At 47.1% G+C, this 288,358-nt stretch overlaps 2 protein-coding genes, 1 long non-coding RNA gene, 1 other non-coding gene and 1 pseudogene across 7 annotated transcripts; 1 reads left to right on the top strand and 4 right to left on the bottom strand.

The window, feature by feature from the left end:
• Positions 1 to 2,322, top strand: part of LOC126087858 (60S ribosomal protein L9-like) — a 3,085-nt pseudogene extending 763 nt beyond the window's left edge.
• Positions 2,323 to 15,371: 13,049 nt separating this feature from the next.
• On the bottom strand, positions 15,372 to 15,443 carry TRNAQ-CUG (transfer RNA glutamine (anticodon CUG)). Its single transcript has one exon. It is a non-coding gene; the product is annotated as a tRNA-Gln (tRNA).
• A 61,636-nt stretch (positions 15,444 to 77,079) lies between these two features.
• On the bottom strand, positions 77,080 to 242,308 carry LRRK1 (leucine rich repeat kinase 1). Of its 3 annotated transcripts, none has more exons than XM_049905203.1 (34): positions 242,219 to 242,308; positions 234,867 to 235,090; positions 192,933 to 193,096; positions 180,421 to 180,592; positions 175,320 to 175,499; positions 173,328 to 173,476; positions 155,093 to 155,319; positions 153,684 to 153,811; positions 153,426 to 153,589; positions 151,745 to 151,882; positions 149,191 to 149,303; positions 148,465 to 148,541; positions 142,730 to 142,859; positions 141,986 to 142,098; positions 140,979 to 141,193; positions 137,972 to 138,136; positions 136,270 to 136,442; positions 135,127 to 135,247; positions 134,717 to 134,876; positions 133,628 to 133,904; positions 120,812 to 120,983; positions 118,155 to 118,318; positions 116,744 to 116,883; positions 114,898 to 115,147; positions 112,426 to 112,592; positions 100,875 to 101,072; positions 99,268 to 99,545; positions 98,059 to 98,253; positions 97,138 to 97,289; positions 91,639 to 91,756; positions 90,267 to 90,383; positions 85,089 to 85,942; positions 84,356 to 84,457; positions 77,080 to 82,097 (listed from the first exon to the last, which is right to left on the bottom strand). In XM_049905203.1, the coding sequence occupies exons 2-34, from the start codon at positions 234,961 to 234,963 to the stop codon at positions 81,920 to 81,922; spliced, it is 6,048 nt and encodes a 2,015-aa protein (XP_049761160.1). In that variant the 5' UTR covers positions 234,964 to 235,090; positions 242,219 to 242,308; the 3' UTR covers positions 77,080 to 81,919. The 3 variants fall into 3 exon arrangements, with proteins under 3 accessions (XP_049761160.1, XP_049761161.1, XP_049761162.1); XM_049905204.1 differs by lacking the exon at positions 242,219 to 242,308 and adding an exon at positions 241,582 to 241,871; XM_049905205.1 differs by lacking the exon at positions 175,320 to 175,499.
• LOC126087657 (uncharacterized) lies at positions 171,071 to 172,175 on the bottom strand. 2 transcript variants are annotated; one of them, XR_007519808.1, is made up of 3 exons: positions 171,392 to 172,175; positions 171,216 to 171,347; positions 171,071 to 171,171 (listed from the first exon to the last, which is right to left on the bottom strand). It is a non-coding gene; the product is annotated as an uncharacterized LOC126087657 (long non-coding RNA). The 2 variants fall into 2 exon arrangements; XR_007519807.1 differs by having other exon boundaries at positions 171,216 to 171,589; positions 171,634 to 172,175.
• A 3,073-nt stretch (positions 242,309 to 245,381) lies between the features above and the next one.
• ALDH1A3 (aldehyde dehydrogenase 1 family member A3) lies at positions 245,382 to 287,677 on the bottom strand. Its single transcript, XM_049905943.1, has 13 exons — positions 287,405 to 287,677; positions 282,038 to 282,142; positions 278,697 to 278,837; positions 273,804 to 273,933; positions 273,445 to 273,506; positions 270,498 to 270,626; positions 268,545 to 268,658; positions 264,685 to 264,787; positions 261,578 to 261,762; positions 256,146 to 256,310; positions 254,206 to 254,363; positions 253,290 to 253,364; positions 245,382 to 247,331 (listed from the first exon to the last, which is right to left on the bottom strand). Exons 1-13 carry the CDS (start codon positions 287,501 to 287,503, stop codon positions 247,259 to 247,261), a joined length of 1,539 nt encoding a protein of 512 aa, XP_049761900.1. The 5' UTR covers positions 287,504 to 287,677; the 3' UTR covers positions 245,382 to 247,258.
• Between the last annotated feature and the right edge of the window lie 681 nt (positions 287,678 to 288,358).

Here is a 288,358-nt window from a genome sequence, read left to right as displayed (position 1 = left end):
ACTCCCTGCACCAGGAATATCACCAGTAACATGGTTGCTGTTGGGGATAATGGATGGTATTTGCAAGAGCTTAGTGAGACCTTTATTTCACTGGTTTGCCCTCTTCCTTGTCCTCCTTCCTTCTAAGCCCCCACAGTGCAGGCCCTGGTTCCTTGAGGGCGGAGCATGTCTGACTGTCCCTCTACGCCTGCTCTACCCGGTCCTCCACCATTTCATGCCATTCCTCTCTCCCCCAGCCTTCCGTCATCCTTCTGGCTCCCTCACTCTGGTTGATGATATCACCTCACACCCCATCATCACAAAATGGCTGCTCCATTGCTGGCTTTGCGTCTCCTTTCCACACAGGAAGAGGGGAGGGGGGCAAGGGAACAAAGGTGGTCTTTCTTGTAGCAAATCTTTGACTTTTTATTTAGAAAGGATTCTTTGCCTTTCTCTTGCATTTCAGTGGCCAGATCTGGGTTCCATGGCTACCTCTAACTGAGAAGATGAGTATTTTCAAGGGCAGTTTTTTTTTTTTAATTATAGTAAAATATGCGTAACGTAAAAATTTACCATTTAAATATTTTTAAGTATATAATTCAGTGGCATTAAGTGCACTCACAATGTTCTGCAACCATTACTGCTACCTATTTCCAGAACTTTTTCATCATCTAGAAACCCAGTTGCTGTTGAGTTGATTCTAACTCATGGAGGCCCCACCTGTGTCAGAGTAGAACTGTGCTCATAGGGTTTTCAGTGACTGACTTTTCAGAAGTCGATCACCAGCCTTTCTTCTGAGGTGTCTCTGTGTGAACTTGAACCACCAACTTTTCGGTTAGTGGCCAAGCGTGTTAACATTTGCACCACACGGGAACTCCTCATCATCTAGACAGACACTTTTTTATCCCCTCCCAAGTCAGGTTTCTGTCAATGGCAAGAAAAGAAGGATAGATACTAGACAGGCAGCTAGCAGTAACAGACACAGTCCACCCTTTTGCTCCCCAACACTTATCCTTGCCCTTCCTCTCACACACAGGAGACATCATTTTCTCCCAAGGCAGAGAGCCGAAAGTCTCATTTGCTACATCCAGGGCTGGCTTTCATTAGGTCCAGGGGGCTGGCTCCCTGTAGTCCTGCAGCCTTTGAACCAAAAGACAAGTTATCTGCTGCCAACCTACTGTAAGTGGTTGGTTAGAACTAGGAAAGCTGGAATGAAAGCTTCCATTCAGAAAAAAGAAGAATGGGGCATATAACTAAAGTCCCACCCAGTGGGGACACCCTACTCTTTGGTGAACCACCTGGTACCCTGGGCTGTTCTCTGGAGGGCCTGCCACATCCATTATTCTCTATGGACTCAGTTACCCCCTCTGCAGGGGTCCTCCTTGTCCGTGGGGAGGGTATCAGGGGACATGCCATCCTTGGGGATACACAGCTTCTTGCTGGTTGAAGCTTGGGATCCTGGGGGCTACTTTTGGGATTAAATACTCACAGGCTGTTCACCCACTGAACCTTGATTATTTTAGGTAATACATTTTACATAAAAACTTGGTTGGCTTCTGGTTTTCTTCTTCCTCCCTTTTTTTGTCAGTTCAATTTGTGAGTAACCATAGCAAAAGACCTCCTCTAGACTAAGCCTTAAACATGAAAATTCTAATTTTTTTGCCCCCGGCCTTTGTGCTTTGTCCTTGCCCTAGTCCTTTATGTTTATGAAGCTTATAGTTACTACCCTGAGGCATTTCAAAATAAGGCTGTCCCCTGGCTGCATCTACTTCGAGAGCAAAGATCGTTCTCTGCAACCAGACTGTTGACATCCCAGAAAATACCGACATCACTCCGAAAGGACACACAGTGATTGTGAAGGACCCCAGAGGAGTCTTGCAGAGGAAATTCAATCACCTCAATGTAGAACTCAGTCTCCTTGGAAAGAAAAAGAAGAGGCTTCGCGGTGACAAATGGTGGGGAAATAGAAAAGAATTGGCCACAGTTCACACTATCTGCAGTCACGTACCGAACACGATCAAGGGTGTTACACTGGGCTTCCGTCACAAGATGAGATCTGTGTATGCTCACTTCCCCATCAACGTCATTATTCAGAAGGGTGGATCGCTTGTTGAAATCTGAGATGTCTTGAGTGAAAAATACGTCCGCAGGCCAGGTATTGCTTTTTCAGTACCTCAAGCCCAGAAAGATGAGTTAATTCTTGGAGGAAAAGACATTGAACTTGTGTCAAATTCAGCTGCATTAATTCAGCAAGCCACGACAGTTAAAAACAAGGATATCCAAAAATTTTTGGATGGTATGTATGTCTCTGAAAATGGAACCATTCAACAGGCTGATGAGTAAGAGCTAAGAGTTGTCCAGCTACAGAAACAAGGCCGGATGATTCCTAAGACTTACAGGTGATATTTTCAAGATGCAATAAAATTCATCTATTTAAAAAAAAAGGCCTTGTTGGGGAGACACCCCCTTCATCTGTTCTTTTCTGAGGGTCCCTCTGAGAGATGGAATTCTTAAAAGAAGGTTCTGGAGAAAAGCATGGGGCCTCAACCTTATCTACTGCTATGACTGCCATTTGCAGGCAAGAATTTGGTTGCTTCAGTCTGGAGTAAAGAAGCTGTGTTTAATCCTGCAAGGGTCCAAATTATGGGACATTTGGTCCATTCAGATTGTAGGCCACCAGCAGAGGGTGCTTCTCTCAAAAAAAAACCAAACCAAACCCACTGCCCTCAAGTTGATTTCTACTCATAGTGACCCTATAGGACAAAGTAGAACTGCCCCATAGAGTTTCCAAGGAGCACCTGGCAGATTTGAACTGCTGACCTCCTGGTTAGCAGCCGTAGCACTTAACCACTATGCCACCAGGGTTTCCGGTGCTTCTCTCAGCAACGTCAAATTCCCTTCTCTTCCTGCTTGATATCTGGCTGTCTCTGGTCCCAGTTCATTCCTTGCTTTTAAGACATTAACAAAACTAGCCAGTAACAGCCCCATTCTGGATTTCTCCTAACATTTCCCCAAACTCTACAGCCTTGGATGGCAGGTGACCCTGTGGCAGGTGACAATTTGGCCAAATGCGTTGCCAACATATAACAGGGGTTACCCACATTTCATCCTGGAACTATTGAGTCTTCCAGCCTTCAAGTCCTCCCCTCCTCCTCCACTCAGCCCACTCCTGCAGCACTACAGGATTTTAAACTCCTTTGCACTGTATTTCATGACCTGGCTTCCCTATGGAGATTATGGGACACAGTAGTAGCCAGTAACGGTAATTGCAGTTCCTCCAATTTCACGTGCAGGGAGTTTAGTTAGCTCGACTTACATGATGAAAGATACCGGACTTTGGCTCAGCAAGAGTGCATTTGGCTGCAAGCAACAGAACGCCTGGTTAACGGGTAGGGATTTATTGTCTCAGACGACAGGAAGTCCAGGGCTGGCGGAACACTCCAGTCATGCATGAGGACTTGGGTTCTTCCTTTCCTGCTGTGTTGCTGTCCTTCTAAATCAGGCTTGGCTCTTAGTTTGATCAATAGAAGCTGAGTCAAGATGATTAAACAAAACAGGAGTTGTCAAAAGGAATTTTGAGGAAGACTGGAGTAGCCCCAAGGACTGACTCCCCAAACTATACCACTATGTAACTGCCGCTGCCCCACAGTGTGTCTGCTGCCTGGAGCTTGACTTTACTGCCACTGGCACTGCTGCCTGGGCCAGCCTCACCTGGGGGCTTGGAGCTCCACTTGCAATCACTGCTGCCTGCTAGAGCCTCTTTCTGGGTGGATGGCTCCTGAGGTTGAATCTGATTGGTGGAGCCCAGGTCACATGCCTGTGTCTTGGCTGCAAAGAAGGCTGGGAAGGGAGTTTTCTCACCCCCACCTCAGGGACTCAGGACTCTCAAGGTGGGAAATTCCCCCAACAGAGGCTGTTCTAAAGGTCTGAGGTGGGCAGAAAACTAACAGATGTTATCCCACCTGCTGTTTCCACTTCCTCTCTTCTCTTTCAGTCTTTACTCTCATTTGCCTCTGTTCCACAACCATAATTGTCAGAGTAACCAATGACCTCCACATGGCTGAGTCCCTGGGTGGTGCTCGTTCGTCCTCAGCCTCTTGGCAGTGTGTGTCATGGTGGACCCCTCATCTGAAACACTTCTCTCCTGGTTTCTTCCTCCTCCTCTGGCCACTTCTCCTATCTTCTTAGCTTGCTCGTCTTCCTCCTCCCAATTTCTGAGTCGGAGGGAGGAATATTCAGGGCTTGGCACTGGTCCTCCTTTTTCTCTCTATCCCCTCTCCACTTGGGTGAGTTCATCTCTGAATCGATGCTCCGCCTTTCTGTGTCCAGATCTGATCCCTTTGCTGACATCCTAGTGCTCTTACATTACTCCACGTTTTCATTTGGTGGTTCCACGACTTCGTATGTCAATGCAGAACTCCTGAGTTCCCTCTTAATCTGTCCTCTCACTGTCAATCAGCGCACCCCATCTCAGCAACTGGCACCGCCTTTGCAACCAGCAGTGTGTGAGTTATCTTTGATTATCCCCTTCCTTTCCTACCCTGTATCTATACCCACCAGGAAATTATACTGACTTATATCTTCCAAATGTATCTCAAATCTCTCCACTTCTCCTTATTTCTGCTATCACCATTCTCATCTGAATGTCCATCATTTTCCACATGGATTGTTCCAAAGGCCTCCTAATAGGTAACTCTGTGCCCACTCTTGTTCCTTCTAGTCCATTCTCCAAATAGCAACAGAAGAGTGGTGTTCTTCAAACATAAATTGGACCACACTGTCCTCTGCTTCAGACCTTCTCACAGATTCCCCTTTGAAAAAAAAACCCAGTAGTAGATTCCCCTTTAGCTAAGAATAAAATCCACACACTCCACTATGCCCTCTGTGGCCCCACGTGATCTGCTCCCGTCCCTTTCACTGTGCTCAAGCTGCCATGGTCTTCCAGGGTAGAGCATCCGAGTTCTGTCCTGCTTCAAGGCATTGGCACGTACTATTCCACCAGGTGCTCCTTGGAAACTCTATGGGGCAGTTCTACTCTGTCCAATAGGGCCGCTATGAGTCAGAATCAACTCGATGGCAATGGGTTTTTGTTTTTCCTTGTCTGGAGCCTTGGTGGTATAGTGGTTAAGAGCTGAGCTATTAACCAGAAGGTCAGCAGTTTGAATCCACCAGCTGCTCCTTGGAAACCCTATGGGGCAGTTCTACTTTGTCTTATAGGGTCTCTGTGAGTCAGAACTGACTCGATGGCACCTAACAACAATTCCCTGTCTGCAATGTTTTTCCTTGCACCCTTCCCACAACTGGATCATTTGCCACCCTTTAAAAAAAAAAAAAAAAATTTTTTTTTTTTTATTTTTTCCACCCTTTAGGTCTGTTTAAATGTCAACCTATTAGAGAGGCCTCTGGTCGCCCAATGTTATTATCATCTCCAAAACCAAACCAAACCCATTGCTGTCAAGTTGATTCCAACTCATAGTGACCCTATAGGACAGGGTAGAACTGCCCCATAAGGTTTCCAAGGAGCACCTGGTGGATTTGAACTGCCAAACTTTTGGTTAGCAGTCTTAGCTCTTAACCAATATGGCCACCAGGGTTTCCATTTTATTTTCCTCATATCACTTGAACACTTGCTTGATTTGTAATCATTACATTTATTTGTTCCCTTATCTGCTCCCTAATTTGAATACCAGTTCCCTGAGGGCAGGGACCACCCTGTCTTATTCACTGACTAGAGGAGTGCCTGAGGGCAGTGGTGGTTCGGTGGTAGAACTCTCCTTCCGTTTGGGTATGTGGGAGACTTCGGTTCAATTCCTGACCAATGCCATGACCTGTCTGTCAGTGGAGGCTTGCTTCTTGCCATGATGCTGAACAGGTTTTAGCAGAGATTTCAGACTAACTAGGAAGAAAGGCCTACTGATCTACTTCTGAAATGAAAACCCTGTGGGTCCAATGCTGTTGTGCCTCCGGTTGCCATGAGTTGGGGGCTGACTAGCTGGCAACAATAACAGTGGAGGAGTGCCCAGAAGAGTTGGCACTCAATAAATAAATGTTGTGTGAATGATTGATTTCTCCTTTCCTCAATTTAGCTCAGCACCTGGGGCTCCAAAAAGCTTTACTGACTCATTAGCCTGAACACTTGAGTGAGTGTTGCCTGTAGGATATGTTTTTTTGTGGGGGAGAAACGGCTTTGCAAACTCTATGCCCACTCAGCTCTCAGGCGGCATTTACTACTCATTGATCTGGTCTTAAACCTTTTAATAAGCAGAAGGGAAATCCAGCCAGCAGCTCACCCCCAGGTGCACACAGGCCCGTCCACCACCCTCCTTGAATCTACACTCTATGGCGGCTCCTACACTTGTAAAAGGCACCCCCAGAGGCCTTGGACCTCCTGGCTGTCTGGCACATTGACATAGGTGATGCAAGTTCCAAAGACTCAGGGGAAGGGTGTGGGGCAGATCCCCCAGGCAGGTCAAAGGTGTTTTGATTTACTATGTGTTGCCCTTTCCCTTTGAGTCCAAGCCAGAGCCAGTGTGCAAGCTGCTTTTGTTTAGACTTGTCAAGTTGTAGGAAGAGTCCTGGATATATGGACCACAGGCGGGCAGCGCGGGCACTGTGAAGCTCTGGTTTATGTGATCAGAGTGCGTGCTCTTCACCCGTCACCCACTGGAACCATGTTGTCCTTGTTGGTTGCTGTAGAGTTGACACCAACAAAACAAAACGTTGCCTGGTCCTGTGGCATCTTCAGGATCATTGGTATGCTCAAGTCCACTGATGTGGCCAGTGTGTGTTTTAAGTGCCTTGCAACCTAGAGGACTCATCTTCCAGTACTATATTGGACAATAATCTGTTGTGATCCATAAGGTTTTCATTGGCCAATTTATGGAAGTACATTGCCAGGCTTTTCTTCCTGGCACTGGAATCTCTGCTGAAACCTGTCCACCATGGGTGACCCTGCTGGTATTTGAAATACTGATGCTTCCAGCATCACAGCAACAAGCAAGACTTCACAGTACAACAAACAGATGGATGAGTGGTGGATTATAACTACAGGTAGCATTGATTCGGCCCTGGTTAGTGGTTTGGGCTGTGTGCCAGCACTGAGCTGGTCCTTTGTGTATATCATTATCAATTCTCGCACAACTCTGGGAGGTGGAAAGGGCTTCATTTTACAGATGAGGCCACAGTTCAAGAGAGAGGATGAGCTGCGACTGGTCAGGCCCCCTGACTCGCAGCCAGCACCTTCCAATCCCTCCAAAGAGAAGCTGAAGCTGTAAAAGCAACCTTTGCCAAGCTCCTCTGCAGGTGAGGTTATGCCCTGGGGGTTCCTCGGTTTGCTCCTCTTGTGGGATTGGAGACTTGGCAGCTGGGAAGCGGGGAGCTATGCGGCGGGCAGGTGGTGGCTGGCCTGAGCCTACCTTGGCTGAGTGACTGGACTAGAGTGAGTCCTGGGGGCTGCTTGGCCTCCCGTAAGCCTCCCTTATGGTACCTGGGCCAGTGTCAGTGTTTGGATTGACAGTTGCAGCCCACCTTGGGAAGCATGGGCTCTTAGATCAGTAGGAACCTGGAGGCTCCTCAGCCCTCCCAGCACTTAGTGTCCATATCATGTCCATGGGCCTCACCCCACATTGATCAGACACTTAACCCACCACATACCAACCGATGCTGTGATTTCTCTGCCAATTACTTCACAATGCCTGAAAGGCAGGGGTATGGAATGGATGGCTAGATAGATAGATGAATGAGTAGATGGATGGGTGGGTGGACAGACGGTTGGATGGATGGTTGGATGGATGGATAGAAAAATGGAAGAATGGTTGGATGGACAGATGAATGGATGAACAGACAAGTGGATGGGTAGATGGTTGTATGGACAGATGGATGGATGGAATGATGAATGGATAGACGGATGGATGGATGGATGGATGGACGGATGAACAGATGGATGGATGGATGGACGGACGGATGGATGGATGGGTGGATGGACAGATGGCTGGACAGAGAGGTGGACTAGTAGATGGATGGATGAGGATGTTGAGGCCAGAGAAGGCCAGAGAAAAGATTTGCTTCTAGGTGTCCAGTCAGCTGTCACAGAGCTGGAGAGCACCCAATCCTCCTCACCCTAAGTCCCCTGCCTTCCTTCTCTTCCTGGGTTGCTCTGTGGGTCTCTCCTCCCATGCTGGGGGCACATGGTGTGATTGGCCTTTGGGCCAGGATCAGGCAGAGTGTCTGTCCTACTGATGGGCCCTGGTGGGGCGAGGGTGTGGTTCTGGTCACCAAAGGTAGGATGCTGAGGCAGGGGCTGGGGTGAGGGGGGCAGGAGTGCTGCATACAGTCTGCAGCCCGGCTTCCCCACTGGGAGCCTTTGGACTCTAGCCCCCATCCCTCTGGGGCAGTGCTGCCAATAGAACTTGCTGTAAGGAGGGTGTGTTCTATCTCTGTGCTGTCCAATGTGACAGCCACTGGCCCTTGGTGGCTAATGAGCACTTGAAATGTGGCTGATGCAACAGAGGAGCTGAGTTTTTAATGTTACTTAGTTTTAATAAATTTAAATTTCTTTAAATTTAAGCCCAGTTGAGTAGTGGCTACTGTTTTGGACAGCACAATTCTCTCTGGTGAGCTGGACTGGCTCTACTTTGTAAGATGGCCTCATTGAAAGGATGAGTCTGAGGACCAGCAGGCCCCTGATGCCTAAACCCAAGAATCCAGCTAGAGGTGGGGGGGTGGGTGTTGCACGAAAGCAGGATGTGGGTAGGCACAGCCATACAGGCACCTGGGCTCTCAGGTCTTGCTGTCTCACTGGGGACAGGCACCTGCGCTGGGTGAGAGAAGCATCTTGTGTGGGCACACTGAGGCCACGACCACTGGTCACCTCCCAGGATTCCTGATTTCCAGCTGGATATGTGCCCTCTGCCTGTCCCAGCCTCCCTCAAAGAGAGGTGTGGCCAAGTGACTTCATTCTGTGAGGGCGCTATTGGGGACTATCTCAAAGAGACAGACGTTGGGGTCTGGGCCTTTGCCCCTTCCCTCTTCCTCCTGGCTGCTGCTGGAACTTGGGTATGGGGGCTCTAGTGTCCCCTCGAGCCATGAGGACAAGGGTGACACCCCAGGAATAATGGTGGGAAAGGCTGGAAGAAGCCTGGGCCCGAGTTCCGGCCACGGCTCGTTCCCACAGAAGAGCGGGAAATCACGATGGGACTGGCCTACCAGGTGTGCGGCCCTGTCCTCTCCTAGAATGCCCAGGCTGCCAGCGCTGGCCAAGGCTCTGACAGCATCCGTCTCCTCTGTGTCCTCTCTGTCCCCATTGCCCTCATGAGAACCTGATCTCTTCCAGGGGAGCCCTGCCTTCTCTGCAGGCTGTCCTGCCCCTTGTTCAAGGTCTGAACCTCCTTCTCCAAGCCTTGTGGATCCAAACCCAAAACACAAAATGAAATCTTTTTTCTCTCAAAAACCTGACCCTGGCAATTCTAAGCCTTGGCTCCTAAGATGTGTTTTCTTTCCCCGAAGCCTCGGTGCTCTGCAGTGGATATCGACAGCCTGTAACTGCTTGCTCTGTCCTTGCTGTGTCCCTGCCCTGAGGACAGGGAGTCTCCACACCCTCCCGCCCAGTGGGCTAAATAATGGGGTAGCAGAAAGTACTACAACAAAACCAAACACAGAAAACCAAGCACTTTGGTTAACACGTCAAAGTATTACCCTACCACAAACAGAAATATCTTCCTGTGAATTGAATACAAACATTTTCCTTTGAAATGGTACTTTTCTGTTAACGGGGCAGACACTTCTTGGCCTGAAAGGTGTTTGGATACCATGGGGCCACTGGAAAACCAGAACAGAGGGTGGGTGCATCAATCTGAAAAGCTGTAGCCACCTTTGAGGCCCTTTGGAACTCACTCAAACCAGAGGCCAGGCTAGGCTGGGCCCCTCAACACACACACATTCACACACCCACACATTTACACACATACGCACCCACAGTCACAAATACACATACACTCACACATGTACACATACACACATCACACATGTGCATATACACGTGTACACACATATACATACACATACATGCTCTGTCCCTCTGCCCAACAGCACTTCTGCCTGGTTCGATGTTTATACTCCCTGCCTCTCCACTCTGTCAGAGAATAACTCTTTCATTTGTGCCTTGTTGGGCCCTGGAGACCACGGGCTTACAGGGAAAGGAAGCACACATGTTTCTCTACTGACATCATGAGGCCCTTGGCGCCCCGGCAGAAGGGGGTCTGGAGGTTGCAGGGTGATGTGTTTTTTCCTGGAGCTGTGGGTGGGCAGGCAGCTGGGCCTGCTGGGTTGGAGCACTGTTAGTGAGGCAGTGCCCAGATCTACAGAGTCCCCAAAGCCTGGGTAGTTTTGAGCTCTGGGTCCTCAGGCTCTACCTGGGGACCCAGGCACCTCAAGGTTGTGCCAATCACCTCAGTGGTGTCTGTTCCTGGGAGTGCCTGAGACCTTAAATGAAGTTCTCAGGTCGGTTGTCTTTCACCAGTGATCTAAATTCCAACATTTAGGAATGAATGGTGGCATTTTTAGGCGTCAGCTGGTGGGTGGGCAGGTCTATTTCTGGGCCCTGACCTTTTCTAGTGCCCTTGAAATTACTCACTGTCTGGGTTGAAGGCCCTGACCACAGGGGTAAGGCCAAGTAGATGCAAAAGGCGGCTGTTAGGAGGCCCCAGAGCTCCATATATATACCTAGAATTGGCCAACTTAGAGACCTGTCCCCACCCCACAGAGCCTGAGCTGAGAGTCTGGGGTGTCAGAGCTTAGTCCCCACTCTGCCCAGCTGCCTGTGTGGCCTGAGGCCCCCAGCTTCTCTAACAGTGTCAGACTTTTTATCTGTAAAGGGAAGTGGGTCCCCTTAGCCCCAGCGAGCACTCTGAGCACCAGGTACTGGATTCTGAATGCCATTCCCCCTGCAGGCACAAGGGCTCTGTGGGGAACTGGCTGAGTCTGGGTCTGGGGCAGGGGTAGTCTTAGGCCAGAGGTGGGCATGGGACATCTTGTCCAGGAAGCAAGGATGTACTCAAAGATTTCTTGAGACTTGAAAAGCATGATGACTGTAATAGAGCATAAAGCCTAAAACATACAAACCCATGACTCCCCCCAAAGAGACAGAGACAAAGAAGGGAAGAAAGCTGGGGGAGAGAGAGCCCCTTTGACCACCACTGGAGGTGAGCATTGCCCCTTTCCAGCAGGAACACCTGCCCACCCAGGTGTGAGGGAAACTCATTATAGAGAATGCCAGGTAATGTAGAAGGGAGAATCAGAAAATCACTCATCTGCCAGCATTGAAGGTTGTCTTAGTTATGGGACCCTAATACTCCCCAGCATGTTTTCTCCTTTTCAAAATGGGCTACTGAGAGCTTGACATAACTAAAGCCATGATGAATCTGTAAGTTTTTCTCCTTCCTCTGCCTGCCTTCTCCTTTCCACATACCTCCATTAATGACTTTCTTTGTTTTGATCTGATGCTAATAACTTTGTTTTGTTCTGTCCACGGGGAGATTACAGCCCAGACGTCTGGCATGTATTTCTTTAGCATGATTAGGAGCTGTCCGGCATGTACCTCTTTAGTCTGATAAAGAGTCTCTTGTCATTATCTTGTAATAAATAACTCCTCTGGCCATGCCATCTGCAGGCTACAAAGACTTCTAACCCTTGTAAAAATCATATATAAACTCTAATGTAAAACTGCCTGTTAGGATTCCGTAGAGACAGCCTGGGTTGTTGTCAGATCCCTGTGGGTAGATACCTCCTAAATAAACTTTCTCACTCTTTCTGACTTGGAATATGTTTCATTGGCTCAACTGCTCCAGAGCATGGACCCTAATCAGGCAACAGTTATCTAGTGCTGCTGTAACGGAAATGTCACAAGTGGATGGCTTTAACAAAGAGAAATCTTTTCTCTCACAGTGTAGAAGGTAGAAGTCCAAATCCAGGGTGCCAGCTCCAGGGGAAGACTTTCTGTCTATGTCAGCTCTGGGGAAAGGTCCTGTCATCGATCTTTCCTGGTCAAGGAGCTTCTCAGCGCAGGCCAGGCCCAAAGGACTTGAGCTCCGGGCTCTACTTGCTTGGTAATGAGGTCCCTCTGTCTGTCTGCTCACTTCTCTCTTTTCTATCTCAAAAGAAACTGATTGAAGACACAACCTAATCTTGTAGATTGAGTCTTGCCTTATTAATTTAACTGCCTCTAATCCCACCTCATTAACATCGTATTTACAACACATAGAGAAATCACGTCAAATGACAAAATGGTGGATAATCACGCAATGCTGGGAATCATGGTCTAGCCAACTTGACACATATTTTCGGGGGACACAATTCAATCCTTAACAGGGGCTAAAATTCTTTAGGGAAGGTTAGCAAGAACTGGGCCACTCACAGGCACCAGAGAGACACCCCACAGACAATTTGGTAATTACAAATGTAAGAAGCCCTTCAGGGAAGAGATCTAGGCTCCTCTGCCCTGCTTCCCACCAGGCCTCATGTCTCCCTTGCAGGCAACTGCCCGCTGCTTTTGTTTTTAACAAGGGGCTGCCCTGGTAGAAGGTCTCTTTCCTGGGCTCCTGGACCCCTCTGCTGGTCCTCAGGAGTGGAGGGCAGAGAATCATGGTCACCACGTGGCCCAGAGGGGCAGGAATGATTTGCGTCTCACAGACTCTGTGCTCAGAGGAAGGCTGGCGGCCCCAGGGTCTCCCTGCCACCCTAGCACGTGGTCTGGGCCTGGTATCTGAGCCTCCTATCCTGGGTGATCAGGGGTGCACGAATTGAAATCCCTGCCACCACTGAACATTTTATGAAGTAGACACACTCCCGAAATCTGTAGCTTTGACCTTTCTTCATCTTGAGTGAGGTCTGAGGTAACACACGCCACTCAACAGCTGGGTGGCTCTGTGAAAGTTGCCACCACTGGCAGAGGATGTCTTTGTGGTTGGAAACAGAAAGGTCACCTCATGTCCTGATGTGAAGTGACAAAAGCAAGTCAAAACAACACATATACTAAGAAGTCATTCACCGCACACACACACCCCACAAACATACACGCACCACACATTACACAAACATCACACATACACACACCACACATACATCACACATGCACACATATACACACCACACATACACACAGCACACATACACAATACACACATACACACACACACATTGAGCATACGTGTACTGAGCGTAGAAGGGGAAGAGGAAGGAGCCAGCCCGCTATGCTACCGGCGGTGGCTCTGGGAGGGCTGGGGAGGCAGCAGAGGGGAGGAGTGTGTGGGGTTGTTGTGTGGCTTATGTTATTTGTGGAGTTAGAAACATAAAAAGGGAAGCCTGGCTGTTGGGTGTGTGTGCAGGGAGACTCTCTCTGGAACGTGGGTACATAAAGAATGCTCTGTGCGCCAGACTGCTACGTATTCCTGTCCTCAGTAGTCCCCTCGCATGTCATGTGGTCTACCTCAGCTCTACCTGTGTGCCCTTCAACACCACCTGCACAAATGTGCCTACCTGTGGGGCACCATGTTTCTGGGCTCACCGGATGTCAGCTCAGAGAGTCCTGGGGACTTGTTCACGGTCGCACAGCTAGGAGCTGGCTTCTCCCCAACCCACCTTCTTTCCACACTCCCACTGGGGCCTGGGCTGCCCATCTACCTGGCCTCCTGCCCAGCTGCCCAGTTCCCTGATCAGATTACACCTTATTCTACAACCTTCAATGCCTCCCACTAGTCCAGAACCAAGCCCAAATCCTCCTCAGCAGTTCAGCCCTTCTCCATCCCTCTGTCTCCTCTTCCCCAAGTGCCTTCCTATTTGTATGGCCTGGGTGCCAGCTGAGATGGCTGCTCCCTGCTCCCAGTGCCCAGACCTTAGTCTCTGCTCCCACAGTTGTCGCCCAGGGTTGCTGCTCAGGAGATGAGTGATACCAGCCTCCTCCTGGAAGAGGAAGCTCACCAGTGGCTCCTAGGAGATGTGGCTGGTGGGGACGAGGTATCCCTGCTGGGGGCAGGGAGAAGAGTCACAGGCCAGGTCACTGTGTGCATATGTGTACATGTATGAGTGTACACACATGTTTGCCTGTGTGCATGTGTGTGTTTGTGCGTGTATGTGTATATATGCATGTGTGCATATGTGTGTGAATGTGTATGTGTGTGTATGAGTGTGTGTGTAAGTATATGCACACGTGTGAGATGTGGGACTGCTTGGGGCTGTTAGAAGAGAGAAGACAAGTGACACCAGCTGATGCCAACAGAAGCTCTGAGACCTGCCCTGGGTGAGGGCATAGTGTCTGGTGGTTGATGGGTGGGAAGCGGCCCACCAGCTGAGAGTTCTGAGCTTAGCTCTACAGAGATGGACATGCTGGGTGAAGCTCATGGTGCCTACAAGATGTGCTCCCAGCCTCACGTTGCTTTTGACCTTGGGGGCTGTTTCTGGGGTGGAATATCAGATTCCTGACTGAAGAATATTTTTATCACATTGAACTGCTGGATTATAATAATGATAATAAAATAGGAAATAAACCTGTTGCCGTTGAGTTGACTCTGACTCATGGTCACCCTGTGTGTGTCAGAGTAGAACTGTGCTCCATAGCGTTTTCAGTGGCTGGTTTTAGTAGATCACCAGGCCTTTCTTCCAAGGTGCCCCTCGGTGGACTTGAACCTCCAACCTTTTGGTTAAAAGCCACACAGGGACTTCAATAGTGATAATAGCTGACAGTTAATGAGCACTTTCTGTGTACTTGGCACTGATTAAAGTGCTTTACCTGTGTTTATCTTTACAGGTACAATTGCACACATTTTACCTGTTACCCTCTGGACCCCCTGTGGAGGGTTGTTCCCAGAAGGGCAGGCCAGGGCCAGGGCATGTCCTGGCTGCAGCCCAAGGCTGTGTCTATGCTAGGACCTCTTGTTTAGTGCAGCCTGGGGTCAGGAGTGAGCCTGGCGTATAGGCATTCACAGCTGAGATCTGGGAACCCCCCCTACCAAACAAATAGGTTCTTCCCTGGCCAATGTTCAGAGCCATGGTCAGGCCATGAACTTGACAATTTCCCTGGATGTTAGGAAGCCCTTTTGGCAACAATTTCAAGCCTATTCCAAAAAAAAAAAAATGGGCCAAGATTTAAACAGACACTTCACCAAAGAAGATACATAGGTAGCTAATAAGCATATGAAAAGATGCTCAACATTATTAATCATTAAACCAAAAACCAAACCCATTGCTGTCGAGTTGATTCTGACTCATAGCAACCCTATAGGACAGAGTAGAACTGCCCCATAGAGTTTCCAAGGATCTCCTGGTGGATTCGAACTTCCAACCTTTTAGTTAGCAGCCATAGCTCTTAAGCACTATGCCAACAGGGTTTTCTTAAAAACCTAAGGTTCCACTGAGATATGAACTCAGATCGCTGGATTCAGAGTCCAGAGTGCTAACCATTGTACCATGGAACCTGCCTTATTAATCATTAGGGCCATGCAAATTAAAATCACAGTAAGATACTACTACACACCTGTTAAAAAAGGTTAAAATTAAAAAGACTGACAATAATACCAAGTGTGAATAAAGATGTAGAGGAACTGGAACTCTCATATATTGTTGGTGGAAATGTAAAATGGTATAACCATTTTAGAAAACAGTTTGGCTGTTTCTTATAAACATATACCTACCATATGACTCAGCTGTCCCATTCCTGGGAATGAAATCATGTGTCCACAGAGAAACTTGCACATGGAAGTTCATAGCAGCATTATTCATAATAGATAAAAACTGGAAACAGTTTCAATGTTCATCAACTGGTGAATGGATAAACAACCCGTGGTACGCTGACCTCTCTGTCAGGGATCACAAGACAGGGTCCTGGACAGAGTGAGAGAAAAATGTAGAACAAAATTCATATTCACACCCAAGAGACAGAAAGGGCCACAGAAACCAGAGACTATATCAGCCTGAGACCAGAAGAACTTGAAGGTGCCCGGCTGTAACCGATGACTGCCCTGACAGGGAACACAACAGAGAACCCCTGAGGGAGTAGGAGAGCAGTGGAATGAGGACCTCAAATTCTCATAAAAAGACAAGACTTAATGGTCTGACTGGAACTAGAAGGACCCTGGAGGTCATGGTCCCCAGACCTTCTGTTAGCCCAAGACAGGAACCAATCCCAAAGCCAACTCTTCAGACAGGGATTGGACCAGACTATGGGATAGAAAGTGATACTGGTAAGGAGTGAGCTTCTTGGCTCAAGTAGACACATGAGACTATGTGGGCAGCTCCTGTCTGGAGGGGAGATGAGAAGGCAGAGGGGGTCAGAAACTGGCCGAATGGACATGAAAACAGAGGGTGGAGAGGAGTGTGTTGTCTCATTAGGGGGAGAGCAACTAGGAGTATATGGCAAGGTGTATATAAGTTTTTGTATGCGAGACTGACTTGATTTGTAAACTTTCACTTAAAGCACAATAAAAATTACAAAAAAAAATTCATAGTCACAAAAAAGATCAGACTTACTGGTCTGGCAGAGACTGGAGGAACCCCTGATACTATGGCCTCTGGACACTCTTCTAACTCAGAACTGAAGCCAATTCTGAAGTCCACCTTCCAGCCAAAGACTAGACAAGGCCTTAAAAACAAACAATAACATGTATGAGGAACTCGCTTCTTAGATCAATTAAGCATAGGACACCAGATACGTAACACCTGCCCAAAAACAAAGATGAAAAGGCAGGAAGGAACAGGAAAACTGGATGAATGAAAATGCGGAATCTGGTGTAGAAAGGGAAAGAGTGCTGACACATTGTGGGTATTGCAACCAATGTCACAAAAAAATTTGTGCATAATTTTTTTAATGAGAAACTAATTTTCTCTGTAAACTTTCACCTAAAGCACAAAAAAACAACAAAAACCCCAACAAACGATGTTACATCCTTATAATGTAATACTTGTTATTAGGTGCTGTCCAGTTGGTTCCGACTCATAGCAACCCTGTGTACAACAGAATGAAACACTGCCTGGTCCTGTGCCATCCCCACAATCATTGCTATGTTTGAGCCCATTGTTGCAGCCACTGTGTCAATCCATCTCGTTGAGGGTATTCCTCTTTTTCGCTGACCCTCTACTTTATCAAGCATGGTGTCCTTCTCCAGGGACTGATCCCTCCTGATAACATGTCCAAAGTACATGAGACAAAGTCTCATCATCCTTGCTTCCAAGGAGCAATCTGCCTGTATTTCTTCCAAGACAGACCTATTCATTCTTCTGGCAGTCCTTGGTATATTCAATATTCTTTGCCAATGCCATAATTCAAAGGCATCAGTTCTTCCTTGATCTTCCTCCATTCATTGTCCAGCTTTTGCATGCATATGAAAAAATTGAAAATACCATGGCTTGGGCCAGGCTCACTTTAGTCATCAAAGTGACATCTTTGCTTTTTAACACTTTGAAGAGATCTTTTGGAGCAGATTTGCCCAATACAACGTTTCATTTCCTGACTGCTGTTTCCATGGGCATTGACTGTGGATCCAAGTAAAATGAAATCCTTGACGACTTTAATATTTTCTCCATTTATCATGATGTTGCTTACTGGCCCAGTTGTGAAGATTTTTCTTTTCTTTATGTTGAGATGTAATCCATAATGCAGCCTGTAGTCTTTGATCTTCATCAGTAAGTCCTTCAAGTCCTCTTTACTTTCAGTGAGCAAGATTGTGTCATCTGCATATCTCAGGTTGTTAATGAGTCTTCCACCAATCCCGATGCCTCATTCTTCTTCATATAGTCCAGCTTCTCAGATTATTTGGTCATGATACAGATTGAATAAGTATTTTAAGTCATGCAGTGTCCCCTTGTTCTGTTTGAACGACTGCCTCTTAGTTTTTGTACAGGTTCCACATGAGCACAATTGAGTGTTCCGGAATTCCCATCCTTTGTGGTGTTATCCATAATTTGTTACAATCCACAAAGTTAAATGCTTTTGCATAGTCAGTAAAACACAGGTAAACCTCTTTTTGGTATTCTCTGCCTTCAGCAAGATCCATCTGACATCAGCAATGATGTCCCTCGTTCCACATCCTCTTCTGAATCTGGCTTGAATTTCTTGCAGTTCCCTGTTGATGTACTGCTGCAACCTCTTTTGAATGATCTTCAGCAAAATTTTGCTTGTGTGTGGTACTAATGATATTGCTCAACAATTTTTGCATTCTGTTGAAACACCTTTCTTTGGAATGGGCACAAATATGGATCTTTTCTAGTTGGTTGTCCAGGTAGCTGTCTTCCAAATACTTTGGCATAGACTAGTGAGCTGTTCCAGCACTGCATCTATTTGTTGAAACATCTCAATTGGTATTCCGTCAATTCCTGGAGCCTTGTTTTTCGCCAATGCCTTCAGAGCAGATTGAATTTCTTCCTTCAATACTATTGGTTCTTGATCATATGCTACCTCCTGAAATGGTTGAATGTCAGCCATTTCTTTTTGGTACAGTGACTCTGTGTATTCCTTCCACCTTCTTTTGATGCTTCCTGTGTGTTAATTTTTTTTTGTGTAGTTCAATATTTTGCCCATCCAAAAACCAAAAACCAAGCCCAGTGCTGTCGAGTTGATTCTGACTCATGGCGATCCTATAGGACAGAGTAGAACTGCCCCATAGAGTTTCCAAGGAGCGCCTGGTGGATTCGAACTGCCAACCCTTTGGTTAGCAGCCATAGCACTTAACCACTACGCCACCAGGGTTTCCATTTTGCTAATAGAATCCTTCAAAATTGCAACTGGAGGCTTGAGAAACACCAAGTGTGTTCTTCCCTTTTGGTTTTCTAACTCCAGGTCTTTGCACATTTTATTATAACACTTTGTCTTCTCGAGCTGCCCTTTAAAATCTTCTGTTCAGCTTTCTTACCTTATCATTTCTTCCTTTCACTTTAGCTACTCTATGTTCAAGTTTCAGAGTCTCTTCTGACATCCATTTGGTCTTTTCTTTCTTTCCGGTCTTTTTAATGACCTCTTGCTTTCTTCATGTATGATGTCCTTGATATCATACTACAACTCGTCTGGTCTTCGGTCATTAGTGTTCAATGTGTAAAATCTACTCTTGAGATGGTCTCCAAATTTGGTGGGATATACTCAGGGTTGTATTTTGGTTCTTGTAGACTTGTTTTAATTTTCCTCAACTTCAACTTGAATTTGCATATGAGCAATTAATGGCCTGTTCCACAGTTGCCCCTGACCTTGTTCTGACTGATGATATTGAGTTTTCCGTCGTCTCTTTCCACAGATGCAGTTGATCCGATTTCTTTTTTTTCCTTCTGGTATGGTCCATGTATATGGTTGTCATTTGTGTTGTTGAAAAAAATATCTCCAATGAATAGGTTGTTGGTCTTGCAAAATTCTATCATGTGATCTCTGGCATCGTTTCTATCACCAAGGCCATATTTTCCAAGTACAAGTCCTTCTTCTTTGTTTCCAACTTTTGGATTCAAATCACCAGTAATTATCTATGCATCTTGGGTGCATGTTTGACCAATTTCAGACTGCAGAAGTTGGTAAAAATCTTCAGTTTCCTCATCTTTGGCTTTAGTGGTTGGTGCATACATTTGAATAATAGTCATATTAACCAATCTTCCTTGTAGGCCTATGGATATTACTCTATCACTAACAGCACTGTGCTTCAGGATAGAGCTTGAAATGTTCTCCTTGATGATGAATGTGACGCCATTCCTCTTCAAATTGTCATTATGGAATAGTAGACCATATGAGTGTCTGATTCAAAACGGCCAACACCAGTCCAGTTCAGCTCACTAATACCTAGGATTTTGATCTTTATGCATTCCATTTCATTTTTGACAACTTCCCATTTTCCTAGATTCACGGTACACTCCACATTCCAATTATTACTAGATGTTTGCAGCTGTTTCTTCTCATTTTGAGTCGTGCCACATCAGCAAATGAAGGTCCCGAAAGCTTGACTCCATCCACGTCATTAAGGTTGACTCTACTTTGAGGAGGCAAATCTTCCATTGTTGTATTCTGAGTGCCACCCAACCTGAGGGGCTCTTCTTCTGGCACTATATCAGACAATGCTCTGCTGCTATTCATAAGGCTTTCAGTGGCCATTTTTTTCAGAAGTAGACTTCCAGGTCTTTTTTCCTAGTCTGTCTTAGTCTGGAAGCTCAGCTAAAACCTGTTCACCATGGATGACCCTGCTGGCATTTGAAATATCAGTGGCATAGCTTCCAGCATCACAGCAACACGCAGGCCACCACAGCATGACAAAGTGACAGATGCATGGTAGACAACGGAATACTACCCAGCAATAAAGAAGAATGAACTACTGATAGAAGCAACAGCATGGATGGATCGCAAAAACTTTTAGTGAAAGAAGCTAGACCCAAGAGGCTACAATTATGTGACAATCTGGAAAAGGCAAAACTATAGCCATAGAAAATAGGCTAGTGGTTTCCAGAGTTTGGGGTGGGGGAAGAGTTTTGAGCACAAAGGGGCACAAAGAAACCTTTTAGGGTGTTGGAAATTGTCTTTATCTAGATTGTGGACTTTATCATGACTGTAGAAGTTTGTCAAAACTTGTAGAACTGTACACCAAAAAAGGGTGCATTTTATTGTGTATAAATTATGTTGTTGTGTGTCACTGAGTCAATTCTGACTCCTAGCGTCTCTCTGGGACAGAGTAGAACTGCCACATAGAGTTTCCTAGGTTAAAATCTTTACAGGAGCAGATTGCTAGGTCTTTTCTCTTACAGAGTGCTTGTTGGGTCCGAGCGGCAGAACTTTCAACTATAGCAGCTGAGCGCTTAACCATTGCACACCTATGCGCATCGCCATCGAGTCAATTCTGACTCATAGTGACCCTATAGGACAGAGTAGAACTGCCCCATAGAGTTTCCAAGGAGCGCCTGGCAGATTTGAACTGCCAATCCTTTGGTTAGCAGCCATAGCACTTAACCACTATGCCACCAGGGTTTCCAGTCATTGCACACCAGGGCTCCTTATATAAGTTATACCCTTATAAATGTGATTAAAAATAATTCTGCTGAAAGGCCTCACATCACTTCTGATCAGCTGCCACACTGGGCCAGTTGGAGGAGCATTTTTGTACAGACTCCTGGATTAGAAGAGCCCTCAGTTGAGCTTGAAAGGCGATAATTATCCTCACAAAGAGCCAGTTTAAATGCCCAGCCCAGGCTAGGGCTCCACCTTCCAGGCTCCAGGAAAAGGCTCAGTCTTCTTGATTCACTTAAAAGAGCCCTAAGCAGACCTATCCCTGAGGAGAGATTCTGTCGGGGCATTTCAAGGCCAGATTCTGGAAACTTTCGGGCCTGAGAAAGCCGCTTTCAGCCCTGGCCCTGCTGGCCACTTCCCTCTCCCAGGGTGGCTCTGGGCACGGGTGTCTGTGTTAGCCCGGTAGCAGCTCCCAGAGAGGGCCAGCCTGAGCCAGCACCCCCCTCCCTCTACCCACCTGGTCTGGGTGAGCCAAGGTCGCCTGGTCTTCTGAGGATCCTCCTCTCCCACGGCCTTGTCAGGGCAGAGTGCCATGAATCAGAAACATATGGCTGAGGGTGGCCCTGACAGATGGGGGTGGGTGTCAGAGGCTCCTGGCAGCTGCGCCCCACCAACCTCAGGCCTTGGGCAGCTGGGGTTCTCCAAGGTCACAGGGCAAAGCCTGATGCAAGAGTGTAGGACCGCGTGCAGGAGGGCCAGGGCGGGGGGCATGGAGCAGTTGGCCAGCCAGGTTCTTCCTAATGCTGAGGAGTCATTGTGGTGCTGGCGGAGGGGGGCAGCATTCACTTCCTCATGCAGCCCCCATGGCTGGCCTGTCTCAGGAGGGCGGAGGGGCTGACCTGAGCCCTTTCCCAGGGACAGAGGCCAGGTCTGGGTTGCTGGGACCTGGGTGTCACAGCTGACACCTGTGTGTCAGCCCCAGGAGTGGGAGCCTGTGGCCCTCGTGTCACTTTGACTCTTGGTCCTGAGCCTCAGTTTCCTTATCCTTAACCTCAGGGGCATGTGAGTACCAGGAGACCCAGGGTGATGGGAGGAGCTGGCACAGGCCTGGTGCATGGGGGGTAGGTGGGGATGGCAACCCCCGCTCGAGTTCTGCTGTGGAGGGCGTGGGCAGCAGTCACCCCCAGAGCCTGGAAGCTGAGACCTCATCACCTGGCTCCTGGCTCAGTGAGAGTAGGGAGGGGCTATTAGATGAGAGCAAGCAGCTGGGGGCCAGAGCGAGCCTCATCAACGCTGTTGTCACTGCACAGCAGACATCGCAGATGACACCCTCCAAGCAGGTGGCTCTGCAATGATGCAGCCCAGGGAAGCTAAAAGGGTCAGAGCAGACGTGCCTCCTCCTCAAGTAGGTGATGGCAAGCACAAATCCATCTCCTTCCCTCCCCTCTTGCCCCTCGCACAACCACTGCCCCTGACTCTCCCAGGCAGCACCAGAGGTCAAGAGCAAAGGGGACTTCTGCATGGTGTGGGGTGATGGAAGGGAAGAGGGAGTGCGGCGGGGGCTGTGGCCCAGGGGAGCCCCCCTATCAGCGCCCAGTTCTAGGAGACCTTGTCTGCTTTTTATTGCTAAGGAGTGTGTACCTTTGAACAAGACTTAGCCAGAACATCTCAGTCATCCCGATGCTGTGAGCAGCTTTGGGGGCCTCTCCAAACTGGGAGCTGGGCCCCAGAAAATGGTGCTGGTCAATGCTTGCCACACCCTCCACAGGCCACAGCCCCTTGGGCCCCCACTCTGAGGGGGTTGTCCCATGGGTGTGGCATGGGGAGCTAGAGGGGCCAGACTCCAGCCAGGTAGGCGCCAGAGCCTTCATTTGTCCCACTCTACTGACCCCTTGGTACCAGGGACACAGTGCTCCACCCCCCACATGGAGAACGGGAGTGAGCCTTCCTGTAGATGCCTGGAGAGGAGGGTGACAGATGGATCGGGTTGGAGGGCAGGTCTGGGCTCCATTGCAATGAACATCCAAACCCCTGGCTCATCTAGGACGAGCTGCCTGCTACACCCAGGTTTTTGGACATATATAGGCCCCAATATTCTAACCTCATCCTTGGGCAGGGTGGTTACAGGTAAGTTCACTGAGACCAGAGAGGTGCATGACTGACCTTCCCAAGATCAAGCCCAGGGCTCAAGGTCCTTCTGGGTGCCTGCAGTCAATTCCCGTAGTCAAGCAGGCACCTAGGGTTCTTCCAACCCAACCTGTGTCCTTCCTGGGACCAGCGTGTTATTCATACAACTGTTTTTAAAAAACTAAATATTTCAAATTGGTAATAGTTGCACACTGGTACAAAATTCAAATGTGAAAGAAGGTGTAGGGTAAAATTCTCCCTCCCATCCCTGCTTCCCGGTCCTCTTCCCTGGAGGTAACAGTGGCATCAAGGTCTTGGGTATGTTTCTAGAGATATTTTCACTTATTCAAACAAATACATCTGTATATATATGTGTGTGTGTGTGTATCTTACCACTTTCGGAGTTTCTAGGTGGTGCAGATGGTTATCCTGCTCAGCTGCTAACTGAAAGCCTGTCAATTTGAGTACATCCAGAGGTGCCGGAGGAGAAAGTCCTGGTGATCTGAAAAAATCAACCACTGGAGGCCCTGGGAAGCACAGTTGTACTCTGACACACACTGAGTCGCCATGAGGCAGAGCCCACTCGACAGCAGCTGGTGGTGCAGGTTTTCACCACTTTTAACCCAAATGGCAGCTTACTGGACACAATCATTTTGTACCTTTATTCTTTTGATTTTCTATAGTATGGAGATTGTTCCTCATCATAATGGTTGCATAGTATTTCAGAGTGGGAGTCAGTATTGCTGTTTGCACAACGTATATCCTATGTGGCCCTGGATATATGCATTACAATTTATTTAACAAGTTCTCTATTAATGGACATTTAGCTTATTTCCATACTGGGCAATTGTCAAATAAAAAAAATATTTTTTTAATTACAAAATTGAGGACTGGGCAGCCTGTATACGCAGCGCCTTTGAACCGGAAGCTGGTGATCACCACGGGAGGCAGAGCAGCACTTGGTTGCTGGGTGCTTTGTTCTAACCCTGCTTGGCAGACTCGCCGCCTTGGGGCTGAATGGCTCTTGTCCAACAATGTTGGGGCGTGAAACCACGCAACCGTGTATGTCTAATTAACGGCCACAGATGTAGCAAGCCTTGTACGTGTTTCTTATTATTCCTGCTGAATGGCTGGCCTCTCCACAAACTGCAGCCAAGATCATTGTGCCTCAAATCTTACTTGTTCCAGCTGATGTGGACGTGACGTTTTAATGACCATGTTAAACAAAACCATAATCCTAACCTTATTAGCTGCCTCTTTTCTTAATTAGCTGCTTATGCAAGCATTCTTTCCTCCTAGACGTACAAATTAACAATTTCCAACCCCTCTTTGAACCAACACACTATTTCATCACATTGCCAGTTCCCTTGCTAGGGAGTCAATGAATTTTGACGTATGCTCCAGAGCAATTTGTGTTAAGAAATCTTGCATCAACACAATTACTGACACTCCAGTAACATCATTTCACACATGTGTGAGTTTATCTGTAGGATACAGTCCCAGAAGCGTGTGTAACAGATGATGGCTTCTTGGCAGGCGGCACCCTTTCCACCTCCTTTTAGTGTCCTTCAAAGGCTAGAAAACTGACAGGATTTCCTGCCTCCCTTGCAGCTAGAATTCCAGATGTGAACTGGGTTCTGCTCAGTGGTATGCTGGTAAATATTTAACAATCAGCTCTCCAAAAAAAAAAAAAAAGAGAGAGAGAGGGAGGAAGAAAAAAAAAAAAAAAATGAAGGAAGGAAGGAAAATGCCCTTATTTGTAGAGCTTGCTAATTCCCGTGGTGTAAATACTCCCACTGTGGTTGATTCAGGAAGCCAGTCACATGATATCCCTGAATGTGGAATGGGGAAGCTACACGCACGATAGACTCTGGTTCTGCCAATTAGTTAGTTGCATGCCACTACGATTTGGAGGCCAAAATCATCTTTCTACTGCTTTTGGCTCTTTCTGCTGGCAAGCAAAGTCGCAGAGATTGTTTTTCTGTGACAGTGTTCCAGTGTCTGTTTGTCGCTTTGTGGGAGTCAAGAGGCAGATGTGGGGGCAGCACTGGTCCTCCCAACTCTCCATCTGGCTGAACAGGGCTGAGGTGGCTGAGCCTGGCTGGCCTACCCCAAGGTGCTGCTCTGGGCAACACTCCAACAGGCCCACGCCTGCTACTCCTGCCTTCTCAATAAAATTGTAAGCCCCTAATTTCCTGTCTAAGCCCCTTTTAGCTTGAAGTTGTTCGAGTGGTTTCTGCTTCCTGTAACTAAACCCTGACCGGTCTAAAGAGGAAGCTGAAACCACTTTTTTTTTTTTTAAGCAGGTATACATTTTTCTTAGGCCCGTTCCCCAATTTGTCTGTGCAGAGGATTTTAATGAGCTGTGAGGTCCTGAGGAACAATAATGAGAAAAATAGCACTGAGCAAGCTTGGTAAATCTAATAACTTGTTAGTGGAGAAGAAGCACCTGAGTGAGCTGAGAAGGGTAAGACTGGCTTCCACGTTTTGTCCTCCCCAAGCACCTTCTCCCAGACCCTGTGAGGCTGTTGACATTCATAAAGCGGAGGCTGAGCTGGGGAGGCTAGAACTAGCTGGGGAGAAACTGGATGTTCTTAGCCCCACATCATCAGGTGGAAGCTGTGAGCATTTGTCATTTGATTTGTTACTCCAAATGTACTTTGAAGCAAGGCCAACTTTGGGGCTCTTTCTTGACTTACCGGCAGGCAGTGCTCACCTGTGGGGAAGAACCTACTTCGGGGTGACTTCAAGGAGGGGGGCTGTGTGTACAGGTTATTCATTAGCTTTATTTGTAACACAGAGGCATTCTTTAAACCAGTTAAGGCTTACCCTTCGTGAAGGGCAAATGTCGCCTGCGAAAGGGACCTGTTATCAGCTCTTAGTACCTTGGTGTGACCGGGTTCTTTCCAGGCTGACAGGGTGGTGGGCTGAGGGCAATTTTCTGCAGAATGAGGTGCAGCCTGGTGAGTCTGATGGCCGGAAGCTTGGTCGGGTGGAAGAGCCAGTCTGGATGGGGCTCAGAGGGGGAGCTGGGCCCTGAGCCCAGTGGCAGAGAACTGGGGGCAGGCAGACTGGCTTCCGGCTCTGCTCCCTCTTGCTCGCAGAGTGACTGTGGACAAGCCACTCACCTCTCTTTCTTCCTTCGTAAAATGGGAATTGTGATACCTAACCTCAAGACTCAGAAAGCTCCGAAGCACCAAGGAAACAGAAAGCATTGGTGAGGGACAAAGGCGGGGAGGTGGGAGCCGGGCACCTGGTGCAGGCAGCCAGGGCAATGCACCGTCCACAGAGGGTTTAAAAATTGTAAACTCCGCTAAGTTGGTCAGATTTTTTTTTTTTTTTAATCATCAGGCACCAGTGGCTTGAAACAATGTCTTGATAAAGTACTCCTCCTAGGAAAAATCTTGCTGGTGTCAGTTCTAAACAAATGCTGGTGTGACTGAGGCTATAGAAATGTTGCAAATTAGCATGATTTTATTTCTTATCTCTTAATAAACTTTGCACTGTGCATGGACGTTAATTTAGAGAACTCCCGGGTATACTGTTGGTCCAGAAAAGCACTTTCAAAAGTATGTTGTAAGGAATTGGAAATCACTTTGGATACCATTCATGTCTCCCACCCTGGGGTACTGCAGATTCCTAAATTTCCACAGCAGATTCGACAAAGCAGTGATAGCCCGGTGATTGGAAGAGTGAAAGTACAGAACTTGAGTTCCTTCAATCCGGTCGTTCTATATGACCACTGAAGGTTCAATTTGTGTTTAAAATTTAAAACAGCGTAACAGTGTACATTGCAAAGTAAGTGCCAATTTTAGTTCACATATGGAATTTTTCCTAATTGGAATAATATCTTTAAAACCAAAACATGCCCTCTTTAAATGTAAAACTAAAAAATATATCAAGAAATAAAATGTCAGATAAGATGTAGTGGTTGGTTGCCTAAGCTTTATGTTTTGCAGATGTTTTGGTTTAATTAAAATTTATTTGTTACTGGACAATTACATAAAACATTATATCGGACATTACAGCCTGTAATCAAAGAATCAAAGATTAACCAATAAAAACTAATGAATAAGTATTTGTGCTTTTCCCCCTTTTTTTGGTGCTGAAATATTTACTTAAATAAAAAAAAATTAGTATCGGTAAAAAGTTCAATAAAATAAATGTTTTACTGTGTGTGTTTCTTTGCTGGTTGTTATTGTTATTTATTTTCTTTCATGATTGTTATTCAAAACAATCTTGTCGTTTAGACGAAGGGGTGTTAAAAAATGATGCCTTTTGAGGGTCAGATGGGCCACGTCCACCACTGTAAAGTGTTGTTGGATTTTGTCCCAACCTTTGAACAAACATGTACTGACGACCTACTGTGTGCTAAACTAGAGAAACAATAAGAGCGAGCATTTATTGAGCACTTAATCTGAGTCCACCTTCGAGCTCCTTGAGTCCTCACCCCAACCCCAGGAGGTAGGTAGTATTGTCACCCCCATTCAAAAAGTCAGAGTCTGACTTCACCCCGCTCCGCTCTGCCCAGGAGCCCTGCGCATTGTCCTGCCTCTGCGTCAATCCCCGGGAGGCACAGTTCGCATGCGACTGCTAATGTAAAAGTTGGTGGTTTGAACTCACCCAGTGGTGCAGTGGAAGACAGGCTGGGTGACCTGCTTCTGTGAAGATGACAACGACGAAAACCCCACTGAGCTCAGCTCTAAAGCACGGAGTTGGGCTTTTCTTTTGTTTTTCTTTTTCCCTGCATCAATAATCAACAGCTGTCGGGAGACCCTGAGGCTGGACTCAGGGCCAAGGGGGGCCTTACCTGGGAGCCCTGACTCCACCACAGCCGAGGCCTTGGCCAGTGCCAGGTTCCCTGAGCTAGGGCCCAGACAGGGCTGGCCACCCTGGCCCTTTCCTGACCCTTAGTTCTTTCCTGTTTCCTGTAAATCCTTAGGAAAAACCCTTTGTTAGCTCCATGGGAAGATGCAGATACTCAGAAAGGACTGAACCCCCCTATTAGAAAGGACTGAACCTCCCTCACTCAGAAAGGAGTGAGCCCCTCACTTAGAAAGGAGTAAACCCCCCACTCAGAGAACTGAACCCCTCCAATCAGAAAGGACTGAACCCCCCACTCGGAAAGGAGTGAACCCCCCTCAGAAAGGAGTGAGCCTCCCACTCAGGAAGAACTGAACCCCCCAATCAGAAAAGACTGAACCCTCCCACTCAGAAAAGACTGAACACCCCCACTCAGAAAGGACTGAACCCTCCCACTCAGAAAGGAATGAACCCCCCACTCAGAAAGGAGTGAACCCCCCTCAGAAAGGAGTGAACCCCTCACTCAGAAAGGACTGAACCCCAATCAGAAAAGACTGAACCCCCCCACTCAGAAAGGAGTGAGCCCCTCACTTAGAAAGGAGTAAACCCCCCACTCAGAGAACTGAACCCCTCCAATCAGAAAGGACTGAACTCCCCACTCAGAAAGGAGTGAACCCCCCTCAGAAAGGAGTGAGCCCCCCACTCAGGAAGAACTGAACCTGCCAATCAGAAAAGACTGAACCCTCCCACTCAGAAAAGACTGAACCCCCCCACTCAGAAAGGACTGAACCCTCCCACTCAGAAAGGAGCGAACCCCCCACTCAGAAAGGAGTGAACCCCCACTCAGAAAGGACTGAATCCTCCCACTCAGAAAGGAGTGAACCCCCCCTCAGAAAGGAGTGAACCCCCCACTCAGAAAGGACTGAAACCCCCAATCAGAAAGGACTGAACCCTCCCACTCAGAACAGAGTGAACCCCCCACTCAGAAAGGAGTGAACCCCCCACTTGGAAAGGACTGAACCCCCCCACTCAGAAGACTGAACTCCAATCAGAAAGGACTGAAACCCCCCACTCATAAAGGACTGCACCCCCTCAATCAGAAAGGACTGAACCCCCCCACTCAGAAGAGACTGAATCACCCATGGCTGCATGTAGAGCTCCCTCTGGGACGGCTGAGAGTCCCTCTTCCTCAATGCCGAGGTGCAGTTCCTGTCTGCCCAGCCACGTCCAGGTGAGGGTGGCAGCCCAGGGATAGGCCTGGGGGCTGTGGGGCCTGGGCAGCTTGCCCTTCCCTGGAGTTCCTTGTTCACAGGCTCAGAATCCTTCCTTCATCAGCTCCCAGCCCTGGGAGGCTCGGGAGAGCAGTGAGATCACACCCAAGTTCCAGATGGGCAAACAGAGGCAGGGCCTGGTGGGGCTAGAGGTGGCTGCAGCCACTGAGGCTCATGCGTCCTTGCCCACAAGGGGCGCACATCTGCAGGCCGTGTGTGTGAGTGTGTGCATGCTGTGTGTGTGTGTGGCGTGTGTGCAGTGTGTGTGCGGTGTGTGTGCGGGGTGTGTGTGTGTGGTGTGTGTGTGTGGCGGGGGGAGGTGGGGGTGCGTGAAGAGTCTGGCTATCTTGGTGTTTGAGGAGCCTGGGCGTCCCTTTGCCCTGAGCACCCCCAGTGCTTCTCCTTGGTGTTGCTGCTGCCTCGTTGCCTCCAGGGGCTTCCCAAGGGGAGAGGAAAACGCTCCCCTCTGAGTGGTGGTAGGAGCCCCGCCCTGGGGCTCAGACTAAGGCACAGGTGTTCAGAGGTGAGAGGAAGACAACTGTGAGCAAAATGCCTGCCCCGTGGGGCTCACGTTCTAGCCAGGGGAGACAGAGAGGTCTATAAAATGTCAGCTAGTGACAAGATCTGGGGGCCCTTCTGCAGGAGGGCAGCTGGGGAGGACAGGGGTCAGGCAGGGGCTGCACCTCACTCTTGCTGCCTGTGTACCCTTGCTCTGTTTGAGGGTTAAAGGGTCTCTATTTCTTCCCTCTCCTGGCCACTCCTCCCCTCCCCTCCTCTCCCCTCTCTGCCCTGTTCTCTCTCCTCTCTCTGTCTCTCTTCGTATTTGTCTCTTTCTCTTTCTGTCTGTGTCTCTGTCTCTGTGCTCTCCGTCTCTGCCTTTGCTCTCTGCATCTCTATCTCTGTCTCTGTGTCCCCGTCTTTCTTTATGTCTCTACCTCGCTCTGTTTCTGTCTCTATCTCTCTCTCTGTCTGTCTCTCTCTGTCGCTGTCTTTCTCAGTGTCTCCATCTCTGTGTCTCTGTGCCCTCTGTCTCTGCCTTTGTCTCTCTGTGTCTCTATCTCTGTCTCTGCCTCTCTCTGTGTCTCTGTCTCTCTCGGCCTCTGTCTCCCCGATTTCAGATGCTGAAGCAAAGCCCTCCCCGCCGTCCGGCTGCCCAGCCTCCTGTGCAGCTCAGAGTGGGGAAATGGGAGCTGGTCGCTGACCTAGTGGGGGCTGTTTCTCCAGACCAGCTCTACTCCCAGCTCTCCTGGGAACCCTGTGACTGGAACATACCACTGACCAGGAGGTCTGGGGGAACTGTCCTCTGGGGAGACAGCTGGAGCTGCACTTCTCTAGCCAGACACCTGGGATAAAGGTTTACCTGGCCCCAGGGTTTGTCCTCTTACTGGGCGAGGCACATTTCTATCATTCTGGGCTGCTGGAGACTGAAGCCTCATCATCCCCACTGCAGAGGGGCCGTGTCCCTCAGAAGCGCTGTGCGGCCTGGCCAAGCTACACAAATGTGGTGTTTAAATATTTATTTTTAGTGGCCACTGGCTAAATAGTAGCCTTCGTGTTGGTGGGGATGACTCTGAAGAGTAAAAATAAATCACATGTTGCCTTGTAGTGAATTCTAGCGGCCCCTGCTGGATGGACTCTGGGCCAGTGCCCCAAATGTGTAGGGCTGGCGGTGAAGCCCTGCCAGTAACCGCAGTCTTTACTGAGCAGACAGTGGCCCTCGTCTCCCTGCCCCTCCCTGGGCACCATCAGAGGCTGGCTGGCCTCTGCCAGGACTGGAGGGCACCGACCTCAAGTGGGCACATGGTGGGCTTCCTGACTGCTCGGAGGTCGGGAGGTCCCAGCTGCACTGAAAGGCACAGGAGACTCAGTCAGCCTCGGGGTACTTCAAACACTGAATTCTCTGTTTCTGGCCAGCACCTTGTTGTTGGGGTCCTACCCGCTGGCTGTCTTGCTTGCCTCAGCCCTGGGCTGGCCCCAGAGGTGAGAGGCCATCCCTTCATGTTTGCGTCGGAGGGGGGCACATGTGCAAGCTGGGCTTGTGGGTACTGGGTGGTTGGATCCTCGCCCCGAAGTGGGATGGGCAGCTGGCCCCGATGGGTCCCTGGGCCACTGTTCCTAATCCTTCAGCCAAACTCTCTCCTATCTTGCTCATCACAGGGCCTGACGTCTCCACGGGGAAGGGCTTTTCACTGGGTCTTGCTTCTACAGGAGGCACAAAGTGAAATAGGTGCCTTTGGGACGGGCAACACATGGAGGAAACCACCTCTGTCCTGGGCAGGCACTGCTGATGCCAGGGCTAAGGATAGCCCCGTGAGACTCCAGATGTGAGACCTGGTTCAGGGACGCCAAGCCCCTCATCCTAGGTCAGAATGACCAGAGCTGCCTGCATCTGTGACCCTGTTCCAGGCTGCCTCCTTGTTAAGTCAGTTATGACCTAGTGACACCTCAGAGGGGGCTGATCATTTTATCGCAGGGTTTCTCACACTTGTATAATATACATAGATAGAAAGACAGATGATAGATAGATGCTAAATGCTAGATAGATAGATGATAGATAGGTGATAGATCATAGATAGATAGATGGTAGGTAGATTGTTGTTGTTATGTGCTGTCGAGTCGGTTCCGACTCATAGCGACCCTATGCACAACAGAATGAAATACTGCCCGGTCCTGCGCCATCCTTACAATCGTTGTTATGCTTGAGCTCATTGTTGCAGCCACTGTGTCCATCCACCTCTTTTCCACTGACCCTGTACTCTGCCAAGCATGAAGTCCTTCTCCAGGGACTGATTCCTCCTGACAACATGTCCAAAGTATGTAAGACGCAGTCTCGCCATCCTTGCCTCCAAGGAGCATTGTGGCAGCGCTTTTTCCAAGACAGATTTGTTCATTCTTTTGGCGGTCCATGGTATATTCAACATTCTTCACCAACATCACAATTCAAAGGCGTCAACTCTTTGGTCTTCCTTATTCATTGTCCGGCTTTCACATGCATATGACGTGATTGAAAATACCATGGCTTGGGTCAGGCGCACCTTAGTCTTCAGGGTGACGTCTTTGCTCTTCAACACTTTGAAGAGGTCCTTTGCAGCAGATTTGCCCAATGCAATGCGTCTTTTGATTTCTTGACTGCTGCTTCCATGGCTGTTGATTGTGGATCCAAGTAAAAGGAAATCCTTGACAACTTCAATTTTTCTCCATTTATCATGACGTTGCTCATTGGTCCAGTTGTGAGGACTTCTGTTTTCTTTATGTTGAGGTGTAATCCATACTGAAGGCTGTGGTCTTTGATCTTCGTTAGTAAGTGCTTCAAGTCCTCTTCACTTTCAGCAAGCAAGGTTGTGTCATCTGCATAACGCAGGTTGTTAATGAGTCTTCCTCCAATCTTGATGCCCCATTCTTCTTCATATAGTCCAGCTTCTCGTATTATTTGTTCAGCATACAGATTAAATAGGTATGGTGAAAGGATACAATCCTGATGCACACCTTTCCTGACTTTAAACCAATCAGTATCCCCTTGTTCTGTCCAAACAATTGCCTCTTGATCTATGTACAGGTTCCTCATGAGCACAATTAAGTGTTCCGGAATTCCCATTCTTCGCAGTGTTATCCATAGTTTGTTATGATCCACACAGTCGAATGCTTTTGCATAGTCAATAAAACACAGGTAAACATCCTTATGGTATTCTCTGCTTTCAGCCAGGATCTATCTGACATCAGCAATGATATCCCTGGTTCCATGTCCTCTTCTGAAACCGGCCGAATTTCTGGCAGTTCCCTGTCAATATACTGCTGCAGCCATTTTTGAATAATTTTCAGCAAAATTTTGCTTGCCTGTGATATTAACGATATCATTCTATAATTTCCACATTCGGTTGGATCACCTTTCTTGGGAATAGGCATAAATATGGATCTCTTCCAGTCAGTTGGCCAGGAAGCTGTCTTCCATATTTCTTGCCATAGATGAGTGAGCACCTCCAGTGTTGCATCTGTTTGTTGAAACATCTCAATTGATATTCCATCAATTCCTGGAGCCTTGTTTTTCACCAATGCCTTCAGAGCAGCTTGGACTTCTTTCTTCAGTACCATCGGTTCCTGATCATATGCCACCTCTTAAAATGGTTGAATATTGACTAATTGTTTTTGGTATAATGACTCTGTGTATTCCTTCCATCTTCTTCTGATGCTTCCTGCCTCGTTTAATATTTTCCCCATGGAATTCTTCACTATTGAAACTCAAGGCTTGAATTTTTTCTTCAGTTCTTTCAGCTTGAGAAATGTCAAGTGTGTTCTTCCCTTTTGGTTTTTTATCTCCAGCTCTTTGCACATGTCATTATAATACTTTACTTTGTCTTCTCAAGAGGCCCTTTGAAATCTTCTGTTCAGTACTTTACCTTCATCAATTCTTGATCTCAAGAATAGATTTGATGCATTGAACACTAGTGACCGCAGACCAGACGAGTTGTGGAATGACATCAAGGACATCATCCATGAAGCAAGCAAGAGGTCACTGAAAAAGCAGGAAAGAAAGAAGAGACCAAGATGGATGTCAGAGGAGACTCTGAAACTTGCTCATGAGCATTGAGCAGCTAAAGCAAAAGGAAGATAGTTAGATGGATAGATAAATGGTAGAAGATAGCTGCGGTCGAGTTGACTCTGTCTCATGGCCACCTTATTTACAACAGAACAAGATGTTGTCAAGTTCTGTGTCATCCTCATGATCACTGGCCTGTTTGAGTCCATAGTTGTGCCGATCCACCTACTTTACCAAAATGATGTCCTTTCCCGAGAGTGATCCCTCCTGATGACATATCTGCAGCAAGTGAATTGCACAATGTTGCATCGTGTTCCACAGAATTTTCCACTTTTTAAAATAATTTGTTTTACTTTTGTTGTTGTTGTTGAGAATATACACAGCAAAAGACACACCAACTCAACAGTTTCTCCATGAACCATTCAGTGACACTGATTACATTCTCCGAGTTGTGCAGCCATTCTCACCCACCTTTTCCCAGTGGTTCCTCCGCTATTAACATAAACTCACTGTCCTCTAAGTGTCCTATCTAATCTTTCAAGTTGCTGTTGTCAGTGTGATCCCATATAGATGTCTTAAAAGGGCATAATGCTCGAGGCAGACATTCTTTACTAGTTAAGAAGACTTCAGGGAGTATTTTTGGCTGAAGGTTTAAAGATTATCTTATGGCAATAGTTTCAGGAATTCATCCACTCTCCAAGGCTCCAGAAAGTCTAGAGTCCATGAGAATTTGAAATTCCATTCTGTATTTTCCCTCTTTTGATCAGGATTCTTCTATGGAATCTTTGATCAAAATGTTCAGTAATGGTAACTGGGCATCCTGCAGTTCTTCTGATCTCATGGCAAAGGGGGCAGTTGTTCACGGAGGCAATTAGCGACACATTCCATTTCCTCCTCCTGCTCCTGATGCTCTTTCTTCCTCTGTTGCTCCAAGTGAATAGAGATGCATTGTTGTACCTTGCAAGCTTTTAAGACCCCAGACACTACACAACTAACTAGGAGGTAGAACAGAAATACTAAGAATGATATCAGCCCAATTAACTGGAATGTCCCATGAAACCACGACCCTAAACCTCCAAATCAAGGAATCAAATCCCATGAGGTGTTTGGTTGTGCATAAGCAACCTCAGCAGCTACTGTTTTTTTTTTTTTTTTTTTTGGTCATTGTTGTAAATATATCTATCACACAACTTTTGCTAATTCAACTTCTTACAGGTGTACAACTTGACAGCAATTACCTTGATTGACTGTGGAATCCTACCCTTAATGTGATTTTCCTATCACTGTAAACTGAAACTCAGTACTCTATAAGCAATATCTGCTCCCTCCTCCCCCCTCCCCACCCTGGTAACCACTAATAAACTTTGGTCTCTATACATTTGTCTGTTCTTCTCTTTTTATGTAAGTGAGGTCATACAATATTTGCCCTTTTGTGATTGACTTATTTTACTCAGCATAATGTCTTCAAGCTCCATCCATACTGTAGCATGTATAAAGACTTAATTTCTTCTACTGGCTGAGTAGTGTTCCATTGTACGTGTGTACCACATTTACTTATTCATTCATTAATGGGCATTTAGGTGTTTCCACCTTTTGGCTATTATGAATAGTGCTGCAGTGAACACTGTGTGTACAAGGATCTGTTTAAGTCTCTGCTTTTAAGTCTTTTGGGTATATACAATGAAACCTGCAAAAGCCAGAACCTGTGTAAGGCAGAAACCTGAAGAGAAGAAAAACTCAAATATTTTCCACTAAAATAAATGATAGAAAAGTGTTAAAACTGCACCCTATCAAAGGAGGAAAACTTTTGAGACTCAAGATGGTGACGGCTGCAGTGCAGGGTTGTAAGTCTCAGCCCACTAGGCCCGCGGGGACCCCTGTGAACTCTGGGAAGTCTGCTTGCACAGCACACGGTGGTCTCATTCGTCCTTCACTTGGCCAGCGTGCCACTGTATTCACCCTGGAACTCCGACCACAAGACCCAATGCCATTCAGTGAATTTAGAGTACATGTCTGTGTTCATGCTTCACGTTGCATCCTGGTTGCCAAGCAGGGTCCCAAAGACACAGGATTCTGGTCAGGGAAGTGTTGGGATCAGGACAGAAATGAGGGCTCTAGGGCCCAGTGATGAGTTGGGGGTCCTGGGCTCAGACCGGGAAATCTTTTCCCCAGAGCAGAGGCGGTAGGAAGATCTTGTGGCCTTTGACCAGAGGCCACATGTGAGTGGATAAAACCAGAATGATGTTCCTGCCCTTTGTCCCCACAAGGGGAGGCTTGTCCTCAGAAGGGCTGCCCTCCAGCCCTGTTCGTGGGTCTTCCTGCTGGCTGCCGCCTGGCTGGGCCAGTTGTGCCCCTGGCTGCTGCAGGCCCTGGAGGTCCTCACCCCCCTGACCATTTCCTGAGCCCCCAGGACAGCTGAGCAACCAGGGTCCCAAAGAAGGACAGCCAGACAGGGAAGGGGTCTGTCTTACTGTGGGTTCTCTAGAGGAGCAAAACCAGTGAAGCATATATATGTATATATAAACCAGAAAAAAAAAAATCTACTTCTGGGAAATGGTCACATTATTGTAGGGGCTGGCCTGTCCCAAATCTGTGGGTTAGGTGGCAGGCCGAAGGCTTCTGCTGACTCACGTCCCAAGAACTAGAGGTCAGGTGACAAGAAGAGTGCAGGGTTGAGAAAGAGAGAGATTTGCCAGAACATCCATTTATATTGTATACTGGAGGCAGGCCCACCCCCAAGAAAACTTCCCTCTCAACTGATTGGCTGCTCACATCAGATCACAAAATGGAAGGTGATAACATAGTATCCGCCAAACCACTGAGAATCGTATCCTAGTGAAGTTGACACACAGCATTTACCGTCACAAGCTTCCCACTCTGATCTGAGAATGACTGGCGGGCAGGGGCACTAGCCCCGCCTCCCCTGGCTGACCAATACATATGAGCCCCTGCCCCCCAAGCACCACCTGGAAAGACAGTTGTTCTGTCTCTGTCCCTTGTTGTCCCTTCCCAACCTTCTCTTAGGTTAGGCAGACTGAACATGCCCATGTGGTTGGACAGAGTGAACCTGCCCACCATGATGGAGGCTGCTTGTCTCTCAGGCCCATGCTTCCCTGTTCAGACCTCTGCTACTTACTAGCTGATAGTCCTTGGGCTTGTTAAGTGACTTATCTGGGTAGCAGTTTCCTAATCTGTCGAATGGGTCCATGTATGGACTCCATGAGGTAGTGTGGGTCTTCTGCGTTGGGTTCTGGCTCGCTTTCCTCTTATATACATACATACGTAAGCTAACAACAACAATAACAGTAACAATGAGCTTTCAGGGCACCAGGATTTGTGCCCCCCCACAAAAAAAGCTGAAGCCACGTGACTCCAGTGGGGAATGAATTGGGGTGAAAAGTGGGTCATGGGGTAGACATGCCCCAGTAGCACCACTCTTATTTTGTTTGTTCTTGATTTCATCTGGGAAGAAAGTAGCTCTTGGACTTGGGGGGTGGGTCCTGGTTTGGGGAGAGCAGACCTCGGTCAGCAGGCCTTCTTCTCTGGTGGCCTCTAGTGTTCAGTTCGCTTCTCTCGGCCTTGGTTCCTTCCTACGGGTGCCTCCACTGAAGCTACGGCTACATGAAGGCTCTTCGACAGGATGATGAGCAAGCCAAAGTGACATTTTGGCCTCGGATTGCTTTTGGAAGTAGATGAGGAATAAATTATTAATAAGGGAGATGCAGATATTAGAATTTTCACACCCAAAACCATCCCTGGTAGCATAGCAAGCTGCAGAGAACAGAGTACTTGGGTCTCTGTGAAACTTCCCCTGGTGGAACCCTACCATCAGACACCCTGTGGTGGGTGAGGACACAGCATTTGTCTTGCCAAGCTCTCAGGACAGAGGAATGTCCTTCTCTGGGGTTGCTAAGCTGGTATGATATAAGTTTCTAGCTCCCCTCATGAGGGAGAGACCTGTGTGTGATAAAGCCAAAACAGAGACATGGAGAGAGAGAGATCCTGGATCAAGCCACGCCTGAAGCCATATACTCAGCTCAGTTATACGAACCTACAAGTCCCTTCCTCCCTTTTTTTCTTACGGAAGGTAATTTGCAGCTGACAGACTCCTGACCACTACAAGCAACATTATGGAGTAAGAAGCATGTGGACTATCCAATCATCCATCCACCCACAGGGCTACCCTTGTGCCAGGGTGGCTGGGGGTACAGGATGAGCGATGTGCTGCCTCTGGGGGCCTCAGCTGAGGGGGACGGGCATGAGACAAAGCCATGCCACCAGGTGATGCATGTTGCAGGGAGTCCCAGAGAAGGGGATGCTTACCCTGAACTTGAGGGAAGGATGGTGTTTTGCTAGAGAGAAAAGAGGACACAGACCGCATAGCAGACGGAGCAGGGTGTCCGAAGAGGCTGCAGGCAGGAGGCAGCGGGCAGCATTCCCGTGCTGGGGGGTGGGGACAGTATGGAGAGGCAGCTGCAGCCCTAGGCCAGCAGCTCCCACAGCGGCTGCAGGGCCGGTTCATTCCTTCACGGTGAGGTGTCCAGGCCCACCACGGGAACTGGATCACGGGCAGGGGAAGGCTGAAGGAAGCCTGGGAGGACACGCATGGATGTGAGCAGCAGGGGAAGGAGGAGATAGAGCCAGTATCTTTTCAGCTCCAAATGGTAAAGAAACGGCTTTCCTGCACAAGTTGGCCTTCCTGCAGCTGGAAAATCACAACTGCCGTGTTTTACTACGCCTGGCCTGGGCCAAGCCGGGCCGGGGAGCCCCATGTGTTCACAGTTGGCACAGAAGCCCCTGACACCACCGTGACTGTCCTGTTGGCCTGGCCCTGGGCCCCAGGCCTCCACGTCCAGGCTGGGAAACTTGGCTCCACCGCAGCTTTCAAAATAAAGTGGTTTTTATTTTATATTCGCAAGAGAGGTTACAAAATATAATTGAGGTTGCTGCTTCTCATGTTATTTATGCAATCCTCCCCCATCTGCCTTCCCAAAAGCAAGTCACAAAGGGGTCTTTGTTCTCTGCAAGTTCAAAGTCAGCTCCTCCAACGCGGAAATTATTGGCGATCCCAAGGAGGAGGCTGGGTTTTACAACGGTCGGCTGTTGGGGCAGAAATACGGTACACATCAGGGCTCCGGCAAGAGTGAGGTTTGCAGGCTGTGGAGCCTGCGTGAATGGGTCTCCAGTGTGTGCAAGGCTTGGGAGGTGGTGTGGCAGGCGGGGGAGACCTGGAGTAGGAACAGTCCACGCTCAGTCTCTGCCACTCTGCTTCACAGCCTCAGTTTCCCCACCCATAGAAGGGGGCAAACAAAAGTTTGAAAAGGTCTAGCCCAGATGATCTTGAAGGCCTTGGAGATGCTGGGTTGTAGAAGACTGTGAGGGTCTGAGGCTCAGGGGGGACCTTGTGTGGCCTTGAGCAGGGCAGCTAGCTTCTCTGGGCCTCACCAGTCCTTCTGGGAAGTAAGGCCACAGCTGCCCGGTAGAAGCTGAGCACCAGGCTGGGACCAAGGTGCTAGAGGCATGGAGGTGTCCAGGCTACCCGGCCCTGGCACCTACTTTGGTAAAGCCAGCCTTGGTGGATTGGGAAGCCTGTAATACCCCCATCCCTGGTCTAGCACAGGCCACTTACCAAGGTGTCCCTCTCATGGAGAGCAGGTGGTGGTGGGGGTGGCCAGAACCAGCAGCCCTGGTTGTGAGTCTAGCTTTAACCAAATGACATGGTGCAGTCGAGGGGCTGCATTGGGGGCTTGCTCCTGGCACCCAGAGGAAACATGGAGCAGGCAGTGCCTCCAGGACCCCTGCTAAGTATAGCCCCAAGGTGGGCACCCCAAGCTCCAAGGCGGCCTCAGAATGTTGGCGTGAGGTGGGAGAAGAGGTTTGTCTCTGCTTCGGGGCTCTTCTCCATCCACCTGGTTGGTGGGCTGTGGAGGGGTGAAGGATGCTAGTCAGCCCTGCCCTCCCCTTTCCAGGGAGCCAGAGTTTCCTTTGGGAGGCCAGCAATGGCTCTGTGCAGCTCAGAGCGATGCTGGAGCAGGGCAGGGAGCTGAGGGCAGAGTTTCTACCAGCCTCCCTCTGGCCCCTCCAAAGAGATGGAGCAAGCTCTCTAGGGGGGTAGGGAGGAAGAGGCATGGAGGGGAGGGGGCTCCTTGACTAGAAGGAGATGGAGGGTCCTAGAGGTCCTCCTGGCCTGGCTCCAAGATTCCAGAACGTTCCAAGGGGCATCACAGCATAGAAGCCAGGCATAGACAGAGGACAATATGGAGGCCCCCAAGGGCTGGGGGCTTCTCAGGAATACCCCTTTGCTGCTAATTGCTGTTGATTTCACTGATAGATATCAGCTTATTAGGAAGCTGAGACACTGGGGCTATGGAGAAGCTCCTACGGGTGAGCAGCGCTCTGTGAAACCCACTCATGCCGTCTTACGAGGAAGCCTCCATTTCTACAGTGACGGCTCCCCCAGCAATTCTAGCCACACATCTGAGGCCCCGAGGCTGGTCTAGGTCACTCACCTGGGAGGATGCCAATGGCTATGTCCTCCATGGTCAGAGGAGGGATCAGTATTCTCTCCATTTTACAGACAAGGAAACTGAAAAATAGGAAGGGTCAGGATGCTGTGGCTCTGGGGCCCTGTGGCCACGGCGCTGCCTCCTCTTCAGCAGCGTTCTTTGGCTGTCTGTAAGGTCGGGTGGGGAGTGAAAGACAAGGCTCAGGTCTGCACCCCAGCCCTAGGCTCTGACTTACTGGCTACAGTGTGGCCTGGCCAGCGCTTCCCTGGGGATTCTGGTGGGGAGCCTGGCTGAGAATCACAGTTCTAAAAGCTGTGGCATTCCTGCGAGGGATGCCCCAGCCAGGGGAGTGGAGAGGCGCTAAGTCTCTGGCCTCCCCACCAGCCTGACCTGCTGGGAGAGAAGGAGAAGGGAGAGGGGAGTTTGGCCCAGGCCCTGGCCTTGGAAATGCTGAAGGAGGGACGCCTGGCCTGGTGAAGGCCCTGGTCCCATGGAGGTGTCCCCCCTTTGCATTTGGGGGTGCCTGTTCAGATTGAAATCCTAACTTTTTCAGTAAACCACCAGCTATCAGTTGCTGTCAACTCTGGCTCATGGGGACCCCATGGGTGTCAGAGCAGAGCTGTGCTCCACAGCGTTTTCAATGATGGATTTTTTTCCCCATAAGTAGATCACCAAGCCTTTCTTCCGAGTGTTCAGTGAACACACTGGGCTTGTCCACCTTCTCTGCCTCTGGTCTGATCTTCCCTCTGCCTGGAAATCACTTGCCCAATTCTTCCCCTTAGCCCTTCTGAGACCCAATGTCCTCTGCAGAGAGGCCTCTGACTGCTGTCCTGAAGCTAGACACCTTGCTCCAGGCTCCTCTGTGGCACCACCGGCCTGGAGCCCTCCATCCACATGTGGCAATCTAGCCTGGCCTTTTTCATTTGTGTCCTTACTCACGTCATCTCCCCACCGGACCATGTTCCTGTGGCAGAAGGGGCCACATCCGCTGCGTTCATCACGGTGTCCTGGGTCCAGCACAGTTTCTGGCACATGGACGGAGCACGATACAGATTTGTGGGATGGATGAATGGATGAGGAGGGGACGCACAGGTCAGGGTGCCGATGTCACATCAGGGCTAGGCCAGCCCAAGGAAACCCTGGGCCCAGCATGCTGGACCAGAAAGCACCTGGAAGGAGAGCCCTACACGAGACGGGTGCATGCTACCCCTGGCCCTGGAGGCCTTGGAACCAGCCAGGGCCAAAGGGCAAGCTCTTCCAAGAACCTGTGGCCTTGCCCAGGAGGGAGAGGGGCTGGAAACCCAGCCTTTGGGGGCCCAGGGACTTGGGAGGGCTAACCCACTCTGAAACTGCCCTGAGGCTGGTCTCTGAGGTGGAGGGGTGATGGGTCTCATGCACACATGACTTGGTCATTTAAGAACAGCCACCTGACGTTGAATGCTTTGCTCTTTAAAGTTGGGCCTATACCCGGATGTACAGCTCTTGCTCCAGCCTGGTGTGCTGAGCTACATACACCTCCGTTCGGAACACTCAGCCCAGGTTCCCAAACAGGTGCTGTGTACCAGCTATTGGTGACCAGAGCATCCCGGACCAAGACCTCGGCCAGGCTGGCTTATCTGGCTCAGGCCAGGGTCTAAACAGACTCTTTGTCCTCTCCTCACAGGTATGGGGCACCTGGGAGCGAGAGGCTGAGCCTAAACCAAACTTGGGTGCTCCCCCACCTGTGATTCTCCACCTGATGCTCAGGCCCCCCAGCTAAGGGCACCAGAATTTCTGGGGGCGGGACCTGGCTTTAGTGTTTTCGCAGCCAGTGAGCTTTTCCTGAGTCACTGAGATAGATCTCTTGCTTCTGGCTCCTGTAGTGTTTTCATTCTAATCATTATGGGTGAGATTCCTTTAACTAGGGCTTAGCAACGCCATGTAATTTCTAGGACATTTTGATGACACTTGGGGACACCAGGAGGGAGCATTTGAAATCGAGACTGTCCCAGAGTATTCAGGTGTCTGGCTGTCTCCTACAAACATAAATCCTGTGAGCGAGGCTTGGACAGTTTATGAGCCACTTGGAGGGTAATTAGGTTCTGGAAGGGGGCAAGGATCAGGGTGCATTCTGGGCAGGGGCAAAGGGGGTCACAAAGGTGTAGAAGTCAGAGGTAGATGGTGTGTGTCTTAGGTATCTAGTGCTGCTATAATAGAAATACCATAAGTGAATGGCTTTAACAAGCAGAAATTTATTTTCTCATAGTCTAGGAGGCTAGAAGTCGAATTCAGGGTGCCAGCTACCACGGGAAGACTTTCTCTCTCTGTCAGCACTGGGGGACAGTCCTTGTCATTAATCTTCTCTTGGGTCTAGGAGCTTCTCTGTGAAGGGATCTCGGGTCCAAAGAATGTGCTCTTTTCCTGGGCTTCTTTCTTGGTGGTATGAGGTCCTTCACCTCTCTGCTCACTTCTGTCTTTTATATCTCAAAAGAGATCGACTCAAGGTACAACCTAATCCTGTGGACTGAGACCTGCCTCATTAACATCATGGAGATTAAGATTTACAACACATAGGAAAATTATATTAGATCACAAAATGGTGGACAACCACACACTACTGAGAATCATGGCCTAGCCAAGTTGACACACATTTTGGGGGAACACAATTCAATCCATACTGTGTGTTCTGGGAGAATGACCAGGGGAGGCAGGCCACGTCGAGAGAAGCTTTGAATGCCACGTTATTGTTGTTGTCGTTATGTGCTGTTGAGTTGATTCCAACTCATAGGGACCCTACAGAGCAGAGTAGAACTGACTCCTAGCATTTCCAAGGAGGAGCTGGTGAATTTGAACTGCCGCAAGGGCTCCATCCAGTGCCGCGAAGGCTCCATAGGTAAAGGATTACGTGAAAAACTCCATTCCCTGGCTGGTTAGGACTCCCTGGGTGCAGCCAAAAATTAGACAAGGGGACAGTCAATGACTTTTATAAACAGGTCCTCCCTTGAGCACCCTGAAGGGCTGGCCATGCTCCGCCAGCACCCATGGAGCTGCTCTGGGGCTGAAGCAGCTGCTGCCATGGACAAAGGCCCAGGCCTTCCTCCCTCACAGCTCTGGCTACTCTCAAGCTGTTCCTGTGGCCCTGGCTATTGTCGTTCAGTGATCTCCTGCCAGGACTGAAGATAAACCATCAACCAAAGACTCGTCCCTGGGGCCACAGCACCTGGCCAGCCTGGGACACACCGCCCCAGAGTCTCAGACCTTTGTTCCCAGATGGCACCTGGCTGAGGTGGGGCTGGCTTCTCAGCACCAGGGTCCCTGCAGTCTGTGCTGAAAGGCTACTCATGCATTGTGTAGGAGGCAATTTAGAAAGCTCATCTGGTAGTTCCTCCTTGGTAGGAATTATATATATATAATTTTTGAAGATTATAGTTATGCCTTAAACTGTAACTAACCTTTGGAAGCAGCTTGCCTAGTGTCTCATAATTGTATGTAGGTGACCAGGCTTGCTGAAACCCTTGAAACTTATTCTTTCCGAAACAGTCCAAGATTAATGAGCATGTCCTGTTTTTGAGATTCCAAAGGTCTGACAATCAGGGGTCACTGATCTTGTGATTGTCTTAATAAGGTTTCTATTCTTCTAATCTTTATAACGTTTAAGTACATACTGCTCTCTTATAAGAATTACGGATTCTGAGATAATCATCGGCCAATCAAAAGTTTTTGTTCAAAGTTCCTGAGGAAATTACATATAAGTACCCCAGTAATGATGTATTGCCCAACTTCAAAGTGTCTATTAAACCTCCATAGCAATCTGTTAACGGTGCTCTTCCTGGTTGTATCATTTTTGCCACCTTACGTAGCAGTCAGGGCCCGTAATACTTTCTCCACTATTTTAGCACCAATACAGAGGACAGCTTGATTCCTGACTTCCCGTGCTGAAAGCACCGCAGCAAATTTTAAAAACTGCACAAGCAATGTCACAAGGCTTCATGACGACGATAAGTGACCTTAGAAATCTCCTTCATTGCCGTAGTGTTGTTTCTGCAGGAACAGTCAGAGGAGAAGAAGAGGCGGCCGCAATACCATCATCCACAGGCAACTGCTTCCACTCTCCTGTTTCTTCTTTGTGTTCTTCCACGTTGCTGCGGTCTTTAGGATCATTTCTTTTAGTTGCTGCTGTACTGTTCTAGCAAGCTGCTGTTGTGTGCTGTCCTGTGGATTCGTATTCATAGCGACACTATAGGACAAAGTAAAACCGCCCCATAGGGTTTCCTAGGCTGTAATCTTTACGGGAGCAGATTACTAGGTCTTTTCTCCCAAGGAGCAGCTGGTGGATTTGAACTGCTGACCTTTAGGCTAGCCGTTGATTGCCACCAAGCTCCTTTACTCTAGCAAGCAGATACCTCATATTTTACTCTCCTATCTCCTGTTGCCAGACATTTACATGATTTCTAGTTGTACCTGGAATAAATAACACTGCAGTGAACATCTCCGTGCATGTGACTTTTTTTTCCTTTTGAAATATTTCCATATGATGAGCTGCTTGTTGTTGTTGTTATTGGGTACATTAAGTGGATTCCAGCTTATGGTAACCCGTGTGTCACAGAGTAGTGCTCTGTAGGGTTCTCTTGACTTTGTAATCTTAATGGAAGCAGATCATCAGGTCTCTTCTTCTGTTTTACTGCTGTGCTTGCTCATATGCAAGTTCAAGTTGAAGCTAACAAAAATTAAAACAAGTCCACGACAGCCAAAGTACGACCATGAGTATATCTCACCTGAATTTAGAGACCATCTCAAGAACAGATGTGACACATTGAATATGAATGGCCAAAGACCAGACAAATTGTGGGAAGACATCAAGGACATCATACATGAAGAAAGCAAGAGGTCATTAAAAAGACAGGAAAGATAGAAAAGACCAAAATGGATGTCAGAGAGACTCTGAAACTTGCTCTTGAACATAGAACAGCTAATGTGAATGGAAGAAATGATGAAGTAAAAGAGCTGAACAGGATTTCAAAGCGTGGCTTGAGAAGACAAAGTATTGTTGTGAACTGAACAAAGACCTGGAGTTAGAAAACCAAAAGGGAAGAACACACCTGGCATTTCTCAAGCTAAAAGAACTGAAGAAAAAAAATCAAGCCTCAAATTGCAAAATTGAAGGATTCTAAGAACGATGCAGGAAACACTAAAGGAAGATGGAAGAAGTACACAGTCACTTCCAAAAAGAGGTGGCTGACGTTCAGCCATTTTAGGAGGTACCATACAATCAAGAACTGATAGTATTGAAGGAAGAAGTTCAAACTCGACTGAAGGCATTGGTGAAAAACAAGTCTCCAGGAATTGACGGAATACCAGTTGAGATGTTTCAGCAAATGTATATAGCACTGGAAGCACTCACTCATCTATGCCAAGAAACTTGGAAGTCACCTACCAACTGACAGGAAGAGATCTAAATTTGTGCTCATTCCAAAGACAGGTGATCCAACAGAATGTGGAAAATGTTGAACAATATCGTTAATATTACACACAAGCAAAATTTTGCTGAAGGTCATTCAAAATAGGTTGCAACAGTACATCAACAGAGAATTGCCAGAAATTCAAGCAGGATTCAGAAGAGGATGTGGAATGAGGAATATCACTGCTGATGTCAGATAGATCTTGGCTGAAAGTAGAGAATACCAAAAAAATGTTTACCTGTGTTTTATTGACTATGCAAAGATATTCAACTGTGTGGATCATAATAAATTATAGATAACATTGCAAAGAATAGGAATTTCAGAAAACTTAATTGTGCTCTTGCGGAACCTGTACATAGATCAAAAGGCAGTCATTTGAACTGAACAAGGGGATACTGCGTGGTTTAGTCAGGAAAGGCATGCATCAAGGTTGTATTCTTTCACCATACTTATTCAATCTGTATGGTGAGCAAATAACCTGAGAAGCTGGACTATATGAAGAAGACAGGGCATCAGATTTGGGGGAAGACTCATTAACAACCTGCGATATGCGAATGACACAACTTTGCTTGCTGAAAGTGAAGAAGACTTGAAGCACTTACTGGTGAAAATCAAAGACTACAGCCTTCAGTATGGATCACACTTCAACATAAAGAAAACAGAAATCCTTACAACTGGACCAATAAGCAACATCATGATAAACACAGAAAATATTGAAGTCAAGGATTTTATTTTACTTGGATCTACCATCGACGTCCACAGAAGCAGCAGTCAAGAAATCAAATGACATATTGCACTGGGCAAATCTGCTGCAAAAGACCTCTTTAATGCATTGAAAAGCAAACATGTCACTTTGAGGACTAAGGTGCGTCTGACCCAAGCAGTGATATTTTCAATCACTTCATATGTATGCAAAAGCTGGACAGTGAATAAGGAAGACCAAAGAAGAACTGATGCCTTTTAATTACGGTGCTGGCGAAGAATATGAATACACCATGGACAGCCAGAAGCATGAACAGGTCTGTCTTGAAAGAAGTACAGCCAGAGTGCTCTTTGGAAGCTTCGTCTCATGTGCTTTGGCCATATTATCAGGAGGACCAGGCCCTGGAGAAGGACTTCATGCTTGGTAAAGTAGAATGTCAGCTGAAAAGAGGAAGACCCTCAATGGGATGGATTGACACAGTGGCTGCAACAGCGGGCTCAAGCAGAATGATTATGAGGAAAGAGCAGGACCAGGCAGTGTTCTGTTCTGCTGTACATAGGGTCGCTATGAGTCAGAACCAACTCAATGGCACCTAAAAACAACAAGAGTGGATGACGTGGCTGCCAGGCTTCTAGATTCTGACAGAAAAAAAAAAGTGCTTTAAAAAGAGTTCAAATATCTACACATTCTCTTTTGTCCTTATGACAGATACAAAGCCTGTTGCCTGGAATCTGGAAACAGAACCTTCCCTGGAACACGGCAGCCCTCAGTGTCCTGTGGGATGGGGCAGCTGCCATGTTGTTGCTCACTTATTTGGCTTTGAGATTTGTTGGCGACTCCAAAACATATCTGCAAATGAAGTTGCCTTTAATTTGGAGTTGACTGAGCATGCCTCTTCAGTTTCTATCAATGTGTGGGGCTTTGAAAAGAGTGAAAAACATTCCCTGCTGTTGGCCAGAAATCAATATTCTGATTAGTGTTCTAAGTAGACAGTCTTTTCCTCGTAAAACCCCTCTGTCCTGTATAACTGGCCCAGATTTCTGTTTCAAACCGATTGTGGAGAGTAATGACAACGATTGCTTTAAGTTTATCAGGCTGTGTTTCAAATTTTCAGATGCAATTTGTGGAGGTAGGGAATTTCACTCTGGTGTCCAGTTCCTCAGTGTCCCACTGGGTAGAACTTTCTGGGCATTATGGTTTGACGACCCTAGCTCAGGAAGGCTCCAAGTGTGGGTCAGCAAACATAAAGCTCCTGTGCCCCCTTCTCCCATTCCTCGGCCCACGGCAGACATTACCAATTGATCATGGCTTCTTTTTGCTGACTTACACCCCTTCCTAACAGTGAGTGCAGTGCTCCCAGTGAAGCCTTTGACCTGCTTGCTTCTTGGGGAATATTGTTGTTGTTGTTAGCTCCCACCGAGACAGCCCCTGACTTATGGCAACCCCATGCACAATGGGATTGTGGTCCACAGGATTTTTCATTGGTTGATTTTCAGAAGCAGATCACCAGGCCTTTCTTCCTGGTCTGTCTTAGTCTGGAAGCTCCACTGAAACCTGTTCAGCATCACAGCGACACACAAACCCCCACTGATGGATGGATGGTGGCTGTGCTTGAGGAGCACTGGCAGGAATAAAACCCAGGTCTCCTGCACGGAGGGCAAGAATTCTACCACTGCCCCCTGGGGTAGATTACTTAACAATTTTAAGTGGCTGGCACTGATATATGTGCTGAGAACACAGTGGTGAGCAAAAAGAGAAAAAGTCCCAGCTCTTGCGGCGTTTAGGCAATGGGGGACAGACATCATCAGCTGATCACAGGAGTAAATGCTACAGTGGGACAGGTGGGGTGCTAGGAGGGTTTATTCTGGGGACCATCGAACCAGTGACAGAGAGTTCTGCGGGGAGTGTGGGGTGGGAGGCAGAGAAGGACACTCCTAGTAGCGGGAGGCGGAGGGTGTGTTGGAGGTGTAGAAGGCTAGTGTGGGCTGTGGCATAGGTGGCAGCTACGAGCGAAGAGGACCAGGAGACAGGGCCTTGCAGGCTGCGTGATAGATTGTCCTTTTCAAGGATGAGAAGAGCTGCCTCAGCACTTGGTGGCTGGCCTGGTGCTCTCAGCCAGGCCACGAGGGCCTGCAGACACAATCTCATAGAACACCGACATTGAGCAACATTGCTCTGTGACCGTGATGAAGGGGACAAAACAAGGGCGCTTCATAGTTCTAAGTGCAGACAAAAACCAGGTCACTGTGTAAACCACAAAATGGCAAACAGCCTTCTCACTTGGTTAAAACGACTGCCTGCTGCTGCTCTGCCAGTTAACAGCTTTAGCCTCTCTGTGCCTTCTCTCCTTGTCATTGTTGTTAGCTGCTGTCGAGTCAGCTCTGACTCCTGGCGACCTTATGTATCACAGAAGGAGACGTTGCTCAGTCTTGCACCATCTTCATGATCCTTGATATGTTTGAGCCCATTGCTGCGGTTATTGTGCCAATCCATCTCATGGAGGGTTTCTCTTGTTTTTGTTGACCCTCTGCTTTACCAAATATAAGGTTTTTTTTTCTAGTGATTGGCCTTTCCTGATGATATGTTCAAAGTAAGCGAGCCAAAGTCTTGCCATCCTTTCTTCTAAGAAGGATTCTGGCTGTATTTCCTCTAAGACTGAGTTGTTTGTTCTTCTGGCAGTCCCTGAGTGGTGGGCTGTCCCTACAGATAAGACTTACTGAGATTCCCAGTCTGGGAATTGTTCCCACTTCCTGACAGCACCCAATCTAGAGCAAAGTCCCACTTCCTTGAGCACCTCCCCAAAGCTACGTAACGTAAGCCCAAACCAAGGCCTTCCTGATACTCTTTTGCTGAGATGCCCTGTGGTTCCCTGAAGTGTGTGCTTTCTCTCGCTAAAATGAACAACATGACACTGTGTTCAGCTGTGGGTGTGTTTCTGGTGGTCTTTTCCCACCCCTAGCTCAGGCTGCTGCAGACAGGAAGCCTGGAGTTGGGCAAGAGGCTGAGGGTGGCTTCTTCCCCTTGTCCTCTGCCTCATCTTGCTCGGCTTCTGACCCTTCCTAGTCAGAGCGCAGAGCGGGAGGAGAGGGGAGGGCGCCAGGGACTGCCATTGTGGTCTGGCTTGGGCCCCTGTAGACTCAAGCAGCTTTGCTCCAGCGACTTTTTTCTAGGCACTGAGTTTAGGGACATGCCTACCCACGATCCGTGGGAGGTTTAGGCTGAGTTCCCCTGACCTGGGTGAACATAGTTCCATGATGGTGGGGACCTTCAGCTTCTTTGCAGCTGGGCCCCTTTGGCTGCACCTAGGAGGGCCCCTCACCATTATCCATTGGCTGTAGCCCAGGTCGCCAACCTTTGGCCAGACCTTGAGATGCGGTCTGCCTTCACCGGACTCTGCCTTTAGAGCAGTAGCAAACCCACTTTTTGCTCTTGGCTTTTCAGGTGGGAGCCAGGCCCCATTCACTGTGTTCCCAACACCTCAGCGCAACAATGTTAAAATTCTGAGAGGGTCCCTTAGAGCAATGCTTATGTGATTTGAGGTGAAGGGGGATGTAACCTATACTCTTCTTCCCCTTTGGGTGTGTGTTAGCTCCTAGGGCTGCCTGTAAAAATGGCATGGGGGCAGTGTTTGACCTCCTCTAACTTCCCAAGGGGGAAGGAGAATCAAGATCAATATCCCCAGGCTGATTCCTATGAGGTAGAGGCCAGACATGCCTCCTCTCTTCACCATTTTTACCAATTCTGACACCAGTACTCACGATTACAGGGTTTATCAGGAAAGTAACAGGTTACAATTCAGGCTCAGGAACACTCAGATTACAGCCCTTCCATCAGGACAGCCTCTTTCCAGCTGTGCTTACAGCCACACCTCTCTCTGGCTTTAGGCCTCTGCCTGCTCAGGCAAGTGTTACAGAACTCTTTTAGCCCCTGCCAGTAAGTCCTCAGAGGCACCCAGGCTTTCTAGCTTCGTGGGCCAGGAAGCCCACTGCCGGTCTCTCCTGCCACCGCTTCTCACTGTCTTCAGGGTTACAGCTCTCTCTCTCTCTCTCTCCTGGTTTCCTGGTCCCAGGAGCTTCTCAATGCAGGGATCCCAGGTCCAAAGGATGTACTCTGTGGTCCTGGCAGTTCTTCCTTTGTGGTGTGGTAGGATACTCTTTCTGCTCTGGAATTGGCTCTATTTTAAGGCAAAACTGACCAATCCTTTGGTGGCCACAATTACCCTATCTGCCCATTCCCTCCCAATCACCTGAGTGGGAGTTACAAGACCACAGCAAGAAAGGCCATACAAAAGCAACCCATCACACTGCACTGCCACAAAAAAACAAACAAGCAAACCTACAAACTGGGTGGCTTTAAGCAACAGAAATTTCTTGTGTCACAGTTTGGGAGGCTGGAAGTCTGAATTCAGGGTGTTGGCAGCAGATTGCTCTTTCTACCAGACCTAGGGGAAGATCCTTTCTAGTCTTTCCCAGCTTCTAGTTTTTTTTAGTAGCCCCAGATGGCCCTTGGACTTCCTTGGCTTGTAGATGCATGTTCATGTGGCTGTCCTTCCTCTGTCTGACTATTTTATAAGGACACTACTCATATAGGATTGGGACCTGCTCTACTCAAGTATGACCTCATGCAGGGACTGATTGAGGCATGTGAGGGTCCTAAACACCGATAATCTGTGATGCCCCTCCTCTGCTTACTCACATATTCAAAAGGGATATGTGAGTGATATATATACGTGTGTGTGTGTGTGTGTGTGTGTGTGTGTGTGTGTGTGTCTTAGCTGGTATCAGTTTCATTTAGTGCCCTGACAGTTCTCTTCTACTGCTTTTCCTTGTGTCCTGTCTGCTTGGCACCTATGAGTCTTTGCTTTGGACAAGTGGTGCCCCTGTTTTGTCCATGCCCTAAACACGTGCTTACCTTGCTTATTGGGTAATCTGTCCCTGATCTCACGTTAACCTAAATGATAGCACTTTAAAAGACTACTTCCACACAGGGTCACATTCACAGGTACTAGGGGCTAGGACGCCAGCGTAGTCTACATTGTTCACATTCTCCACATCGTGTCAACATTCTCATTGTTTCTCTTCTAGTGGTTTCACCTGCATTGACTTCCTCTCCCTGCCCCCTAATCTTCTCATCTATGCTTTAAAATAGCTGTTGACCCTTTGGTCTTATATAGATAATTTTTTTTTTTTTTTAAAAAGGTTCTCAAGGGTGAGAACCTTTACTTTTGGGCTAAACTGTTACTTTAAAAGGTGACTTCAGGAGGTAGTTTCAATTCAGGGTTTGAAGAGCAACTCAGGACCATAGTCTTGAGGACTCTTCCAGCCTCAATAGGCCCAGTAAGTCTGGATTCCTTGGGAATTTGAAGTTCTGTTCCACATTTTTCTCCCTTTTTTATCAGGATTCATCTATTGTACTCCTGACGAGAACGTTCAGTTCACCACATCTTTTGGGGGGATACAATTTGGAGGTAAAAGTAGATTCATAGAGCATTAAGAGCTGTTTCTAAAAATCCTCTCCTCACCCCAACAACCCCTCGCTGTGGGTGGGGGTGTAAGAACCTTCAGGGTTTCAATCTGGAATATGGAATCTATTGTCTTGGTGCTTCAATGTAAACTTCCAGAATATTTGGACATACTGGGCTCCTAGTACTTTGGCTGAAGGGCTGCTCCGGCCTGAGCAGGTCTCTTCTGGGCAGGGCTGGAGGCCCAGGAGGGCGACCTGAGGCCTTTCCCGTCCTCCCTTTCTGCCCTTGCCCTCAGTGGAACCCTGCCTTCCCTTGGGCTCTAATCTACCTGAGTGGAATGGACGTGCCCCTTCCGACGGCCTTGGTGTAAATAGTCATCCCGGGACAGCTGTTGATTCTGGCCCCACGCCTGAAGACCTCAAGTGTTCGAATCTGTCCCACTTCCCTGGCACCAAGGCTGGGCTGGCAGGGTGGGGGCCGAGCTCTGAGCCAGCCCTGTTTGTAGGACATGCAGAGCAAGGAGCCAGGGGTCCGTGCCAGATGCATCTCCTGGCCAAGGGGCCGACCAGAGCCAGGAGAGGGGAGGATGACTGCATTGCCACCAGTGTCCTTGGTGCCCATGTTGGCCTCAGGGTGAGGTGAGTGGGCCTCGATTGTCCTCCTGACAAGTGTGACCATTTAGTCTGAGGGTGCAGCAGTGGCTAAGCCAGCAGTGGCTGAGACAGCTTCCAGCTCCCCAGCTGCTGAGCTACCCCCTCTGCCCGGTGGGGAAGCTGTGCCAGGCCCAGCTGTAGGAGTCTGCAGTTCCCAGTGCCATCCACTTAGAAAGGGTCTTTGCCCAGCCCAGGCCTGGCATGAGGGGGAGAAAGAGCCCAGTTTTCTTCTTGGAAGTTCAAGCCAAATCAGGCTTGTTGAGGCACTTCACTGAATCCCAAGAGAGAGACTCTTTGCAGCCAGCCTGGAGTGTAGGGCCCCATTCTCATGTGGACTCTCTTCCTGGGGCGTGTGGAGAGGGTCCTGGGCCTGGGGCCTGCCTGCCGCTCATCGTGTGATCACGAGGAGGCACCTAACCCCACTGAGCCAGTTTTCTAGTTTGCAAACTAGGGCAACAGGAAACTAATGCATGTTGAGCGACTTCCAGAAGTCAAGTACTGACTGCATGAGGGGTTCACCTCCCTCTGGCATCTAATTGTCATAAGAACAAACCATTGCAACTGACAGGTAGTGGCTACGCCAGGGACTGCTGACTAGCCTCATGGCAACTTCCTAGGACTGCAGTAACAAACTGGGTGGCTTATAAGAACAGAAATTTTTGCCTCACAGTCCTGGGGGCTAAGGTACAAATCAACATGTCAGCAGGGCCATTGCCTTGTGGTAGATCACTTTTGTGCTTGGCCTTTCTAGCCACGGGCTTATAACTCCCACCTAAGTGATTGGGTGGGACTGTGTGATAGGGTAATTGTGGCCCACCAAAAGGACTGATCAGTTTTTCCCTTCCACTGGGCTTGAAATGAGCCATCCCAGAGATGGGAAAGAGAGAACCCTACTACCACAAAGGAAGAACAGTCAGGACCCAGCACATCCTTTGGACCTGGGATCCCTGTGCTGAGAAGTTCCTGGAAGCAGGAGACTGAGAGAGAGAGCGAGCTATAACCCTGAAGACGGTGAGAAGTGGTGGCAGGAGAGAACCGGCATCAGAGACCAGGCAGCAGATGACGGTACGGTGGGCTTCCAGGTCCACAAAGAGACAGCTGAGTGCCTTTGGGCAGAGGCCTAGGGCCAGGGAGAGACGTGCCTGTGAATACACCCGGGAAGAGGCTGTCCTGATGGAAGAATTGTATCCTTGAGTGTTTCTGTGCCTGAATTGTAACCTGTTACTTCGCTAATAGACCTCATAACCATGAGTATTGTCTATGAGTTCTGTGTGGCCATTGGAATGAATTATTGAATCCAGCAGACAGTAGAGAGTGCTGTGGGAGGGACGGTTGATGTCTGAATTGGTAAAGATCACAGAGAGGGGGGCGTGCCTGACTGCCTCGGGCTGTTGATCTTGGTTCTTCTTCCCCCTTGTGGGATTGGAGGAGGTCAGACACTTCTCCCAGGCCATTTTTACAGCCGTGCTCCCTCCAAAGGCTCTAGGGGAAGATCAGTCCTTGTCTTTCCTGGCTCCTCGTAGCCCCAGGTGTTCCTGGCTTGTAGATGTGTCTTCCTCTGTCATGCTGTCCTTCCTCTGTCTGCCCCGCTGTGTCTCTTCTCGTCTTTTATAAAGACAGCACTCATATTGGATTAGGACCCACCCTACTCCAATAGGACCTCACATTAATTACTTACATCTTCAAAGACCCTATTTCCAAACAAGATCACATTCACAGGTACAAGGATTAGGACTTCAACATATCTTTTGGTAGACACAATTCAATCTATCACATTAGCTTATTCTGTTTATTGCAAGAGCTCCAGCCCTTCAACTGCAGACATTGCTCTTTCCATTCCTGGGGCTCAGGAATGGAAACTAATTCCTCCTGGCTTTCACATATGAAGCTAAAGTGTCATGAATTCAACCAACAAGGGCAGCAAAAAGGTAACTACCATGTTATTGAACAGCTTCTATGTGCCAGGTGATTTACACGTATTTTCTTATTTACTCTTCACATCGTCCTATGAAACTCCATCTTATTCATTTTACAGGTGAGGAGGTTGAGAAGCCTCAGGACTTGCCAAGTTCAGTCTACCCATAAGAGAAGGGGCAGGATTTGAATCTGGGCCTGACTCCTTAGACTGTGGTCTTTGCATTCTGCTACACTGCCAACAAGTACCAGTTTTTGAGGCCCTACTATGGGCCCATTGGTGTGCTAGGGTCCACCATGGTTGTCACAAAGTAGAAGGAGTGTGGTCTAGCGAGGGAACTGATGGGCTCACTGCCTAGGTCTGAAGGTAGTGCTAGCAGAAGGCTGGCTCCTTGGCATAGTGGGGAGCTCTTGGGGTGAGGACCTAGGGAGCAGGGCCTTGCCAGAGTGCACCTGGAGACCTCTCTGCTTGGTCTGTCTTTGGCACCAACCTCAAACCCAGTTGAGGGGGCAGTGAAGGGAGGTTGGGCCAAGTCTGCAGCTGGCTGTGAATGCTGCGTGCCCGGCCAAATCTGCCCACTATTTCGTGTTGCCTTTCTCCAGGCTTCCTAGCATGTTTATTTATAGTAGTAAGAATGCCTCTTAACTTTAAAAAACCTTTCTACCTCATTAAAAAAATTCTCCTTACATTGCTTTTATTTGTCTTATTTTATCTTACTTATCCTTTTTTTTTTTTTAAATTGGAAACCCTGGTGGTGTAATGGTTAAGAGCTGTTAACCAAAAGGTCGGCAGTTCAAATCCACCAGGCGCTCCTTGGAAACTCTATGGGGCAGTTCTACTCTGTCCTACAGGGTCGCTATGAGTTGGAATCGACTCAATGGCAACAGATGTTTTTTTTTTTAATCCTTTTTTTATTATTACACATGCAATGTCTTAATACACTCTTCAGTGACGAACATGAGATGGGTTCTAGGGTGCGTGAATTTAAATGTTTAATCAAACCAAAAACCAAATCTGTTGCTGTTGATTCCGACTCATAGTGACCTTATAGGACGGAGCAGAACCACCCCATAGGGTTTCCAAGCAGTGGCTGGTGGATTTGAACTGCCAGCCTTTTTGTTCAGCAGCCAAGCTCTTAACCACTGCACGACCAGGGCTCCAAATTGCTCCCCAAGCTGATTTACTTTTCGCTGGTGGTGTATGAAGTGTGCAATTTCCTCGTGTCTTCACTAATTGTTGAGATGATCACTCTTTAAAATTTTGACAATCATTTGGCTGGTGTCTTTATTTATTCAGCTTTCAAGGTTTCAAAAGAGCCCTGGTGGTGCAGTGGTTAAAGCACTTGGCTGCTAACCAAAATGTCTTCAGTTAAACCCACCAGCCCGCTCCTGGGGAGAAAGATGTGGCAATCTGCACGTATGAAGATCACAGCCTTGGAAACCCTATGGGGCGGTTTTCCTCTGTGTTAGAGTGTCGCTGAGTCAGAATGGACTCAACGGCAGTGGGTTTGGTTTTGGTTTGGTCCAAGGCTTTACCATTATGTATGATGCTTCCTGTGGTGCTTCCTGTGGATTTTTTAACCTAGTAAGGAAAAATTTGCTAAACATTTCTCTTCCTCCTCCTCCTCCTTTCTGTCTATTGAGATGCTTATCTAATTTCTCCTACTCATTATGGATTGAATTGTGTCCACCCAAAACATGTGTTGTAAGTCCTAACCTCTGTGCTTGTGGTTATAATCCTATTTGTGAATGGACTGTTTTTGTTATGTTAATGAGAGAGGATTAGTGTTTTAAGTCAATCTCTTTTGAGATATAAAAGAGATTAATCAAAGAAGGGAAAGAAGCAGAGATGGAGGAAGAGAGATGCCTTGCTACACAATGTATTATTCCTTGAATATGTTACTAGACTTGATTGGCTAGTAAGTTAGAATCTTTGCATCTATGCTCATTAGTTTGCTTTCTTGTGTTATGTTTCTCCAGCTTTGGTATCAGCATTGCTATCCTCAGAAAATACACTGGACAGGTTTCTAGATTTTTATCTGCTCAGAAGCAGTTCTGACACGGTGTATCATTTTCCTAGGGCTGGGGTAACAAAGGACCACAAGCTGAGTAGCTTAAAACGACGGAAATTTATTCTCTCACAGTTCTGGAGGCTGGAAGTCTGAATTCGAGGTCTTGGCAGGCCATGCTCTCTTTGAAGGCTGCAGGGTCAGACCCTTCCTAGTCTCTTCCAGCTCCTGGTAGTCCCATGCATTCTCTGATTTGTGGAAGCACCACTCCAATCTCTGCATCTGTCTTCACATGGCCATCTCCTTTCTGTATCTCTTCTCTTTTTATGAGGAGACCAGTCATTTTGGATCAGGGTTCACCCTACTCCAATATGACCTCATGTTAACAAATTACTTCTGCAAAGACCCTATTTTCAAATATGGTCACATTCACAGGTATCAGGGGTTAGGACTTGAATATCTATATCTCCTTCTGCGGGGGGGAGGACACACAAATCAACCTATAACTCATGGTAATGATCTGTTTCTTAAAGACATAGAGCTTGCCTGTAAAAATGGCTGGTCCCAAAGACTTTTTCAGGTTTTAGTTTTTATTACCTATCCAAACTCTTCTTTCGCTATTGACCCCTTCAAATTCTCTATCTCTTCTTTAACTTTTTATGTCTATACAGCTCTTTATATAACTCAGAAGTGATTCAGTTTAGGATCCACCCTACACTGGTAGGATCTCAATTTACTCATTGATTACATTGTATTAGACTGTATTATGGAACGTGATTGCATTCCGTTAGATTTCATCCACAGGTATAAGGGTTAGGATTCCAACACGTATTTTTGGATGACATAATTCAATCCATAAGACTGTCTCATCTTCTGAAGTGCCTACCTGGTGCTTCATACGTGAATCCCGAGGAATAGCTCGTAAGATACAGACTCAAGGTGGAAGCTTGCTCTCGTGACCTCATCTACCAGGGATTAGAAATGGGGTCCAGGTGCAACGATATCCCATGCTCCACTGTCACCCCTTTTTGGGAGTTCCCCAGGGATTTCTCATCAACACGTGAAGGCCACCACCACCACTCCGGAGTGGACATAGAGAATCTCTGGTGGCAATGGCTGAATCTGTTTTGAATTCCGTCTCTCTTCTTGAAGCCAAAGCCTGGGTTCACGTGGCTAACCTAGTAATCAATGTGATCCCATAGCACGCGGCTCTCCACTTCCCACTGCTCGGTGGCCAGCATCCCCTTCTCTTGCTCAGCCCTCCTGTGGACAGATGCTGGTAAGTGTCCCACAGTCCTCAGATACCAAATCCCACATGGGGCATGTGCAGGGTGCATGGGGACTGCACCAGTCAAACTACATGGAGCAGGTGGGCTCAAGAAGGGCACTATAGCCTTGTGAGGCTAGAATCGGGGCCTAGAGAGAGACCAGCCTGAGCAGGACATGCTGGTGGGTACTCAGGAGGTGACCACTGCTCATTCCAGCCAGGCTCCAGGTTGAGACACTTTGGGCCCAATGAATGGAAGGGCTCTTGAGCCTCAACTTTACTTGGAAAGAATCTCATGAAAACTGATCTGATTTCTTTTGAAATGAGGGAAGCTTGGTTTCTGTTATAACTATTTCCATTCCTCACACAGACATCTGGTGTCACGTCACACAGAGCTGGGTGATTGCTGCATTTGGTCTGATGTGGCAATTAATTGGCTATGTGTGCCAGTGTTAAATCATGACGAGTGGCCTCTTCAGCTTGGCGATGTCTTAGCTTGTGGCCTTGAGAAAATATGACTGCTGCATCTGACCATGGGCATAGAACTTCATCTTTTGACTCCACTTTTACAGAAAAGTTGCTGATTGAACGAAAGGGACAAACCTCGGCGTAACAGTTTGGTCTGGGGCACGGATTGTGAACAGCACTGCAGAAGCCGTGTGAGCAGAGAAGTTTTGGAATCTACAAAGGCTTCTGCTCCAGAGTGGCCGCCCCTCATTTGGCTCTGCTGCTTTACGTTGTCTGCGTGTGTCACCAAGTCCTGGAGCAGCATTTTAAAAAGCTGATTTGGTTCAGGCTTTTGAAAAACCAAAACAAAACAAATACCACCAACCCCTCGGCAAACAACAACTTTTTCCCAGGCTCCCAGTGCCGTGGCCAGGTTGCCCCTGGTAACAACACATTTTTGTTTGGCTGCTTCTGGGGACTTTTGTTTCCCGTGTAAATGATGGGGGGTGGGAGCAGGTCAGGCTTGTTTTGGGTTCCACGCTCTGGGAGGCCAAGCCCGCACCCCGGGCCTCTCTCCTGCCCTGTCCCTGGGCCAGTGTCTCAGCAGGGAGAATAAGGATGTCTGTGTTGCAGGGTCCCTGGGTCCTCTTGCTTGGGGACAGGTAATCTGGTGACCAAAGAAGGCAGCTGCCGACTGTCCTGTGGCCCTCTCTGCACCTGGCCATTTGGGCCCTGAGCTAGGAGCACTTGTCCAGGCTGCCCAGCCTCTGCCCAGGGCCCATCTACACTGACACAGGGTCCTGCCACCCCCTGCCCTTTTCTGGAAACTTCCATCCCTGCTTCTACTCCCAAGGAGTTAGAGCAGCTGGTGGAGGAGAGGTCTCCTGCAGCAGTGCTCAGAGCCCAGGCCTGGAACCAGGGGCGAAGGAAGGATTTGTTTCTTCTCTGGCTTTATCATTCCACTGTGGCCGTAGTTGTTCTCAGCTCCTGGTGAGTAAATGGGTTGCTGTGGTAACACATGACCTCCGAGCCACCTTCACCCATCAGGCCCAGGAACATTGAATGAGCCTCGCCAGTTAGCCCTAGAGGTCAGCCAATGTGAACAGCCAGTCTTCAGCCCCAGCATCTTCCTCAGGCAGGGGGAGAAAGTGGCCAGCTTTCTGCCTAGCAGGGCCTGCCAACTTTGGTTCCCTGTGCCCAGGCTGTGGGGCTCATGGTTAAGTTGCCCTGTGAGAAGCAGCACCTGCAACCCCTGAGGCTGAGTGTTTCCTGCTAAAGAGACTTCTCCAAAAGACCTGTGGCCTCGTAGGTCCCTGCAGCATCACTGAATGTGAAAAACACAGGGAGGTTGGTGGACACAGCTCTGAACCCCTTCCTTGGCTGCCTGTCCCAGTTACGGTTGTTGCATAACACATTACCCTCAAACTTAGTATATAGCACAACCATCTCCCTGTCCTCATGATTCTGTGGGTCAGAAATCTGGACAGGGCACATCAGGGATGGTGTTATGGATTGAACTGTGTCCCCTGAAAAGATATGTTGACGTTCTAACCCCTTGAACCTGTGAACACGACAAGGTTTGGATGTAGGGTCTTTGCAGATGTAATTAGCTAACATGAGATCATACTGCAGTATGGTGGGTCCTAATACAATTTGAGTGGCGTCCTTATAAAGGAAGAGACAAGACACAGAGACAGAGACACACAAAGGGATAGTGGCCATGTGACGATGCACCTACATGGCCCCAAGAAACACCTGGGGCTACCAGAAGCTGGGAGAAACAAGGAAGGACCTTTCCCTAGAGCAGACAGAGAGAGCACAGCCCTGCCGATGCCCTGAATTTGGGCTCCCAGTCTCTAGAACTATGAGACAATAATATTTCTGTTCTTAGAAGCCATCTACTTTGTTCTGGCAGCCCTAGGAGAACAAGACAGGTGGCTTTCCTCTACCTCATGATGTCTGAGGCCTCAGGTACAAAGACACCATGGCTGGGAGTGACCAAATGCCATCTGAAGGCATCTTCCCTCATGTTTTCCCCATGTGATGCTGGCTGTTGGCTGGGACCTCAGCTGGGGCTGTCGGCCACAACACCTACATGTGGCCTCTCAATGTGGCTTGGGCTTCCTCACAGCATGGCAACCCTGTCACTGCCAGACTTCTTATCTGGTGGCTCAGGCCTCCAAAGGCAGTTGCCCAGCTAATAAGGCAGAAGCTTCTTTGTTTTTCTGACTAAACTTGACAGTCACATTGCATCATTTCTACCCCATTCTCTTTGTTAAGAGCAAGTCACCGGTCCCCCAGATTCAAGGGTTGAAGGTGCAGACCCCACCTCTTGGCAGGAGGAATGTCAAGGTTACAAGGGATGGAAACACAATTTACCATCCCAGCCCTGGCTTTCACTCCCACTCTGCCCCAGCCCACAGTCTGGCCTCAGCCAGGTCTCTCTCCTGAGCTCTCTTCCCTTCCTAACAGCAGCTGGGCAGCTTCCTAATAGGGCCTAATGGTGAGCTGGTCCCAGCGACTGTGGGGAGGCCCCTGTCCCTCTACTTCTTTTGCTTGGTGTGGGCTCAAGAGGCAAGTTCAGGGTTAACTGAGGATCTCTGACGGCTGGCTGGGCCTGACTCACTATTCGCGGCCATTTGTGTGGCTTTCGGACTCTTGTAGTTTGGCTCTTTACCTGTGGTTCTGGAATGAGGGGAGCCAGGCAGAGCAGTCTGGGGTCTAAGAAACACCCCAGTGGCCCAGAGATTCCCTGGTGGATGGCATCCTGTCTGTGGCTGAGGTTTAGGGGCCTCAGGACAGAACCTTCACCATCCCACTTATTTGTGTAAGGTGCAAGTTGTCTTTTGTGGAACATGGTTTCTTTGGGGCTGAGGTAAAAGTGCATGCAGACAAGCTCCTTGCTGCCTTCGATGGCTAAGAAGTTCTGAAAAGTTTCATTGAGAACACAGCAAGAGTTACTAAGTCCCAGCTGTGAAAATTGTGGGGCCTTTGTAGTTCCAGAAGCTACTTTTGTTGAGAGACTCTGACAAGAAAAGTTTTCTCTGGGTTTCCCGGCACCCCCCTTTACTCTTTCTCCTGCTTCCAATGTGCTACTGACCCTCAGACCTCCGAAATCCCCCAGAGTAGAGCCAGGGCCCTGCCTGGGCCTGCACCTGGCTGCGGAGCCACATGCCAGAGAGATTGAAGTGCACACACACACACACACACATGCACTGAACACTCTTCCAAGCTTGAGGCATACACAGAAAAGCCAAGTTAAATTAAAAACAATTTCTGTTTCACAAGGAATGTAAGATGTTGATTGGAAAGTTCAGAAAAGCCAAAGAAGAAAACCAGGGCCCCCACCTCACTCCCCCACCTGCAGAACTCATCTGGCCTCGGCCTGCCCTGGCCGCTGGGGTGTCTGTATTTACATACGTCCCACATGTAGCCACAAGGGGTTTTTCTTCCCCAGATGGATCATACTTGGGACTACTTGGTAAAGTAAACTCATCAAGCCCACAAACCCTTCTCAGTGGGCCCAAGAGCCCAGGGGCATCCATTTCTCGTCCAGCTGTGGAGGCTGGCCAGGCAGCCCAATGGGCATTGGAGGGTGCAGGGCTGGAGCTGGCTGGGCTCCTGGGAGCTGGCATGCTCTGCCCCCGGTGTGAGAACTGCTCCTGGAGCAGCCCAGATGGGTGGGGGCACTGGCGGTGCTAAATGCTGTGAGGAGTGCGGGTGGTGAGGCTAGCACCACCCCCCCTAGGGCTCCAGGGAGGGCAAGGAATGACTTCAGACCTCTGAGCCCCCAGGGCCGGCCGTATCCATTGCCTCTCCAGGAGCAGCTTGCTCTTATTTTCTGGGAGACAGAGCATGTCTTTGGCCAAGTGCCCAGCTGCTGGCCATCATGGTTGGTCCGAGCTCTTCGCACTGCTTGTGAGAGGGGCAGGGCCCAGCCCAGGGTGTTACCAAGGGCGCCGCCATCACTGTCTGGGGGTGAATGGTGGCTGGGGTGGACTAGCTTCTGGGCGAGGGTCGTATTCTTCTGGGCCAACTTTGCAGGGCACCAAGGAGGCCTCTGCACCCCAGCCTTGTCCCCCCTGCCTCCCCATCCCCCATGCTCAGGGTCACCACCTGTCTCCCTTCTATACACAGGCCTTCCTGAGCAGGAACTCGAGGTGTGGCCCCAGTCCAGGTCCTGACCTTGGTGAATTCCTTCCTGAGGACTGGATGAGGAGGAGGCAGTGGCCATTGAGGTTTGCTGCAGCCAGCCCTGCCTTGAGCAATTGGAGTTCCACGTTAGGACCCCGGCACTGGTCCCTGTTGGGGGGAAAGGGATGTGCTTGCAAGCGGAAGAGGACGAGGCCTTTGGCCAAGCCCTCAGCTTAGAGTATCCTCCTGGCCTGAGCAAAAGCTCCTGGAAGCCAGGACAGCCTCTCCCACCAGAGGCCTACACCTGGGCCCTGGGGTGCCCAGGTGAAGCAGGTGTACAGGTGTGTGTGCACGTGTGTGGGTAACGAGGACAATGCTCAAGGAGGGTAGGCGGGGAAGACTCCGAGGCTGCCCACATGTGGGCACCTTCTCTCCTCCTGATCCTCCCAGGGCCTCTGTCGCCTGAAGGGACTGATCCCATGTGGTTCTCTACAATGCCAGAGGTCAGTTTCTGAACAAATAGTTACAACCTGGTCTTGGAGCTCCTGACACTCTGAGTGCCTCCCCGTGCTTTAGATGAAGGTTTATAGGGCAAATTAGTTTCTAATTAAACAACATACATATTGTTTCTTGACATTGGTTGCCAACCCCATGATGTGTCCACATTCTCCCCTTCTGGACCTTGGGTTCCCCATTACCAGCTTTCCTGTCCCTTTCTGCCTTCTCATCGCTGCCCCTGGGCTGGTGAGCCCATTTAGTCTCGTTTTGTTTTATAGGCCTGTCTAATCTTTGACTGAAGGGTGAACCTAGGGAGTGACTTCATTACTGAGCTATAAGGGTGTCCGCGGGCCATACTCTCGGAGTTTGTCGAGTCTGTGTCAAACCAGTAGGTCTGGTCTTTTTTGGTGAGTCAGAATTTTGTTTTATATTTTTCTCCAGCTCTGTCTGGGACCCTCTACTGTGATCCCTGTCAGAGCAGTCGGTGGTAGTAGCTGGGCACCATCTAGCTGTGCTGAACTCAGTCTGGTGGAGGCTGTGGTAGTTGTGGTCCTTTAGTCCTTTGAATTAATCTTTCCCTTATGTCTTTGGTTTTCTTCATCCTCTGCTTCAGACGAGGTGGGATCAGTGAAGTATCTTAGATGGCTGCTCACAAGCTTTTAAGACCCCAGATGCTACTCACCAGAGTAGGATGTAGAACATTTTCTTTATGAACTATGTTATGACAATTGAGCCAGAAGTCCCCCAAAACCATAGTCCCCAGGCCTCAGCCCGGTAATTCAGTCCCTCACGGAGTTTGGACATGTCTATGGAGCTTCCAAGATCTTGCTTTGGTCAAGTTGCGCTGGCTTCCCCAGTATTGCGTACTGTCTTACCCGTCACCAAAGTTACCACTTATTTTCTAGTGTTTTTCCTTTCCCACCCTACCCCTCCCTCGTAACCATCAAAGATTGTTTCTTTTTGTGTGTAAGCCTTTTCATGAGTTTTTAGAGTAGTGGTCTCATACAATATTTGTCCTTTTGCGATTGACTTGTTTCACTCAGCATAATGCCCTTCAGACTCATCCATGTTTTGAGATGTTTTGAAGATTCATCATTGTTCTTTATCACTGAGTAGTATTCCACTGTGTGTATGTACCATAGCTCATCCATTCATCTAGTGATGGGCGCTTAGGTTCTTTCCATTTTTTGCTATTGCAAATAATGCTGCAATAAACACGGGTGTGCATATGTCTGTTCATGTGACAGCTCTTATTTCTCTAGGATGTATTCCTAGGCCTGGGACTGCTGGGTCATACAGTACTTTTATTTCTAGCTTTCTAAGGAAGTGCCATATCATTTTCCAAAATGGTTGTACCATTTTACATTCCCACCAGCAGTGCATAAGAGTTCCTATCTCCCTGTAGCCTCTCCAACATTTATTATTTTCTGTTTTTTTTTTTTTATTTTATTTGTACCAGTGATGTCAGCGTGAGATGGTAACTCATTGTAGTTTTGATTTGCATTTCTTTAACGGCTAGCGATCGTGAGCACTTGAATATCTTCTTTGGTGAAGTGTCTGTTTGTATCCTTTGCCCATTTTTTAATTGGATTATTTGTCTTTTTCTTGTAGAGGTGTTGGATTTTCCTGTATATTTTAGAGATTAGATCTTCATTGGATTTGTCATAGCCAAATTTTTTCCCTAGTCTGTAGGTTTTCTTTTTGCTTTGCTGGGTCCTACTTTGGTTTACTTTGCTGGGCCATACTTTGGTGAAGTTTTCTGATAAACATAAGTGTTTAAATTTTTAGAAGATCCCAGTTATCTAGCTTATCTTCTGGTGTATTGTTAGCTGTGGTTTGTATTCTGTTTAGGCTATGTATTAGGGCTTCTAGCTTTGACCCTATATTTTCTTCTATGATCTTTATAGTTGTTGGCTTTTTATTTTGTTCTTTGATCCATTTTGAATTAGTTTTTGTGTACGGTGTGAAGTATGGGTTCTATTGCATTTTTTTTTTTTTTTTTGCAGGTGAACATCCAGTTTTGCCAGCATCATTTGGTGAAAAGACCGTCTTTTCCCTATTTTATGGACTTTGGGCCTTTGTCGAAGATCAGGTGACCACAGGTGGATGAATTTACATCTGGGCTCTCAATTCCGTTCCACTGGTCAATGTGTCTGCCATTGTACCAGTACCAAGCTTTTTGAACTAGCTTAGCTGTACAGTAGGTTCTGAGGTCAGGTACTGTGAGTCCTCCGCCTTTATTCTTTTTCTTTAGTAGTGGTTTACTTATTTGGGGCCTCTTTCTTTTCCTTACAAAGTTAATGATTAGTTTTTCCACCTTGTTAAAGAATGCTATTCGTATTTGGATCAGGATTGCATTGTATTTGTAGATTGCTTTGGGTAGAATTGACATTTAGCAATGTTGAGCCTACCTATCCATGAGCATGGTATTTTTTTAATTATGTTTTTTTAAAGCCACCAGCTTTGTGGTATTTTGTTACAGTAGCACTAGGTGGTTCAGTTGTAGAATTCTCACCTTCCATGCACGAGATGCGGGTTCAGTTCCCAGCCGATGCTGGCGGAGGCTTGTGTGTTGCTATGATGCTGAACAGGTTTAAGCAGGGCTTCCAGATTAAGACGGAAAGGCCTGGAGATCTACTTCTGAAAATCATCCAGTGAAAATCTTATGGATCTCAATGTTTGAACCACAACCAATCATGGGGATAGTGCAGTACCTGCCAGCATTTCGTTGTGCATGGGGTCATCAAGAGTCAGGGGCCAGCCTGACAGCAGCTAACAACAAAAACATGAGGCTAAGGCAGTACCCCCCAGCCCCACAGCACTGAGACTGATGACACCAGATGGGGCTGAGCTCAGGGAGTGCAGACTCAGAGCCCACGTGGTACTTGTGGCCCTCAGTCCCTCCCAGCCCCACTGAAGGACCTCATCCATCTCTGAGATGATGACCATGTTTCTCAGGAATATGAAGAAATAGGCAAGGCACGCTGCAGGTTCAAACTTGCTGGCTATGAGGCAATGGAGCCAAAGGACTTGGACAGGAACACAGACAGAGTACTGTGACAGAACATTGGTAGGGCTGGCCCAGCCTCGTTTGGGGTCCCCAACACAGGCTGAGGGTACTCCGGCCCCACTTACATGGCCTGGCTCCTGGAGAGGCCATGGTAAGCTGGAGTATCCCAGGACTGCCAGGGACCATGTGTCTGGACCAAAGGAGACCGAGAAACAGAGGCGGGAAGGGAACGTGTGGACAGGGGTGGACAGGGGACTTTGATGACAGTCTTAAGCTCAGGCAGCAAAACTGGCAAAATGGATTGGGCCACCAGAACTTAACCAGGGCCTCCTAAGAGTGCACAGTTGGGAAGGAGTCAGAGGCCTAGGTGATCCTGATGTAACAGACCCGAGAAACGGTGGCTATGCACATCCTGGCTCTGCTCCTTAGTTATTTGTAATGCAGAGGGGGTGGTGAATTCCAGAGGGGAATGAGCCCAAATGTACCTTTCCATGGCAACAACGATGCAGCTGGGGGGCCAGGGCCAGCCCCCAAATGACCAGCATGCCCATTCCTACCCACGGTGGTCTGTTTGGCTGGCATTGCTAGACGGCCATGCTCCAGACTTGCCAGGGTGTAGGCACTTGTGACACCCAGCCTTTCCTGCTGTCAGAAACTTGGCTCCTGGACATGGGTTTGGAGGTTGTGTGACTCTTTCTCTAGCGATTCCAGTGCCGCTGGGTGTGGTAGGTTCTTCCGAGGCCTGGAACCTGTGCCACTGTGCTGGCGGGGTTCCTCCTATGCCGCGATTTGATGGGACGGCCACAGCCCTGGTCGAGGGCAGAGAGTCAGCTCCAGGGTTTTCTGCTGTGTCAACTGGGAGGGCGTCTCTACATCACAGGATGTCTCCCACGCCCCTCCTCCCCAGGGGAAGTAAGATATTCCCACCCAGCCTGGGGAAGCAAAAAGATTACTGTGCGTGTGGTTCCTGACTAATGGGCGGTTTCCGGGTTCTGGGGTCAGGTAACTGACAAAGGTACTTTTGTGACTTTGGCGGCTCGGATGTTCAAAGTCCCAGGGGACCAATCACAACCAGGACGTGAACTTTTAGCTCCAGTAGTCATTTTATAACAATTAAAAAAGCATATTTTTATAACTTTGATGCTTTTCTTACTGCAAAAGAGATTCTGTATATACACAAGACGAAAGAAAGAGAATGAAAATCAATGGTAGCCCATCGGCCAGACCTAACTGTATTTTAGTCTATGTCCTTCCCATCTTTTCGTCTCTTTGTTTATGAAATACTACAAATGGTTTTTATAAACATGAATCATATAGGTAAGACAGTCTCGAGGCCTCCTTATTTCACTTAGTATATCACGAGTGCCTTTAAATCTTTTTATTACAGCATCCACCCAGGGGCCTAGCTACAGAAAATAGCACCTTTGGCAATTAGTTTACAGTTGCTGAATGATCTCTTAATGCTAGCGATGGAACTGCGACGGCCCATAGAAACCGCTCATTAGTGCCCCCTCCTCAAGTGGCACCCAGGGCATGTATCTACCTGCCATACCTTAGTTACACCTCTGTATCCACCTGGTTGTGGTCATGCTCGCTGGCTAGGTTTATGCCCCTGTAGAAGCCACCATCTACCACCTGTCTGTCAGTTTGTCATACTGTGGTGGCTTGTGTGTTGCTATGATGTTGGAAGCTATCCTACTGGTATTTCAAAATCTAGTATGGTCATCCAGGAAGCCCTGGTGGCGTAGTGGTTAAGTGCTATGGCTGCTAACCAAAGGGTTAGCAGTTCAAATCCGCCAGGCGCTCCTTGGGAACTCTATGGGGCAGTTCTACTCTGTCCTATAGGGTTGCTATGAATCGGAATTGACTCGACAGCACTGGGTTTTTTTTTGGTTTATGGTCATCCATGGTGGACAAGTTTCAGCAGTGTTTCCAGAAGAAAGGTCTGGCAATCTTCTTCTGAAAATCAGCCAATGAAGACCCTTTGGATCAGAGCAGAATACTGTCTCATATAGTGCTGGAAGATGAGCTCCCTAGGTTGGAAGGCACTCAAAATACACAGTGGCTGAAACAATGGGGACATGTCAGCGATCACAAAGATAGTACAGGGCTGGGCAATGTTTTGTTCTGTTGTACAAGGGGCCACCAGGTAGCTGACCCAACAGCAACAGGCAACGGAAGCCACTATAGCCTTTGGTACAAGGAGAGGTATAAATAATTCCCAGTAGTGGCTCTGGACACGTCTGCCATATGGAGTTCGGGCAGCTGCCCTCTGACAGTCCTAGTGGTGAAGTAACCCTTCCCTCCCCCGATGCTCCCCCTCCCGTGCCCCTCTTTCTCAGCCTGGGAATGGGGTTTAGGGGTGGGGAGGGGAAGCTAGGGTTACTGGAGGGCAGTTTCTGAATTATAGATGTCAGAATTCCCCCCAACAGCCCCAGAAAATCACAAGACCCCCAGGGTGAAAGATCACAACCACACGGGTGCCGACGGTGGGCTTCAAGGGGGTCTCCACTCTGCTGCCCCTGGGGGAGAGAAGGGGGCCTTTTGTTGCCTGGCCTGTGGGATGGGGTCGAGTTGCCCCTGGCCTCCTGAGTGTGATCGGTTATGTCCCCCTCTCCCCGAAATGTTTGCCTTTGCAGAATCACACAGGTGTGCCTGTAAGGCCCCTGTGCTGTTTTCTCCCAGGTACTCAGACCCTGCCTCTGTCCTCTGGGCTTCTGGATGAGTTGAAAACTGGGAACGGGATGGGAGGGATGCTCTAGCCTGGAGTGGGTGGATGTGTCCTTTGGAAAAGTAGGAATAGGGTGCCATCCTCCAGTGGGTCTTCCTGGCCTCCCCTGGGTCAGAGAGATGGGAACGATGCAGCCCTTTAAGCCAGCAAGCCTGAGTGTCTCCATCACCCTGGCCCCCACCTTCAGTTAGGTCAGAGATTTGTGGGGCCGCTGTTGGGCTCCCGCATTACTGCCTGGCTCCTGTGTGGTGCCCGCTTTATTAGCTCAAGAAACAATCAACACAACTCTAAATACCAACACACTGCTTATACAAATAACACGTAACAACCCGAGTTTTGACAATTTTCCTAATGAAGCACTGATTTAAACTTTTATTGAATACCACTTACAGACAAAATCAAAGTCTAAAGTGATCTTCCACACTTGGGACACCTAAGAAACAGAACACATAAAGGGCCACGTTGGTTACACAGCTGAGTGCTTCACTCAAGGCTAAAACCTTGGGTTCACATTTCTTCTTTATCCTGTGTACATAGTTCTTTCCAGGGTTCCTGAACCTTCATCGGTTACAATGGCCTGCCCAGACCCCAGCGACCTCAGACTCCAAGTGGATAAGGGCTGGGAGTATGGATCAGGATGGTTCCCATGGGGGGTCCTGGCTGCTCCTGGAGGTGGCTGGACTGGCCTCAGGCATCAGGCCAAGTGTACTTACTACGTGAGAAGCTCACGGACTGCAGCAATAGGACATTTTAAGCTCAAACTTTTTAATGAAAGTTTGAGTTGTTTTTTCAATCTGATGTCTGCCCCCAAAGTAATGGATTCTTTCACTTTTGGTTTTCACCTTCCTGAGCTGATCTGCTGGCATCATGAAAAGCACCTCTTGTTAGTACCTTCTTGGGGGGCAGAGGGGAGCAACCCAAGCTTCCTTTTGCAGGCAGAGGAGGGTGTGAGTCTGTGTGGGGGCCTCTTCTCAGGGCAGTTGGTTGCTCTGGCGTCTGCCGTCCTCATGCTGCTTGGCCCTCCTTCTACATGGCCATTGAGGGAGGCCATCGAAACAACAGTTCCTACTTCTTCCAATACTATTTCTCTGTGCTCATGTTTTCCTTCATACACAGATTTAAAACAAAACAAAACAAAACAAGAAGCTTATGTAAGGCTAACACTGCACATTTACTGGAAGGAATGAATACTCATTTATATTAATACTCCTCTTTAGCCATTAAAAAAGGAGCCCCAATGACACAGTGGTGAAGTGCTTGGCTGCTAACTGAAAGGTCAACGGTTTGAACCTACCAGCCGTTCCATGGGAGAAAGATGTGGCAGTTGGCTTCCATAAAGATTGCCCAAGCCAAGCCTAAAGTCTGTTGCCATTGAGTCGATTCCAACTCATACAGACACTATAAAGATTATAGCCTTGGAAAATATTGGCCCAAGAGACAGAAACGGCCACATAAATCAGAGACTCCATCAGCCTGAGACCAGTAGAACTAGATGGTGCCCGGCTACCACCAATGACCACCCTGACAAGGAACACAACAGAGTCCCTGATGGAGCTGGAGAAAAATGGGGTGCAGTACTCAAATTCTAGTAAAAAGACCAGACTTAATGGTCTGACTGATACTGGAGGAACCCCAGAAGACATGGCCCTCAGACTCTCTGTTCAACCAGAACTGACATCATTCCCAAAGCCAACTCTTCAAAGAATAGACTGGGCTGTAAGACATAAAATGATACTCGTGAAGAATGTGCTTCTTAGTTCAAGTAGATACATGAGACTAAATGGGCAGCTCCTGTCCGGAGGTGAGATGAGAAGGCAGAAAGGGACAGGAGTTGGTTGAATGGACGTGGGAAGCCTGGGGTGGAAAGGAAGAGTGTGCTGTCATATTATGGGGAGAGCAACTAGGGTCATATAACAATACGTGTATAAATTTTTGTATGAGAAACTAACTTGAACTGTAAACTTTCACTTAAAGCACAATTAAAAAAAAAAGAGCAGCCTATATACAGAGACAAGAAGCACAAGCGCAAGAAGACAGATGCCATGTGAAGATTGCCAAGAAGCCAAGGAATGCTAGAAGAGACAAGGATCTTCCTCCCGAGCCAACAGAGACAGCCGTCCCCTAGAGTCAGTGCCCTGAACTTGGACTTCTAGCCTTCTGAACTGTGACAAAACAATTTTTCTTTTTCGCTTTAACAAACAGAAATTTATTCTCTCAAAGTTTAGGAGGCTAGAAGTCTGAATTCAGGGTACCAGCTCTAGAAGGCTTTCTTTCTCCGTTGGCTCCGGGGGAAGGTCCTTGTTTCCTTTCAACATCTGGCATTCCTTGGAGATCTCCACGTGTCTTGGCATCATTCTTCCCCCGGGTCTAGGGGGTTCTCAGCACAGGGACCCTGGGATAGAAAGGATAGGAAAGGATACATTCCGCTCCTGGCTCTTCTTTCTTAGTGGTAGTCAGATCCCCCCCCCCGCCGTGCTTGCTACCTTTTTTTTTCTTAATAGATTTTATTATGCCAATTGACTTAGATGTCCCCTGAAACCATGGTCCCCAAACTCCTGCCCCTGCTACACTGGCCTTCTAAGCATTCAGTTTATTCTGGAAACTTCCTTGCTTTTGGTTTAGTCCAGTTGTACTGACCTCGCCTGTATTGTGTGTTGTCTTTCTCTTCACCTAAAGTAGTTCTTATCTACTACCTAATTAGTGAATACCCCTCTCCCGCCGTCCCTCCCTCCCCCATCTTGTAACCATCCAAGAATATTTTCTTCTGTTTAAACTATTTCTTGAGTTCTTATAATAGTAGTCTTATATAATATTTGTCCTTTTGCAACTGACTAATTTCACTCAGCATAATGCCTTCCAGATTCCTCCATGTTATGAAATGTTTCACAGATTTATCACTGTTCTTTATCGATGTGTAGCGTTCCATTGCGTGAATATACCATAATTTATTAATCCATTCATCAGTTGATGGGCACCTTGGTTGCTTCCATCTTTTTGCTATTGTAAACAGTGCTGCAATGAACATGGGTGTGCATGTACCTGTTCATGTAAAGGCTCTTATTTCTCTAGGATATATTCCAAGGAGTGGGATTGCTGGATTGCATGGTAGTTCTATCTTTTTAAGGAAGCACCAAATCGATTTCCAAAGTGTACCATTTTACATTCCCACCAGCAGTGTGTAAATGTTCCAATCTCTCCACAGTCTCTCCAACATTTATTATTTTGTGTTTTTTGGATTAATGCCAGCCTTGTTGGAGTGAGATGAAATTTCCTTGTAGTTTTGATTTGCATTTCTCTAATGGCTAATGATCGTGAGCATTTCCTCATGTACCTGTTAGCCGCCTGAATGTCTTCTTTAGTGAAGTATCTGTTCATATCTTTTGCCCATTTTTTAATTGGGTTATTTGTCTTTTTGTAGTTGAGTTTTTGCAGTACCATGTAGATTTTAGAGATCGGGTGCTGATTGGAAATGTCATAGCTAAGAACTTTTTCCCAGTCTGTAGGTAGTCTTTTTACTCTTTTGGTGAAGTCTTTGGATGGGCAAGTGTTTGATTTTTAGGAGCTCCCACTCATCTAGTTTCTCTTCTGCATTGTCAGTAATGTTTTGTATACTGTTTATGCCATGTATTAGAGCTCCTAACGTTGTCCCTATTTTTTCTTCCATGATCTTTATTGTTTTAGATTTTATATTTAGGTCTTTGATCCATTTTGGGCTTGTTTTTGTGCATGAAGTGAGAAATGGGTCTTGTTTCACTTTTTTTGCAGATGAATATCCAGTTATGCCAGCACCATTTGCTAAAAAGACTGTCTTTTCCTCTTTTAACTGTTTTGGGGCCTTTGTCAAATATAACTGCTCATATGTGGATGGATTTATGTCTGGATTCTCAATTCTGTTCCATTGGTCCATGTATCTGTTGTTGTACCAGTACCAGACTGTTTTGACTACTGTGGCAGTATAACAGGTTCTAAAATCAAATTTGTTTTTTAAAGCCAAAAAAAAAAAAAAAAAAAAAAGATTGCACCCTTGGAAACCCTATAGGGAAGTTCTACCGTGTTCTAAATGGTCGCTATGAGTCAGCATTGACTTGATGGCAGAGGGGTTTGGTTTTTTTGGGTTAGTCATTAAAAACGAATCCCTGGTGGTAAAGTGGTTAAGTGCTCAGCTGCTAATCAAAAGGTCAGTGGTTCGAACCCACCAGTTGTTCCACAGGAGGAAGATGTGGTAATCTGTTTCCATAAAGATTACAGCCTTGGTAAAAGGCCTATACAAAGAAAACTATAAAACACTACTGCAAGAAACTAAAAGAGACCTACATAAATGGAAAAACACATCATGCTCATGGATAATAAGACTCAACACTATGAAAAATGTGAATTCTACCCAAAGTGATCTATAGATACAATGCAATCCCAATCCAATGCCAACAGCATTCTTTAACAAGATGGAAAAACTAATCACCAGCTTTATACGGAAAGAGGTCGTGGACAAGCAAAGCATTTTTGAAGAACAAAGTAGGAGGCCTCATACTACCTGATCTCAGAACCTACTACACAGCCATGGTGGTCAAAACAGCCTGGTAGTGGTACAATGACAGACACATAGACCAACAGAACACAATCGAGAACCCAGATGTAAATCCATCCACTTATGGTCAGCTGATCTTTGACAAAGGATCAAAGTCCATCTAATGCGGAAAAGACAGTCTTGTTTCACAAACGGTGCTGGCAAAACTGGACGTCCATCTGCAAAAAAATGAAACAGGAGCCATACCTCACACCACACACAAAAACTACGTCAAATGGGCCAAAGACCTAAATGTAAAACCTAAAATGATAAAGACCATGGAAGAAAAAATATGGAGAATGCTAGAGCCCTGATACATGGCATAGATACAATACAGACCATAACTAACAATGCACAAACACCAGAAGATAAACCAGATAACCTGGAGCACCTAAAAATTAAACACTTGTGCTCATCAAAAGACTTCACCAAAAGAGTAAAAAGAGAACCTACGGACCGGGAAAAAACTTCTGGCTATGACATATCTGACAACGGTCTCATCTCTAAAATCTATAGAATACTTCAACACCTCAACAACAAAAAGACAATCCACTTAAACAGTGGGCAAAGGATATGATCCAGCACATCACTAAAGAAGACATTCAGGCGGCTAACAGGTACATGAGGAAATGCTCACGATCATCAGCCATTAGAGAAATGCAAATCAAAACTACAATAAGATTCCATCTCACCCCAACATTACCGGCACAAATAACAATAATAATTAAAACAGAAAATAACAAATGTTGGATAGGTTGTGGGGAAATTAGAATTCTTATGCTGGTGGGAATGTAAAATGGCACAATCACTATGGAAAATGAAATGGCACCCCCTTAAAAAGCTAAAAACAGGAACAGCGTATGATTCAGCCATTTCACTCCTACGAATAGATCCTAGAGAAATAAGAGTCGTCACGTGAATGGACAGAGAGATGCAGGCCCATGTTCACCGCAGCATTATCCACGATAGCAAAAAGATTGAAACAACCTAAGGGCCCACCAAAGGCGAATGGATAAGCATATACCACAACTGGCAAAGCAGAGACTTTATTTGTATATTGATCCTTATTCCTACTTCATTTCTTAAAACCTATGTCCCCCAAAAAATCAAAGCCAAACCTGTTCCCGTTGTGTCGATCCTGACGCATGGAGACTCACTGTGTTACAGGGTAGAATTGCTCCATAAGGTTTTCTTGGCTGTAATCTTTACAGAAGCAGATTGCCAGGCCTTTTTTCCATGGCACTGCTGGGTGCGTTTGAACTGCCAGTATTTTGAACCCACACAGACCATGTTCCAAAATGGGATTCTTAAATACTCCTATCATCTCACTCTAACAGATTAGGTTTTCATTTGCAGCTATGTGTGCCACACCTTAACTCAGTTCTCAAGTAATGGTATCAGTAAAAGTTTTCCTGATATTTCAGGAAAACAGAGGGGAGATTTATTTTATAAGCTGGAATATGTCATAGGAGCCAAGCCATCTGTGACAACTCTGATTCTCAGAGAGGACCCTCTGCTTGCCCCTCACACCCGTCCTGGGGTGGGGGTGCCCACGGCTGGAGTGCAGGCAGGGGGTCCTGGCCCTGGTTGGGGACTGGGTGGGGGCTTTCGCACATGATTTCTCTCGGTTCTTACTCTCATGCTGCTGTTGTTGTTGTTAGCTGTCTTTGCATCAGCCCCCAACTCCGGGGCCCCCATGTACAACAGAACAAAATGCTGCCTGGTCCTGTGCCATCCCTGTGATTGGCTGCTGATCAGACCTTTGTGATCAGGGTTTTTGTTGACTGATTTTTGGAAGTAGGTCACCAGGCCCTTCTTCCTAGTCTTAGTCTGAAAGCTTTGCTGAAGCCTGTTCAGCATCATAGTGACATGCGAGCCTCCACCGATAGACAGGTGGTGGCTGTGCTTGAGGTGCGTTGGCTGGGAATCGAATCCAGGTCTCCCACACAGAAGACAAGAACTCTACCACTGAGCCACCAGCGTCACACATTAACACCGATGGGGTAAGAATCGTCATCACCGTTGCAAGAGTGAGAAACCAAGGCCCACACAGGCAAGGCTGCTTGCCCAGGTCTAAGGTGTAAACTTGCAGGACGTCAAAGCCAGCACATGCTAAGTGTTGGCCTTCGGCGGCGGTGGCAGGAGGAGCGCCGTGCCCCTCCGTAACTGTGCTTTGGTGTGAAACAGCTACTTGATGCTCCAGGAGAAGAACTATGGCCACTCCACGCTCAGCTCTCACGGTCCGCATGAAGCCCAGGGGCACACTGGGGGCTGACGTTCAAGGCCATTGTTGCAGCAGGCCCCTCTGCCCGAACTTGAACCAGAAATCTGTGAGCCAGAAGTTTATGCTGGCCAGCTCGAGAACGGTGGTAGTTAATGCTCGGTGCTCTGGTGTTGCTAATGCAAAGTGCACCTGAGCACTTAGAAACGGCACCTGCCTGCTAGTAATAGAGGCCTGCTAACTACTGGCTTAAATAAGAACTAGGCTTCCTTTTCTGTGATGTCATGAGCAACTGCAGGGTGGCAGCAGGCCTGTGTGGAGGCTCTCAGGCCAGCACAGTCCCAGCAGCTCCCTGGTCTATGGGGTGGTGGTGGGGCGGTGGGTGGGAGGGTGGTGTGTGGCTCACATTCGTGACCCTGAGGAAGAGGGCGGAACAGGGTCAGGCCAAGGACTTCCCTGCTGAGTCAGCCCCCTTTGATGGTGCTTCCCTGAAGCCCTACCCAATCGTGTCCCTGGCCAGACCCTGTCCCAGGCCACCTCCCCAGCAGGGACCTAGCACCTTGGAGCAAGCAGGCAGCCTGGAGGGCAGTGGAGGTGGCCCTCCGGGTGACCAGTCATCAGAAAAGCCACTGCCTTCCATGCTGGCTGCTGGGGAGCAGGGGGCCTGGACCCTGCAGCTGGGTGGCACGTCCTCCCAACCCAGGGAGAGTGAACCAGGACCAGGCTCTTGCACCACCCCAGCTCTGCAGGTCCACCTTACACTGGGTCTCTCTGCCTGCACCCCAAAGGCAGCCAAGTTGAGTCTGGTTCAGCAATGACCACAGGGTCAGATGGGCATGAAAGGGTTGTTGGGGAATTGGCCCCACCCTTGGGATGTGATACCCTTATGGGAGCCAGGTGCCCGCGGGGGAAAGGCCCCCACCTACCTTGTCTGGGAGTGAGGACAGAGGGGACTCAGTGTCATTTCCAGAGACCTCAGGGCCCCTTGCTGGCAGTACGGGGGCAAAGGCATTCCATAGCCTGCACTCCCGTATGGAAAGAAAGGCATCAAGTGAAAAATAAAGGGCCCGCCTCTCTATTCTGGCCCTCAATTATCCTCCCCAGCGGCAACCCAGGTCTACCAGACTCTTGGGTGGCCTTCTGGGTATTTTCCATGTGCACACAGCATGTGGTACAGCCATTTATCTCCATACACACCACGCTCTAAGTTGCTTTAAAAAGAAAACAATGCATTTATTCTGTCTCAGAGAACATTCCAGATCAGCACAGTTAGCACTGCCCCCTGCTTTGGCAGGGCCGAAGAGAATCTCCAGAAATGCACAAGAATTTTATGACTTCCGCCCCCGATAGCGGCCCCCGATAGCGGCCTCCGTTGCTTCCCGTACTGACTGACCATTGTGAGCCTCGCTGCAGGAAGCAGCCCCGTCCTCTCTCATTGGGCCCTTTTGCGAGTATTTCAGGATCAATCCTGAAAGTGCAATCACTAGGTCTAAGGGTGTGTGCATTTGAAATTTTGATAGATAACACGAAAATGCTCGCTGAGGGGAGGCCCCAACATAGACTCTCTTCCCTTCCGCCCTGGGTGGTGAGTGGCTTATCAAACTGAGCGTCGCCAACAGAACCCTTCATTCTCTCCCGTCTCCCTACAGCCCCTCAGCTATGGACCCGGTACCAGCACCAGCCCCTGGGGCAGGTCAGCTTCAGCGCTTCGGTCCCCTCACCTCCCGCAGCCAACGCACCACTGCTCACTTCGTCCATCCTCCACTCAGCTGACCAAGTGAGGTTTAATTTTTGAAATTCTTTCACTCCACCTATTTTTTAAGCAAGTTAATTTTTTTAAAATAAATTTTATTGTGGTAAAAAATATATATATAACAAAAATTTGCCATTCTGACCATTTTTAAGTGTACAATTCAGTGACGTTAATTACATTCACCCTGCTGTGCGGCCATCACCACTATCCATTTTCATTACCCAATGGTTTTTATCCCCCCAAACAGAAACTCGATGCTCCTTAAACAACCCCTCCCATGTGCCCCTCTCCCCAGCCTCTGGTGACCACTAATAGACCTTGGTCTCTAAGCACTTGTTTATTCTAGATATTTCATGTAAGTGTGGTCCTACAGTACTAGTCCTTTTGCGACTGGCTTATTTCACTCAATATATGCTTTCAAGGTTCATCCATATTGTGGCATGTATTAGGACTTCATTTCTCTTTATGGCTGGGTACTATTGGGTTGCATTACAGCCAAGAAAACTCCATGGAGCAGCTCTACTCTGTAATGCATGGGGTTGCCACGAGTTGGGGGTCCACTCGACGACAGCTAACAACAACAAGCATACAGCACCAGGTTTTGTTGACCATACATCTGCTGACCCACACTCGTGTTTCTACCTTTTGGCCATTAGGAATAGTGCTACAATGAACATGGCAAACAAGTATCTGTTCAAGTTCCTGGTGTCAAGTTTTCTGGGCACAGGCCGAGGAGTGGAATTGCAGGGTCCCAGGATAATTCTATGTGTAACTTTTTGAGGAACTACCACACTGTTTTCCAGAGTGGCTGCACCATTTTACACTCCAGTTCAAGTGACTTTTAGACAATTAGCTTATATATATATATATTTTTTTAATTACAAACAAACAAACAAGCACAAAAACCCTGGCTCTTGAGTTGATTCCAACTCATGACAACTCCATGTGTTACCGAGTAGAACTGCTTCAGAGTGTTTTCTTGGCTGTAATCTTTACGGAAGCAGATGGACAACTCCATGTGTTACTGAGTAGAACTAGATGGCCAGGCATTTCTTCTGTGGCTCAGTGGGTGGGTTTCAATCAACAACCTTTAGGGTAGTAGTCCAGATCGAAATGTTTTCACCACTCAGGGACCTAGACCATCTACTACCCCTGCTTAAAACTGCCAGTAGCTTCACTGAGACCATGCCTATCCTGCTGCGTGTGGCTGGCCCCGCTCTCCCCTTCTTCACAAGGCTCCAGCCACCCCAGCCTTTTGCCTGTGCCCCACACAACAGACTCGGTCCCACCGCGGGGCCTTTGCCCTTCCCTCAGCCCTCCATGCAAATATCTCCTTTTCACCACCCAGGCCTCAGTGCTCCTGTGCCTGCAGGCCTTCCTCAGACTTCCTTACATTTAGCCCCGCAGTCATTAGCCACCAACTTCCTGATTTTATGGCCTTTCTAGCTCTGTTATTATCTCAGTGGTTTCTGTGTTTGCTGTCATCTCCACCCACTAGAAGTGAGCTCCTAAAAGCAGAGATTCTTGTATGTTTGATTGGCACTGTGTCCCAGAGACTAGAACAGTGCCTGGCACCTAGTAGATGCTCAAGAAATACTTGCTGACTGTTAAATCTTCGCCGACGTGAGGCTAGAAAACATTTTATTGCTGTCTTCCTAACTGTTGGGTGTTGATGTTTATGGGCCTGTGTGTTTTTGCAGTTAAATTGCCCATCCCTGTCCTTTACCTGTTTTCCTACTGGGTTTCCTCTTTCTTATTGGTGAGTTTGGGACAAATAATTAAATTTGGCCTTGTGTCTCTGGTTTACAACAGCCTGGGGAATTAAGGTGCTTTTTGTTTTTCTAAAATACCCAGGCTACACTTAACCAGCTGTTGTCGATCTGATTCCAACTCATAGTGACCCTACAGGATAGAGTAGAACTGCCCCATAGAGTTTCAAACTGCTGACCTTTTGGTTAGCAGCCATAGCTCTCAACCACTATGCCACTAGGGTTTCCAGGCTGCACTTAAACATGTGTAAATAAATAGGGGCTCCCATAGGCTCACCATGAGTCGGAATGGACTCCATGGCAATGGGTTTGGTTTTTTGGTTTATGTAGGCCCTACTCTACGGGGCAGTTCTACTCTGTCCTATAGCGTCACTATGAGTCGGAATCAGCTTGATGGCAGTGGGTTTGGTTTGGTTTTTGGTACCCTGGCAAAGGACCTCAGGAAGGGAGGGTCACGATGCAGTTGATCATGCATATTCATCGAATGGATTGATCGTAACTCTGCATGAAGGCCCCAGTAATGCATATTCATTGAGACCCCAGCGACTAAGGGACCCTGGATCATGGCCTCTCTTTGGGGGTCCCTGGACCTCTCTCATCTATGCCCAGGAGAGAGTGCAGACCTGGCCTGATGCGTCTCTGCTTGTGTCCTTTCTGGTTATAATCAATGGGTAACTGTAGTACAGCTAATAGTCTCTGTGTTTTTTGAGAGTTGTTATAGGGAATTAACCAACCCACAGGGGCAATGAGCCAGCAGGGGCTGGCAGGATGGAGTCGATGTGCGTAGACCCAGCTCTGGGTGGTTGGCTGACAGAGAAAGGCTGCACGGGTGCTTGATGAAGCTTGTGACCTAGTCCCAGGGGGCCAGAGAGAGAGAGAGAGAGAGAGAGAGAGAGAGGGGGAGAGAGAGAGAGAGAGAGAGAGAGAGGCTGGTTGGTCTCAAGTGCAGGGAGCTGCACAGACTCCTGAGCCCATAGCTGGTCCGCAATGACCTGGACCTGAGTGGCCAGGGGTGTTTCCACCTGACTCTAGGTGGCTACGGACAGAGTAAGGAAGTGCCACGGACGTGGCTGGCAACCAGGAATGGAGAAGTGAGAAGGTGAAGCCTGGGTCCACTTTTACACGGCAATAGGATTCGTGCCGATTCTTCCCGTGCTGTTGCCTTCGCTCTTCCCACCTGCCCCTTTTTTAGCGCAGTACCTGCAGTAGGCACGAGCTCTTTGTGTACCAGATAAACGAGCTGTTGGTCTCTTGTTTGTGCTGCTGATACGTTTTCTCAGTGGATGGTGTACCTTACACTGGGTAACTTCCCCATATGAGTCTCTAATTTGTCTAATGTCAAGTTCATTAACTGGTTCCTATATGGATTCTAATCTTCGAGGGATGAAGTTCCCTTGAGCTGGATTGTGGCGACCTGAGGGAGGGCAAAGTGGTCTGTCCACAGGTGGCCTGAGCACAGGTGGCCTGGGCAAGGAGGGACAAGACCTGGTAAAGGAGGGGTGGGCCTCACCTTCCCCAGGCCCGTGATCAACAGTGTCTGTCTCTGCCCATGGGAACGGGGAAGCCTGCAGGCCGTGGCAGTGGCTTTTCTAGTGTCACTGTCTTCTAATCAACCTGAACGGACAGCCCTGGTGGTGGACCATCCTGGTGATGGGTGCTGGGGGCTTTCCTCTGGCTTTGTCTGTACTCAGACCTTGGGACCAAGATTGGGCTTGGGTGGCATAGAGGCCATGATGCCATTTTTACTGGGTCTGTTTATTTTCAGATAAATGGAGTCACATCTGAAGTTTGATTTTTGTATTTTAATCTTAGAAAAGTGCCAACAACTGGAACCATAGTGCAATCTCACCTTCAAGCACCTGTTCTAGGTTATCATTTGCCAGGGAGTCGACTTCAACTCATGGCAACCCCATGTGTGTTGGAATAAACTGTGCTCCAGTGGCTAATTTTTCAGAAGTAGATTGCCAGACCTTTCTTCTGAGGTGCCACTGGGTGGACTCGAACCATCAACCTTTCATTTAGCAGCTGAACATATTGTTGGCACCTCCCAGGGCCTCTCTGTCTGGGTTAAGAAGCATCCACTGGTAACCCTGCTAAAGGTCTGGGTATGTGTGCACGTGTGTGTGATTCAGAAAAACTCTCTGCTGTCATACACGGCAGTCCCCGTTAACAGCTTCACTTTTTACACTCCGCTGTGCATGTGTGCAGTAAATCTTCACCAAACGCATAATTTGGTCTAAGCCCCCTACGACATGATTTCACCACCAGCGGCCCAACCACTGAGATTATTACTTGATTTTTTTAAGTGATAAACAAGATTATTACGTGCAAACAAACAGAGCTTATGTTCCAGCTGCATCCGAGTTTATTTTTCAAAGCTATAAACACAGGCCCGTTCTGGAGTTCTCATTTATCTTGTATACAAAGAGCTTGTGCCTTTTGTGGCTGGAGAAGAATGTAAAGAGCCGAGAGGGGCCCCGGCACCGGCTCCTCTGGGCCTCCTGGCTGTGTCAGTCAAAGGAATGCATTCATCTGCGGGTTGGGCAGTGCTCCTGCCAAGGGTCCATTGGGGGCTTTCCCACACAGTACTCTCTGGAGCGAGGGACATCCGATCTCAGACTGCCGAGCCAGACCCCCAGGCCCCGGGGACATAGGAGTCTTGTGAACCATGCTGAGAGCCCTGGGGCCATGGAGGGAAAGGGGCAGGGGCCATGGCCCTCCTCCTGCCCTGCCCTGAACGCTACCCGATTGAGGGCCTCTAGTGTAATTCCATCCCAGACCTGGGGGACAAAATCGGGCAGGCCAGCTATGCTACGAAGGCCGGGCGCCCCTCTGCTGTGACCCAGTCCTGAGCAGGGCCTCCCCAAGGCCCCTGGCTGGGGGAGGCTGTGGTGGCACCCCTGGCGAGTTCCCACCTTCTCCCCTTTGGGATGTAAAGCCAGGAACGGGGTCGGGGGGGGCGGCGGCGGGGGAGGCCAGGGCTGCCCAGCAGACTCTGCCCTAGTGAACTGGACCACCCTGAGCCCCCGCCTGGCTGGTAGCTTCCCAGCAGCTCCCAGCAGCAGGCGGTTTGGGAGAACTCAGTCCATCTTCTGGTCCCTGAGGGCTGCAGGCCTGGCTGGAGTGGTCAGGCTACACCCAGCCAGCCAGCCTCGTGCTGGCCTTCCCCAGGAGCTACCTTCTTTTGCGTGTGTAGTTCTCCAGGCGGCCCAGCTCTTCGTAGGACTGGTAGAAAATGTCGAACTCCCTGGCACCCCAGGCCCTCCAGACAGCCAGGCACCACTCTGAGTTCTCATTTTCAAAGCCACACACCACAGTGTCCTTCGCCACCACGGCCGCATCCACCAGCACCCTGCAGAGAGAAGGGGTCTGTGTGAATCTGCAGGGCTGGCCGGGCCAGGACCCCCCTGCACCATGTGGGGGTGGGCTGCACATGGAAGGGGCATCCGTGCAGCCCCGCTGGGCACCTTGGATGCGTCCATGGTCTGTTCCGCCCTCCCTGTGGTCAGCCTGCAGGCTCACGAGGTCTATAGACCTGCTAAGGGTGTCACTTCACACTCATGGGGACTGTCAGGCCTCTGACACCACCAGAGGGCATTCTCTGTGACCCAGTGCCCATGAGAAACCTCACCTCTTGACCGCCTGCTGACAAATGGCCCTGACAACTGCTGCTTTAGCTCAGGCCCCTACCGCTGTGTCCCATGTCATTCTCCCTTGCTAAGCTTCACGTGCTCAGGAAACGCAGGGCAACATATTAAAACAGACACACCTGCTGCCAAAAAGCCATCATCTATTTACATTTTTTTGGAGGCCATGGATGTTGTGAATGACATGTGTATACCACCATTTCCCTCTGGGCCCCAATGGACAGCCCCCCTCAGCCTCCCTGGCCTAGGTGTTGCCACGGCGGGGACCTGAGGCCCACCTCCCTCCAAGCCCAGCAAGCTCGCGTGGTCCACCCCTCCTCGCCTGCCCACGTGTCCTTGCCTGGTGCCTTATACATCATGGTATGAGTGATAGCCAGTGGCAGAGCCTGGCCTCCCGATCCAGGCTCTCTCGAGCTTGCATGTGATGTAACAGACCAAACCCGTTGCTGTGAAATTGATTCTGACTGGTGGAGACACCACATGTTACAGGGTAGAACTGCTCTATAGGGTTTTCTTTGCCGTAATCTTGGCAGAAGCAGATTGGTAGGCCTTTTTCCCACTGGGTGGGTTCAAAAATGCCAAACCTTTCATTTAGTAGTGGAGCGCAAACTGTTCACGCCACCAGGGACCTTTACGTGGTGGACACTTGCTAGCTATTAGCGGAGGGCTTGAAGGTCTCAAAAAGCTGGTGGGCCCAGGTTGCAGGCTTTTTGGCCAGGCAGCTTGGCCTCTTGCTGGGCATAGCAAATGTGCCTGGCTCTTGGTAAAACCCAGTGTGGGGAAGTGAATAGAAAAAAATACCAGGTGACGATTCAGGGACATTGCTGGGAGGCAGGGTGAGCTCAACAGACCTGGGCTCTGCCAAGCACTTGCTCCTGAGTGCCCACCTGCAACCAGGGAGTACGTCAGCCCCAGGTCGCCACCCACAGACTCAGCTGGGCTCGGAGTCAACCCTGATCTTGCTTCTACAAGCCCACCCTGGGCAAGGGTCACTGGCCCCAGTGACCCCCTTAGGAAGCTGCTTGCTGGCAGCGAGAGTGGAACTGCCACGTATGTTCCCTCTGTCATTGTCTTGCTCTGGGGGAAATGGCCACATGGGATTTCTCCAATCCCCTTGGTTCCACCTAAAATAAAAGCCAACTGATTCACTAGCAGACACGGTGAGAATTCACACTATGAAGAAACAGACCCAGGGTCATGTGGAAGTGCTCCAACACACACACGCACACACAGACACATGCACACAAACACATACATGCACACAGGCAGAGAAACACACAGACACACGTGTCTGCATTGCGGGGCTTTCCATGAGGAAGACTTACTGCATGTGGCCCAGCAGCTGGCGGGTAGGGAGTAAACACTACTGGCTGCTGAGGACCCTGGAACTGCTGCCCGTGGGCATGCGTCGCCCAGACTCACACATCTCCCCAGCCTCGTATACGTGTCCTAGACAGACTGTCCTGGCCTGGCACAGCCCCGGCAGTGCAGTCTGGCACCTCTCCTGGTAGAATCCACCAGCAGATGGGGAGAGAGCTGGGGCTGAGCCCCAGGCTTGGGGATGGCACAGGTGGGGTGTGCTGTACAGACTGAGCCCCGCCTGGTGCAGTCTGGGCACCTCGGGAAGGGCTCTCCTATTTGGAACGAGGGACAGTCAATCACCTGGATCCGCATTTCAACTGCAGTTAAACTCGGGCCCTGGAGACATGTTCCAGGTGGGGCACCTGGTACACAGGTGCACTGAGCACCCCAGAAACAGGTACCTATGACTGGTGGTGGATGCTCAGACTCAGCTGGCATTTGCTGAGACCTAGCAGCTGCCCAGGTGGCCCCATCTCATACTCTCTTTGCCTTAGGGGCCAGCTGGTGGCTGCTGACGTTTAGTCGTGGGAATGAGAAGGCAGAGAGGCCGTTCTGCAGGGACCAGGAGGAGAGCTCCAGGTTCCCGATGCCCCCGCCTTACCCGTGTGGGTTCAGTTCTCGGGCCTTCAACACGGCAATGACGCGGCCCCGCTGGGCGCCTGACTCCTTCTCCAGGCCAATGATGATAACATCTCCACCACGCCTAAGAAACCGAAACCGAAAAGGGGAAACATTTGTGCACGGCCGGCCTTCCCAGGGAAAACGGATCGGGTGTGCAGAAAAGCATGTAACAAATGTGCTGGCTCTGCTCAGGGATTGAGTTACCGAGAGGGCACAGAAGCTGAGGCTGGGAAGAAGTTTCCCAGTAGGAAACTTAATCTCTAACAGCCGCGGTTCTCGTTTTGTTGTACTTGAGTGCTCTGGCAGGGAGATGAGCTTTGGTGCCACCTTATTATAAAATCTGCTCAAGACACTGCTCCAGATTCCGAAACGGGGTAAAGCCCTCATAGAAGAACAGCGCTTGATGGGCCTCAATGCTACCTTTAAAGAAGCCTTCCCAGTGCCATCACGTTGAATCTGACTCCTGGCGACCCTATGTGTGTCAGAGTAGAACTGTGCTCCATAGGGTTTTCAATGGGTGAGTTTTCAGAAGTAGATTGCCAGGCTTTTCTTCTGACATGCTTCTAGGTGGACTCAAACTGCCAGTCTTTCAGTTAGCAGCCAAGCACTTAAATGTCTGCATCACCCAGGGACTCCAAAGAAGCCCCAGGACCCCTCACTCTGTCCCACTGCTCAGTGTGGCCTCTGCAGGTGTGTCAAGTTGGGTAACTTACCTGGGGACCCAAATGAGGTCTCTCACAGCAAGGATCTTCACGGCCTGCAGGTGCTGACTGAAGGCGTCCCCGTCCACGGGGCTCAGCTCCTGCTCAGATCGATCCGAACAAGCGCCAGGCTCGTGCGGCTGATCCAAGTCCTCGTAGTCAGTGGAGGAGACGGGCACGCTGGAAGAGCTCACCGGGGAGCTGGGCAGGCTGGCGGGGGACCAGGCGGCCCGGCGGGGTGGGGAGGAGGAGTAGGAGGACATCGAGCAGTAGTCAGTCAGCGAGTCCTGGTGGGCCAGGATCTGCGTGCCAAGCTCCTTGCTATATATGATGCTCACATCCGCCAGGCCGTCCCCCTCCAGCTCCTGCGGGCCTGCCGCGGGGCAGCCGGGGGAATCCGGGCCTGCGGGGCGGACCGGGAACATGTCCCGCAGGGGGTTGGGGTCTCCACAGAAGTACCGGGCGCACAGCTGGTACGTGGCCGAGTGGTACATGACCAAAGAGTTGGCCTTGTCGTCCAAGCACCAGACCACCTCCTCACCCCTGCACTCGGAGCTGCACACGATGGAGGTGACCACCGACGGGGCGGAATAGGGCTCCAGCCGTCGGCGGATTTCCAGGGCGGTGCAGTCGATGACCAGCAGGCCCGGCCCATTGCTGTACCAGACCTCGGAGCCGCTGTTGACCACTTCCATAGCCCTCACGGGGTAGGGGTTCTGCCGCGCATCCTCGTCCGAGATGCTGAACTTGGACCTGTTGGCCGTGTGGGAACACAGGTAGCAGAAGCTGTCGCCTGGGGCACCCCGCGTCACGGGAAACACAGCCACCAGCCCGTCTGACAGGCCTGCCAACACCAGGTAGGAGTTCTGTGGGGAGAGGACAGTGAAACGGATCATTTCACACCCTCCAGGGCAGAAACAAGGTGGCCTTGAGATGCGGCTCCACGTACCTGAGGCACCAGACACACATTCCGAGTAAGGCCTTTTGATTTTTTTAACTACCGCTTGGTATTTTCCTTTTCTTTCTTTTTTAAAATAATTACTCATTATTTTTTATTAAGTCCCCATTTTCCCCTTCCCCTACCCCTGGTAACCACTAATGAACACTGGTCTCCATGCTTCTGCCTACTCTAGATATGTAAGTGAGATGTACGCTATTTGTCCTTTGAGTCTGCCTTATTTTACTCGGCACAATGTTTTCAAGGTTCGTCCATGTTGTAACAGGTATTAGAACCTTCTTTCTCTTTATGGCTGAATATTCCATGTACATGGTATATTTTGTTTATACATTCATCTGTTGATGGACACTCGGGTGGTTTCCACCTTCTGGTTATTGTGAATAATTGTTGTTAGGTGCCAATGAGTCGGTTTTGACTCATAGCAACCCCATGTACAACAACAAAACATTGCCTGGTCCTGCGCCATCCTCACAATTGTTGCTATGTTTCAGCCTATTGTTACAGCCATTGTACCAATCCATCTTGTTGAAGGTCTTCCTCTTTTCTGCTGACCCTCTACTTTACTAAGCATGATGTCCTTCTCCAGGGAATGGTCCCTGCTGATAACATGTCCAAAGTATGTGAGATGGAGTCTCACTATTCTCGTTTCTAAGGAACACCCTGGCTGTACTTCTTCTAAGACAGACTTGTTTGTTCTTTTGACAGTCCACGGTATATTCGATATCCTTTGCCAACATCATAATTCAAAGGTATCGATTCTCCTTTGGTCTTCCTTACTCATTGTTCAGGTTTTGCATCTATATAAGGGGACTGAAAATACCATGGCTTGGGTCAGGTACACCTTAGTCTTCAAGGCGACATCTTCACTTTTTAATAAAGAGGTATTTTGTAGCAGATTTGCCCAGTGCAATACATCGTTTGATTTCTTGACTGCTGCTTCCAGGGGCTTGTGAATAATGCTGCAGTGAACACTAGTGTACAAATAATCTGTTTGAATTTCTGATTTCAATTCTTTTGGGTATATACCTAGGAGCAGAATTGCTGGGTCATATGGTAATTCTATGTGTAAGTTTTTGAGGACCTGCCACACTGTTTTCCACAGTGGCCGCACCATGTTAGAGCCCTACCAGCCCTGCACAAGGGCTGGTTTCTCCACATCCTTGCGGCACAGCAAGCCTCTTGTTAAGGTCGGGGCTGCCTATAGGAGGTTCTGGACGTGCTTCCCAATGAGGTGCAGAAGGCCCAGAAGAGCAGCTCCTCGCCTCCCTGCCGGGAGCACAAAAAAACCATGCCTTGGAAGAGCCTGGCCCCAGCCCCCAAGGAGGGTGTGTGTGTCACCTGGCCCCGGGGCCACTTTTGCTCAGGCCAGGCTGGCTTCCTAGCAGTACAAGCACCAGGGAGCTGCCTTCTACTCAAGGGACCAGCCTGTCACCTAATCATCAGGGATCTCCTCCAGAGGTGGGACGCTTCCATCCACTGCTTCCTGCCTGTAGCACCCATGACACGGGGCACTCCATGAAAGCGGGAACTGTGTTGGCGTCCCTGGCTAAATGTGATGTTTTAGGCCAGACCACAGGCAATTACAAAGGCTTTGCCTGGCAGGCCTCGGGGAGAAGCTGCCCTTCCGCACCAGACCGGGTGCACAGCTGCAGTAGGGCTGCCTCTGAAGGGAGCTCCTCAAGGACTCAGGCCCCCAGCCATGCTCTTAGGCACGTCTACATTCCTAGCCCAGACACCTCCATACAGGGCCTTCTTAACGGGGCGTGACTGAGGTTTTTCTCAGGCGCCTCTGCTGAGACCTCCTTGTGAGGAGGAGAAACCCTGAGACCCGTTTCCCCATGCTGATTCATACACAGCACTTTTCCACCCTGGCCCTTCACCCTCTCCCTCCCTATTACCCCTGGGTCCATAAAACCATGGGAGCCTTTTGTTCAGGACTCCTTTGGTATGGAGGCATCCCCTGTCTACAATGGCCCACCTGGCCCTCACCTGGCGCTGTTCCATGGGGAAAATAGAACAGGGGGAGTAGGTGTTTTCTCTGGATTAGCCTCTTGCTTTATACAATCACAATGGGTGCAGAAAGGCGTGACTGTTGTCTCCATTGGCTATGGTGACACCTGGCAGCCCAGCTCACTCAGCTCACCTCTTAACAGTGCCCATCACTGTACCCGCCTGGCACAGGAAAGGACCGAGTCCCATGAACCTCTGCGACCTAGGACCCCACGTGGTTTTCAGCATCTAGTAGACAGAACGTGTTTGCTCACCTGATTCACCAAGGAATTGCTTCCACCTCCTAACAGACTTGCATGTGGCACTTCCAGCCCTCCGTGCCTGTATTCCCAACTCACTGTATTAGCTCTGAAATGCCTGTTGACCAGCTGACATTGATGAGGCCCTTGGCGTGCCTCCCCTCTCCCCCTCCAAGAAGCATGAGCTCTCTACATCCACCAGAGGTCACCGGGCAGAGGCCGAGGGGGCAGGGACAGTGCTGAGTGCCTGGCCCCATCCCAAGGGCTCCTGCGTGTCCGTGCAGAGCGTGGCACAGAGTGTAGCTTGGCAGCTTGGCAGCCAAGCTGGGTGGGGTGTGGGGTAGGGCAGAGTTCCCTAAGAGCAGAGCTGAAGCCTGGATGTGAGCAGGGAGCCAGGCCCTGTGCCAGCAAGGGTGAGCGACAGAAAGACTCCTTGTTGGGAGCTCGGGAGGTGGGACCATTCAGGGTAGCGGGGCACTGCAGCCTCCAGCTCAACAGCGAGGTCAACAAACCCTAAGAAAATTTCTCGAAATCCATCGTTGGGATTTCAGGGAAAGAAAGCAGCCAAGGAAAACAGGAGCAGAGGCTCTTTTGGGGTCCCCAGCTCCGGGCCCTGGCATGTGTGAACGTGCGCCTGCAAGGGTGCCACAGCCATGCACAGGTAGGCCCGCACAGAGCCGGCTTTATCCCCTCTGCTGCGACGAGGAGGAGCCCTGGCCCGGGCTCTGGCCAGCAACGGCCTTCAACACTGCTTTGTGTGTGCCGCGTGCAGGAGCAGCGCCAGTCTGGAGCTGCCCACCTCACCCGTGGGCCAGAGAGAAACCACTCTAAGGCTAACCTCATAAGCTGCTGCTTCTTTTTTTAAGAAATGGAACTGGAGGTGGGTGGAGAGAAGAACATGTATATTTTGCTACTGTCAGGAGGCAAGAATAAGGTTCTCATCAACAAGGGCCAGCTTCAAGCAGGCACCAGGCCAAAGGCCTCATGTGTGTGAGGCCTCGAGATCCTTCTCACAATGCCTTGTTAGCCCCACTTTACAGATGGGAAAACTGGGATTGGATGATGTAGTTGGCATATTTTAATGGAGCAATGCTCTGTTCCTTGAGATGGAGTTCTCAGAGTCAGTGAGCATTCACTTACTCACTCACCCTCCTGGAGTGCCCCCCTAGGCACAGAGTGTGCAAGCTGCAAGAAGGAGTGCAAGTAGGGCCTGTGGAGTGAGGGGCACAGTGGCAGTGCCCCCACAGAGGGGCCAGGACCCTGCAGTTGATCTTGAGAACTGAGCAGAGGTGGTCTGGGGCAGGAGTGTGTGTGGGGAGGCCTGAGGGCCCCACGCTGAGAGTGGGCACGGTATGTGGAGGGGGCGAGGGGCCACCTGGGGGGAGCCTGGTGGCTCACAGAGGCCGGGTCCTGGGCTGGAGTGGCACCACTGGGCATTTCCCATGAGAGGTTAAGGCTCAAAGGTGGAGGGAAGGAGTATGCGGGGACACAGAAAACAGAGAGGTGGGCCTGGGACTGGCAGTGAGCACTCGGAGGAGGCAGAGCTGTTGGGGAGGGAGGCCCAGTTGCCAACCAACTGGGCAGGAGCTGGGCCTGCAGGACCTGGCGATTAGCTGGGCACAGGGAGGAGTGGACCTGGGCAGGTGGGGAAGGGGCTCAGCTTGCTCCAGCAGGCATCTGTTCTTTGCCCCCAGGGGAAAGCTGGCTCACCAGAACCAGGGCTGTGGGTTGCATGTGGAAAGCAAGCTTTTCATGAAGCCCTTAGTTGTAAGGGTCACATTAGTTTCCACAAGATGGGAGGGCACTAAGTGAGGGCCCAGGTCTGCTGTGACTCATCCTCCCTTCCAAGGGTGACTCTGGCCTGGACTTGGTGGTCCAGAGTGTGTGGCTCAACTGCCCCCTCTCCCTGCTTCTCCTTATAGCCACAGGCCGTTCCCACCCAAACTGGAACACCCCACCTGCCCACCTTCCCCCTGACTTCACCTTTTTTATAACAGGTACTGCCAGGAAACAGGTGACCACGGCCGGAGTGTCCAGGGCCCTCTGGGGTATGTTCAAAGGACACATGCCCTTGAGGCTGTAGATGTAGATCTTCTGGTCCTGCAGAGGGGAGCATGTGTGTGAGCCTGGCTTTGGAAACGTCTGAAAAATGCCTAGAGAAATTTTCTAGGGGGCCACTTGGTCTTGGGGGTCCCCTTTGTGCTTTAAAAAGTAACATGGCTTGAGGCTTTCTAGACTGCTGTTTACGAGTATTTCTGTTCTTTTGTAGAAAATTTGAAAAATACTGAACGGTCTATAGAAGACAATTAAAATCACCCACAATCCAGAGAAGACCACTATTGGGATTTGGGGGGCATGTCCTTTTGAAAGTTTTCTGAGGCATTTGTGTGTGTGTGCATTACAGACAAAAGTGGGACCACACCACGCTGGTGCTCACTTTCCATGTCATGTCATGGTACACAGGAAGCAGAGCCCCCATCCTGACCCATTCCAGGACACGGTGGTACCTCAGCCTCCCGCCCGGCTGTCACGTGGGGGTACCCTCAGCCTCCCACCCAGCTGTCACCTGAGGGCACCCTCAGCCTCCTGCCTGGCTGTCACGTGGGGGTACCCTCAGCCTCCCACCCGGCTGTCACCTGAGGGCACCCTCAGCCTCCTGCCTGGCTGTCACGTGGGGGTACCCTCAGCCTCCCACCCGGCTGTCACCTGAGGACACCCTCAGCCTCCCACCCGGCTGTCATGCAAGCGTTCCTGCATTTGGCTAATCTCCTGCTGTTTGATGTTCAGACTTATCAAGTTTCACTGCTACGTATTATACCGGGATAAACATTCGTACAGACATGCTTCTCTCTGTGTGTGTCTTGATTATTAGAATAAATTGTTAAGACGGAAATGACCGTGGCTCAAGTGGTATGAACATGTTTGTGATTTTGCAGACACACTTGAACTGTACTTGCAGACTGCCATCCAGAAAGGTCGTGCCCGTTCCTGCCCCATGAGCAGCTTCTGAGCACTTGTCTTCCTGCAGACCTCTCTGGACTGCTCAGGAGACGGTTATTGGGAACAAAGTCACTTCACCAACCTACTGGGCGCTTGCCCTTTGCTGAGATTGCTTCCCTGATAATTATCACGGCTGAGCCCTGGCCACCAACAGCCAGGCAGCTCAGGGCTGGCTCTGCATTAAAATGAATGGCATTGCCCCAGGAACTAACAGGTAATGAGCTGGGGTGGGTGCTAAAATTTTATTCGCTGTTTATCTGAAATTCAAATTTACCTGGGTGACCTGTGTTTTTACTTGCTAAGTCTGGCTACCCCTGCTGAAGATGCAGCCCTGACAAGGCCCCAGAAACCTTACCTCGGTTGCTGTCCACAGGGAGCTCTGGACCTTGAGCTGGCAACTCAGTCTCATCCCGGCACAGCTCATCCTCTGCACTTCCAGAAGGCCCTTCTCTGTGTTCACCACCGTGTAGTTCCTACAGTTGGTGACAGTTGTGTGGTTAGTTCACGGTGGTCTGGAATGGCTTCGCAGGAGGACACCAGGCCTCATCTACACCTGGAACCCAGGCCACTGGGAGTACCTGGCCACGTTCTGAGAGAATCAGGCATGGCAGGGCAGGGCTGGGTTCTGCCACATGGTGTCCCTGCGCAGTGCGGACAGAGAAACGCAATTCCCAAGGGAAGAAACGATCTTTTTCTATGACCTTGGAGGGTTCAGAAAGTTGCTCCCATTACCCTCATCTCTGGCCATAGCCTCTCCCACCCACTCCTCCCCACCCCAGGCATGAGGGGAGCCCCTTGCCAGAAAATTAGACAAAGCCGAGGCTGAAGACAAGGCGGGTGAATTTCAGAGTAGACTGGAGCTGGGGCCTCAAAGTGTGCCCCCCAACATGGGTGCTTTGTGGGCTAACAGGAAACTGCTGTATACCAAAAGCCGGCTGTTGGCTCACTGGCTATTGGCTTACGGGCACCGCCACCTGTCATTGCTGGCCCCTACATGCCCAGTGCTCTCTAAGCTCAGTGCCCAGTGTACAGAAGGGGAAACTGAAGCTGGGCGGAGTCGGGGGTTAAGGTACTTACCCTAAACCACACAGTGCTTTTCCCTAGTCTAAGTTAAGTTTGTGGACAGTAGTTCTCGGTTTTAATTTTCTCCAGCCATTACATCTTGGAAACATTTGCCATTATTGGAAACCCTGGTGGTGTAGTGGTTAAGAGCTATGGCTGCTAACCAAAAGCTTGGCAGTTTGAATCTACCAGGCGCTCCTTGGAAACTCTATAGGGCAGTTCCACTCTGTCTTACAAGGGTCGCTACGAGTTGGAATCAACTCAACGGCAGTGGGTTTGGTTTTTGGGTTGTCATTATTAAATGATATTTGTATCTGCCTTTGCAGATGACAGAAATGAGTGAAAAAACGGCAAACAAAACCTTTTTTCGTAGTTACATCTTTCCACATTTTTTCAGCCTTTTTCCTATGCATTAAAAAAAAATAAAATTAGGGTATTATAAATATTTTTGAAATGCACTTTGAGTATCGCTTATGATTCTTGCTTGAATGTGGGTTAATGACAATTTATAACTTGAGAAATAGTGTTGTCATTAGCTGCCATGGAGTCAGCCTCGATCTCTTGGAGACCCCACGCACAATGGAATGAAATGCAGCCTAGTCCTGCGCCATCCCCAAGATGGGTTGCAGGTCAGATCGTTACGATCCATAGGGTTTTCACTAGCTGATTTTTGGAAGTAGACAACTAGGCCTCGCTTCCTAGTCCACCTTAGTTTGGAAGCTCCATGGAAACCAGCTGAGCTTCACAGCAACACGAAAGCCTCCACTGACAGATGGGTGGGGGCTATGTATGAGATGCACTGGCTGGGAGTTGAACCCAGGTCTTCCACATGGAAGGAGAGAATTCTACCACTACCAAAGACTTTAACATTAATTTTGAACAATTTTAAAAGTACAGAAAGTCACACGAATTTTGTCATATTTTGTTATCCTGTTTATCTGCTCATTTTCCCTTTCTTCCCTTCTCATTTCTATCCTTAATTACAGATTGATCTTGAAAACCTCTTCATGCTCACTCCCCCAGTATCCCTGCCCTTCAAGTTCTGGTCAGAACCACCACTGTGAAGCTGCTGCCTCTCCAAGCTGATGGTGGCTTTTTAAAAGCCCTCACAGGTTCCAGAAAGAGGCCTCCTCCTTCCCTTCGAGACGAGCTTTCTCTGCCCTGCACAGGGCTACCTTCGCTGTCCTGTGTAAGTCTGTAAGTCTGACAAGTCAAAGCGACAGCAGGTGGGCGAAGCCTCATGGACATCCCTGGGGGTCAACATTGATCTGCAACCCTGGGTATTTCCTTACGAAACATTCCTACAATTAGACTTACTGGGTCAAAGACTAACAGCATCTTTAAGGCACTTGATTAAAAAAAAAAGTTGCCATTGATTTGAGTCCAACTCATGGCGATCTCACGTGTGTCAGATCAGAACTGTGCTCCACAGGATTTTCAGTGGCTGATTTTTTTTTGAAGGAGATCACTAGGCCTTTCTTCCAAGGTGCCTCTGGGTGGACTCGAATCTCCAACCTTTTGGTTAGCAGCAGCTGTTTGCTCCACCCAGGGACTCCAAGACAACTGATACTCAATAAGGACAAATTTTCAGACATACGTGCAAATATGCACGCTTACCAGCAGAGTGACAAATTCATATTTCTTTGATTACTACTGAATGTTAACAATATGTTTATTGTCCTCTATTTACCTTCTTCAAAAATACTCATGGTCCTTGAGTATTTTACTATTGAGATTATTTTTTTTTCATTGATTTGTTAAGAATCCTTTAAATAAAAAGATAATAACTTTCTGGGGCAACAGAGAAAGGAGAGCCAGGAATAGGGGAAGGAAATGGGATGTATGGCTAACTGTGTCCATGAACAAATGTCTCCTTTGCCATGAGACCAGAATTGAATGGTACATGGCTACCGTTATTCAATGTTTTGATCAAAGATTCTGTAGAAGAATCCTGATCCAAAGGGGGTCAAAGCAGAACAGAATTTTAAATTCTCATGGAATCCAGACTTTGTGGAGCCATGGAGGCTGGATGAACCCCTGAAACTACTGCCCTGAGATAATCTTTAATCCATAAGCTAAAAACATTCTCTGAAATCTTCTTAAAACCAAACAATAGTTTAGCTTAACTAATAAAGAATGTCTGCCTTGAGCATCGTGCTCTTTTAAGATCTATATGGGATCAAACTGATAACAACAACTGGAAAGAAGAGATAGAAAACTTAGAGACCAGTAAGTTTATGTTAACGGGGGAAAATTCAGAGAAGGAAGGTGAGAATGGTGGCACAGTTTGAAGTGTATTCAATGCTCACTGAACTGCATGTGCAGCAATTGTTGAATTGGTGGATGTCCTGCTGTGTATACTCTCAACAAAAACAACAACAAAAGAACTATTGCAAAAAGTTCATATTATAGCAGATATCAAACGATATGGACAAGAGGGGACTTGTAGATATAGGCCTTCCAGGTTGAGTTTATGCTTTTTGGCATTATTTTTTGTGGGGGAGGGCTTCAATTCACATTATAAGATATACTGTACTTTAATCAGTTTCTACGGTCTCAGGCGACAGTTTTGACTTGAAATAAAATTTCTGCCAAATTAAAAAAGATAATAACTTGTACTTTTCTATATTTGTTTAAAATAGTCTGCATAGTATGTTTAGTTAGTAAATACTGATGGAGAACTTAGGAAAACGTATTCAGCTTTATTTTTTGTATACTGGTGGGCATCTTGATTTTGTTTTACACGTACAATTAGGTTTTTTATTTGTGCAGGTACTTCATTTTCATGGTAAAATATATGGCCATATTTCCTGGTATCCTGAGACTGGGGCGTTCCAGCCAAAGCATTACGAGTTTTGGACGGTCTGCTCTGAAGGAGTCTGAAAACCACTGAGTTGTCATTTGAACGGGAGGGCTCAGGCCCGGGGAATCAGCTCCTGCCTTCCCTCCTTCCCCCCTTCATCTTTTTAAAGTAGAAGATGGTACAGGACCATGCACATCCTCACTGCCCAGTTTCAGAAATTCTATCAGCTTGCAGTCAATTTCATGTCATTGATATCCCACCCACTTTCCCTCCTCCCCAGATTGTTTTGAAGCAAATCCCCAAACTGTCATTTCGTCTGTGATGACGACGTACACTGGCCAACGCGGAAGGCTCTCGTCATCATGGCGGTTTCTTGGTGATTTCAATGTCTTTGATACTGTTTTTTCAAACCTTGGCCTCTCACTCTTTCCTCAATAAGTCCGTCCCCAATCTCTGTCAGTCGCCCCCTCCCAAGGCTCCCCCCCAGTGCCTGTCTCCACTAATAACTGCACCCCTCCCACAAACTCAGTGTCAAACATTCTACTATCTGACCACCACCTCCTATTTTTTTGGCTAACGCCTTCTAGTACCATTAAAAAAAAAAACCAAAAACCAAACCTGCTGCCGTTGAGTTGATTTGAACTGCCGACCTTTTCGTTAGCAGGTAAGCTCTTAACCGCTATGCTGCCAGGGCTCCTCTAGTACCACAGCTCCCAACTTCTCTTTTTTTACTTTGCCAACACCTAGATCCTTTGATTCTTGCCCTTGTTCCTCTCTCACGACTTGGCCTCACTTAGGTTCCACTGTCCATCTCTATACTCCCTCCCTTGAAAATACCCTTGACTCCTGTACCCCTCTTCCCCTCCTAGCAAAACCCAACTCTGCTTAAAACCACTCCATTGCCTATCCCACCATCTGGGGCAACAGGACATGACTGGAGAAAAATGCATAGCCAAGATAACTGGTCTCCCAGCAAACGCATGACCTCTGCTGGGAAAATGGAAAACAGTCTCTGTCACAGTATTCCAGCCCCCACCTGGACCACCTCATCATGGAGGCTGGCAGTTGAGTCTCTCTCTCTCGGTTCCTGCTTCTTACTGGAGAGCTCCCTCCCTGTACACAGTAAACTCTCTGCTCTGTTGCTGTCTGTGCCGTAACTGGTACCTGGCCAACCCCATTTATATACTTGTTCCTAGTGGGGAGGGAAGGAGGCCTCTCAGCTGTGACAGAGGGGTGTGTGTAGACCACCAACCCTGCACCAGCTGTCGGGGTGACCTACTAACCATGGCCTTGCTCTGTCTCTTCTTTTTGTGAGTAAAGCATTTGTCCATCCAGTGTCTTTGGGAGTCGTGCTTGTGCTGGCAACCCCGACCTCGGCTTGACAGTTTGGTGCAGTGAGCAGGGTCGATCTCTGACCTCACATGAGTCCTCAGGGCTATCCTGCAACCAGCCTGGACCTCCCCTCGCCTTCATGCCCATCTCATACCTTCTCTTTTATCTCAAGTAGCTGGCACTCTCCCCACTTGTTCACCTTTCCTGCCATTTCATGGAGGAAAAGGATGTAATTAGAGAGAGTGCCCACAAACGCTTACTTAAGGGTGAGCCTCCCACTTTGCTCTGGATCCCCTTCCCCTCTTAGTTCCTCAGGGACATCATTCCAGTAACTGTCCCCTCCTCCTACACCATCACTCACCACCCCTAAAATCAAGCTGCAGGTAACTCTCATCTTAGAACAAACCCCCTCTGACCCCGTAAGCCCTGGGGGTGGTACCCATCTCTCTGCTTCTTTTAACTGCAGGACTCTGCGGAAGTTGTCTACACACAGGGACTCAGTTTCCTCTGCCCCTACACTCTTGAATGACTCCAATCACACGTCCGACCCCCACCCACTGAAATGCCTCTCATCAAGGTCATTGTTGACTCTGCGTTGCCAAATTCCACGGTGACTTCTCACTGAAATACAAGCAGGGTGCTAGTTCTGGAGATTACCTGGTCTCCTCCTTCCCATCCCAGAACACCACGGTGTACTCCTGGCCCTGGGATGAGAAGAAAGATGTCTGCTTCCCACAGGGCAGCAGGTACATGAAGGCTGCGAAGGTCGGGTCCTTCATCTGGCTCACCACGGACACGGCCAGGGGTCGCTGAGGGAAAGAGTTCACCAGGGCATGAGCAAAGGTCACTTACAACCTAATCAGGGCCAACTCTGCCCATAAAACTGGCTGTCTGGAATGAGGGGGAATGAGTGAATCGTTCACTCAGGACTGGATCAAAACAAGAGGCTGAAGTGACTTCAGATCTCAGAAACAAACCCTCCCAGCCACCCAGGCCATAAATGGCCATGGCAACTGGAAATCAGCTGGTCAGCCTGGCCCAAACCCCAAGTTGTCCAATGCCCATGCACCAGGACATACCATTGGTAAAGAATTCTCCTCAACTTCATTTACACCCCATACATTCAACTAGCACTGTCTAATTTGATAAATGAGCTTTAATCTAAAACCGCTGGTCTTAAAAAAAAAAAAAACTAGCTTTAAAAACTTAATCTCACCCCTGCATCTCATGAGCAAACACCATCCTCCCCATTACTTTAAAAAGAGGCCTCACTTCTCTCTGCTCTCACGTGGGGATTCTATTGCTATAAAAGTGGCTGATATATTTTGTTTATGTGATTGACATAACACAGGACGTTGGAGAGGAAAAGAAAATTCATGTTTCCTGAGCGTGATATGCACATAAAAAAATGAGACTGGCTACTTTAGGAGCAGTAAATACCTGTTTCTAGAAGAGGTAGGTCCCCCACAATTATTCCAGCCCCTAAGTGTAGCCCCACACAATGCGCTCTGCAGACCCACAGCCTGTGGAATGGCAGACAAGGCCCCAGGCCCTCCTGGCTCTGTGCTCCTGAGGTACCTTCTCAGGCTTGGTGTCCCAGCACTCCATCATGAGTGCCTGGAGGCGGTGGAACTGTACTTCCTCTGGCTGCCCCAGCACCGGGCGGATGCCCTTAGACAGCTTCTTGGAAATCTGAAGCTGGTGGTGGCCCAGTGCAGGCCGCTGTCCTGACAGCAACTCGTAGAGCACCATTCCGTAGGAGAACATGTCTACCTGGGCAGAAAGCAAGGCAAGTCAGGTCCTCTGCCCAGAACCAGCAGTTTCCGCCAGCTAGCCCTGACATTGATGGAGCAGGGAGACAAAATCAGACAAGGAAAACATGGGCACTGCCCAAAGGGAGCCCATTGTCAATCCATCTACCAATCCATCCATCCATCTCCATCTACCCAACCAACCATCCAATCTACCATCTGACTGACTGTCCTTCTGTCCATTTATCCATCCACCTATTTAGTTTTTCTTCCCCCCTCCTTCCTTCTCTCCCATCCATCCATCTCCTCATCCATCCACCACCCATCCATTCATCTACCCATAAATCCATTCAGTTATCCACCCATAAATACATCCATTCAACCATCCATCTACTCACCTCTCCTTCCTTCCTTCCTTCCCTCCCTCCCTCCCTCCCCTCCTTCTCACTCATCTATCTCCTCATCCATTCACCACTCATCCATTCACCTGTAAATCCAACCATCCATCCACCCGTCCACCCGTCCATCCGTCCATCCATCCAATAAACGTCTTGGCCATCTCTGGCATTGGATCCAGCTGGTGCCTTGCAATCAGTGCCTTCAGCCCAGGAGGCTTTACCAACCTGATTCTGTCTGCTTCCCACAACCACCCTGCGAGTCTGGTCTACGTTCCCATTTGGCACCTTGAAATGGCAGAGTTGGGACTCAAATCCAGACCATTTACGTCTTGGACTCTTTGTCCACTCTGTTCCACCCTCCACAATGTCTCTGAATTGAGGTCTGAGAATTCTGAGGCTCAGTCACAGTTTCTGAAGCTAAGGAGATACCAACCTGTCACTACCAGACAAAAGCAGACTCCTGTGCCCTTCCTTCTTGTCAGAGCCAGAGCTACCCTCACTGAGCATGGGGAGGGAGGAAAGCCTACTCAGGAGGCACTGAGGTCAGGAGCTGGCTGCCTGGCCGGCCTCACACCGGACATGGGCTCCTGCCTGGTGGGGCTGAGCTGGGCTCCACAGGGCCGGGCCAGGGCAGGTACCTTCTCATCATACACGATGCGCGGCCTAACTTCCGGGGCCTGGTAGCCAGGCGTGCCTTCCACACCCAGGGCACCCTCATGGAACGATTGGCGGGAGATGCCGTAGTCAGACAATTTGATGTTGATGTGCTCCTTGATGTCCAGGGACCAGACCAGGATGTTGTCTGACTTCAAGTCGCAGAAGATGATGTTTTTCTTGTGCAGGTAGGCCAGCCCAGAGGCAATCTGGTAGGCTATTTTTTGGGTTAGCATATGTCCCAGGGGCATAAAGGAAGAGTCTAGGAAGAAAAAAACCCATCAAGTTGTCATCATAACAACTGTCTTCCTCCCCAAATACTGTATTGTACCGACACATTCCTGTCGTTCTCCACACTGGGTACCCAAAGGGACAGAGAATGGTCTTAAGTGAAATGTTATTTACGATAAACATGCTTGCTGTTACAGCTTCATCCATGAGCCTCATACCTGAAGTTGCTGGTGTTTTTACTAAAAAAAAAAAAAAAAATTCCTAGAGTCAATCTCAGACCAAGGCTGCCTACTGTCAACAGGTGAGTGGCAGGTACAAGAACTCCATCTCAAAACAAACTTCCTTCTATGGGGAGGAATGATTGCTTTTCGTAGTGTTTCTTCTTCTCTTGTCAAAAGACGGATACCTCTCTCCCTGTTAGCTCTTTGGAGGTTGGTTTTCCCTTTCTCAAGGTAAACTAAAAATTTAGTTAAAATTGGAATATGATAAAAGTGACCCTGGGGTCTCAGAATCTGAACAACGGCCACTGTTGTTATTGGCTGTTGTCGTTAGCTACCGCTGAGTCGGCTCCGGACTCTCGGCCACCCCAGACACAAAAGAATGAGATGCTGCCGAGTCCTGTGTCACTTCCACGATGGGATGCAGACTGAACTGCTGTGATCCATGGAGTCTTCACTAGCTGACTTTCAGTAACAGATTGCAGGCCTTTCTTCCTAGTTGCCTCAGTCTGGAAGTTCCACTGGAAACCGTTCAGAATCATAGCAACACACAAGCCCCCACTAACAGATGGGTGGTGGTTGTGCTTGAAGTGCACTGGCCAGGAGTAGAAGCCAAGTCTCTCACATGGAAGGCAAGAATCGGACCATTTGTTAGAGTTCATGGGACAATTTTACGGCTCGTGAGTTTATAGGCACCGGGTCTGCACGAGTGACCTGGGGCTGCCTCGTTTGAGGCTCAGGAATGCCTTCCTTCTCAGTGGGGCTATTACTGCCCTCCTTTGACCAGATGAGGGAATTAAGCAGCTTCCTGGGTTATGACAGAGGACCAGAGGGGAATTTGGTTCTGTCTGACTTCAAGGTTTGAGTTCCTCTGGCCAACAGAGCATTTTGACCTGGTTAGGTGCCTTTCTTCATACACAGGGAGATGTCACATGGGGGCTTGGTTTGCCCTGGGCTTGCTGAAACCCCTCACTCTAAACCTGTGCCTGTAACAGCTGGGCCAGGGGAGAGGCCCCGTCCTGTCCTCAGCTCCCCTGGGGCCAGCCCTGCTCGTCAAGCCCCTACTGGGCTTCTGACCTCACTGTGTTTCTCAGGACACCAGGCTGGGCCGGGCCCTGGCGGAATGTTCTCGGCGGTGGTACCTTTGGCGTTCTCGGACAGCACAGTGTTGAGGCTGCCCAGTGGGGCGAGCTCCAGCGCGAAGCCAAGCGGGTGGATGCTAATGCCGATGAGGGAGACGATGCAGGGGTGTTGCAGGGCATGAAGCATGCTGGCCTCCTGCCGGAACTCTGAGAAGTTCTTCATGGCATCCGTGGCCCGCAGGTGCCGCAGCATGGTGTCTGCAGGGAGGGCATGTGGTCAGGCTTGTGCTGGGCAGCTCCCTCCAACCAAGGACCACATGGGGGTTCCCGGCATACTCAGGGATACCTCACGAGACTTGAGGGGTTGGGCGAGGCTAGGATTGGAATGTTATGGCACTCCTCAGGGTCTCAGGGATTTTGCACGTGGCATTACTGGGGCATTCTGGGCTGGGTCCTTACTTAACAAGACATCAAAGCTACCTCCTCCCCAGGTTCTTAACTAGGGCCTGTCATTTGGCATGTCCGGAGCACCCACTGGGGCCTCTACACCTGCTATGGATTGACTTGTGTCCCCCCAAAATGTATGAAGTCCTCACCCCTGCGTTGGTGAATCTGACCTTGTTTGGGGGAACAGAGACTTTGTTTACACGTTACCTGTTAAATTAGGGTGGGTCCTAACCCCAATCCCTTCTGAGTGGCGTTTTATAAAAGAGGACAGATATGCAAAGAGAGTCACACAGGGAGAAGACAGTGCGAGGATCCGTCTACTAGCCAAGGACTTGCAAGAAATGCCAGGGCTACAGAAGCTGAAAGAAAAAAGGGAAGATCTTTCCCTAGGGCCTTCAGGAAGAACACTGCCCTGTCACTGAACTACCACTCAACACCTCCGACAATGTTTAGGCATCAAAAAATCCTAGAAAGTGGAGCTGGCAACGCTCTGAGTCATACCACTCATGGGCAGGTTAAGCTGTTCAACATGGACGGGGCTGGGTGGGGCTGGCAATCTTTCACATCCTTCGTATACTCCGTTAGTTTTATAGGCTTGGGCTTCCTACGTAGGACAATGTATGGAAAGAGTCAGCTGCTATCAGACCTGTTTTTATACTTAAACAAGAGGAAATCAGTTATTTTCAAAAGGTACTATGAGCTGGTTCTATCTCTTTGAGCTTTACGATTTGGTATTATGTACGGAGCTGCTTTTGTATGTAAAGCAGAGAGCTGTACAATACCAGGGGGGAAAAATGTTTCCTTCCAGGAAAGGGGAAGGAGAAGCTGAAAATGAATCAGATTTAATCACTTTACGGTAACCAGTGAGCAGCCGAGACGGCCATCTCCATCCTGAAGTCGTTTCCTGAACGTCCAGAACAAAGATACCTCCCTGGATGGGAGACTCGCTTGCGATGCCCCCCACTCACCCAGACATTGCTCTCGAGGCCCTCACCCACCCCACTGCCAGCTGCGGAGCACTGCAATCGTATCCTATTTCTTCTGCACCCCTAAATTCTCTAGAAATGGTCACCACCTTCTCATTAGCCAGAGGAGGCTGTGTGGCTGGCCATCTCGAGCAGCCGCAGACTGTGACCAGCCACCTCAGGCAGATAAGAAAGGTCTATAGGTGGTGGGTGGCTTCCAACCTGTGCTGTCACTTCCTCCAATGCCCTTGAGACCCATCCCCACGAAAGGTCGCCTACGCCAGCACCCCGCCCTGAAGGGGCTCCTATGCCTATCCGGGCAGGCGTGCATGGCCGAGCCCTACCGTCCTTGTGTATCCTGTGTTTGTCCCTCCCCTGCGGTCAGATTCTAAAACAGAGGGTTGTTGGATGTGGAGGTCAAACAGCGTGAAAAATCTCGCCGATTACAACATCCAGCATTCTAGTAAAGATGGAGCCGTGGCTCTGCCTCTTTCAGCCCCTACGTCCTCCCGCCCCCTCATCCTAAGCCCCAAGCTCAGCTCAGCCACTGAATTCCCTGTCACAGGGTTACCCCTTTAGCATCGATTCAGCCCACCACGGAAGTCAAGCAGCAGAAGTTTTCTGACACTGTACAAATGTGAGCCACACTCTACATGTAAAAACATCCAGACTTTGAAACTGGTTATTTGGGAGGAACATCCAGGTAGGCCCCTGCCTCACACCGTAACTGACTCACGACGACCCCATGTGTGTCAATGCAGAACTGTGCTCCAAAGGGTTTTCAGTGGCTAAGTTTTTGGAAGCAGATCACCAGGCCTTTCTTCCGAGGCACCTCTGGGTGTACTTGAACCTCCGACCTCTCAGCAACCAAGTATGTTAACCATTCGTGCTACCCAGGGATCACCTCATACTATACAATAAAATAAATCCCAAAGGCAGGATCATCCACTGAGACATTAATTTGTTTGTGTTTCCCAGTTTCCAAGACAGCAAGGAGAAGAGGAGAACATTTTCTGTCTTTGTAAAAGGCCAAGCTACAGGCCAGGGCTGCCTCAGAGGAGAGCAGGAACAGGCCCAGAGGGTCAGCAAACATGTGGGCAGACGGGTGGGCTTCTCGGCAGGGCCAGTGAGCGGGGGACAGATGACTGAGGTCTGATGGGGCAGCCCCACTACACCTCTTCCCCATGCTGACACAGCATGAGATCTTGATGCCCTGGAAGCCCAAAAATAAAGGAACAGGGATGCCCTGCCAGGTGGTAGGGTGGAACTCGGGGCCAGATTCAGGATTTTTAAAGCCAAGAACAAAATGTGGACAACTGAGTCACAGATGAGGCAAATCTAGACATGAAAACATAAAAAGCCAAAGAAAATACAGACAGCACCCCTCCCATGACCTCTGGAGCTGACGGTCCTTCTGAGTGCGAAGGAATTAAAAAGTACCAGAGAAGAAATGAATGATACGGCAAAAACCATGAACAGCACCAAAAGGCAAATCACAGACAGCAAATTGGCAGTAAGTGTGACAAGATTATGGACTGTAACACAAAAGGGGCTCTCACAACTCAGTAAAGAGAAGCTCCCGAACAGAAAAGGGCAAAGTGTGTAAACAGACAAATGGCAAGAAGAAATATGGCCAGTACCTATATGAGGGAACCTTCAAGAAAAGCACAGTAAGCAGCAATAACAACAGCCAATAACGGCATTCTTTGACCTACCAACCTGACACACTGAAAGGCCCGGTAAGGAAGGGCATCTCACACACAGTTGGTGGAAGCATGAAAGCCTATCATTTGACCTCAAGCCAGGTCAACATCTACAGTGGTAAGTAATATTGCTAGTGTGTACCCTTGACATGACGTGATGAGAATGACACTTGACCTCTGTGGTCTTCCTCCCAAACACCCATTAAAAAGCAAAAACAAAACAACCGGTTACTGTCAGGTTGATTTTGACACATGGCAACCCCATGTGTCTCAGAGTAGAACTTTGTGCCACAGGGTTTTCAACAGCTGTAATCTATTGGAAGTAGACTGCCAGGGCTTTATTCTGAAATGCCTTTATTTGAACCACAAACCTTCTGGTTAGCAGCTGGGATGGTTAATGTCATGTGTCATCTTGGCTAGGCTGTAACTCTCAGCGGCTTGGCAGATATTAGACTGATCGCTCTTCTAAAACATAATATAATGTAATCACCTTCCAAGATGTGATCAGCCAATCAACTGACATGGGAGTTTCCTTGGGGGTGTGGTCTGCCTCCCGTCTATAAATGGATGTTCTCGCAAAGCTTGCTCTCTTACTTGACGCTGCACTCTTCCTGTTGCCTGACCTCCAGTTCCTGGGATGAAACCCTACAGAAGTCTCCAGCCAGCCACCTGACCTGCAGATTTTGGGTTCATCAGCCCTTGCAACCATGTGAGCTAGCAGAAGTCTTCAGCCTGCTGCCTAACCCATGGATTTGGGACCTGCCGGCCCCGACAACTGCATAAACCATTTCCTGGAAGTAAATCTCTCTCTATACACACACTTAACTGGTTTTGCAGCTCTATAGAACCCAGCCTAAGACAACTACAACTCTAGAGGAACAAAACCAGTAAAGCCTATAAATATATATAGAGATTTATATCAAGGAAATGGCTCACGTGGTTGTAAAGGCTGAAACATCCCAAGTCCATGCATCAGGATAGAGGATTCTCCTTATTCACATAGCTGCAGGGGCTGGCAAACCCAAGATCAGCAGGCCAGAGAGCACGACTCTTGCTCACAGGCTGTGAAGATCGATGAACTCCAAGATCAGCAGGCAAGACCACAGGTAAGATGCTAGCTAAGTCCCAAGAACTGGAGGTTTGATGAACAGGAGCCAGCTGCAGGATCCAGCGTAAGCAAAAAGCCCATAAGCCTTGCCAGAATGTCCACCTATATTCCACACAGGCCACATGCCCAAGGAAACTCCCTTTCAACTGAGTGGCTACTAACAGCCATCTCAGCTGATGGTGGTGAGGTGACCCAAACCTTCATTCCTGAAGGGTCTGAGCCATTAGCAGTCATGTTGGAATTGGCTGTTGTAGTTTTCCACTGACTTTAATCACAGGGCATGGTAACACTGAGAGATGTTCTAAGGCATCTCTTGCTTTCCAGACATACTCTCCTTTACCTCCATTATGTAATATGAATCCGATTTCATCTTGGTTGTCAGGATCAATCTCACCAGCCAGTATGGTAACTCCTTTCTCTGCCCATTTATCCAGAGGCATAAGGAGCCCAAAGTGGCCAGGTGGCATTCTTAGCTTCCAGTTCAATGGAATCGGTGATGTGCCTCCAGGTGGGAGCATTCCTCTCTTTGGAACTAAGACCTTCAGACCTGCAGAGCATAAGGCTGTGGGGACAGGAAGCAGAAATCTTGCGAGTGGGTCACTAGGGGTAATAGTGAGTGATGCCACTCCCATTTCCACTCCTTGATTCCTGGACCCATAAATCCTGGCTATGAGAGAAACAGCACCATATATTACACACTGGTTTAGAGCACATACAGCCTCCTGGAGAACATTGCCCCAACCCTGAAAGGTATTGCCACCTAGCTGGTGCTGTAATTGTGTCTTTGAAGGTCATTCCATTGTTCTATCAAATCAGCATTTTCAGGACGATAGGGGACATGGTAACACCAGTGAATTTAATGAGCATGGACCCATTGCTGCACTTCATTTGCTGTGAAGTGAATCTCTTCATCTGAGGCAACGCTGTGTGGGATACCATGATGGTGGATAAGGCATTCTGTAAGTCCAGGAATGGTATTTTTGGCAGAAGTATTGTGTGCAGGGAAGGCAAATCCGTATCCAGAGTGTCTATCCCAATAAGAACAAACCACTGCCTTTCCATGATAGAAGTGGTCCAATGTAATCAACTTGCCATCAGATTGCTGGGTGATCGCCTCGAGGGATGGTGCCATATCAGGAACTCGGGGCTGGTCTCTGCTGCTGGCATGTTGGGCACTCAGCAGTGGCTGTAGCCAAGTCAGCCTTGGTGAGTGGAAGTTCATGTTTCTGAACCCATGCATAACCTCCATCCCTGCCACTATGGCCACTTTGTTCATGAGCCCATTGAGCAATGATAGGAGTAGCTGGAGAAGGAGGATGACTGGTTTCCACAGAACACGTCACCCTATCCACTTGATTGTTAAAATCCTCCTCTGCGGAGGTCACCCTTTGGTGAACATTCACATGACACACAAATATCTTCACTTTTTTGGCCCATTCAGAGAGGTCTATCCACATACCTCTGTCCCCCCATACCTTCTTGTCTCCAATTTTCCAATCACGTTCCTTCCAAGTTCCTGACAATCTGGCCAAACTATTGGCCACAGCCCACAAATCAGTATACAATCATACATCTGGCCATTTCTCCTTCCAAGCGAAGTGAACAGCCAGGTGCACCGCTCGAGCTTCTGCCCATTGGGAGGATTTACCTTCACCACTGTCCTTCAAGGAGGTCCCAGAAAGAGGCCATAGTGCTGCCACTGTCCACTTTCGGGTGGTGCCAGCATATGATGCAGAACCGTCTGTAAACCAGGCGTGAGTTTTCTCTTTCTCAGTCAACTGATGAAAAGGAATTACCTATGAGGGCATAGGTGCAGACTCAGAGATGGAAGGTAATATGACAGGAGTGGAGACTATGGGCACTTGGGCCACTTCTTCATGCAATTTACTTGTGCCTTCAGGTCCTGCTCGGGCCTCGTCTTGTATATACCACTTCCATTTAATGATGGAGTGCTGCTGTGCACATACAACTTTATGATTCTGCGTCAGACGATATCCAGTTCGTGATGGGCAGCTCAGGCCACATGGTGACTTTGTGGCCCGTGTTTAAGTGTGTAGTCTCTACTAAGGGCAAGCAGTAAGCCAAAAGTTGTTTCTCAAAAGAAGAGTAGTTATCTGCAGAGAATGGCAGGGCTTTGCTCCAAAATCCTAAGGATCTGTGCCATGATTCACCAATAGGGGCCCGCCAAAGACTCCAAACAGCATCTCTATCTTCCATCAACTCTTCAAGCACCATTGGATCAGCTGAATCATACGGCTCAGGGACAGAGCGGCTTGCATGGCAGTCTGAACCTGTTGCAGAGCCTTCTCTTGTTCTGGACCCCACTCAAAACTAGCAGATTTTTGAGTCACTTGATAAATAGGCTAGAGTAGCACACCCAAATGAAGGATATGTTGCCTTCAGAATCCAAAGAGGCCAGTAGGCCTTGTGCCTCCTTTTTAGTTGTAGGAGCAACCAGATGCAATAACTTATCCTTCACTTTAGAAGGAATATCTCAACATGCCTCACACCCTCTATTCACACCCTCTAGCAAATTTCACACCCTCTAGCAAAGAGTTCTTCCTTACCAGGTCTAGTCAGCATAATGTCATCAATATAATGGACCAGTGTGACGTCTTGTGGAAGGGAAAAGTGATCAAGGTCCCTGCAGACTAAATTATGACACAGGGCTGGAGGGCTGATGTAGCCCTGAGGTAGGTAACTGAAGGTATATTCCTGGCCTTGCCAGCTGAAGGCAAATGGCTTCTGACGGTCTTTTGAAACAGGTATGGAGAAAAAGGCATTAGCCAGATCAATAGCTGCATACCAGGTACCAGCAGATGGATTAATTTGCTAAAGAAATGAAACTACATTGGGAACAGCAGCTGCAACTGGAGTCACCAACTGATTTAAGTTTTCGATAATCCACTGTCATTCTCCAAGATTCATCTGTTTTTTACACAGGCCAAATAGGTGAGTTGAATGGGGGTGTGGTGGGAATCACCATCCCTGCATCCTTCAAATCCTTAATGGTGGCAGTAATCTCTGCAATCCCTCCAGGTATGCAGTATTGCTTTTGGTTTACTATTTTCCTAGGTAGGGGCAGTTCTAATGGCTTCCACTTTGCTTTTCCTACCATAATAGCCCTTACTCTATTTGCCGAGGATCCAACATGGGGGTTGCCAGTTGCTGAGTGTATCTATTCCAATTATGCATTCTGGAACTGGGGAAATCACTACAGGATGGGTTTGGTGACCCACGGGATCTACTGTGAGGCGGACAAAAGCTAAGACTCCATTAATAACCTGACTTCCATATGCCCCCACTCTGACTGGTGAGCCACAGTAACATTCTGGGTCTCTTGGAATTAAGTGTCAGTTCAGAGCCAGTATCCAGTAATTCCTGAAAAGTCTGATTATTTCCTTTTCCCCAATGAACAGTCACTCCCATAAAAGACTGTAGATCCCTCTGGGGAAGACTGGGAGAAAGATTAAAAGTATACATTTTTGGCAGTGTAGTGAGGTCTTTCCTCAAACAGACCTGGCCTACCCTTCATTCAAGGGGTTGTGGATCTTTAAACTCAGTCAAGTCTGCGGACTGACTGATGTACTGTGACTCTGTATTCTGGCGATTCGAGTTAGACTGCTGTTCACTTGATCTAGAATTCATCCACTTGTACAGATCAAGTAAATATTTAGTAGACTTCCCATCTATTTCAGTCCTAGTGACACCATGACTAAGCAGCCAACACCGTAAGTCCATACAAGTCAAACTATCCTGATTATTGCTTTGGTTCCGATGTCCACTACTTTAACCACACCCACCTTGTTTTTGTCGACTGAGTATCAATCTGCCCCATTGTAGTCAGGTGTCTTAATTCAGTTAGGGCAGTTCCCACTGTCAAATCTGACTTACATAAAATAGCAATCACAGCAGTCTTCAAGGATGATGGAGCTCCCTTCACAAATTTGTTCTTCACACTTGTAAAAGGTATGTCCTCTGGGCATTCCATGTGTGGGTCTGTGGGTCTAACCTGATAAATCCACTCTAGCATGCCAATTTCCCTAAGCCTTTGGATACCTTCTACAGTATACCAAGTCAGGTCTGGTGCTTCAACTTGATTTAGTGTAGGCCATGACATAATCCATGCTTCAGTGACCCAACCAAATAACGTATTAGACCCTTTCCTAACTTCTCGAACTGAAACACTGAATGAAGAATCTGTGCTTGGTGGGCCCGTATCAATAAACTCAGGCTGATCCATCTTTATGTTCCCTGCACCATTATCCCACACCGTTAATAGCCATTCCCACACATATTCCCCCGGTTTCTGTTTGTACATATTAGAAAAGTCAAGTAGTTCTTTTGCAGTGTAGTGTAACTCCTCCTGGGTCATACTTTGTACCTCACCTTTGGGGCTCACTGGGACTTAAGTCTACTTATAGGTCCAGAAGCCTGTTTTGAGAACATTCAGTATTGTCTTGTAAAGCATCTGCCTTAGGAGATGCTCCACACAATGACTCTGATAAGGGTTCTTTAGAGGAAGCTGAGTTAATCTCATTAGATGGGGGTGGAGGGGCTAATGGTTTTACTGGGGAGGGTGGTTTAGCAGACAAACATGGAGTAATCTCTTCAAATGGGCGTGAGAGGCCTGGTTCTGTTGGCAGGAGTGATTCAACAGAATTTAGGAGCTCAGTGTCTCCAGCTTCCTGATTATCTGTCCATGTGTCCCCATCCCAAGTTTCAGGATCCCATTTCTTCCCAATCAATGCTCTCATTCTAACTTCAGACACTTCTTGAGGTTGGCAATTGAGTTAGCGTTGTAATTCAGCCCCTCTTAGGATAAGACTCTGGGTTTGGTTTTCTGCAATATCAGCTCTGTTACTAAAAGAAATAAGGCTCTTTCAAAGCACAAGTGGAAACTTTGAGGTCAGTTATGTGGCACTTGAGCTTTGACTCTGAAGCCCTGAGCACATCTCTTTCTTTCACCAGTTTGTCTAGTGAAAGTACGACCAACCAACCAGGTTTCCTATATCTCTCATTATGACAAAATTGTAGAAAGGTATCACACATGCAATAACCCTGAGCCTTGCCTTTCACCCACACCTAATCTACTGGTGGCGATATTTTGTGCATTTGTATTGCCACCTCACACCATGGATTAGCAGTGACATCTTTACTACTAGAAGCAGAGTCATCAACATCTTTAAGACTAACAGTTGAGGGCCAATTTAGAAAACTCATCCTTACCATTTTGTTTCTCTAGAACCACTCTGAGTACCAAATGTCTTAGGCTGGGTTTTCTAGAGAAGCAAAACCAGTGAAGCATATAAATCTATATACAGAGAGATTTATATCAAGGAAATGGCTCATGCAGTTGTAGAAGCTAGAACATTCCAATTTCCTGGGTCAGGATAGAGGCCTCTCCTGATTCACATAGCCACAGGGGCTGGCAAACCCAAGATTGGCAGAGAGTAAGTCTCTTGCCCACAGGCTGTGAAGGTTGATAAATCTCACAATTGGCACGCAAGACCACAGGTAAACTGCTAGCTCAAGTCCAAAGAACTGGAGGTCAGATGAACAGGAGCTGGCTGCAGAACCCAGCAAGAGCAAAAAGCCCACAAGCCTTGCCAGAATGTCCACCTATATTCCATGCAGGCCACATGCCCAAGGAAGCTCCCTTTCAACTGAGTGGCTACTCGCAGCAGATCCCATCATGGAGGTGATCACAACATTATACAACTGCCAAATCATGGCCTACTCAAGTTGACACACAACCTTAACCATCACAGTAGTCAAGGACTTAACTTTCTGCACCACAATGGCAAAACCCCATTACTTCAGTAAAATGATGAGAAAAATATTAGACAGATCCTAATTGACAGACATTCTACAAAACACCTGACTGGTACTCCTCAAAACTGACAAGGTCATCAAAAACTGTGACAGTCTGAGAACTCTCACGGCCAAGAGGAGCCTAAGGAGGTGTGATAGCTAAATGTGACATGGTGTCCTCACTGTTATCTTGGAACAGAAAGAGGACATCAGGGAAAAACTGAAGAAACCTGTCTAACACATGGACTTTAGCTAATAATAATATACCAACATGTGTTCATGGACTGTGACAAATGCAGCATGCTAATGCAAGATGCTAACAAGGGTGAAACCGGGTGTGTGGTAGATGGAAACCCTCTGCGCTATCTTCACAACGACTCTGAAAATCTAAAATTGTTTTAGAAATAAAAACAGAAAGTTTGTTTAAAGAAAAAAATGAATGAGGAATGGCAAAACAAAATACCGTTTGGCAACTAGCTTATTTTCAACCGTTATTGTTATTTTCAGCTCCATGAACACACATAGGTCTGACCCAATCGTGGGAACTGTTCCATGCCTATATTGCAGGTGACATCCCCATTCTCATCCTGGTGGACTATTCTAGGCTGTCTCCAGCACTTACAGGTAACGAGACATGCTTCCTTGTCCCGTGTCCCTGAGCATGCCTGCAGATCATAACACGGTCATACTCAGAAGTGGGCTGTTGGGCCTGCAAATTTTCATTTTACCAGAGATTGCCAAATTCTGACCCAAATTACTAGTGTTTATAGTTTATGCAGTTCACAGTTTTAAGTGTTGATGCCCCACGAGCAGCCTCAGAATGCCTTTTCTCCACAAACTCACCGACCTTTGGTATGGTCAGGCTGCTTTCCATTTTTGACAGCTAAAATGGTCTCTCATGGTGGCCAGTGTGGGTAAGCGTCTTTTCCATTGTTTGTTGGCCAAGTGCACTTCCTGTCTCTGGATTAGCGTGTACATTTTCTTACCCCTCACCCCACCTTTTAGAAATTTCTATGGGTTTTCTCTGTATGCGTTTAATGGGTTTGCAGGAGTTGTTATTTTTTAATCCTTTGTCTCTTATGTATTGTAAATTCCTCCTCCCAATCCATTATCTCCTAACTCCAGTGACGTGTGGGCCTGAGTGTGCCAAGGTCACACCTGTGCGGGTGGACAGCGGGGAGAATCTCCCCTACGCTGCCTTGCCGACCCATTTACCTGGAGTGCCCACCTTCCTACTTTGAGTGGAGATGGCTGGGGGTCCCGCAGGGTGAGGGCCCACCTGAGCTCAGACTGCTGACCATGACGTGCCAGGCATGTGGCAGGTCTGGAGTGGGTGAAATGGTAAGGATGGTCTCTGCTCTTGGAGGCTCACATCCAGACAGGAGGGTACCCACCGAGCTAGGCCTGACCCTCCAGCCTGCCCACAAGCTGCAGGCACACTGTGGGGCTGCCCCTGGGCCTGCCCTCCTCCCCTCCCGTCCTGGGGTTACATGGCCTCAGGCCTCCTGAAAGTGGCATGAGGTTTGGGCCAATGGAGCACACGTCTGGAAGGAACGTCGGCAGGGCCCCGTTACCTGCTGGAACATTGGCGAAGTTCTTGAATTTCTTGATCTGGAAGCGTTTCACGGCCACCGGCTGGCCCTGGTACCGAGCGCGGTAGATGACGGTGCCGCTGCCCCCCTGGCCCAGGATGCTGCTCTCGTCCTCGCTGTGCTCCAGCTTGCTGTTCTCTAGGAAGAGCCTGCACGAAACACAGCTCAGGGCTCAGCACTGACCTGCCTAATGCTCCTGCCCCAGGGGAGGCCCGCGGAGGTGGGGGTGGGCTCTGTACTCAGCAGGTGCAAAGCCGTGCTTGGCCATTTGTTCCCTAACCAGAGTAGCATCCAGCCCCACTGGGGACAGTCATGGTTCAGAGCCACCTATGGGGTCCGGCCCATCTGGGCTAACCCCTGGCCCTGCCACTTGCCAGTTGCACAAACCTGGGCAGGTTCTGCAGCTTCACAAGCCTCAGGCTCTTCACCTGTAAAATGGGCTCGCAGCAGTACCTTGCTGATAGATGACGACAATGACGGGCACAGGGTAGAGCCTCAGTAAGCAGGGGGCAGAGACAAAGGATCCTTTTGGGTATTTCCTCCAAAAGGTCCCATGCTTTGAGCTAGAATCCATCAGGAAACTGCATTTGTTTATTGCGGATTAGTTATTTCCCTACTTATTTTTGTTAAGCAAAGAATTATAGAAGCTGCCACAGCCAAAGGCTGGGATTTTACCAGAAGCAGGGAGCTGGTCTGTGCATGTAATCCTAGGTGAAAGTGAGATTTCTGCTCAGCTTTTGGAAATACTGCAAGTAGCTCCTGGACCCCTCAGCCTTCTCTGCAGACCCCCACCGCCCTGGAGGCTGTAGACTAAGAAGCCCAGGTCAGCTTGGGAGGCAGAGAGAGGCCTAGCGCCTTCTGGGAAGCTCGGAGGTCAGGCATTGTAGGATCTTTGGGCGCTGGTCCTGGGGGTATCGGGCCAGTGTGCAAGGTTCAGGCCTTGGGGGATTTCCTTCACTCCTCATGCTTTCTGGGCAGGTGAAAACCATCCCTGAACCCTTGCCTGATCCTCCAACCCTGTCTCTTCTTCCCTGAGGCTCCCTTTTTCTCTTCAGAAACAGTCGGCCAAAAAGGCAATGCACGGAGCTAGGAAGGGAGAGGGGAAGGAAAGAACGAAGGAAGGCCGGACAGAAGGAAGTAAATGTAAAGAAGGAAGGAAGGAAGGGGTGAGGGAGGGAGGAAGAACAGAAGGAAGGAGGGAAGGCACAAATGGAAGTGCGTTTGCAGAAGAGCAGTTTTGGCCTTTCCATTGATGAGGTAACTGGGGATGTTGACACAACCTATAGAGGGAAGTTACCCAATGCAGGAGGTGTTTTAACAGAGTCATTCAGAAGGAGGCTTTGGAATCCCCGTTTTACAATACTACCAAAACCCAAACCAAACTGGTTGCCGTCAAGTTATTCTGGTTCATAGCGACCCTACAGGACAGAGTAGAACTGCCCCACAGGGTTTCTGAGGAGCGGCTGGTGGATTCGAATTGCCGACCTTTTGGTTAGCAGCCGAGCACTTAACCACTGTACCACCAGGGCTCCAATACTATATAAAAAACAAAAAATACTATAGAGTACTCTAAATCTACTTTCTTGGGGTTGAGGGAGAAATTTGGAAAAATGAGAAAAGAAATTTCTTACAAAAAAAGAGGAAGTTTAATTTTCTTTACAGAAACCATTCATTTGAATGAGAAAACAAAAGGACTTCAAACTCCAAAAATGGTGGGAACCACTGCTGTCACATTATCCAGGAAGACCAAATTCTAGATTCTGGTTCCCGCCACCTAGAGGAGACACCGTCTTCACCGTCTTCTGCCAAGAACTCTGGTTTAGTGACCATTTCTTGTTGGATGGGACTACAAAACATTTTCTATTTTCTCTAGAATTCTCTCCCAGTTATTATCTTAGATTGGTATAGGTGTAATCTACTCGGAGAAAGGATTTAAGGGATTTAAATGCTTAGCCTTAGGGCAGGAGTTAGGTGTCACCATTTGCCAAAAAGGGAAAACGAAGCTGTAGGTTTGGGACTCTTCCCCATACTGAATGAGGGGCTGGAGCCATGCTTACCTCCTATTCCCTGAGCTGGCAGCAAAGTAGGAATCAGGAGGGCCAGCTCCAAAGAGTGGAGCTTTAGCTAATTTCAGGGAAAGAAAGTGCGGAGGTCCCAGGATAACATTCCCTGTGAAGTGCAGGCAAAGCCTCAAAAACGAAACACCAGTATGACCTGGTGTCCTTCAGGCAGCCCAGGATGGGGATCTAAAGGAAACCTCGTACCACATTGGTGGGAAGCAATGGCTGGAGCAGGGGCTGCCACTATGAGGTTGGGGGGCTGTGGAGTGTGGTGCTGTGGCCGCGGCCGGGTGCTGTCTGCTGGGGGTCACCTGGTACCTGCTTAGGAGGCTGCACAGTTAGAAACACAGCCCCTCGGCCTCATGGCAAGGGAAGGAGAGTGATCGGAGCCTACCTGGCTGGGAAGTCTGTCATGAACAGCTCCGGCACGAGCTCCTGCAGGGGCACAGGGAGGTCGGGGTGTCTGGGACAGGAGATGAAGTCCTGCTCGATGGCAGTCAGCACGCAGTCTTCCATGTCGAAGTAGTGCACGCCCTCTGCCTTCTCAGTGTGGGCAGCGCACCGGGCCCAGGACGCCTCGCAGACCGGGCAGGGCACGTACTGCTCCATGAGGGGGGTCCCATCACTCTCTGTGGCCGTCAGGGCTAGCCGGGTCAGAACAGGAGACCGCTCACACTGAGGTGCGCAGGCGGTCTCTGATCCCCCACCTCTAGCCCCAGGCCAGGGCCTTTCACAGAGGGCTGTGTCTGCCTCACCCTCCAGGGAGGGCTGACACATGACCGCTGTACTCGGGGATCTTCTTTGGGGAACACTTTGGGTGGTCTGGATCCCAGGCATGCTGGCTGAGGAGAGGCTGAAGGAGGGCCTAGAAGGAGGTGGGGGTCCCTCCTGCACAGCTGGGTCCCAACTGGACGTTGCAGCTGGGTCTGACCCACGCCACACTCCAAACACAGAACCACACCAGTGCTCAAGGAGACTTGTGTCCTTTTCCACAACAGCAGTGCAGTGGAAAAAAGGAGGGCTGATTATAATAGACAAAACAGGCATCTTACATGGGGTCCCTGAGCGGAAGGCACAGGCCTTTCTGCACATCTGTGTGGGGAGGTGCAGAGGTACCCTCAGGGCAGGACAGGGGGCAGCCTAGAACCATGTGGGCCCCTCTGACAGCCACCAGGCCTGGGTGTAACACTGCATGCTAGGAGGAGCTCTGGCCTTGTCTGTCTGCTTGGCAGTGCCCCTCACCTCACAGTGACTGCTGAATAAGGCCCCAGCAGCCAAACAAGGAGGACAACGCTGTCCAGCACCTGTGGGGGGACCGCTGGTAGGTGGGGAGTAGGAAACAGGCCAGAAGGGTCATACGGGGTCCCCCGTGGAGCTCCATGGCTCACACACTGAGCCATGTTCTCTGAGGCCCGTTTCTGAACCTCTTTTTCCATTAGGACCTCCGGGGAGCCAGCCTGAAGGCTCCAGGTGCACCCCTGTAATAAAACAAGCCTTGGTCTTCCGAGAGCAGGTGCAGAGCTTGGGCCCGAGCTCGCGGCCTGTCCTGCTGGCTTTTAAGCACCTCCTCCTCCCCCATGTCACCCTCACTGTTGGCCACAGCTGCAACCTCCCCCGCTTTTTGTAGGCCATTCCACATGACCTGTAGGTTCATCTCCACCCCTCGTGTCCAAACAAACAAGAGGACCCACACTGCTTCACTTCAAAAGGGTTTTTTTTTGGTGAAGTGTTGTTGAAGTTGATCAAAGCATTGGACAAGGGCCAGGAGGGTAGTGTCATCTCCATGGGAAACAGGGGGCAGGCAGGGAAGGAGATGGGGCCCTGTGCAGGTGGGCCCCGCCCTCCCAATCACCCAAAATGCTTCCATCTCCATCAGGCTGTCACCAAATTCCAGCTGCCCTGTTCTCACCCCGTAAATAAAGCAAGTGTCCTGGCTCACAGGGAGCATCTTGCTGGACCATGCTGTTGTACACGGAACTTTTATTCTCTAAGACGTCAGCAGCCAGGAGGTGAAGTTCTCGCACATTCACTTGGATTATAGTCCCTCATCTGTTCCCCACTCAAGCCCAGAGCTGGCCTCTTTGGGGGTCTGGACCCCTACCAAAGGGCCATGAAGATCCCTCCGGTTTTCTTGGGCTGAGTGCCAGTGAGGTTGCTTTTCTTCAAAGGCGGAGCTCCCCGCCTGATTTATGAAGAAACACCAACAACCACAAAGGCCTGGTTCAAGAACATTCTCTTACCGGGAAACCACTGATCAATCAAGGAGTTGACATGATCCGTGATGAAAGCCATTGCAGAGAAGTCCCTCATTTCTGACTGGCAGATGATTTTTATCCCTCCGCTTTTTTTCTTTTTCCAGTTTACGTCGGAGGACTCAACACTGGAAGTCAGACGTAGAGAGAGGCACATCACCATGTGGCTTCGAGGCCTGCGCGTCTCCCTGCCTCTGTGGCCCAGCCCAGCCCCCGGCACCCAGAGGGCCCTGCGCAGGACTGAGGGGGTGTCTGGCCTCTACGGTCCCTGCCCCCAACACAGGCGTGGGGGAGTGAACGGGATGGCTTTAGAGGATGGATAATCAGGCTGGAATTTGGCGCTGACCCTTAGGTATGACCCTGGGGAAGTTTCTTTACTTTTCTGAACCATAGTTCTGTCATCTGTTAAGTGGCAACTGTGAGGTTTAAGGGACAAAAACAGTATGGAAGCACCAGGCACCAAGAGTGGTCCAAATCAGGCCCATGAAAAAAGTTAATTTCCTTCTTTCTCTTCTCACACAGCTGAAGAATATTTTGAAGAATTCATTGTGAGTATTGAATAAAGTATCTTCTATGCTTTTTTTTTTTTTTATGCTTAGCACTTACTGTATCTGTCGAGTTAACTTTATATGTACCTCAAAAAAGGGCAGGGGGAAGGGAGCTGAGTTTGGTGCAGCTCTGTCTGCAGTGTGGGACCAGGTGAGGATAGATTACGGGGAGCGGAGCCGGGCAGACAGCTGCGAGGCCTTCCAGCTCCCTCCTAAGTGACCTGTGGGAGGGGCCGGGAAAACACACACCCCTCACTCCTGAACCCAGGGTGGCCCACCTCCCTCATGTCCTGGGCTTGGCCACTACACCCTCCTTCGCCTTGTCCATCCTCTAGTCACCAACGGCTTCGCTTGTAAGAAGACCATAAGAGGGGGAGGAGATGGGGACCTCTGGAACATTCCAGAAGGCTCATTTCTATGAATGGTCATGGCAAGGTGCTCTGAATAGCAGAATCCTGGAAGAGGACCGTGGTGGTCCAGTGGGAGAATTCTCATCTTCCATGTAGGGGAGCTGGGTTTGATTTCCGGCCAATGCACCTCAGGCATGGCCATCACCTGTCTGTCAGTGGAGGCTTGCATGTTGCCATGATGCTAAATAGGCTACAGCAGTTTCCAGACTAAGACAGACTAGGAAGAAAGGCCTGGTTATCTACTTCTGAAAATCAGCCAGTAAAAACTCCATGGATCACAATGTCTGATCCCTTGTGCATGCGGTCCCCGTGAGTTGTGGTCGACTCCACAACAGCTAACAACTACAACAGTGGCTAAAAAATCTCTCGCTGGAGGCTACCACAGGGATGCCACCACAGCGCCATGCTGACCTGGCTAGGGGGGCTCCGAATGGCTCCTACCTGAGGTCACCCCCGTCAAAAGTGACCAGGAGCCCTTCCTGCCAATAGATGGTGTGATTTCTTTTTACTCTGAATGTGCTGCAGCGATTTCTCTGGTTTCCTGTAAAGCTGTAAATGGTCACTCTTCTGCTCCTGCTTTTAGTATTCTTCTTGTTTTCAAAAAGCTGAAAGACAGAGAAGGCCTGGTTAAGTATTCCGGGCTCTGCACAGGCCCCGGCAACTCTCTAAGGAGGCCGGTCTGCCCCCATCTTGACAAATGACCACAGCCTTTCCCACCACCATGCTCCCTGGCGGCATCCCTGCTGCCAAATCACGCGACACATCCAAAGAGTCTCCTGGATACTCTGGGAATATATTTTCGCCGAATGGTTGAAAATAGGCTTTTTTCTTTTAAATCTTTCCCCTTGAATTTACAAGTAAAAAAATTCATGTTAGAAAATGTGCAAAATGTAAGGAAGAAAATACCGATTTAATACCAAGCAGAGGGATCATTAAGATCTTGGCATATTTTTTTCCAGATTTTTTTCTATGTCTGTGTATTTTTAAAAACAGCCGAGGCCATAAAATGAGCTACCGTTGAGTCAATTCCAACTCACGGAGACCCCGTGTGTGTCAGAGTAGAACTGTGCTACATAGGGTTTTCAATGGCTGACTTTTCAGAAGTAGATTGCCAAGCCTTTCTTCCAAGGCACCTCTGGGTGGGCTCGAACTTCTAAAGTTTCAATTAGCAGCCAAGCGCATTAACTGTTTGTACCACTGTCCTTCTAAATTTATATACTTTTCAAAACTTCACTTTTCCTAGGCCGTTAAGAACTCATCATAAATATTCATTCTTCTAACGCTTAGTATTTTAATTTAATAATTTAGTGATTATTATTATTGTTGTTATTTACCCCACTCTAGGATGTTTAAATTGGTTCCAATGTCTTGCTCCAAGAAATAAGCCGTGATGAACATGAAAAAGTACAAAGCTTTTTCTGACTTCAAATTACGCCCTTAGATTTTTAGTGGGAGGGCTACTGGGTCAAAGGGTCTGACCTCTTTAATGCTCTGGATATATACCGAGGAATCACTTTCTGAAATGATTTCACTGACCACAGGCTGGTGGGGTGGTGTACGATGATGGTTTAACGCTTTGCTAATTTGGTGGGTGAAACGTGGACCCTCCATCATTGAGGAACCACTGAATGTCTGTGCTGGCGACAGAAAACCCTGACAACGGATACAGCTACACAACACGGTTAAGTAAGTGGTGTTACTGAATTGCACTTGTAAAAAGTGTTGAACTGGCAAATGTTGTGTTACATGTACCTTTTACAAAAAAAAAAAAAGTGGACCCTGGCTTCTTCTTGAATTTGCACTCCTTTGATTACCATGGGGGCTAAACTCCATTGTCCTTCTGTCACCCAACTGAATTTCAATAGGTGCCCCACCTCGGGAGCCCACCCGGAGCTCAGGCCACACAGGATGCTGGTGCTCCAGTGACCTCCCACCTGGAGCTGGAGCAGGACAGAGAGTTCAAAGGGAGGGCAGGGTGATGGAGCCCGGAATCGCCGGGAGGGCCAGCGCCTGCACCCACCCCCTTCAATCAGCACTACCAACAAATCTCACTGCTGATATGAATCCTAACATTTACAGTTTTTCAGGCTCCTGCATATCCTTTTATCATTTCAGCAAAACGGGAAGATCAAAGAATATCTTTATTTAGCCAAGAATTTCGAATCCAGTAAACGTCATCTAATTAAAACCAGTTGCCAAGTTGATTATGCTGCAAAAGTCAATTCATATGGAATGTTGTGTTAACTACTCAACAGTCCGTGCTTCTCCAAGTGCAAAGTCAAGAGTCCCCCAGCCCCCCGGGCTCACCTCAAGTTTTCTTGCAGTGGGTCTGGGGTGGAGCTTGAGAATTTGCATTTCTAATGAGTTCCCAGATGAGGCTGACATTGCTGGCAGAGAAACCAGACTTTGAGAACCGCCACTCAAGGCAAATAATAAATACACACGTGATATTGCCTTGTATGAAGTTCGGTTTGACTGACAGCTGGGGCTCACTTCAGTAACTCCAGGCTACCGCACAGAAAATAATTCCTCGTATTAGGTCTTTGTTGTCAGTGGACCAAATTAAAATGCTGCCCTCACGGTTCTCAACCTTGGCTGCACCTTGGAATCACCTGGAGCTTTAAAGACCCCCATGCGACTCGCAAAGATTCTGACTCAAAAGGATTGGAGCATGGTTAGTGTCTGCTATGTTTCAAAGCTCCCCAGATGACTAGCGTACAGCCAGGGTCCCCATACCTGCCATGGTTCTGCGCCAGCAGCATCACCTGGGGAATGGTCAGAAGTGTGTACTCTTGAGTCCTAAGCCACATCTCCTGCATCAGAACCTGTGGTGGTGGGCCCAGCCATCTGGGCTCTAACATGCCCTCAAGGGGATGCTGATGAGGGTTAAAGTTCAGAACCACTGTTCTGAGAGGGATGGTCTACTAGCTGAAGCACGAGCCCCTCCATCTAGAGAAGAGAAGGCTGCCCACTGAGCTAGCCTTGTGCCACGGGCACTGGCTCCTGAGACGGAGCTGGTCTTCAATAGCTCCCAGCAGCCAAGAGCACCTCCCTCAGCAGGCACCTTGCTGGCATCCCGCACACAGAGACGCAGCTACCTGGAGGTCCATCTCTGCCAAGCTGATCAGCATCCGCGCTATAAACCTCTGCCAGAAGCCGACGGGAACGAAGCTCATCTTAAACACCCTCTTGATGGTGTTGGCCGTGGGATGGCGCATGCTGTGGGTGTCTAGGCCAGGCTTGGAGGGAAGGAGGTGTGGCAGCAGGTAGCTGAAACACATCAAAGAGGACAGGTGAACGGTGCAGCCCCAACTCGGTTGCGAGGACCCTGATGCACCACAGACCACACGCTCTGGGACCGGCTCTGTGGAAACATCTGAGATCAGGGCCTTCAGAATTTTATTTTCACAGATGAGCCTGGCTTATGTGCTGAGATCAAATGCACCCAGGGAAAAAGAAGATGGGCACGCTGGGCATATTCACCGAAGTTTCCAGGAGAGACCAGAACAATGCTACCAGAAGAAAAATATATCTTGAAAACATCTGTGGTTGTAAACATGTCAGACACGGCAAATTGGAGCTGATTCTCCATAAACAGGGCCATGATAGGAGAATCACTTAAATTACCTTGGGTTGGCAAAGGAAAAACAAATACAGCTGCTCAGTTCCAAGGACGACGGGGATGCTGGGGTCAGAGCCTTCCAAGCTATTTATTGTTCTTGGCCAGTGAGGACAACACGATTGCCTTACAAGCGGGAATGAGGCCATTTGTGCGGGACAGGGATGTTTTATGAGAACACTGTTGCTCGTCGTAAAAACGCTGTGTCACCGTGTCGGGGAGGTGTTCATGCCTGTTGTTATAGCTGGAGCCTGGGCGGTTCTTCAGAGTGTGTGGAAGCCAGCCTGTCTGTGTGCCTGTGGAGCCACAGGGGGTGAGGGTACAGGGCGGGCGGGGGGGGGGGCCCTCTAGGAGCAGCCACCCCAGCAACCTGGGGATATGCAAACCGCTTTGCCTTGGCCTCTTCTAGCCCTTTAAAATAAATCAGCTTAGGCCCAATAAATGTCTCTAGAACTTTCTGGAAGATACTCCTAAAATGTTTTATAAGGAAAATTCAAACAGCCTGGTTGGCCAAGTACAAGGGCTTGAATCCCACTGGGAACTTGCACGCTCTGTCTTGAGCACTCTGCTGCTTCTCCTGGCGAGTCTCTGTTTCCTGTCCCAGGAAACAGGAAGAGAAAGAAACCCATCTTCACAGGGCTGTTGAGAGGATGAACTAGGGCTGCGTAGGGAAAGTCCTGAGGCCTGTTCACGGCCCAGCTGGAGCGGGTGGGGAAGGTAAGCACCTTTTCATTCATTTCAGACTACTCTGACCGTAGGGCTTTCATTGACTGATTTTCGGAAGTAGATTGCCAGGCCTTTCTTCCTAGTCTGTCTTAGTCTGGAAGCTCTGCTGAAACCTGTTCAGCATCACAGCAACATGAAAGTCTCCTCTGAGAGATGGGTGGTGGCTGCACATGAGGTGCACTGGCCTGGAATCAAACCCGGGTTTCCTGCATGGAAGGTGAAAACTCTCCTGCTCTGAGCCACTCCTGCCCTGACCTCTCCTGGGTGCCTAGTGCCAATCTGTTGTACTGTTCACCCACGTCACAGGACTTCCTCACCCTGGCCATGCCCTGGGGCTCTCTGCTTAAGGCTCCTCCCTCACCTTGTAGGTGTGTGCTTCATGAGGGCAGCGAACAATCTCTACACCAGATGTCCCAGCACACGGCACCACAAAGCAGGTGATCAGTGACTGTCTTTTTTAAAATTTTCAAATGTAATTTTTATTTATTAATATTTTATTGTGATTTTGGACAAATTTTACATGGCAAATTAAGTTCTCATTTAATAATTTCTATACATATAATTCAGTGACATTGGTTATACTTTCCATAATATGTCAGCATTCTCATTATTTCCCTTCTGGTTGTTCTGTTTCCATTAATCTAGCTTCCCTGTCCCCCCTTACCTTCTCATCTTTGGTCTAGGGTAAATGTTGACTGCTACGATGATTGCTTAGAGGAGCACAGTACTCACGGGTGACACTGTTTATTTTCTGAGCCACTCTGCCTTTTGGCTGATAGGTGATCTCTGGAAGTGGTTTGAGTTCCAAGTTTAAAGGGATCCCAGGGTGATAGTTTTGGGGGTTCATCTAGTCTCTATCAGTCCAGTAAGTCTGATCTTTTTAACGAATTTGAGTTTTGTTCTACATTTTTTTCTTATTCTATCTGGGGCTATCTGTTGTGTCCCTTGTTGGGACAGTCGGTAGTGGTAGCTGGATACCATCTAGTTTTTCTGCTCAATAACTATCTTGGAGGCAGAGATGATTTAGAGGCGTGGACAGGTTCAAACTCTGGCAATCAAGGCCAGTTCTCAAGGTGAGCTGAGCCTTCTGGTAAGACACCTGGCATCTGGTTTGAGACCAATTACAATCAGGAATGGCTGTCCCAGGAGATGACGAGAGAGTCAGTTTGTCGTACTGTGGTGGCCTGTGTATTGTTGTGATGCTGGAAGCTATACCATCAGTATTTCACGTATCAGCGGGGTCACCCATGGAGGACAGGTTTCAGTGGAGCTTCCAGACTAAGACAGACTAGGAAGACAGCCCTGGAGATCTACTGATGAAAATTAGCCAGTGAAAACCCTCATGGATCACAGCAAAATGTTGTCCAACTTGACTGCTTCGGACATGTCATCAGAAGGGATCAATTGCTGGGAGAGGATATCATGTTTGGTGAAGTAGAGAGCCAGCAAGGGCGAGGGAGACCTTTGGGGAGATTTATTGGCACAATAGCTGCAATGATGGGCTTGAACGTGACAGTGATCATAAGGATGACACAGGGCCTGACAATGTTTCATTCTGTTGTACATAAGGTCACCAAGTTAGAGTTGACTTGATGGTAGCTATCTACCCACCCACCCATCCATCCACCCACCCACCCATCCATCCATCTATCTATAAACAGGCATACACCTGTGGGCACTGAACACAAAGAAATAGTAACACTGATGATAGTATTAACAATAGCTAATGTATTTAGAGGTCTTACTATGTAAGAAGCACTGTTTTAGGTACTTTATATGTATTATCTAATTTACAACTATAATACTAGTAGGTAACAGTATTGTTCCATTTTACAGATGAGGAAAAAAAGGGAGTTAGGATTCATACTCAGGCAGTCTGGCTCCATGTTCTAACCACTGCATGACAGAGCCTCCATGAGGAGCTGGCAGTGATCTGGCTAACTTACTACCCGGCCAAACACGCATGTGTACCTCACTGATCTGCTCTTCATAAGCACATAGTGCCAGGCGCTATGACAAACAGTACATCCTCACTCCTCCAGGCTACTGAGCTGTCAGGTCTCAGCAATGCTTTCAACTCACTGTGTGCCCAGTGTCCTAGGGGAGCTCACAACTGCCCCAACCACGTGACAACTTACATGGATCAAAGCCAAGGACATCCCTGGGCTAGGTAGAAGGGTCATGTGAATTCCTCTTTTGGGCTTCCCTTTTTAGGACTCCACTCGTGGCTGGTACAGCAAGCGGGACTGAGGTTCCCTCCAACATCTAGAAGGCCGAGTGTAAAGCTGAGTGAGCCTGAGGGGAAGGTGGTCTGGGGATAACTCCCAAGAGGCTAAGAATCTCTGGGCGGGCCACACAGTCCAGGCCAGCTCCCCCGGAGTCTCTGCTGGTCATCTCCGTGGGGCTCCATGGTTGGTGCTGTGGGACGGTGGTGGTGTTCTATGGCAGGCAGTGGGCAAAGGTATGTGGACTTAGGATCCTGGTTGCTGTCTCATGGCCAACATCAGCATCAGACTCAGGAAGTAACGGAAGCTGAAGCTAGGGAAAGGGGGTTCTGGGTACCAACCTGGTTTAAGCCAGAGTGTCACTGAGGACTGGAATCTGACTCGAGCGCTACACCCTGCCCTCTCAGGCCCCCTGGGGAGAGCGGTGCTTTTCAGTTTGGCAGCCTAGGAAGATGCATCTGATAGCGCAAGGGAAGAAGCCAACATGAAATAGCTGCTGGATGCCAAGCCTCGACAGTAAGAATTCGAAGGAAGGAAACTTAAATAAGAGCTTATAAAGAGGGTAGACTGATTTCCCAGGCAGAGAGCACTGCCAATGAGGCCAAGGTGCCATGGCTGCCTCTCCCCTGACCACCTCAGAGCTGACACAGGTGCCAGGGTTGGGGGAGGCAGAGAGATGCACCTCTGATCCTGCCTACCTTCCAGAGGCTGACACCATAGCTTGGGGATCCGTGCAGAAAGATAAAATGTAATAAGTCAGTAAGTCTAAAGTAGCAAAAGCTACAGGAGGGCAGTAGGAGAGCTCCTGAGGGGCAGGAGGGTACTCAGAGGTTCCTGGCCTGGAGCAGGGCAGGGCGGGAAAGAGGCCCACGGCTGGCGGTCCAGGCCACAGCAGAGTGTGGGGCAGGGTCAGAGGGCTCCTCAGGGGGCTAGGGGTGAGGAAGATGTCTTTAAAGGACTGAAGGAAAAAACTTGACCCAGGATTTTACAACCAGGGAAAACATCCATCAAAAATGAGAGTGAAATAAAGACATTTTCATGTAAACGAACATTTTGTCTGAAAGAGAGTTTGCCGCCATCAGACCTGAACTTTAAGAAACGCTGAGCAAAGTTCTTCATGCTGAAGATACCAGATGGAAGCTTAGAACTACAGGAAGGGATGAACAGCACCAGACATGGTAAGCATATTTCTTTTTCTTAATTTCTTAAAAGGCTATTGACGGTTTAAAGGTTTAAAGCCAAAATACTAACACTGTATTGCGAGGTTTATGTGTAGGAGAGTGCAGAAGATGGTGGGGGGCATAACGTAATTATATTGTTCTAAGGCTCCTGTGTTCTATGTGAAATGGTATAATACTAATCCCAAGCAGATTGTGAAAGTTAAGGATGCATATTCTAATTCCTAGATCAACCACTAAAAAAATACCAAGAAGAATAACTAATAAAGAGACTAAAAAAAAAAAAAAATTGATTCCCAAGATACAGAAAGGGCCTGAGACCAGAAGAACTAGATGGTGCCCGGCTACAACCGTGACTGTCCTGACAGGGAACACAACAGAGAACCCCTGAGGGAGAAGGAGAGCAGTGGGATGCAGACCTCAAATTCTTGTAAAAAGACCAGACTTAATGGTCTGAGACTAGAAGGACACCAGAGGTCATGGTCCCCAGACCTTCTGTTAGCCCAAGACTGGAACCATTCCCAAAGCCAACTCTTCAGACTGGGATTGGACTGGACTATAAGACAGAAAATGATACTGATAAGGAGTGAGCTTCTTGGCTCAAGTAGACACATGAGACTATGTGGGCAGCTCCTGTCTGGAAAGAAGAGGAGAAGACAGAGGGAGACAGAAGCTGGCTGAATGGACATGGGGAATACAGGGTGGAGAGAAGGAGTGTGCTGTCTCATTAGGGGAAGAGCACCTAGGAGTATATAACCCACCACCACTGCGTTGAGTTGACTAAGTATACAGCAAGATGTATATAAATTTTTGTATGAGAGACTGACTTGATTTGTAAACTTTCACTTAAAGCATAAAAAAAAAAAAAATTGATTAACCCAAAAGAAGACAGTAAAGGATGAACAGTAAAAACAGATGGTATAAATAGAAAAAAAGTAGTAAGACATAGGCTTAAATCCAATTACATCATTAATTACCTTAAATGTAAATGAATCAAATATTCCTATTAAAAGGCAGAAAGTGTCAGAGGACAAAAAGAGGACTGGCGCTGTTCATCCGTTCCTGTAGTTCTAAGCTTCCATCTGGTATCTTCAGCATGAAGAACTTTGCTCAGCATTTCTTAAAGTTCAGGTCTGATGGCAGCAAACTCTCTCTTTCAGACAAAATGTTCGCTTACATGAAAATGTCTTTATTTCACTCTCATTTTTGATGGATGTTTTCCCTGGTTGTAAAATCCTGGGTCCAATTTTAGTATGAAGACCCAGGTAAAATGAAAATAAAAGGATAGAAAAAGCCAGGTAGAGTAAAAGAAGCTGATGTGGCTATTTTAATATCAGACAAAGTTGACTTCAGGAATAGGAATATTACCAGAAACAGAGACATTTTATAACGATAAAAGGGTTGATTCACCACAAAGATGGTAAAAACTGCAAATGTGTATGCAACTAATAAAAAATAGAAGCTCCAAAATACGTGAAGCAAAAACGGATGGGTATCAGTGGAGAAAAAGACAAATCCATAATCATAGCAGGATAGAACTAATAGAAAAAAATCAATAAGGATATAGAATATCTGAATAACATTATCAACCACTTTGAGGCCTTCGGGCAGTGTAAATGGGTAAGTGATTGACTACTAGCTGAAAAGTTGGTTTGAACCCACGATCTGCTTCTGAATGGTCACGGCCTTGAAAACCCTTTGAGGTAGTTCTACTCTGCATACATGGGGTCGTCATGAGTCGGAATCAACGTGATGCCAACCAGCAACATTTATCCCTTTGAGCTATTTAAAATTTATGAAACACTTAAGCAACACTTGTAGAATGCTCATTTTTTGTGCACTTGGAACGTTCACCAAGAAAGGTTATTGTCATGGATTGAACTGTGCCCTCCCCCAAAATATGTGTCAACTTGGTTAGGCCGTGATTCCCAGTATTGTGTGGTTGTCCCCCATTTTGTGATTGTAATTTTATGTTAAAGAGGATTAGGGGGTGATTGTAACAATCTTACCCAGGTCATATCCCTGATCCAATGTAAAGGGAGTTTCCCTGGGGTATGGCCTATACCACCTTTTATCTCTCAAGAGATAAAAAGGAAAGGGGAAGTAAGCAGAGAGGGGGGACCTCATACCACCAAGAAAGCAGTGCCAGGAGCAGAGCACATCCTTTGGACCCAGGGTACTTGTGTGGAGAAGCTCCTAGTCTAGGGGAAGATTGAGGAGAAGGCCGTCAGAGACAGAAAGACTTCCCCTGGAGCTGATACCCTGAATTTGGACTTTTAGCCTACTTTATTATGAGGAAATAAATTTCTCTTTGTTAAAGCCATCTACTTGTGGTATTTCTGTTATGGCTGCGCTAGATGACTAAGACAATCATATACCAGCAAATAAAATAAATCTCAACAAATTTCAAAATAATGAAACCTTAAAGTATATTCTATGAATAAAACAATTCAACTAAAAAGCAGTAACAAGGTAAGTAGAAAATCCCCAAATATTTGGAAATAAAACAACATACTTCTAAGTGTCTCATGGGTTAAAGGAGAATTCACAGGGGATTTTAGAAAATATTTCAAACTGAATGAAAATAAAAACATAATATAAAATATGTCGTATTTGTTACATAAAGCAGTGCTTAGAGGGAAATTTATGGCCTTAAATAATTACACCAGAAAAGAAGGTTTAAAATCAATGAGCTAAGCTTCTCTCTCAAAAGGTAAAAGATATACAAATTAAACACTAAGTGAAAGGGAGGAAATAAAAGAAGTGATAAAACCAAAATAAACCCAGTGCTGTCGAGCTGATTCCAACTCATAGCGACCCTATAGGACAGAGTAGAGCTGCCCCATACAGTTTCCAAGGAGTGCCTGGTGGATTCGAACTCCTGACCCTTCGGTAGAGCTGTAGCACTTACCACTACACCACCAGAAATAATAAAAAACCCAAACCAAACCCACTGCCGTTGAGTCGATTCCGACTCATAGTGACCCTATAGGACAGAGTAGAACTGCCTTATAGTTTCCAAAGAGCGCCTGGCAGATTCGAACTGCCGACCTGTTGGTTAGCAGCTGTAGCACTTAACCACTACGCCACCAGGGTTTCCAGAAGTAACAGATGAAGTAAAAAACAAACCATAGAGGAAATCAATAACGCCGAAAGTTGGTTCTTCGGAAAGATTTAAAAAATGATAAACATTGAGCAAGATTAAAGAAAAAAGACTAAAAGACCAAAGAAAGAGGGAAAAGATGTATTAATAGTAGAAAAGAGATGATTATCACTACAGATCCCACAGATATTTAAAGGTTATAATATTATAAACAGGCAAATTCCTTAAAAAACAAACTTACCAAAATATTGCCACAAGAATAAATAGAAAATGTGAATAACCCTATACCCATTAAAGAGGTTCAATCTGCAATTAAAAACTTTTCCATGAAAAAAACTCCAGCCCCAAATGATTTTCTTGATGAAGTCTATCAAAACATTAAAGACACAATACCAATCTTACACAAACTCTTATAGAAAGTAGAGAAGGAAGAAAAACTTCTTCATTCATTTTATGAAGCCAGCATACGTCTGATAATTCAAACCTAATAAAGGTATTAAAAAAGTACAGACCACTATCCCTTATGAACATAAACATAAAAATTCTTAAGAAAATATACTAGCCAATGGAATCTAGCATATATAAAAAAGATAATAAATTATGAACAAGGGGGACTCATTCCAGGAATGCAAAATTGGTTCAACATTTGAAAATCAATCAACATAATATATTTAACAGTAAAAGAATTGAGGAAGAAAATGTTTAACTCAGATATAGAACAAGCATTTATTTGACAAAACTCAACACGAATTCATGATAAAAACCTCAGCAAACTAGAAACAGAAGGGAATTTCCTCACTCCGACAAAGGACATCTATTTAAAAACCCTACAGCTAACGTTACACTTAATGGTGAAGGACTGAAAGTCTTTTCCCCCTGAGATCACAAACAAGACAAGGACATTGCACCCCTTCTATTCAAGCTTTTACTTGAGATTGTAGCCAATGCAATTAGGCAAGGAGGGAAAATAAGCTATGCAAAAAACTAGAAAGTACTCAATTTGTCAGTCCAAATACTAAAATTGGAACAATAAAGATTACAAAGAAAAACTATTTTTTTCATAGACAAAATGATTGTGTATACAGAAAATCTTCAGAAATCTGTAAAATATCTATTAGCCCTAATAAATGAGTTTATCAAGGTTTCTTGATATAAAATAAATATACAAAAATCAAGTGTCTTTCTGTGTACCAGCAATAATTAATTGAAAATTAAATAAAAAATATATACTCTACAATAGCAAAACCCATAAATTATATAGAAATAAATTTAATGAAAGATGCACAGGATATGAACACTGAAAACACTGTTTTTCTTTTTTTGGGGGGGTGGGGGTGGGTAGAAACAGACAAGCCGATTCTAAAATTTAGATGAAAATGCAAAGAACCTAGAATAGCCAAAATAATTCTTGAAAAAGAAGAACGAAGTTGGAGTGTGTGGTAGGGTAGGTAATGGTTCCCAAAGACAACCAGTTCCTAATTCCTGGAATCTATGAATGTTACCTTATACGGCAAAAGAGACTTTGTGGATATAATTAAGTTAAGGATTTTGAAGCTGGGGAGATTGTCCTGGATTATGCAAGTAGGCCCTGAATGCAATCACAAGTGTCTTTGTAAGAGGCGAGATTTGACACAGGAGAAGTCAAGGTGACCAATAAAGCGAAATACTACACTGCTGGCTTTGAGGATAGAACCAAGTAATAGAAGGAATGGAACTCTAAAGCTGGGAAAGTATGGCAATGAAATGGATCCTGCCCTGGAATCTCCAGAGACGCATAGCCCTGCTGGCACTTTGATTCTGGCCTAGTGGAACTGATTTTGAATTTCTGACTTCCAGAACTGTCAGAGAATAAATGTGCGTTGTCTTAAGCCACCGAGTTTGTGATAATTTGTTACAGCAGGGTATAGGAAATTAGCATAGAGGGTTTATACAATTTCATTTCAAGTCTTATGCTAAAGTGACAATCATTGGTGCAGTCTGGTATTGGCATAAGGATAACCTGTTATTGTCGCTGATTTCGACTTCTAGTGACCCTATGGGACAGAGTACAATTGCCCCATAGGGGTTCCAAGGCTGTAATCTTTACAAAAGCAGACGGCCACACCTTTCTCCCATGGAGCAGCTGGTGGGTTTGAACCACTGACCTCTCAGTTAGCAGCTGAGCACGTAACCACTGCACCACCAGGGCTCCTTTGGTATAAGGACAGGCATATAGATCAGCCAATCTATATATAGATTAATGGCTATAATATACAAATAAAATATAGAAACCATATAATAAGATCCTCAAGAACTTGGTGTAAGCAAATTATTTCTTAGAGAAGACACAAAAAACACTAATCACAAAAGAAAAATATGGATGAGTCAGGCTTCATTAATGTAAAAAATCAAGCCATTGACTGGGAGAAAATATTTGCCAATCATATATTTGAGAAGTTCAACGGTGCTCAACATCATTAGTCAAGAAAGTGCAAATTAAAACCACAACGAGATCCAATTTCACATCCATTAGAAGAGAGAACATTAAAAAGACTGATAAACAACACATGTTGGAGAGGAAATGGAGCAGTTAGAGAGTCCAATCTCTTGGGAGAGCTGTTTGGCAGTTTTTTATAAAAATAAACTGACACTCTCTGCCTGAGCAATTCCACCCCTAATATTTACTCAAGGGAAATGAAAACATGTCTGCAAAATGACTAAGACTATAGCAGCTTTCAACCACCTGTCAGTCTGTCGTACTGTGGTGGCTCGTGCGTTCTTGTGATGCCGGAAGCTATGCCACCCGTATTTCAAATACCACCAGGGTCACGCATGGTAGATAGGATTCAGCAGAGCTTCCAGACTAAGACAGACTAGGAAGAAAGGCCTGGCAATCTACTGCTGAAGATTAGCCAATGAAAACTGTATGAATGACAACGGAACACGGTCTGATACAGTGCTGGAGAATCAGCTCCCTAGGTTGGAAGGCACTACACAATAGCTGCGGCAATGGACTCAAACAGACCAATGATCATGAAGATGGCACAAAACATTTGGTTCTATTGCACATAAGATTGTCACGAATCGGACTCAACTCAAAGGCAACGAGCAACAATAACAACAATACAGCAGCTTTATTCATAATTGCCCCAAACTGGAAAAAACCCAAATGCCCATCAGTAGGTGAATGGGTAAAGAAATCACAGTAAAGCCATACAGCAGTGGACTACTTAGCCCCCAAAAAGAATGAACTTGACCCACACAACAAACATGACTGCATCGCAAACATGACTGCATCGCAAAAAAGAAGCTGATTAGAGAACGTACTGTGTACTTCCCTTCATACGAAGCTCAAGAACAGGGAATACTGAGCTCTGTTGACAGAAATCAGAACAGTGGTTGCCCATAAAGGATGCAAGAGAACACGGGGGAACTTTATGGGGTGATGGAAATCTTCTATTATCTCAATATGGGTGCTGGTTACACAGTTGTACACGTTTGTCAAATCTGTGCGTTTCAGTGTATATAAAATTTACCTCAATTAAAAAAAAAAAAGGCTATGAGTGGCACAGTGAGGAAAGGACCGATCAACAGAACTATTTAATTGGGGGGTGGTGGGGCTGCGCAGTGGAGGGGTGGGGTGAGGAGTGGGTGCTGGGGTACAGGGAGGAATTTGAGCCTGGGTGATTGGAAGTGCCACTCTCCAAACAGGGCAGTGGGGCAAGGGTGGTGAATGAGACCAGACAGGAGGGGAGAGAAGGGGAGGTGGTGTCTCCCACACACCATGCTGAGAGCTAAGCTGCCCTTCCAGCTTCCTGGAAGCTCAGGCCCAGGCTCTGGAGGCACTTCCTGCTGGAGACCAGGCTGCAGTGCAGGGAGAGGGCGGCTGAGGACACAAGTGGGCGAGGAGGGTGGCGGGACCACCATGTCAGACCCAGGGGCTGAGAATCTGACTCCTTCAGGGCAGTTTCTGCACAAGACAAGGGTTAGCTGGAGGCCCCAAGGGCCAACTCGGAGGCCAGTGCAGAGCCGTAAGGGGTTAGTGGAAGATAAGGAGGCCGGGAGTGTAGCAGAGTGTTGGGAAGGAAGGAAAGGAGGAAGGGGAGGGGGAGACTGATTTTGTCTTGCTGTGGTTTAGAACTGGGGAGACCTGGGCTTCTTACAGACCCAGGAAAAGTCTGCAGAAAGAAGGAATGGTTAGCCACTACACGGAGTGCTTCTTCACTTCCACGGGACCCTCCAATGATCCATCCTGGAGTCTGGGGTAACGCTGGTGCCCCGTGAGTGAATAATGTCAAGCTGCATTTTGAAGCTGGACCATTTAACGAGCATGCACATCCTTGTTCTAATAACCAAGCAATCAATACCCTTTTATGTATTGAATTGTGTCCCCCCAAAATGTGTGTCAGTTTGGCTAGGCCATGATTCTCAGTATTGTGTGACTGTCCACCATTCTGTCATCTGATGTGATTTTCCTATGTGTTGTAAAGTCTACCTCTATGATGTTAATAAGGCAGGATTAGAGGCAGCTCCGTTACTCAGGCAGGACTCAATCCACGAGACTAAACTGTATCTTGAGTCAATCTCTTTTGAGATATAAAAGAGAGAACTGAGCAGAGAGACAGAGGGACCTCCTACCACCAAGAAAATAGAGCCAGGAGCAGAGTGCACCCTTTGGACTGGGGTTCCTGTGCTGAGACACTCCTAGACCAGGGAAAGACTGACAACAAGGACCTTCCTCCAGAACTGACACACAGAAAAAACTTTCTCCAGGAGCTGGCGCCCTGAATCTGGACTTCTAGCCTCCCAGACCGTGAGAGAATAAATTTCTCCTTGTTAAAACCATCTGCTTGTGGTATTTCTGTTACAGCAGCGCAAGATAACAAAGACACCCCCCAAAAAATGAATCCCCAAAAGATTTATTTTCAAGGCTGTTTTGCATGTGTTCCTACATCTTTCTAATAAATAGAGTTTCTTTCAAAATAAAGTGAGGGAGAGGCCAACAGAGGGACCGGCTGCACCTGGCCCTCCTCCCCAGCACTGGCCTGGCCCTGAAGGCACTAATCCCATCTCCCTGGCCTCACCTGTCATTGGCGACCGGCAGGGCGATCTCGAACTTGGCCAGGAACTGGAAGTACTGTTCCTCGGTCTGCTGCGTGAAGCCGGTGCCCACCAGCAGCATCCTGAGGTCCTCCGTGCGGATCACCCCGTTCTTGGCCACTGACCTGGAGCCCCTGATGTTGAAAATCCTCTGCAGGCACTCGGACAGCCAAATGGGGTCAAGGAAGTAGAGGTTCCGCAGGCCGTGGCTTGTGTCCGGGAAGTGCAAGAGGGTGCCGGTTTCAATGAGGAAGCTGATGGCTGTCAGGGAGATGGGAAGGGCTCAGCATTAGAGAAGGGAGGCAGAAGGAACTCTGTGGGCGACACCACTCCCAGGGGACTGAGACACAACTCTTCCTGAAGCACAGCCAACACTTCCACTGTGCTCCTCAGGCTGGGTCAGCCGCCTGATGAAGGCTTCTCTAATGGTACCTGCGCGTCCCTGATGGTACACATGGTTAAGGCACTCGGCTGTAGCTGAAAGACTGGAGGTTCGAGTCTAACCAAAGATGTCTTGGAAGAAGGGCCTGGTGGTCACCTTCTCAAAAATCAGCCATTGAAAACCTTACAGAGCAGTTCTACTCTGACATGGGTGGGGTTTGCCCTGAGTCAGAATCACGTGACAGCAACTGGTTTAGTGGTTTTCAATGGTTCCTTGTACCTTCTCCTCATAAGCTGATCTGATAACCAACTGGGTAACTAGTTGTTTGGACTCTGTCTTCCCAAATGAATGGTCACCCTTGAGGGCAGGGACCAGTGGCGTTGGCTTATAAATATATCCCAAAGGACAAACACGATGCTGGGGTTCTCTCTCTCACAGGAAAGAAGGGAAGGAGGAAAATAAAAAAAAAAAAGGGAAGGAGGAATGGGTGGAAGAAGGGAAAGAAAGAAGGCGGGGAGGAAAGCGAGAGTTTCTTGGACTTCCATTAAAAAATGCACCCTATTTGTGCTCAGGGTCAAGCTAGAGCTATTAGTGTAGAAGATTCCATTTCTCACAAGTGTAATGCCCTGCCCACCTTCCCGGAGTCCTGCCTGCTGGCTGCCCCTGCCCCTCTGCCACCCACCCCACCCACCAGACTGAAGGTCCTCGTAGTCCTTGATGTCATTGCCAGGGGTCTGCTCCACCAGCTGCTCCAGCTGCCTGTCTGTCAGGTACTGGACGGCATCGCTCTGGCTGCGCTGCTGCTGCTCTGCCAGCACGGCCTCCTGGAGACTCAGGTAGCTCTTGGGGACCTGGGGGTGGCAGGTGGCCAAGGTGTGGCTCCCAGGCCAGCTCAGGCAGGTCCAGACCTTCCCCGGCCTTGCCCAAGGCTCTGAGGGGGTCGACCTTTTAGACCACTACCTTCCACCCACTCCCTCCCCCAGAAACTGGTCACACTTGGGACCCAGCCTTATGACACATTTTATAGTAACAAGAGGGGAAAGTGCAGCTTCCTGAACAGGACCCAGCGCCCTCGCTTTGACTGAGGGGTGAAGTGCTTACCAGCCGACCGGCAAGGCGTTGGCAGCCGATGGGGCTGCCTACGTCCTTCATGCTGCAGGTGACATGGAAGATCAGCTGCCGCAGCCCCTCCTGGCCCTCCAGGCTCTTACAAGAAAGTTCACTGTGGGGAGAGAGAACGATTTTGCTCAGGACTCCAACCCCCTGGGAGGATGCATTTTAGCATCTCTGTTTTTCCAAGTGTTTCATCCCCAGCTCTGGCAAGTCCAGCAAACTGTGGAAATGGACACAAAGAAGCCTGTGGAGGACTTGCTTTGTGCAGAGCACCGTGCTGGGCACCCCACAGCGTGTCCTGTAGTCCGTCCCCAGCATGCCCATTTTACAGAGAAGGAAAAAAAGGCTCAGAGGTACAAACAACCCCCAAGGATACAGCTGGGTTTGACCCAGGCCTCTGGCCCAGGGCCAGTGCTCCTGTTATCACAGGTCCTGGGGCCTTCTCAAGGGCACACAAAGAATTCCTGGATGTCAATCCTGCATCCTGTGCCAGGCTGAGGTGTCCTCACATCAGCGCAGGCACTAAGGGCATGGACTCCACCCAGAGTGAGGGGATCAGGGCCAAGAGCCACCAGCACAGCTGCAGCAATGCATGGTTTGCTCTCATAGTGGACACTGTCAGAATGTTCACTTAATTCTCTGAGCCTCAGTTTTAACATCTGAAAAGTGGACACACCGACCCCCAGATCCCACAGGTCTGCTGTGGGAGCCCAACAGGAGGCAAGGTCAGCGACAGGTCCAGGGCGCTGGCCCCAACTGCACCACCTATCCCTAACCCTACCTGACAGGCCCCTTCCCTCTGCCCAACCCTTCCCGACTCAAGGCCTGGTCAATCTCCCAGCCCACGTGGGACAGGACCAACCCTGGGTTTGCACCTTGATAAGCAGTAACAAATGCTCATGGTGGATGTAGGTATTCACGTCTCCTGGTCCCACAGTGCACCTCAGCACTGTCCATGGGGTGCGGAGTGAACATCTACAAGGTCTTCCCTCTCCAAGGGCCCTGGAAGGGGCCCAGCCCAGCAGAGGCCCTCCTCAGAAGCCCTCTGAGGGCAGGTCCTGGGGAAGACAAATGTGCTGGCAAGCATCCCGAGCACAGGGTGTAGATGAGGTGGGCCCCAAGGACACTCACTGTAAGTGCCTGTTGGTGATGTCTGGGAAGCCTGTGGCTCTGGCCCCCGAGGGCGAGCGGCAGAGTGCCAGAACGTAGGCACGGAGCGTCGCGATCCTCTCTACTCGGAATTTGGTTTCGATTAAGTCCAGGTGTGTTCCTACCACCAACACCACTGCGTTTGGGGCCTTGGCCTGAGGGAGAGAGAGAGAATCCTACTGCTGAGCACCACCTCCGGTGTGTCAGACAAGGATGGGAACAGCTCTGCAGTGCACACAGGCCTGTCACTGTGGCAGTGTGAGCTCCTCTCTCTGCAAACCCCTGAGGCCCTGAAGTGTGCTAGAGGGCGTTGTCAGCTTCCCATTCTCTGAGATGCCACAAACTAACGAATGAGGGTTTTGTGGAATCGCCTCCCACCCAGGAGCTGCTGGTATGCTCAGAGCTCTGGCCCATGGGGGACGGATTTCCGACCCCTTCCGACATCTTGTTAGCAGATAGGCAGTGGGTCTGTCTTCATGACATCATTGCTTTTCACCTAGGGAGGTGAGTCCTGCTCCCGTTTCAGATGCCAGAGTGGGGTTCTTAAATTTAAGGTAAACCAGAAAAGTATAAGGGCATTAACAGCCATCAGGCGTAGTAGGATTTTTTGCTTTTTGGGGTTAAGTAATATGTTCTTTTAACTTCAAGACAACTCTTGACAAGAGTTACACAGGGCAGTTATTGCTACTATAATTAATAGTAGTTCCAAAAGCCAAGTCAACAAGTTCTTTGTGACTCATACAAGGTCCCAAAGCACGAACCTTCCTTCTGTATGTTCTGATGGGTAAAGGGGAGAGTCCAACACTTCCTGATACTCTCACCCTCCTTCTAGTGGACAGATTCTTTTCTGGAGACCTTTTGAGGCACACACATCTCCGCAGACAAAAGCAAGCATGAGGCACACTGCTCATCTCCTGATGGTGGACAGCCACGTGGATGGATGCAATTCTGTGATGGTTCATTTCATGGGTCAACCTGGCCTGCCTACAACGCCCAGTCGTTTGGGCAAACACTGGTCTAGTTGCTGTTATGAAGTAGTCACATGTGATTAAATTAGTTGGCCGTCAGTAAAGCAGATTACCCTCCATGCGGGGGTGGGCCTCATCCAGCCAGGTGAAGACCTGAAGAGCAAAAAGGGAGTTCCCCTAGGGTGTACTGTCTCCAGACTATAAATGACATCTTGACAGAGGTACTTCACTCTTCTTATCACCCGACCTACATATTTTGGGACATAAGACTAAGGAATCTCTAGCCTGTTGCCTGACCTACGTATTTTAGACTTACAAGCACCCCACAATCACGTAAGCCAAATTAAATCTTGCTCTGACTCTATTTATATATGTGTGTGTATGAATATACATATTGTCTCTCTATCTGGTTCTCTAGAGAACCCCGATTAAGACAGTCTTCATGAAGCAAAGCCGAATCTGAATCTCAGATATAGGCTGAGTCCCTAAGTCAGCTTCAGGATCAGCTAAGGCCTGGTACGACTTTAAGTGCTTCACTGTGGAAACAGAGCAGGACCTATGCCTTCAGGGCCCTCTGTAAATGCCTCCTCAGAATGAAAAGAGATTTTTCCTAACATAATTTATTTTTTCTCAGTAAAGGGGAATGAGTCAGAGAAGTGGCCTGGCCCCCTGATGCTCTGAGTTCTGAGAGCTGAAGTGCTCTGGTGTTTCCTCACCTCAATGTTCAACAGCCAGAACTGGAGGCTGGCCACAGCTTCCTCGCCCAGCGCCAGGTTCCACACCACCACGTACAAGGCCTTGTCCGTGAAGAAGCACTGGTTGACCGTGGCCATGCTGGCTGGGCCACCAATGTCCCAGACGTTGAACTCCACAGACTCAACCTACTTGAGCAACAAGAACAGCAACAGTGAGGCATTTAAAAAAACCAGCTTTTAATACATCCAATAGAGATAACTGCTATATTCTGACTCTCTACTTGGGGGCCTAAAAATATATGAAAGTAGAAAAGCTTCACAGGTCTTGTGATTTCTCTCAGGAATAGTACTCAAAGGGAGCGAAGGGGGCCAGCTGCTCAGAGGCAGAGTTCTAGAAGTTTCTATCCACTGCTCACAGAGCAGCAGTGTGGCCAGCCCTAGACGTTTTTCTGAATCTGAGGAACATCCGAGGGCACTGCTCAAGAAAGACAGCAGACATCCTGCTGGAGGAAGTGCCCCAGCCTCACGTCACCCTCACTCTCGGGGACTCAGGCTCCTCCTTGGTCTGAGCAGGTCCCCAGCTTGTGTGGGTCAGAGAATGCCACCCACCAAGGATGCTGGGAAACTTCCTGGATGTGAGAATCAAACAAAAGATTAGCTGTTGGGCTGCCGGGAAAGGCTGTGTAAACTGTGGTTTCTGTATCATTTTATGAGGTAAGAATCTGGCCTGAGGAGCCAAGGCTGCAGTTTTCTGTAGGACGAAGTCTCTTCCACGATGCTGAGTTTTGGCGTCTGAGACACAGTGTGCTAACCTGCTTTTGTGTAAAGACGAGAACGAACAGCTGTTCTGAAGTGGCTGAAGGCCAGCCACACAGAGTTATGGGGCAGAGAGTCCAGCTCTGTCAGCGTCCACCAGACCAGGGGGCTGTCCTCCAACTACAGAAGGAGCAACCTTAACCATGGCTAAAGGACAAGAGAAACATGAACTCAACCCTAGGCCCTGGACAAACATGTGCTATATAACAGCTGGAAGAAAGTCAGATCAAATGACTGTTTAAAAAACAAAGCAGGAGATAATTCAGAAGATTCTGGTTACATTATAGAACTTTTGGACGTGAATTAGCAGAGTCCACTCCTAGTGTGCTCTGGGGCACGCCTGGTAGGAAGGGGGAGAAGTGGTTTTGTCTGTTCTGGCCTAACAGGCAGGGCTCAGTTCTTTAGATGGGCAACTACTGTGCCGTGTGAGAATATACACTTGGCTTAAATGCCTAAGGGGTAACTGGGCAGCGGAAACGGTTAACGCACTTGGCCGCTAACCAAAAGGCTAGTGGTTCGAGTCCACCCAGAGGCACCTTGGAAGAAAGGGCTGGTGATCTAGTTCCAAAAATCGGCCATTTTGAAAACCTCTGCAGCACAGCTCTACTCTGACACAGATGGAGTTGCCATGACTTGGGGTCGGTTTGATGACAACTGGTCTGGATTTCCTTGATTTGAAAGGTGGTTTTATGTGAAGGACTCTGCAGGGAAATCCATCTGTAGCTGGCACTGTGGTGGGAGCTACTGGGAAAATCCTGCAAGAAATGGTCTCCAGGCTCCCTGGTTTCCCACAGTACAATGGCCTCCTGGCATCCAGGTCCCTGTGTGGCTGGGTGTGAACACAGGTGCTGGACAGAGGCAGGCAGCTTTCCTGTGTGCTCACGGCCCAACTCGCACAAAAAGCCGGCCTCTCCATGCTTGCTCAAGGGGCCAAAGTCTCGCCAAAACTCTACAGTGACTTTTCTTTCTTCCCAGGGCAAGAAAAATCCCATTTTCACTTGTCTGACCCTGAAATGGAAACCCTGGTGGCGTAGCGGTTAAGTGCTACAGCTGCTAACCAAAAGGTCGACAGTTCAAATCCACCAGGCGCTCCGTGGAAACTCTATGGGGCAGTTCTACTCTGTCCTATAGGGTCACTATGAGTCAGAATTGACTTGATGGCAGTGGGTTTGGTAGGACCCTGAAATGGAAAACAGCATGACCAACAGTTCACCAAACAATGCGTTTTAAAGAGGGCTTAAAAACTTGATCTTCCCAAAATGTAGAGGGGAGCAGAGACAGGACAGGACTTCAGTTCAGGGGTGCTTTCTCGGCCTCCTTAGGGTGCTTGTGGGCTTCACTAGCAACAACGGTAATCATCAACCCCGCTGAGGGGCCCTAGCCCAGGCCACTTGAACCTGCATCTTTGGGGCAGGGCAGGCATTGCTATCATTAAAAGCTCCTCAGGGGAATCTAACCAACAGCCAAGGTTAAAAACCACTGGACTAGAGCCTCAATTTAACTGAAACAGAGAAGTGATGAGGTCACTGTAATGGACTGAATTGTGCCCTCCAAGAATATGTGTCAACTTGGTTAGGCCATGTGTGGTTGTCCTCCATTTTGTGATTCTGTGTATGTGTATAAATCATAACCGCTGCCTGTGGTTAAAAAGGATTAGGGTGCGATGTAACACCCTCACTCAGGCCACATCCCTGATCCAGTATAAAAGGATTTTCCCTGGGGTGTGGCCCGTACCACCTTTTACCTCTCAGGAGAAAAGAGGAAAGGGAAGCAAGCAGAGAGTTGGGGACTTCATACCACTGTGAAAGCAGCGCCAGAAGCAAAGCACATCCTTTGGACCTGGGGTTCCTGCATCTGAGAAGCTCCCTGACCAGGGGATGATTGATGAGAAAAACCTTCCTCCAGAGCCAACAAAGAAAGCCTTCCCCTGGAGCTGATGCCTTGTTTTTGGACTTTTAGCCTACTTTACCATGAGGAAATAAACTTCTCTTTGTTAAAGCCATCCACTTGTGGTATTTCTGTTATAGCAGCACTAGATGACTAAGACAGTCACGCCAAGAAATTATTCACTGCCCTGAGCGGGTGCTGGTTTAGAACAGGGCCCAGGCCCTCTGGGAGACAGGCATCCTGGGACTCTGACCCCACTGAGAAAGCCCTATAGGAAGTCCTCCCACCCCCTCCCCAGGAACTCTGCACGCCGACCATCCTTGACCTTGGCTCTCGAGCCAGCCGGTCTCTGGAGCTCCCACTTGGTGGTTCTGATGGTGGCCTCGCCGTGCACCACCTGGGGGGCCCTCCCCGTCTGTAAGATCTCCAGGAGGGTGGACTTGCCCTGGCGCGGGGGACCCACAATGATCATCTTCATCAGCTTGCACCTCTCCGCCTTCCGCAGCTGAGCACGCAGGTAGGACAGCATTGCTTTGGGGCCTGCGCAGCAATCACAAAAGGGAGAGTCACAGCTGACAGCAGCGTGTCAGCAAGAATATGCTAACCCCTTTCAGGAACAAAAGCCTGCCATAAAGGAACACGTCCGATGTGTTCTAACAGGGAATGCTGGAGACTAATGGTCTGGTAGAGAGAAGGTGCGATACTAATTGCCCCAAGAGTGAAATCTAAAAGTCCAGAACCAAAAGCAAACATCCCGGCTGCCCAGGAGGTCAGAGAGTTTGACAACCTGGCCACTCTCCATACAACGGACCTCAGTTACTATCGCTCCACAGTAAGCTTTATAGCATTTCCCCAACACTGAAGCTGGAGTCGTGCTCTGCGGTCACTCTGGCTGGGCTGGAACTGCCTTTCCTAGGAGGTAACGCTGAGGAAACAAGGCTGCGGAAGCCCTACTGTTCTGGGTTAAATTGTGTCCCCACCAAATACCTGTGGATGTGATCCTATTTGGAAATAGAGGATTCTTTGTTAAGTTAATGTAATCACACTTGAGTAGGGTGGGTTCTAAATCTAGTCACTCCTGAGTTACAGAAAGAGCAGATTAGACGGAGAGCTAAGCCCATACGACGGTGGGGAGGGAAGGCAGATGCCACCTGAGGACCGGCTACAAGTCAAGGAACACCCCGGGCTACTGACTGGAGGGAATCTCCATGGCTGAGACCCTAGTCTGGACTTCTAGCCTCCAGAACTGTGAGAAAGTAGATTTCTGTTCTTCAAAGCCATCTACCTGTGGCACCCGTGTTATGGCAGCACTGGGAAGTTAAAGTCACCTACCCTCTTTCTGGATCTCTGCAGGCACGTTGGTGATGTGCAGGTCCTCAACGTCCAGCTGCCAAAGGTTCCCCAGCTGCCCCAGCTCCTGAGGAAGCTCCCGGAGGCCAGGATTGCTGAGGGCACGCGCATGTACGCACACACACACACACAACACCCTGTCAGCCTCTACAGCTTGCGAGGGACAGAGACAGCCTGCACCCAAGCCTGACACCTTGGGCCTTGACTCAAGTGTTCCACTTTAATATGCAAGTCAAAGCCTTTCTTCCTGGGAAGTCAGAGGTAGAGATGGAAGCACCGTCTCCTGTGAATCCCCTGGGCTTCGAGCTGGGTCCCCCACCCAAGTTCCCTATCTCCTGTACTTATGACATCGCGGTAAAGACTGCTGCTGCATCTTCTCGGAACGGCAGTGCAATCTGAATGACTGCGTACTTTCATCCAGCCTTGCCCTGTGTCAGCCTGGCAGTGCCGCCCACAGCAGCCACTCCATCCATGAGTGGGTGAGTAGCTGCATCGTTCGCCTCGTTACAGCCCCAGTGAAGTACAAAAATACCATGTTATCACTGGACCACTGCCCTGTCTTCCTCTCCTCCCACCTCCTTGGCCACATCTGGACCTGAAAACCCCACCACTGCTTCTCGTAAAAGAGGTTGCTTCTCCCTCCCGGCTCCTGTGTCTCCAGGCTGATGGGAGGGCGGGCTGCCCACTGGCCCTGAGGGTCACTGTGGCTTTTCTCAGTGCACTCACTTGCCCAGGTAGAGCTCTGATAAGTTTTTCAGCAGGCAAACCGATGGGGGGACCGCATCCAGGTGGTTGTCATTCAGACACAGGACTTCCAGAGATTCACTGAGGAAGGCCGGGAATTCCAGCACACAGCCTGCAGGGAGATGGCACAGCCAGTGGTACATTTAAAGTGATTCCGGGTCATCATCACATGAAGGTGAGGTGGTGTATAAATTGGTGCAACCTTGGGAGGGCATTCTGGCAAAGCTATCACCAAGCTGGCAATTCCAATTGTAGGAAATCATCCTGCAGACACCCTTGTGCATGTGGCAAAGATGTGAAGACAAGGACTTCAGTGGCACAATGTCTGCAGTAGCTGGGACAGAGGAAAGCCTACACGTCTATCCACGGGGACTGGTGAAATGAATAATGGGATAATATGTGGGGCAGTGGTTAAGAGCTTGGGTGTTAACCAAGAGGTTGGCAGTTTGAATCTACCAGCTGCTCCTTGGAAACTCTGTGGTCCTGCTCTGTCCCATAGGGTTGCTATGAGTTGGAATCAACTTGATAGCAATGGTTTCTTTTGGTTTGGTGTGACTTTTAGAAAGAATGGACTGGGTGTACATGTAAGGAGATGGGAGTGATACCCAAGAGCTATTGGTGAATTACAAAAGCCAGGTGCAGAATCAGGTGTGAGAAGACTTATTTGTGTGCCAGAAAGGGTGTGTACATGCGTGTGCACACAAACCCCACATATGCACATCCATGTACGTATGCTATAGATGTGTATACACATGCCGTGAACGGATGTGGATGGTTCAGTGGTAGGATTCTCACCTTCCACGAGGTTTGATTCCTAGTCAATGCACCTCGTGGGCGGCCATTAGCAGTGTGTCAGTGGGATGTGCGCGCTGCCATGATGCTGAACAGGTTTCAGCGGAGCTTCCAGACTAAGACGGACTAGGAAGAAGGGCCTGGAAATCTACTTCACAACAGTCTGATCCACAGCTGATCATGGGGGATGGGACAGGCCAGGCAGCTGTTTGCCCTCGTGCATAAGGCCACCTTGAGTTGTGGGCCATCCCGATGTCAGCTAATGACAACGACGTAATGTACGTATATAATACAGACATGAGTGCCATCAGAGACACACCTGAAGTTGCCCTAGTTGTCTCTGGGGAAGGGAACTGCTTCGGTGCTACTCAAAAACATGGTTTTCCTATGTCCTTGTATGACTTTTTCAATTCAAAGAAGCTAGTGGATTAAAAAAAGAACACGGGCTAAGTTGTTACGCTTCCCAAAATGGCATTCTCTGAGAAACCTGCCACTTTTTAGCATTTCGGCGACTTCATTAATGAGGCTAATTTGATGTTACCATTAAATCCAAATCACATCTGCTGTTTCCACGGACCCGGGAGCATCTGAGTTGAAAACGAATGCGGCTGAGAGCCTTGGAAACACACCCTGATGGAAATTATGGGCTTGGATTTCAGCAGAATCTCTGAAATGCCTTTATCCTTCTGAGGCAGAGGGAGTGGGGCAGGACAGCGTGCCCCCACAGGTCCCTCTCAGCCTGGAGAATTTGAGATAAACCGATGGCCTCAAAGCCCTCTCTCCTGGCTCCCACTGCCAGAAGCGAAAGATAGAGAAGCTGGGTTCTTTTTTGGGGCTGAGGCGATGTTCCCTTGCCCTTGATCACGACTTCCTCCTGAGCTCTGGCTTTTCTCCACAGATGTAGCTGCCATATCAATGGTAATGGGGTAACCTGGCCTCAGAGAATGTTCCGGGAGAGACGATAACAGAATACCAAAAGCGGCTCCTGGAAAACCTGCCAGCTAGCTGCAATGTGGATGGAACCCATTGCAATGGCCCCCGTAGAGACAAAGCTGCCACGGACTTCTAAAGACGGCTTTGTGCTACAGCTCGTTCCACTGAAAATGTTCAAAAAGGTGGATTGTTTTTTTCTTCTTCAATGAAAAGGGATGATCAGCTTTAGCCTATCCTGATTCATGCCTGCATAAAAGAACAAGAAAGGCTTCTTTTCTTCCCAGAGAACACATTCTGGACACCTGGCTCTGTGCTTTCCAATTTTAAAGTTTCGCCTGAGTGTTTATTAAGCTTCTTTAAGTTAAGGGTGGAGGGAATACAGACCGGCTGCTGCAAACAGAGGCAGCACCTGTCATAGGGCCCTGGCCCAGGGTGGAAAAATGATGAGAACCTGGGCTGCAGAACACAGCGCGAGGTATTTATGAACTGCAATTATTTATTCATAAGTTATTTATGACTGCTGGTCTGAATTTTACCGTAAAAACAGCCATCCAAATTATTTTTGGACGTTCCCACTGCATAAACACGACTACTTGAATGTACGTGAATTTACCTGGAATCTCATTATCCATCTGCAAACAAGTTATCTTTCATAGATAATTCCTTACCCGAGGGCCACAGCCTGGCGAGAATAACCCTACGGAGGGGAACGGTTCACAACACGCCCCTTCTTTTGGTTCGGGTGTGAGCCTCAACTTTCTAAATTTTCAAAATCAAGAGGCCTTTGTCATCTGCCAAAGCCAAGATCCTCTCTGCCAGGGAACCTTCCAAGAGGTGTGGCCTCTCAGCCCAGCTCCGCAGACATGCTCCAGCGGGCCACCGCCAAAGCCAATGTTCCTATTGCGTATTTCATTGGGCACGTTTGACCTTCCTCTCTGGCAGTTTCATGAGGCTAGACAGGCCTTCTCCCAGCAGCGGCTGGTGCCAGTGAGTGGTGGCCCCCTCCTCACGTCCTTCTCCCTGATCCTGGGAAGGCCTCAGCATTCTAAACCTGACATGCATTTCTAGTTGGCCCAAGTGAAGGAGCTCAGCCCATCCCTGCTGGACGCATGGCCTGGGTCCATACTTGGCTCCTCCTTCCATACCCATCTTCCCATTCTGGCATCAATAAGAAGGAAGTGTTTATTTCTCCTTCCCTCCAAGTGAAATCCTTATGTCTGGACTCAATTTCTAAAGTCCTAGGGCCCTTCATTTTAAATACCATCATTTATGAAATCAATAATTGCAGTCCCCTATTCGTGTGGTTAAAGACCTTTTCATTTGTCTCTTGGCCGTCTGAACTTCCTCCTCTATGAACTGTTTATACCCGTTACCAGCTTTTCCTACCGGAGTATCTTTTTTTAAAAAATCAATTTGTTAGAATTCTTTGTGTATTAAGGCCTTAAGCCAATTTGTGTTGCAACCATTTGTGTTGCAAATATCTCTTCTTAGTCTGTTTGCACTATGACTTTGTTTATGATGCCTTTTACTGAACAAAAGGTTTAAATTTCTACAAACCCAAGTGTTTCTATCTTTTTTTTTCTGGTGATTTCTGGATTCCCCAGCTAGCTTAAAAAGGTCCTCCCCGCCCTCCAATTATACAGGCAGTCCCCAGGTTAAGACTTACAGTCAAATTAGACTTGCCCTTCAACGTTACGTAAATCTGCCCTCACTTTGAAACAACTGAACCCCTGCTGGCAAAAAATTCTTCATTAAAATCACCTTCGCTTGCTGCACAACAGCTTTTAAATCATTGAAAAGGCTTTGACTTGCACCAAAAAAACTAACCATTTGCCATCAACTCACAGTGACCCCACAGGACAGAGCAGAACTGCCTCATAGGGTTTCCAAGGAGCAGCTGGTGGATTTGAACCGCCAACCTTTTTTGGTTAGCAGCCAAGCTCTTAACCTCTGTGCCACGGGTTCCTTCTTGCACTAGAACCAAAAAACCAAACCCATTGCTGTTGGGTTGGTCCTGACACATAGCAACCCTATGGGACAGGGTAGAATTGCCCCACAGGGTTTCCAAGGAGCAGCTGGTGGATTCGAACCACTGACCTCTTGGTTAGCAGCCAGAAGTTTAATCACTGTGCCACCAGGGCCACTTCTTGCACTACAAAACCAAAAGCCAAACCCGTTGCTGTCGATTCCGATTCATAGCGACTCTAGAGGACAGAGCTGAACTGCTCCGTAGAGTTTCCAAGGAGCGCCTAGGGGATTCGAACTACTAACCTTTTGGTTAGCAGCCACAGCACTTAACCGCTGCGCCACCAGGGTTCCTCTTGCACTCAAGTAATGTTAAATGAGAACTGTATGCACCTGTTACCAACTTAGAAATTCGACTTAAAGACACAGTTGGGAATGGATCTCGTTCATAACCCGGGGACTGTCTGTACACATTCTCTGACATGTTATTCTTTTCTTTTTATGTTACATTTAAACCTGCTATCCACACGCCAATTTTTTTAACTGATGTAGAGGGTCTACCATTGTTTTTTCCCCCTTCCAGCTGAATAGGTAACTATACTAAAATTACGTATTTAAAAACAATAAAACATTCTTTTATCAATATACTGAAATGCCCCCTTTGTCATATAGTGTTGTTAGCTGCCATCGAGTTGGCCCTGACTCATGGCGACCCCATGCACAATGGAATGAAACACTGCCCAGTCTCGTGCCTTCCCCATGATCGGTTGTAGATTGGACCGTCACGACCCATAGAGTTTTCACTGGCTGATTTTCAGAAGTGGGTCTCCAGGCTTTTCTTCCTAGTCTGTCTCAGTCTAGAAGCTCTGTTAAACTTGTTCAGCTTCACCGCAACACATAAGCTCCACCGACAGACAGGTGGTGACTGCGCTTGAGGTGCACTGGCCACGAGTCGAACCCGGGTGTTTTGCCTGGAAGGTGAGAATTCTACCACTGAACCACCCATGTCCCATGTATATTACATTCCTGTATTTACTCAGGCCTATTTTTGGACTCCTTTTCTGTTTCACTGATAACGTATTACTTTTCAATCATATGTAAACATACATACTCGTATGTGCCTGATACATATGTACATTATATGTAGACACACATGGTTTGATTAAAAAGTGCAACAGGTGGGCAGACTGGTTCACCTCCTGCACACGCGTTGTGGCCTCTATGGCATTTCTTATCCCCACTTCACACCACCTTCACTGACAGAGCACTTGCCAACACAGACCAGGCAAAGAAGAAAGCTTCACCACATTGAAAATGACCTTACTATTGATTCCTGTCTTATGTGGCAGCATCCTGTGCACGTAGCTGGCTCTTCAGGTTAAAAAGGAGGGCTGGTTGTTTGTTTAATGTGAGGGAGAGGCTCACGCATTCCCTCGTACCTCATAGAAAATAACAAACAAGGACTTCTTTTTCCTAGAAACCTAACTTATTCTCCACTAAATGGCCTTGTTGTGTGACCACTAGGAAAGTCCCATTTCTGCTGAGTTTGGGGAAAGACCACAAGCCCTCCAGAACCTCAGCCCAGCCAGCATGGCCTCCCATGGTGGGGCAGTAAGGACATAAACGTGCCTGCCCCACTGGCCCCAGTGGTGCAGATCCTCAGACCTTGGGCAAGTCAGTCAACCCAGAGCTTCAGCTTCCTCATCTGCAAAATGGGATACCCCACGCTGTGAGGATTAAAGAAAGGCTCTACCATGTGTCCAATATCTTGGCCAGTACTTGGCACCCAGCAGGGCCGCCCCACACGATAGCCAATAGAATCATCGGACTCCAAACAGGAGGCGGAGAGTCAGGGTACCTGCGGGCTACATGTCTGACATGAGCTCAGGTTCTCAGTCAAACATGGCCATCTCTGGCATTCCAATGGGGCAAAGAAGGAGAAAGCCCAGTGCTAAGGACGATTCCCCATTTGGCAAGGTAGGAAATAAGCCTACCCACCTGTCTCTCATCTCCCGACACCAACGTACCTGTCTCAGTCCCTGAACGCTGGCGGCCTCTGGTGGTGAAAAAGGAAATACGCTTTGTTTTAAGTCCATCTTCACTTCTGTAGGGAAAATTTGAAAAAGTCAAAAATTGAGCAAAGCGCAAAAACATTACTATTTTGGCTGAGATGCTATAATGCTAAACCATCCAGAGAAAATTCAGTCAGCTGGCTGTCTGAGCCTCCCACAGCTTACTGGGAAGTGCGGACAGCCACTGCCTCTAATTGCATCTTTGTGCTCTGAAAGTCCTCAGAGAAGATACTCTAATGTTGGCACCGGCAGCAGTTCCCATTCTCGAACTTTTCCACCTCAGGCAGGTGTAAGCATCCCTATGCCTGGCAGAACGCATGTTCCCACAGCTGTCACTTTTCGTTGCTCACAGACGGAAGTTTCCTCTGGGGCAGAAGTTCCAAATGACTCAGGGTGGCTGGTCTCCAGCGACCCAAGGACCAACTGGGCTCTTCCCCATCTTTTCACCTTCAAGTGGGAGACTTTGAAGGCTCACTTTTAGGTATTTTATTCAATCTATGTACATTTTTGTTAGGGACTGGAAAAAACTGGACAGAACTGTAGTTCAGGCAGAATTTAGAAAGGAGACTCGATAGGAGTCTGTAAGAATGAGGAGAGGAAGGACCTCCCCCTCCGCCCCCAGGGTCTATGCTGGGTCACAGACGTTTTAGGACTTGCAGGATAAAGGAAGCCTCTGCTTACTTTCCAAGTTGGTTTCTGGAGAGATCCAGGGTTTTGAGCTGCCTGCAGGTCCACTTATCCTGAGGTGGAAGTGCCCCCAGCTGGTTTCCCTGTAGCCTCAAGAACATCAGGGCCTGAAAGAGACAGTGAGCCAAGGGTGCCATCAGGTACAAAAGGAGGAAAACTGAAAAGAAAGGCCTGTGTGCTGACGAAGCGCAGCCACAACTATTACAACAGACTCACCTTTACAAAGACTCCAACAGTCTGGGGTTCGGTAGTTTTCTTTTTTTTTTCTAAATTTTATTTAGTTTGCTGTCATTGCTGAGAATATACACAGCAAAACATACACCAATTCCACAGTTTCTACAGGTACCATTTAGTGACATTGATCACATTCTTCGAGTTGTACAACCACTCTCACCCTCCTTTTCTGAGTCGTTTCTCCGCCATTAACGTAAACTCACGGCCCCCAATTAATAGTTTAATACTCAAAAAATTATATAAAACAAACCAGACAGGACAGTTAATTTACAGAAGATGTTAATTTTCCCCTCAAAATTGACGAGGGGTAATTTTTCTATAAAGGAGACCAAGCACTTCTCAGTTTTAAGGATTCTTAAGTGTGATGATCACTCATGGGCCTCTGTTGGGAACAGGGGATGACTGAGTGTCCCAGGGGACACAGTGTCACCAACTGGGGGCGCAGTACGATGCTGGGTGCCCCCCAGCCTCCCTAGGTGAGGGCAGACCAGGATAACTCCCCCACCCGTGTCTGCTTGCCCTCCGCTGGCCAATGCAGACACTGCAGGGCAGCTGAGCCTGAGGCCCCCGGGAGTGGCCAGGGGAGCTGTGACCACTCTTTACCACAGGAACCACCTCTGCCACCCAGTGCTTTGGGCAGGTGAGCCTCTGTGATCTGGAGCCATGGGGATGACCAGGCCCTGGGGGCAGCAAGTGCTGCCAAGGCTCTACCCTCGGACTTCCAGCATGTTTTACTTTAACGAGAGTACCGGGGACACAGGTAATGCTTTCTTAATGACTCGGGTGTTGCCGTGACAACTGAGGTGGCCTCAGGGGGGCTAACAGGCTGTACTGCCCACAGTGCCTCCATGTGGCCTCTGCCTCCTACCTGGGTGAAAGGGGTTGACAGCCACCCCTCACCATGTGATGCAGCCCCTGAAACCCGTGGTGACACCTTTAGGCAGCACATCAATACATTTTTATGGAGGCCCTGCCATGCACCAGGCCCTTCTCCCTGGAGGAAGAGAACACCAGCCAACACTTCATGCCCACACAGTGGAGCAGAGAGGCCCAGGGCAAGGGTCTTCCTCCCCCCGTTTGTTGCTTCTGGCTGTGTGGATGTCAGGACACCTCGTCTGCCAGTTGTAGGTGAGATAAGCGAGAATAGCCTTAGAAAGGGACGTCGGGGGGCTCTCCCTCACGGACGGGGCTCAGAGCGGCACACGTGACTTACAGCTTTTACTGTGGGGCTGGGGCTGCTGCTCCCCACTGAGACGGGATAGTAGAGGTGGCAGAACTGGGGACCAGAGACTCTTCAGAAGAAAAGCCTGGAAATCTACTTGTGAAAAATCAGGCACTGAAAACCTGACAGAGCACAGTTCTACCCCAATACTCAGGGTTGCTATGAGTCAGAATCGACTTGGTGGCAAAGGATTCCAAAGGAGTCAGCTGTTTTGGAAGTAAACTCAGGAAAGGGCCTTTTCTGAGAACCTGGAGCCCACCCCCAGCTTGGACTTCTTTTTCACTTAGGTTGTTTGCAGGCTGGCTCTGGTTCCCCCACTCAAATGGGAACCCCTTAAGGCAGGACATGGGTTGTCTCCATCACTGGGAGCCCAGGGCCAGCCAGAGCAGAGGCCTGCCAGGTGTTTTCTGGAGGCACCAGAGCAACCCCCAGCAGGGCCCCGTGGTGGACACATGGGCTGCCCAGGCAGCCTGGTGAGGCCCACAGCACAAGCCTCAGCCTGCACACCCTGTGCAGCCCAGGGGCTCCCTACAAGGCTAGAGCTGCTTCCTCAAAGGCAGCAAGGCCCCTTCAACAGGTATGTTCTCAGCGGGAGGGACCATCGAGGCACAGTCATCTGGACATCGGGCAGGTACACTGCAAAGGGAGCAGGTGTGGGCAGGACGTGGCACTACCAGTCTGCAGGTACACTAAAGGCCCCACATTACAGGGTTCCCTTGGCCACAGGCACTGGGGGGGCTGGCCTTAGTGGGCTCATCCAGAAGCCAAGAAGAGACCCAGCAGGAGACAGGAGGACAAGGGGGCTGCGGGGCTTGGCTTATATTTTTGGATGTTACAGAAAGGCCTGGGGATAAAATTCCATAATCCCACCACCCTGGCATAGCTGTCCTCATCTGCACATTTCCTCCTGATCTCTGCTGGTAACCACGCACATCGTGACAGCTGAAATCACTGCACGGCACAGGTTTTAGTCTCCTGGTAGCGGACATCGCATTACAGCCCTTTCTTCTGTGTCTCGGAATGTGTGGAGGTCAGTAAAGAGAGTTTACTCACAAATGCTGAAAATCAGAGGGCAAGTGCTAGGAGACTTACATCAAGCTGGAAAAGCCCCAGGGGAACTTCTTTTAGTGCATTTTCTGAAAAATCCACATCCTTGAGATGATTTTTCCAAAAAATAGCCATTTTGTCTGGCAGAAACTCCAGGGCATTTCTGGACGTTTTACAACATTTCTAGGTGTTTGATGAGAAAGAGAATGAGACGTGAATTAGCTCTTTACGTGCAGTGGTGCCTATAAGGCTGCTTCCAAATGTGACGTAAAAAGATAAAACCATTAAGAAAAGGTTCTATAACAAGTATCACTTAATGTTAATTAACAGCCCCGGGCTGGCACAACCAGTTAAGGCGTTTAGCTACTAACTGAAAAGGCTGGAGTTCGAGTCCACCCAAAGATGCTTCAGAAGAAAGGCCTACCGATCTACTTCTGAAAGATCACAGCCGTCAAAAACCCCACGGAGCACAGTTCTACCCTGACACACATGGGCTCGCCATGAGTTGGAATCGACTCCACGGCAATGGGTTTAGTTCTTTTTTTAAAGAGTCTAGAACTCTCATTGTGCCACCTCCCCACCCCTCTCTGAAGAAGGGATGGGCACGGAGTTTCCTGAGGGGAGACCAAGGCAGCCCATAGCCCTGTTCCTTCATTCCAGAACGTCCGGCCCATTATGTTTGGAGAGAACAGAACAATTTAGGGCCTTGCTCTAGAGAGAAGCCGGTTCTCCAGACACAGGTGGTCAAACCATGTTAAGACTAGTGTTGAAGAATTTCCTGGTTCAGAACGATCAGCAATAAAACACAAATATTGCTGACGTTGCCCCATTTGTTTTAACAACAAAATTCTCAAAAAACAACAAAAACACACAAACAAACAAGCTCCTATTTAATTGGCAGTGCTACGAATGCAGATGACTTCTTTTTCTTTTCCTTATTCTTCTCTCACAGCTGTCCTGAAAGAACTGAGCCTGCCTGTTTTGGAGAGAACTCATCCTGTGCTAGCAGTCTGTACCTGCGGGAAGTCCGGTGGACGCTTCACGTGTGAGATCCGGGGCCCAGGGCCAGGCTTTCCACCAACTTACCTGCCCGGGACACTGAGCGTCGCGAGATGCCAAGTGATGGCTGCTTATCTACACCACAACAATCCCGTCACCCCGCACGGCTGCCATGACGGTTCATTTCATGGGTCAACCTGGCTGGGCTATGGCGCCCAGCTGTTTGGGCCAACAGTAGTCTCAGTGCTTGTATGAAGCACTTACATGTGATTAAGTCAGCTGGCCTCAAGTAAAGCAGATGATCCTCCCTAGTGGGGGTGGGCCTTGGCCCATCGGTTAAAGGCCTCAAGAGCAAAAACGGGGTTTCTTAGTGTGTGTTCTGCCTCCAGACTATAAATCAGACATTTTCCCAGAACTCTCTCTCTTCACTCTTTCGTCACCTGACCTAGGGATTTCGGGACACAAGTCTGCAGCAGGCTCCAGCCTGTCACCTGACCTATGGATTTTGGACTTGCCACCCCTCTACAATCCCAAGAGCCAGTCTCTTAAAACAAATCTCTCTCTATATATATATCTCACTGGTTCTGTTTCTCTAGAGAACCCTGACTAAGACAGCTGCCGAAGTGCTGATGTGAGACAAACATCCAAAGGTGCTCTGTGAGGTGAAGGTGGCCCACAGGGGGGACTGTGGTTCACGTGACTTTTGGAGTGGTACTTTTTTACTAACCAAAGGGCAGGCCCAGGGGTCTGGAAACGCTTTCAGGTTGTTTCTGGAGACATTCAGAAAAGTGAGTGACTTGAAGGAATGAAGGAAAAGTGCAGGGAGTTCTGTCAATTTATTGTCAGATACATCCAGTTCCTGTAGTTTCCGCAAACCAATCCAGTTAGTGGCTAGGAAAAAAAAAAAGGATAAAATGGTTAAAAAAAATAGTCCTATCAAGAGGAAAACGACAAATTAACCCAGGCTACTGGTGATAAAATGTACCATTTTCTTCCTCAAATAGTTTTTCTAAATAATTTTTTGAAGCTGTCAGTTTCTGAAGTTTGGAGAGGTGCAAAAATCCCGGAGGGAGGTGGAACAGCTTATTACCGGAAATGTCGATTTCCAGGAGCCTGTGGGAGGGGAAGATGGAAGTCAGGTCATCAGAACCAAGAAGCAAAGCACACTTTTTAAAACTTTCTCTATAAACAAGGAAGCATCATTTTTTTTCCCTCCCCTCATAAGGCTAAACAGTGTGCAGTGAAAACGTAGCACCTCTGTTTTATTCATTTGGTTAACTGTTACTGTGTGCTGTGCAGATAATCAATTCAGCAAGAATGAAGCAGTAGACAGCATCTCTTTGGTGGGCCCTAGTCTCGTTGACCAGTAGAGATTAAAAACCTTCTCTTGTATATGATGGGATCCCTGGGTGGTGCAACTGAAAAATGAGGGGTTCAAATCCACCCAGAGGCATCTTGGAAGAAAGGCCTGGCAATCTACTTCTGAAAAGTCAGCTACTGAGAACCCTGTGGAGCACATTCTACTCTGACACAGAGAGGGCCGCCGTGAGCCAGAATCGAATCAACGGCAGTATGTGAGTGATAGCAAAATCAGGGGTGTCCTAAAGGCTGCTGTGGTTAACCTTTTGGAACAAGGGAGCCCATCCATCCGGCCCAGGTAAGAGACTCCTGCTCGGATGGTGACAGCTCTTTAAGTTTTTGGTGCAAATGTCTTTCTTATTCTTGCTTGTAGGGTCCATGGGTTACTGCTGACCCCAAGCTCTTTCCAATACTCCCCGCTCTTTATTCACTCAGAGCCTGAATGTTTGAAATCAGCTTAAATCCTTTACGGAACAAGGCTTTGCATGCATGTGTCATACATAACTCAAGGAGGGAAAGGTCTCTCCCCTTCCTGTGCATCCTTGGGCCTCATACCGAGGTCTCTGCCCTAGGCCTCCTGGAAAAGGAGACAGGAGTGCCCACACTGTCTGCTGCTGCTCCTAGCCCTTTCTCTGCGCCTTCCCACTCTGTCTCTTTCCCCCTGAGGTGGAGCACAAGCTGGGGCCTCGGCCTGCCTGTCCACCCCTCCCCCTCCACCCCAGCTCAGCAGCTTCCGGCCGCCCTCCTCTGACTCCCGTGTGCAGACCCAGACCCGGCATCTCAGGCAAAGCTAGTTCCACTCTGCTGCCAGTGAGCAACCTGGGGCCAGAGAAGCATCTCCCCAGACCTTTGTGTTCCTCTGAAAAGGAGGCAGGAAGCTGGTTCCCAAGAGCTCATGCACAGAGAGGCATGCAGAACTTCCCTCCCTAATTATAGGCAGGACATTTGTTTCCAAAACCACAAAATGCCATCAGGGAGCACAGGCTGGAGGATAGGGTCACACAGGGCACAGACAGCCGATCACAGGACACGCACCTGGAGCAGATGATCTCATCCGAGGACTGCACGCCCGGCAGCTCCCCCAGGTGGTTGTCAGCCAGGTTCAGCTTCCGGAGGTTGATGAGCCCCCACGGGATGACTGAGGGGAGGGAAGCCAGGCAGTTTGCAGAAAGGTCCAGCTCTGTGATCTGGCAGGAGATGTCTATCAGCCAATCCAGGTCCACCCAGGGCAGCTTGAGGTGGGACCATTTCACACGAAGGGCCTGGGGGTTGGGGAAAGAGAAAAGCACACACTGACCTGAGCCCAGGGCCAAGGCCTATTTGGAATAAGGGAATACTTTATCCTAATAACAGTCTCTCTGCCCATCACAGCTGGAGTTCCAAGAGGTGGGGGGCCATGTCCATCTGTTCTCCTACACCTGCCGCAGGGGCTGGCACAGAGGAGGTCCCTATTCGCCCCGCACCTGTGCCTTGCAGGTCATCTCTGCAAGGCTCTAGCACCTTACCCCCAGTCTGTACAGGGAGCCCAGCGTTGCCCCCATCTGAGCTGACATCAGCCGTACAGAGGGGGCCCCCGGAGCTCAGGAAAATGTAACAACGCAGCAGAGACTGGGGGAAAGACACCAACAGCCAGCGGTGGGATAGTTTTCCCCTCAAAGTTGGCAGCGGCAGATGGTCTTCCTGATCTGGCCACTAGGTGGAGCTGTGTGTACTGTCTTCATCTTAGCTAAGCCACCTCCACCTTTGAAAGGCGGGTTTATACTCTTCTCAAGGCTCTGGCCTTTGAACCAACGGGAGGAGAGACTCTGTCTTACTCTTTGTCTATCTCTGCCTATCTTACCATGGTCTGGATGAAGAGGGACAGGTGATAGTGTCCTGGATTTAGGGTCAAGAGAATATAGTTTTAGTCTCGGCTAGTCTTTTTTTTTCTTTCCCCAACAACTCTGTTGCTCTGGGCTTGTTTTGTTGTTTTTACTGTTATTCTCCTGCAATTTTTTATTTTGAAATATTTTAAAACTGCAGAAAAGCTGGACTAGTGCCCAGCGAGTATCCATATATCCTTCACCTAGATCTACCAACTGTTAATACGTGACCACATTTGCCTTTTCTACTTCTCTCTGCACAGCACACAAAATTGTGCTTTAGATGAAGGCTTATGGAGCAAATTAGTTTCTCATTGAACAATTAATACACATATTGTTTTGTGACACTGGTTGCCAACCCTGCAATATGTCAACACTCTCTCCTTCTCGACCTTGGGTTCCCCATTTCCTTTTGTCCAGCTTTCCTGTCCCCTCCTTCCTTCTCGTCCTTGCCCCGGGGCTGGTGTGACCATTTAGTCTCATATACATGGTTGAATTACGTGTATTATTGCTTGTTTTACGGGCCTGTCTAATCTTTAGTGCAAGGGTGAACTTCAGGAGCAACCTCAGTACTGAGTTAAAAGGGTTTCTGGGGGTCATACTTCGAGGTTTCTCCAGTCTCTGTCAGACGAGTAAGTCTAGTCTTTTTTTGTGAGTTAGAACCTTGTTCTACATCTTTCTCAAGCTCTGTCCGGGACCCTCTATTGTGATCCCTGTCAGGGCAGCTGGTGGTGGTAGCCGAGCACCATGTAGTTGTACTGGACTCAGTCTGGTGGAGGCTGTGGTAGCTGTGGTCCATTATTCATTTGGACTAGTCTTTCCCTGTGTCTTTAGTTTTCTTCATTTTCCATTTTTCCAGATGGGGTGGGGCCAGTAGAGTATCTTAGATGGCTGCTCACAAGCTTTTAAGACCCCGGACGCTACTCACCAAAGTAGGATGTAGAACACTTTCTTAACATAACATAAACTATATTATGCCAGTTGAGCTAGATGTTCTCCAAGACTGTGGTCCCCAGCTCTCAGCCCAGTAATTCGGTTCCTCAGGGAGTGTGGATGTATCTATGACTTTGCCTTGGCCAAGTTGTGCTAACTTCCCCAGTACTGTGAAACATGCTCACTTTTTATTTTTTGCTGAATCATTCGAAAATAAATTACAGACATTATGACACTTTGCTCCTAAGTAAGTCAGCATGTATCTCTGAAACACAAGAGTATCTTCTTACATAACAATCATGTAATTATAATTTGCAAGAAACGTAACTTGGATACACTGTCAAACCCACAATCTACGTTCAAATATTCCCAATCACCCCAGAAAAGTCTTTCATCACTATTCTGTGCCCTGGTACAGGATCCAGTCAAGAACCACACATTGCATTCAGTTGTCATGTCTCTTCTTTTCTTTAATCTAGAAGAGTCCTTGTACCTTTTTACATCTTTTTCGACATTTCCATTTTTAAAGTCAGCCCAGTTATCTTGTAGAATATCCTACAATCTGAATTTACTCAATTGTTTCCTAAAGTTTAAATTCAAGTTAAATACTTTTGGCAAAAATCCCACAGAGACAATGTTGAGTCCTTCCTATTTTATTCCACACCAAGGCATCTGATGTCAGGTTATTCCATCAATGGTGATGCAAAGTTTCACCACTTGGTTAAGGTGATGTCTGTCAGAGCTCTCCTTTGTAAAAGGTGCATTTTATTGTTTGTCATTAAAAAGCACCCTGTGGGTGATATTCTAAGATCAGGTGACAATCCTGTTTCCAACACTGTTTCATCCAGTGGTTTTAGTATCCATCATTGCAGTTCCCAGCCTGAATCAATGTGATTGCAAAGTGGTGAGTTTTCTAAAACTATCATTCCTTCTACACCTAACCCAGTGCCACTGAGTTGATTCCAACTCATAGCGACCCTATAGGATAGAGCAGAACTGCTCCATAGGGTTTTCAAGGAACACCTGCTGGATTTGAAATGCCGACCTTTTGGTTAGTAGCTGAACTCTTAACCACTACTCCACCAGGGTTTTTCTACACCTATTACTTGGAATTCTCTTCTACAGAAGAGCTTCTCCTCTCCCTTTTTAAGTATCACAATGGATTCAAACTCTTTATTTATTCAAACTACTATAATTCATTATTATTCCTTTTGATGCACAAGTGGTCCCCAACTTGGTCAGGGGGAGTTTCATCAACCTGGCTCCTGAGTTCCTTTGATATATCTCTATCAGTAGCTGGGTACTTCCTTACTTCTTGGCAAAACAAAATGTTCCAGCTTCCTCTTGTGCTTTTCAAGACCCAGTCCTGGCATTAGCCCTGAATTCCTTTAGTGGGAAATGGTATTTAGAAACCAAGATCTGGGTATTAGGTGTGCTCATTGTCATGGGGTGTCATTGCTTTTAGGGCTATTCATCAGACATAGCTATATATGTATACAGAGTGCATTCTGATACCTCTAATTCAAATCCAGCCGCACAGGGTTCTTCCCAACCTTCCTATAATTCTTAACTGCATCATCCCGTACCTTGTTATTGTTGTTTTTAATCTGTTAAATAAGTGGTTTGGACCTGATGATGTCTGGTAACTCTGGACCCAGAGTTCTTTTGGGCTTATGGTCTAGCAAAGGACAGTGGCCTCCCCTTGGGCCAAGGGGAAGATGGCCTTGGGTAGCCTTGGGGGAAGCACAAGAGAGTCAATCAAAGAACCTGTGAGACAAAGGTTGCCATGTGAATCTTTTCAATGCCAAGTCTCTTCCTGGGCTCTCTGAGATCCACCTAGGTCCATGGGGCCCAGGGCCAGACAGCTGGACACTAAGCCAGGAGTCCATAATTCAACCTGACTCTCTCCACTCACCCTGCGTGGCCATTGGGGTTATTAACGAACTGAAACGGCAGCCAAAAGCAAGATGAAAAGAAGGCTTGTTTTGGTTTTGATTTTAAACAACAAATCCTAGGTGTTTGTTGAAAGTCTTATAAATAAAATTCTGTACAGCCATCAGAAATTAACAACACAACACAAAGGAATCAAAATGTCACTGTTATACAAGCCAATTACGGTATAAATGAACTAGATGTGTTCTGGGGCGCTGGCTGCCCCTAAAGATCAGCTTAGGTGCTGCTGCTGTACCTGCAATGGTTATCCCCCTCCTGGCACCTCCTCAGTGTCCTCTGAGCCCAGAGCTACAGCTTGATCAGCATAAGAACAGGGGCTGTGTTCTGCTTAAGTAATTCCCTGCAAGGCCTTGGGTGAGTCAGCCATGGAGGGGAATACCTTCTTCGGCTCTGTCCAGCTTAACTCCTCTCTTATATTAAAGCTCCCCTGACTTCTGCCATGGGGACTCAGCCTCATCTTTTCCACTACAGCGTCCCCCAGCCCCAGAACTCGACTGCCTCCGGTTCAGGGCCCTGTCCTACTGCCTTCTAAGCCCTACGTCGTGCCTAGCACTAAATAAATGCATGTGTTGAAGAAAATCAAGCCACTGAGACCTGTAATCCACCCATTCTGTACACCTTTAACCAACATTGGTCATCTTAAAACAGCAAGATCTCTCAAAACTCCTTAAACCCCGCCCCCTGCTTTCAGCCAAACATCTAAACTCCTACCCCCAGCAGCCCCACACCTCTGCCACCTGCCTCCAATCCAGCATTCCAACTTTGTCTCTCTCTTCCCTCAAGTGCAGTTGATCTGGCCAGGTCCCACCTCCTGCAGAGACACCTCTGCATTTCTGTTGGCTTATGGGTTAAAAACCATTCTAGGGAAAGAAACTGAGGGATGGGAATCATTCCTGAAGTGGGGGATTCAAGGCCAAGGAGAAAGTTCCAATTAAAATACAGAATTCATGAACGAACCAGGGGGCTCATACGAAGGTTGTGGGGGCCAGGTGGGTGTGGCCTTGTGTTGTGACTGGCAGGTTGCCCAGGTTGCTCTGGGGCTGCAGATGCTTCCTATGGGATGTGGGTTGTTACAGCTAAGACTGGAGGACACTCTGGTATTGAGCCTGTGGCTGAGAGAGCTTTTGCAAGAGCTGACCCCTAACTGCTAGCTTCCTTTTTTTTTTTAAATTATTATTATTTTATTGTTGTAAAAATATAGATAACAGAACATCTGCCAATTCAACATCTTTCACACGTACAAGTCAGTGACACCAATTACATCAATCATGGTGTGTAACCATCACCTACATCCATTGCCAAATTTTCCATCACCATAAACAGAAACTCAGTGCTTCCTAAATAATGAGTCCCCCTTGCCCCCTCCCTTCTGCCCCTACCCATTGCCATCAAGTTGATTCTGACTCATAGGGGCCCTACAGGACAGACCAGAACTGCCCATAGAGTTTCCAAGGAGCGTCTGGGAGATTTGAACTGCTGACCTTCTGGTTAGCAGTCATAGCTCTTAACCACTGTGGCACCAGGGTTTCCCCTCCTCCCCCTGGTAACCATTATTTAACTTTGATCTCGAGATGGCAGAGGTCTCTGGGTGGTACAGACAGCTTGTGCTCAACTATTCACCTAAAGGTTGGCAGTTCAAACCCACTCAGGGTTACTGGAGAAGAAATGCCTGGAGGTCTGCTTCCCCCAAAACTACAGCCACTCAGAGCCTGACACACAGTCCACACGCAGCAGTACTCAAGAACAAGTTGCTGAATGTGCAGACGTAAGGTAAGCAAGGTGGCACATCTGCTCTATAACTGAGGATGGTAACAAGCGCCCTAGTTGGTAGAGGAGAGTCTGCGGTGAGGAAGGTGCTCCCTGAACCAGGGCTTGCAGGATTAGTAGGATTTATACAGGCGGAGTAGGGCTATGAGTTACAGGGGGAGGAAACTGAAAGAGGGTGCAGAGGCTGGAGGGGCTTTGTTTCCCCTCAGTGGTAGTCACAGGGCAGAGTGCAAAGATATGGCATGGCAGACGGAACCAAGCTCAGGGAGCCAGGGGCTATCTATGGAAAATACTGCCTCTGGCAATTAGTCTTAAATTGCTGAATGATCTCTCACAGCTGGTGATGGAAACGGCGATGGCCAACAGAAACTGCTCATGAGTGCCCCTCCTCAAGTGGCGCCCAGGGCATGTGCCCTATCTGCACTACCTTAGTTACACCTCTGCAGGGAGTTTATGGTTCCAAGGGGAGAGGTCTGTGCGTGCACAGGAACGTGTAACTTGTGCATCTGGCTGCCCTAACGCAATGGCTTCTTGATCTTCGTGGACGGTGAGAATGTGACGGCAACCACTCAGCGAGAAAGAAGAGTTGTGGGGAAACCTTGTGTGCTTCTTCTGGGGGAAGTGTTTTATCAGAAGAAAACCAGAAATATAAGTGGCTGTGTGTGGCACCAACTTCCCTAGATACGAGGAGGAAGCAGATGGCTCAAGCTCCTAGAACTGAGCTCTGTCTAGGTCTTCCACCCACCTGAGTTTCTTCAGGGTTGGAGTTTGATGAACTCAGGCCCTAGGAGAAGTAGTAGAAAGCAGAAGTCTGGAAACATCATGATTAGACACTCAGATTATAGACATGTTTGTAAAATGATTTCTGGGCTGGATGGAAGTTGAAAAATTTGTTAAGATTTATACCTGGTCTTGGGTTGGAATTGACTCAATGGCAACGTGTTTATGGGTTGGGTTAGTTTGAAAGCTTTCATTTACAAAAATTATTTTCTTTTTTGTGCACAAAGATTAAGGGTGCCCAAGTGTTTACAAAGAGGCAGAGAGAAAGGAAGAAGAACGCACAATTACAAGAGCCAAAAGTCAGTATACTTGACGTCTAAACCTAGCCCAGCGAGCCCTGAAGCCCTCATTACTTACTTTTGCTTCATCCGGGAAGAATCACAGTAAACAATATTCTTAGGGAGAGAAGCCAGCAATTGTATAATTAAATCCATGAGTGATGAATTGCAAAATCAGAGACAGCTGGTCACAGAGACCCCATCAGCTCAACAGCGCAGTGGCTAAGTCACACCCATTCTGGGGTAAGCAGATGGAGAATGTGCTCATGTCTGTCTTCAAGTTCCACCCCATTAAACTTTAGGCCAATAAAAGGAAGTACTACTCTCCCCAGAAAGCACAGTGGGAGGCTTAGGAAACCTGTGCTTCTCAGCCTTCGTAGTAAGGTCGTTTCAAGAATATCTAAGGGCAACTGGTTCATTACAGTTGTTTCATTACAGAGGCCCTGGTGGATCAGTGGTTAAGAGCTTGGCTGCTAGCCAAAGGTCAGCAGTTCGACTCCACTAGCCACTCCTTAGAAACTATGGGGCAGTTCTACTCTGTCCTATAGGGTCGCTATGAGTCAGAATTCACCGGATGGCTATGGGTTTGTTTGTTTTTTTTTTTTTTTTAAAGGGTTTTGTTTTGTTTTATGTGTCTATTATTATTGTGTGTGCTTTCCACATGCTGACTTAGTAGTCAAGTCTGGCTGGGGTCACCGTGAACTCCCACCTCCCACTCTCACCAGGGTCTGCAACAACTCCGGCAAGCCTCCACCATCCTCAGACAAGATCACCCTCCCACTCTCTCCTACCGCTGCCCCCATCATCTTCCCTCCTTCTCAAACTCCCGGCCTCTTCTCTCCCCCTTCCTGCCCTTTGTAAATAAAGAAGAAAAAAGATGCCTATTAGAGATCAGGAGATCACAAATATAATACAAAGGAAGGAAAATGACAGTAAAACCAGTCACTGAACTAGGAAAAAGCCTGTGAGGACTCTATGGTGTAAAAGAAGAATTTCATGAAGGACTTGAGAACACTGAAGCAAGTAAGGGAAGGAAGCCATCAGGAAAAGGGACTGCCAGCCTTCCTTCCAGTTTATAAAATTATGGAATCAGGAAGAGAGAAAAAAGAAATCAGTCCTGACAAAACATTCCTGCTAAAAATATTGTAACTAATAGAACTAGTACTGGTTAAAACTACCAGTATAATTTAAAACAACAAATGGCCACACTAAATGTCCATCATAGATGAATGGATAAACAAAGCGTGGCACACACGCACAAAGGAAATACTACACAGCTATAAAGAGAAATGAAGTCCTGATACATGCTACCACATGGATGAGCCTTGAAAACATCATGCTGAGTGAAATAAGTCACTCACAAAAGGACAAATATTGTATGACCCCACGTATATGAAATACCTAGAACAGGTAAATGTGGAGAGACCAAAGTTGCTTAGTGGTTACCACGGATGAGTGAGAGGGAGGGGGAAAGGGCAAGTCATCGCTTGGAGCACATGGGGCTTCTAGTTAATGGTGGTGGAAAAATCTACAAACAGTGGTGACGGCTGTACAACATGATGAATGAACATAATCAATGCCACTGAATTGTACCCATAAAATATGTAGAAAAGGCAAATGTTTTGTTATATATAGTCATTACAATAAAAAAAACGGAAACACTGCCATAAAGACCAGACAAATGAGAAATGTAAACACAAAAATGACTTACAAGACGAACGTTAGATGGTGTATTATAATGTGACAGGTAAGTCATGTGAATGCTGCTGCAAAAACAAGGCTGGGCACGTTAACAGTCAAAACGTAAGGACAGGTTGCATACAAGGCGAACACTCAAAACCCGGACTCTGTAGGTGGAAAAGCTAGAAGTCAAGCTGTGATTGGATGGTTAACAACTTCCTGGCAACTCTTTGCAAGGCACACAAAGTACTTTCACACCCACTTTTTCAAGTGACCCCCATAGTAACTCTGGTTTTGCTCTGTGGGTTTGGGCACAATTTGTCCATAAAGAACCTCAGAGAGATCAGTTTAAAGGTGATAGAACCAGGGCTGTGATTCAGATGCTGGGGCTCAATCTCGTTCCCTTCCTCTGCACCACCATGTTTAGACAGACATGGAAAAGGTGACAGAGAAGTTCAAAGGCATTTGGAGAGATGACCAAGGCACCCAGATGATGACACTAGGCACTGAACCAACAGCAACCAAAAACATACTCTTTTAAATAGTATTTGGGTAGCAGAGAAAAACCAATACACAACAGATTTTTTAGAACCACAAAAACATCACAACTCTGATCGCCATCACTACCAAAAAAAAAAAAAAAAAAAACATGATACACAATAAACCAGACCCATTCTTCTTTGGAAAGTTAAAATAAAGCAAGAAAATGAAAATAATTAGACTAAGAATAGAAAAGCCAAGATGATATAAAAACAACAAAGTTGATATATAAAACCAGTTTGAGGGTCTTTGAAAAAAATAACAAAATTGATCATCAATCAACTAAATTAAAAAAATAGGAAGCTTATAACAAATACCCCATCACTAGTTCCAATTTCAGGATTTTGCAAAAAGCTAAAAAAAAAAAAAAAAAGATGTCTGCAGTTAACTAAGCTACTTCTTAACTTACTATTGAGAGAGCCCTCACGCCATTCAACTTTCAAATAAAGACAAAAACTTCTACCTCACAGAACTGTGTAGGCGATTAAATAAGCATGTTTGGCAAAGTACTTTGTTAACTACACAAATGGAAGGGAGATTACCGCATGTATGAAATTTCAAGATTCCATCTACCTCTTCCTTCTTCCTTCCATCTATCCATCCATCATCTATCTACCCACCCACCCATTCATTCGACCATCCATTCATCCAATCAACTATTTTTCCCTTCCCAGGTCTGGGCCTCTCTTGGATAACCCTGGTGGCATAGTGGTTAAGTGCTATGGTGGCTAACCAAAAGGTCAGCAGTTCAAATCCACCAGGGGTTCCTTGGAAACTCTACAGGGCAATTCTACTCTGTCCTCTAGGGTCACTATGAGTCGGAATTGACTCAACGGCAATGTTTTTTTTTTTTTGTTGTTCTTCTCTCTCTCCTTGTCTTCTTCCTTCTACCTATCCATCCACCCATCTATCCATCTATCCATCCACTCACTTATCCATCTATCCATTCTGTTCCAGGCCCTGCACTGAGGGGCAAAATGCAGACTAAAAGCTGCCAAAGCCTTTGCTTCAGGGAGTTTTTGGTCAAGTGGGGTCACTGAAATTAAACAAAAATTTCACCTGGACAACCCCAACCTGTGTTAATTAGGTGCTATGGATAAAATGGACAGAAAACTCTGGGAGACAAAAAGTGGGGGAGTGACCTGGTCTGGGCTTGGGAAGGCTCCCCTGAGGATGCTGTGTTGGGTTGAAATCTGAAGGGTGTCCTGGAGGAGAGGAACAGCGGCGTGCAGAGTCCTGAGGAGAGAACCACTTTCCCTGGCTGTGGGGCCTGCCCTGCTGACCTGCACCGATGGTATAGTTTCCCTGTGGCTGGATGTTTGGGTCTCTTTCCCCTAGTCTCTTCTTCTTATAAATAGCAGTGTTTTGACCACTTTTGTGGCAATTACTTTTTTTCCATTTGAATTGTCTTAGAGATATCCTTCAGAAAGGAAATATCAAATTCAAAACAGTTCACTGGGAGAAGGTAATTTTACAGCTTTTGTTGCATGATGCCAACTACTTTCCACACATATGGAACCAATTCCCTGTGCCAGCTGCAAAGCACTGCCGTGCCCATTTCTGTATGACGCAGCCACGGGCCTTACTCAGCATTCATATTGTTTGTGCTAGTTTAACAGGTGTGTGGCAGTGCTTTCAAGTTGTTTTAATTTGAATCCCTTTAATTGCTAACAAGGTTGTATATGCTTCTGTGCCATGATTTATGTGTTTCTGTGTATATAAATTAACCGCTTATTTTGCTTGACTTCTTACCCAACAGAATCTGTGAGCAGCCTGACATAGGGACCAGGGGTCTGGCTCAGTCACTGCCCAGTCCCTGGTGTCTAGCAGATACCCTATAAACATTGAATTAAGTTCAATTACTGACTGACATGTAATTGTATCAATTATCTGTTTTGGATTTAAGTTTTTGTCAGGCTTTTTTTCCCAATATTTTATATAGCTTTCCTTTTTATACTATTTCTTTTTTTAAATTTGCTTTTGTATTTCTTTTTAAACTTATGTTTTACTACATATAATTTTGTTTAATATTTAAATACATTAGTTTTATATCTGATTATATATCTTTATACATCTGAAATATAATCATTTCCCTTTTATAGTAGGAAACCCTGGTGGTGTAGTGGCTAAATGATACAGCTGCTAACCAAAGGTCGGCAGTTCGAACCCACCAGGTGTTCCTTGGAAACTTTGTGGGGCAGTTCTGCTCTGTCCTGTAAAGTTGCTCTGAGTTGGAATTGACTTGATGGCAATGGGTTTGGTTTTGGTTGTGGTTTTTTAAGTGGGGTGTATGTGTGTGTATATATATATATATATATATTCTGATGAATTTTTCAATGCCTCTGTCTTCTACGTGTCTGGGATTTACTCGCACCATTATGAATCTGATTCTCTATGCTGATATCCGATAGTTCAGCAACATTTGATAATGTTTCTTATTCTTTTTCTTATTGTTTTCTAGTTTGTCATGTAAGTTCCAGTAATAGTTTTAATATTTTGCATCTCAGATTAATAATTTTCTCCATTTTTAACTAAACACAAAAGGTTTATATAATGGTTGCTTTGTATTGTGTTTTAAAATCCAGTAGGAAAAGTGAACACCTACGTGAAATATCATGCGGTGTTCTTGTTCACTTTTTCTACCATGTGAATTTTCACAATCATTTTTTGATTGCGAAACCTGGGTAATCCATCCCTGGTTTGACCACCGTTATGGACTGAATTGTGTCCCCCCACCCCCACAAATATGTGTTGGAATCCTAACCCCTATACCTGTGGATGTAATCCCGTCTGGGAACAGGGTTTTCTTTGTTATGTTAATGTGGCCATATCAGTGTGGGGAGCGTCCTAAACCTCATCACTTTTGAAATATAAAAAGGGCAGATCAGGCACAGAGGCAGGCAAGCACAAAAGGGGGAAGGTAGATACCGCTTCCAGGTCGCCAGGAACCGAAGAGCGCTGGAAGAGACATGGCCCGTCCCTCAGAGCTGACAGACGGAGAGCGCTCCCCTAGAGCTGGAGTCCTGAACTGGGACTTCTAGTCTCCTGAACTATTAGAAAATAAATTTCTATTCTTTAAAGCCACCCACCTGCGGTATTTCTGTCACAGCAGCACTAAGAAACTGAAACAGCCACAGACACTGTATAAACGGTGGGTCATCAGCAACTTTTAGGCCACGTAAGCAAAGCTAATCCAAAAAGTAATAACACCATTCTCCTCTCTCCTTAGGTTAGCTTCCAGATTTGGAATCATTAGGGGATTTTAACAGGATATTAGTAATTTCACCATTGGGTCATTTCAAAAGCAGTTTAAGCTCTGGTCTACTTTCTACATTCCAAACAGCTCCAACGATCCCCTGGGCCTGGCCTCTAACTCTGAACGGGGACAATAGCACAGTGATTCCAGGACCGGATTCGGCATTTCCTTCCTGGCATTTCTAAGGTTTTCTACTCCTTTCTGGTGTGATAACATCAAAGCATTATTTCTCATGGCAACAAACTGAAACACTGACAGGACACTGGCCATGAACTCAAGTCTTCTCATTAAATGTTAAGGCAAGATTTGGGCGGTTTCCAAGAGCTGGGAGGAACACAGGCTGGTCAGGAAAACATCTCTAGCCAGGTCTTACTTTGTTACACTTTTGTTTTCTGGACTATACAGTGTGGCCTCATGAACTGCCCTTATCCAAACACCAACAAAACCCAAGAAGTCAGCCCTGACAAAGGGCCCTGGGATAGAAATGCGGCCTTCTCAGCAGTGCCCCTTTTGCCAGCATGAGGCGATTCTGGCAGCCTGAGGAGTTAGGTGGCTCCTTAGACACACAGATGGCAGGAGGGCTGCTATATGTGGACCAGCTGTGACTTCCAGGAAGGTAACAATTGCATTCAAAAAACACAGAATAAGTCTCTAGATGACCTATGAGCCATGGACACAGAGCCGACTAACAGGGAGGTAGGGCACAAACATATAAAAAACTAGATGGCACCATGGGATAATCACCCTAAAACATCACTGTGCAGCCGTGACTAAGTGCTGAACCAGCAGGAGAAGCCACCCACGCCACACATGCCATAGTGGGATTACAAATTCAGTAAGGTTACTGCCAAACTTCAAAGCCAGGGGAGTTTTCAGGCTATAAGTACATGTCAGCAAAGACCTTTTAAATTCCTACTGATGTCTAGTGTTCTGAACCAAAGATGTCACTCTGATCCCACTGGACTGCTGGAAAATAGGAGCACTCACCTCTGGTTCGTGAGTCATCCTTCTGGCTAGGGGCCCCTCTGGGCCGCACCCTCTCTTCTGCAGGCAGCACAGAAGGAATGCCTAGTGCTTCGAGATTCAGATTCGAGATCACAGGGCGGCCAGACACACCCACTCCAAGGTACTTGCCCTTGGAATTCACTGCTCTGGGGAAGCCCAAGGAGTCCCTATGACTCAGGTGTGCTGTGCTTTCATTTTTTCTTCTGATTCTACCAGGAAGAGCTGTGGAGCAAGCATTATGATCTTTGCTTTACCTTCTCACCTGCAAGTGCAATAACTACTCCCACACTATCTTGGCAAGCATAAGAGGAGCTACCATGCAGAAAAGGTCATAGGCATGGAAGCCAACCATTTCCGGTTTAAAGTTTTCACTTTAAGCGGAGAAAATCTGATCACTGGTTCTCAGTGTTGGGTGCACGCTGCAATCACTCAGGGAATTTTAACAACCAGATTTTGATAAAGCCAGTGCAAATATGCAGCAGACAGAGGACTTGAATAATGCAATCAACAAGGTAAAATTAGAAAAAAGATGGAAAATAAATATTCAATTCAAGAAATCAAAAAAAAAAAAAAAAACAACCTACGGCAATATTAGACACATGCCACATGTCTGGCATTGCTACTAGCATGCTACAAATATTACCGCATGTAATCGCTAACCATCCGTCCCTCTGACACAGGAGCTTTCTTGCCCTTTCTATTTTACAGATGAGGAAACCCAAACACAGAAAGTGCAAGTAACCAGATGAAGGTCCCAGAGCTGTGAAGTCTGGAGCCCAGATTAGACCAATGAAGTCTTATGCCAGAGCCTCGCTTTAATCATGACATAACAAACTCATCAAAAAAAGAAAATATGAAGAGGGGTTTAATAAAGGTAAAAGCTAAAAATGAATGAAACAATAAAAACAAATCACAGAAAAAGTAAAATCTAGCAAGTTCCTTAGAAAGACCACAAAAATATATAAATCTCTAGCGAGGTCTGGTTTTTTTTTAGGCTGATCAAGTTCAAAAGACAAAAAGTAAAACCATTCAATATCATCAATGGAAAGGGAAACATAACTACAGATACAGAAGCAAATAAAAAAATTACAAGAAAAATATAAATGCAACACCATGACAGCAAATTGAAAAATCTACTTCCTACCAAAATATAATCAAAGAATTTCACAAAAGGGAAAGCAGACAACCTGAATTGACCAATGACTTCAAAAGAAGTCAGAAAACACAGACTTACTGTTAAGAGACCTACCACTTCAGACTGCTTTATTTAATTAACCTTTAAAAATAAATGATTCCTATGAAACTTCTCCAGACCATAATCATATGAAAAGTTCCCCATGTCATTTTGTAAAGCTAGCAAACTCTTATTTCAAAACCTCATAGAAACAATAAAAACAGAATACTATAGAACGAGTCACTTGTAAGAATAGATATAAAAATTGTAAATAAAATATCAGCAGTGAAAAAGTCAATTGGTGTTTATTCCAGAAATTCAAGGTTGGGTCAACATCTATCATCATCATTCATTACATCAACAAGTTAGAGTAGAAACACTATGTGATTATATTAATAGCTGGCAAGAAAGCATTTAACAAAATTCTGCAACCATTCCTAATAAAAACTCTGAGCAAAAAGGAATACATGAAAACTACCTAAATATGCAACAGTCTAGTTATCAAAAACCTACAGCAAATGACCATAAATTGCTGATACCAAGACCTTTAAAATCAGGAACAAGAGCTACACCTACTATCATCACAATGACTCAACTTTTGAAATGTCTAGTGATACACAATCAGATAGACATGAAACAAGTTATATAAAGACTGGAAAAGAAGGAACAAACCTGTTCTGAATTTGCAGATGATTTGATCATATACCTAAAAGTCCCAAGGAATGTTACAAAAAAACTATTAGAATTAATAGGAAAAGCTGTTAAAGGGACTGGATAAAGCATAAATAAACAAAAAGAGCTTTTCTCCGTGCCAGTAACATCAGGTTGGAAATGGAAATGGGGGGGAAAAATTATACATATTCAAATAGTTGTGAAAACAATAAAAATGCCACAAATAAAGAAGATAGGTCCAGGACCTTTATTAGAAAACTATAAAATCTCATTAAAGAACATAAAACAAAAGCTACACAAGTAGAATCATTGTGGAAAGTGGACAAAATAGAAGAGCAAATGTATGATAACAGTCAAGACATCTTTGAAAAAGACAATGAGTAGAAAATTTATGTTAACAGATTCTAAATAAAATGCATGTAATCAAAAGAGTATGTCATTTGCCCAAAAACAGACCAATAGGTCAGTGAACCAGTACACAGAACCCAAAAATTATATGGCGATATAGTGGGAAAAATGACAATGGTGTATTTCGATTCAGAGGAAAAGGAAGCTTTATTTTAACAACTGTGCTAGAACAATTGGCCATCCATCCAGAAGAGATGAAAGCTAGACCCCCTCTCATACCACGTTGTAAGAATTGTGCAGGGGCAGCGTATAACCTCCTCTAACTTCACAAAGGGGAAGGAGGCCCAAGATCAACAGCCCAAGGCTGACTCCTGTGGGGCAGAGGTCAGACATGCGTCCTCCCTCTGCCATCTCTGCCAATTCGGACACCAGGGCATTTTCTGCTTCTCTGCTGGGTTTGCTAATTCACTGCAATGGCCACGCAGAGCTCAGAGACAATGCTTACTATTATGGGGTTTATTAGGGGAAAAACAGGTCACAATTCAGGTTCAGGGTCGCTGAGGATAGAGTTCTTCCATCAGGACAGCCTCTTTTCAGCTAGGCCCACAGGCACGCCTCTTGAATTAACCTTTGCTCTGCTCGAACAAGTGGTACAAAACTCTTTTAGCTCTGCCAATAAGTGCCCAGAGGTACCCCGACTCCGCCAGTAAGCTTTGGCCCAAAGACACTCAGCTCTAGCTCCACGGGTCCACAAACCTAGCTCCACGGGTCCACAAACCTAGCTCCACGGGTCCACAAACCTAGCTCCACGGGTCCACAAACCTAGCTCCACGGGTCCACAAACCTAGCTCCACGGGTCCACAAACCTAGCTCCACGGGTACACAAACCTAGCTCCATGGGTCCACAAACCTAGCTCCACGGGTCCACAAACCTAGCTCCACGGGTCCACAAACCTAGCTCCACGGGTCCATAAACCTAGCTCCACGGGTCCACAAACCTAGCTCCACGGGTCCACAAACCTAGCTCCACGGGTCCACAAACCTAGCTCCACGGGTCCATAAACCTAGCTCCACGGGTCCACAAACCTAGCTCCACGGGTCCACAAACCTAGCTCCACGGGTCCACAAACCTAGCTCCACGGGTCCACAAACCTAGCTCCACGGGTCCACAGACCTAGCTCCACGGGCCCACAGACCTAGCTCCACGGGCCCACAGACCTAGCTCCACGGGTCCACAGACCTAGCTCCACGGGTCCACAGACCTAGCTCCACGGGTCCACAAACCTAGCTCCACGGGTCCACAAACCTAGCTCCACGGGTCCACAAACCTAGCTCCACCAAGTGCCCAGAGGCACGTTATTCTGCCAGCAAGCCCCCTGCATGAAAGCACTCAGCTGTCTTGCTTTGTAGGCTGGGAAGCCCGTTGCACCATCTCCTGCCAGTCTCTCCTGCCGCTGCTTCTTGCTGTCTTCAGTGTTAACACTCTCTCTCTCTCTCTCTGTGTCTCTCTCTGTCTCTCTGTCCCTCTCTCTGTCTCTCTCTCTCTGACTCCTGGTTCCAGAAGCTTCTCAGTGCAGAGATCCCGGACCCAAAGGATGAGCACCACTCTTGGCCCTTCTTCCTTGATGATGGTGAGATCCTCTTCTGCAGGATGGCAAAACTGACCAATCCCCTGGGTGGGCCACAATTACCTTATCTGCACAGTCCCACCCAGTCACCTGAGTGGGAATTACATGACCAGGGTGAGAAAGGCCACACAAAAGCAAACCACCCCACCACATACATACAAAAATAAATTCCAAAAAATTTAAAGCTTAAAATGCAAGAAACAAAAAAATAAAAATATTACAGTAAACTCTAGGAGAATATATAAAATTGGGGGTGGAAATTACCTTCTTATGTGTTATAGGCTGAACTGTGTCCCTCCAAAATGTATCAACTTGGCTGGGCCATGATTCGCAGTTATCATGTGATTGTCCACAATTTTGTCATCTGATGTGATTTTCCTATGTGTTGTAAATCCTAACCTTTATGATGTTCGGAATCAACTTGATGGCAACAGGTCTGAGGATGTTAACGAGGCAGGATTAGAGACAGTTACGTTAACGAGGCAGGACTCAATCTACAGGTTTAGGTTGTATCTTGAGTCAATCTCTTTTGAGTATAAAAGAGAGACTAGAGCAGAGAGGTAGGGGCCTCATGCCACCAAAAATGAACAAGAAGGAGGGGGGCGTGTCCTTTGGACCTGGGGTCCTGTGCTAAGAAGCTCCTAGACCAGGGAAGATAGATGACATGGACCTCCCCACAGAGCCAAAAGAGAGAATGCCTTCCCCTAGAGTTGGCACCCTGAATTCGGACTTCTAGCTTCCTAGATTGCGAGAGCGGAAACCTCTGTTCGTTAAAGCCATCTACTTATGGTGTTTCTGTTATAGCAGCACTACATAACTAAGACATTATGAAACCCAAACGTATATAATGAACACTGTTTTTGTTACTATAGTGAAAAACTAAAAACTAAACCTTGTATATGTTTAAAATGTTTTTATAGCTTTTGCATGGGGAAAGATGTGGAAAGATCCTTAAAAACCAAAAAAACCAAACACACTGCCGTCGAGTCGATTCTGACTCATAGCAACCCTATAGGACAGAGTAGAACTGCCCCATAGAATTTCTAAGGAGCGCCTGGCAGATTCGAACTGCCGATCTCTTGGTTAGCAGCCCTAGCACTTAACCACTATGCCACCAGGGTTTCCGGAAAGAGCCTTACTGGGTTGTTATTTACTTCAAGGGGGTAGATCAGTAATTTTTATTTGGTCTCTTGTTTTACTTGTTGTAACAGGCACATAGGACTTTTGTAATTTTTAAATGTAATAAAGAAAACTTAAGAACATTTTGAAAAGAGATTGTTAAAAATGATGACATATTTAACCACTCTTGAGAAAAACAACAATCGCAGCAAACTTTGATAAAGTAGATGAAGCTCAGATTTCAGAGCCTCAGCCGAGAGGCAGGACCTACTTACCGCTTTTCCCGGACAACCACTGGGCAGGGCACTGGTTTCCATGAAATACTTCCTAAGGAGATGTTTGCTGGTGTCAGGGCTGTCCAGTAAGATGTAAGAGCAGAAAAAAGCCCCATGACGAAGCAGGAATATTGCAACGTCTTCATTCCCTAGAGGAACAAAACATGGAAAGGTGAGAACACTGAGGCGCAGAGCACGTCACCAACTGTCCAAAATGCAGAATGTGATACGTGAAACAGAAACTAAAAACATTTTTGTTAAATGTCTCTATTACTTTCCTTGAGGTATCAAGTTCCTATTAGTGAGATAACTTCGTAAGACTTTGCCCTTTGGAATGTGTGACGGTTAATTTTATGTGTCACCCTGGCTAAAAACCAAACCAAACCAAACCCATTGGTGTCCAGTCGGTTCCGACTCACAGCAACCCTATAGAACAGAGTAGGACTGCTTCATAGGGTTTCCAGGGAACGGCTGGAGGATTCAAACTTTCTGGTTAGTAGCCGATCTCTTAACCACCGTACCACCAGGGTGACAGTACCCAGTTATTTAATCAGATACTAGTCTCAATGTTGCTGTGAAGGTATTTTATAAATGTGATTAAAATTTACCATCAGTGACTCTAAGTAAAGGAGATTATCCTTGATAATGTGGGTGGGCCTCATCTGACCAGCTGAAGGCCTTAAGAGCAAAACTAAGGTTTCTGGAAGAAGAAGGGCTTCTACAAGACTGTGGCACAGAAATCCCGCCCAAGTTTCCAGCCTGCTACCTGCTTGGAAGAATTCAGATCCAAGGCTGCAATGTCAACTCTCCTCTGAGTTGCCAGCCTGCCTGTCCTGTGGATTTCAGACTTGCCAGCCCCCACAACTGTATGAACCAATTTCTTAAAATAAATCACTCTCTCTCCCTCCCTCCCTCCCTCTCTCTATATATCAGTTGCAGTCAAGTCAACTTGGACTCATGGTGACCTCGTGCGTGTCAGAGTAAAACTGTGCTCCGTGGGTTGTCAATGGCTGATTTTTCTTTGGGAAATAGATTGTCAGGGCTTTCTTCTGAGGCACTTCTGGGTGGACACGAACTTCTAACCTTTTGGTTAGCAGTTGAGTGCACTGACCATTCGTGCCACACAGGGACTCTCTATGCACACACACACACACACACACACATTCTTACATCTTTGTCATCACAAAAGATAACAGACAAAAGAAAAATAATGGATTGGGAGAAATACTGGCAGCATGTATGATAAACAAAAGGCCTTATATCCCTAATATACAAAGAGGCTATCTGCATATTAATTCTGTTTTTCTATTTCCCTGGAGAGCCCTGGCTCATACATACTAACAAATAAACAAATCCAATGCTGCTGAGTCAGTTCTGACTCACGGAGATCCCCTGTGTTATGGAACTGCTCCATAGTTTTCTTGGCTGTAATTTTTATGAAAGCAGATTGCCAGGCTTTTCTTCTGTACCATTGCGGGGTGGGTTCGAACTGCCAACCTTTAGGTTGGCAGTTGAGTGCAAACTGTTTGTACCACCCAGGAAGCCTGGCTGATACCCACCAAGAAAACCAAACCTGTTGCCGTTGAGTCAATTTTGACTCATAGAGACCCTAGAGGACACAGTAGATCTGCCCCATAGGATTTCTAAGAAGCACCTGGTGGATTCAAACTACTGACCTTTTGGTTAGCAGCTGTAGCTCTTAACCACTATGCCACCAGGGTTTCCTGGCTGATACAGCGGTCTTATAAAATGGTCCCACTTGCCATAGTTGGTCCCTGTCCCTAAAATCCACCTTCAGGAGTGAGTAGGTGGGGAGGATATTTAGAAAAGGAAACAAAGAGTAAGGGCTGCAAAAGTCTCCATGCAGAGACAATTTGAGAGCTGGGGATGGCTGTGAAGACCTGGTCCCATGTCGCCAGCCTGGGACGGTTTCAACACTAGCTGTGGAGACAACACAAACACCTGAGTCGGCATGACTCAGGCGGGACCCACCTGACTTGATGGCCGCGTAGAGGGGCAGGCGCGTGATGGCAGGGAACTCGTTCTTCCTGACTGCGTAGCTCTCTGGGTCGGCCCCGTGCGTCAAGACGAGGAGCTTGACGACCCCCAGGTGGCCCTGCTGGCAAGCCAAGGCCAGCATCCAGTTCAGCAGCCGCCGGGGGCTGCAGGGACCTGGTGGGAGATGGCAGAACAAAGGGAAAGGGTACTGGGTACGTACACTGACTTTCCCTCTGGCTGTCCTGTATCTAGCCAAAATCACCCCTGTTGACTCGTTAGTGTTTTCTGGAATAACCAGTAAGCCAGTTGCCACAGTCAGTTCTGACTCATGTGTGTCAGAGTAGGACTGTGCCCCATAGGGTTTTCATGGCTGATTTTTTTCAGAAGGAGATAGCCAGGCATTTCTTCTCAGGTCCCTCTGGGTGGAATCTATCCTCCAACCTTTCAGTTAGCTGCTGAGTACCTTAACTGTTTGTACCACCCGGACCCTCCATTTTCTGGAATATCCCTATGAACCACGTGTAGCATTTTCCAACATCGTATAAACCCACCTGCTTGTGAAATAATGTCATGTGAAGAAAGGCAAGATTCAAAACAACATATACAGTGCAATCTGTATAAAAAAGTACACGTGTGGAAAGAAGGCTAGATAGCAGTACCCCAGCTTTGAAGCGTTATCTTTGGATAGTGGAATTTTAAACATCCCCCTACCTCCCACCCCCAGTGCTGACCTCACCTTTAAAATGGTGTTACACGCAGGGCTTTGGGGACAGACAGAACCAAAACCAAAGCTGTTGCCATTGAGTTGATTCTGACTCATAGCAACCCTACAGGACAGAGTAGAACTGCCCCAAAGGGTTTCCAAGGAATACCTGGTGGATCTGAAATGCCAACCTTTTGACTCGCGCCCTAGCACTTAACCACTATGCCACCAGGGTTTCCTGGGGACAGAGACCTTAGGGTTAAAATATCTTACCCACTGCCGTAGAGTTGATTCCGACTCATAGCAATGCTATAGGACAGAGTAGAACTGCCCCATAGAGTTTCCAAGTAGTACCTGGTGGATCTGAAATGCTAACCTTTTGATTAGCGCCCTAGCACTTAACCACTATGCCACCAGGGTTTCCTGGGGACAGAGACCTTAGGGTTAAAATATCTCACCCACTGCCGTCGAGTCGATTCCGACTCATAGTGATGCAATAGGACAGAGTAGAACTGCCCCATAGAGTTTCCAAGGAGCGCCTGGCAGATTCAAACTGCAGACCTCTTGGTTAGCAGCCATAGTACTTAACCACTATGCCACCAGGGTTTCCACAAACCCACTGCCAGCAAGTCAATTCTGACTCACAGCGACCCTACAGGACAGAGTAGAACTGCCTCATAGGGATTCCAAGGAGCGTCTGGTGGATTTGAACCGCCAACCTTTTTGGTTAGCAGCCATAGCTCTTAGCCACTATACCACCAGGGCTCTAAAATATCTTAGCTGTGTAATTTTGGACAAATTTCTTAAGCTGTCTACACCCCAGTTTATCATTGGTAAGATGGCACTCACAGCACCCATCCTCCCAAGTTCAATGCCAGGGTTACATGACATGATGTACGCCAAGCACCTGGCTCAGAAAGTGATACCTCATTATGTTACCTGGAGTACTGACGCTTGGTGCATTTCCAAATTATCTGTAATAACATATATTACTCTCATTACCAGAAAAAAGAGCTTTGATGAAAGAAACAGATCTAAACTCTCCTGCCTAAAACTCTGAGACTGACTCCCTGGAGGAGTTGCCTGCTTCATTCCAGGACCATCTAACACTTAGCACACCGTGTGAATAGGGCTGCCTGCGCTGAGTGTTACAGTATATTCAAGTTCAAAATAACGCAGTGTCTTTTGGATCTCGTTGCCATGGTAAAATGACCTCATCCTCTGCACTGACACTTCCCACCTGCATCATAACGCTGCCTCACTTCCAGAGGCAGACTGTCCTTGGGAGCCAAAGTGTTCCCAGGTGTGGCCAGAGCCGTCCTCCCCTCCATGGCAGGAAATTGACCCACAAGTGGGGTGAGATCAGGACACCAGGAATTACCATCCATTGTAGGACACACGTGGCATAGTGCCTGGTCCAGAGCTGCTGCGAAGTTATGGTGCTTCTTTTCCCTCAGCTGTTAACCAGAATTAATGATTCAGAGAAAGTGGTAAATTAACAAAAATTAAAAACCAAATCCAAACTCATTGCCCTTGAGTCCATTCCGACTCATGGCGACCCCATGTGCTACAGAATAGAACTGCACGTACAGATTTCTTTGCTGTAAGCTTTACAGAAGCAGGTCGCCTGGCCTTTCTTCTGTGATGCCAACCTTTGGTGGCACTGTGATTAAGTGTTCTGTTGCTACCAAAAGGCTGGCAGTTCAAATCCAGCAGCCGCTCCTTGGGAACTGTATAGGGCAGTTCTACTCTGTCCTATAGGGTTGCTATGAGTTGGAATTGACTGGATGGCAATGGGTTAGAATTTTTTTTTTTTTTTGCCAACCTTTAGGTTAGTAGTTGAGCGAAAACTATTTGTGCTACCCAGGGACCTAACGGAAATTAAGTGGTCCATAACTCATATACTTCAAGGATATCCAGGTAAGGCATATACAGGTATCATTTAGCTGACATCTACTGCGATGAAACAAACCTCAAAGAGGTTTGGAAACTTTCTGAAGGTCCCACAATTGGTAAGTGGAAAAGACAAGACTTGAACTCTGCTGTGTCTGAAACCAGACTGGGCTCTCTTACCCATACCACACCCTGCACATGAAGCCTAAACCCAATGCCACTCAGACAGAGCCCTGTTTAGGACTCCTACCTCACCCTCCTCTTCTTCCTCTTTATCCTCCTGTTCCTCCTCATCTTCATCCTCTCCATTCCTGTGTTTAGCTACTAAAAATATGAAACAAAACAAAACCTAACCAGTTGCTGTGGAATTGTTTCTGACTCATGCGACCCCACATGTGTCACAGTAAACTGTGCTCCACAGGGTTTTCAGTGGCTGATTTTTGGGGAGGAGATTGCCAGGGTTTTATTCCAAGGTGCCTCAATGTGGATTCAAACCACCAACGTTTTGGTTAGCTGCTCAGTTCTTAAGCTTTTAAGCCATCCAGGGACTCCTGCTTAGCTACCAAACCCCAAACCAAACACACTGCCATTGAGCCGATTCTGACTCATAGCAGAGTAGAACAGCCCCATAGGGTTTCCAAGGAGCAGTTGGTGGATTTGAACGGCTAACCTTTTGGTTTGCAGCCAGGCTCTTAACTACTGTTTCACCAGGGCTCCTGCTTAGCTACAGAGGCTAGGAATTACATAGTGATGTACTTCAAAGCTACACCACTACATAGGCACCTCCCTTCAAGGCCCACCTCTCATACTTCCTCTTCTCAGGACACGCCCTCATTCTCTAGTTGCCTCTTATTGGTCCTCTAGTCTTACCTTACTTCTGACAGTGGCTGCCTTCCCCTCCAGCTTAGAAATTCCCAGAAGGCAACAATGCTTGCCTATGTTTGTACTTCCTGCAGGGCAGGGTGCACCACAGTGTTCTGGACTCCTTAAATCCTTAGCAACTTTACCCGGAATTGTGCTGCAGATGGGATCCCACTGGGAGCAGCTGGAAACCATGCTGGACCCAGCCAAGCTCCGGCTCTGCAAGAGCAGGCAACCGAAGCTCTTCCCTTGCTTGTCTGCCAACAAGCTCCTACTCACTCTGCAAAGCCCAGCTTAGATGTCACCTCCCTCTAAAGACCTTGTCTTCCTGCACCCAGACGAGACCATTCCCTGATGTTTGCTCCCAGAGCACTGTGTAAATGCGTCAGCTCTAGCATGATTACCTTACACAGAGTTACTCGTTTCTACCTCTGTTTCCCGTTTGACCACGAGCTACAAAAGGGCTGGGCCACCTTTTAAAAAAGTCTCTGTGTCTCCCAAGTTCTTCAGTGCGTCCGGTACTTGGAAAATGCTCAGGAAATGTTAGCTGCACAATTAGGTGAGTCAGCTGTAGTAGACTCTTTGGAGCTAGAACAGATGCTACTGTTGGGGATCCAAGAAAAGGGGGACTCAAACTTTGGTGCCACAATGGTTTCCAGGCTCCTGCCTGCCCTCCCACATCTTGCCTGACCCAATCTGCATCTTACAGGGCTCTTGATCTGCCCTAGTTTCTGTCCATGGCCTCCTTCTCCCTCCAGACACATGAAGAGGGCACCCAGTTCAAACAAAGTCTGAGCCGAGATCTATCTCAAAGCACACAGCTGGATGTCCCAAACAGGGTGGCTGCATAATTGGTGAGGTCCAATGCAAAATTAAAATATGGGACCCCCTGTTAAAACATTATTAAAAATTTCAAGATGGTGACTACAGCGTATTAAGCCAAGCATATGGCCCATGTGACTGCATGGGTTGCACATTCATGACGCCAGTCCTGCACTCAAGCAAAATCCCAACTCCCAGAGACCACAGCTAGGGCAATGCCTCAACCTCTAGCTGCAGCGATGTGTGCTGGACTTGCATAGCATCACTGACCTAGTCCACCATGGGAAATTAAAGGAGAGAAAAAAATTGTTATTTAAACATAAAAATTTTAAAACTAAAAAATTGAAAAGATGAAGCAGATAAAAAATTAGTTGTACTAAAAACACAGCATATGCTCTCTCTGTGTGTGTCTGGAAGTGAAGGGTCAAAAGGGCAGAGCCACCTGATGAAAAGAACCTGTGTCCCCGAGTCACTCTCGGAGAAAGGCCACCCAGGGGAGCTGATGACCCATTTCAGACAGGCATGTGAGTGAGAAGTAAATCTTATGGTATTTTTATTTGAAAAAGCAGCACGGATCCACGTTCTTTGTCAAATGTGGTCTAAGAGAATTGGCCTTGTGAGCTCATGGGAGTGAGATGTGGAACGTGGCCAGGAGCTCACTTTATTTGGACTGTCAACTGGATGCCCCAAATTTCTTGATCTGTGATTGAAAAGCTTAAAGAAACAAGCATTTGGGGGGTAAGTTCCCCAAAGCCTGCCTGAACCTAAGAAGAGAGTCCCCTGAGAGCTGGTAAAGCGGTCACACTTGTGGCTCACCTGACAGGGACTCGAGAAGCTCCTGCACAACTGCGGTGTGCCCAAAGCGTGCGGCTACCACGGCGGGGTTGTCGTCGGTGGGCTCTGTGGGCAGCTCTACCTGCCTCTGGGCGAGCAGATACCGCACCGTCTCCAGGTCCCCGTAGGCTGCAGAGATGCTCAGAAGCTGACCCTGGTTGAAAAAGAGCAGGGCTTGGGTTAGACAAGTTCTGTTTGGAACTGCCAAGAGAATGGACTTTAAAACCTTTTCGTTACCATTGGGTTAACGGTATACCAGCCACTTTCTATGCCTCTGGACCTCAGAGGTCAGGCATTATTCCAGCTTTTGTTTAATGCATCTGGTGTTAAGGTGAGTCCCTTCTGAAATGTGTGAAGCTCAGCAGACCAGATCTGGAGCCTCATTATTGTGTAGGTTGAGTATTCTATGAGATGACGCTTCCTGGATGTGTCAGTTTTTACATGTTTGCCTTTTTTTCCCTTCATTTCTGTGAGTTAAAGCTTCCAAGTATGATTATGGCTTTCCTGTGTGACAGTTAGGGAGCCCTGATGGGTTTGTTTTGGTTTTTCTGTGTCATGTTTAGAAAACCAGAGGTTCCCCATGTAACCTAACGGAAAGGTGCCCACAATAAATTATCTGTCCAGCTATCATCGGTATATTGTCATACCACAGATGGGTGGCGCCACAGTACCACTCACCTCATTGGCCGCTTATATTACCAGATGATATTTCTCAAAATCCATATTACTAATAAAACATCTAAACACACTCAATTAGTAAGTATGCATTCCAGTACTGAAAGCACATGCCATCAAAAAAAAAAAAAAAGAGAAAAAATGTAGTTACAAAAGGGTTAGAAATCCAATGCCATGGTGATGGACAATGCTAGAGCTGAGCTCTGGACTAGGGGAGCCATGTGCCACGTGGGGCTGTTGAGCGCTTGCAACGTGGCCAGGACCAAGTAAGATATACTGAAGTGTAAGGTGCACACGTGGTTTCGAAGACTTCGTACAAAATAGAAATATCTCCTTAACTTCTTCTATATTGATTATATGTTGAAAGGATGATTTTAAATATATTCATGCTAAATAAAACATTAAAATTCATTTCACTTTTTTTTACCTTTTTTTAATGTGGCTGCTGGAAAATTTGGAGTTCCTGGGTGGAACAAACCATTAACACGCTTGGCTACTAACCGAAACGCTGGATGTTTGAGTTCACCCAGAGGTGCCTCGGTGATGTACGCCTGAAAGGCCAGCCATTAAAAACCCTGTGGAGCACGGTTCTACTCCGACACACGTGGGATCACCATGAGTCAGAGTCGACTCCACGCAACTGGTATTGGCACTGGGAAATTTAAAATTATGTATGTGGCTCCCATTATATTTCTACTGGACAGTGCTTCTCTCCACCATACGCTTCACAAGGATAGGGACTGTGTAAACTAAATAAACATCTAATAAATGCTGAGTGGGCTTCAGGAAGAGTCAGGCTCTCTGAAGGACCCTCCTACATGCTACTCATAAATGGAATGCGACCAATTGGTCCAGCACCATTTGTTGAAAAGGCTATCCTTCCTTAATTGAATTGCTTTTACATCTTTGTCAAAAATCTGTTGGATATATTTGTGTAGGTCAATTTCTGGGTTCTCTATTCTGTTCCATTCCCCTATGTGTTTATCCTCCACCAATAACACACAGTCTTGATTGCCATAGCTACATACTGTTTTGAGATATTAGAACTATTTAAAGAATTATTCTTTTCACTTTATTCTTTTTCAAATTAACTATTCTGGTTCCTTTGACTTGCCATGTAAATTTTAGAATAATCTTGTCTCTATCTACAAAGTATCTTGTTGGAATTTTGATAGAAATTGCATTAAAAATGTCTACCAATTTCAGGATAATTAGCATCTTTACTGTGTTGAACAGTCCAGTCCATAAACATGGACTAAGTCTCCACTTATTTATACTTTGATCTCTTTCCTCAGCATTATGTAGTTTTCAGCATACTGGTCCTGTACATGTTTTGTTAGATTTGTACCAAAATATTTCATTTTTTTTGAGTGACTTCAAATGGTATATATTATTTATTTAGATTACCATGAATTCTTTGCTAGTACTTGGAAAAACGATTGATTTTTATATGTTGGTCTTGTATCCTGCAAATCTTGCTGAACTCGTTTACGAATTCATTCTAGGAGTTTTTTTTTTTTTGGATTCTTTGGGGTTTTCTATGTAGACTATCATGTCACCTGCAAATAGGGACTGGTTTACTTCTCTGTTTCAGGTTTCTATGTCTTTTAATTCTTTTTCTTGCCTTCCTGCTGGCCAGAACTTCCAGTACTATGTTGAACAGAAATGGCTGGAGTGGACATTCTTGCCTTGTTCTTCATTTTAGGGGAAAAGCAGTCTTTCACCATTAAATATGATGCTAGCTCTAGGTTTTTTTGTCATGTCCCTTACCAAGTTGAGGAACTTCTCTATTCCTAATTTTCTGAATTTTTTTTTTTTAATCATGAATAGGTGTTGGATTTTTTCAAATGCTTTTTCTGCATCAATTGATATGGTCATGTGATTTTTCTTATTTAGCGTATTAACATGGTGGTTTAGAATGATTTAATACCTACTACTGAATAAGCCTTGTACCCCTGGAGTAACCCCACTGACCCATGATGTAGCATTCTTTTTATATGTTGTTGGAGTTATTTGTTAATAATTCATTCAGAATGTTTGCATGTGTTCTCATGACAGATATTGGTCTGCAGTGTTTGTTTTTTTGTACTGTTTTAGCTGGTTCTGGTATCAGGGTAATACTGGCTTCACAGAAATGTTAAAAAATTTTCCTTCTTCTATTTGTTGGAAGAGACTGTGTCAAATTAATTTTCCTTAAACGTTTGGTAGAATTCCCCAGTAAAACCATTCAGGCCTGGAGATTTCTTTTTTGGGAGGTTTTAATTTACTAATTGAATTTCCTTAGTAGTTGTAAAGCTGTTCAAATTATGTTTTTCATATTGGGTGAGTTGCGGTATTTTGTACTTTTCAAGAATTGATCCATTTCATCTAATCCATCAAATTTGTATGTGTAGAGTTGTTCACAGTATTCCCTTATTCCTTTGATGTCTTCAGGATCTGTAGTCAGATGCCCTATTTCATCCCTGACATTCGTGATTTTTATCTTCTCTCTATTTGTCATTTTTACTCTTGTTGCTGTTAGGTGCTGCCATGTAGGTTCCGACTTATAGCAACCCTATGTACAACAGAACCAAACATTGCTTGGTCTTGCACCATCCTCACAATCATTGTTATGCTTGAGCCCACTGTTGCAGCCACTGTGTCAATCCATCTCGTTAAGGGTCTTCCTCTTTTTTGCTGACCGTCTACCAAGCATGATGTCCTTCTCCAGGAACTGGTCCCTCCTGATAACATGCTCAAAGTATGTGAGATGAAGTCTCACCATCCTTGCTTCTAAGGAGCATTCTGGCTGTACTTCTTCCAAGACAAACTTGTTTGTTCTTTTTAGAGTTCAATATTCCTCACCAACACCACAGTTCTAAGGCATCAATTCTTCAGTCTTCCTTATTCATTGTCCAGCTTTCACCTGCATATGAGGTAGCTGAAAACACCATGGCTTGGGTCAGCTGCACCTTAGTCCAATGCAATGTGTCATTTGATTTCTTGACTGCTGCTTCAATGGGTGTTGATTACGGACCCAAGTAAAATGAAATCCTTTACAACTTCAATATTTTCTCCATTTATCATAATGTTGCTTATTGGACCAGTTGTAAGGATTTTTGTTTTCTTTATGTTGAGGTATAATCCATACAGAAGGCTGTGGTCTTTGATCTTCGTCAGTAAGTGCTTCAGGTCCTCTTCACTTTCAGCAAGCAAAGGTTGTGTCATCTGCATATCGCAGGTTGTTAATAAGTCTTCCTCCAATCCTGACGCTACATTCCTCTTCATACAGTCCAGCTTCTCAGATTACTTGCTCAGCATTCAGGTTGAATAGGTATGATGAAAGGATACAACCCTGACGCACACGTTTCTTGACTTTAAACCATGCGGTATCCCCTTGTTCTGTTCAAACAACCCTCTTTTGTTATATGTACAGGTTCCTCGTAAGCACAATTAAGTGTTCTGGAATTCTCATTCTCTGCAATGTTATCTATAATTTGTTACGATCCACACAGTCCAATGCCTTTGCATAGTCTTAAAACACAGGAAAAAATCTTTCTGATGTTCTCTATTTTCAGCCAAGATCCATCTGATATCTGCGATGATATTCCTCATTCCATGTTATCTTCTGAATCTGGCTTGAATTTCTGGCAGCTCCCTGTCCATGTACTGCTGCAAATGTTTTTGAATGACCTTCAGCAAAATTTACTTGTGTGTAATATTAATGATATTGCTCAATAATTTCTGCATTCTTCTGGAACACCTTTCTTTGGAACGGGTACAAAAACGGATCTCTTCCAATCAGTTGGCCAGGTAGCTGCCTTCCGAATTTCTTGGCATAGACATGTGAGCACCTCCACTGTTGCATCTGTTTGTTGAAACATCCCAGTTGGCATTCTATCAACTCCTGGAGCCTTGATTTTCACCGATGTCTTTGGTATAGCTTGGACTTCTTCCTTCAGTACCATCCATTCTTAATCATATGCTGTCTCCTGAAATGGCTGAACACTGACCAATTGTTTTTGGTACAGTGACTTTGTGTATTCCTTCTATCTTCTTTTGATGCTTCCTGCATCATTTAATATTTTCCCCATAGAATCCTTTAATACTGTAACTTGCTTGAATTTTTTCTTCAGTTCTTTCAGCTTGAGAAATGCCAAGCCTGTTTGTCCTTTTTTTTCTAACTCCAGGTCTTTGCACATTTCATTATAACACTTTGTCCTCTCAAGCCAACTGTTGACATCTTCTGTTCAGCTTTTTTACTTCATCATTTCTTCCAACTGCTTTAGCTACTCTACATTCAAGAGCAAGTTTCAGAGTCTCTTCTGACATCCATTTTGGTGCTTTCTTTCTTTCCCGTCTTTTAATGATCTTTTGCTTTCTTCATGTATGCTGTCTTTGATGTCATTCCACAACTCATCTGGTCTTTGGCTATTAGTGTTCAATTTGCCAAATGTATTCTTGAGGTGGTCTCTAATTCAGGTGGGATATACTCAGGAATGTACTTTGGCTCTCACAGACGTTCTTATTTTCTTCAGCTTCAACATGACCTTACATATGAGCAATTGATGGTCTGTTCCACAGTCAGCCCCTGGCCTTGTTCTGACTGGTGATACTCAGTTTTTCCATCATCTCTTTCCACAGATGTAGTTGATCTGATTCCTGTGTATCCCATCTGGTGAGGTCCATGTGTATAGTCATCGTTTATGTTATTGAAAAAAGGTATCTGCAATGAATAAGTCGTTCATCTTGCAAAATTCTATCATATGATCTCTGACGTTAATTCTATCACCAAGGCCGTATTTTCCACCTGCCAATCCTTCTTCGTTTCCAACTTTCACATTCCAATCACCAGTAATTATCAATGCATCTTGACTGTGTGTTTGATCAATTTCAGACAGGAGAAGTTGGTAGAAATCTTCAGTTTCTTCATCTTTGGCCTTAGTGCTTGGTGCGTAAATTTGAATCACAGTTGTATTAACTGACACGACTCAAACTGAGAAGAAACAGCTGCAAACATCCGTTACTCGTGCGCGAAGTTTGCAAATTTTATTGATCAATGCTTTCTTTCTTTCTATTTTTTCTATTGTTTTTGTTTCAATTTTATTAATTTCTACGCTTATTTTTATTATTTCCGTCTTTCTGCATGCTTTGCATTGACTCTGCTTTTTTTTTTTTTTTTTTTTTTAGTATCTTGGGGTGAGAGTTTAGATTACTGATCTGAGACTTTTCCTATTTTCTATATTTAGCGCTATAAACTTCCCTTTCAGCACTATTTTAGTTGCATCTCACAAATTTGCTTCATTTTCTTTTAAAAATAGACTTTAATTTTTAGAGTAGTTTTAGGTTTACAGCAAAACTGTACAAGAAGTATAGAGAGTTCCCATATACCCTTCTTACTTCTGTACACTGCTCCTTCTATTATTATTACCTTGCATTTGTATAGTACATTTGTTAAAATAGATGGACCAATATTTATACATAATTATTAACTGAAGTCCATAGTTCATATTAGGACTCACTCTTTAGTCTTATTAGTTTTAACAAATGCATATTGTCATGTGTCATACACATACAGTATCATACAGAACAGTGTGCCCTAAAAATGCATCCCCAAATTTTGATGTTGTATTTTCATTTTCATTTAGTTTTTTGTTTTTTTTTTTTTAATTTCTCTTAAGACTCCCTCTTTGATTCATGGGCTATCTAGTAGTATGTTGTTAGTTTCCAAGTGTTTGAAGATTTCTCTGTTATCTTTCTGTTGCTGATTTCTCATTTGATTCCATTTTAGTTAGATAACATATTACATATTATTTAAATTCTTTTAAACTTGTCGAGGTTTGTTTTATGGCCCAGGATATGATCTATTCTGGTATATATTCTGAGGGACTGTTAAAAAGAATGTGCATCTGCTGCTGTTGGGAAGAGTGTTCTATAAATGTCCGTTGGATCCTGTGGGTTAATGGTGTTAGAGTTCTTCTATATCCTTGCTAATTTCCTATCTAGTTGTTCTGTCAGTAGTTGAAGGGGAGTGTTGATGACTTCAGCTATAATTGTGGATTTGTCTATTTCTCCTTTTAGTTATATCAGATTTTACTTCACATATTTTGCAGACCTGTTGTTTGGTGCATATACATTTAGAACTGCTATGTCTTCTTGGTCGATTAAACCTTTTATCATTTTTGCAATGTACCTCCCTGTCCCTAGTAATTTTCTTTGCTCTGAAGACTACTTTATCTAATATTAGTATAGCCACTTTTTTCTTTTGATTATTTGCATAATATATCTTTTTCCATTCTTTTACTCTTAAGCTACTTATATTGTTATGTTTGAGTTGAGTTTTTTGTAGATGGCATATAGTCTCATGCTTTTTAATCCACTCTCCTAATTTCTGTCTTTAAATTGGTGTACTTAGACAATTTACATTTAATATAATTGTTTATATGTTAAGAATTAAATCTGTCATGCTATTTTTTTGTTCTGTTATTCATTTGTTTCAATTTTCTTGTCTTCCTGTGGGTTACTTGTAAAATTTTCTAAATCTCATTCGATTTATCTATAGAAGTGCTTTTGAGTTTATTTCTCTCTCTCTTTTTTAAGTTTATCTCTTTTGTAACCTTTTAGTGTTTGTTCTAGGTATCAAATCACATATGCATAACTTATCAAAGTCTACCTGCGTTGACATTTTACTACTTCAAGTGAGCATAGAAAACTCACATCCCTTTACCTTCCCCCAATTATATAACTGCCTTGAATATTTCCTCCGCATACATTAAGAGCCACATTAGGCAGTGTTATAATTTTTGTTTCAATCATTAAACATAAGATAGAAAACTCAAGATGAGAAGGAAGGTCTCTTTTACTTACTTACATTTTTGTTTTTAGAATGCTTTTTCTTCCTTCTGGGCGTTCAAGATTCCTTCTTTAACATTTTCTCTCTATTTAGAGAACTTTAGCTATTCTCTTAGGCTATATCTTCTGGCACGAATTCTCTTAGTTTTCCTTCATCTGAGAATGCCTTGATTTCCTCTTAGTTCCTGAAGGATATTTTATCTGGATATAGAGTTCTAGGCTGACAATATATATACTTTTTCCTTTCAGCACCTGAGAAATGCTGTGCCACTTCCTCTGGCCTCCATGGTTTTAATGAGAAATATGCTGTTATTTGTTTGGTTTTTCCCCCCACAGGTAATTGTTTTTTTTTCCCCTCTGGCTGCTTTTAAAATTTTTTGTTGTTGTTGTTGTTTATTTTGTTTTGTCTTTGGTTTTCCAAAGTTTGACTCTGAGGTGTCTTGGTGTGAATTTCTCTGGGTTTATCCTGTTTGTCTTTTGCCAAATTTTGGATGTTTTCAGCCATTTTTCTTTGAGTACTTTCTCAGTCCTGCCCTTTTTCTACTCTTTTTTGTGGGACTCTGCTGACATGAATGTTAGATCTTCAGTTATGGTTGCACGTATCCCTGAGGCTCTCTGCATTTTTACAGCTATTTTATCTCTGTTCAGATTGGGTAATTTCTACGGTTCTATCTTCTAGCTCACTGATTCTTTCCTCTGTTCTCTCCATTCTGCTGTTGAGCCCAACCATTAAGGGTTTTTTGTTTGTTTAATTTCAATTATTGTATTTTTTAGTTCTAAAATTTCCATTTGGTATTTCTCTATATCTTCTATTTCTAGGCTCAGGCTTTCTACACCTCTTCCTCACTTATTGACTGTCTTGGTACATGATATTTCACATTTACAACAACAGTAAAAAATCTACCATCTGACTATTTTGCACACTTAATGATGTACGTCTGGCAGTAACAAACACTGAGGTGCAAGGTGAGAGTAATGCTGGCTGTGATGATTAAGGTTACGTGTCAACTTGTCTGGGCCATGATTCTCAGTGGTTTGGCAATTACGTAATGATGTAATCTGGCAGTTATATAATAAGTAATTTGGCAGTTATGTAATGATGTAGTTATTTGCATCTTATGATCTGATGTGGTCATCCTCCATTTTCCTGGTCTTTGGAAACTAACCATGTTGATAAATGAGGAGTCAGTGTATTTTTGCTCAGACTTCCTTTTTTTCATTTGTCCTTAACATGTTCATAACTGCCCACTGAAGCATTTTTATGATATCTGCATGAAGATTCTTTTCAAATAATTTTAATATCTAAGTCATCTCATTATTGACATTATGACATTTGTCATTTGGTTTGAGATCTTCCTGGTTCTTTGTACGACAAGTGATTTTTTTTGGAAACCTGGACATTTTGGGTATTATAAGATTCTGGATCTCATTTAAATCTTGAGTTTTAGCAAACCTCCTGACTCTACTCTGGTGGGTAAACAGGGGTGCCACTTTGTTACTTCCAGGTGGTGGCCAGGTGGTGGTGAAGTCCAGGGTCTCCATTAGGCCTCTTTTGACATCCAGTGGGGAGAGGCTCTTTGTTACTGTTGACTGGGGGTGGGATTTCAGTTTCCTTATTAGGATTCTCTGATATCACTCAGTTGGGAGGGGGAGGAGGTCTTGCTATTGCAATGTGAGGAAATCCAGGCTCTTCACTGACACCTTGGGGGAAGGGAATCTCATTATTACCCAGCAGGAATGAACATCATGGCTTCTCACTGGTTTTCTTTGACATCATCTCTGTGGGCAGGTTGGGGTCCTTTGTTACTGTCTGGCAAGGGTGGAAGGGTGGAAGTCTAGTCAGTCTTTGCCTGTGGGCTAGGGATGGGCCACAGATTTTTCTGTGGTGCTTGGCTGGGGTAGGGTGATTATGTCAAAGCTTTCTAACTTGCTAAGCATCCCTCTTCTTGGTACTTCAGTTAGAGAGAGTAGGCTTTCTTTTTTTTTTTTTTTTTAATCTACACTTGTTGTTGTTTTCAAGTGGCCAGATTTTACAGTATCCTAAACCCAGAAAACCCATCACTGTGTTTTTCCTTGGGTCCCAAGGTCTTTAGCTGGTCTGCCTTCTTCTCTCCACCTTTCAGAATCTTGTTTATTTTATATATAATGTCCAGGGCTTTTAGCTGTACTTAGCAGGAAGAATAGGGAAACATATGCTACTCCATCTTCCCACCATCAACTTGGAAGGAAATCTAATTTAATTTAAATTAATAGTTTGTTAATTTAAGTTATATTGGAGATTTTTCTAAAAACAGGTCCTAAAGGTTAAGTTATTCTCAACATTAACCACCGACTCCAACTCATGGTGGTCTTATGTAAAATAGAACGACATACTGCCTAGTTCTACATTATCCTCACAATTGCCAGCATGTTTGAGTCATTGTTGTGGCCACTGTGTTGATCCACTTGACCAAGGGTCTCCCTTGCCCTTACTGGCTCTACTTTGCTAAACATGATGCCCTCTTCTAGTGATTGATTCCCTCCTGATGAGATGTCCAAAGCGAGTCAGGCAATGTTCTGTTGTGACCCATAAGGTTTTCACTGGCTGATTTTTAGAGGTATATTTCTAGGTCCTTCTTCCTAGTCGGTCTTAGTCTGGAAGCTTTGCTGAAACCTGTCTACCGTGGGTGACCCTGCTGGTATTTGAAATACTGGTGGTATAGCTTCCAGTATCACAGCAACACACAAGGTCATCACAGTAGAACAAACTGACAGATGGGTAGAGGAGTAAATTTGCCCTTTTTAGGTTCAGTTTGATGAGTTTTGACAATATCTGCAATCAGTCACCATCCCCACAATCAAGATCTGGGTTATTTTCACTACCCCAAAGCCATCTTGCATTTGTAAGTACCCCCCCTCCCACCACACATATATACATGTCCCTGCTCCTCAGCAAGACTGTGGGCTCCTAGAGGGCAGGAACTAGGTCCAGGGACAAGCTGACTCTCCACTGAACAGTCATGGACATGGATGCCAAGTAAACCCTGATTTGCATCCTTCCTTTGCCACTCACCATCTTCCAGTCCACGGACAAGTTCCTCCACTGCAGTGAGCCCCAGTTCCCTTATAATAAAACAGGGATGATAATAAAACATGGTAGGCATTAAGGGAGCTCGTATTTTAAGAACCCAGCTCACAGAAGGCAGCCAACCAGAGGTAGCTATGCTAAAGAGTTTGCAAGTGACCATCCCATGACACACAGGTATAAGACCACGGCCCGGGGAGACTGTACTAACCTGGACGGAGGAAACACAGGCTATAGGCCCTCCCTGCTGGAGCCACCAATCCCTATCCCCCAGGAGCCCACTGCTCTGACCTGCTCTCCTTGTACACAGAAGGGTGGCTCTCTGAACTCATAGTCAGAGGAATCCAAAATGCCCTCCCCAACAATAATTTTCAAGGCACGTCATACTTACCAAAATGAAATTTTGGACACTTCTGAAAACAGGCTGGAGGTTTAGGAAATTAACTATTTCTAACTATTAATTGGAAACCCTGGTGGCGTAGTGGTTAAGGGCTACAGCTGCTAACCAAAAGGTCAGCAGTTCGAATTCACCAGGCACTCCTTGGAAACTCTATGGGGCAGTTCTACTCTGTCCTATAGGGTTGCTATGAGTCGGAATCGACTCGATGGCAATGCGTTTGGTTTTTAACTATTAATGAAATAAGGGGGTCACTGGTGGCTCTGTGGTAGAATTCTCACCTCCCACGCAAGAGACTCAGGTTTGGAGATTCTTGTCCAATGCCTCTCATGCACAGCCATCACTTGTCTGTTGGTGGAGGCTTGCATGTTGCTATGATGCTGATCAGGTTTCAGCAGAGCTTCCAGACTAAGACAGACTAGGAACAAAGGCCTGGAGATTTACTCTTGAAATCAGCCAGTGAAAACCCTAAGGATCACAACGGTTCAATCTGCAACCAGCTGATCATAGGGATGGGGTTGCCATGAGTTGGGGGCTGATATGATGGCAGCCAACAACGACGACTCAGTGTAGACCTGTTAACCTGCATGCTAACCCATGCAACGCAAATCACAAAACATCGAGAGGTATTTTCATGATAACATCCGATAATAACTCCACCCGTGGGCAAGGATGTGGCGTTAGCCCTTCATGCATTCTCAGCGGGGAGGTTAACCTGAACAACTTTTTTGAAAACCAGTTTGGCATGTGTTTCTAACTTTCCAAATGTTCATACCCACATTCTCAATTCCTGCAAAGCTATGCTAAGAAAATAGCCCTACGATAAGAAAGGAATCATGCAGAAATATTCAATACGGCATTATTTATATTAGCTTAAAGTTAGAAACAATCCAAATACCCAAACAAAGGGAGCGGCTGGGTCATTAACGGCATCTGTTATAATAGATGGGATGACAGGCAGCCATGGAAAGCAGTGTTTACAGGGAATTTAAAATCACACAGAAAGCTCTTGATATAATATCAGGTGAGAAAAAGCAATATGCAAAACTATATAGTACACAAAATAACTGCATCTACATTAAAACAACAACAAATATAAGCCCAGATCAGCAGGGTGGAGGGAAAAAGATCAAACTATTAAGCAGGGTTGTTTAGGTATATCAGAAATATGGTTGATTTTTTTTTTACGTATTTCCTAAATTCGTTTTTTTTGAGCATGTGCTATTTCTACAATGGAAAAGTGCAAAGGAGTACAGCAGGCTAAACCTTCAGTTTGGCATTTGGCCCTTTACATTTAAGCACCCCTCCCTGCTCCCGCAAAGCCTCCAATAGGGTGGTGGCGAATGGCCGCTTAGGTGAAGAGGGCTGAGATGAAGCCGAAGCCGACCCACAGGAAGTTATCCGTGGTTTACGTGTGAAGTGAGGTATTCCCAGAACACAATCAAAAACCCTCATTACAATTATGACTACAGCCAGAAAATCATCTGAGCCCCCCAATTACAGCCTGGGGGATGGTGCTCAGCCTACCTTTTCCTGCTGGGTTGTGCTCTCGTCACAAGCCTCTCTGATCAGGTCCCGGGCCCTCCTGGGGTTGTTCTGCTTGTAGGCGGTGTAGATGCCCTCTGTTTGGGGGGACGGCACTGTGCAGTCACCACCTGGCGTGGACGGTTTGCTGCCCATGCCCCCGGCACCTGCATGGGAGCAAATAGAGAGACACCTGTCACTGCTGGCACCACTCATGTGAGGACAGGAGAGGGGGCAGAGGGACAGGCATCCACGATGAGATCCTGGGAACTGCAGGCAGAGAACAGGGTCACCCTGCAATACTACTGCCACCAAGCACCCTCAGACCAGGGGCCTGTAGCACTTCTTGGGGACACTTCCAGGGTTTCCTCCAGAGGTGATTTCTGAGGTCTATGAGGGCACCAAGCACCAAGCACAGCCCAGGAGGACTCTTCAGTAAGACTGCCACTTGGAGCACCAACAGGACAGGTGGTATGGCCGCCTGGTGGGGACCTGCCAGGCTGACCTCAGTGGCAGCAATGGAGTGGCAGGAGCTTCTGTGGGATAGCAGTGGGCTTGGATAAACTGTCCCGCTGTAGTCCCTCAGGGGAATACAGCACTGAGTGGAAGAAGACATGCAAGCCAGATTCCGGGGGTGTGGAAATCCATACACTTCCCCCAGCCTCTCTCTGCTTAGAAAACACCACAAAGAGCATGAGGCTGAGCTGGCAGCCTTCGTTCCACAGTTGCCACTGCACAAATGTGTCACCTTATGATCTCGGCAATGCCCTGCAACTCGGGGCCTCAGGATCCTTTTGGCCCTCTGGTGTGACTGGACAGGTGTCGCTGGGTGCCAGCGGCTCTGACATCACAGGTGACCTGAAACGTGGCTTTGCTGTGAACGTGCTCCTGTCCACTAAGTGTGGGCGCTGGCCCACGTGGGACGGGGGTAGGGTAGGGGTGCTCCAGGACAACCTAACCCCTGGTGCTTGTCTGGAGGGAAGGCCAGCAGGCAGGAGGCCACAATGCAGCACTGCTGGGCCCTTCATGCAGGGCATCTACTGGGCAGCACTGTGCTGGGCGCAGAGACACGAAAGCAAAGGAAGCAGCCCTCCCTCGTGGAGCTCACTCTACAACACGGTTCACAACTAGGCATCTGTGGAACCCAGAGGCTCATGAACGGGCTTCAGAACCAAAAACCAAACCTGTTCCTGTCAGGCTGATTCCAACTCACAGTGACCCTAAAGGACAGAGGAGAACTGCCCCCCAAGGGTTTCCAAGGAGTGCCTGGTGGATTCGAACTGCTGACCTTTTGGTTAGCAGCCGTAGCTCTTAACCACTATGCCACCAGGTTTTCCAGGCTTCAGAAGCCCCCTGAATACCCTAAAATTATATGCAAAACCTTGTGTGTGTGTGTATGTGTGTATATTCAAGGTGTTAGTGAGCCAGTTTTATCTCCATAGATATTACAGAAAACTCTGCAATGAATGAAGAGTTAAATTCTGATAGTGTTGAGTGATGGCAGAAACAGGGAAGAAATTCTATCGTTCTTGGCCACAGGAGCCCTGGTGGCACAGTGGTTAAAGTGCTCGGCTGCTAATCAAAAGGTCGTTAAGTTCAAACCTACCAGAAAGACATGGCAGTCTGCCTCCATAAGGATTTACAGCCTTGGAAACTGTATGAGGAAGTTCAACTCTGTGTTATAGGGTCGCTATGAGTCAGAATCAGCTCAACCGCAATGGGTTTGTTCTTTTGTTTTGTTTTTGTTTTTGGCCAAGTTCACACGGCCTAAGAGGCATCCTGGGATTGAAATGTGGCCCCTCAGCTCTCAGACAGGGGCTCAGCCCACCCCATCTCTCTGCTGCTTCTTTGAATGGATGAATAAAACAATCTTTGGCTTTTTCTTTCTTTCTTTCTTTTTTTTTACAAAGAGTAAATGCTGAGAAAGACTGATTTCCAAATATGCGTATCACAAAAGTGAATCATATAATAGCAGCTAACACTTGAAAAATTAAAAAAATGTAAATTTATTTACAAGAGCAGAAAAAATTATGTATTTAGAAATAAATTTAACGAAAGATGGACAACACCCGTACACTAAAAATTATAAAACAATGTTGAGAGAAATTTAAAGAAAAGCCATATAAATGAAAAGACATCCCATGTTCATGGGTTAGAAGATGCAATATTGTAAAAAGATCAGTTTTCCCCAATTCAATCTATAGAGTCAGTGCAATCCCAATCATAATGTCAACAGGCTTTTTTTTTTTTCTTTTGGTATAAATTGACAATCTAATTCTCAAATTTATATGGACATTTAAAGGACCTAGAATATCCAAAGCAACTTTGAAAAAGAAGAGAGATGTTCAAGACTTACTCTACAGCTATAGTAATCAAAACAGCATGGTACTGCCATAGACAAATCAATCGAAGAGAACAGAGAGTTGAGAAACAGATCCACATTTACATATCCAGTTGATTTTTGACAAAGGTACCAAAGTAATACAATGGGAAAAGCAAAATATTTTCAACAAACAGTGATGGAAAAACTGGATATCCACACTGAATAAAAGGAAACCTTGAACCCTCCTTCCCACTATCTAACAAATTAATTCGAGATGGACTGTGGACCTAAACATAAAAGCTGAAACTATTAAGCTTCTAGAAGAAAACACAGAATATCTTTATGACTTGAGAGTAAGCAAAGATCTCTTAGATAAGACACACAAAGCAACAACCATAAAAAGAAAAACTGCTAAATTAGACTTTATCATGGGACTCTGCTCATCAAAGTACACCATTAAGAAATAAATAGGAAACTTATAAACTAGGAAAAATACTTGCAAAATATGTATCCAAAAAGAAATGGCATCTAGAATATATAAAGAACTCCTACAACTCAATAATAATTTTAAAAAATGTGCAAGGATTTGAAACGGTGCTTCAAAAAGGAAGATACACAAAGGGTTCAGTATCATTAGCTATCAGGGAACTGTAGATTAAAAGGACAGTGTGGCACCATTACATTTCCACAAGAATGGCTAAAATTTAAAAAAGACTGACAATACTCAGGGGGAATGTGGAGCAACCAGGATGCTCATACATTATTGGTCAGGGTGTAAAACAATACGAACACTTTGAAAACAGGTTGAGCAGTTTCTTACAAAACCAAACATATACCTACACTATGACCCAGAAATTCTGTTCTTATGTACAAAAAACAATAACAAAAACCACAAGAATGTTCATAGCAACTTTATTCATGATATTTGTAAACCTGAAAAAGTCCAGGTGTCTATCAGCAGGAGACTGGATAAACAAATTGTGGTATCTAATGGAATGCTACTCAGCAATTAAAAAGGAATATTCTACTGATACATGAAATGACTAATAGGAATCTCAAAAACATTATGCTGTGTGAAGAAACCTTGCCCCAAGATGATTCTATTTACATGAAGTTCTAATCTATGGTGAAAAAAATCAGAACTGTGCTTCCTGGAGGCAATGATAGACAGTGAGGATTACCAAGAAGAGCCTTGAGGAAGCTTTCTGGGTTAATGGTTCTATATCTTGATGGCATTTTTATTACACAGATATATATGTTTATCAAAACATATCAGAGTTCATTTAAGATTTGTGCATTTTACTTTATATAAGCTTTACCTTAAAAAGCAAAAAATCAGTACACAATACTGGGGATGCCAGCACAACTTGTCCAAGGCAAGGTCATGGAAGCTCCACAGACACATTTAAACTCCCCAAGGGACCAAATTACTGGGCTGGAGGGCTGTAGGGACCATGGTCTAGGGGAACATCTAGCTCAACTGGCATAACACAGTTTATAAAGAAAATGTTCTACATTCTACTTTGGTGAGTAGAGTCTGGGGTCTTAAAAGCTAGTGAGTGGCTATCTAAGAAACTCCACTGGTCTCACCCCGTCTGGAGCAATGGAGAATGAAGAAAATTAAAGACACAAGGGAAAGATTAGTCCAAAGGACTAGCAGATCACAACTACTAGAGCCTGTACCAGACAGAGTCCAGTACAACTAGATGGTCCCCAGCTATCGCCACTGACTGTTCTGACAGGGATCACAATAGAGGGTCCCAGACAATGCTGGAGAAAATGTAGAACAAAATCCTAACTCACAAAAAAAGACCAGACTTACTACTCTGACAGAGACTGGAGAAACCCCAAGAGTATGGCCCCTGGATACCCTTTTAGCTCAGTTATGAAGTCATTCCTGAGTTTCAGCCTTTAGCCAAAGATTAGACAGGCCCATAAAATAAGACTAAAGGGGCACACGAGCCCAGTGGCAAGAACTAGAAGGCAGGAGGGGACAGGAAAGCTGATAATAGGGAACATATGGTTGAGAAGGGAGAATGCTGACATGTCGTGGGGTTGGTAACCAATGTCATAAAACAATGTGTACTTATTGTTTAATTAGAAGCTAGTTTGTTCTGTAAAGCTTCATCTAAAGTACAATAATAACAATCATAAAAAAAAAAACCTAAAAAATATTGAACCTTAGACAATAATATGGATGCTAAAGTATTTAGGGGTGAAGTGTACAGATGTCTGCAACTTACTTGAAACGTATTAAAAAAGATGGATTGATGTATGGATAGAGGTGCGACAGATGAATAGAAACGTGATAGGGCAATATTAGAAAACGTTGACGACAGAATTTAGGGAGTGGGTACACGGATGTTCATGGTTCAATTCTTTCAACTTCATGTTTGAAATGTTTCATAACAAAATATCAGAAGAGAAAGTGACTCATAACATCATATCCCAAATGCAGGGTCTGCCATAGGACACACTGAGTGAGCTCCTCTAACAGTACAGAAAAATCCTGTTCTGTAAAAGGCAGAGCCAAGCTGCTTACAGAGAGAAGGCCCTTAATAACTCACGCTACATCATGGCTTTTACCATTTCAAAGGCAACTGTCCTGAAGATCCATGTCAGTGGATGATCATTACAATCTGCTCCGTTCCTGCAGGCTGGCCTTGCCTGAGTGGAGATTATTCTCATTTGGTTGTGTGTTTTTGAAAAGAGAAATCAGAAAATAGCTTAGTGTAAGTGGTTATATGTGTGAGTAAGGCAGCTTCCCTTCCCAAAAGACACTAATACTCTCCATTCATTATTTACTGGCAGAGACCCTGAGACATCTAAGAGCAGTGGGAGGGGGGACAAGCCATTAGCAGAGCGAGAAGGCGGTAGGAACAACTGCAGTGTGGCCCATTGGAGGGGCACTTATGTCACTACTCAGCTTTCAGAATTAAATAAATATCTCCCTTATTCCAGTAGAGTCATCTTTGAAAAGGCAAGCGTGTGTGCGTGTGTGCGTGTGCATGCGCGCGTGCACCTGAGTAGAAGCAAGTAATCTATTCACATTAGGAACATAAATAAAAACAGTTAAACCCTTAAACCCAAATTAAATGACATAGCGAAGGTAGACCCTACTATGTATGGTACGTGTGAAATTACAAAGGTGGGCTTAGATTTATTTTTAAAAACTGCGATGTACATGGAGTAAATGATGTAATAGCAGACTGAAATATAAGAGTCAAGAATCTGTCCAGTTCTATTTATATTTGTTGATGCTGCGCGTTTTTCAGCTTTGATTGCTGAATCTGAGTTTCTTAACCTGCATTGGAAACGAGTGTCTACATCACTGACCCTGGCAGCGGGGGTTTAGTCCAATCAAATTGTTAGAAGTACATGATGGAAAAACATCAGTGCAGACGCATTTAATTTAATCTGCCAACCTCATGTAATTTCCTGAAATTATAGACAAAGCAGTTAACATATATTTAAATTTAAAGAAAAAGAACAAAATGCTTATAACGGTTATTACGGAGGAAGGGTTAATGACAGCATTACCAAACCAAAAACCAAACCCGTTGTCCTTGAGTTGATTCCGACTCGTAGCACTCCTATAGGACAGAGTGGAACTGCCTCATAGGGTTTCCAAGCTGTAATCTTTATGGGAGCAGATCACCAGGTCTTTTCTCATATGGAGCGGCTGGTGGGCTCGAACCTACAACCTTTTGGTTAGCAACCAACCACTTAACCACTGTGCCACCAGGACTCCTTTACTAGTAATAGAAGTACATACTTTCATTGAAAAAAAAATGTAAATAATATGGAAGTATATAAAAGGCAGAAACTTCCCCTTCCCCACCATCAGATACCTCTCCCTAGAGGTCAATATTTAACTTTCACAGTAGCTTTTCTTACTAGGAAAGATACTACAGTTCTGCATTGAGAATTGGTGCCCTTTGATTTAAACTTAAAATGTAGGAGAATGTATTCATACTATTTGAGATTATCCAGTTAGTTGTGTCCATCCATCAACCATTGTCTATAATTCTATTACACAGTAAAACATCATAGCTGTAAATATTTTCCTCATTCATGTTTAGAATTCATATTAAAAAAATCAAACTCCCCCAAAGTTAGACTATTTCAATAAAGCGCTAACGCGCCAAAGAAATAGCATTGGTAGGGAAACGATAGTACAGGCAGTCCCCCCGCCCCTTACAAATGTCTGACTTATGTACAACTCAAACTTCAGGACCGACTGCCATAAAGCCTATTATATTAAAAATCTGAGTTAAATACATACGATGGTTTGCAATAACAAATGCACACACTACTTTGTGATGCTTATGAAAACAATGTGAGGTTTGGAAGTGTTTCTTAAATGTTTTATATGCGTTGTTGTTGTTAGCTGCCATCTAGTTGGTTCCAACTCACAGTGACCCTATGCAAAACAAAACACTGCCCAGTCCTACAACATCCTCACATCTTTGCCATGTTTGAGCCCATTGTTCCAGTTACTGTGTCAATCCATCTTGTTGAGGGTCTTCCTCTTTTCCACTGACCCCCTTCCTTACCAAGTATGATGTCCTCCAGGGACTGGTCACTCCTGATAACATGTCCTGATAATATACTTGTGAGACAAAGTCTCACCATCCTCAATTCTAAGGGGCATTCTAGCTGTACTTCTTCCAAGGCAGACCGGTTCATTCTTCTGGCAATATTCTTTGACAACACCATAATTCAAAGTCATCAATTGTTCTTTGGTCTTCCTTACTCATTGTCCAGCTTGGGTCAGGTACACCTTAGTCCTCAAAGTGACACCTTTGCTTTTGAATACTTTATAGAGGTTTTGCAGCAGATTTGCCCAATGTAGTGCATCATTTGGTCTCCTGACTGCTGCTTCCATGGGTGTTGACTTAGGCACACACACATACGTATAAAACCGCAGACAGACATTTTGCTGACTTTCAATGTGAAGTTACTCTGGTTAACTAAGTACTTAACTAAGAAAGGTTTTTTTTTTAAGGTTTGGTTGATGTTGCCTGTTTGATTTTAAAAGAGTCAATTAGAAGTAGGAACTCGTGAGGGAAAATAAAAATTCTGAGGGGGGCTACAGTTCCGTTTTAGCACATTTGGAGGTTTTCAGGAATACAAGAAATATTTGCAGTAAGGTGTGAGAAGATAAGTGAATATATTCCTTGCTGGTGAAAAACGTTAACATCGACTTTATCCTGGATTTTAAATGTGCTAGATGTGGGCTGCGTGGTACATTAAGGTTTATTATATGAAGAAGTATTTGGTTAAAAAAAAAAGGTAAAATATTTTAAAACTTGCAGAACCAGAACACCATTTAGTCCTGGATAATCACTTTTAATTTAATATTCTATTTATAAAGGAATATTCACAGAAAAGCTGCATGTTTCACATATTCAGCTATTTCTAGGAGAAATGTTTTTAGTCACCAATAACTCAATCTCTAAATATCATTTCCATAATTCATGCTTTAGAAAAACAAATTACTCTGCCTACAGAAACTCTAACAGAAATGATCCTCCCTGTTTAGTATTTTGAGGCTGTCACAAAACAGAACTTGATGAGTCTTAGAGAGCAACACCTGCCTGGAAAACCTTATCACTTACTCCAACAGTTCATTGTAGTCTTCAGGCAAATCTAAAGAAAGATTCTTCCTGTACTGTTGATTCCTTGAGTCTGTTCTGTCTTCAGGTTCCAAGGAGACATCTGTACCTTTTCTTCTAGAACCCAAACCAAACCAAGCCATCAAGTTGATTCTGATTCGTAGCAACCCTATACGACAGAGTAGAACTGCCCCATAGGGCTTTCAAGACTGCTACGTCTTTTCCCTCAGAATGGCTGGTAGGTTCAAACCACCGACTTTTTGGTTAGCTGACGAGCGCTTTAACCCATTGTACCACCACCAGGGCTCCTTTTTTTCTTCTAGAACAGTATGTTTATATCATCTCTCCTGACCTAATAGCCGAAATAAAATTCTCTACTGTTTTTTCCGCCTACAAATCCAGGACAATGGCGAGTGGAGATGAAACGGGTTTTAACTCTGTGCGTTCTAAGTGTTGGTCTCAGGTATATATATTTAATTTCCTCATTTTCCACAAAAGAAAACATGTTCGATGGAAGGCGAATACTGTTTGTCGATTCAAAATGTATGTATTCTCTGTACATACCAGAAAAGACAGACCTTTCACTGGCACTTGCCTGAATACAAGAAACATTTACAATAAGGGGTGGGAAGATCACACTCCCTCCCTCAGTACAGCAGAAGAAAGTGAAGATAAATCAACCCACCGTTCACTGCAGAACACACCGAGCTAAACTTCAGAATGCTACTGACCTGCTCATCACCGCCTAATGACCTTCCTGCGCCATCCTCCTCTGAGTGTCCTCTTGGCCAAAGCACGGCGGAGGGGGTGTCCCTCCTGGGGCGCCGCCCTCTCAGCACTGGTGTGTCCACCCTGCACAGCCCCAGGTTCACCAGCCTCCGGCAGCTGGAAGGATGCCTCGTTCTTCACCCAGCATCACTCTGGAGGTTTCTCGGCGGCAGTTTTCACCTCTGGGTCACATTATGGTGAAACCCAAGCCTTTATTTCTTCAGGGAAGATGCAGAGGTTGGGGGTATGTAGGGGAGGGACGGCAACATGAGCCCTCAGGGTGACCTCGGTGGTAATTCCTACCGGCTCCAGATGGCCGCTCAGCCCTCACTGGACCAACCAGCATCAGAAAAGAAGGCGAAGTGAGCAGGGAGCGTCCACAAGGGGCCTGGCTGGAAGCACACAAACGGTGTTCTACCCACAGAGGCCGGGCACGCTTTGTCATAAAAATCTTCACCAAACAGGCTCACAGCTCTTTGTGGATGTCTGCACCAAATCACTGGAAATGGACTTTGGTTAATAATAGAGGTGGAGGTTATATATACAAACAATTCACACGGGGGGAGGTCACATATAAAAATGGTATTTTCTTTAGTAATAAAAAATACAATTAATCATACATCAGTGTTGACTGCAGCACTTTTCACAAGAGCCAAAAGGTGGAAACCGCTGAAGTATCCATCAACAGATGAATGGATTAACAAAATGTGGTATACACATAAATGGGACATTATTGAGCCATAAAGAGAAACGAAGTCCTGATGCATGCCATGACATGGATGAACCCTGAAAACATTATGCTGAGTGAAATAAGCCAACTGTAGAGGACAAATACGGTGTGATCTCACTTATATGCAATAAGCAAACAGCAGTGGTTAAGAACTACAGCTGTTAACCAAAAGGCAGGCAGTTCAAACCCACCAGGCATTCCTTGGAAGCCCTATGGGGCAGTTCTACTCTGTCCTATGAATCAGAATGGACTCAAGGGCAATGTGTTTGGGGAGGTTTTTGCTTCTGAGGGCACTGAGGTTATGTTAATGGTTGTGGAATGATTTGGAAAAGGATATCAAGAATGGTGGCACAACCTGAAGAATGCAATCAGTGTAGCTGAATTGTACATGTGGAAACTGTTATCTTTTGTTGTGTATATTTTCACAATAAAAAATACAATTAATCATAAGATGTCATGTCCACCCCAAATAGTGAAACATTTAAATAAACAGAACATTCAGTGTTGGCCAGAATGGTGAAATTGGCACATTTGCCATCGTTGGTGGCCTTGGAAATGGTATGGCTCCTTCAGGGGACAATAGGACAACCAAAGCCCCTGGGGAGGCTTCCACTCTTTCACCCAGAGTTTCCTCTCCTGGGAATTTACCTGCAGGAATAACATGGTACAAACAGACATATTCCTGAGCTATGGCACTGTGCCCCGCAGTGTCACCTATGGTAGTGGGTGGCTGCCAACAAGGTAACTGGCCAACATTAGGCGCTGGGAGTGGCTTATGGTAATGTGAGTGCCCACTGACAAGCACTGTACTGGGTGCTTGACTTCTGTCGTCTGATTTAACGCTCACAGCAACGCTGTGAAGTAGGTGTTACCACGGCCATTTCACAGAGGAGGGAGGCCAAGACAAAGGCAATCAGCTCACAAGGCTATGGAGCTAGTAGATAACAATCCCCGGGTGGCACAGAGTTTGTGATTGGCTGCTAACCTAAAGGGTGGCAATTCAAACCCACCCAGTGGTGCCATGGAAAAAAGGCCTGGCGATCTGCTTCCGTAAAGATTACAGCCAAGAAAAGCCCTTGGAGCTCGGCTCTGTTCTGTAATACACGGGGTTGCCATGAGTCAGAATAACTGACAGCAATGGGTTTGGTTTTTAGCTCAAGTGGCAGAGGGAGGGCTGGAACCAGGTCTTTGTAACCACAGAATTTCCACCATTCTGCTCTCCAATCTGGTACCTTGTGGGTACTTCAAACCCACTGCCAACCCTGAATGATGCAAATGATTTGGGTTCAGCTGCTAACCAGAAGGCTACAGCCACTGAGAACCCTGTGGAGCACAGCTCTACTCTGACACACATGGGGTCATACGGGTCAGAGCTGACTCAGCGGCAACAGGTTTGGTTGTCTTTTTTCGGGGGGGGGGTACTTAAACTGAGGGACTTCAGGCAATCATTGAAACCGAAAATAATAAAGGCGGAGAAGAAGCACAGAAAATGCTTACCACACAATATTCAGTTAAAAGAGCAGAATATGGAATACAGAATGCAGAGCACCATGGAAAAATACAAACCAGAGAACACTGATTGACGTCAGCTGTAAATAAGCAAAATCAAAGAATTTATTCCAGGTTGGTAGATTATGTGAAATTAAAATTTTTTTCGTAACAAGGTGAAATTTTCTTTTAAATTAAAAAGAATGCTTTGATAAAAGGAAGGTTTCTAATAAGTATGTAGAGTCTTATTTTTTATTGTAAAAAACTGAGTCTGCCCCTCTCCGCTCTCCATTCAGAAAGAAGACCTGGAGGACAGACGTGTAAATGATAGCAGAGTTTGCCTTCAGCAGGTGAAATGACCGGTGTCATAGATTGAATTATGTCCTCCCAAAAATGTGTGTATCAACTTGGTTAGGCCATGATTCCCAGGATTGTGTGGTTGTCTTCCATTTTGTGATTGTAATTTTATGTTGAGAGGATTAGGGCGGAATTGTAACACCACTCTTACTCAGGTCACCTCCCTGAGCCAAGCTAAAGGGAGTTCCCCTGGGGTGTGGCCTACACCACCTTTTATCTCTCAAGAGATAAAAGGAAAGGGAAGCAAGCAGAGAGTTGGGGACCTCGTACCACCAAGAAAGCAGCACCAGGAGTAGAGCGTGTCCTTTGGACCTGGGATCCCTACGCCTGAGAAGCTCCTCAACCACGAGAAGACTAAGGACAAAGACCTTCTTCCAGAGCCAATAGAGAGAGAAAGCCCTCCCCTGGAGCTGATGCCTTGAATTTGGACTTTTAGCCTACTTTACTGTGAGGAAATAAATTTCTCTTTGTTAAAGCCATCCACTTGTGGTATCTCTGTTAAGGCAGCATTAGATGACCAAGATAACCGGAGACTTTTTTTTTTTTTCTATTTGTGTCTTCCAGTTTTTTCCCCACTGAGCTTGCATTGCTTTTTAAAATGAAGGGGGGAAAAAAAGTGTCCATCAAAAAGACATCTGCTTTCAGAAGGACAAATATTGCATGAAACCACTATTATAAGAACTCAAGAAAAAGTTTAAACACAGAAGAAAACATTCTTTGATGGTTATGAGGGTGGGGAGGGAGGGAGAGAGGTATTCACTAATTAGATAGTAGACCAGAACTATTTTGGGTGAAGGGAAAGGCAACACACAATACAGGAGAGGTCAGCACAACTGGACTAAACCAAAAGCAAAGATGTTTCCAGAATACAAATGAATGCTTTGAAGGCCAGAGTAGCAGGGACAGGGGTCTGTGAACCATGGTTTCAGGGGACATCTAGGTCAATTGGCGTAACAAAACGTATTCAGAAAATATTCTGCACCCTACTTTGGTGAGTGGCGTCTGGGGTCTTAAATGCTAGCAGGCAGCCATCTAAGATGCATCAATTGGTCTCAACCCACCTGGACCAAAGGAGAATGAAGAACACCAAGGACACAAGGGAAGTATGAGCCCAAGGGACAGAAAGGGCCACATAAACCAGAGACTCCATCAGCCTGAGACCGGAAGAACTAGATAGTGCCTGGCTACCACTGATGACTGCCCTGACAGGGAACACAACAGAGAATCCCTGATGGAGCAGGAGAACATGGGATGCAGACCTCAAATTCTCGTAAAAAGACCAGATTTGATGGTCTGACTGAGACTAGAGGGACCCCGGAGGTCATAGTCCCCGGACCCTCTGTTAGCTCAAGGCTGGGACCATTCCCGAAGCCAACTCTTCAGACAGGGATTGGACTGGAGTATAAGACAGAAAATGATACTGGCGAGGAGTGAGCTTCTTGGCTCAAGTAGACACATGAGACTATGTGGGCAGCTCCAGTCTGGAGGGGAGATGAGAAATCAGAGGGAGACAGAAGCTGGCTGAATGGACACGGGGAATACAGGGTGGAGAGAAGGAATGTGCTGTCTCATTAGTGGGAGAGCAGCTAGGAGTACATAGCAAGGTGTGTATAAGTTTCTGTATGAGAAGCTGACTTGATTTGTAAGCTTTCAATTAAAGCACAATTTAAAAAAAAGCCTGCTTTCAATTAGGCTTTAGGTGCTAATTCTTAAACATTACATCATCTAAACTGAAGCACGTTCTGACCTTGGATACACTCTTTGCTCTAGGAGGACAGACAGCAAGGAAATCTGCTGGGAGAATAATTGGCAAAGGTGTTCCAGATCTTAAAAGATAAAATAAATGGTTTATAATATCTAGTGTGCCTATAATCTGTGTCATAAGGTACCATGCCAGAAGAATGAACATATCAGTCTTGGAAGAAATACACAAACAAAATGCTCCTTAGAAGTGAGGGCGGCAAGACTTGGGCTCCCTTACTTTGGTACCCTCATCAGGAAAGACCAATCTCTAGAAAAGGACATCGTGGTCAGTAAAGTAGAGGGTCAGTGAAAATGAGGGAAAGCCTCCAAGAGATGGATTGCACAACAGTCCCAACAACAGACTCAGACATTCCAGTGATTGTGCAGATGGCACAGGTCCAGGCAGTGTTTCACTCTGTTACACTCATGTAAGGCTGACATGAGTCAGGGCTGGCTCAACAGCAACTAGCACCAATTAGGGCCATGGGTTGAGTGTCACCAAGCGCAGCAGGAGGTGCGATGCGTATATCCGCCTTCCTCCGGCATCCCTGTAAGGCAGGTATTCTCCTCACCATTTTCCACTGGGACCAGCGTAGTTAGTGGTTAGGGAGGCCTCCTGCTCCACCTGGCTCCCAGCAGCAGAGCTGAGATTTGAGCCCCCAGCACCTGTGGGCTGTTTGCTCACAACCAACTAGGAGACTGTTATTAGGAAGCTAATACTCATGACAAGAAGTCCCTGGATGGCACAAACGGTTAAGCGCTCATCTCCTAGATGAAAGGTTGGTGGTTTGAACTCACCCAGACGCACCTCAGAAGACAGGCCTGGCAATCTGCTTCTGAAAGATCACAGCCTTGAAGATCCTATGGAGCAGTTCTACTCTGCACACATGGTGTCGCCATGAGATGGAATCGAATCGAGGCAACTAACAATGACAACATTCATGGCAAGGACTGGGAGCTCAAAGGTGAGATGGTCCTTTCTCCTTACGTAGAAAAGCCAGAGAGGACACTGAAAGCAATTCCTCCGTGAACTCTCAGCAGCAGAAAAAGAGAAACACAGAAATACAGAGCTACAAAGATTGATTCCTTTCTTAGATTTATTTGACTTCCTGTTCCAAAATTTCATTTATTTATTCACTCATTCCTTCCCTCCACAAATATTGAGTTCTTACTAGGTGCCGAGCTCGGGCCTGGGGACACGGCATGATGAAAAAGCAGGAACAGCTAGAGTGTGACGCTGTTTTGTTCTGGATTTTACTTCTGGACATCTGCAACACGAGTCAGGCCCTTATCCAACAGGGGATGCTCAAGAGTACTGGGAAGGTCAACAGTCAAAAACTGACCGAGCGAAGAAACAACCATCCTTCTACGAAAACAAAAATCACAGAAACAGGCTTTTCTTTTTTATGTTAATTAGGCCATATCCCCATAGGGTGGGTTCTAAATCTAATCCCTTTTGAGTCATAAAAAGAGCACATCACACACAGAGATATGTACACACAGTGGAAGACAGGTGCCATGTGAGGATGGCCAGGGAACCAAGGAACATCCGGGGCTACTGACAGGAAGGAACTGACACACCTGAGACCCTGATTTGGACTTTTACCCTCCAGAGCTTTGAGGAAATAGGTTTCTGTTCTTTAAAGCCCCCCATTTGTGGTATTTCTGTTACAGCAGCACTCAAAAACTAAGGCAATCCCAGGCCCACAGGGCTGTGTGTGCTGGGTCTGCTCACCGCATCCTAGGGCTGCGAAGACTGAGGCTCAGCAGAGGGCCAGCAAGGGGGCTGGACCGTGCCCCCAAATGCACTCAGGTGGTGCCATGGCAGAGCCGTAGCACCTGTGGTTGGATTCCAACCACACAGTGACTTTTGTTCACGGCACAGAAATGGCGAGGACAAAACCCAAAAGGAGGTGCCCCTGACTCCCAGTCTCCTCCTTACCCCCACCGCCCAGCCATGCCCAGATGGAGCCCAGCATACCTCCTTGGGCTGTGGGAGTAGGAGTGCCGAGGGGCTGATGTCTGCATTAGAAATGGCAGAAGTGGGACAGACAGACAAATGGATAGAAACATACACACACATCAAGACAGGTTGGCTTTGGGGGAAGGACCTGGGGCCTTCTTTGAGGGAATGAGATGAAAGATTTAGGCCAGAGGCTGTATTTTGTAGGCTACTGGGAAAATGCTAGCGGAAAGAGTTTCAAAGTTTGGCTATGTGGTTTAAATGGAATTCCCCTTGGCTGCTGTCCCAGTTATCTAGCGCTGCTATAACAGAAATACCACAAGCGGAGGGCTTCAACAAACGGAAGTTTATTCTCTCACAGTCTAGTAGGCCAGAAGTCCAAATTCAGGGCATCGGCTCCAGGGGCAGCCTTTCTCTCTTTGCTGGCGCTGGAGGAAGGTCCTTGCCATCAATCCTCCCCTGATCTTGGAGCTTCTCAGTGCAGGAATCCTGGGCCCAAAGGATGCGCTCTGCTCCCAGTGCTGCTTTCTTGTCGGTATGAGGTTCCCCACCGCCCACCCAGCTCACTTCTCTCTTTTATATTTCAACAGAAATTGACTTAAAACACAACCTAATATTGTAGATTGAGTCCTGCCTCATTAACATAACTGCCTCTAATCCTGCCTCATGAATATCTTAAAAAAACATTGCCCTTGAGTCGATTCTGACTCATAGTGACCCTATAGGGCAGGGTAGAACTTACTCACAGAGTTTCCAAGGAGCACCTGGTGGATTTGAACTGCCAACCTTTGGTTAGCAGCCATAGCACTTAACCACTATGCCACCAGGGTTTCCATTAACATCTTAGAGGCAAGGTTTATAACACATAGGAAAATCATACCAGATGACAAAATGGTGGGCAATCACACAATACTGGGAATCATGGCGTAGCCAAGTTGATGCACATTTTCAGAGGACACAATTCAATTCATAACAGATGCCTAGTCAAGAAACCTCAGTAAAGATTTAAGCTGCATTTTGATTTGATTTTAATGCTTCAGGCTGGTATTTTTCCTGAATACATAGGTGTGCTCACAGAGTCATGATGTGGCTCAGATTTCTCTGGGTCTCACATATCTATTCATTTCTCTTCTTTTTAAAAACACAGCTTATACTACAATGATGTTCTACAACTTGCTTTTTTCCACTTACAAGGCCTCTCCTATATCAGCAAGTGGAGACTGAGTGAATCCCTTTTCATGGTAGTGCCTTGGTCCCGCTGGAGTCCCTGGGTGCTGCAGATGGTTAAGTGCTTGGCTGCTAACTGAAAGGTTGGAGGCTCAAGTCCACCTAGAGGTGCCTCGGGAGGCCCGGTGACCTACCTGTGAAAAATGAGTCATTGAAAATGCTATGGAGCACAGTTCTACTTGACACACATGGGGTCGCCATGAGTCAGAATCGACAGCAACTGTTTTTTTGGGTCCCCACTGATGGACTTTGGGAAACCCTAGTGGTATAGTGGTTAAGTGCTACAGCTGCTAACCGAAAGGTCAGCAGTTTGAATCTACCAAGCGCTCCTTGGAAACCCTATGGGGCAGTTCTACTCTATTGTATAGGGTCGCTATGAATTGGAATCAACTCGGTGGCAATGGGTTTGTTTTTGTTTTTGTATTAATGGGCATTTAGGGTATTTCTAAGTTTTTGTTACTGCCTGCAACGCTGCAACGGATATCCCTGTGTGTGAATTTCTGCTTGCTTGTGAAATACATCTATAGGTTAAATTCCTAGCCCTGGAAGGAACAGATGACATATTCAGCTTTAATTTTTATGAACACTGCTAATTTGTTTTCTAAAAAAGTCACACTAATTATATCTTTATTTCACTACCAACTCAATATAAGCTAAATATCAGATACCTACGAAAAGTAGAACTGTTTGTCTATACTCTTCCTGTGTCGGGTAGTATCAAACTTTTTGATTTTTTTCCAATGTGAAAAGCAAAATAACATTATCGTGAAATTGGTTTTGATTTGCATTTCTTTCAATATATGTGAGATGTGGCCTGTTTTCATATGTTCATTGATCAGTCTCATCTTTTCTGTGAAGTGGAAACTAAGCTCCCTAATCCTGCTTTTTTGCTCATTTGAACTTGGACTGTCCTTTTTCTCATGGGTTCGCAAGTGCTCACCGTAGATGAAGGAACTCGGCTCTTTGTGGTATATGCTGAAAACATTTTTAACCTGTTTGTTGTTTGTCATTTAAGAGAGGTTTTGAGGCAGAATAGTTTTAATTGCGTTGTAGTCACATTTACTAATCTTCTTTATGACTTCTAGTTTTGTTGTTGTGCTTAGAAAAGAAGGCCTTCCTTGATCCAAGATCATTTTAATTTAATCATTCGCCTGGACCTTAAATAGTTTCCATTTGCGTGTTTAAAAATTTGATTCATCTGAAATGGATTTTGGTGTGGAAGTGAGGAAATGACTAATCTATCCCCGTGCTATTTACTGGAGTCCCTGGGTGGTACAAACAGTTAAGGTACTCTGCTGCTAACCAAAAAGTTGGAAGTTCGAGCCTACCCAGTGGTACCTTGGAAGAAATGCCTGGCAATCCACTTTCAAAAAAAATCAACCATTGAAAACCCTATGGAGTACGGTTCCACTCTGACATACACGGGGTTGCCATGAGTCGGAACTGGCTTGACGGCAACTGGTTTTTATGTAATTTACCAAACAAACTTTTTCTTCACGAATTTGAAACTGTAAATAGTAAAGCAAAATCGATGAGCATTTTCGGCCATTTTTTAGTTCCATCGATTTCTCTGTCCTTTCTTCCTCTGGTCTCAAGCCCGTGTAAATACTGTAGTTTTGCAATCATGGATTCTAACAAATGACCCAACTAATCACCCCTCCTCTTCTCCACTTACCTTCTCCCCCTTGAAGTTTCCTAGCTATTCTCATATGTTTACTTTTCTCTGTACACTTTATTATACTTTTTTATGCTCCAAAAAGAAATCCGGTTGGTATTTTAATTGTCATTGCACACAGAATCAATTTGTAGGGAACTGACATATTGACAATATTGTCTTCCTATCCAGGGACAAGATGCGTCATTTTATTTACTCAAATATTCTTTGTGCTCAGAGTTGAAAGTTTTATTCCAATAGACTCTGCATAATTCTCATTATTTTCCCTAGATATTTTATATTTATATGGACTTCATAATGAAGGATGGAAAAAGCAGAACATTTCTAATTACAGCTCCCGGACATTCAAAGGTGTCGTTCCAGCTTTGTGGGATCTCAAGCGTGTCTTAAGGCACGACATTCTGTGATGACATCTGTGAGATACGACGCCAACACTGAGAAACTGATGAGATCAACCACCCAATATGCAAAGGAGACGAAGAGAGAATTCAAAAAAGGAAATACAACCAGCTTTTACATATGCTAAAACACGCTCAGCATCACTCGTAGGAAGAAGATGCATATCAGAACTACAGGGACACACCATTTTCCACTTATCAGATCAGAAAATACCAAAATTCTGATAACAATATTATCACCAGGCCTGCAGGGAAGGAGATGGTATAAACAGGTAAAACTCAGGTGGAGGGGCAGTTGGTAGTATCTCTCAGAATTTTAAATGCATATGCCCTTGGATCCATCATTTTGGGGGAATTTATCTCACAGATACACATGTCTACATATGAAAAGACATCTTAGCATTATTTCTTGTAGCAAAATTTTAAGAACAGCCCAAACATCCAGTAAGAGAAGACTGCTTACGCTAAAGCTGTCCAAAGGAAAGATGATGCTACCCTTTATGTACTAGTATGTTAAGAGAAACGAGGTATAGAACAATGGGTATGACCGGCTAACTTTTATGGAAAAGGGGGGAGAAAACAAGGATCTACGATTGTTTCGCTTGTATCCAACCAGCCAACCCCACACCGTCTAGTCGACTCTGCCTCATGGCTTCCCCTTGTGTGTCAGGGAGGAACTATACTCCGTAGGGGTTTCAGTGGCTGATTTTTGGGAAGCAGATCACCAGGTCTTTCTTCAGAGGTACCTCTGGGTGTACTCGAACTTCCAACCTTTTGGTTAGCAGCCAAGCACATTCACCATTTGCAACACCCAGGGACTCTTTTTGCTGTACAAATATAATGACATTCTGGAAGGATGTAGAAATCTAAGGATTGTAGGGCATCATGAGATTTTTCATGCTTTCAATACTTAGGGGTTTTGAGCTGTGTGAGGGTATTACATATTCAAACAACTAAATTTTTTAAATTTTGGCAAGGAAAAGAATATGAGTCATTTGCTCTTCCTTTTCCTCTGCGTGTCTGCAGATGTGACACATACCCTCAAGTTCTAACAGTAAAAATTGACTCCAGCTGCTTCGCCTCAGTCCTGGGACTGCGTCTGCCTTTCAAACCCAAAAGCGAACACATGAAAAGAAAGTAAAACCCCTGCGCCAGGGCTCCTCTGCAGCTCTTGGTTGTAAGCTGGTGTATTTAATGCCTGGATTTGAGGTGATTACAGTGTCACGTGAGAAAGGTTAAAGCAAAGTCCACCCATCCATGTAAAAGAAGACGTTTGACAGAGATCTGAAAACCTGCTTCCCCGCCTCTCTGACCAAAGACCAAAGCTCTGGGGAGCTGTTCTGTCTTTGGAGACGGTTAACATCCCTGGAGAGTTTCTCCTCAGCAGCTGGTGTTCCGTGAGCGGCTGAGGTGACCAAGGCTGCTCTGTGGCTGCCTTTCACAGCCATCACTCCTAAGTGGAAATGCCCACTTGTGCAGCACCATCTCTTTAGCTTAGTGCAAACCCTGGCTGGACAACAACATGTCTCTTTTCTCTTCTGAGTGATATTCTGATTATTAAAGCGAGGCGCTCCAAGATTCCTCAGTAACCACAAACATCCCAAGAATGCCTAGGTTGTTACCGAGGCCCCTTGCTCACCGAAACCTGCCCTTTCACAATTGCCCATGGCTTCAGTTCAAGGCACTTACTATGGACAGCCTGGGGCTGAATATTTCAGGGGCCTCATGATTCTCTTCCATCGCTTGCAACCAAATGGCTACAAAAAAGGCCAAGGTGTTGGGTCTGGGGGTGGGATGAGACTAAGTCTATTTTTAAACAAGAAAAAAATGAAAGAATTGAGAGAAAAGTAACATTTTTCTAAGATTAAATTCTTTGAAAGAATTAAGTTTGTGATAGCTTATCTCCACAACTTCCTAAAGCTAACCCAGTAACCTGTTGCCGTCGAGTGGATTCCAACTCATGGCAACTCCATATGTTACAGAGTAGAACTGCTCCATAGGGTTTTTTTTGGTTGTAATTGTTACAGAAGCAGACTGCCAGGCCTTTCTTCCACGGCACCGCTGGGTGGGTTTGAACCTCCAAGCTTCAGGTTAATAGCCTAATGCAAACCACCCAGGACCATGTCCTAAAACTGCTATTTATTTAAACTTGTAGACAATCACAACAAAGATAGAAATTCATTGTTTTGCAGAAATCTTTGGGAGTAAGAAAGAAAATAGAAAATTATGTTACAAAGGCCGTGAGCAAATGTTCAAGGAGGCAGTTAGATAAACTCATGTCATCTACTCAGGTACCAGAATCATCCCCATTGACAGGTAAAGAAACCAGGTCCAGAGAGACGAAGTAACTGACCAGGCAGAGTTCTTATGAAAAGAACATCCAGAGGTCTGGCTCCAGAATGCCCGTCCTGAACTCTAAGCTTCTTCATTGCCTCCCATGTGTGGTTTTTACATGAGGGCAGAAAACAATGACCTAGCAAGCTGTGGCACCCTGCTGGAGTAAAATGAAGTGAATAAAATTATACTTGAGGAAAAGCAGGCCATCCTGTCTCTATTGGAAGGAGGAAAGTGAATTCATTTCACATATACTGTTTTTTTTTAGAGCTGGAACTCTCCATATAAAGTTCCAATTTGGGACATACCAAGAAAGTTTGTGGGCATTTTTATTAAGTCACTTTGGGTTTATGCTGTGAAAATCTGAGGGAAAACACTTTTTCCCACTCACTCACAAGGGATTAACAACACTACCAGTTTGTCAGCAAGCACGGCTGGATAAGACTTGAGAGCTAAAATGAACTACAGGGATTATCTAGACCAGCACGCCCCTCACACACTGTGGGTCCGAGGCCAGGGGACTCTCCAGGGTGACACCGTTGGCTACTGACAGAACCGGAGGGGGTCTCTGGGTCTCTGTCCACCACACTGTCTGCTCTGTTTAGTCATGAATATTAGAACTTCAACTTTTCCAGGACTTCTCTTCCATGAGACATACATGTTTTACTATTTTGGAAAAAAAAAAGTGCTCTGAAAAAGAGGCAAGGAAAGATTTCAACTTTAATTAAACAGTTATAAATGAAAAGTTTAATTGAGGCAATTTAATTTTAATGATTAGATTAGGGGTCATCACATTTCAGCTAATATTGGAAAACAAGTCAATGGATGACTGTGTTTTAAATTACATGCCTTCAATGGCTTACAGTCAAATAAAACCAAACACCCCATTTTTATCATCAAAATAGTACTGTCATTTTCACTAACAAAAATAGAGTCCAGGTGAGGCAAGATAACTTCCCAAAGCCACAGAATTCACAGGGAAGGATGTAGAAATGAATACATGTTGAGGGACTGACTACCTAGCCCAGGCACGTGGCACGGTGCTAAGGATTCTGCAGATAGATCATAACCATGCCTGTGTTACAGATGAGGAAACTGGGCCTCAGGGGCCAAAGATGTGCTCAGTGTCTTCTGACCACTGTGTGGCAGGGCCAGGAATTGAACCCAGCTCCTGACAACAGCAAAACCCATATTTTTGACACTGTTACTCAGTTTTTCTTCCAAATTGTGTACCTCAGAGATGCCCAGGAGATACTGGAAGACGGGGTCAAGGCAGCAGGTGGAGCTGTCCACCACCTCTTGCCCCGAATTCTTAGAAAGTATAAAAACTTAACAAAAATACCAAGCCACATTAGCACAAGAAAACAGGGAGATCTTAAGAGGGCCAGAAGCCAAGGTTTGTACAAGTAGAGAAGGCTCTGGGAGTGAATCAAGGCTGCCTGGGGTGCCCACTGGGTGCGAGAGGCCCTCCAGGGTCACCAGCAGGGGAGCTGGGGATAGGGGAACCACAGCGAGCGGAGTGCCACAGTTCAGCCCCATCCAGCCTAACAGGAAGTTGGACCTCAACTGGTGGGGGATATCAGGAGGAATATGGAGCCCCCGCTCAGAACACAGGCTCCAGGACCCCCAAAGGTAGCCCACTTCAGTCCTCTCTACCCTCTTCTCTACAAGTTGCAGTAACTGAAGCTGAGTTCCCAGATAGCTAAGGGGAATCACAGACACAAAGATGAACATCCAACCAGGAACCCCCAAAACAATGAGGAAGATCAGCAGCATAAAGAAGAAGCACCAAACCCCACCAACAGACCCAGGAAGCAGGGCTGGCTACAGTTTGGCAGGAAGAGACTTCTCCTTCCCACCTCACACACAGAAAGTGAAGTTCCCTGTTTATGTGCTAAGGGTGCAGTCTCACTGACGCCTGGTAACCACCCAGTACAGGAGAAGAGATGCCATATTTCACGACAGCACTCTTGGGCCTCAGAGTCCCTGAGGGGAAACGAGCAGCTGGTGCTGGCAAGGTCTGTGCAAAGCAGGGACTTGCCAGACAGGAGAGCCTGCATCTTTTACTGAACTCTTACTTTACTACTCAGGGAAAAAACTTACACAAGTAACCCAGTCACTGAGATTTGGAGTCCCTGAGTAGTGCGAATGGTTAACAAGCTTGGCTGCTAACTGAAAAGCTGGAAGTTTGGGCCCACCCAGAAGCACCTCAGAAAAAAGGTCTAGTGATCTACTTCCAAAAAATCAGTCACTGAAAACCCTGTGGTGCACAGTTCTGCTCTGGCACATGTAGGGTCACGATGGGTCAGAGCCCGCCTCATGGCAGCTGGTTACTGGTTGGCTGGGCAAACTTTGGGCTCCTCTGGTTCAGGATGAAACTCAATCAGTAACCCCCATGGTCATCAGGAGAAAAGACCGAAGTAATGCCTGAACATGCCTGAGAAAATTCTTTAGCTCCAGCTTTTCAGCATCTCAGGAGATCATCTCTACCCAGACTAGTGTTAGTAGAACAAGAAAAAGACCTCGGAATAAATATTCATGATATCCTGGAGAGGTAAAGGAGGACGTGAAATTCACAGACAAGAATCATCTAGATATGCTGGAAATGAAAACCAGAGGAGTTTAATTATAAAGCTCAATAGATGGGCTGAAGAGCAGAATGGACACTGCTGAAGGATGAATCAGTAATCTGGAAGATCAAGCAGAGGATGTGGCACCATCCATGGAAGATACTTCTTCGAGTTTTTCAACTAGTGTCTAATAAGAATTCCAGAACTATATACTTCCCAAATAAATAAGAAAAAGAAAAATTCTCAAGCTGAAAAAAGTTGTTCTCAGAATGACAGGATACTTCTTAAGAAGTTAAAAGTGGGGGTGGGGGTGGTAAATTTAAAAAAAGAAGAAAATAAAGAGAAAAACAAAGAATTAAAGAGAACAACAACAAACCCACAGCTGGTTCCTTCAAAGGACTGATGAAATAATCTTATGGTAAGACTAATGAAGGGGGGAAAAAAAAAAACAAAGGGCAAGTACAAACAATATCCAGAATAAGGAAGGAGACAAAACTATAGATACAGTACAGAATTAAAACTTATGAGTTCCTTGGGGTGACGGGAGATTGTAGGTCTGAGACAAGAAATGGGAAACATAGGCCTGGAATAACTTGTCACACCAGGAATCAAGGACATTAGGGTTAATGTGAAAAGGTAGAGGAACCAACCTGAAGGGGCTCCTACTGGCCAAATATGGACAATCTGAGCATCAAAAATATGTGTAATGGGCTAAACCAAAAAAAAAAGAAAAAACAAATTCATTGCCATCAAGTTGATTCTGACTCATAGCAACCCTACAGGACAGAGTAGAACTGCCCCATATGGTTCCCAAGGAGCAGCTAATGGACTAAAACATGTCAAATATGTTAAAAATTTATGAGTTCATCATGATACCAAAAAAACCCTCATTGGTCAATCTTGACAGATGCTTTGGAACTGACTTATTTTCAGAAAAATTAACAAGTAAATTGAGGGGAAGAACCAAGCATTTACCCTGCTTTCCCCAGACAAACTTTAACTCAAAGTACCAAAGAGCTGATGAAGAACGTTCTTTAGAGACGGATTTTAGCAAACAAAGAAGGAATAAAAAAGGAATAATAGGCTTAAAATATCACCACTTTACAACCACGAATGACAGAATGATCTACTCAATGATCTATGACTGATAAAACCATTAGCTGAAAAGCAGACTGGGACCTTTATAACGAATGAGCAGGCTAACAGCACCTGAAACCACTGAAAGATCTTAACATCAAAGACAGACAATGAGACATTCTTGACTCCTGAGGTGATGCAGCAGGAATTACAGAACACCATCTTTAGAGTGCTCTTGCCAAGAACTCATGCTGAATCTAGTCTCATCAAGCCTCGAGCTAACCCCCAGTTTACAGACACAGGGGACAGAGGAACACATTATGCAACATAAAGGAATGCAATCACTAAAATCCAGACCGTGGGGAACTGCAAAGGACAAACAGCATGGTTTTATTAACAATTAAATAGCAAGGAAAAACACAGATAGAAATTAAGAGACTTGAAAGCCATACAGACCGAATAGAGTGAAGGGGCCTTGTTTAGCTGTTTGATCCTGATTCAAACAAACCAACTATAAAAACAAATTAGGAGACAATCAAGGAAACTTAAACACTTACTAGGTATTTGGTGGAAACCCTGGTGGCATAGTGGTTAAAAGTTACTGCTGCTAACCAAAAGGTTGGCAGTTTGAATCTACCAGGCGCTCCTTGGAAACCCCATGGGCAGTTCTACTCTGTCCCCTAGGGTCGCTAGGAGTCGGAATTGACTCGATGGCAATGGGTTTTTGTTTTGTTTCATTTTGTTTAGATAATTGGTGTCATTAATGTCTTTTTTATTTATTAATGACTTTTAAAAAAAAATTCTAACAATGTATGTTAAATATATTAAGATTTTTTTCTAGAATTCTTAAAATACAAAGTCTGAAATTTGGTTCTATATAATCTAGAAAGAAAAGATTATTTAGATTATTAAATTATTTGGAGAAAAGGGATGTAAGTAAATCAACACTGGCCATGTGTGATAACTGCTGACATGGGGCAATGGGTACAATAGGGAAGAAGTCAATTATAGTATTCTCTTTACTTATAAAAGATGTTTGAAATTTTTCATACTATAAAAAACGTATTAAAAAGCTAAGACAAAAGCATAACTTTCCACAATTCTCCCAAGGCTAAGGGCTTATAAAAAGAAAAAAGCCATTTTAAATATTGGCCTAAGAAACTGAGGTTTCTGAGGCAAAAAAAAAAAAAAAAAAGGAACTAACAATTTTCCCTGATTCTTTGGAAGAAAGGGGAACTAGGAGTCTGAGAACAATGGTGGAAGGGAACACTGTTCACTGTATTCCCTTTGGTATTTTAGAATTTTATATCAAGTATAGGATTTATCTATTAAAACAGAATATAATAATTTAAAAATAAATTTTAAAACCCTGTGGTCACTATAAACTTTATGACAATACTTGCAGAAATGGATGACTTTCTAGAAGGTATATTGCCAAAATTAACTTAAGAAGAGGTAGAAAATATAAATAGCTCAAAAACCTTTAAAGAAATTGAATCACTAGTTAAAAAAAAAAAATCTACCCATAAGAAAGCACCAGGCCTAGATGGTTTTATATGCAAAAGATTTCATCCAACTTCCTGGAAAATATAACTCCTACCTTGTACAAACTTAACGTCAAATGAAAATGCAAGTTACAAAAGGATTGGCATAGCATAAAAAATATTTAATACGCAAACAGTTCTGCAAGAAGAAAGACTGCCAGAACATGACCTGGTTATTCTCCCACCCCAGCTGCTAGCTGGGACGTGAGAGGCACCCCTTTCTCCCATCTGAAGGGGAAGCACCCAAGTTCAGTTCCCTATCAGTCTAGTGGCTCCCACCTCCCAGCAAGGAGGACTGTAACATTACACAGGCCCCAGGGTGCTCTCTGTAAGCAGCCAGCACACATAACCCAGATGTGTCTGGCACCCAGTATACCACTGACAGGCTAGCCCACAGGGAAGGGGCTCCTTCACCGGACTGGAACCCATGTGCTGTTCAGGAGATGCCCTGTCCAGCAGACACCTTGGTATTCCACCCTACAAGAGGATGAAACACTAGGGGTGATTCATTAGCAACTCCATCTGGTAAAGCCAGGCTTTATGATCTCTTTTCTTCAATGAAACCTCTTCTTAACCCAGAATGGGTGACATTGTGAAATTCATACCAACCCACTGCACAATAGGTGGCAGCCCAGAGGCAGGACAGAAATAATCCTATGTATTTATGGACATCACATATTCAGTAAGGGTATTAAAACATGGCAAAGAATTTGCACTGACTTCAGAATAACGGCCATAGGTCCCTGGGCAACGCAAATGACTTGTACTTGACTACTAACCTAAAGGTTGGCAGTTCTAATCCACCCAGTGGTGCCACAGAAGAAAGGCCCGCTGATCTGCTTCCATAAAGACGATAGTCACGAAAGTGCTACGGAACAGTTCTAACTCTGTAACACATGGGGTCACCATGAGTTGGAATTGACTTGAATGCATAAAACAACAATAACATAAAAACATGGCAAAGGATTCACACTAATTTCCAAAATTATGGCCACCTTTAGGGGTTGAAGGAGAAGAGAAATCAGGGATAAGCCCAAATAGGGCTCTAGCTAAATCTGTGATGTTTTACTTCTTTAAAAAATTTTTTTGAAACAAAAATGGCAAAATATTAGCATTTATTAAATCTGAATGGTGGGTGCATCCTCTATTCCTTCTTGTTTTACTTCTCACATCTAACCCATTGGTGCATTCAAGATGGCCACCAACTATTTGCTAGTCCTCCCATCAACAGGTGGAGTCTATTTCTTGTATGGCACTGCATATAGGCTAGGCTGTGACTTGTTTTAACCAACAGGGGGCAGCGGTAGTGATGCTGCGACAGTTCTGTGTCTAAGTGTACAAAGGCCTAGCAGCTTCCCTTTCTGAACTCTGGGAACACGACTGTTATGCTGCAAAGACACTTGAGCTAGGAGGCCGAGTGATGAGAGAGCATGTGGTCAAAGGAAGGCACATGGAGGAGCACTGAGGCACCAGACACGTGAGCGAAGCATCCTTGGACCTTCAGCCTAGTCTAGTCATCAACCGAATGAAGCCAAATGAGTGACCCAGCTGGTACCACCTGGGGCAGAAGAACCGCCCAGCCAAGCCCTGCCCAGATCCCTGACCCACAGAATCCTGGGAAATCATAAAATGCTGTTGTTTTAAGCCAATAAGACCTATAGGGCTGCCATGAGTTGGAATCGACTTGATAGCAATGGGTGAGTGATGGGGTGGTTTGTTACATAACAATAAATACGTAAACAAGTCCTGATACTTTTCTTTCAAAACATATTCCCAGTCCTTCCTTCTCTCCCCACTCTAGCCCCACCACCCAGGACTCTGGGAACAGCCTTCAATATCCCCAAATCAAGACTACTTCGCTCCTTGGATGCTTCCATCACTCTGCAGCACGCTCTGCCGTGAGGATCGCCTCTCTCGCCCCGCTTGGAGCTTCCCTCACTCTGCTCTAGCCCCAGAGGCCACCTTGGTGTTCCTCAAACATTCCAAAGCCAGGCCCACTTCATAGCTTGCAACTGCTGGTGCCTTTGCCAGGAGTGTCATTTCACTAGCCCTTCACAGGGCTAAGGAGCCCTGGTGGTGCAGTGGTTAAGTGCTCACCTGCTAACCAAAATATCAGCAGTTCGAACCCACCAGCTGCTCCATGAGAGAAAGACATGGCAGTCTGCTTCTGTAGAGATTAAACCCTCGGAAACCCTATGTGGCAGTTCTACTCTGTACTATGGGGTCACCATGAGTCGGAATTGACTTGACAGCAGTGGGTTTGGTTTTTGGTCACAGGACTAACCTGTCATGCCATTCCCTTGATTCTGCTCAAATGCCACCTCTCCATGGACACCGGCCCTGACCTTCAATCTAAAACAGTGCCCACTGCCCATCACTTTCTATTCCAACCCTGACTGAATTTCCTCTTGGCCCTCTTCACTCCTAACAGTAAAACTAGTTCAGCTGCCATCAAGTTGACTCAAAGTACAACTGTACTCCACAGGGCTTCCAATGGCTGAAGTTTCAGAAGTAGGTCACCAGGCTTTTCTTCCAAGGTGCCTCTGGGTGGGCTCAAACCACCAGACTTTGTTAGTAGCAAAGCGTGGTAATCGTTTGCACTCATGGGAGGTCCCCGTAAGTCAGGATCCACTTGTAGGCAACTGCTTTTTCAGAAGTAAAATAAAAACAAAAAAAACAAAACCAAACCCACTGCCGTCGAGTCGATTCTGACTCACAGTGACAAGCACATGTTTATTTACTGTGTTTCCCCCAGAATGTAAGCGCCACAAGTACAAGTGTGTGTCCCAGTGCCCATGTGTAGCAGGGAGGGAATGAGAGCGTTCAGAGAAGAGGAGGAAGGCGTATCATTCTCTGTTGTTTTCAGATTGTTTGAAAAACACTCTTTTTCCCAACCTTCCCATGGCTCCCTCCTTCTGGTCAACCAAGCACATCTTAGATTCAACACCACTTCCTTAGAGAAGTCTCACCCAATAACAATTAGAAAAAGCCATGTGTTGCCCCTTGAAAACGTGACCTTGCTGTAATTCTGTACTTCAAGCAGCGCTCTCTGATTTACCCTCTTCTTTGTTGTCTATTTTCCCTCTGGAATTAAGAGCAGAGACCATTTCTGCTACAGCTTGCACATGGACAACAGTGTCTACCACAAAAAATGGTTGATGATGGTTGAAATAATAATGTTGAATTAATAAAAAAAAAGACAACCAAAAAGCCAGGTCTTAGAGGAAACATAGATAACATGGGCCACTAAAAAGAACTTCAAAAAAAAAAAAAAAAAACCAATGAAAAAATGTTTTTCCATCAGCAGTTTTGTTGACTTAGCATCTTAGGAAGCTGCTTTCCGTGTAATTTATGTACAGGCACCGCCTACAAAGTCAGCTGGTTACAAATTTCCCTAATAACACTTTGAACCATATAATTGTTAGTTTATCTGGAATCTACTATGAAAATGCTGATTTTAATAAATGCATGCATCTGACATGTAAAATATAAATATAAATAAACTGAGAGGATAATGAGATCGACATCAAACTAAAATAAACACCAGTCAGGGTCCTCAGAAGAGTCCAAGATGGTAGTGCATATATAACACGGGAACAGAATGCTATGAAAAGAAGCAATCAAGAACAAGAAAGAGCTTTTGGAAATTAAAAATCAGTATCAAAGTAAAAAGTTCAATGCGGGGCTGGAAGAGAAAGTCAAGGGAATCTCTCAAAGTTTAAGAAGGAAAAGAAGAGCTGGAAAACAGCGAAAAGATATACAACATGTATCTTAACTAACAGGAGTTCCAGAAAAACAAACAAGAGAAAAAGCAGAGGAGAAAAAATTATCGAAGACAATCCAAGGAACTTTCCCCGGCTGAAAAGAAGAAAACCTTGGCTTACTCAGTGCCAGCAGCATGAATGAAAAAGACCCTCCCCCAGATCCTTCGAGACAAAATTTCATAAAAGCAAGCATAGAGGGAAGACCCTAAAATCTTCCAGAGAGGAAAAACCAGGTCCTCCACAAGGCAATGAGAATCAGATTGCAACAGCAGACAGCAGACTAAGCTCCTCCAAGTTCCAAAGGCAGATGGGATCCAACTTAGATTACAGCGCAAATGAAGATGCTTTCAGCATAAGAAGTCTTACGCGTGCCTCCCATGAACCCCTGAACCCTTTCTAAGGGATTTTTTTGCAGACTTGCTGTGTAATGGCTCCAAGTATGAGTTCCTGGTGGGAAGTGGAAGTGGGATGGAGGTGGAAGGAAGGAAAGACGTGCTCCCATCCTTGGTCTCACAGAACAAGGATGACACTGAGTCTCTAGGCACAAGTTGCAGAGATTGAAACCTACCATTCACAGTCACAAATACAACCCAGAGATGAGTCAACACAGTGAAATAACTAAGTGTGGAGGGGCAGCAGGCAGTGTGGGCCCAAAAGTGAACAAAATCTTCACCTACCATGGCAGGAAGTGAACAGACACCGTCCCAATAGATCAGGCAAGAGTGGGGTGCAGGCATATTCTTTAGTGAAATGGTCATTCTCTAAAGAACTAAAACCAGAAACAGGAAATAAAGATCCTTTGGGATGGACACTGTTGCAGAGACTTGTTGCTTTTCCTTTTAGCCCCTCCTGGGCTACCTGCTTCTTTAACCATGAGTGTGTATCACTTTGATTACTTTTAATGTGCTTATTCTTTAATCCCCGAGGTTCCTGGGTGGCTCAAATAGTTTGCATTCATCTACTAACCTAAAGGTTGGTGGTTCAAACCAACCCAGTGATACCATGGAAAGAAGTCTTGGCAAACTCTTTCTGTGAGGATTGTTGTTGTGAGGTGCCGTCAAGTTGGTTCCGACTCATGGTTCCGACTCATGGACCCTACATACAACAGAATGAAACACTGCCCAGCCCTGCACCATCCTCACAATCGTTGCTATGCTTGAGTCCATTGTTGCGGCCACTGTGTCGATCCATTTCCTTGAAGGTCTTCTTCTCTTTCACTGACCCTCTACCAAGCATGATGTGCCTCTCCAGGGACTGGTCCCTCCTGACAACATGTTCGAAGTGAGATGAAGTCTCACCATTCTTGCTTCTAAGGAGCATTCTGGTTGTACTTCTTCCAAGACAGATTTGTTTGTTCTTCTGGCAGTCCATGGTATGTTCAAAATTCTTCCCCAACACCATAATTCAAAGGTATGGATTGTTCTTTGGTCTTCCTTACTCATTCTGTGACTGAGTCCTTGTTTCTGTTTTTTGTTTTGAGGTTTCCTTTTTCCTTCCTGAGTCAGTTTCTCCTAGTAAAATTTCTCAAGTTACTTATTTTTTGGAACTAAGTCTTACAGGCCATGAAGGTTTTTCTTGAATAGAAAAAAAAATCATTTAATCCAGGAACTTATAATAATATTTCCCAAAATATCTAAATTATATCTAGATGATTTTTTTTTTGCAGCTGGAAAAGGAGTGGAATGACTGCAGGGGGATGGTTTTCTTGCTTAGCTTTATGATCTACACACATCACCATAAAAGCCCATACCAGACCATGAATGCCAAGTAGGCTAACTCCCACTGAGACCAGGATCGGGCTGTGACAAGCAATTTGCTTTGGCTGACTAAACTCTGAATACCTTAGCAGCATGGAAATTTAACGAGATGACCACTTTCTGGAATTTACCTTGTGATATATGAGACTATTCTACTTTTGTTCTCTTTTCTTCAATCCTTGGAAGTCTTGCTTTCACTGTTCATAACTGACCCTCACACAATGCAATCTACCTTCTCAGGAAGCCTCTAAGTCCAAGGCAGGGCCCGTTAAATCTCAACGTGTATCGTCTTCACTTGAGTCCTGATGGCTGGATTTCCCCAAAGCGCTGATCCTGACATCTATTCTGACAGCGTTCTCACTGGACAAACTCTAGATTTGTCCACTTTTGTCCAATGAATACAGCGTCCTCTTGTCTTTGAGAATAAATCTCAATCATGCAGAAATTTCTTCTTGTCTACTTTGTGCCTGAGCCACACAGAGGACAGCTCTGGGATTTCTAGGCTCCTATGGCACCCTGGAAACCCTGGTGGCGTATTGGTTAAGAGCTATGGCTGTTAACCAAAAGGTGGGCAGTTCGAATCTACCAGGCGCTCCTTGGAAACCCTATGGGGCAGTTCTACTCTGTCCTATATGGTAACTATGAGTCAGAATCGACTCAGTGGCAATGGGTTAATGGCTTATAGTAGGACCTCAAGAGTTACACTGGACTTTACAGTTTACAAAGGCCTTTCCCACATCTTCACGTGCAGTGGTTCTGACCCCAAGCGGCACATTAGACTTGCCTGAGGGGCTTTAAAAAAACACTGATGCCAGAGCCTACCCGCAGAGATTCTGATTTAGTTGGCCTTGTGGGTAGACAGGAAGCATCTACATTCTTCAAAAGTTCACCAGGTAATTCTATGTGCAGCCTTGGCCTCGTTTTACAGATGAGGAATGAGGGCCCTGTGATTAAAGCTGTATTTCTGCCAGTACTTCGAGGTTTCCATGGGCCACCCACTCTTACCTTCTTTTTGAAAAAATCACCCAATAAATGGGAAGATGGTTAAGTGGAGCCTGGACAAATTGAACATGGGGCAGCTGGGATGGTGAAGGGACTAGGGACCAAGTCTTCTAAAGAATATTGGTAGCTGTCTATTTTCATTCATCAGGGTTTCTGAAAATACATGTGAAATTCATACTCTAGAGTTCAGACTTATATGTTATTGGTGCTGGGGGAGGGCACTCCCAGAGAACTAAAGAATTCCAGAAAAATTCCTAAGTATGGCTCCTTCAAGGTTGACTTGTGTGGACTGGGAAACCAGGCTTTGTTAGCTGATATTTGCCATCAAGTTGGCTCCAACTCATGGTAACCCCATGTACAACAGAATGAAACATTGTCCGGTTCTGTGCCATCTTCACACTCATTGGTACGCTTGAGCCCATTGCTGTGGTTATTGTGTACTGCCTTCCAACCTAGGGGGCTCATTTCCAGCACTGTATCAGACAATATTTGATTGTGATCCAGAGAGTTTTTTCAATAGCTAATTTTCAGATGTGTATCGCCAGGCCTTAATTTCTAGTCTGTCTTTGTCTGGAAGCTCTGCTGAAACCTGTCCTCCATGGATAACCCTGCTGGTATTTGAAATACTGGTGACATAGCTTCCAGCATCCTAGCAACATGCAAACCACCACAGCATGACAGACTGACAGATGGGTAGTAGGCAGATGGGTGAAAATCCTGGCCCTGTCCAGGCCTTGCTTGTGTTACAGGACTTGAGGAAGTCTACCCAGGCATCTCCATGCTCACAGGCTGCTGAACCTCCTGACTGTTTCATGGGGGCCAGGATGCATGGCTGGTACGAAAATCTCTTTTGGCCACTCAATACATGCCCAGCAGGCCGGGACTGTACCCCAGCAAGTATAGGAACCGCCACGTGAGGCTACTCTGCCCCTATCTCCTCCCACCACCCCTCATCCCCCACATGAAAGGGGCAAGGCAGGGGCAAGTGTGGGGCAGGGGAAGGCTGGGTAGGGGGTGAGGGCTGAGGCCTGGGTGAGGCACCACCTTCAGGCTCTGGCCACCTAGAATTGGGGAAGGGTGCTCCTGAGAGTCCACTCACAGCAGGGTAGAGTGAGGAGGCGGGAGGCAACTCTGAGCCCAGGGCCCACCACCACCTAATGACACAGTGCAAAGGCTGAAATGATAACCAGGTGGAGTGGGTGGAGGTATGGGCTGCTGCTCTCAGGGTGGTAGTGGAGGCTTGCTCAGCCTAGAAAGGACTCCACAGGGAGGGGGTAGCCTCTGCTCTCACTTGTCTCCAGAAAGGGGCTAGGGATCCTGATCAGCAGGAGGGGTGGAGCTAGACACAAGGAGAACAAGACAGATTTCCATGGCATAAACCTCCTAACACAGCTGTCCATAGAAAGACTTGCTGGAGAGGTAGCCGGTTCCCTGTTGCTAGAAGCAGGCAAGCGTATTCTGGACATAGAAGATCAAGGCCTTGGATGAAGGATGAATGTTAAACGCCCCATTCAAACAGCTATTCTAACTGCCACACATGGATGGACGGGTGGATGGACACAGCCATGTCTCTAGTCCTCAGGCCACCACTCAGCCCCTTCTCCTGCACTCACTCCTAGGGATTCACTCCTGGACACTGGCAATGCTCCCTGTAGGGTCATAGTGGCCAGGCTGGAGGAAAGTGCTCGCTGACCATGGCCTCCTTCCCAGCGAAGACCATGTCCACCTCATCTCGCCCCACGGTGTAAGCACAGCCCAGCAGGCACAAGCAGAACACCAACACCAGAACAGGCTAAAGACTGGGGCCGGCAATTACACTCTGAACGGCTTTCATTAATGTAGATCTGTCCCTCGTAACCAGCTGCTGTTGAGTCAATTTCAACTCATGGTGAATCCATGTGTATCAGAGTAGAACTGTGCTCCATAGGGTTTGCAATGGCTGGTTTTCTGGAAGTAGATCACCAGGCCTCTCTTCTGAGGCACCTCCAGGTGAAACTGAACCACCAACCTTTTGGTTAGCAGTTAAGCACATCAACCATATGTACCACCCAGGGACCCCCTTAAAGTTGTCCACCAAGAAAGCCTGCTACCAGTAAAGGGGTACTTCTATTTCAGTCCATTTCCTACTTCTATTTCTGGAAGGCAGGAAAAGCCCCCATTTGGGAAAACTATGTGGCTCATAGATTACGAAGTTATTTGTAACACAGGTTTGAAAAAGCAAAAACAAAAAAAAGACATTGGAAATAATTGCATAAAAACCTGGGAACTGAAGACCTGGAATGTTCCTTCTCTGGTTCTGCTGTCTCAACAGCTTCTGGCCCAGCGTGCTAGATTCGGCAGAGAACAGTGTTCTGAGAGGCAGGCAGCTACTGTCAGAGGCTGTGGCCACTCACTGAGAGGTGGGAAACACCAGCCACCTCTTGGGGATATCCACCAAGCACACCTTACCCTCCATCATCCAGAAAGGTCTTGCTCAAGTGTTCTCAAACTGAGCTATCTGGGAGTTTCCTCACTTGGCCACTTTTCCCTGGTGCCTTACCTCAGCTGGCAGGACAGGTTCTTCCACCCTGAGTGGCGTTTTGATTCACTAGATACGCAGAGCACAGAGTTTCTAATGACATGTCGTCAAAGTAGACTGCCTACTAGCACCAGCCTCTGTTTATCTGACCCTCCACCTGTCAACTCACACACCCTAACTTCATCCAAGCTTTTCAAATGTTTGCCTGCACTGAGGGGAGCTGACTGCTGACGGTGCTAATGAGGTCAAGGTGGGCCACATCCGCCTAAGACTTGATTTTGCTTCACGAACACCCGGCAGTCTCCCCATCACGGACCCTGCAAGGAAGCTAAGGAGACCACACTGCAGCTGGGGAAGCACTCACCTGTTCATGAGCTTTGAAAAGGTTAAGGATTCTGAACAAGCACAAGGTGAGGTTATGCAAATTGAACAGGTAGGGACATTGGAAAAAAACCCACCTAGTATACCAATCATTCATTTTACTCATAGCGACCCTACAGGACAGGGTAGAACTGCCCCACAGAGTTTCCGAGGAGCGCCTGGCAGATTCAAACTGCCGACCGTTTGGTTAGCAGCCACAGCATTTAACCACTACGCCACCAGGGTTTCCATAGGGTTGCTATGAGTCGGAACTGACTCGACAGCACTGGGTTTGATTTTTTTGGTTAGTATACCAATGGAGCTGTGGTGGTGCAGAGATTAAAAGCATGGCCACTAAGAAAAAGGTCAGCAGTTCGAATCCACCAGCCATTCCTTGGAAACCCTATGAGGTAGTCTACCCTGCCCTAACAAGTCACTAATCGACTCGATGGCAACAAGTTTGTTTGTTTGTTTTGTTTTTTAGCATATTAAAAATACAAACTCTGGAGTCCCTGGCAGTTGCAGGGCAACAGGTTTCTTTTTATATGTGGCCTTTCTGGCCCTGGGTTTGCAGTTCTGCCAAGATGATTTGCTAGGCCATAATCTTCAAAGGGATTGGTTAGTCTACTATGCAAATAAAAAAAAAATATGTAAAAACTGTTGTGGGAATTGGTAGATTACTATGCAAATTAGGTGACTGTGGCCTACAGAGGGATTGATCAGTTCGAGGTCTTTGTTGGAGGAGCAGGCTTAGAAAAGGAGCCAATCCTCCAGTGGTTGAGGGGGACCTCACTACCATCAAGAAGAAGAGCTTTGGATCTGGGATCTCTAAACTGAGAACCATCTAGACCCAGGTGACAGAGAGATCTGTAACAGCGGTAATGGCGTGAGACAGCATGGGACAGTGGGAACCAGGAGACTAGCATAAGACAGCTGCAGTGGGCTTCCTAGCCCATGGAGCAAGATGGCAACAGTTGGCTTGCTGACCCACAGAACGAGAGAGCTGAGTATCTTTGGGCAGAGGCTTGCTGATGGAGTGGGGTACCTCCAGACACTTGTCGGTGGAGCTAAAGAGATATAACACTTGCCTAGCGGAGCATGGCCGAGTGCAAGGCCTAGAAGCAGAGGCCAGGTCAAAACGGCCACCTGCCTGCCTGTTTTCATGACTGAGAAGAGCCTGACAGCTGTCTTGGCTGGAAGCTCTCCTGACTGACAAACTGTGTCCTGTCTCCTGAGTTGTATCCTGTTACCTCCAAGTTGGTCCTGATTCTGTTACTTCCCCAATAAACCACATAATCGTGAGTATGGTCTGTGAGCTCTGTGTGGCCATCGCAACGAAGTGTCAAACTCAGCAGAGAAGTAGATAACCGTGGGGAGGATGGCTGGTGTCAGAATTGGTAAAAAAGTTGAAGAATGGAGGTATGTCTGACCTTTACCTCACAGGAATCAGCTTTGGGCTGATTTTGATTCTCATTCCACCTTGTAAGTTTAGCTGACTTCCGATGCCACTAGACAGGAGTGGTGCGAACGGTTAATACACTTGACTGCTAACAGAAAGGTTGAAGGTTCGAGTCCACACAGAGGCATCTCAGAAGAAAAGCCTGGTGATCTATTTCCGAAAAATCAGCCATTGAAAACCCTATGGAGCATAGTTCTATTCTGACACACTTGGGGTTGCCATGAGTTGGAATCACTCAGTGACAACTGGTTTTTACCACTACCAAAAAACCCAAAAGTAAAACATGTGTTTTATTAAAGTTTGAATCTTTTTCTCAACTATACTTGGAATTACAATAACAAATGTACCATTTTCAGAGCATGTTTGAAAAAACATGCATGTCCCATGATTTCTGAAAGGTGAGAGAGCTGCCCTTACATCAGAAGTTTCTCTTTGAGTATAATTTGTTTTCCTTCTGGCCATCAATGTTCCTTTGCCAGAGCTGGGATTCAGGCTGGAGCAGTCTTCTGTGGGGTGAGGCTGGTGGATTTGGGAGCTGAGGGAAAGCAGGGCTCCTCAGGGACTCAGGAGGCCTCGGGAGAAGGTGGAGGGGAACAAGTCCAGCTCATCTGCTCAGGACACAGCTCAGAAGGTGTCCCCCAGGAGGCAGGCCCCCAGGCTCCTCTGGTCAAAGATACCCCATTCGTTCTAGAAAGAACTTATGGTGAAAGAGGCCAGCTGCAGTAAATCTGAACTTGGGTGTGAATATATGAAGTATGGCCAGTTAGGGCAAAACCCCCACACATCAGTACTTAATGAAGTAACCATTTTTAAAATAAATTGCAATATTATATTTCTGGTTGCAAAAGTAATGCAAAAAAAAAGGAAGGCAATGCATGACCACTGTAGAAAATGCAGAGCGAACAGCTGCTGTAACCCTGACACACAGGCTTGACTACACGCTGCCATCTGAGTGTCACTGGCCCCTGGCCCTGGTCCTGGTGGATACATTCACGTTTTGTGAAAATGAGATCCAATACACAGTGTTTTTAACTGGGCCCCAGAGCTCTGGGGTCCAGGGGAACTCGGGAAGGGGGATTTACAACACTACCCCCACACCACCGCTCACCAGAGCAACTCCGCTGTTATCTGCTACGTGGGTTGGGGTTCCAGGTAAGGCTTTATGTGAGAAAAGGGTTCTGCGGGCTGCTTAAATAAATAAATAAACCTAACACTCAGATCAATAAGATACAATTTTTAGAAAGGACTGAAACCCACCAGCACACTGCATGATTAGACTGAATAACCAGCTCCAGTTCCTGCAGCACCCCTGCCCCCATCCACAGCCTGGACATGGCCTCCCCATGGAGGAGTATGTTTCCCCCCCTTGACTTTGGGCTTGGCCACGTGATTGCTTTGGCCAGTGGCCTACTGGCAGAGGCAACAGCATGCCATCCTGAGCGTAGGCCTTAAGAGGCATCGCAAGCTTCCGATGTTCCCACTCATGTCGCTACCACAGCCAGGGAGTTAGCCTGCTCGTCCCAGGAGGACAGGAGTCACTTGGGTTGGAGCCACAGATGGCAGCATGCAACAGGACCCCCAGCCTCCTGTTTACTGGTGTATTCCATGGAAGATTCTGTGCCTGTCTGAATCAGAGTTCAGAGAGTTTAAGCCACTCAGGTGAGGTCACTCAGCACTAGAACAGAATGCAGCCTGACTAACCCTGAAGGCAGGCTCTTGAGCCCCCACTACACAATAAAAACACCAGAAGGTTCTCCATACCCCTCTCCACCCACCAAAAGGGAACGCAGCCATAAAGTACCTATGGGGTTTAAAACAGACAGTGACATGAAGTGCCCATCACTGTACCTCTCCATCTGGCATGTACTTAGTAGGGGGCTCCTTAAACAAGAGCCGGCTGTAATGAAGTCAGCTTTCCTGTGCCTGGGGTGGGGGTGGGGGCTGAGATGAGGTTGTCCTCCCTGAGGGGCAGGCCAGCAGGAGGGGGTTCTCCTCTGCCCTGACTCGCCCACTGGGCTCAGGGGTGAGTATCAGCTGTAGGAGGCCAGAAGGGGCCCACGCCTGGCCACCCTGGGAGCAGCCGGTTCTAGCTGGAGGAGGGTGCTGTCGGGTTCAGTCCCCGGGGTCCCAGGTTCAGCCTCCACCTGCGGGACTTTTAAAGTCTCACAGTACCTTCCCTACAGGGTTTCTTATGAGGACGATCATTATAATTTCCTTAAATGCTGAGCCACAGGACGGAGTTTTCCACATATTTCAAACCACTTTCCTCTCACCTTTTCCCACTCTGTGGTTTATGTTTGGTCTCTGGATAAACACTTCACCCCAGGTCTGGGGCTCACAGGCCGTCACTCCCTCCCCTGTCCTCAAACTCCACCCCATCCCCCAGCACCTAGAACAGTATGGGGGTGGGGGACTGCATAATTTCCTTCATTCCCATCAGGCTCCTGGTCCCTTGTGAGTGTCCTTGGGTTTATTTAAACAGGTATGGTGGAGAGTCCTGAGACCCCACTGGGACAGCGGCTCCCAGGTCTACTCGTTCTGGGTGGCGATCACAGCTGTCAGAAGAGAGGAATTGCCTCAGGAGCAGATACAGAAACTTTTAAAGGAAGAGAACTGGGGCTGGGCAGGTCAGTGTTTTGGCTGTGGGCACACACTAACATTTTCTGGTGATCTGTCCTGCCTGCTGCCAAGAGGTGGGGCTAGTTCTGGCTGTGTTCAGCTCCCTGGCCCTGTAAGAATCAGTTGGGGTACTGGGGACCTGGGAAAGCCATCATCTGAGCAATGACACTCGAGTGTCTGGGCATCGGCACTTTAGAAGCTCCCAATGACCAGTGCGGGCCAGGGTTTAGATCACCAACTCTCGAACAGGACGGTAAGGGGCAGAGTCACTTGTGGGGCCTTTCTAGACAACACAATCCCAGCCAGGAAGCCTTAAGTGGGTCCAAAGTTCCTAGCCCGCCCTCATCCTCAAGACAGCCATGAGGAGCAGCCTTTGGGATAACAGGGCAGGGAGTGTACTGGGAAGGTAGATATGCTGTCCAAAAATCAAGTTTAGCATTCTGTTATACATGGCACCTGGATCTCACACTAATAAAGCCAGGCTTTCCGAATAAGCAACTGAAAAAAGATAACGTCTGAAAAAAAAGGAATTTTAAAAAGATGCAGATTGAGCACTGGGAACATTTAGTGCTAGGCAACATCAAAAAGTGAATTTTTCTCTCATTTCATAATCTGATTTATATGCACAGGAACTTTCCAGAAACATCACCCTAGTTAGCCTCTGGGCACTTTAGATGGGGAAAAAACACTCAAGCGACTGAACAGAATGTCTGCGGAACCAGTTACAACACTCGTTCACTACCACGGCTGAGGGTTCACACATATGGGCTCTCTCAAAGTTCACAGCATGGCCCAGGATTTAAGACCGGGAGTTCCAGAGTTAAGACAGGGTTCAAATTCCAGTCTTGCCATCTACTAGCTGTGTCCTTGAGCAAGTTACTCAATCTCTCCTGCCCTCATGTTCCTCAGATATAACACAGGGACAAAGGTACCTTTTCATTATTTTGTGAGGCACTGAACCCAGTGCCTGGTACGTACTAAGGGCTTAACAGATATTTATTGTTAATAAAAATGTTAATGATATTCTATGGGTGTTAAGAGTTGTATAACTCCAAAAAGACAAACAACTCATCAAAAAAATGGACAAAAGACTTGAATAAACATTTCACTGAAGAGGATGTTCAAATGCCCAAATAAGCACATAAAAAGCTGCTAGACACCACCTCACCCCCATTGGAATGGCAATGATCAAAAACATGGAAAACAATAGGTGTTGACAAGGTTGTGGAAAAACTGGAACCCTCAGCCATTGCTGACGGGAACTCAAAATGGTACAGCCACTGTGGAAAACAGTTTGGCAGTTCCTCAAAACGTTGAACATAGAACCCAGCAATTCCCATCCTAAGTATATACCCAGAAAAAGTGAAGACAGGAAAGCAAAAGAAACTTATCCACCAATGTTCATTGCAGAACTTTTCACATAGCCAAAAGGTGGAAACAACTGAAATATCCACCAACAGATGAATGGAAAAATAAAATGAAATATTACACAGCCATAAAGAGAAATGAGGTCCTGATGCATGCCACAACATGGATGAACCTTGAAAACACCATGCTGAGTGAAACAAGTCCGTCTCAGAAGGACAAATACTGTGTGATCTCACTTATATGAAATAAGCAAAAATTTAGAAACCAAAGATTATTAATGGTTACCAGAGGAGGAAGGGAGGCAGAAAGGGGAAGCTTTGGCTTAGGAGGCACTGAGGTTATGCTAGTGGTGGTGGGATGATGCGGAAAAGGAAGGTGAGAACGGCTGCACAACTTGAACAGCGTAATCAACGCCACTGCATTGTACTCCCTTTACACTGGATCACTGCATGGAACCTGTAGAAGTTGTCGAGGCAGCATATGTAAAGGGAGTTTCCCTAGGGTGTGGCCTGCACCACCTTTTATCTTACAAGAGGTGAAAGGAAAGGGAAGCAAGCGAAGAGTTGGGGACCTCATACCACCAAGAAAGAGTGAGCAGACCGTGTCCTTTGGACCTGGGTCCCTGCGCAGAGAAGCACCTAGTCAGGGGAAGATTGATGAGAAGGCCGACAGAGAGAGAAAGCCTTCCCCTGGAGCTGACACCCTGAATTTGGACTTCTACCCTCCTGTTGTTTACTGTGAAGAAATAAATTTCTCTTTGTTAAAGCCATCCACTTGTGGTATTTCTGTTATAGCAGCACTAGATGACCAAGACAAAGCTTAAGAGAAAAAAGGTGGAATACACAATTATATACACTGCATAAGTATCATAAAAGCTAAAACAAAAACCCTTAAGCACAGAAAAGCAGACTAGAAAAGAATATACCAAGATGTTAACTGTGCTTGTGTCTGGGCGATTTTTTTCCCTATGTCCTTCTTTTTTTTTTTTTTTCTAATTTTCTTTATTAAACGTGTTATTTTTATAACAAGAAACCCAAATCAAACCCCCATTTAAAAAAAAAAAAAAACTTTTTAACGAACATGAAGTGATGCCCTGATTCTTAAGATCTTTGAGCCCAGAATAAATTTTGTACCATGGCCCCTCAACTTTCACAATTTCAGTGAGAATCCTGAGATATGTTTTATGATGAAAACCGTTTGGTTGGAATCCCTCGTTCTTACAGAGGATGAGCAGACAGACTGTGCCCAGACAAGCATGGCCTGCCCCGCCCTTACCGTTATGGGTCTCCATGGTGCGCTCTGGATACATGGCTGACCCCTCCGGCCCCACACACCAGTACATGCTGGGCGGCTGCCGTGACATGCCAGCCATCAATCCTCAAGGTGACTGTTCAAAATCACTTTGTGCCGTCACTGTTGCCGCCGCTGCCGCCGCCCCCTATGGGGTGAGTTAAGGCGTGGACACACAGACTCATGGATGAGCAGAAAGCTTTGCTGTCCTGGTAGTAAAAAAAAAAACATAAAAATAGAAATTAATTGTTAAGCCTCTTCCTGTACCCGTGCAAACATTCATATTTATATTACTCTTGGACATTCTCCTTTGCAACATTCTTCATGTCCCATGTGCGCAGCGAAGCCCCCAACAGCTGGGGCCGTGAAAGGACACCTCTTTTTCCACCTGAACTCACTGCTGGGTTCCGAGCATGTCTACTCAAGAAGAGCCATGAAGAAACCTCAAACAACTGTAAAACACCTACCAGTAAGGAACTCACTGTTTAATCAACAAATATTCATCGTCACTTGCCAGGCAGCCAGCCCTGGGTGAGGCACAGTGATTCCAAGACAACTAAATGAGGTCCCTATTCCCAAGGGGCTCATATTCCAGTTGGGGTGACGCAGACATACTTACAGCTGGTCACAGTACAAGGCTCTCCCTTTCCCCACAACTGACATTCCAAGACACCTAGAGGGGACATTCTAAACCCAAAGGGGCAGTCAGGCAACAACCCTAAAGAGAAGGGTATGGAAGGGACCATTACTGGTGGTGCAAACAATTAAGCACTCGGTTACTAACTGAAAGGTTGGAAGTTGGAATCCACTCCGAGGCACCTCAGAAGAAAAGCCTGGTGATCTACTTCCGAAAGATTATATCCTCGAAAACCCTATGAAGCACTGTTCCACTCTGCATACATTGGGTCGCCAGGAGTCGGAGTCAACTCAATGGTAACTTTTTTGTTTGTTTGTTTTAGATGAAGTCAAGTCAGTTTGAGCTTCGGACATAAATAGACAGGAGCCCCAGAAAGTCCCCCCACTACCCTGGGTACATTTGGCCACGTCTAAAGGTTGGCAAGGGAAACCCTGGTGGCATAGTGGTTAAGTGCTACGGCTGCTAACCAAAGGGTCGGCAGGTCGAATCTGCCAGGCGCTCCTTGGAAACCCTACGGGACAGTTCTAGTCTGTCCTATAGGGTTACTATGAGTCGGAATTGACTTGACAGCAACGGGAGAGACACTTTTGGTTGTCACAACTAGAAGCGAGAAGGGGGTGCTATAGGCATCTAGTAGGCAGAGGCCAGAGATGCTATTAAACATCCTATAATGCACAGGGCAGCAAAGAATGGTTCAATGTCAACATTTCCAAGGCTGAAAAACCTGAGTTTGATTAAGACTAACCAAGTAAGGCTAAGGAGATTGTGATGAGGACGGCTGAGTCAAGGCACTGTTCTTCCACGCTGGGCTCCCACTGAACATGGAGGGCTCCCTAAGGTGAGTGTTCATCCTGCTATGTGATGAAAGACCTAGGCCCAGCTAAGGCCTGGCATGGGGTCAACTGGATGACAGAAAGAGTGTTACCATATGGAATGCGTGGGTTTCCGTAAGTCTTCGTATAGGGTCTATACTGTCCGCAAAGTACAAGATATTTAGAAACCCTTGTCCGTATTCTGAGACAGACTTAAAATGGGTGGTGATATCTCAGCCATATAATAAGGGCCATATAGATGATTCCTAAATACACGGAGTCCCTGAGTGGTGCAAATGGTTACTTGCGCTTTGCCGCTAACTGAAAGGTTGGAAATTCAAGTCCGCAGGAATACCTGGCAATCTAATTCTGAAGAATCAGCCATTGAAAACCCTATGGAGCACAGTTTTACTCTGATGCACGTGGGGTTGCCACCAGTCGGAAATGACTCAACGGGAAATTTTTTTTTTTTACTTTTTTAAGATAACATATAAAGGAAAAAGCAGGATCTGGGTGTCACAGGCTTGGATTATCTCTGTCACATGGTGGCAGAGTGACCTCGAGCTGGAAATGATGTATGTTTTTGTTTCCTCATCTGTAAAAAACAGACATACCTCCCCTCGCCCAGTGACCTCACACGGTTTTTGTGAGAATTCAGCAAAGGTAAAGCTCCCGTGGTCATCTTCTACCAGAGGGCTAGGAGTGGTACTACCTGCAATAACTCTGTGAGGGCAGGAGGTGAGCACAGTCTCCCACCTGTCTCTGGTTCACAAGCTGGTAATACAATTACCTATCTCCCGGGCGCCCTGTCTCAGGGTCCTAGCAGGTGCCCTGAACAGTGTGGGCACTGAATAGGCACAGAACAAGGCTACCAGAGCTCTGGGCTTGCTCATTTAAAGGCCTGGAAATAGGGCACTGGCCCAGCTGTCTGGCCCCTAGGACTACCTGCACTGATGAAGCTCCCATTAAGCCAGGGGAAAGCAGGGCTAGGAGAGCCCTGCACCAGAGGCCTGCTCACTATGATTGGCACCTTTCCCAACCAAAGAGGAAAAGGTCTATAGAAGACGTGGGTGGGAAACACTGCATTTGAAGTCTGGGAGCCTGAAGATTCTATGCCGGACAGGAAATATGGTCAATCTGGCCAAAATTTAGGATAATGGTTAAAACCTTATAAATTGCAAAGCCTGGTTAGGAAAATTACCTAGAGACTGGGACCAGAGAAAGAAACCAGGCAGAATCTCCATTTTAAAATAATGGCTCCACAAAGGAGAATGAAGAACACCAAAGACACAAGGTAAGTATGAGCCCAAGAGTCCAAATGGACCACATAAATCAAAGACTACACCAGCCCAAGACCAGAAGAACTAGATGGTGTCTGGCTACAACCAATGACTGCCATGACAGGGAGCACAACAGAGAATCCCTGAAGGAACAGGAGAACAGAGGGATGCAGACCCCAAATTCTCATTAAAAAAACCAGACTTAATGGTCTGACTGAGACTAGAGGAACCCTGGAGATCATGGTCCCCAGACCATCTGTTAGCCCAAGACAGAACTATTCCCAAAGCCAACTCTTCAGACAGGGATCAGACTGGACTATGGGATAGAAAATGATGCTGGTGAGGAGTGGGATTCTTGGGTCAAGTAGACACATGAGACTACGTGTGCAGCTCCTGTCTGGAGGGGAGATGGAGGGCAGAGGCAGACAAAAGCCGCCTGAATGGACACAGAAATACAGGGCAGAGGTGCCGTCTCATTAGGGGGAGAGCAACTAGGAGTATATCTCAAGATGTATGTTTTGTATGCGACTGACTAGATTTGTAAACTTTCACTTAAAGCACAATAAAAACATAAAAAGAAAAAAAAAAGTAAAAATAATGGCTCCAAGCCATACCGAGAAGCATAGTTGCTCTTTGCTTCCAAACAATCTCTAAAACAGCTACTAAGATAACCAACCCAAAACCCCGTGCCGTCGAGTCGGTTCTGACTCACAGCGACCCTATAGGACAGAGCAGAACTGCCCCACAGGGTTTCCAAGGCTGTAACTTCCCAGAAGGAGCCTCGGTGCCATAGTGGTTAAAGCACTCGGCTCCTAGCCAAGAGGTCAGTGGTTCAAACCACCAGCTTCTCCAAGGGAGGAAGATGTGGCATCTGCTTCCATAAAGTATACAGCCTTGGACACCCCATGGGACAGCTCTACTCTGTCCTATACAGTCGCTGTGAGTCAGAATCAACTCGACGGCAACGGGTTTGAGTTTTTTGGGGTAATCTTTACGGAAGAAGACTGTCACATCTTTCTCCCTAGGAGCCACTGGGGAGTTCAAACCCCCAACCTTTCAGTTAGCAGCTGAGCGCTTAATCACTGCACTACCAGGGCTCCTTTATTACCACATAATGGTTTTAAATTAAAAAAAAAAGTAAAAATCTTAAAAAAATATTTTTGGCTAACCTTCACCCAGCACATTTGTTCCTCTTTTCATTTTCAGTTTCCTTTTGAAAATCACTTTACCGATGGAGGATTTTGCCACTGGAGCAGTTTTTAAACTGTAATTTGTATTTTGGCTTACATTCAAAGGCAGACGTTTTAAGATGAGGTAACACAAGTTTTGCTCAGTCTTTGCCCTCAAGCTGATCTTTGTTTCCTTCTGCTGCTTCTTTCGGGTTCAGACCTAAGCAATAAATCCTGGTGGCAAATAATACTTTTTCTTTTTGTTACAGTATATACATCTTAAAGAGGGCTTCAGGCGCTTTTCAGAAATCATAATTGTTTTAATGGTTTTTTTTTTTTTTAAACCTCACCAATTTCCTTTTGCTAATTCCTTATACTTGCATTATTGAATAAACCTAAATACTTGGTGAAAAAGAAAAAAAGGAACCTATGATTCATTCTACAAATAGTTAGTAACCCTTCTCTGTGAGGAGTCGACTTCATGAGTTCTCGAAACTTACAGTTAATGTAAAGGGAAGACAGTGAAATAAAACCCAGTTGCTGTGGATTTGACCCTGACTCATGGCGACCCCAGGTGTGTCAGAGTGGAACTGTGCTCACAGGGTTCTCAATGGCTGATTTTTCACAAGGGGATGGCCAGGCCTTTCTTCTGAGGCACCTCTGGGTGGACTCAAACTGCAAACCTTTAGGTTGGTAGCTGAGCGCTTACTATTTGGGCGACTCAGGGACTTTACCAAAGAGTGGGAAGACACTGGCAAATGAAGTATATTCGAAATGTTCCTGTAGTCTAGCTTCTTTTTGAATTGATAGTAGTAGGCTGGTCAAGAAGGCTGGTCTATGGTTCTAGGATCCCTTTACCAATATTGGTCTGCCTGCAAAATGTATCTGACAGGTTTGTGAATATCAAAATAACCATGGATCTGCAGGCTGGAGGAGCATATAGCTCTCGATCCCAAATGAGCACCCAAGGATTTGACAACAGAGGCACTTCTTGAGTCCCAAACCACCAGTTAGTGAAGGCTGGTGTCATTCATCATTTCCACCACCCATCTGTCAGTTTGTCTGTGGTGACCTGCATGTTGTTATGACGCTAGAAGCAATGCCACCAGTATTTCAAATACCAGCATGGCCACTCATCGTAGACACATTTCAGCAGTACTTCCAGACTAAGACCGACTAGGAAGAAAGGCCTGGATATCTATTTCTAAAAATTAGCCAATGAAGTTGCTGGAAGGTGAGCTCCCTAGGTTCAAAGAGACTCAAAATACACATTGGCTGCAACCACGGACTCAATACCAACGATCACGAAGATGGTGTAGGGCAGGGCCACGTTTCGTTCTGTTGTACATGGGGTTGCCGTGAATCGGAGCTGTCTCTGGGGCAACGAATAACAACAACAACATTAACCATCTGGTCACTCCCCAGTATGCACTGGGCATCTCCTACGCCAAGAACAGTCCTGGGAGCTGGGGACACGGTGGTTTGCAAGACAGACATGGTCTCTGACCTCAGGAGCCCGCTAATTAAAGAAGAAATTGAAGAGATAAAGAAGGTATACGCAGATAGTGGTGGGCATAAGAACACAGAGATGGGATGGAAGAGAGACTGAGGAGGGGTGTAGAGGGTGGCCGGGGAAGGCCTTCTAAGGCCTCCTGAGGTGTCAGCCACGTGAAGTCAGGGAACAGCAATGTCCATGCCTCATGCTGGCAAACAAGCGCCACCAGGGTGGACGGGGCGGCAGAGGTTGGGGGGATAACATCGATGGCAGTGGCCGGAGCACACAGTGGGGGAGCGGTGAGAGGAAGGAGTTCCTCTGGATTTTATACCAATCACAAGAAGAAGGCGCTACAGGGTTCCATGCACATAGTGACATGATCAGATGTAGCTATCACGGAAATCACTCAAGAATCTTACAAGAGATCCTGACACCTTGGACTAGAGTGGAGGGTGTGTGAGAAAGAAGCGGATAGACCCAGGACACACTTTGGAGGTAGACCCAGCAGGACTTGCTAACGGGAAGAATCCCGGGGACAAGGGAATGGGATGTTCCCAGGGTTAATTCCTAGGCTTCCCTCTGAGCAACTGAGCTATGGGGCCTTCCCCAGGAGATGGAAAGGTTTGGCTCATCCCAAGACCTGTTTTAGGGACATATTAAGTGTGGGGTTTGTATGTTATCAACTCAGTAATTTTTTTTTTTGTTCTAGGACATAAGCAAAGATAATGAAAATAATATAATGAAGACTTTAACTTTAACATTTCCCAAAATCATGCATATTCTAGTTGTCTCTTTAGGATCCTCATACTTTGATACCAACAAGAGTCCTCGTGGCACAATAGTTAAGTGCTTGGCTGCTAACCTGCTAACCGAGACATTAGCAGTTCGAACACACCCATATGCTCCAGGAAAAAAAGGACCTGGTCGTCTGTGTTCATAAAGATTACAGCCTAGAAAATCCTATGGGCAGTTCTACTTTGTCACATGGGTTGCTAGGAGTTGAAATCAACTACATGACATCTACTGACAGCATTAACTTTGATACCATGTGAGTGGGAAACTCTAAAAATCGTCTAATCGTTTGGTGAGGGGCTGGCTAAGAACGTAGCTCCACGCTCCTGATTTCTCCACCTCTCAGACCCCTGCAGACGCCACACTTTGAAAGTTTGTGGGAGAAAACCTTGGTGTGGGCCTCACTAGGCTAAGGGGTAGGTTTGGCTGACCACCTATCTTTCATCTTCTCCATCATCATCTCTCTCCAACCCCCAGCACCCTCCCTAACACCTGCACCCCCGGGTCACACTCACCTCGCCGACCCCAGCACGCTTGGGGAGGTTGCCCAAGCCCACAGAGAAAGCGGATTTAATCGGTATCTGGCCAGAGACGCAACCCTTGGGCAAGAAGAATGCCCCCGACTTTGTGGTGGGTGAAGGCGCGCTGAGCCAACCCGCATCACTGAGGCCGCGGCTAGGAAGAGAGAGTCCTGGGACAGCCCCTTCCCTGCGCACACGCCCTCACAAGCACACGCGCGCGCACACACAAATTCCCCGCTCCAAGCTGTAGAAGGTTTCCTTCAAAGGCAGAGGAAACGTGGATACACCCTGGCGCAATTTCCTACTTTTGTTTCTTGCCGCTGCTCCGTCCGCCCTGGTGCTGTCCGGTGCAGGGCTTCGCACACTCCCACCCCGAGGGCTGGCTTGGGTCCGCGCGCACTGGAGGCCGCGGGGCCGAGAGATGGGGGTTCGCCCGCGCCTCCGTGTCCCGCTCCTCGACCACGATGCCGCCTGGGTCGCAGGGCCGGGCTGCGGGGCCAGGGGCACAGAAGCAGGCAGAGGCCCGAGCACGGGCCAGGGCGAGTGGGAGCCGGCTCTCGGGTCCCCGCCGGGCTGCAGGAGGCGGCTAGGTCCCTGGGCGGGCGGCGGCGCGGGCCCGGGCAGTGCTTACCTGCGGCGGCAGCGGCCGGCGGAAAGGAGGGACGCGGTCGTTCCGGACGCGGGGCTGGGGCGCCCGGGGCAGCCAGGAGGAGACTAGGGGGCCTGGGCCTGGAGGTCCGACCGTCTCCAGCCCCCGCGCCTCGGCCGCGCCGGGACCAGACGCACTTCCTCAATCCTGCGGAGGGCGCTGGGGCGGGCGGCGGGAGGGCGGGCCGGCGGGCGGGCGTCGGCGGCGCAAAAGGCGCGCAGGGAGAGGCTGCCGCGCGCCCAGGGTCTGGGCGCTGCTGGCTCTCACGGTGTGGGGACGAGGCGCCCCGGGGTGCCCCGCCTCAGTTTCCCTAGTCGTTAAACCTAGGTGGCCAAATTTCTTACTCCCTGCCCCGGGAAGGTGACAGGCTCCGGGGAGCCTTCTAGGGTGGAGTCCTCCTCCGAGTCCGCTGGTGCACGCGGGAAGGCGAAGAGAAAATTAGTTCTCGGCTTCACCCAGCTTGCCCTGTCCCTCTACTCTGCTCTGCACCCAAATCGGCGAATTAACTCTAACTTGCGTGTTGGCCATATTCTCTGGCAGTAAATATGAAAAATACGGAAATTCCCTTGTGTACATCCCTTCTACAGGGCAAAGATGAGTATTTTGTAAGCTTTAATATTTTGCAAACTGCTCCTCTCCTACATGAATTTAACTGATTTAATTACGGATGTATGCAAACACACAACTATTTGATGGATCGTTTTTAATGGCTTATTTTGTTTGTAGGTAAAACGTGGTGGAATAACGACAACTTTCTTTCACCCTAACGTAAGGATGTCCGTCACACCATTGAGGCTCATACGCCAACGCAGGCTTCAGATCAGGCTCTGCGTGTTCACTGAGGGCAGAGAAGCCCGCTCAGAAAAACCTATCAATGGACGCCCTGTAAGGGCCAGCCCCATAGGCTCCTCTCATGTAATGTAATGATGGGAACATTCCCAGGATTTAGCGCAAAGCGCAACGATAAACGGCTACGACCCTCGCTGCCATTTCACAGAAACCGGAGCAGCCATAGGGCCCTGGCTCGACGTGACGGACACCCCGCGTAGTGGTCCCTTATAGCGGCTGGTGGGGGCCCCTGGTTGGCGAGGGAACCACTGGTCAGCTTTGCTCTGCTCTCCGGAGACTGCCTTCAGAACTGACGGCCACGCGGCGCCTTTTCAGTTTTGCAATTCTATCCCCACCACTGGGGTCTTAGTATCATATGCTAGGTCATCAGTATGACTGCCACCGAAAAGTCCCTAATAATTTGCAGGACTTGGCGTGCGCTGTGCTGAGTGAGCCCGGCGTAGGCGGGGAGGCGCCTCCCCGGCGAGGCCCCGCCACCTAGCGACGCAGTGATGAAGCGCACGATCCTAGCTGGTGACCCTGGAGCGGACTGGACCAACACCCCCCCCCAAAAAAAAAACCAGGGGAGGATTATTTCACATTTTTTCACCACATCAAAGTTTCTGCTTCCAGGTATGGCTGGCATCTGTCCCTCTTTCAACACCATAGCACCTTCCCACAGAATCAAAACCTCTTTTCAAATTTACAGTCCCTGACAGGGTCGGATGACCCAGTAAGCAAGGTAAGCACCAGTTTACTTGTGTTTACTTACTAATCTGTAGTGAACAATCAAAGATATGGTGAAACCCATGAGAAATTGTTCACTACAGATGGTCTGGTAAGAAAGATAAATACTGTGCTTACCTTGCCTATTAGGTAATCCACCCTGCCAACACCTGCAGGGTCCACTCAACTTCCCTGTTAAATGAGCTTGGAGACAGGCTAAAAAATGGTCCCAACATGAAAAGCAGCTGACATTTGACACTCAGATATCCTATTTTGAGCTAGTTATATCCTGGCATTCAACTCAACTCTATGCATTAGGCATGAGTCATAGGTTCCCATAGAAGGCTATTACAGGTCAGTTAAGATTCCTTTTGGCTTCTTCTTGGATCCCACTGGCCCATGTCCTCTAGCTTGTACTCAGCATCCTACCCAGATTTTCAGCACCTCAGAATGGAATGGCCCGCCTAAGGTGGGTCAGCCGGAAGCTGCCTCCAGAAACTTCGGTTTCTGCCTTCTGAAGGCACAGTGGCAGGCTGTTCCCTCCATGTCTTCTAGCTATGTTTCTTCAGTGTGGTACTCAGTTTCCTCAGATGTTTCTCCATGGATGCTTTTAAAAAAATGTCCCTCACTGTCCCGGTCACCTTCAAACTCAAGTTAGCCATATGGGTAAGAGCAAGGACATTCAAAAGGCTTCAGATACCATCAGGAGGAGCAAGGGTACACCAAAGGGGCCACTGTTAGAGAACGTGCCTCCCCCTCACTCATCCCACAGGCACACAAGTGCACACACATGCACCATGGCCCACCTATTGTCCCCAGGATGGTTCTCTTCAGGGAGCAATACACTGGTAAACCAAAATGAAATAAAATGTCATTTTACCATAATTTTCTGCTCACACCTGGATTGAGAAGCGGGATATTTCTAAATGCATATGTATTTTAAGAGGGATCAGATTCGTTTTCTCTTAAAGGAGCTGTGCTTTGTCAACACACGGCAAGAGTGATTTAGATTTTCAACATTATGTGTACAGGCTGAGCTCAGGGGACCTAACCAAGTACAAGGAGTGTTCTTGATCCAACTTCAGTGACAGCTCATGACTTGGTGATTGAGGCTTCTTGGTTAGAAGTCTTAGAAACGTTAGGTAAATTAAACACAAGCACCTAGATCCTTGTGAAGAAAGTGATAAAAACAGACACTTAGACACACAACTGGGGACATGGTATTTTCACTAAATTTCTCTTGTGATCTTCCCCACCACTTTCCACACTCATGGCAAATGTCCTCATCACTTTATACTAAAAAGAGACTCGGGCAGCTCAGGTGACCAGTCTAAAGTTAGCCAATTAAGACAGAGAGACAGTGAAGCCAGGCTCCCTGCCTGGTTGACTCCAAAACCGATAGGAATGGGTTTCACGCTCAGGCAAAGCACTAGGCCTGATCGATTGAGCAAGGGGACTTGTAGCCTCAGTTACTGACCCTGCTTTGTTACAAGACATTTTGTACAGAAGACCCAGGAAAGAGGGGTCAGCCACAGAATTAAAAGGGATTGAGTTCTCAAATGAAAACAGAACAAAACACAACATAATGTTTCTCAAATACCTAAGTTTATTTTATCATTGTTGCATTGTTGAGCTCAATCTGTAGGTAGGAGCCGAATTTCCAGGCTGATACATTTTTAAACCATACCACAGTGGTAAACCTTTAAAAAAGTGAAATCAAACAGGATATAGATTTCCATTTCTAAATACAGTATATTACAGAAGGTTAAATATACCACCTCTGTGTACTTACAGCTATAAAAAGATATAATTAACTATACCAAAACCCATTGGTGTCAAGTCGATTGCAACTCATAGCGACCCTATACCAATCGTAATTAATGTAGAGTTTCATATTAAAGGCATTATTGTACAATGGAAGAAAAAGAACCTCCAAGGCATTACTATCGAGGTTAGTGTCTATAGTTAGTTGAGATAAAATCCTGACGATTCAGTGTAAGAAGTCTAATCCTGACCTAACAAGTGAATTGTTAATGTAAGTGTTAACTGATGGAGAGAAGGTGAAGTACACATTGCATATTGCTCACGAGGATGATAACCCCATTTCCTGCGTGATTTTCTTTATACACACAGGTTGTGACATGGAGCTTCATCTTATCACTGTGCTCACGCCAATGAATTGTCAAGCACAAGCACCATTTTTCCCATTAGAAAATGACTAGTTAGTAACAGTAACAGTGTCCGAATAACACAATTTAAGTTTGGTTTTGTTTTTTTAAAGCTCTATGGAAACACCTTCCGTTTTCCAAGTCAAAGTTGATGGGATTGCACACCCTTTGGATACACAAAGAGGAAAAGAAAACTTCACAACCTGTTATAAAGTACTCAGACCACTTGGATTTAGTAGGAGACCCAGGTCCTCCAGGGAGCCCATGTCTTATCTGTTAATTACTCAGAAATTAACATCAAAATAGGACTTTGAAAAAGCAGGTCTATATTATGACAGTCGTCTTTCCAGTTCCGTATGTTTTCCTAATCTAAACCGGGTAACAGAACTGGAAAAAGGATAAGTATGTAGGCTTATCATAAACCATTAAGGAGTGTAGTAGAAAGGCAGAATTCCTAAAATGAATTATTGCTTTGGTGTGTTTGTAAAATGTGGAACTTAATTACCGGGGGATTCGCTGTGCTGTTGGAGGGTCAGAGCGTTGGCTCCTTAGCAGCAAAGGCGATAGAACTTTTTTTTTTTTTTGCCTAAGAAAGTGCCTTGGTTAAGATAGACAATGACACATTTTTAGAATATGCTCTTTGGGCTACGATTTGGTCAGATTCCAAAGGCAGTATTGTTTTTATAAGCTGAGTGCCGTGGTCACTAAATATGCAGACCTCAAAGACCCTCACCCACACATGCCCACAACCCCCAAATCTCCGCCCATCAGATCCTTGCAGCCTTTTTTTTTTTTTTAACTTAGTGTTAATGCTTTTCCCACTGCATGGTACCGTCAGCCCTCCCCCAGAAAGAGAGGCTTGTTCTGTGGACAGGTGAACCTGAGGAGACCGTAGGTGCAGGGCTCTGCTGGCGGAACATGCAGGGAGTTTTTCCAAATTCTTACTAGAGTCAGATTCAGCAACACATTTTTCAGGAGCTGCTGGCCACTGCAAGTACCACTTCCTGTTAACAGTGCCCTGAGCATCTTCACTGTCCGCTGGTACCCAGTTTAAAGGGCAAAACAGAAATGGCCAATAGCGCCATCCCCAGGCAGGAACGCAATTTTGCACAACATACGGGCATCCACAGCTTGATCAATAAAACTTAGCGTGGGAGGAGAAGAGGCATTCAAATCCAGCAGATTGAAAGCTTCCAGAAGAAAGTGTCACAAAAAGGTCAGAAATGTCATTTTTTTCTTCGGCAAGTGTAATCCGCCACATTCAGTTGTCAAATGTTGGAGGAAGGACCCTGCCTTCCCTTCAGTGGTTCTTGTCGTCCAGTTTGATGGTGACGGTTTTCACTTCTGTATATTCGCTCAGAGCATATTCACCTCTGTGATCACGGAAAAGAGAAAGATTCAAAAGGAGAGCCTTCCTTAGCCTTTCCATGGAAACTGTTCTAATGCATTATTGTGGCTCTGTCGGGAGTTTATACAAAAGGCCAAATTTATGCATAAATTTGGAATTTATGCAAAAGGCCAAAATGTGATTTCTTGATAGAATAAGTCAGTTAGAGTAACACCAATAGTCAGTTTGAGTGATTGAATATGTAACTTTAAGTTTAAATATCAAGGTTTTTGTGTATGATGCTTTCAAATATTCAGAAGGAATAAGGGTTTCCCTTTGAAGAATGAAGGCAATTAAAAACAGAGAGAGGTACATTCCCAGGGTAGGAGGAGCAGAGCAGAGGAGGAGAGGGCCTGCATGGGGGAACAAAAGGAAGCTGGGAATGGAAATTACACTGGGTTCATAATTTTTGGATGGCAGTTTGGAGCCACTGGGAGAGCTAGAAGAGGCAGCGACCCAAGGCTATTGACCACGGATGTGGCTAGAGGACTCAAGAGCAGCAAAGACATGGGGCCTGAAGTTGGCCTTGGAGCCCACAGCTGGGAACCAGCTGTGAGAAGACGGAGGCCGGACGGGGGCAGTGAGGGGAGAGGTCACCACAGACCAGACACAAGGGAGACAGTGTGTCTAGCATATCTAGGGTATTGCACTGGCCCTGGGCGTGGGGCACCACTGAGCAGTTTCTGTTAACCCAATACAGCCCAGTGTCCTTCCTCACGCCTGGTAATGTGTTAATTAACTTGAGCTGATATTATGGTGAAGTTATCTAAAAGAGAGGGGTCAGATGTTTGGATGGGGCACAATTTCAGTGTGGGCCATAGGCGCCATTTTCCATAGATCCACTGCTGGCCGTACCAGGTTAGTAGAAACTTCTCAGTGGTGCCACACAGCCAGGGCCGGTGCAATACCTGCCACACCTGTCATACCCTAGTTACGCCTCTGTTATGCATCCTGGTACATCTCCTCTCTCTTAGTCTCAGAGCCCTGGTGACCCTACTTGGGCATCATGGGCCATCTCAGGGCAGTTTTCAGTTCCAGAACTGAGAGGCGGCTTTGGATAGATTAAATTCCTCAACAGCATTTGCTCTGATGTTAAGTCAATAAAAATGTATAAATGTATACTTGCTGAGGAAAAGAAGTGGAGTGAAGTGGCCATTTGAGTATCTTTGGACCCTGTAGATATCAGATTGAACCTATCAGGTCCCTTAGACCAGTGGTTCTCAAGGTGTGCTCCCCAGGCTAGCAGCATCAGCTTCACCCTGGAACTTGCTAAACATGCAAATTCTTGGGCCCCAGACAGACCTACTGTAGTAGGCAGAACAATGGCCTCCCCAAAGATGTCCGTGTTCTAATCCCTGGAACCTGTGAATATGTTAGATTACATGGGAAGGGGGAATTAGGATAGCAGACGGAATTAAGGTTGCTAGTGAGCAACCTTAAATGAGGAGGTTATCCAGCCATATCAAGGTGGGCCCAATGTAATCACCAAAAACCAAACCTGCTGGTGTCGAGTTGATTCCAACTCATAGTGACCCTAAAGGACAGAGTAGAACCACCCCATAGTATTTCCAAGGAGCAGCTGGTGGATTCGAACTGCTGACCTTTTGGTTAGCAGCTGCGCTCTTCACCACTGTGCCACCAGGGCTCCAATGTAATCATGAGAGTCCTTAAAAGCAGAAGAGGGAAGCAGAAGAAGAGAGTCAGAGGGAAACGAGACTATGAAAGAACGGCCGAAGAGATGCCACTCTGCTGACTTTGAAGATGAGGCTATGAGCCAAGAATACAGGCAGACACTAGAAGTGGGAAAAGGCAAGGAAATGGATTCTCTCTCGGAGCCTCCAGAAAGGAACACAGCCCTGCCGGCACCTTGATTTTAGCCTGGGTCAGATTTCTGTACTACAGAATTTTAAGATTATAAATCTGTGGTAAACCACTAATTTTGCAGCAATTTTTTACAGCAGCAATAGAAAACTAATACATCTACTGAATAAGAAACTCCAGGGGCAGGGCCCAGCGATTTGTTTTCCAGGTGAGGTGGACACATCCTCGAGTCGCAGAACCACTGGCTTAGAACTATGTCATGTAAGGAAGTTCTCCATCTTCCCTGAACCTCACTCTCATCATCTGTAAAACGGGAACACCGTCATCTCCTCGCAGTTATAACAATTAGCGATAATTGCAGGAGAACACCTACCATACGCTAGGTAAAAACTGAGTGGTAGAAAGTATTACTATTTTTTTATTATTAATATGTCTTTGAGATAGTTTCCTAAAAGAGTTTAATAATCCATGATAATGGGTGAATTATTTTGTAAATTTTTCTAAACATAACACAAAATATAGGCCATAAACAGACTGCTAAATTCAACAGAAACTCCGTTAAAAAGCTCGAAAGACAAATAAAAAACTAAAAAAACACGTTTGCACAGTGCTGTTTGCCTTTAGTATATAAAGAATTCTTACAAATCAATAAGAAAAACACCAACTATCAAATGGAAAAAAATCAACAAAGGACACTGATTTAACTGTGTCCCCCTCAAAAGATATGTTGAAGTCCCAGCCCCTGGCTCCACCCAGAGGCACCTTGGAAGAAAGGCCTGGCAATCTACTTCTGAAAATCAGCCATTGAAAACCCGATGGAGCACAGTTCTATTTTGACACACATGGTGTCACCATGAGTCAGAGTCAACTTCCTGTCAATTGGTATATAAAGAAAAGCAAACGAAGTGATGAAATCGTGTTGAATTAGCATATAACTAATAAATCTAGTACCAGATCATTCCTGCAAAATTAATTACGTCAATCCCTCGTCCTTTCTGTCCCAGAGCCACTGCCCTAGTTCCAGCCCTTAGTTGACCCACTGCAGCATCTCACCCCATCTCGTCTGCTCTGGCGCTCAAGGCCATCCTCGAGCCCTACTTTTCTCATGTGAAACCTCTGGGTTGTTAGCACTAGGAGGACAGGGATGGGTGTCTATGTTGTTCACTGCTGTACCCTCAAAGCCTAGTCATGCCTGGCATATCAAAGGTGTTCAATACATATTTGCCAAAAGAGTGAATGACTAAAACGAATGACTGAATAGTGGCTACCTCTAACAGATGGGACTGAGGGTCAAGAGGGAGACCTTGACTTTGCACATGTCTCCTGTGGGGAACTTTTGTTGCTGTGATGATTATTTCTACTAAGAAGCAGAGTGGCCGGGATAGGAATGGATCCCGGAGGGTCCGTGGGTGGGTGGCCCAGGACGGGGAAAACCATGGAATGCACCACATAGCACTTGAGCCCGCGAAAGGGGAACCACACTGCAGCATGCAGACATTAATCAGAGACAACTGAAAGGAACACTCATTGTAAAGTCAGTTTCTGGGCTCCTTGTGAATTATTGTTAAACACTTTACCAAAAGCCTTGGGAAAATACGTGCTGAGGGTCGGAAAAAAAATAAAAAAAATCCCAACTGTGGCTAACAGGCAGGATTGGACATTGGACATGTTCAGTGAATATTCAGAAGGCTGCCACGTGCCAGGCAAGGGGATGTTAAAGGGGTCGAAGCACTGTCCGGGTGTCGGGAAGGGGGAAAAAGGTGGCTCAGGTGAGGAAGACAAAGAAGGCAAATAATCTGTATAGGTTACTGCACACTAGAAATCAAGTGGGCCCCACCCACCCTGCTGGTAGCTTCTACATCCAAAGACATTTGCTTTGGGGACTTATGAATTGAGTTGTGTGTCCCATAAAGATATGTTTTAGTCCTAGCTCCTGGTACCCGTGAAGGTGACCTTGTTTGGAAACAGGGTCTTTGAAGATGTTATCAGTTAACGTGAGCTCATACTGGAGGAGGGTGGATCCTAATCCATGTAAGTGGTGTTCTAGAAAAGAGGAGAAGACATGCAAAGAGCAGAGGCAGTTGCCATGGGAAGATGCAGCTGTAAGCTGAAGGATGCCAAGAAATGTCTGGGGCTATCAGAAGCTGGAAGAGACAGGAAGGATCTTCCCCCAGAACCTTCAGGGACAGCGTGGCCCTGCCAACAGCCTGAGTTTGGATTCCCAGCCTCCAGAACTATGAGACAATAATTTTCTGTCCTTTTAACCCCCCAGTTTGGGACTGAGGATGCTGCTGATGGAACAAGCTGTGTCTGGCCTCTGGGAGGACTGTGTGTGGTCTGGGGACCCTGACTCCCCAGCTGCCAGGAACTGCCTGGGTGAGGCAGCAGATCAGAGGGGTCAGCCTGCAGAGGACATAAATGAGCCTATGGCCCTGGCTGGCTGCATACCAGGTGGCTTGTGAACGTGACCCCTGTGGTGGTGGGTCCAGGGATCAGGCTGCCAGGGCTCAATCTTGCCCCTGTCTCTCACTAGCAGCATGCCCGTGGGGAAGTCATGTGACTCCCTGGCCCAATTCCTTTCCCTGAACATGCAAGCAGCAGAAAGTACCCATCTCACAGGCTGTAACATGAGTTAGCACATGCAGAGAGGGTCTAGCACAAAGTCCGTGCTTAGCGAGCACTAGTGGGTGCTAGTGCTGTTCTCGTTGGAGGGTTCTGCAGGGGGCCCAGTGGCCCCAGCCCAGCTCTCATGTCCCTAGTGGGCATTTGGGTATGAATATGCAACAACGTAAAGGCTCCCAGAATGCAAACAAACAAGATGCTGGGGTTTTGCAAAAGGCTTTCATGCCCAAGAATTTACTAAGTTCTCTGGAGGGGAGACGAGGGATAGGAATAGGGGGAGACTAATGACACGCTCTGCTCAGACATTCAGACTGTTATGGGGGTGTTTTGCCATGAGTCAGGAATGGACTAGAAAGAAGGACCATGATGGGGAAAGGGAAATGGCCAAGAGCATTTGCTTAGGGGTAGATGCCACACCATTCTGTTTTAGCATCTTTATTGAGAATCTGAAAGTGAGGCTGCCTGAAGGCCCCACCAAGGCCCAGCCACAGAGGAGCCAAGCCAAGAGGAAGCTTCAGAGTCTGTTCCCACGGAGGATGTACAAGCAAGCACAAGGTGATGCATTTGTATGCACATAAGACAAACTGTTTAAATAAAAGGGAGAACTCTGAGCTGTTAGTGATGTCCCAGGAAAGGCCCGGAGGATGTTATCACAGATGGCTCTGTGGGAAGATTGATCCATGAGCTGTTTGTCTACAAAGGGTGATAGAACCTTGAGCCCCACCAAGAAGGACATGTGGAGAGAAGACGGCATCTGGCTGGAGACCACTGCCCATCCACTCCTGGAATGTCTAAACAGCCCTGTACCCATGCCTTTCATCTGGGGCTAGATATTAGACCAGTCAGTTAGCATAAACCTGCACAGCTCATGTTCCCACTAGGCTAGATAGAAAGGAAACGTGAAGGGGTTTGAGATGAGTGGGAACACACTGATGAGGCTACACGGGTCCAGTAGGAGATGGTGCAATATGTCTCCCAGAGGGACATCGAGAAGGAGCCAGAGTCTCTCATGGCACATTCCCGGGGCCTCTGCTAGGCTCAGAAAGCTAGGCCATAGAGGTATGGAGCCCAAGCTGGGGAGAGCCTATAGCCCCTGCTGAGGGCCAGGATTTGCATGAGTAATTACATCCTACATCTGGCAAAAAAGGGCACCTTTTCTGTTCTGCCTGTGTCCTCACCCAGTGAGCAGATGTTAAGTATCTACTGAACATCCCAAGTGTGAAGTGTGCTGGGAAGAAACAAAGAGTAGAGGCTGCAGGTGGATTCTGGGGCCAGAAGGAGGTTGGGAAGAAGAAGAGGGTAGGGAAGGCCAGAAGTGGGGAGCGGCATGGGGAAGACGAAGGAAGGGATCCAGACCAGCCCCAGAGGGAATGGACCATGAGCCTTCATGGCACTGCTGATCCAGACTGAGATGCAGGACAGAGGGTGAAGGGTCACCACCCTGCAAGTCTAGTAGACCAGTTATGCACCCCACCTGCAAGCTGAGTGATGCAACACTTACAGTTCTCTGCCGTTCCCCGACATTTTAAAGCCACCAAATGGAGCCTGCGCATAGATGGCATTGTAGCAGTTGATCCTAGGGAAGGAATTAAAGATGATCATAATTTCCCAGATGAGGCCCAGTTGGACAGTGGTGTCCATGGAGACCAGCTAGAAGGCACTTAATGCAGACCATGCCTAACGAATGGCCTTTTGTCTAAGTTTCAATAATTCAGACACAGTGGGCTTTCAGCTTCTGCCTTTGCATTCTTCCCACCAGAAACTAATGTTTGAACATATTTAAGTATAGAGCTTTTCATTGGGATAGGAATGGAATGAGAAGAGGAGACACACACACACACAGAGAGAGAGAGGGAGAGAGAGAGAAATGATGGCATAGGAGAATAAGAATTAGCTTTGAGATTAGACAGACCTAACCTCAAAGTTCTCCTGCTTTCTGGCTGTGTAATTCTGGGCTGGTTACTTAACCTCTCTGAGCCCCAATCCAATCATCTTTGGGGATAACCATACATAATCTGTAGAATATTGGTGAGGCAGGGACTGTTATCCATACTTTGTAGATGAGCACGTGTTGCTTTTGCAATCAAAATAAAAGCTAAAGCCAGAGCGGGTGAAGTTCAAGGGCAGTACAGCACGGTGGTCAAGGGCATTGGAACAGGAGGGCTGGTGCTCAGCTCTGCTACGCAGTAGCTGTGTGACCCTGGGCAAGTCATTGATCACTCGGTGGCTCCATTTCCTTGTCTGTAAAATGGAGTTAATAATGGCACCTATCTCAAAAGGGGGCCATGAGGATAGAGCAAGGCACTTACAAGAGTGCTTGGCCCATTATATGCCATTAGACGCTGTTACAGAGGAGTCACGAAGCTAGCAAGTAAGCAAGGCAGCTTGGGAAAGCCGATACACACAAATCAACTCACCAGACCGTCCCGGATTCTAGGGCAGACGCCATCTTCAGGGCCTTGTCAAGGTTCTTTGTGAACACGGCTGCTGTGAGTCCGTATTCAGTGCTATTTGCCCTTTTTATCACTTCTTCAATGTTTTTGAACTTCAGTATTGGCTGCACTGGTCCAAAAATCTGTGATTAATGGCAGGAACGGCAGTGAGAGGCATATTCAAATGGGAAATTTATGCCCTGAGCGGGCTTTTCCTTAGTTTTGTCCGTTTTCACATACCCAAAGCACACACATGCGTGATAAATGATGACTAGAGGAGAAAGAACCTTGAATGGCACTCAAGCTTACAACGACAAAAAATCTATGTAGGGTGTCAAGTCTCTCACTGTCCTAGGGCCCCGGCCTTGGAGTAACCCACACATGTTGGGGTGTGCAGACGACACAACGTTTGAGAATTTCATTGGGAGGTTATTGGGAAGGGTCCCTGGTTGGCGCAAATGGTTTGTGCTTGTTTACTAACCAAAAGGTTGGTGTTTCAAACCCAGCAGTGTCACGGAAGAAAGGCCTGGTGGTCTGCTTCCATAAAGATTACAGCCAAGAAAACCTTACAGAACAGTTCTACTCTGTAACAGATGGGCTCACCATGAGTTGGAATCAACTTGACGGCAAAGGGTTTGGGAAGGGTGTTCACGGGCTGAGCTGTGGAGACTCAGTGCCAGGGCCTCTTTATGTTGGCATTTTCACCACTGAAAATACCCTAAAATGTTCCATAGTAACTCCCAGGGCAGGGATAAGACATTGTTCATTCCAGCCTTCCCCACAGCAAAGAAAGGGAAAGGAGAGCACTAACGGCTGAATATTTAAAGTAATTTTGAAGGGAGCTTGTAACTGATTCAATGGCAGGCACTACGATAGCCCCTCAGGCCTGTGCCCTGCCCAGTAAGATACTTTCCCAGGTTCCTTAGGAACTCTGTGTCACAGGGATGTTTAAAGAGCTGAGCTTCATGCCACCGTGGTACAGTTAGTAACCCATAAACGCCTCAAGGATGAAGTGTATAAAGTCCCCGCACCACCAGGAAGCCCTTGGCAGTGATTCACTCTGTTGAGAATCTCAAAAGGCACCTCCCAGGAACTAACCACCCAGAACCAGGTTCTCGTTCTCCATAAATGTTGTGCAGGACCACTGTGCATCTAGCCTAGTGATGGAATTGAAAGACAAAGTTAGATTTACACTCTTGGGGGGGTCTCCTTAATTTCTGTCATTTTAAGGATGCCTGTGATGGAAAGGGGTCCCTGGCTGGTGCGAGCAGTTAATGCACTCAGCCACTAACCAAAAGGCGCCCCAGAAGAAAGTCCTGGAGATCTACTTTAAAAAAATTTGCCATTGAAAACCCTGTGGAGCACAGTTCTACTCTGAACTCTCGTGGGGTCACCATGAGTTGGAATTGATTTGATGGCAACTGTTTTAACTGTTTAACTTTAATGGAAATTCTACCCATGATAAGTTCTTTAAATTAACACTTGTTGTTTAAGTTTGGTTTGGGGAGAATGAAATCAGCTTCGGGCCCTGAATCCAAGCCTTGATTCCTGACAGGATTCACAGGTGGCCACAGCCCTCCCTGCCAGGCCTCGTGACTAACTCAGGGATGTGCTCAGAAGACACGGGAGGGATTGTTGCTCCCTAGAGACAGTGGGAGATGTGTGGAAACCAGGGTGGGGTGGGGGGTTCTAACAGACTCTGTAATTGCCATACAGTTCTCAGTGTTCAGCAGGGGCAAGATGGCTTCCCTAAGGCTCCCAAAAAAAAAAAAAAAGGAGATGGTAAAGGCCACAAGAAAAGCCCTCCCCTCATGAAGAGTTTTGGGACTCTTGGGCCCTTGAGAAGAAGTCCTATTTGAAAGGTCCAGCCCGAGCTCAGCCCACTGCCCCCATGGCCAGTAGCTTTTGCTGAAGCCCCCAGGTACCTCTTCTTTGGCAATCCTCATGTTGTCGGTGACTTCTGAGAAGACGGTGGGTTTGATGAAGAGCCCCCTGTCTTCCATGGCTGAGCCCCCACATTCCAGCTTGGCGCCTTCCTTCTTCCCACTCTCGATCAGATCGAGGATTTTATCAAACTGCTTTTGATCAATCTGCAAAACAAAAACAAGAAGTAGAACCCAAGCTTCCTTTAGGGCAGTGGCTGCCATTTTGTATTTTCAAAGGTCTTCCAAATTGTCAGCTGTCCTATCCTTGACTATTTTCCAACTCATAATCCATGTACCAAACGTTCCTTGTATGCAAGTATCCCTCTGATCCAGGCTCTTTGGAACAGGGGAGAGATGGGGAAATGTGCTATTCTCATCCTCTCTAGGTCTGCGATTTATTCATACCTCCTATGCCCTTTCTCCCTGTTAGGCCAGTCCCTAGGTGAAGTGAGATCTAAGTTGATCACATTCTCTGCTTTCATGATTCTTTGCGTCCAGCTTGGGTTGCCAGATTTAGCAAATGAAAAATGCAGGATGTGGCATTAAATTTGAATTTCAGATACATAACAAATGACTTTTGAGCTTAAGTATGTCCCAAGCAAGGTTTGGGACACACTTACACTAAAAACATATTTGTTGTTTATCTGAAATTCGAATCTAACTGGGAGTCCTATCTGGCGCCCACGTGCTCTGCTTATCTGCCTCCAGGGTAACAGCTACCAGAACTGTCTGTTCATGGTAGAACGGAGAAGTAAGCAGGAACATTGGTCACTTTACTCAGCACCCGCTGGAAGCAGAGTGGAGTAAGCCGAAGGTGGCCTGAGGGGCTGCTCTTTGGCTAGTGGTTAATGAGCTCATCAAAAAGGTTCCGCCTTCTGCTATCTTGTCTAAGGGTCTCTGTGGCTGGAGGTTGTCCTCTGCCACTGGCCTCGCACCTGGCTGGTGGACGTGGTACCTAAGAGCTGCTGAAAGGGCACCCTTTTTTAGGAGACTCTTTTCAAAGAGAGAAGTGCTTTTCCTGACCACTCCCCCTCCCTGACCCTTCTTTCAGAAGTCTGTGGAAGCCCTATTCTTTACCAATACCCTGTAAATGGTCCCTTCCTCTTTGGCTGGAAGAGACAGAGCTTGGATAGGTTTACTGTAGCTGAGAATTGAGATAGAAATACTGGTTTCACTTAAATAATTTTAAAGAAAAAGTAAGCAAAACTTGATGGTACACTTGGACAATCGTCTGCGCCTGAGGAGTGCTTCCCTAGTCATCTCAAAGATGTGGATCCAGTTTAAAAATACTGGGCTGGGTCTCCACCTCACACCTACACCAAGATAAATTCCAGAGGGAGCAAAGATCTAACTGTGAAAAATGAAGCCAAAACATTTTCAAGTTCTCTCCTGTAGGAGAATGTCTCTGCCAACTTGGAGTGCTGGTGGACTTTCCATGACTCAAAATCTAGAAGCCAAAAGAGAGCAGGTTGATACATTTGAGTATGAAAAACAAAAAAGGGCAAAAACATCATAAGCAAAGCTGAAGGGCAACACAATCAACTGGGAAAAAAAAAATTGACAAGCCCTATCATAGAAACAGAGCTAACCTCTCTAGTACGTACCTAGACGTGTATTTCTAGAATTGACAAGAAAAATGACCAACAATATATGCAAAGAAAATGCATAGCTGATAGAAAAGGAAATGCAAATGGATTTTCAACATAGGATAAGATGTTCCACCTTACACATTATAAGAGATACATGCTGTCATGGATTGAATTGTGTCCCACCCCCCCAAAATATGTGTCAATTTGATTAGGCCATGATTCCCAGTATTGTGTGGTTGTCCTCCATTTTGTGATTGTAATTTTATGTTAAAGAGGATTAGGGTGGGGTTATAACACCACCCTTACCCCGGTTACATCCCTGATCCAATGTAAAGGAAGTTTCCCTAGGGTGCAGCCTATACCACCTTTTATCCTACAAGAGATAAAAGGAAAGGGAAGCAAGCAGAGAGTTGGGGACCTCAGACCACCAAGAAAGCAGTGCCAGGAGCAGAGCGCGTCCTTTGGACCTGAGGTTCCTGTGCTGAGATGCTCCCAGACCAAGGGAAGACTGATGCAGCACAAGGACCTTCCTTCAGAGCCAATAGAAAGAGAAAGCTTTCCCCTGGAGCTGGTGCCCTGGATTCAGACATTTAGCCTACTGGACTGTGAGAGAATAACCTTCTCTTTGTTAAAGCCATCCACTTATATTTCTGTTACAGCAGCACTAGATGACTAAGACACGTGCATATTAAAACTAAATGAGATAACCACTTTTAACTCTCAGATGGGCACAAATCCAAAAGGTTGGCAACATATTCTGTTGGGATGGCTGGAGAAACAGACCAGCTAAGACTTTGTTGGAGAAGCATACATCAGCTCCTTCTTGGAGGAAAGTAATTTAGCACATAACTGTGTCCCCACTCAGCAATTCCACTCTGGAGACCCTGTCCTGGGCATTCCCTTGCACGTGTATAACATTGTGTGCTCGCTGTGGCATGGTGTGAGATAACACACACACATGTCCAGGCTTTTATGGAAACAGGAAGAACAACAAAGGTTCCCATGGACTGGTATAGAAAGTTCTTCCAATTTCTTGTTAAGGGACAAAAACAAGGTGCAAAATGGTATAGATGTCATAGTATTTTTTGCCTAAAAGCAGTGGCTTAAATAAGGGTACATGTTCTTATTTGCTTGTATATGCATAAAGAAACTCCAGAAGAACACTGAGAAACTAAGAACATGAGCTACCTGGTAGGTGGGGGGCAGTAAGAACCAGTGTGTGGGAAGGGGTGAGAGGGACCCTTTTTACTATATTCCTTGTTATGCATTTTGTTTTTTTGAGCCAAGTGAATGTACTTCCACTCAAAAAATGAAAGAAAAAAAAATAATAACCATAATAGATACAGTAATCCCCCAAGGCTTTCTCCACTTCTCCCTGGGTGAACCAAGTCTTGGGTTAAACGTTCCAGGTGTTGCTGAGCCTCCTCCTTCTCCCTGGAGGCGGAAGAGTTTGAGTGGCTTCATTAAACTACAGGTGATGTGTCCCGGGTGGCTGCTGACCTCATCTCCCCTGCACGACCAGGCCACAGCATCCGTCTGTTCTTCCGGCGGCGCTAGGCCCCCGATAGAAACCCTACACATCCTAACTAAGCTCTCCCTGGGGAGTCCGTAGGAACATATTGTTTAAATCTAGGACTCCTCCATTAAGTTTCAGCTGGTGCCTTCTATGCAGGAAGAGGAAGCTGCCAGGATGTGAGATGACGACGCAGGGCACAGCCCCAGAAACCGAAAAATACAGTCCCCTAGGGACTGGGCCCAAAGGCTGCGCTCTCGGCTGGGCAGAGTGGATGCCAGACCCCACACAGGCCAGGTGTTTTGCATAATGTTTATGTGCCTCGTTGCTCAGTCGCCAGACAAACCTGAATGGCTTTGGAGCGTTCAGGAGAGTAGCTTGCCTCCAGTGGACACGGATCTAGGTCAGCTAGCTATTTTACAGGCATGAAACAGATGGGGCTATTTAGACAGCTGTAAGGCCTCCCAGAGCAAAATCTTATTACTGTGGATGAAAAAGCACTTTGGAGGGGAAGAAGTCCGACAGTGTCCTAAAATAATATTCTGAGGTTAGACAGCTTAAGTGAGCTTTCATGAGGACTTTCAGGAGCAGCATCAAAAGTCCTGATGAAATCAACACCCATTCTGCTTGGCTCTGCTCCTTGGGAAGACACTGTTGTATCTGGCTTCAAAACTCAACACTAGAGCTTTGGAAAGAGGTTTGCAAATAATGATGTAGAAAGAGGGTTTCCTAAGTACACGGATAGTCTCACATATTTCCTACCGATTCTGAATTCTCAAAATCATAGTGGATTCGATAACGACTTGTGGTCGTGTTTGCGTTTGGATCTGAAAGTCAACCACCGCCGTTGGGTTTGGCGTGGAGGCCAGGCAGGCAGTGACTGGGGTGAGGAATGTCGGCCACAGCGGCAGTGTTCCTCCACAGGGCCACGTGGCACCAGAGACACAGGGCATGGAGGCTGGGGAAGGGCTGGCAGTGCTGCCAGGAAAGCACCCCTCTTCCACGTGGTCCTCAACTCTCCACCAGCCCCAGCATCCCCACAAGACAGTTAAGCAAGTCCTGATGGACAGGACCTGAAGTCACACACAGTCATTCTTTACTACCTAGACCGGGGAGCCTCGGTCATTTATATGCTCCCCTTTTAAAAATAAAAGCTACCCTGTATTGAGGGTCTGGAAACCCTGGTGGCGTAGTGGTTAAGAGTTTGGCTGCTAACCAAGGGGTCAGCAGTTCGAATCCACCAGCTGCTCCTTGGAAACCCTATGGGGTAGTTCCACTCTGTCCTACAGGGTCACTGTAAGTCGGAATCGAACTCGACCGCAGTAGGTTTTTGGGTTATTGAGTATCTACCAAGTGCCATGAAATTCCCATAATATTCACGTATTATTCCCAATTTCCAGATGAGGAAACTGAGGCTTAGGAAGATTTTGGGGGGCTTCATAAACTCACAGAGCCAACTGTGCACCTAGAGCCACGGCTTCCCATGCAAACAGAGAAAGTGGGCAAGAGGCAAGCTCTCCCCAAGGATTCACAGACATGTTAACTTGGAACTCCACGGCTGGGCAGAACTTTGGCTAAAAGCACAGTGGGTTGCTGTCACACTCCATTTCAATAATGCATGGGATGGTCAGGCTGCCCTCTTTTAAATATTTATCCATCTGCTTCACTTCATAATTAGCAAGAAAGTGATACAGGATGTGCGCTTTTAAAGAGGTGATTAAGCCTGGTGGTTATGATCATTTTCCTTCCGCCCTTGGCTCGCCAGACCAGGCCTCCGGAGACGTGTTCCTACTGCCCAGAGATGCCTCCCCGACCTACATCCAGGGCCCTTTGGTTTCAGGGTCACTTGCTCCTATAAGGCACTTGGGGTCCAGGAGACTTGATCTGTACTCTGTGACTTTTCAGCCCAGTGGGACTGGTGGACTACAAGCCTAGGCCCTCCCTTCCTGGCTAAGGAGGGTTCTACCACCCTTCTTTAGAGAGGCGGTCCAGGTAGGCTCTGCCCAAGGCTCTCTCCTAAGGTTGGGGGTGGGCCAGAAGAAGAAGGTGAGAGGGCAGGAAGGTGGAGGCAGATAGCACTGTGAACTAGGGGCGCCCTCCTCCTGAGCTCCTGTGCTCTGCACACCTGCTGCAGAGAGCTGAGCGACTCTGTGAGCCTAGCCCCATTTCATTGACACTGCAGAGACCCAAAGGACTGCACTCTTGATGGGCATCTAAACCAAACCTCACTAGCAGGGTAAGTCAGCGCCCCTTCCCTTCGAGGGGCCATGGAATCACAGCACACCAGCCCCCAACCAGGCATCTTGGGGTTAGACCCATCAGTTGGTTACCTGGGGCCCCTGTTCGGTTCTGGCATCAAAGGGGTCTCCGACGGGCCGCTTCTTGGTGTACTCCACGCTGCGCCGGACGAACTCGGCGTAGATCTGCTCCTCCACGAAGACCCTGGAGGCCGCTGTGCAGCACTGGCCCTGGTTAAAGAACACGCCCTGATGGGCGCACTCCACGGCCAAGTCCACTGCAGGTGGAGGAAGCAGGTGAGTCAGGAAAGCAGGGCAGGTGGCAGCTGCAACTCTAAGTGCCCATGAAAGAAAGGTAGCCCCCAAATGGGCACATTTCAGAGGTTAATTTTGTTCTCAGTATTTCACAAACAGAGAGGATGGAAAAAGGCTTTTCAGGTCAACCAGGTTTGGGGTTATATCCTTGACTGCAGGACTTGTCAGTACCTTTAATGTGCTAATGAGCACACAGAGTTGTAGCATTCCCCATTGTCACTTGCCCATGGAGGCCCCCACCCCCTCTTCTGGAGGACTAGTGCAGTGGTGCTTCAGTGGTAGAATTCCAGCCTTCCTTGCGGGAGACCTGGGTTCGAGTCCTGGCCAAGGCACCTCGTGTGCAGCCACTACCCATCTGTCAGTGGAAGTTTGTGTGCAGCTATGATGCTGAACAAGTTTTAGCAGATTCCAGACTAAGACAAACCAGGACGAAAGGCCTGGTGATCTGCTTCCAAAAAGCCAGCCGGTGAAAGCCCTATGGATCACAGGGATCCAATCCTGTTGTGCATGGGCTCACCATGAGCTGGGGCCAACTAACAACAAAAAGGTTCTCTTGAACAAACTTTGCAAGTATAGACGTAGGCCAGTTGGACAGAACTTTTGAAGGAGCCCAGAATTTCCCACCTTGAGTGAAAGAAAGGTCTTATTGAATAACATAACAACATGTACCCACCCATTGCTGTCGAGTCAACTCTGACTCATAGTGACCCTAAGGACAGAGTAGAACTGCCCTGTAGGGTTTCCGAGGAGAACTGGTGGACTCAAAGTGCAACCTTTTGGTTAGCAACTAAGTTCTTAACCACTATGCCACCAGGGCTCCATGCATGACTTAGAAGGATTAAAAAAAAATAAAAGCACTTATTATGTCTGAGAAGAGCTGAATATGAATTGTAGAGCAGACATTTAATTAAAACCAGTTACAAAAACCAAGATAGAAGGGTGCTTATTAAGTAAGATCTGTGAGGATATCGGTAAGAATGGTAACTGGATGCCACTTATATCTAAACAGGGCCTTCCAGTGTTCAATCAACGGCTAGTTTTCCAGCCCTCCTTCACTCCTCCACCCACCGCCCCCACCACTGCTTGCTGGAGAAATGCAGCTTCTGTTTGCAGGGAGCAAAGGCAAGGGCCCCCAGGGCAAGGTGTGTGTAAGATGCTGGGAGAGCACCATCAGGCTCTTGCCGCTCCTGCACCTCCCCAAGCTCTCTGCAGCCCAGTGCCAACTTAAATTGCCCCTCCTCCAGGAGAACTAACTGATTCCCTGCAGGCTGCCAGGGGCAGTGCGGCAGCTGCAGTGGAGCGAACGGTGGTGCTGCAGTTGATATCATGCCTGGGATGCCACTTACGTCAGGATTTAATTTTGTGCACTGGCACTGCCCAAATCAGGAGTAGGATAGCTCCAGAGCGTTTTTATGGCTCCTGGTGAAACCAGCCCCAACAGAAGCCCTGTGTTTGAGCTGCAGTCCTCCTTACTGGGAGAAATGATGACCTGAGGGGCAGATGTGGCACGCAGATGTGGTGGCACAAGAATACAAAACGGGGGTCCTGGCTCCTGATTCCAAATGTGGGTGACAGTGGGGGATACCCAGAACTGCTCCACGTGGCTCCAGAAACCATTAGCAACACTAACGATGCTTCCACAAGGGAGCACTAACTCAGGCAAGGAATGGGCAGTCCATTCTCACTCCCAGCTTTCCTACCCTGTCTTCCTGCTCTGGAGCTTGTTTTCTCTTTCAGTACACTGTCTCACTGAAAGCCAGCTCCAAGGCAAGGAACTGATATCAGTCATTTACACTTTAGTGAGAATTTTCTCCGTGATATTTGCAATTTCAACCATATCTGAGTGTGGAATGGGAAGCTTTATTCTCAATGAAAGGAATTTCTGGCATAAGTAGGCAGGTAGGGGAGCTACTCTTTAAGGCAAAGGTACTTTTGTACTCTGGAGGTCACACCTCTGGATAGTTGACCCTGCCAGCAAAAGAATGAACTCTCAGTGCGGCCCCTTCTTCCTTCTTCTGGACATAGCAGCCAACGATAGCATATATTTTAATATTGTGTCATGCTGTTTTACCAAGACACCAGCTGCCCTCAAGTTGCCAGACAGGGCTACTTTTGGTGGGAGGAGAGGCTAGTACCCCAGACCAAGGGGTATTTTTACTGCCAACCTCTGATTTGGCAGGCCAGCCACAAAGGAGGCAGTGCAAATAGCTAACACTCTTGGCTGCTAACCGAAAGGTAGGAGGTTCGAGTCAGTCCAGAGTTACTCAGAAGAGAGGCCTGGTGACCTGCCTCCAAAAAATCAGCAATTTAAAACCCCACAGAGCACAGTGCTACTCGGACACACACAGGTGGCCGCCAGTCGGCATCGTTGTGCTAACCGGTTTTGGAAGCAAAGGAGGAAGAAACACCTCAATTGTTTGGAGCACCTGAGAACTACACCATAGGACATTACTGGCTTGGGAGACAGAATAATTAATGCTCATTAGCACAAAGCACCTGCCCTTCTCCCCACTGCCGTACTCCCACCAGCCTCCCCAGCCCCCAGGAGACTCCGGAGAAGAAACTGGACCTGCCACTTGCGGCCCCAGCTCCACAGGGCTGGGGAAGGTGAACTTAATTGTGAGGGGCAGAAACATACAGCCCTCTGGCTGCCACCTAAGTCCTCCTCCAGGGCAGCTTTTTATCAGCCCTAAAGCTGGCATTTTGATCTCCATCTGCCTATTTGTGGCTGGGTGATGCAGACAGGATGACCTCAGGTGGAAAAAGCATTCACAGTGTGTGTGTCTCTCAAGTGGTTCCAAATCCAGGCCACTGAGAGACACACAGGGACAGGAAGAGGTTTACGGACCCCCAAGGCCCAGCAGAGCTCAGAACGGGGGACTTACGGTCGGCATCCGCACACACGATACATGGGTTTTTGCCCCCAAGCTCCAGCGTCACCCTCTTCAGATTGCTTCGGGAGGCGGCTTCTTTAACTAGCTTTCCAACCTTCAGGATAAAAAACAGGCAAGTTTATACCTTGAACTTGGCCCAAGCGTTTTCATCAGTGCATGTTCTGGACAAGCTGGCAGAGCCATGTGTCCAGGGCCACTCCGTCCCCTCCCAAGCTCCCAGGACCCCATGCTGTGCCTCCACTCCCCAGGCCTCTCCCCATATCTGCTCACAGGTCAGAACTCTGTTCCCTGGAATCCTTGGTTCCGTCTGATCCACTTACAGGTGTGGGATGGGAGCCATGGAAGGCCAGGTGATTCACCCCAGGCCACACAGCTGGCTTGTGGCAGAGCGGCCCCTGCTGCTGCCAGCCTTTGCCCCAAGAGCTCCTGAGTCCAGGATCACCTGTCCTAGCCACCTGTCCCTACAGGGTTCGAGGACACCAAGGGGCAGCTCTTCCACCTCTGGCCAGTGACATCTGAAATTCTAACAGGGAGATTCCGGTGGTCCAGTGGGGAAGTGGGCCTGCCTGTGTGCTCTTTAGTGCAATCTAAGGGAACTTCTAAGTGTTATAAGAAAGAACCAATTCTCTGAAAAGACAAAAGGGGGAGAGAGGATTGGGCCCCAGTGAAGTAACAGAACTGCTCACCAAACGGCAGTGCTCAGCCTCTGGAAGGTACCTGAAGGGGCCTCTCCTAGCTCCAGAAGCAGCACTAGGTGGTAGGGCTGGCCCAGATGTCACTCTGATCAACCTTGGGCAAAAAGTAAAACCAGGAGCCAGGAACTCCAGAGCTAAAAAGGGTCTCGCAAATGGCCCCCTCAAATTCTCTTGTTCTACAGATGTGGACACGTAGGCTAGGGCCAGACACCCTGCAAAAAGAGGCAGGGCCGGGCTATTCCAAGTCGGGAGCCATTTCTGCAGCACTAAGGTGTGAGTCTGGAGTCCCTGGGTGGTGCAAACTGTTTACACGCTCAGCAGCTAACCAAAAGGTTAGAGGTTCGAGTCTACCCAGGGATGCCTCAGGAGAAAGGCCTGGGGATCTACTTCTGAAAAATCAGCCATTGAAAACCCTATGGCTCACAGTTCTACTCTGACATGTGGCGTCGCCATGAGTTGGAGTCCGCTCGATGGCAACTAGTTGGTAAGGTGCGAGTGCGTTTTAAAGATCAACAAGCCCATGGGTGATGGCCTGAGTGAGTCTGGAATAGACAGTGACAACGTTTGCCTCCATGGAGAACAACAAAAGCCAAACAAGATGGCCATAGGCTCAAGGTTTACTGATGGTGCTGAGGGGCTTAGAGCTGTAGAAAAACATCCCGGATGCTGGCCGAGTGGACAGATCCCTGGTGACACAGAAGCCACATTCTTACCCACGACATTGGCTGCCAAGGGCGCTACCACCTGGCTGGATCCATGGGCAGCCCTAGAGTCACCCAGAGGCTTAGGGAGCCTCTGCAGAGAAGCGTGGTAAGGGAGGGGAGAGGCCATTGGACGCTGGGCCAGAGGACAGACACAGCCTCAGAAGCAGCTGGAGGGCAGGAGCCCCGCCTTGCTTCTCCTGGCCTCTATCTTTGGGGCTAGATGCGGAGCTGCTAACTGGTTCAGTGTGCTGAGCAACACCAGCTGTCTTTGGAAAAATATTATTCTGGTAAAATATATGTAACAAAAAGTTTGCCGCTTTAACCATTTTTAAGCATATGACTTGGGAGCGTTATTCACATCCACAATGCTGTGCAACCATCCTCACGGTTTGTTTCTAAAAATCTTTCATCAGCCAAACAGAAACGCGGTACCCATTGAGCAAGAAGTCCTTACTCTCCCCAATCCCTTGGCGTCCACTAATAAACCTCTGTCTCTATGCATCTGCCTGTTCCAGATGTTTCATATAAGTGGGCTCACACGATATTTGTCCTTTCGTGTCCTAGTTATTTCACTCAGCATAACGTTTTCTAGGCTCATCCATGTTGCAGCATGTATCGGGGCTTCGTTTCTCTTGATGGCCGAGCAACGTTCCATTGTACGAATATAGGGCATTTTGTTCATCCCTTCGTCTGTTGGTGGACATTGGGTTGTTTCTACCCATTGGCTACTGTGAATAGTGCTGCAGTGAACACGCGTGTGCCTGTATCTGTCTGATCCCTTGCTGTCGTGTCCCTGGGTATATACCTAGGAAGCAGAATGGCTGGGTCATGTGGTAATTCCAATGTTTAACTTTTTGAGGAACTGTCGAGCTGCTGTCCACAGTGGCTGCACCATGTTACAATCCCAGCAGCAACGCACAGGGTTTCCATTTTCTCCACATCCTCACCAACACTGGTTATTTTCCATTTTTCTGATAATAGTCGTGTATTGGGCGTGAAGTGGTATCTCATTGTGGTTTGATTTTCTCATTGCTACTTTAATGCCCGTACATGTGATGCCCTGGCTGTATGTTGGGAACCCGATTCTGATTCCCCAAGACACCCAGCCTGGCTTGTCAGATCAGGGCAGCGGCGGCACTGGTCTCTCAGGGCTATGGAAGGGGTGCAGTCTCCTGGATGGACTAAGCTGGCAAGGAATTGGGGTACACTGGCTGCATCAGGGGATCTGTTCTCTTCTTTTTTAGGTGCACAACAAGTACATTCTCATTAAAAATAATTCCGCTTACAGCTGTGTGTGAATTTAAGGGTGAAAAGTCTGTCTCCTCTCATCTTCTCACCCTGCCCCAGGACCAGGCCCAGAGGTGGCTCGAGAAGCCAGGGTAATATTTCTTAGGAATCCTTCTAGTCAATTTACACACACACACACACACACTTTTTCTAATGGAATCTTATTATACAGGCTTTCCTTCAGTTTACTTTTTGGTGCTTGAACAATAGGTCATGGACAGCTTTCCTCGCTGGAATTCCACACACCCCTTATTGCAATGGCTGAAAAATGTTTCACAGAATGGAGCTAACATACTTGAAAATATGTCCTTAAATGCTCAGGGAAACCCTGGTGGTGTAGTGGTTAAGAGCTATGGCTGCTAACCAAAACGTCGGCAGTTCGAATCTACCAGGCGCTCCTTGTAAACCCTACAGGGCGGTTCTACTCTGTCCTGTAGGGTTGCTATGGTTGGGATCGACTTGAGGGCGACAGGTACAGGTAAGTGCTCGTGGGATTATTTCCATAAGTAGTTTCTTCAGAATGGAATTCTGAGTCAAGTTTTGCCGTCTTACATTTTTGATCGGAATGGCCAAGTTGCCTTCCATTTTAGGAGCAATGTAAGCCACTGCCTGTTTCCCTGTATTCTCAACACCAGATTTCAGTCCTCACCAACCTAACAGACAAAAGCAGAGAGGTCTGATTTCCATTTGAATTCGCATTTCCCTGATTACCAGTGAACTAGGTTAAGCTTACTGGTCATTCAGTGTTTCTCTTGGAGTCGCCCATTTTCCCACCACCATTGAGTTTGCTGTTTTTTCATTGATTTATAGGAGTGCTTTAAATATGATGACTATTATACCTTTGGAGAGTGGCAGACATTACCCCTGCTCCTCTCCCTGCTTGTTACTTAACTTTTAACCTTGACTATGATGTTGCTTGCCATAGGATGTCTTACATTTTTATTTTATCTATCAATCTTTTCTTCTAAAGCTTCTGAGTTCTATTTATTTAGATATTTATTTGGTTTGAAAACTGGATCAATGACTTTTTTTTACTGGTTATTATGTGCTAAAAAGTGGTCCAATTCAGAAGAAAAAAAATCTTATTTTAGCCTCTCAAAGGACAGGTTCATGAGTCTCCGTCTAGTGACTGTCACTTTTGTCAGCAGCCTGTGAGAAGGGTTACCTCTGTGGACCCAGTAAAGGCTATCTTGTCGATCTGAGGGTGAGAAGAGATGGCAGCTCCCACCGTGGGCCCAAACCCTGTCACGATGTTCACCACACCTGGAGGGAACCCAACCTGGGGAGAAATAAAGATGGTGGTCAGAGGAAAGGGACAGACCAAGGCGGCCACAGGCTGTGTGGGCGGAGAGACCCTGGCCTCAGATGTCACCGAGCACAGCAGCATCCCCCCAGGACATCTGAGCCTGGGCAACATGCCCACCTCATGACCCAGACACAGGTCAGCGGTGGACCCTGAGTCTGCTTGGGTCAGGCGCCCTGGGGCTGCCCTGGTTCAGTCCTCCTGAAGGGCTTGGCTCCTGCTCTCCCTCCTCCCACCCCCGTGTGCAGGCTGAGCCAGGCGGAGGCACACGCCCTTCTGCCAGGCAGTGCTTCCAACCCCAGAAGTGTCTGTGAGCAGGCATGCAGTGAGGTCACAAGATGGCGGCACCCCGCCCGCAGCACAGCATCGTTGCGGGGGCGGCAGGAAGAACCTTTGGACACAGCCCCCAACACTAAAAGGCATTGAAATATATCCTTCCCAAGCTCCCATTTCTATTTTTTAACAGGACCCATTGATTTTTCCAAGTGGCCACGAGACATTAAAAAAAAGACATTACTCCCCCAAAATTCTTCACTCGTTCAACCTGTAACACCCCGGAACTGCCCCTTCTTGAAGATACCAGTACCGGTTCCTGTGGAGTCAACTCCAAATCATAGCGATCCCCCGTGTGTCAGGACAAACTGCTCCACAGGGTTTTCGGTTGTTGATTTTTCAAAAGTAGATCCCCAGGCCTTTCTTCTGAGGCACTCTGGGTGGATTTGAACCTCCAACCTTTCATTTAGCAGCCGAGCGTGTTAACTGTTTGTACCACCCAGACACTTTTTCCAGAAAATAGGCAGTGCTACTTCTTTGGTTTTCACATTCCTGGCCTGGAGCCCTGCACGTACGAGGACTCTTTATTAACGGAGTACACCACAGAATGAACAAGCTTCATTTGTGGGGGTGTGCTCTTCCTCCCATTTCCAGTGACGTACTTAAACACATTCTTTTAGAAAGTCAAGCTTTTAGGACACGGTGCTTGAGTGTTTGGTTTTTCTAGCCGCTGTATTTTTAGCAGTGGTGATTTTAGAAATCGTGGGTTAAATCAATGCGAATTAATCATGTCCTATGTAAAAGGAAACTGGTCATTGGTTGGCTGTTCCCATCTTGCAGCTAAGCAAGAAAGGGCTAAAAGGTGTGCCCCCACTCGTACCAGCCCAGAACAGATGTGAAATGAATATATCTTTTCTCCCATCTCTCTTTTTGTTCTATCTCTTTTTCTAAATCTTTGCCACATACAAGCTGGAGAGAGAATGACTGAAGTACATTGCCCATTGTGTCTGGGAGGAAGTGTCCCTTTTGGCAGCTTGTTTCCCCAGCTGTAGCTGCCCCTGGGGAGAAGACAGTTGCCTGCGAGCAGAGAACCCTGGGGCAGAGGCACTGGTGTGAGCGTGCACTGCTGCAGCCACTTAGCCCCCAGGAGAAAAAGGGACCGTCTTATACCCCACGAATGCAAAGCCCAGAAAACCTCCCAAATACATGATTCCCTCTAGGGTGACCCTCCTGCAAATTCTTTAGACAAAACATTTGGTCTTAAACCCTAGGTTTGACCCTGTAATAAGAATTAAGTGTTCTCATTAGGATCACAGGGAGGGATGGAGTTTCTTCTAGCTCAGCGACCACAGGAAAGAGAAAGAGGCTGCAGCTGCCAAGCAAAACACGGGAGCCATTCCCGTCCCACTCAACCGTGAACAGGCTGGCACCACCACACAGAGGGCAGTTCAACGGGGCAGCTTTATCTTGTGGCAGTGGCCTGGTTCCTGGGAGTGGACCGGTTATCAAGAACACATAGTATTTTCTTTTTGGACGTCTTACCTCTTTGATCAGAGAGCCGAGATAAAGGGCTGTGAGGGGAGTCTGCTCAGCCGGCTTCACGACCACGGTGTTCCCACAGCAGAGGGCGGGCGCGAGCTTCCACACCAGCATCAGCAGAGGGAAATTCCACTGCAACAGAGCACACGGGGCCTGGACCCACCCCTGCCCCATCCCAGGTGCCCAGCGACGCCTCCATGGAGGACACTGGCTTGCGTGGTCTAGGCTTAGGGTATAAAGGGTAACATAGGAGTGCACAACGATCAGAGCTGTATTCCCGCCCAGCGCTTCCTAAACTGCATGCTAGGAGATGTTAATAGGTAGTCTTTGCAAAGAGGATTCTGCTGTATGAACACTGCCTTCCCCTCTTGGAGGTTTACAATGCTATGAGCCCATTAAAGGCTCTGAGAAGTCCTGCAGGAACAAGACCTATGTCTCCTAACCCTGGATGCCACAGGTTCATTTTCTCTCCTTACAAAATGCATGCTAACGCCTCCCTGAACTGGTGTTTGGTGAAAGGCACTTTAGGAAATGCTTTTCTCGTCCCTCAATGACAGAAGCAAGGATTTTGAAATTCTAAAACTGTGGTGTTAAAAAGAACAAGCCCTAACACTTACCCAGTGCTCACTGTATGCCAGGCATTGTTCTAAGAACTTTGCCAAAAAAAAAAAAAAAAAAAAAAAAAAAATTAGCTCATTTGATCCCTACAAACCTTTATGAGGTGGTACTATCATCATGCCCACTTACAGATGGGGGAGCTGAGGCACGGAAAGGTGAGGTCACTTGCTCAAGGTCCAAGCTGGCTGGCGGCAAAGCCAGGACTCAAGCCATGCTCAGGTCCTGTCTGCTACACGCTGCTTAGAATGTCAGCTTGGATGAGACAGGATGAACCACAAAATTTCCAGGAGAAGCAGATCGCTTGACTCTAACTGTCCCTGAACCTCCCCAAAAGAATCTGTTGGTCTCCTTATGCTCCAAGGAGGCCAAACAGAGAAGGTAATACACAATCCCAGCCCCACAGGGCCAACTAAAGATGGTCTCCTCATGGGACAGCTGGCAGCACCCCCCCATGTGCGTTTCTCCCCCACCCACCAGCTCTGCCTGCAGTTCCTACCACTAGACAACAAAGACGACAGCCCTGCTCCCAAGGGTCCGTGTGCACTGTTAAGTGATACCCAGTAATTGATCAGCTGCCATCCAGTCATCGGCCCCATTGTGTCAGACTAGAACTGTGCTCCATAGGGTTTTTAATGGTTGATTTTTTGGAAGTAGATTGCCACGCCTTTCTTCTGAGGTGCCTGTGGGTGGATTCGAACCTCTAACCTTTCAATTAGTAGCCCAGCACATTAACCACTTGTACCACCCAGGGACTCCCCATTATATGATATCGGTAATTATTTTAGGGTTCCTTACTAGGGTTTGGGGTTCCTTCATCTTCCCCAACTCCAGCTGTTTAGCTCATAAACACTATCATCTCCCAACCTATAAGCAAACATACAACCTTCTCTTGGCTTTTCACTCTTCGAGAAACTCCCTTCTCTTCTTCTCATCCTGACTTCTTAAAAGAGCTGTACCCACCCATCCAGCACTGTGGCTCCCACTGCACCTGGAACCCCCCTCTAAATACTCTCAGTGAGCAAATCCAAGAGGTGCTTTTCGGTCCTTGTTTTTACTTTCTATGTAGGATTTGACCCCACGGACCAGAGTCTCTTTCTGGAGATATATTCAGTTCTCCACTGGGCTGCTGCTGACCCTGGATGGTTTCCTGTGCCTCTTCACTTCTCGCTCTGTAATCTACACCCCTCCCTGGGCAACCCTCCTACTCACCCAACTGCCTCACCCACCTGACAGATAGGAGACCCTCTGGACTGTTGGTGAGTACTTTCAGCCCTACACTTTCTTGAGCCCCAGACCCAAACGTGCAAATGTCCATTGAGTCTCTCTTATGGATTGAATTACGTTCCCCAAAAGATACATTGATGTCCTAACCCCTGTACTGGTGAATGTGACCTTATTTGGAAATACGGCTTCTCTTTTGTGAGCAGTTAAGTAATAAGGTCATACCAAAGCAGGGTGGGTCCTGCTCCCTTCTGAGTGGTGGCTTATAAAAGGGGAGAACAGACACAGGGACACAGTCACACGGAGGGAAACAGATGCCAGGTGAAGGTACATTTGAAAGCCATGAATGCCAAGAAACGCCTGGGCTCCCTAGGGCTACCAGAAGCTGGAAGAGACAAGGCAGGACCTTCTCGAGCTCTTCTCCAGCCCACTCTTCATGTGTCTGGCTCACCATCCCCTGCCCCAAACACATGGCAGCATCTCGGCCTTCCCCAGGCACCTGCACAGCTCCCCTGCCAAGTGGGCAAAGTCCCAGCCCTCGGCAGCCCAAGCCACACCCTCTGCCACAGGTGCTCCCCTCTTTTTTGTTTATCCCCACTAAGCTCTGGCCCTGCCCCTTTTCCTGCCATGCCTTCCCAGTCACCCAGGCACTTCTGCTCCTTCCCCATCCATTCCTGCTGCTTGGAAAACCCTTTCTCCTGCAGAATACGCCTTTCTTACCCTTCAAGACCCAGTTAAGAGACCATCTCCCTAGGGGCACTGGCCTTTCTGACCCATCCAGCTGGACTCAGACATGGGCCTTATTCCCAGGGGTCTGTGTGCTCCATTAAATGATATCAGGAATTATTTCATGGTTTCCCACTAAGGCTTGGGGTCCCCTTGTCTTCCTCAATTCCAATTCATTGCAACTCCTGAACTGGCCCCTTGAGAGTAGGGATGGGGGATGGGGTCTAAGTCAGCTCCATATCCCTCAAGCCCCAAGCTCTATGCCACTGAGAATGTACTCAATTAATGCTGGCCGCAATTGAATCACAGTAGAAATTGGTTCCAAAGTTCCCGGGGGAGGGGCATGGGATCTATTTAGAATGTTTCAAAAAGCTGCCATACTCACGGGAGTGATGGCCCCGCACACGCCTACGGGTTCATGCCTGGTGAAGCACACCACGTTGTCATCTGGAAGAGAGGTGAATAGGGAGAAGGGCACACTCACATCAACCTAGGTTACGAACCCTAAGTATGTAGTAAAAAGACAAGAAAGGAACCAAGAGGCCCACAAGGGTGTCAACTCCACGTCTTGCCCCTGACACCAAGAAGTGATTTTAACTCAAATTCAAAAGTAAAACTTATTAGAAAGAAGAAGAACCAGCCCAGCGTCATGTCCTTTTGGGGTTGGGGAGGGTGCCCTGGGGTGAGGGGAAGGCAGAGCCCCAGAAGAGCCACCCATTGAGGCCGTGTCCTGCTGTGGCTTACCTGTGGGGATGGTCCTGCCCTGTATCTTGTCCGCCCACCCTGCAAAGTACCGGAGGGTTTTTATGCAGCCCTCCAGGTCGATGAAAAAGGCGTGAAGGAATGGTTTCCCTGTGTCCATGGTTTCTAGGGTCTGCAATAATAAGAGGACAAACCACCCTCTCAGACACCACTTTCTTTTCTTTTTAACTGTCGGCTTGTAAAAGGTGCGGTGGGGAGGGGCAGAGAACTTAGTCCTTGGATATCGCTCTGTCAAAAAGTAAGACACTAAACTTAGAAGTGAGGATGGCAAGACTTCGGCTCGCTTACTTTGGTTATGTCAGCAGGAAAGACCGATCCATAAAAGGACATCATTGTTGGTAAAGTACAGGGTCAGCAAAAAAGAGGGAAACCCTCCATGAGATGGATTGTCACAATGGCCATAACACAGAGCCCAGCGATGTTTCATTCTGTCACACGTAAGGTTGCCGTGACTCATAGTCTACTCCGCAGCAGCTAATGACGACAAAACTTAAATGAGATCCGTCCCAGGTTGGCAAGGACCGCTTGTACCTCAAAACACCCGGAGCTGGGCAGGGGCAGGGTGGGGGTTCTGGTTACACGTGCCTCTGGGGACCGCTCGGATGTGGGCTGATTTGAAGTCTCACAGGAAGGAGTACACTTCAGCGTTTGATCTTCCGTGGTTGGGAGGAGAATTGGCTCAGCGAGGTGCCCTGGCCCTGGAGGCTCACGTACTCCCGGGAAGACTCAGCGGTGAGCTGGCTGTGACGTGGCCACACCGGGGCCAGCTTCTCAGGACCATCATCTCTCTCATGAAAGAGCCCAGGAAGGCTGGGTCTCTTCCTTCTCTGCCAGGCTGGCCGTGGAGAGAGTGACAGAGCCCCCAGGGGCTGCATCACAGCACAGAGATGTGTTCTTCCCCATCTGCGCTGCAAAGGCTGGATGCAGTGTGGGAACTGAGCTGAGATTCCCTGATGGTGAGTGAGGGAGGTGACTACCCAGGGCAGGGACTGGATAATGGTGGTCAATAGCAGGGTTCTTTTCCACATCCAGCCTGGGTCTAAGAGGGTCCCTTTGTCTTCAGACAAGCAGCCCCAGTGTGCCCAGCACTGAACCTGCCAGTCACCCTTGCAGCAGGAAGTGGCCGCCCTGACACATAGCCCAGGGCTGGATTCTTGTAGCAGCATCAATGGACTGGGAGGATGGTCTACAAAGGAGAAAGGCCACTGTGCGGGCAAGGCTTTAATTCACAGTGCACTGGGACCCTTCTCAGCTCACGCTTGCCCGTGCTCCCTGCTGAGTGTGACACCACGATTCCCCTTTAGAGTGGGGAAACCGAGGCTAACAGAGCCCAGTGACCTGTTCAAGGTCACCCTTGAACTTCCAGCTTTCAACTTCCAGCTAGCACAGTACTTCCTGTGGGCTGCTGTCACCCCACGCTTGCAACTGGACATGCTCCAGGACAGCAACGCTGGGTGCTGGGGTTCTCTGCTTGATCTTTTCTTCAGGTCTTAGACGAGTGTTCTCTAAACACGAGGCAACAACTTTCTATGGACCTTAGCTAAGTGGTATTGGGCAGCTCCCTGAGTCTCCCCTGGAGGGCTGCATAAAAAAAAAAAAAATCTCCCCCCTGCCTCAGTCTCCTCGTCTGTAAAATGGGGATAATAATAGTACCTACCTCAGGAGTCCAAATGGTGCAAATGATTAACACACTCGGCTGTTAACCGAAAGGTTAGAGGTTCGGGCCCACCCAGAGATGTCCCAGAGGACAAGCTTGGCAATCTACTGCAGGAAAACCAGCCATTGAAACCCTTACGGGAAACGGCTCTACTCTGACACACACAGGGCCACCATGAGTCAAAGCCAACTCAACGGCAACTGGTCGCCTCACAGAGTTACGCGAGGGTTGAATGAGTCCGTGCCCTCGAAGCACTGACCACAGTGCCTGCCCGCAGGAAGTGCCAGGTGAGTGTTAACAATAAGACAGTAATAGCTACGCCGCATATTACATCTTCCCTTTAGGCAGCAGACAGGTGCTTGGCAGTCCTCATCTGGGGACACCAAGGAACAGGGCCGTGAGTTGCTAAAGGTGACAGGCTGATATGGATCTGTGACACATCCCACCCCCCAGAAGACACCACTTGGGGGCTGGGTCAGGCCAATCTGACACCCAATACACTGTACTTTGGGGTCCTATTGATTCACATTCCAAGTTTGAACTTTGTTTTCTCAGGGGAAATAGCTAACAATTGCAAATAAGCCAATATGGTCTCCAAGACTAGGCCACTCCAGGCAGTACCTGTGTATCTGTGGCACCCTCAGCTGCTCTCTGCCCTTTTCTGGGTGGGACAAGGGCGAGCAGGGCAGAGGGCTGGGGCGCAGCGCTGTGGGTGAGTGCCGGGTGTGCAGCTGACTGCTGCCTCCAGGCCCGACACGCCACCTCTCACCGGGTAAGCGAGGTTCTCTGGGCCTCAGTGTCCTGATCTGTGAAGTGGGATATTAAATACTACAGGTTAGGTGCCTACTACAGGCCGGGCGCATGTAAGCAATGGCTATTTTTTTATTATTAACTCAGGCGTATTTGCTTCTTGGAGTGACAGCATGAATTTGCCAGGTTGGACTTATGGAATCTGTCTAAGCAAAACTCAGGTCACAGTACGTTTAGAAAGGAAGTCTTTTAAAAAAAATAACAAAACTGCAGGAGTACATGGGGCTGAACCTGAGAAACCAGGTGTTAGCTACTGTTTGGAGCAGCCACCTCTGAAAACGTGACTGTGGCTCAACCATAATAAGTAAACCACAGCCACTCCTACTTTACTTCCTTCAACATTTTAAGAAAAAAAAAAAAAAATGTACTTGCGGATAAATGCGTACATCACAGCCCTCAAATGCTAAAGAATGAAGGAAAAGTGTGTGGAAACCTGCCCACTACATGGCCATGGCGTAAAAAAAATGGGGGGCTCAGAATGGGGCTCACATCAGAGAGTAAACAGTGAAGCCTCCTCTTTGGGAGCCCCAAACGATAGCCTAAGAGCTCAAATGTAGGACCAGGGGGCCCCAGCAAGGGAGAGAGGTCCGGGGCTGCCGATCCCCCACATCTGTTCCCAAGCACTCATACAGATACAAATACCCAACTCTGTGGAAACCATGGCCCAGCATGAGAACATGACCAAAGAGGCACTTTCCGGTATGAAAATGCAGGAAACCATATCAAGGTGGGGAGTGAGGCACCTTGCCCTGTGATGTGGTCAAGGGCTTTCAAAACCATATTTGCCAGCCTTCTCTTGTCCCTTTCATGTCATGGCAGAGAGCTGGGTCTGATTTCTTGTGCGCACGAGGTCCAGGTGGCGGATAGAGGTGCTAGGGCGAGTCCAGCGGTCCTCACACAGTGGCGGGAAGGTGGCTTTTCGTGCACGGTTTCCTAAGATGATACCGACCCTTGAGGACAGGGTGGGAGGGTGCCCAGGGCACATCCTCTCCCATTTGGTATTAGTCCACACGGACATTGCAGATGAATGAGCTCATGCCGGGTGAAAACAGAAATGTTTTTGAAAAAGCCAGTCTGGCAGCTTGAGAGTTGAGGCTGGCTTTCGTGCCAGGAAGAAGCCAGAGGCTCTGTGGAGACAGCATTTACTCTGGGTGGGTGCTACCCTCACCCTGATGTGGGCAAGCATTCCACGCAAGATTGGCAAAGGCAGGAGGAAGGAGCACTTGGGCTTCTGTGCGAATGCACCCTTAGAGAAAGGCACCTGAGAGCAGAACATGAGCGCTCCTCAAGATGAGGTCAGACCGCCACCCTTGGCCCCTAAGAAATAAATTCCGGAACAAAAGCAATTTTAGATTCCTTGCTCTCCACGTTCTTTCACAGGATGGTCACAATATTGCCTGTTCTCACATCAGATCAAGAAAGGACAGAACCAGGTTTCCAAATCCAAGGCTGAAAAGATTTCCTCTCTGAACTTGGCCTCAAAAAAAAAAAGGTTGGGAGTAATTTTAAGGAGGAGCGATTCCAGGCCTGGATGAGCAGGTTGCAAAGGCCCTCAAGGCACCTCTGGTCACCCACCTCAAGACCCAAGGAAGGTCTGAGATCCCATTAAAGAACACGTTTACGACTTATGAAAGCCTTGCCAGCCCATTGTGTGGAAGCCACCCGACCTCGTGGGATGGGCTGAAGTCATCTCCCTATTTTACAGCTGAGGAACTAAGGTGCCTAGAAATTACTAGCCAGGAGGGCATGTAGCTGGAGTTAGAACCTAGGATAGCATTTTAGGTTTATTATTTTATTAATAATAGCTATCATCTATTTCGTGCTTACTAAATCTCCCAAGGGTTTTAAATGTATTATTCTCGCAACACTTAAACACCTTTATTAGTGACACTTTACATAGAAAGGTTAAGCAACTTGTCCAAAGTCGCAGAGTAAGTAAGTGGCAGAGCTGGGATGTGAACCTAGATCTTTCACATTTTGAGGGTTCCTGTAACCAGGTTATCCTGCTCTTACTACCATGCCGCACACACTTACCAGTGCCCAGGTCAGGGGTGATACCGGGGATTGTTCTAGCTGATGCTGGACAATTTTTCTGTTAAGTGGTGGTATTTATTTTAACGAGTATTGGGAAAAAACAAGTAGCACATTAAACCTGTGATTTCATGAATCCTGTCACTTCTGGTGAGGTGAAATCTAAGTTTAAAAGGGAGTTAGCGTAAAGACAAACGTTAAGTACAGAAATGCACAGGTAGTACCAAGATATGGCCAGAGAGCTACAGTCTAAGAACCGAACAGACCCACCGCCACGTAAAGCCAGTGCCCTCCACCGAGTTCCCTCCCCCGCCCTCGGCCAAGGCCTGCCCCGGTGGGGTGAGGTGGGGTGAGTGGGGTGGGCGCGGCGCACTCACGGCCAGAACAGTGCGGTCCCTCTCCATGAGGTCTGCCAGCTGGTGCAGCAGCTGGCCCCGGCTCAGGGCATCCATCCGGCGCCATGGTGAGCCCCGCTGGAAGGCGGCTTGGGCGGCCTCCACCGCCTTGTCCACGTCGGGCTGCGGGGCCAGAATAACAGACAGCGGGTGTCACCTTCTAATGTAACCATGGCTTGGAAAGTCTGTGCGGTCAGTCACAGAGGACAGCAGCGCCTGTGCCTCTGCTGGGAGGTACCCAATAAGGGGGGAAGGCAGGTGGGTGGAGAGCCGCTGCCACTTGTTAAATTCTACAGTGACCTAGAAGTAACTTTTTTCTGATTAGAAAAGCATTTAAAAATATTGTAAAATACCTTTATTATAATATAAAATATAATTTAGTATAATATATGTAATATACAAAAATATATATCATAATTTACAAAATTATACATAACGTAATATAATATGTATGTTGTTTTCTGTGCCGTGGATTCGATTCTGACTCATAGTGACCTATAGGACAGAGTAGAACTGCCCTATAGGGTTTCCTAGGCTGTAATCTTTACAGGGGAGCCCTGGTGGAGAAGTGGCTAAGCATTCAGCTGCTAACCAAAAGGTAGGCAGTTTGAATCCACCAGCTCCTCCTTGGAAACCCTGGGGGACATTACTACCCTGTCCTGTAGGGTCACTATGAGTCGGAATGGACTCAAAGGCAATGGGTTTGGTTTTTTAAAAATCTTTACAGGAGCAGATAGCCAGGTCTTTTCTCCTTCTGGGCCACCGGTGGGTTCCAGCCACTGACCTTTCTATTAGCAGCCAAACTAGCACTTTAACCATTGCTCCATCAGGGCTCCCTATGATATGTATATTATATTTTTATACATAATATGTGTTTCTTATAAATATGTTATTTTTACATATCGTATATTATTAAAAAATAAATATTTTAATTTTTTAATAATTATATATTGTATTATATCAAACAGGTAGTCCTGACTTACGCTGTATTCAAGTTACAACGAATGGCACTTATGACCACTTACAACTGTCCATCTTTCTTGTTGTTGTTTTTCTACATCGTATCACTTGTTATATATGCTACGTACAATATGCAGCATGTAATTTGCTGACGCCATCATATCCGTAAGTTTATATGTAATGTTTCCAACCCCCAAAGACAAATAAAGATCAGATTTATAAAGATACTGATAATAAAAGACAATAATAATGAAAACTTAAAAAAAATGAGGATAAGACTTAATATCAGAATTGACTTATGACGGAATAGTGGGAAGGGAGCCTGGTTGTTAGTCAGGGGCTACCTGTATTATATTATACTATAATGCTATAAAATATCTATAAAAATCTTCTAAAATCTCTTAAGTATTTTTCTGGATGACCCAAGTAGGAAAAGATTTCCACTCACTAGAAGACTTGAACACACACAATCCCTAATCCCACAGTTCACAAAATAGGTGGGAAATATCTGTCTTTACATTTTATACCTGCTGAAAACTGTGTTCCAACAGGGGGAACAGGGGAGTAAGTCCTTCTCTGGACCTGAGAGCTGGCCGGGTTGGAAAAGTTGGCAGACAGGTAAGTACAGCTGCTATTGTTTAGCCCTTTTCCCCTCAGCCTCCCCCCAAGTTATACACCATTTTATAGACAGGGGTCTTTTCTGCACTAATAGAATTACAGTAGAGTCTCCTTAAAAAGAAAGAAGTGAGAGCTATTTAGAGTAATGTCACTCATCTTATTTTTATTTTTATTTATGGGCCATCATGAATATTAGCTCATCTTCCAGGCCCCTCTGGATCTCCAGCAGGAGCAGACATTGCATACAGTCAGGAGTGGCTCCCCCAAGACCCTACTCCAATCTTTCTTTTCCTTTTAATGATAACAATTATAGTGTTGCTGTGAGTCGGAATCAACTCAATGGCAATGGGTTTATTTATTTTATTATTGGAGACTTGGAGCCCTGATGGTGCAGTGGTTAATAGCTTGGCTGCTAACCAAAAGGTTGGCAGTTCGAATCCACCAGCCGCTCCTTGGAAACCCTGTGGGGCAGTCCTACTCTGTCCTACAGGGTTGCTATGAATCGGAATCAACTCGATGATGGCAATGTTTTTTTTTTTTTTTTAATTACAGACTTTTCAGGACTTAGTAATTTACAAATAATAATTACTAAAAATAAAAAGTTTCCAATGCATCTATCCCCACCCTACCCCAGAGCTCCTCTAAAGCTTGCTTGGGGGAGAGCAGAAGCTTTGGCAAAGGAGATATTGGGACCTTGAATTCCTCGTCAGGGCTCTGGCCTGGAGGCCAGCTTTGCCAGGACCCCTCCAGCTGCAGCTGCAGAGGAGGGGGTGGCCTCTCTGTGTGTGCTCTAGGGGGTGTCACCTAGACCAAGGGAGAACAGGCGGCTGGGGCCAGGGCCTCATTCTCCTCTCCAGCACCTGTGCAGCCCCATCCCTGGAATCTCTAGCTTGGAATCCCACTCAGCACCATGCCACCTCCCCCTGCCCGCATGCCCTGATGTCTCTGTAAACAGAGCTTAGAATGAGGCGCTGCACATAGGTCCCTACACACGGAACCCGTGTGTTGCACACCTCTGATAAAAGTACCGCTGGTGGAATAAAATTCAAGCCCACACTCTGTATTTGACAGTCACCCTATCTAAGTTCAACATGAACAGTACACTTGCTATGAATGTCAAAGGAGCACTCTAGCGGCTGAGTGTCCTTCTCTGAAACAATTCTTATATGCAAATGTACTTTGACCTTGAAATTTATAAAGAGCACACCCACAAGTTTCTTAATTTCTACATTATAGTATATGCCCTGCCCTACGAAATAGGATTACTTTACATGATCATGTAAGTTTCAGGTAGAAAAGAGATCTGTCAGTTATGTGATGTTATCACCTCCCGTCACCTGGTCAATGAGTCTTTTTTTTTTTTCCTTCAAGCCTATTTTTTAATTATCTCCTGCTAGAATGCTACAGTTTTGTGAAACACGTTAGCCGGAAATGCGTTCTGGAAAGATTCTTTAATGCCTCCAGGTTCAAATAATTGATAAAAACCTTTCCTTGAGCCATGTGATGAGGGTAGCTGAGGTCATCCTCATAGATGGAGAAACATCTATCAGAGGAGAGGGGCTGGGGTTTGCAGCAGGCGTCGTAATTGATCCCATTCTGGGCCATGTGTCTGCTGAGTGGAGCTAGCCCCGGCCCCAGGCTGAGTGTGGGCCAATTCTGTCTGATAGCTGAGCCAAACCCTTTCCTCATCCTTTACTGGTCTGTAATTGAATTACTTAGAAAAATAAAAAATAAAAAGCACCCACCTTATCTCCTTCTTCCACTTCACATATTTTCTCTACAGTTGAAGGGTTATATGTGGCAAACTTTTTTCCACTCTTGGATTCGTGCCATTCGTTGTTGATAAATATCTAACCAGGAAAGAAGGTTGCAATGCATTAGGTTTAAATCAAAATCATATTATTTTAACATGTGAAGAACCTTAGGTAACGTCTTGTCTGACCCTTCCCCACTTCCTGCCTGCCTGCCCCCCTGTGCTCAGAGTTCTGTGGCTAAGCAGGAGTGGACTTAGAATTTGAATCCACGTCTCCCAGCTTGTAATACATCTTTGGAGAATTAGCTTTTGTCATAATAAAACTAATATCATTTTTTTTCTAAAATGGTCAAAAAAAATTTTTTTTAGCAATACCATGGATTTGCAGAGGAATAGTTTAATTTATTAAAGGTTGTAAATTGAATTCCACATCCTCATAGAGTTTGCAGGAAGATTAAATGGGTTCATACATATATAAAGCGCCAAACAATCTGCCTGCCCCCGAGGCACCAAAGCGTTCCCTTTCTCCCCTTTCCTGTCGCCACCCGTGAGGAGATCACCAGGAACCCACTTTTCACAGGGATCTTAGCAGAACCCATTTGTCTTCGTTAATGCACATCAGAACCCTCTCCCCGCTTTTTACAATGTCTACGTTTACATTGAGCATAATTAAGCAAGGTGGACTTTGGTTTTGAAAGACAAAGATAAAAACGTGGGTTACAAAATTTTCGGGTTATATTAAGAGATGTAAAAAACAACCTTTTATACCATTTACATCCAGACCCAAGAATTAACCAGAACACAGAACACAGCCGAGAAAGAGAACATTAAAAAAAAAAAAAAAGAATTCACAAAGTCCATGCACTGATCTGTATGAACTAGTCACCTCATTGACTTGAAATTCTAACAGCTTTGAAAGGATCACATCAATAGAGAGAAGGGCTTCTGGAAAAGAAGTAGGAAGAGAGGTGACCGATCCCATATAAAACACATTCTGATGGTGTGGTGGTCCCAGCTGTCCAGGGAGAGGACACAGCCCTTCTGTAACACCTTGTCCTCAAAGCCCACTCAGGGTGAGAAAGGCACCAGTTACGGAAACGTGTGAGATGCTTCAGAAGCACTTCCGTCACCCTGAGCTGCTCTTCAAGCCTTGAGTTCAAACTACCTGGTAAAGTCAGTTTATCCCAAACTCAGTAACAGTTTAACCCAAAGACTAACGATTCTCACCCCTGAGTATTGCATTAAAAAAAAAAAAATATATATATATATATATATATAGCTGTTGACTCTTTGGTCATGTAAATGACCGAAGGGTCAACCGCTATTTTAAAGCATAGATTGCACAGTTGGGGGGGGGGGCAGGGAGATGAAGTAAATATTAGCAAAACAACTAGAACGGAAACAATGAGAAGGTTGACGCAATGTGAAGAATGTAACCAATGTCAATGATCATTATGTCTAGAAGCCATGGAACAAGAGCAGATTTTCCTGTGTACACTTTCACCAAAAATAAAATTAAATAAACAGAACAAGCGGCAGCATTTCCATCAAATGAAATACCGGCAGTAATTTGTAAGTATGGAACTATCTCATCAGAGCCCATTTCCATATCCCTTGCTCCTCTTCAGATTCTTTAAATTGTGTCACTACCAGGGCTAATTTAGATTATTGTGAAATGTATTCATTTGGAACACTCGACTGCCAGCAATGACAGATGAGAGAGGGGACTGTTTCGTCAGATGTGTGGGTTGGTTATGTTCCCTGGAGCAGGCTTTCCGGCATGGATTCCGAAGCACACCAGGAAGGAAGCCTCAGCTGGAAGCTACTGGTGAGCCCCGTTTTGCTAGCTCTCAGTGGAAAGCCAGGAGATCCATGTCCATTGGGTACAATATAGAAGACAGGCTCTGGGTGGCCAGGTGGGCAAGATCACCCTCTCCCAGTGTGGGATCCAGAGCTGAGAGCACCCCTGACCAAGTGGGATGTGCCCACCCGACTCCTCAAAGCTCAGCACCTATAACATGAGGCCAGGCCCCCAGGGAAGCACGTGAGGGAGAGGCCAGGCTACAATTACAGGTTTATTCTTCCAGCTGAAACCAAATCCAAGAGTTCACTTTTGCCGTCCAGCAAGTAATCACTCAGTAACAGCAAGAAATTAGTAAGTGGAGAAGAGGAATTCAGTTAGCATGGGGAGGGAAGTGCAGCAGGCAAAAGGAAGATGAAATTTCGTGGGTTAGATAATAGACCGTCAGTGAAAATTGCTGATTCTAGGTTCTTCTTGGTATCAGTTCCAGGAGGCAAGGAAAATGAGAAGGCGGCGCGGAAGAGAATATAAATAAGGGGGATAGAAACAGAGTGCAATGATCAGATGTCTGTTATACTTCATCTCCAAGCATGTGCCTCCAAAAAACCCATTATTTGGTTGTTCATGACATTGATTCATAAGTCCTCTCCAACCAGCAACTTTAAAGAGAAATTCAGACTGCTTGATTCTCACCCTATTTTCCTATTACGATATTTCCAATTTAGCAAAAAAAAATTTTTTTTCTTTATACTATACTAAAAAGGAATCCCATAAGTGGTTTTTGCTGTTGACTTTCTCTCCAATAACACAACACAAAAACACATATTAGGAGGGCATCAGTGACAGTGGTCTGTCAATTATGTTTTATTTGTTGAACCCTGAGTTAGTATAAAGGGTCGGGAGAAGGTCTGTCCTCCTTGACTTGTGAGTTTGTATGAAACAAGCCTTCCAGAGGTATAATAATGTAGAGGGAGTTTGCATTTTACAGAAGGAGCAGAGCGACATGGAGCCAGGTCGGGTTGGAACACCACAGCTATTGTGAGGTGGCAGCTGCCTGAGTGGAGATGAAGATGATGATGGCAGCCACACGTAAACTCTGCGGCCGCCATTTTTAGTAACTTCCATCCAACTCTCAGGCTGCTCAGCTAAACTCAAAAGCAAGCATGCTTTCAGGGTATTTATATAGGAGCTTTCAAAAAAGGAGATTTAGGTAATTTTATTTTTCATAAGAAAGAAAATAAAGCAGGTGTTTTAATGAACCAGAAAACCTTAAAGAGAATCTATGCTACTAGAAGAAATTTTATAGGGAAAGGAAGAGGCCCCATAAAGCAAAAAAGGTTGCTACCTCTGAAACCCCTACTCATGAGAACCACACAGCATGACCCTACAGAGTCCCAAGTGAAAATGCAAGGACCAGTTAAGGGGCTCTGACAAAGCCTTCCTTCTGGAAGCTGGGCCACCCTGGAAAGTGGCACTGCCGAGGCTGGGCTGGATGGACCATCTGCGGTGCGTCCTCCACCAGCAAGAAGCACCATGAGTCAGTTTTGAAAAATAAGACTCATACACTCCACCCCTCCCTGCTGCCTGCCCCAGGACTCCACTCTGCAATCCTGTTTCTCCCACTTTTTCTCTGGGCCTCTGGCTTCCCTCTGTGGGCGGAGGCTCCCTAAGCACTGTGAGGCTGCCCATCCCACAACCTGCTATGCTGAGGCCTATGCCGAGGTGGGCCAGGAGCAAGGCAGTGGCCCACACCCCAGGTGAGGAGGGCCTTCTCACCTCCGGCAGCCCCCTAAGGATCCTGGTTTACCAGCCCCTTCCACCTCACTGCCTTTCCTCAGCTTTAATCACACACACATCTTTTTTTTTTTTTTGCTCAACTAGCAAAGTGGGGGATGCATGAAGCTGGCAGACACTCATTGCTCTGCGAGCCTTCCGAGATCCTCCTTCATAAGGGCTGCACTTGGACTTCTCAGTGGTCTTAAAGAAGACAGAAACAATTTCATACCAGAGCTGATCACCTTGCCAAGACCAAGAAGCTGAAGAGTAAACGGACAATAACGTATTAACTCTCTGGTTTCTATACAGTTCTTTTTAATTCTGAGGGGTTGGGGCAGGAGAGACACCCAGCACCAACAGTGTTCCCTACTAACGTTCCCACCATTACGGTCTAAAAAATTAAGGTGATATTCTCAAGGCTGCCAGAATTCGTGTTGGAATTTTTGCTCTAAAGAAACTACATTAAAAATAATCTCCAGAGTTTGCTGTAATGTGTCTCGGTCAATTACAGAGGCCGCTGAAAACACTTAATTGAAATGTCATGTGATCAGTGGCAAGGCCGACTTTGGGAATTAAGTGCCAAGTAATCAAAATCTGAAGGCCACACGTAATGGCGCGACGTTTTCGCCGCTTGATTAAAACTATTTGAGAGACATAATTGCTATTTTTGAAAGTAAAGTTGACGCGAGAATTTTCTAAGTGCTGTCAGCGGGAATTGGGGGGCATGGATAAGATGCAAAACCTCAAGAAGAGCCTAGGTTGGGAAAAGTGAGTCCGAAAGCAGTTCTCAGCCTGCGCCCTGGTCAGTGCCCTCATCCCCAGCCGGGGCCGAGCAGCGCGCACCGGAACTGCCTCGGGTGTCGCTCGGGCCGCGGGGCTCTCTGTGCAGCTCACCCACCGCCCCGAGCCGGGGCTCACCACCTTCCTTTTTGCCCCGGCAGGTGATGTCACTGCTCTGTGGCCGCTTCAACCTCCCAGCCCACAGCGCAGAGAAACTGAGAGCCGCAGGGCCCCGAGGCGCGATAGGCCCGGGCGCTCCGACCTTTCCAGCCGCTGGGATCGCGCTCCTCGTCCGTAAACATCAGGACCTCAGCGGCTAGGGGCAGTTTCACTACGCAAGCACCTTCCCACTTCCCCTAGTTTTCCTGGTAACCTGGGTCCAAGCTAAACAGAAAGTGCCCGACGTTTCCCCGTCGCTCCAGACGACATGCCCCTGAAGTATCCCAGTTGCAGCTCCGGATGTGGTCAGTCCTCTCAGAGCTGCTCTTCTCTGACTCTCCCGAAGCCCGACCGGTTCAGCCTAGGAAACCACCCCCGGGGGCCTGCGGGGGACCACCGCGCCCTGGACACCCGCCGGCAGCGCACCTCCGCTCGCGTTCCATGCGGCGCTCTAGGGGAACCTCCGGGCCGCGCCACCTCCGCCCGCCGCGAGGCTTGGAGGGCCGCCCGCCAGCCCGCCTGCGGCGCAGACCGCGGAGCCCACCCCCGGACCGCTGTAGGCGCGCGGGGCGCGGGTTTCCTCCCGTGATGCCCGGCGTGGGCGCGGCTTCGCGGGGACCCGGCGAAGGGCTCGGCACCGGTCTTGCAGCGCCCGAAGGAGGCCGCCGAGGGACCGCCTCCAGCAGCCCGGGCGGCCTCGGGGGCCGAGCGCGTAGCTCCGGCCTGCTAGCCCCCCGGCCCTGCCTGCCCCGTCTCCCCGGGAGCGCATGACCCTCTCTTCCAGGGCCAGGCTGCCCAGCGCGGGGCCGGGCGGCCGTCGGGTGGGAGGGGCGCCCGCCTCACCTTGGTGAATTTGACCTCCAGGTTGCGGATGGGGCGCGGTAGGGCAGACGGTTTTCTGTCGGGCTGCCCGTTCTCCACGGCCCCGTTGGTGGTGGCCATGGCTGCTCACGCTCCCGCCGAGGCGCCCGAGTCTGTGGCGCGCCGGTTCCGTTCCGGGCACTGCGCAGCCTGCTCTCGGGGTGACAGCTCCACTCGGCTTTATGAAGCGCCCCACGCCTCCCACCCGAGGGGGCGTCTAATTGGCTGCAGGACAGTGAGGAAGGGAAGGAGGGCGGGCGGGCGGGAGGGAGGAGAGGGGGCCCGCCCGCCCTCACTCCACCCCGCCCGCGGCCCCTGCGAGAGCCAGGCCACCCCCCGCCCCGGCCCGGGTGCCGGCTGAGGTGCCGCGCGCTCCCCTACCCGGAGACTGCCCTAGGACTAGCTCCCCGAAGCGCCGCCCGGGCCCTGGAAGTCCCAGGGCTCCGCCTGCAGCCGGGGCAGGGAGATGGGGTGCGCAGTCAGGCAGGTTCATCCGCGGCACCTGCCGCCCCCTCCCCGCCGCCACTCCGCGCAGCCTCCCACCTTTGCGCACTCGCCTGGGGGCTGAGGCTCCCGGCCGGAGGCCTCACGTCGCTGCTCCACGTGCCTTGGCCCACAGTCCGGCCGCCAGGTCCTGGCTCTGAGGACAGACTGCCGCCGCGGCACACCTGGTCCGAGCCCGGGACCGCCGGCAGACGCGCCCTGGTCCTGCCTGGCTGGCCCGGAATTGCCCTTCAGCCCTGAAACTTAACCCGCCAAGGGCAGAAAGGCAACGGTAAAGCGTTCCGTCCTTTCTCCATCGTGCTATTGAGCTGCCCATCCATCGCAGCTGCACACCGCCCTCCAGCCCAGGCCCCCTGGAATACAATTATTTTGATTTTTAAAATGCATAAATTACGCCTCTATTAAAAATGAATAAAAAGAAAGTACAGGAGA

The sequence above is a fragment of the Elephas maximus genome, chromosome 13 (assembly GCF_024166365.1).
Source record: "Elephas maximus indicus isolate mEleMax1 chromosome 13, mEleMax1 primary haplotype, whole genome shotgun sequence".
Taxonomy (NCBI): Eukaryota; Metazoa; Chordata; class Mammalia; order Proboscidea; family Elephantidae; genus Elephas; species Elephas maximus.
This window is presented reverse-complemented; position numbering and strand designations above follow the sequence as displayed.

What these genes read in the sequence shown, in the direction of transcription:
- LRRK1 (XM_049905203.1), bottom strand. Translation starts at nt 234,963, where the DNA reads ATGGCTGGCATGTCACGGCAGCCGCCCAGCATGTACTGGTGTGTGGGG. An exon ending in GCTTCTCGAGTCCCTGTCAG is followed by an intron (nt 175,500 to 180,420) that starts GTGAGCCACAAG and finishes ATCTCCCACCAG; the next exon opens with GTCCCTGCAGCCCCCGGCGG. An exon ending in TGGCAGAGATGGACCTCCAG is followed by an intron (nt 118,319 to 120,811) that starts GTAGCTGCGTCT and finishes TCTGTCTTTCAG; the next exon opens with CTTTTTGAAAACAAGAAGAA.
- ALDH1A3 (XM_049905943.1), bottom strand. Translation starts at nt 287,503, where the DNA reads ATGGCCACCACCAACGGGGCCGTGGAGAACGGGCAGCCCGACAGAAAA. An exon ending in AAGTGGAAGAAGGAGATAAG is followed by an intron (nt 278,838 to 282,037) that starts GTGGGTGCTTTT and finishes CTGGCCCCGCAG; the next exon opens with CCCGACGTGGACAAGGCGGT. An exon ending in CTAGAATCCGGGACGGTCTG is followed by an intron (nt 253,365 to 254,205) that starts GTGAGTTGATTT and finishes TTCCTTCCCTAG; the next exon opens with GATCAACTGCTACAATGCCA.